Genomic DNA, 288,358 nt, shown 5'->3' on the forward strand with positions numbered 1-288,358 from the left:
AGTTGCAGGATTAATGGCACTTGCCAAGCATAGTGTGGATTCAGTCAGCTGTAGGGCTTTCTCAAACAGCATCGCCAGCACAGAAACTCAGCCACCAAAGCATCTGCCCTCTCCCAGCCCTACAAAAGTCATTGGCCTTTAGAAGGAAAAATGAAATGTGGGTCTTGGTGCATAAATAGAGACCAGGAAGAATTTAACAAAAACATGTCCAATTGTGCCAGGAAGAATAATTTTCTTGTACTGTATTCCATGCTACGGTCAGGTGATTTGGGTAGGCTTTATGACGGTAAATAAAAAAAATACTGACATCCCGGCACACTATCAAAATACTGGGGGAAAAATAACTTCAGATGCTGCTAATTATGGCATATATTACAAGGCATTAAAGCATATACAAGAGTCTAAGAAGCAGAAATACCAACTGAGTGTGCACAGTAAAAGGACAAATATTTCCATATGGTATTTTGACAAGAAAAATTTTGGCTTCAAAGTAGCCCAGCCCAGCCCGGCCCGGGCTGGCCTGCCATGCCACAGTATGTTTAATGTTCACATAATTTTGTGCTTCCTAATTAGAGACCATAATGCTTGGAGGTGTGAACCAAATCATTAGAAGATTGATTTAAGGTCTGTTATGCTGGCATGTGTCACCACAGGAAGTATCTTTTTTTTTTTTTAAATTGATTTGTAATGCATTAAAAATTCTTGAATATGTACATTGTTGTGTTATTTTCAATTTATATTTTATGAAAATAATAGATGCAGTTTTTGAAGTCAAATTGTACTAAAAGGCTTTTGTGAAAGACAACTATTTCTTGTCTACTGTTTTTGTCCCTCAAAATATTTGTGTACTGCTATTTCCTGAGTGGAAACCCTGGTGGTGTAGTGGTTAAGAGCTATGGCTGCTAACCAAAAGTTCAGCAGTTCAAATCTACCAGGCACTCTTTGGGAGCTCTTTAGTGCAGTTCTACTCTGTCCTATAGGGGTGCTATGAGTCAGAACTGACTTGATGGCAATGGGTTTCATTTGGGTTAATTTCCTGAAGTATATACTCTCTGAAAACCCTGGTGGCATAGTGGTTAAGTGCTACGGCTGCCAACCAAGACGTCGGCAGTTCAAATCCACCAGGCACTCCTTGGAAACTCTATGGGGCAGTTCTACTCTGTCCTATAGGGTCGCTATGAGTCGGGATAGACTCAACGGCAGTGGGTTTGGGTTTTGGGTATTTACTCTCTGTCTATTCTATGGTTTACTGTCTTTCTTTTCATGGTAGTTGAAAGGTTCTCTTTCTTGTGTGCATACACAACTCCACATCCTCCCAATATTCTTCTCTTTCAATTTTTATTTAATAAAGTAATAATTAGGGCTTTTGGTATTATAATTATGCTTATATTTGTCACCACTCTGTAGGCTGAGCCCTAAATCCAATGATGAATGTCCTTACAAGAGCTAAAGAAGGAGAAGAAACACAGAGACACAGGGAAGAAGCCGATGTGAAGATGGAGGCAATGATTAGAGTTATGCTGCCCCAAGCCACAGAATGCCAAGAGCCACAAGAAGCTTGGAGAGACAAGGAAACATTCTCCCCTAGAGCCTTTGGAGAGAGTGTGGCCCTACTGGCACCTTGTTTTCAAATTTCTGGTCACCAGATCTGTTAGGAAATAAATTTCTCTCATTTTAAGTTACCAAGTTTGTGATGATTTATTAATAAAACCATAGGAAACTAGTACAGTATGCCATGGAGATCTTCCTAGAACTCTAGGTGCAGCTACACCTGTTGCCCCTTCTGATGGAAGCATTCCGAGTTGTTTTCCTTCATGGGATTGGTATACCTTATGCCACCATGGTCTGAGTGACATTTCTTGCCATCAGGGTCAACATGAAGCACACGAGAGAGACTAAGTAGCTAACTAGTGGTATGGTACAGAAGTCTTTCCAAAAGAAAGATGACATTTTTACAAGTAGTATCAGAATTTGAAGGCACTATTAGATGCTTCTTGTCTGTGAGGCTGAGGAATACCTAAATCTCTCTCCAAAAGCCACGGTAAATTCCCGAAGCACTCTCTAAGGGAAATATACATAAAAACTATTCATTCATTCAATCATATACAATACTTGTTGAATTTTCATTATATTTCAGATACTATTCTAGAAACTGGGGATAGAGGGTTGAATAAGTCAGATAATGACAAATAGTAAGTATAGTAACTTTGTTATTAGGTAGACTTATGTTCATAACTCACTAAATTATGCTAATCTGGTGAAAAAGCCTGACAAGTGGTTAAGGTTATTTGTTGTATGCAACAGAATATTATTCTGATTAACTTAAGGGAGAGAGGACTCATTGGGATAGATTTCATGATTGAAGGGATTGATGGACCATCAAATGTTGGGAAGATCAGAAATTGGGGCAATCCAGGAATTTCATTAGCAAGAACTTCTGAACTCTACTGTAGCAGGCCACCTTCAGATAAGTCAATTTCAACAGTGTTCTGCCTTTTTATGTCAACTTTGGAAATTCAGTTTCACAGAAAAAGGAGACTCTACTTGGCTCAATTTTAGCCATATGCCCCACTCTGTGCTCTTGAGGACACATTCCTGAGATTGGAAATTCCATCAGAACCGCATGGCATAACAAGAAGGCATTTCACCAGAGACGGGTTGCAGAAGAAAGGGGAGGAAAAAAAGGAAAGCTGGGCAGACACAAACAACTGAAGTTTTGTACAAGATAACCTAGGCTAGAGGCCTACAGAGTGCAGCTTTCTTACCTCCACAACCTTTTGTTATAAGCTACCAAGACCTGAGTGTTTAGTGAAACCCATCACATACATGGGAGGAAGAGAAAGTGAATGGACTTGCTTAGAAAACAGACCTGGAAATGGATCACCAACCTAGCTGCATGGAGGAATGAAGCAGAAGTGACAAGCATCAATCCATACATTCAGGCACTCTTTCAGGGCATTAATGAGTGCCTACTCTGTGATAAACCCCTGACACTGCAGTTGAATCTGTAAAGAGGAAATATAGTGAACAAAGCCCGCCAAGCCTGGTGCTTTTATTCTTTTTTTATAACACAGGGAAGGAGAAGCAGAAGAAAGAGAAGCTAGATGGCCAAGTCTAAGGTCTTCTGACTCTATGTCTTGGCATTGGAGTGACACGGAAGGCATGAGAAAGAGACAACATTGTTGAAGTGTATGATCTTTCAACAGTTACCTCATCTTCTTGTAAAGATGACAAGTTCAGCAAAGAGGTGCTAGAGTCACCTAAACAAATGATGGTGAAGTATATACAGATAACTGCACTTGTCTGTCAGTTTGTCATACCGTGGGGGCTTGTGTGTTGCTGTGATGCTGGAAGCAATACCGCCAATATTCAGATACCAACAGGGTCACCAGTGGCAGACAGGTTTCAGTTGAGCTTCTAGACTAAGCCAGACTAGGAAGAAGAACCCGGCTATCTACTTCTGAAAAGAATTAGTGGTGAAAACCTTATGAATAGCAGCAGAACATTGCCCAATATAGTGCCAGGAGATGAGCCCCCCAGGTTGGAAGGCACTCAAAAGATGACTGGGGAAGAGCTGCCTCCACAAAGTAGAGTCGACCTTAATAACATGGATGGAGTCAAGATTTCAGGACCTTCATTTGCTGATGTGGCACAACTCAAAATGAGACAAAACAGCTGCAAACATCCATTAATAATTGGAACCCAGAACATATGAGGTATGAATTAGGAAAATTGGAAATTGTCATAAAAGAAATGAAATCCATAAATATTGATATACTAGGCATTAAAAAATTAGTGGGTTGAAATGGACTGATATTGGCCATTTTGAATTGGACAATCATATGGTCTACCATGCCAGGAATGACAACTTGAAGAGGAACGGTGTTGCATTCATCATCAAAAAGAACATTTCGAGATCTATCCTGAAGTACAAAGCTGTCAGTGATAGGATAAAATCCATATGCTTACAAGTAAGACCAGTTAATATAACTATTATTCAAATTTACACATCAACCACTAAGGCCAACGATGAAGAAATTGAAGATTTTTTACCAGCTTCTGCAGTCTGAAATTGATCGAGCATGCAATCAGGATGCACTGATAATTACTGGTGATTGGAATGTGAAAGCTGGAAACAAAGAAGGATCGGTAGTTGGAAAATGTGGCCTTGGTGATAGAAAGGATACCAGCGAAAGAATGATAGAATTTTGCAAGACCAATGACTTCTTCATTGCGAATACCTTTTTTCACCAGCATAAATGGAGGCTATACATGTGGACCTCACCAGACGGAATACACAGGAATCAAATTGACTACATCTGTGGAAAGAGACCATGGAGAAGCTCAATATCATCAGTCAGAACAAGGACAGAGGCTGACTGCCAAACGCACCATCAATTGCTCCTATACAAGTTCAAGTTGAAACTGAAGAAAATGAGAGCAATCCACGAGAGACAAAGTCTGACCTTGAATATATCCCACCTGAATTTAGAGACCATCTCAAGAATAGATTTGATGTGTTTGAATACTGTCAACATGACTGAAGACCAGAAGAGTTGTGAAATGACATCAAGGACATCATCCACGAAGAAAGCAAGAGGTCATTAAAAAGACAAGAAAGAAAGAAAAGACCAAAATGGATATCAGAGGAGACCTGAAACTTGCTCTTGAATGTTGAGTAGCTAAAGCAAAAGGAAGAAATGATGAATTAAAAGAACTGAACAGGAGATTTCAAAGGGTGGCTTGAGTAGCCAAAATATTATAATGACACGTGCAAAGAGCTGGAGGTAGAAAACCAAAAGGGAAGAACATGCTCGGCATTTCTTAAGCTGAAAGAACTGAAGAAAAAACTCAAGCCTCAACTTGCAATAGTGAAGGAATGGGGAAGCTATTGAATGACACTGGAAGCATTAAAAGAAGATGGAAGGAGCACACGGAGTTATCATACCAAAAAGAATTGGTTGACATTCAACCATTTCAAGAGGTAGCATATCATCAGGAACTGATGATACCGAAGGAGGAAATCCAAGCTGTACTCAAGGCATTGGCCAAAAACAACGCTCCAGGAATTGACGGAAAATCAACTGAGATTTTTCAACAAATGGATGTAGCACTGGAAGTGCTCACTCATTTATGCCAGGAAATTTGGAAGACAGCTACCTGGCCTGCTGACCGGAAGAGATCCACATTTATGCCTATTCCCGAGAAAAGTGATGCAACCAAATGCAGAAATTTTCAAACAATATCCTTAATAACACACACAAGTAAAATTTTGCTGAAGGTCATTCAAAAGCTGCTGCAGCTGTAGATAGAGAACAGCCAGAAATTCAAGCCAGATTCAGAAGAGGGTGAGGAACCAGGGATATCGTTGCTGATGTCAGATGGATCCTGGCTGAAAGCAGAGAATAACAGAAAGATGTTTACCTGTGTTTTATTTTCTGTGCAAAGGCATTCGACTGTGTAGGTCAAAACAAATCATGGATAACATTGCAAACAATGGGAATTCCAGAACACTTAATTGTGCTCAGAAACCCTCGTGGCATAGTGGTGAAGTGCTACAGCTGCTAACCAAAGGGTCGGAACCAGTACATAGATCAAGTCCATGGTATATTCATTGGAAAAGTACAAGAGGATACTGCGTGGTTTAAAGTCAGAAAAGGTATGCATCAGGGTTGTATCCTTTCAACATACCTATTCAGTTTGTATGCTGAGCAAATAATCTGAGAAGCTGGATTATATGAAGAAGAACAGGGCATCAGCTTTGGAGGAAAACTCATCAACAACCTGTGTTATGCAGATGACATAACCTTGCTTGCTGAAAGTGAAGAGAACTTGAAGAACTTGCTGATGAAGATCAAAGACCACAGCCTTCAGTATGGATTACACCTCAACATAAAGAAAACAAAAACCCTCACAACTGGGCCAATAAGCAACATCATGATAAATGGAGAAAAGATTGAAGTTGTCAAGGATTTCATTTTGCTTGGATCCACAATTAACACCCATTGAAGCATCAGATGCCTTGCTTTGGGCAAATCTGCTTCAAAAGACCTCTTTAAACTGTTGAAAAGCAAAGGTGTCACCTTGAAGACTAAGGTGTGCCTGACCCAAGCCATAATGTTTTCAATCACCTCATATGCATGGGAAAGGTGGACAATGAATAAGGAAGACCAAAGAAGAATCGATGCCTTTGAATTGTGGTGTTGGTGAAGAATATTGAATATACCATGGACTGTCAAAAGAACAAACGTGTCGTGCAAGAAGTACAACCAGAATGCTCCTTAGAAACAAGAGTGGCGAGTCTACATCTTAAATACTTTGGACACGTTATCAGGAGGGACATCATGCTTGGTAAAGTACAGAGTCAGTGAAAAAGAGGAAGACTCCCAAAGAGATGGACTGACACTGTGGCTGCAGCAATGGGCTCAAGTATAACAATGATTGTCAGCATGGCACAAGACCAGGTAGCGCTTCTTTGTGTAGTACATAGGGTTGGTATGAATCGGAACCGACTTGATGGCACCTAACAACAACAACAACATATGCAGATACGCTGGTCGTTAGCACTCACAGGTTGTATGTTGAAAGCTAATTTCAGCTTCTTTTTTTTTTTCTCCAAGAGTCTGATGTGTCGGATAAACTGAATCCAGAGTAAGGCTATTTCAAAACCATCTCTTGGGCTATTTTTCTTTTTCTCTTATCTTTATGTAACTCTTATATTACTGGTTTTGGCAGTCTTTCCTCTCAGCCCCTACAAATATCCCCCAAGCAATTTCTGAGTTTTTCAGATAATGCCTAAAGGTGATCCTAATCAAATCCCAAACATCCTGCACTCAGAAACTCATCTTTCCCCAATGTGGCTTTTTCTGCCACGACCACCAATGACTCTGGAGAGACTATTTATTTGACAGCACTATCCTCCACTGGTCACCTCTGCTCCTATGCCACTGTGGCCTCAGGGACCACTGATTCCCCTTTTTCCCATTGAACTAATAAAACCATATTTTGCCTTGTGAAAATATTTCCTGGTGGTTTAGAATAGGTATATAATCAAAAGACTTATTTATAGCTGCTATTCAAAGTTCGTAGAGCCCATAGGTTCAAACCTGGCCTCAGAGCCCTGCACCAGGCTGACTTTTTGTCCTTTTCCTAGAATATCTTCAAATGGCTCGGATCAAATCACTACCATGGGTGCTTCAACATTTCCACTCCCCATAGTCTAGGTCTAAATAAGCACCTAGATGCAGAAAGAGAGGATATTTTTCATCAGCCTAAGTTCCAACTGTTTTACTGACTCAGAATTCACGATGTTCTAGAATGATAATGGTGAGAGCCATTGGGGGAAACACCATCATCTCTCACAAGTGTGGGATCTGGCTCATGAGCCTCAGAAGAGCAGTACAATTATCCAGTGGTACATTTCTCAGCCTTGAACTTGTTCAATCATAAATGATGCCAAGTATAGGACTGTATAGTAGAGATTTCATAATGCTGAGGCCGGCCTAGGAGACGATATTGGGTAGGATTAAAGGATCCTGGAGCCAAACTCTTTAGGTTTGAATGCTGGCTCTATGATTTACTAGATGTGTGACCATGAGACATTTTCTAACTTCTCTGTTTTCTCATCTATAAGTTGGGGATACGATTTGTGCCTAGTTTATAGAGCTATTATGAGAATTAAGAAGATTAATGTATGAAAATAACTCAAAACTGTATTTGGCACTGTGGTCCAGTGAGTGCCATTGTTAGCTGCTGTTGTTATTATTATTGTTGTTAATATTTTGTCTTTTCTCCTGCATGAGTTGATAAGTTTAGGCTTCACACATCTTCTGTAATAGTCTAGTTTTGGCTTTTCATCTCTTATATGCAAAAGCTTGGATAAAAATGTGTGTGCATATTCCATTAGTAAGTCATAAGAAAATTTTAGTACACTGCTAGGGGAAAAAAGGACCTTTTTTTTTTTTTTTTAATTCTGCAGGGGCATCATCTCGTTAATATGCCCAAATTACCTTATCAAACTGTACACTTACATCTGAGGCTGTAGCACCAGCATATGAGTGGCTGTACAAGCTTAAAAGTTTATGTTATCAACCATAGGACAGTATTTGCCTTACATCTTCATGTATAAGAAAGCCCATCAAATCATTTTAAAACTGTAGGAAGGCTCTGTTCCAAAATAAATCCCATTCTCTCTAGAAGACAGAAACTTATTTGCAACCATCACTTCATCAGTATTATCCTCATTCCCAGGCCCTAGCAGTTTCCCCAGCTTCAAGATAACTTGGCAGAACTTTTCTATCCCATCACCATCTATGTATGCTCCTTCCTTGAAACAGGAAGGACCATCCAACATTACTACCTCTATTTACACATAAAAGAATTGAGGCATGGGGTGTTTAAAAAGAATTGCCAAAAAAGAGACTGAAGAACAGCAAAGACACAACATAATTATGAGCCCAAGAGACAGAAAGGGCCACAAAATCAGAGACTACATCAGCGTGAGACCAGAAGAACTAGATGGTACCGGGCTACAACCAATGACTGCCATGACAGGGAACACAACAGAGAACCCCTAATGAAGCAGGTGAGCAGTGGGATGCAAACCTCAAATTCTCATAAAAAAACAAGACTTAATGGTCTGACTGAGACTAGAAGGACCCTGGAGGTTATGGTCCCCAGACCTTCTGTCAGCCCAAGACAGGAACCATTCCCAAAGCCAACTCTTCAGACAGGGATTGGACTGTACTATAAGATAGAAAATGATACTGGTGAGGAGTGAGCTTCTTGGCTCAAGTAGACACATGAGACTATGTGGGCAGTTCCTGTCTGGAGGGGAGATGAGAAGGCACAGGGGGACAGAAGCTGGCTGAATGGACACGGGGAATACAGGGTGGAGAGAAGGAGTATGCTGTCTCATTAGGGGAAGAACAACTAGGAATACGTAGCAAGGTGTATATAAATTTTTGTATGAGAGACTGACTTGATTTGTAAACTTTCACTTAAAACACAATAAAAATAAAATGAGTGTTGCCAAGGTCTCACAATTAGTAAGTGATGCCATCGTTATCTGAGATCTTCTGATTTCAAATCTAGAAATCTTTGCCTACTGACTTTTCTTAGTAGGACTTGGATTCTTATTTAAATTGTACCCAATTCTTTGTTATACCAGTTCTACAGATGAGGAAACTGAGGCTCAGAGAAGTAAAGTAACTTGCCAAAAGTCTCATGACTGGTAAGCCTTCAACTCTAGTGTGTATATTCACAAATATACATTCTCTTTCAAAGTCCCTGAACACATTTGAAAGTTAATTTAGTTAAGAGAAAATTATTTGATCTCGGAATAGATTTACTCTCTTCTGCCGGTAGATGGATAAGACCCATAGTTTTGACCTCGTGAATGCAGCACACTAATCAAATGACATGATCAATGGAGTTTGGCATTGATCACGACTGGTGTGAATCTGATATCAATTTACATTGAGCCCAAATCAGTCACAGAAGGTGCTTATTAGTAGGTTGACTACATCATTTATCATCTGAACCAGGACTCTTTTGAGAGTAAAAGTGGTGCTATTAATAAAGATGCTGGGATAACAGAAGTAAACTAGGACTGTCCTGAGCAAACAAGAATGCAGGGTTACCCTGCAAGTACCCTGTGAACATGACCATTGGCTTGTGTTAATGACATTCCATCCAGTAAGGAAAAATGAAAGGTCATTTCCAGGACAAAAAATGACATTGTGGAGAGAGACACCCTCTGGCAAGTTTCATCAAATGAGCTTTGTTTACAAAAAGAGAATGCTTCATATTTTAATCATAAGTACTTCCATTCATCATTAATCCCCTGAAGAATGAAAAGCTCCTGAAATGTGTTTTAATAATAAATATTTTCTTATAGCTTCAGTCTCCTCACTGTCCCCATTTATCTGGTCAGTGGTATTATAATGCTTGCCCTGTTGAGCTGTAAATAGATTCCTCTAACCATTTCCAGCTATGTGCGAACTAATTTCTTCCTGCTAGGTGGCCTGCAGAATAGAGCCCTGATTTCAAATGCTATCTGCAAACAGAATGTCAGTGGGAGGTCCAAAGAATCTAGGAAGGAAAGCATATTTGAAAGATGTTGAAAAAAATTTTAATGCTCTGTCTTGATTTTGATGCTAATCTCATATTAAACCCAACAGTGTTTCTTGAATATAATGGTATGGAAATGACTTAAAGAAATTTTACTCTCCCTAGGACCTTCTCTTCCTTGTTAATGTATTTATTAATACCACATGTTTAGGATTTATTAAACTATTTTAAAATATTAAGATGAAAAAAATGGTTTGTCAGTTAACCGAAAACTTGAACAGCAGGCAACTTTTATTTCGATGTTTATATCACTGTTTCTTTAATGCAATTTAGCCCTAGGCAAAATAGCAGAGTCAGCAAGACTTTCATGCCCATATAACTTGTTTCAGAGCCTGTCTCTTCCATTTTGTGTCTTCTAGGTACTGTTGACTTCTAGGTACTTTTGACTACTACTCCAAGGCCTTGGTCTCTCTGCGCTGTCTAGTGATCATTTCATTAATGCTAGCTAATAAGCCTCAGGTACTTCTTTTTATAAAATCTTCACATTTAATTATAGACTATTAAATGATCCCCTCCCCTCCAGAGAAATAAATCTGCAATAGTGATATTTCAGATACTATATCAGGAAGTTCCAATAACCTCTGCTGGAAGGTATCATATTATACTATGGAAGTGATACTCTCTTGTTAAATAGATTTGTGTAACTTGTGAGTAGTGATGATTTGCAGATGAGAAGAGACATTTCAGAGGGTTCTGAGATGACTATCACTGAGCAACAAATATGCACCTGCCCCAATATTCATTAAAAGCAAATATACCAAAAACAAAAACAAAAACAAAAACCTGTTCCTGTCGAGTTGATTGCAACTCATAGCTACTCTTTAGGACAGAGTAGAGCTGCCCCCATGGGGTTTCCAAGCAGTGGCTGGTGGATTTGAACTGCTGACCTTTTGGTCACCTGGGCTCCAAAAACAAATATAAGAGGCACAAACCAGAGACAAATCACTTAATTTTACTGAAGGATAGAGGCTATGTTTTAAATTTACTTTTGCATGTCTTTGCATCCAGTTCAACAGCAAGCATATTAGACTAAGGAAGAAAGAAAGAAAAATGGCGGAGCTGGGAATTGAACCAAAGCCTGTGCATGAAATTTCCCTGTAAGTTGACTAAAGTGGGTTGATTTCTCCTGCTGTGCCATTATGTACTCATGAAAGAAAACAGGATCAAACCTGGTAATGTAATAAAGACTATCTACTGAAAAACAACATGTTCTTTTCACCCAGAGCCTTTCAATTAGATAGCCTAAGAAGGTTCTATTTTGAATATTATCTTGAATTTTGAAATCTTGAACTGTTGAATATCACTTGTCCTGTGAGGGAAGTCTAAAGCTTTTAAAGAAGTGGATTTATGATAGACAAACTTTTCAATCTTATTAAGTGCAAATGTAGGTGGTTCTTAATTATTGGTTGAATGGATGAATGAATGAATGCATATCAGAGGGTGTTATCTAAGAGTATGGCAATCATACTTTTTGTTCATTGGTTCTTGTGCTTCCACTACCTGCAGGTCTGTGGTAGCATTGTTCCTCTCTATCTCCTTATGGTAAGGTGTGGCCCTGTGACTTACATCGCCCAGTGAAATGTGAGCTGAAGTGATAAGTATCACTTCTGGACAGACACCTTTAAGAGGGATTCACTATGTTTCCTCCTCATTACTAATGTGGTAGAAAATGGTGAGATTCCATTTGGTGGAGATTTTATCAAGTTGTGTTCCTTAGTGAGGATGAATTAAATGGTCAAAATGAAATGAAAACGTACTCTGAGCAAGAAAGAAGCCTTTGCCTTTATCAGTTGAAGCCTCTGAGGTTTGGAAGATATTTGTTACTGTAGTGTATCATAGTCTATTCAACAACCAAATATGGATTCAACAGAAGCCAGGGTTGGCAGTGGTTGAGAGTTCCTCTACTAACCAAAAGGTTGGCAGTTCAAATTCACCAGCTGCAACTTGGAAACCCTATGGGGCAGTTCTACTCTGTCCTGTGGGATTTCTATGAGTCAGAATTGACTGAATGTCAATGGGTTTATGATAGGTGTAGACTCTAAAATTCAAGGAAACATTATGGCTCACCTAAGGCCTATAAGTAGTGGATACTAGCACCTGACCAAAAACAGTCGAATTTTTTATTCCAAATCCAGTGCTCTGAAGCTCTTTATCCTACATTATGTTCTGTGGGGTTTATGGGTGTTATGTGCCTGCTAACCAAATGGTCGGCAGCTCAAATCCACCAACAGTTCCTTGGAAACCATTTGGGGTGGTTCTGCTCTGTCCTATAGGGTCACTATGACTCAGAATCGACTGGACAGCAATGGGTTTGGTTTTTTGGTTTATATCTGTGAACTACGAGGTGCCTTGTGATCATCTCTGTATACCTAAAGAGAAAATATGAGAAAAGGTTTTAAATTTTAAGAGATATATGAAAGGCCATGTAAATATTTGTAATGGGAATACTCAATCATATAAAAGAAATTATTAGGTCCTGCTAGGTTTGAGGCACTCTTCTAGACACTTGGGATACATTTGAAAAAAATATACCAAAATTTATGCCCTCATGGTCAGTTATACAGCATATTCCAGTTATTAGGATATAGAGAACAAACAGATCCAGGTGAATTTAGTAGATGTGTTTTACTTTGTTCCTTTTTGTTCATCATTTTTGAGCTAGCTGGAAATCAGTACCTGGTTAGCATTTTTTTTTTCTTTCTTTCTTTTAGTTGTAGGTAGTAATACTCTTCATGAGATAAGAAACTTGCTTAATTTTCTATGCATTGGGAATTTGATACCGTCTTGCCTTCTGAACACTGACATATGCTATTTATACTTTTCTATCTGTATGGTAAACAAACATTTTACTTTTATTTTCCTTAGAAGATTGTTGAAGCTCTTTTGCTTCAGTCTCTGTGGGAATAGTTAAGTTTCCTTGTGACTGAAATCTTGTCAATTCCAGCAGCATCTTTGTATAAACTTCAGAGCATCTTTAAATTGCTGTGTGCACACCATCTATCTGGCATGGCTTGAAACTAATTCTGGCAGGAGGCAGAGAGACGAACCTTGTGAAATTCCTTCAAGATCTGGGTTAGTATTCAGAAAAACTGATGTTTTCACAGGATTTTTTGGGGGGTGGAAATCTCTTAAAGTTTATCAAGGCCAGTCTAGAAATTTAGCAACAGCTCTGATTGAATGATACCTGATGATTAAATAATGTTTCATTAACCTATAATTGTTCTATATTGTTAGTCTGTAATCATGCCCAAGTATAAACATCCTCTCAATCCTGTCTCACATTCCCATAAGAAGGTCATTCCAGAAAATTTCCTGCTGGTCTCTAGGTCACTTATCTCACTGCTCAATCCATCCTTACATCAAATTATTCTCCCTAAAACATGACTTTCATCATATCATACTTCCTGGTTGAAAGTCCTATGGCTCCTCATTTCCCAAATCCTGACCTCACTTTAATTCAGAGCATGATTTTTACTTCCCTTCTCATAACATTTCCTCTAATTCTTTTAAGCTGCTTAAATGATCTCTTTACCGTCTCCAAACTTTCCATGTTCAGATTTTTGTATGCTTTTAATCTTGTGCCTTGAATTTATTTCTCCTGTCCTGCTGCCTAGCTAAATCTTACTCATTCTAAAAGCACAGTCTGAGTATTACACCTTGAAGAGTCTTCTTACTGTTTCAGGCTCATTCATTTCTCTTCCCTTCTAACAACCACAGAATCTAGAACCTGTTACTATATATCTTTATCTTTCTATCTATCTGTCTGTCTTTTTTGCTTTAGCTGCTCAATGCTCAAGAGCAAGTTTCAGAGTCTCCTCTGACATCCATCTTGGTCTTTTCTTTCTTTTCTGTCTTTTCAATGACCTCTTGCTTTCTTCATGGACCAATGAGCAACATCATGATAAACGGAGGAAAGATTGAAGTTGTCAAGGATTTCATTTTACTTGGATCCACAATCAACAGCCATGGAAGCAGCAGTCAACAAATCAAAAGATGCATTGCACTGGGCAAATCTGCTGCAAAGGACCTCTTCAAAGTGTTGAAGAGCAAAGATGTCACCCTGAAGACTAAGGTGCGCCTGACCCAAGCCATGGTATTTTCAATTGCATCATATGCATGTGAAACCTGGACAATGAATAAGGAAGACTGAAGAAGAGTTGACGCCTTTGAATTGTGGTATCGGCAAAGAATATTGAATATACCATGGACTGCCAAAAGAAAGAACAAATCTGTCTTGGAAGAAGTGCAGCCAGAATGCTCCTTACAAACAAGGATGGCAGGACTGCGTCTTACATACTTTGAACACGTTGTCAGGAGGAATCAGTCCCTGGAAAAGGACATCATGCTTGGCAGAGTACAGGGTCAGTGGGGAAAAGGAAGATCCTCAACAAGGTGGATTGACACAGTGGCTGCAACAATGAGCTCAAGCATAACAACGATTGTAAGGATGACACAGAACCTGACAGTGTTTTGTTCTGTTGTGCATAGGGTCACTATGAGTCGGAACCGACTCGACGGCACCTAACAACAACAACAACATCTGTCTGTCTATCTCTCTCTCTCTTATCATCTCTATCTATCTAGATATAAAATAGGTAGATATAGATATACAGATATCTCTAACAGTATTGTGCGTTTATGTGTATACATGACATATATTCTGTTATGTAGTGTTTACTTTTTGTTCTATATACATCAACATCCCTTCCTAATCATATTCTAAATTTGTTGCAGGCAAAGCCTATGGCTCTAATTCTTGATCTTTACATTGCCTTTTGAAGGGTTGAGAGCATGGCAAGCACTCAATATAGCCAGTCTCCAAAATTGCTTGACTTACGAACGATCTTTACATGTTAGTAAATGCCATCCCTTTTCCCTTTACTTGCCCTGGTTGTGTTCATCTGCTTTCCTGGCTGAGGAAGCTACTGTGGAAAATTCAACTTAGAGATTCTCGAGCATTTGTGGGATGAAAATGTTAAGGAATAAATGCTCACAGGTAATGACATAATAGTGACTCTTTAGCTGCACTACCTATGTGGTAGTTGTACACTTCCTCTTTTTCATTTGACTTAGTGAAAAATATGAGTTTTATAGACAGAAAGATTTATGGATAAATCCGAGAGCTATCCTTTAACAGCTATACGGTTTTAGTTAATTTGCTCTACACAAGGGATAACACTGTGAACACCAGAACTACAAAATAGTGATGCCTCTGTGTGCTCTAGATATTTAGAATATGATTAGGAAGAGAATATTAATGTATATAGTCCATATCATCTTACTTTTAGTCTTTATAATATCTCGATGTGGATAATCGAAAATTCTAGAAGATACTGAAAAATTCATAAGGATTACTTAATCTAGCTACTTTATTTTACAAATAAGGGCCTGAAACCAAGAGAGTTCAAATGATTTGTTCAAGTCCATAAAAACTGCTATTCAGAATGCAACCTAGGTCTCTAGAGTCTAAGATCAGTGTTTTTCCTGCTGTATCCTCCCCATCCCAATCCTCATGATTGTCCATGTGCTGCTTTTTAGCTCCACCATCACACAGTGTTGGTGATCAGTATCTTCCTGTCCTTTGCTGGTGCTTAGAAGAAGGATCATCATTGCCATTGCTTTTTTTTTTTTTTTTTTAATTGACTCTAGCTTTCTTGTTGCAGAGAAGTTGCTATTTCTGAACCCAAAAATCTCATTTAAATAATAAATACCGGACTCCATTAAGAACAAGATAAGAGAAAAGCATTTGAGATAATACAATGGCCATTATATAAGTGCTTCATAGCACTCCATTCACAGATAATTTTTAGACTAAAACCTATAACTGCAAAAAAGAGATAGTTCCATGAGTTTGCTTTCTCCAACTGATAAAATCCAGAATAAAATTATGCTTCACCCAAATTGGAGGTGTGAATACTTTCATCAGCTAGCTATCTTTTCTGCAAATGTATTTAAAGAGAATTTTTGACATGGTTTCTTCACAGAAAGGAAAGCCATTTCAAAAAAGCAGCAGAATTATGAACTAAGGCATAGAAAGGAAAAGAAAAGATACACCTAGGGTTGGTGTCATGGAAGCCGTAAAAGCCACAGAAGATAGGACCAGAGCAACTCTGACTACAGTTTTTACTTCTACTCTGTGTATGATGATAAACAACTCAGTTCATGCTTTAATATTCTTTGGTGTTTTGTTTTCTAATTAACGCATCCTCACTTTTCTTTGTGACTTTCTGCTGCCGTATATGTTCTCACTATCTCCACTTGCGGGACGCCCCACAAAGTTTTTCTGTTCCCCTGCTTTAATATTTGGTTTTACTGATATTCGATAATGCATTCTTGAGTGTGAATAAGGAAATACAACATACATTTAGTTGTCATCTTTGATTTGCATCCTAAATAATTGGTCCTTTGCAGGACATGGCAAGCCACAGTAAAAGTAGATAGTTACTTTTATTCTGCTTAAATATGAATGTAGTTTATGTACACATGTTATTGTAAGCCTCAGTATCCTGCTCATTTATAGAAGTCTATGACATCCAAGCACTTTAGACAGGCAAAAGTCACATAAAATAACTACTCATCACCAAAGTGTAATTCTAAGACTTTCCACTATGTTGTTGCTCTTGTTACCACTTTTCTTACACTCCTGTTGATAGGAGTCATTGAGTCGGTTCCGACTCATAGCAACCGTATGTGTAACAGAGAGAAACACTGCCTGGTCCTGCTCCATGCCCACAGTGGTTGTTATGCTTGAGCCCATTGTTGCAACCACTGCGTCAACTTATCCTCTTAAGGGTCTTCCTCTTTTTCGCTGACCCTGTACTTTACCAAGCATAATGTCCTTCTCCAGGGACTGATCTCTCCCGATAACATGTCCAAAGTAGGTAAGGTATAGTCTCGCCATCCTTGCTTCTAAGGAGCATTCTGGTTGTGCTTCTTCCAAGACAGGTTTGTTCATTGTTTTGGCAATCCATGGTATACTCAGTATTCTTTGCCAACATCACAATTCAAAGGCATCAATTCTTCTGTCTTCCTTACTCATTGTCCAACTTTCACATGCATATGATGCAATTGGAAATACCATGGCTTGGGTCAGGTGCACCTTAGTTTTCAAGGTGACATCCTTGCTTTTCAACACTTTAAAGAATTCTTTTGTGTAGATTAGCCCAAAGCGAAGTGTCTGCTGCTTCCATGGGTGTTGATTGTGGACCCAAGTAAAATGAAATCCTTGACAACTTCAATCTTTTCTCCATTTATTATGATGTTGCTTATTGATCCAGTTGTGAGGATTTTTGTTTTCTTTATGTTGAGGGGCAATCCACACTGAAGGCTATGGTCTTTGATCTTCTTCAGTAAGTGCTTTAAGTCCTCTTCACTTTCAGCAAGAAAGGTTGTGTCATCTGTATAACATAGGTTGTTAACGAGTCTTCCACCAATCCTGATGCCCTGTTCTTCATATAGTCCAGCTTCTCAGGTTATTTGCTCAGCATACAGATTGAATAGATATGTTGAAAGGGTACAACCCTGATGCACACCTTTCCTGACTTTAAACCATGCAGTATTCCCTTGTTCTGTCCGAACAATTAGCTCTTGATCTATGTACAGGTTCCTCATGAGCACAGTTAAGTTTCTGGAATTCCCATTCTTTGCAATGTTCTTATACCCTAGTGGTCCTCAAAAAACATTAAACCAATGAATAAAAGCCTTTTAAGGGACTTTGGGATGGCACACCAAATAAGAAACTGAGAAAGAAACCAAGGGAGTATAGCAGAAAACATGCCAGATATAAGAATCATATTATCTGAAAATAAATCCTGGTTTCTACTCGTGAGAATATAGACGAACTACTTAATATTTTTTAATTCAGTTGTTTTCTCCTCGTTGGTGGAATGGAAATGCTAGTACTACCTTTGCAAATGTCTGGGGTTGACTAAATGAGGTCAAATGTAGGAGTCTGTACAGTAGGCATAATATAATTTATTTTAGCTCCCTCACTCCACTGCTGAATGATTAGGCCACTGATTAAGTCAAGACAAAGTCATAGTGCTTCTGTAACTCCTGAGTTCCCTTTCACCACACGTGAATTGCCACTTCCTCTTACCCCTGTTTTTCAAAATCTCTCCTTTTTAACTTTTAAGCATTATTAATTATAGATGGAAATGTGATAAAAACCTAATTGTACAATTTAACAAATTGTAAAATGAATAGTTACGTAATCCCTGACTCAATTCACGAGACAGAAATGTACCAGAATTCTGTATCTTTTTGCATACCTCTTCCAAATCATAACTCCTCTTTTCTACCAGGTATAACCATTGTCCTAACTTTATGGTTTCAATTTCTTACTTTCCTTTATAGTTTGATTATCTGATTATGTATTTAATTAATACATAACATAAAAAAACATTAATTTTGGAATTCTATTGAGTTTAATTTTTCCTCTCAATATTATGTCTTTAGATTCAACCATATCATTAAACATAGTTTGCTCATTTTCATTACTAGATAGTATTTCCTTAAATGCATGTACTACATTTTAAAAAATTTCTTTATAATGTTGATGAACGTTTGGTTTGTTTTCAGTTTGAGAGTATTATAAACAATGCTATTGTGAACATTTTTGTGTATGTGTTTTTATGTATCCCTGTGCAAAAAAACCACACATTTCCATAGAATATAAATCAAAGCACTTAGAGCAATCTATACTCTTACCAGCAGTATATAAACATTTTTGCTGCTCCACATTCTACCAATATTTAGAATTGTCGTACTTGGTTTTCTTAGTCTTCCCATTATGGTATTTCCATATTAGTTTTACCAGTCTAGCATATTTTTTATTTTCTCTTTAGGGTTTTAGTTTATATTTCTCTGATTACGAATGAACTTCAATGCCTTTTCACAATTTTAATAAGAAGCCCTGGGAGTGCAGTGGTTACACCAATAGACTGCTAATTGAGAAGTTGGCTGTTGAAAACCACTAGCAGCTCCATGGGAGAAAGAAGTGGTAGCCTGCTTCCGTAGAGATTTACAGCCCCGGAAACTCTGTGAGTTGGAATCCACTAGAAGAGAGTGGGTTTTTTTGGGTCACATATTTATTGGCTATTTGGATTTCCTCTTTTGTGAAGTGTTGATTTTCTTTTAACTTATTGGTCATAATGGATGTTTAGATTTTCTGAATATGAACATTTTATAGAGTATTTCTGTTGTAAATAACTATTCCCATTCTGTGCCTTGCATTTCCACTCAGTAAATGTTGTATTTTTATGAGAATGAGTTCTTAACTATAATAAAGTTTACCAATTTATTTTCTTCAGAGTCAGAGCTTTTTTTTTCTTGTTTAATAAATTATTTTCTACTCCAAAGTTATGAAGTGATTCTCCTCTGCTACTTTCTAAAATGTTTATTATTGTTATCTTTTTACACATTTAGGACTCTGATCTATCTGGGATTTATTTGTGTATGTAAAGATTAAAAGTCCAAATGTAAATTTATCCATTTGGATTTCCAATTGTCCCAGCTTTATTTATTAAAAGGTGATAGTTTTGTTACTCTCCTGTAGTGCCAACTTGGTTATAAATAAAATATTCATGAATGTGTGATTCCATTTCTGAGGTTGCTATTTGATATCTTTGGTATTTATTTGTGTATACTTTCACTGATACTATTCTGTCTCATGGTAGCTTTCTAATAATTTTTAGGTCTAACACAAGTTCTCCCAATTTGTTTTTGTTTTTTGCTTCTTTTAAGAGTTGACTCTTCTTGTCCCTTTGACTTTCTATATGAATTTAGATTGATTATTAGTTTTCATTTTTAAGTCCCTGCTGGGATTTTCACTGAGTTCTTATTGAATCTATAGGTCAATTTAGAGAGAATCAAAATTTTATAATATTGAATTTAATTTTTCTCATTAAAATTGTATAGAAAAGTTTTGTACATCTTTTGTTATATTAGGTTCTCATTACATGATATCATTGATGGTATTGTAAACAACATTTGTTTAAAACTGCATTTAAAATGTTTTTCTTTTATATAGAAATAAGCCGTTATTTGTGTATTCAATCCAGCAAAATTCATAAACTTCAATTTGACTGATGCTTTTGGGTTTAAAATACCAATCTTCTCATTTTTGAACGTTGAAGGTCTTATTTCCAGTTCTTATTTTATTTTTTCACCAAATGCACTGATTAGAGCCCTAGTGGCACAGTGGTTAAAGTACTTGGTGGCTAACCAAAAGATAAAAAAAAATAGGTGGGTTGAAATCACCAGCGGCTCTGCAGGAGAAAGGTATTTACATAGACATTTACAGTCTTGGAAACCCTATGGGGCAGTTCTACTCTGTCTTGTAGGGTCACTATGAGTGGGATTCGACTCAAGGCATTGGGTTGGTTTTTTTTTTTTTTTTGCACCGATTAGGGTTGTGATAATGTTAAAGAACTGTGGTGATAGCAGCCAACCTTGCTTTATTCCTCATCTCAGCGGGAAAATTTTCAGTATTTCAACATTAAGCATGACATTTTCTGCATGTATGTGCTTACTTGTATCATGCATGCTTGTGTGCGTGTGTATTTGTATTTAGTAGATATCATTAAACTGATGACAGAGTTTCCCTTCTATTCCTAGTTGGTTAAGAGGGTTTGTTTGTTTTTTTGCTTGTTTGTTTTAATCGTGAATGGATGGTGATTTTGTTAAACCTTATTCTGTATATATTGAGATGGTAATTTGATTTCCTTTTTTTCTATTAATATGGCAAATTGCACTAGCTAACTTTCTAATGATAAACCAATTTTATATTCTTTGTGTAGACCTACTACAAAAATATCCTATTTATATCATGCTAATGCTGAATTCAGGAGGGACCAGTCCCTGGAGAAGACCATCATGCTTGGTAAAGCAGAGGGTCAGTGAGAAAGAGGAAGACCCTTAACAATCTGGATTGACAAAATGGCTGCAACAATGGGCTCAAATATAGCAACGATTGTGAGGATGGCACAGGACCAGGCAGCATTTCATTCCATTGTACACAGGGTCACTACGAATTGAACCAACTGGTCAGACCCTAACAACAAAAACAAAGTGCTGAATTCAGGTGTATAGATATACCACTTGCCACTGAATTCATTCCAACTCATGGTGACTGCATGTGTGTCAGAGTAGAACTCTACTCCATGGGTTTTTTAAAATTTTTTTGTTGAAAACATATATAACAAAATATACACCCATTCAACGGTTTTTGTATGTGCAGTTCAATGATAGAGGTTACGTACTTCATGTTGTGTTACAGTTTCACTATCTCTATCCATATTATTTTACCACCATTAGCTTAGACTTTTCCATAGGGTTTTCAATGGCTGCTTTTTTTGTGGAAGTAGAGCACCAAGTCTTTCTTCTGAGGCACCTCCGGGTTGACTTTTCAACAAGCAGCTGAGCGCATTAACCTTTTGCACCACATAAATTCTATATTCACGGGGGATATTGGCTCATTTTCTTCATTTTTTTACTGCCCGCTGTCCTTGTTGTGTTTTAAGATCAAGGCTATGCTAGCCATCAAAAATAGTAGTTGGGAAGTTTTTCATCTTTTTTCTATTTACTGTATATACTAGTCAGGATTGACTAGGTAATACCCCATTAACAAACTTCACAATATCACTAGCTTAACACACACACACAGTATTTTTCTCTAATAAAAAATTGTCTGGGGCTGGAGTTTGCGCTTTTCTGGCCTGGAACCTTTTGCCCATATAGAAAAAGTCAGCGAAATTGTGCAGCTATGACTTTTGAAAAATCAGACTATGTTGATCCTCAATTTTATGTGCTTTAAAATTTTTTTTTATTAATTTCACTTCTTTATTATTTCCTTCCTTTTATTTGAGATTATTGTTCTTTTACTTTTCTCATATCTTGAAATTGAGGCTTGATTCATTAATTTTTAACCTTTCTTCTTTTGTAATATAAGCCTTTAAATTATTAAGTTTTCCCTTAAGTACTATTTTAGCTATATCCCAGAAGTTTCGATATATAGGATCTTTATCGTTGTTTTGTCAAAATGTTTTCTAAATTTCATTATGCTTTCTTTATTGGCTCATCGATTATTTAGAAATGCACTTATTAACGCCTGAATATATGAGGATCTCCTATTTGTATTTTCCTTATAGATTTTCAGTATAATAACCTTATTATCAGAGAACATAATCTATGAGTTCAGTTCAAGGGATTTCTTCCCTGTGGGTTTCACTCTTTCTTAATCAGTGCATTCATTTTCATCCACGAGCTGGGTGAGGCTGTGAATTTAAAATAGTAATTCAGGAACTCCTGCAGAAGCAAACTCTGAACCTGATTGTTGGCTCTATTGGCTCTTAGCTACCAGAGACGAGGGATTTATTTTCTCAATCACAAAAGCTTTCTGATTCTCTGACCATTCCCTGTCGTCAGACCTGAAATATCCATGTCACAGTTTGCCTACATTGTAGGGTTTAGGGATGACTTCACCTGAAGTGGTTATCCTTTAAGGGGCTGTCAGTTCTTTGCAAGTGTCACTTCTAACTGCCCTCATTACTTCCAGATCTATAAATGGAGTCGCAGTTCATTATGCTCAAAGGAACACAGATTAAAGTCAAAACGTTGTGAATGTGTTTTTTTGTGTGAAGAAGATATGTTAATTATACTAAGTGGAAACACGCTGTTGTGCCAGCATTGTTGTTCTTTCTCCTTTTTTCCCCATTAGCATACTGACATGCAATTATTTCTCTTATGTCTTTATCCCACTTCCCTCCACCCCATTTTTCTGCTATAATTTATTACAAACCTCTCAAAAGAGTTGTGCATAGTTCTTTATACTCACAGTCTCCAATTCTTCTGGTCCTCACCCTCTTTTAAATGCATCCCTGGATGGTGCAAATGGCTAGTGTGCTCAGGTGCTAACTGAAAAGTTGGTGTCTCAAGTCTGCTCAGAGGTGCCTTAGAAGAAAAGCCTGGTAATAGACTTCTGAAAAATCCGCCACTGAAAACCATATGCTGCACAGCTCTACTTTGACACAGGTGGGGTCATCACGGGTCAGAATCGACTCAACGACCACTTGTTTATCCTTTCTCTTACCCACCACAAGAAATCTCTCTTGTCAAAGATTCTAATGACCTTGTTTTGTAGCTACTTTTAGTGGTCATAACTCAGTCCTCATCAATTTTGAACTATCACCATCACTTGACAAAATTTGTCACTCTTATCATCTTAAATACTTTTAACTTGGCTCTAGAAGCCTGGATTTGTATCTATCTGTTATGGATTGAGTTGTGTTACCCTAAAATGTGTGCCGTAAATCCTAACCCCTGTACTGATTATGGAGCCCTCGTGACACAGTAGTTAAGAGCCACAGCTGCTAACCAGAAGTTTGGCAGTTCGAATCCACCAGCTGCTCCTTGTAAACCCTATGGGGCAGTTCTACTCTGGCCTAGAGGGTCGCTATGAGTTGGAACCCACTCGACAGCAACAGGTTTGATTGTCTGGTTTTTTAGTGGTCATAACCCCATTTGGGAATGAGTTTTCTTTGGTACGTTAATGAGGCAGTATTAGTGTAGAGTGTGTGTTAAGTCAATGTTTTTTGAGATATAAAAGAGCTGGTTAAGCAGGCAGAAAGCAAGCACGGTTGGGAGAAGATGGATGCCACACCACATGAGATCTCCAAGGAACCGAGAAATTTAATATGCCCCCTTACCGCCCCCCCCAAAAAGTCCTGTTGATCCTTGCCTCTCCTAATTGGACTTGCTTTAATCCTCACTCTTTACCATCTCCATTAATGGCAGCTCCATTCTTCTACTAAAGGAGCCCTGGTGGCACAATGGTAAACATGATCGACTGCTCACCGAAAGTTTGGTGGGTCGAAACCACCAGCAGCTCCAGGGGAGAAAGATGTGGCAGCCTGCTTCCATAAAGCTTTACAGCCTTGGAAACCCTGTGGGGTTGCTATGAGTCAAAATCGACTTGATGGCAGTGGGGATCCTTCTACTTGTTCATTCAAGAACTTTGTAATCTTCCAGATGCCTGAATTTTTTCCCACTTGGAAATCCAGAATCAAATTACTTCTCATTATCTCCAGTGGCACCACCAAACCATCATCACTCACTAGAATTATTGCAATAGCCTCCTAACTGCCTTTCTGCACCTGCACTTGCCCCTGCCTACTTGTCTATCCTGAGTGCAGCAGCCAAAGGGAGCTTCTGGAAACATAACTTATATAATTTCTGAGCTCATAACTCTTCGATGCATCCCCACTTTTTTTCAGAATAAAAACTAGAGTGGTCTGACCCTCTGATGCCTTTCTATTATCTTGCCCTAATGCTCTTCATCTCCTCGCTCATTCTGCTCCAGCCACACTGGGATCATTGTTTTTCCTCAAATGCTAAACACATTCTTCCTTCCAAGTCTTTGTGTTGCCTACTTTTTGGTCCTAGAATGCTTTTCCACGAATATTTTCATGATTTGCTCTTAATCCCCTAAAATCAAGAAGTTAATTTGCCAAAATTCACACAACTAATTAGTAGATTTAAACCATTTTTTGTCCAAAACTCACACTCTTAACCACTGAATAATGCTACCTCAAAGCATTTATACATAGAAGGGAAGATATTAATAAACTCACCATTGTAATTAATTATAAATGATATAATATTTATACCCAATACACTGGAAGACAAATAAAGATGAAAAACTGTGTTTTATGCATGTATCATAGTGTCATATATATTATATGCACATTCCATAATAAAAAAAATATTTTGTGAGATAAGGAAAATAGGCAATTTCAGTATTAATAACAACTAGCTAACATTGAGGCTTATTTATGTTATGCTAATTATTCTACATGGATTATGCCATTTAATTCTCACAACAATCAGAGAAAGCAGAAATTTTTATTGAACCTATTTTAAAGATGAAGAAACTGAGACACAATTGTTGTTAGTTTCCATCAAGTCAGATCCAGCTCCTGGCAACCCCATGCATAATGAGATCAGACTGTTGTGATCCAGTTTTCAAGATGAAGAAACTGAGGCACAAAGAGATTACCGAATGACTAAAATATTGTGAAACTCGCTAAGGTTAAAAAGTTCTTGAGGTGATGGAACTGGTTCTTGAATCCAGCAGTATCACTCGAAAGCTCAAACTCTTAACCACTATTGTGAGATATATAAGATTTTCTCTTCTGTATGGTAAACATTGTTGCATGTGTGCTAAAGATGGTTTAATAGTATGTATACATAATTTTTTTTTTTTTTTTTACTTCATTGGCATTAGAATCTCTTTTTGTGTTTGAAATTCTGCCTTCCATTGGCCAGATACTTGCTTTCTTATACCTCAGGAAGTTAGGTTGTGGGAAGGTGTCAACTGTATCTTTCACCTAGATTTTATTAAATTAGGATGAGTGATTTAAAAAATAACCCCAGTTTAGATGTATTCCTCTTGCAGCAATGGACATTTTTGGTATCCATTGTACACTAAGTAACGCTAGCAATGACGGCAGTAACATCCATCATTCCAGAGTCGTGCTGGAGGTGGTGCAGAAGGCAGTGTATGGTATTAGCTTTCATGGTGGGCCTGCAGTGCCAAGGCTGAGCAGCGACATGCTATCTTGTCTGTTCGTGTACTTGACTTGTTTGTGGCTCTGGCATTCTGCTTATCTAGCTCTTTTATTTATTTATTTTCCTCTTTCCTTGTGTGTGTGTCTGTGTGTTTGGTATGTTATTGTTTTTGATTTTAACCACTTCTGGGCCTCATTTTCTGACCTTCATATCCATTGATTCTGTGGGCTCCCTTGTACCCTCGTATCGATTTTTTTTTTCTTTTTTGCTTAAACCAGACTCTGTTATTCCAGATTTGCACATTTATGAATGGGAATCCATCCTCCAGGCACAAAATTCTCATCAAAACCCTTGAAAGTAATCCATACCTTCCATAGATTTCCTCCAAATGACCTTTCAGCCACAATGAATTGGTTAGAACTTGTTTTTATACATAGATGTGTAGAAAGTAATTTTGCTACATACAGGAATAGTTTTGTTGATTTTTCTCTCTTAGTTTTCACAGGTTATTACTAAGAATACAAAAGAGTTTTCTGTAGGTAAGAGTGGGCAATGATTTAAAGCCCTGAACATTAAATATTAACAGTTCACAAATTTATTCTACTTCCGAACTAACATTTTTATTGATCGTAAGCATTACAATAAGAGTTAGTGTATGAAAAATGCATGCAGTCAGAGAAATTGTGTGCTTTGGGACACTTAAATTATTGTGGACCTTTTCAGCTGTCATATGGTTTTGCATTAAATGGGAATGCAGTGGTAAAATATTGTGATGAGAAGTTTAACCCAGTGATTCTATAGGAAGTATACAACAAGTGGAGAAGAAAACCAAATTGGTTATGCAATGTTTTAAGGATAAAAGTACAGGTTAGAAACAACTATTTGGCTAAAAAATCCTTATCATTCTTTTTAAAGAATGTTAACATGTTGCAGAAAATGGCCCACTTATTATTTCTACAGACTGGAAGGTGCTGTACTGAGTTTTTCATCTCTTATCCATAATCTGAGGGCAATCACTCTTTGTATTTTTTTAGAACATATAAACACTGTTGAATTTGTGGCTGGCATGCTGATTCAGCCATAGTTTTGTTGCGAGATCAAATAATCTTGGCATTCGTAGAACCGTGATTAAACATTTTTGTTATGATTTATATAAGAATGAATAAACTCCTTTTACTGGCATGTCCTAATCGGCTCTAAATTTTCTTTCTGCTAGTAGAGGGATTAGTAGTGTGTGTATTGTTCTGCTGTAATGGTAACAACCTAATCTAATTTAAAGAGAAAATGTAGTAATTAACATTTGTATGCATATATATGTTGACTGCTGAATGGGCTGTATTCTGTAGAGAGAAATCAGGAAACAGCTTAATTATTTTCCTGTTCTTTCGTGGCCTCTTTCAGCTCCAAAAACTGTTATCTTCCTCAGGTATTATTAAATCAAGTCCATTTTAAATCAAGACTGTAAACTTATTTATTCTTTCCTCCAGCTAATTCCTGGGCTGAAGTTCAGGGGAAAGAAGGCAGCTTGACCTTTTTTTTTTTTTTAACTTTCCCTGCTCTACATTCTCTTAGACCTTTGCGTTTTGTCTCCTGCAGGATATGAGGTTGTGAGCAGGAGAAAAGAGATGAGAGGAAAAAGAGAACAGAAGGCTTGCTTCCTTAGCTGTTGCTGATTTTGGCAGTTGAATGCCTCTGTCATTGCAGGCATGCCATAAATCTTTGGTGGTTTATCTGCGATTCCTATTGTAGGCACCTTCTCATGGCCTTGTCCCCTAACAAGTTTCAGGAACGACTCTTCAGCTGCTCTCATGCTCCTTGTTAATTCCTTCCCTACAAACTGTGCCCCATTGCTTCTTTCTGTTGTAGTCCTGCTACAGCCTCACTCAGCTCCCTGGAAAATCCACACCTGAGGTACAGCTATCCATCTACAGCTGTTGAGGTCTCCTCCAGCCAGCATCCAGCCTTTTTTCTCTAACTTAACATATGCTCGAAAGATCTTGGAGACACATGTCGGATTGCCCTAAGAACTCATTTATGCTCAGATTAGAAACAGGGCTGGCATACAAATTTCTGCAGCTCAAGGAGGCACCAGCAGGGGGTAAAATGTTGGTCTTCCTTCTTGAAAAGCAACCTCAATTTCTATGATCTGATTTCAGGGGCCCTGGTGTCACAGTGGTTAAGAGCTTGGCTGCTAACCAAAAGTCAGCAGTTCAAATCTGCCAGCTTTTCCTTAGAAACTTTATGGGGCAGTTCTCCTCTGTCCTTTAGAGTCGCTGTGAGTCAGAAGCAACTCAATGGCAATGGATTTTTTTCTGTACTTAGCTAGGGTTAGGAAGAAGCGCTACCTTCTTTTCCCCTATAAGGAGTGCTCAATATTTTCTAAGAACTGTTCTCAGCATATTATATGTTGGTATCTTGAGGAGACCCAACACAAATTATCTCTGTTCTCTGATTGAGATATGATGCAATAGAGAAATATGACAGAGAGCCAGGAAAAATGTGTGTCAAAATTACAGCTTAATTAATGACTGAAGCAAGGTTGGGGGATATATCTCAATATGAAGCTAACTGGGGTTCCTAATACCTAACTTTGAGCCCTAGAACTGGTTAGGCATATCAACATGATGCTGGAGCTCCCATCTGTTAATGCCCCATTGGCATGTGGTTGTATTTTGACTTCCACCTGCCTTACTCTTTGTTAAACTGAACGGGTGCAGAAATAGCACCTCTTGATGGAAATTGCTGCAGTGTTGCATTTTAAAGGGACATTCGTAGAGGGATGTGATGAATTCATGGACATTTTTGCAATTAACCATGATGGGATTTGGAGAAACAGAGATGCATTCAAAAATGGAGCTTGCTTTGGCTAGGAAAGTACGTTTGAGGTGATGAAGATGCTAGAATGTGTGGCTAAAAATATTGAAAAGTCTCCAAAGTTAAATATTAATGGAGAAGAAATAAGAAAGGAAATACTTCCTTGTAGAATAAGAAACTGACAAAAATGCTTTATTGTTACCCACTGGCCTTTGTAAACTAGTGTTCCAAGGACTATTTCCCACCTTATAGGATGATTCATGGGAAAACAACCATCGATTGGAGCAGGTGAATTAAGCAATGTTCCTGTGGTCACAGCTGGCCCTTGAGGAGGCTTAGGGGAAATTACCTTTTGTGCTGAGCTGGCTTTATGGGTGGTATGTTACATAGGTTTTCCAGGTGGCAAGAGGCAGAAATAAAGTCATGCTTGATACTAGGGGAGGTAATTAAGAACAGTGGATGCCCTGACAAGAGGCCCTCGGGCCTCTTGGAGAAAGGAACTTCATGGACATTCAGGGTTTAATAGTAGCCACAGTGGTCTGAAAGCCATTCTGGTGACTCCACAACAAGCGGTGTTAATAATTAGCTTCTCAGCATACAGTGCACGTTTCATTCTCAAGCAAGTATCCCACATCCCTGATTTAGTCTGTCCATTTCTGCTTCTTTTCTGCTTTTTTGTTTTTCCTACTCGGTTTCTGATTAATTTCCATGGGTTCCTTCCCCTCCCCATGGCCTCTTGTACCTGTTTTCTGTTACCTTGTAACTCCCACTACTTTTACTCTGAAAAGATCTTCCACTTAAAGAAAAAAAAATTTTTTTTCCCCACTCCACTTTCTGCATTCTCTGGAAGTCTCACATTCAAACTCCCCAAGCAGAGATGTGATTTAGTCAGTCAAATGCAGTAGAGTTTAAGGCATCTCTTTTTGTCAGATTTTTCACACTGGGCCACATCATAGTTGCTTATCTGATTCTAGATTGCTGTTTTTGGATCAGATGATGGGATCTTATAGTAAAGAGCATAAAAATCTATTTGGAAGAAATGCCTCAGAAAGATGTTGTTTCACAGAAGTGGGGATATGTAAGGAGCAGACATCTTATAAAGCCTGTCCTCTATAAATGGATTTAATTAAGAAGCTCCACAAATCAACAATTTTCAACCAATGAGTCACAGATAGATTTTAAGTGTGCCAAGATATTGAGCCCTTCAGGTCAGAGGTACCCAGGCAGAAACCCAGGCAGAGCATGTGCAAAATTAGGTAACTTGGGTTGATTTTGGAGCCCTAGTGGCACAGTGGCTAAGAGCTCAGCTGCTAACCAAAAGGTTGGTGGTTCAAATCCACCAGCTGCTCCTTGGAAACCCTATGGGACAGTTCTACTCTGTCCTGTGGGGTTACCGTGAGTTGGAATCGACACGACGGCAATAGGTTTTGGGTTGATTACCTCTGGCCCATGAAGAATTTCAGTGTACCCTAATAAGTTTACAAATAATGCCATATATTGTACGTGCCATATCATGATAAATGATGGAAAACACTGATTCTACTGAATTTCTGGTTTTCCCTACTTCCATGCCTCAACTGAGGCACCCAAATTCTGCATACTTCAAAATATAAGAAATTCTTATATTTACCTTTCAACTTTCACAGTTTTTCCTTTAGTGTTTTTTTTTTTCATTGTCTTACTTATATACTTCACTGTTCTTTTTCTCTATTTCATTCAAATTGTATTTTCTTTCCCTAATAAAATGTAAACATTGAGAAAATAACATTTTTCCTACTTCTCTTTGCATCCCTCATGGCATTTATTCTACTGAGCACAGGGTAAATATTTACCAATTGCTTATTTAACAGAATTAAAAACTGAGAAGTGGGATGGAGTACTATAAAATGTAGCAGAAAATAAGGGGATTTCTGTAAAGGAAAACTTATAAATGTGCCTTAAGGATGGGAATCTGTGAAAAATTATGCAAATTATATAAGAAAATAAACAAATGCCTAAAATACAAAAACTTTTGCAAGTCCTCATTCTAACATATGGTGGCTAACCTATTCTCCTGCACATCTCTTTGTATTCAGTTTAATAAGATGATGGTAAAACAGCAAACTCTTTAAGCAGACAATTCTTCACATGGTTAGCTTCTTAGCTTGATTTCCAGTTCATTATGGAAAAGCTTATTTTCAGAGGTGACTTGAAGACATGAGAGGCATCACATGTAATCATAGACAAATTAACATCAGCTCATTTGCTGCCTACAATCTTATTTAAAATATATATATATTTTTATTATCAAGTTTCTCTAGGGTTTGCTCTTGCTTTAACAATTCATATTTCACAGCTGGGATTTTATGGCTATGAAATATAATCTCCAAATGCCTGAAACTATATGATCTCGAAACTAGGTGGGATATGCAAAATCACTCTGATGAGTGGTTAAGGATACATTATTTTGCCCAGAAAAGTCATGCACACACGCAGCTTTTGAAGCATGAAGAAAACAAAGGAAGTTTCTATCCTCAGGAGTCCCCACAAGTTAAGCAGACATTATAATATAAAGATATTTTTCTAAACTGAACAAATACTGACTAGGAGAAAAAAAATTGGTAAAGAAGCCAATAAAAGATAATTGTGGGGAATGTTAAAAGGCTTAAATCTTTTACTTCTCTTCTTGCGTGTACCTTGGCCTGGGAGCTTGATGAAAGCCCAAAGTTAGATGTACTCTCTTTTTTACACTCTGAATTCACATAGCTCGTGTCATGTTGGTCTCCCTTGTAACACAGGGATTTTTAACTTGAGTCCATACATCAGTACATCAAAGGAATACCTAGGATTATACACATAATTTTTTTTTTGGGGGGGAAATTATGCATTTTTGTTGATAAATGTTCATAGATTATACTAGATTCTCTGGATGAAGCAGTTTAAGAACAGTGTTCTCTAAACGTGCTATCCAGTAGAAGTGTAATGTGGAGAGGTCACAACTGCTTCAAAGTTGTTGCTTCAGAACAGTTTGCTACTCCACCAAGGTAGAGGCCTGATGTTGCCAATGACAGCCTGGATATTCAAACTATTAAGCTAATGTAGTAAACATTTTAAAAATTGATTGTTCTAGGTAATGCAATTGAAACTGACCTTCCTGCATGCTGTACTAGCACTATAGCAGATTCTTTCATGCATTTAAGAAATACATTGTGATTTCCACTTCTGGATAACATGGAGTAATAAGGAACAGATTTATTCTATCATGATTGCCCCAGTTTACTGTCATGAGATTCTAGGCAGTGGCGCAGGGGGGCAGCTTCCAGGTTGAATCGAGTGACTCCCTGAGTTGAGGAGACAGAGCTAGGAGCTCAGGAAGACCAAGGTAGCGAGAGTTCTCAGGACAGAGAGGAGAGCTGTACAGACAGAGAACCCTGGAGACCTCCAGAGTGTTCTTGAGTATTCTGCTGAATATTGATCAGCACATGTGCCAGAGAAAGGACCATATCAAGTATCATTATTACAGGTAACAGTGCCTAGTATTTGAACAAGACTCGGACAAGTGCTTGTTCCATAAAGACTCAAAAACATCATGATTCATGGGGAGCCGGGGTGAGAACTCAGAAGCTTCTTGCCTTACTAACTAAAAAAAAAACTAACTAGCAGGGAGAAATTAGCCTTAGACTATATGCTACACTGCCCCTGTAATAGAGATTAAAAGCAAGACTTAAAAGGATCAATTGTTTCTCAGTAACTTAATTTAATCACAAAATGAAGCTCTTGAATATTTATAGGAATGCAAAATATACATACTCCAACAAAGCAAAATTCTTAATGTCTGGCATTCAATCAAAAATTACTCAGCATGCAAAAAAACAAGAAAACAAAACCCGTATTTGTAAGAAATATTGTTCTGTCGAACACAACCCAGAGCTGACTCAGATGTTATATTTAGCAGAGAAGAATATTATAATAGTTCTTATGACTGTTCATATTGTAAAATAGTTCAATTTGTTCAGGGAAGATATAAAAAAGACACAATTCAAATTTCAGAAATGAAAACTAAAATATGTATAATCAAAAATAATGAGAGAAATAATGGCAAATTAGACACTGCAGAAAAAAAATTAGTAAACTGAATGGCATAGCAATAGAAAAAAAAAAAGCAAATGAAAAAGATAGAAAATGAAATAAGAAAAAAGCTAAAAAAGGAAGAAGAATGAGAGGTGGGACAACTACAAGAGGTATAATATATATGTAATTGGAATCTCAGAAGGAGGGAGGGTAGGACAGCAAAATATAGTCTGGGGCATAAAACAATGCTCAGTATATTTACAGTGGATCTCAATCATACAAAGTATGTTTTCTGACCATAATAAAATAGATTAGAAATCAACAACAGGAATATCTCTGGGAAATCCTTAGGCAGACACTGTAAATATAAAGATATTTTTTCTCAACTAAACAAGTACAGAAGTGAAAGTTCTCTCGTTGAATGTCTTTATGATTTTACTCTGATGCATATCTTCAGGCATAATCAATTGCTCATTATTATACCTCTACGGTAACACTTGGAGCCGTATAATGTTTTCTTCACATGTTTACCTCCTTTGCTTAACTCTGTGCTCATCCAGGATAGACTCAGTATCTCTTCACCATTTTAACCATAGTGTCTAACACAGTACGTGGCACATCTATTATGTTTTCATTGCTAGTGTTGCGAAAATAGCAGTGTCACAGCCAGGGTCTTAGAAAACTTCTCTGCTGCAATTGAACTTGGAAAACACTGACGCATGTAATGATTTTGCTCTGTTTATAAGAGAGAAAACAACAATGACAACAACAATTAACTATTTGATGCTCATGTTGGGCTAATGGACATCAGACTTCTTAATGAGCTCAAGTTTTTTCAGTTTTTTTTTTTAAAGAACAACTATGAAATTGTGAGACACTTGATACAAGATCTCTTAGTGATTTTCTATGTTGCTTCAGGCCAACAAACTAACCTCCAACTTTTCATTCATAAACTAGAGATAATAAAAGGCACTTCTGTTAAAATTTGCAGAGCATCTCAGAGGATATAAAATTAAAAGACTTTGATGACATATAAAATGTTATAGAAGTGTTAAAATACTTTTTCCCTCCGTTATCTCTTCTGTCTTGAACAATTTTGTGCTTTCTTGTTTATCAAATATCAAGGGCTTCCTTCTAGCAATTAGCCTATGACAGTGTGGTGGCGGAAGATTGGGTCATTCTGAATGACCTGTTTCAGGCTTTTCTTGAAGGGTCCATGATTGCTGTTCACTGTCGCCATCAAAATCTTAACTTATTGAGTCTTCAGTGAAATGTAGTTCTCAGAGGCAGCTAATTATTGTCTACTGGTTTTCCTTGTTTCCCAACTTTAGAATCAATCCTGTGGAATGACTAATTTTATCAGTGCAAGAAACTTAGCAACTAATTTCTATCTGATCTTTTGACCCAATTTTATTCACTATAAGTCTTCCCAGCTCCTGCGACCAATTCACAATTTTATTCCCGTGTTCTAGGAGCTATAAAACAAAAACCAGTTGCTGTCAAGTTGATTCTGATTCATGGTGACCCCATGTGTGTCAGAGTAGAAATGTGCTCTTTACAGTTGTCAAAGGCTGATTCTTTGGAAGTAGATTGCCAGGCCTTTATTCTGAGGTGCCTCTGGGTGGACTTGAAGAGCCAGAGGTTAGCAGCTGAGCACATTAGCTATTTGTATCATATTTCTGCCCTATTTCTTTAGTTTTCCTTATATTATTTAATTCTCAACAGTATTGTTGTAGGTGCTGTCTAGTTGGTTCCAGCTCATAGCCACCCTATGTACGATAAAGGTAAACGCTGCCCAGTCCTGTGCCACCTCACAATTGTTGTTATGCTTGAGCCCACTGCTGCAGCCAAAAGTAAATTTTGTCTAGTTTTTGGCACATACATCAAGCATAGAAACTTTACTGCTGAACCATTACTCTAAGATTGTGGCCTAGACATTTCTTGCAGGATGTCTGAAGTTGTGGACTGCCTGAAAACATGATGATCCACGTATTTCCCACTTTGTTTTTACCTGTGTTCATTCTCCCTACAGGAGAAATGCTTTTTGCTATTTAGCGAAGAACCATGATATCTTGCAGTACGTGGTACACGGGTCTGTTCAGTACATTAAACTGATATACACTGCTCTCCTGAGTATGAACTGTTTCTGAGGCATGTTTTTCATTGGAATAATGTTTATATGGTATAACTAATCATACTCTTTCCTTTAGATTCCCATGGTGCTAAGATTTTTCCTGTATAGAACTTATGGATAGGATAAGAACAAAATACAAACAAAACCCCCAGTTCTTTATGTGCTGCGTCCTTTCCAGTTAGAAAAGGTTTTACAATCTTCGGTCAATATAAACAGCCTATTTGGCCTGAGACCTTCTGTTCTTGGGGGAAAATCTGAGATTTTATCAAAACTGAAACAACTAGCTACAGGATTCAAATGAATGAATCATCTTAGTCTATATAAAGAGGGAAAAAAAATTATAAAGAACCCAAGATCAAGTAATGGGTTGTTGGCAAAGCTTAGATTTTTTTTTTTTAAAGATACTTGATTTGCAGTTGTTGCAAACTAGTGTATCAGAATTTTTAGAAGACATGCGATAAAATTTGTCATTAAATCCTTGTGAAGAATTGTGGATGACATGATGGAGCATTTAGTTGGCTGGATACATGCAGCTGGTTGAAGAACTGTAGGCAAAAATACTGATTAGTGCATTGAAACCATCTTGGATGAAATAAGATGACCAGCATTTATGCAGGAGGGAAAATAAGTTGGATTAGAAAGGAGATGGACAGGTTTGAAGAATGAACTGAATATAATGATAAATGTAATTGTTACAAGTGTAAAGACATTTGGGCACAAGAAAATCAAAATTGTTGTAGAGAAACACTGGTGTTTGGAAAGCCCAAACTTTATTACATGCCTGCTTTCCAAGCGTAAATTCTCAAACAATTAAAACAACTGGATGTCAAATGTCAGCTTCTTTGTTAATAAAGTCTTGTGACTCATGTGTAGCCACCATGACCTTCCTAATACTGAACACAAATTAGATTTATCCTTTATTCCCATGTAACAATGGATAATTATGGCTCCCACCCAGTGCCTAGGCAATGTATAAACTAAGGAAGAGTAAATGAATGAAAAAAAAATTATTAAAAAAAAATCTGAATATTTAGATATTAAGATTTGATTAAATGCCTCTAAGGTGCTTTTCAATTCTACAATCCTAAGTCTGAGGAAAAAAGTCTTCAAATATAAGATGTATCTTTTAGTTTTCTTTGGAAAAGAGAATCTTTTATAAATAGACTATCCAAAATAAATCAGAAGTCTGGAATATGTGTTATTTAAAGATATAACGTTTATTCTCAGTTCAAAAGACTCTGCCATGGTGTTAATGGGAAACATAAAGAAAAGTCCTCATACGTAGAAGTTAAATTCTGACTTACAGAGGTATAGACACAGCCACCATGGAAGGTAAGAGCTACTGGAGAATTTGATTAATTCATGTGATAGACTAACTGGAGAGGAGATGTTATCACCAAACAATGATAAATAAAACAAATTTAAATTAATTTCCCTTGTAAATTCAACTGCTAAAATGTGACTTTTTTATTTAACATTACATGATCTGAAATCAAGGAAATGGTTTACAATTGAATGGAAAGATTCTGCCTGGACTTTTAATTTCACTTCAATGATGGTTTAAACCTGGGCTCCCATATTTAGAGAAGGTTATTTCTTTTTTCTTTCTTCCTTTTTTAATATTTAAAAAAATAAAATTTAGGATGGGACATTTTAAAGTAAGCCAAATAGTAGCATATTGTATATTTCTCAAAGTTTTTTCCTTCTAAGTACTTTTGAGAAGAGCATTTCCTTTGAGATTTAAAAACAGAAGAAAAAAAATGACATAAAGAAAATAAAACAAATGAAATAACAAAAAGATATCCCTATGAGGATAATTGAAAATGTCCCCAAATTTTGACAGTTGAGAAGACTGTGTCTGTGTGATGGGCTCATTTTTCATAAACTATCATATGTTAATGTTTATAAAGATACAGTGTCTACTTTTTTGCTTATTGCCTGGTCCTCAGACACTATAAAAATAATTTTCTTGAAAAATGTTTCTTTCAAAGAAGTCTGAAAAAATTCTCTCTAAAAACCATAAACTATATACATTTTGTACAAGAGAAGTATTGGCAGTAACAGATAAAAGAACATTTTCTGACAAAATATAAATGAGGTGTAAAGTTTCCAAGTTCTTATCTTTGTCATTTCCAGTTTTCAACTACAGAACTCAGACAAGTATACATATTTTACAATTGTACATAATATTTGAATAGCAATTTACAGTTGACAGTTCATTTCTTCAATTTTTAGGCCATCGAGTCCTCTATGCTGTGAATGAGAATAAAATTAGAAATTCTAAATTACTTTAAATATCGATACAGTCAACAACAACAACAGCACTAATTTAGAGCAAAGTGGATGAAATAGATGCTAAATAGGTTAAATGAATTGCTGTCCTTATTAAGGGATTAAAAAAAAAGTCAAAACATAGTATTTTAACATTGCTGCAATCAATTTCTCCTTGATTCTTATGAGAGCTCAGGGAAAATCACATACCAAAAGGAATCTTTAATTGCAAGAATGAGAATTTTTAATGTCAAAATAATTGTTCTACTGAAAATTGTTGAATCGTTGAGATTTGTATGATACAATGAAATCCGATTAATAAAAATAACATAAATAATGAAAATAAAATGATCTCAAGCAATATTAAAGAAAAAATGTAATGAAAATAGAAAAGGTATAGGGCTGCTATGAGTTGGAATTGTCTCTACGGCAACGTGCTTGGATTTTTTTTTTTTTTTTAATGTGTTAAAATTGGCTTTTCATTGGGGAAAAGACCTGTTTGATATAAGGCAAATAAATGAACAAAAAATAGACTAACAGACATCGCAAGCTCTTAAACACGTTCTGAAGCAAATCTAGTGTAGATCTTCAAAAGTAGCTTTAGAAGACATTAAGCTACAAATACAGCAGTTACCAATGTTTGCGTTCCTGGATTAATTAAGCTGACTTTCTTCTCACCATAATTAACTTTTTATTCCTCTTCTGAAACATGGCAGTTTAGGCTGCTTGAACTAAGGACTCTAATATGAACATTCTAGTGGGTATCCAATTTTATATCTAATAGGATAATAATTTATAATGTTATCTTCCTAAATTAAGGTTTAGACACTTATTCCCTTTTATAGGTTTTGGAGCTACACAGATAAATTTTGATTCAGTTTTCCAGAAAACAATTAAAATTTAAATTCTAATTCGTTCCCAGTTTTGGTAGAATAATAAACTAAAATTACCATTGTCTTAACATGTGCATAATAGATCTTATTATATCATTTTTTAACTTCTTCAAAATAGATCAGGATTGATCTCCTTTTTGATACTTCTCCTAAAAAGAAAAACCTTTATCCAAACTATATAATTATCATCAAACCAAGAGTTTAAAAGGACTTCATTCATAGACTATATCATATCTTTGACTAGGGCTACCTGAATTTCAGGAAGGTCCTGACTGATACTCTAATTTTTTAAGATAAATAAAAAACACAAAGTGCTCTTTTATTTTAAATGTGATACAGATTATTGGCCTCCCAAAGATGTTCACATCTAATCCCCAGAACCTGTGAATATGTTAGATTACATGGCAAAGGGGAATTGAGGTTCCTAATCAGGTGTCCATCTCTGGAGAGATTATCCTGGATTATCTTGGTGGGCCCAATGTAAACACAGGATCCTTCTCTCTGGAAGATGAAGACGGGAGAGTGAGATCCAGAGAGATGTAGCATGAGAAGGATGTGGCTTGATATTGCTGGTTTGAAGCTGGATGAATTGGTCCACATGCCAAGGAATGTAGGCAAACCTTTAGACGCGGGAAAAGTCAAGGAAGCAAATTCTTCCCTAGAGACTCCAGGAGGACACAGCCCCACTGACACCTTGGTTTTAGCCCAGTGAGGTTCATTTCTGACCTCCAGATTGTAAAATAACAAATTTGTATTGCTTTAAGTCACTGTTTGTAGTATTTTTCTTTATGGCAGCTATAGAAAACTAATCTAGAATTTGAGCTGTATCTCATATTTGAATAAACCCAAACCCATTGCTGTTGAGTTGATTCTGATTCATGATAACCCTACAGGACAGAGTAGAACTTCCCCCATAGGTTTCCAAGGCTGTAAATCTTTACAGAAGCAGATTATCACAACTTTCTCCTGGCAGGCACTTAACTACTGCATCACCAGGGCAGCTTACAGATCTGAATAAAGGATAACCTAAATTTCAAGATGATCCTGACCGATATCTTAAATTGTTTTGCTAATAAAAAAAAAAGTCGTAACTAGGAATTTAGTTCTAAAAGCAATTAAGTTTCTATACTGCCATAAGTTTATAAAAATGTTTCAAATAGAAAAATAAAAAAAGATACAGTCAATAAGTTACTAATACTTCTTGTCAATTGATCCATCCTTATCAGAATGGTGTTTTGTTATTTACACTACCTAGAAGCTCAATTTTTTTTTTTTAGAAGCTCAATAGGACACAAAAGGATGGAAACGGCAGAGCTTCGTTATTTCAAAAATGTAACATTTTGTTTAACTTTAGAGACAATTTTATATAATTATAACAATTTCTATAGATAAGAATTGGCAGGTCATCACTGATTGATCATAATATTCTTTTCTCTTGAGCCTAAATACAGCATTACAATCCTCCTCTTTTAATGAACTGGGTTGGGTTTTTTTCTTTTAATGAACAGATTCAATTTTAGAGAAATTTTCTTATGTTTTTTTAATACATTTTCTTTTACATTTGTTATCATTATCAAAATCATCAATTATCCTTATACTTGATAGTCTTTGTTCTTCATTTATATTATTTCGCCTATACCATCCCATCCAAAATGCTAAATGCTAATTTTGTTGAGAAACCCTGCGATGATTTCTTCTTTGTTTTCTCTCTCTCTCTTTTTTCCTTTTTAGTACCTATTTATTCTGAAGATAATTAGCTATGTGTTGGTATAATTGTGTCAGTATTCACTCTCAGCTTTCCTTTAGACTGTAGAGGTCCTGCCCCTGATGAGACTCTGAGGTAGCAGGAGTTCTTTACTCTGGAGTGCTTTTCTAAGACTTATCTAGGCTCTCTTCTCATGTCTTTGGTGGACTTTTTTCCATTTTTCCAATATCCTTTCCATTTCCATTTCCAGACTTTTATTGAACATTTTTAGAAGTTGTGTTTACATACCTTCTTTCCTTTGTAACACGTCTCCGGGAACCAGTAGGGAGTCCTGCTGAGCCCCTTAGCTCTTTTCTTCTTTTACTGTTTTAAGTCCATTTGTTTGGATAAAAGCCGCTCGTGTTTCTTTTTTTTTTTCCTAGTTCTTTTTTTTTTTTTCTTTTTAGTGAGCATTTGAGAAGGAAGTTTCTGTAATCTTGACTCCCTTTTCCTTCTTTATCTAGAACAGAACTGTCCAATACAACTTTCTGTGATGATGAAAATGCCCTATATTCTACATTTCCCAGTATGGTAGACAACGTGCACATGCAACTACTGAGCATTTGAAATGCGGCTAGTGTGGCTGAGGAGCTGAGTTTTTAATTTAATTAATTTATATTTTAAAATACACATGTGGCTAAAGCCTACCATATTGGACAGTGCAGGCTTGAGATCAGATTTCTTCCTAACAGAGCACTTCGGGAAGCTACTGTAAATCAAATGGAGTTTGCACAGGAGATAAAATCTATCTGCCATGCTTAAACTAGACTGTATCCTTTTAATGGTGGAAACCTTATCAGATTTTTTTTTGGTACCTTTTTGTTTGTATGTGCCACTTATAGTGACTAATATATGTCAGAGATAGTTTTTGATTGAGTGAATCCACATGTAGTGGACAATTGAAATTTTAATACAAAAACTCATAGAAAAGCTTTATCAAAAAGCTGTGTTTTATCACAGAGAAACAGATTTTCATCTGTATTGCATAAATCAGTACTAAAGATTATAGAATTCTCCCTTTCTTTTTCTTTTCTCATTTCTTCCTTCAACAGATCTAGTTTATTGGAAGAGTACAGGTGACTTATTGAAGACCTAAATTAATAGTTTTCAAAATGTGGTCCCTAGACCAGAAGCAGGAGCACTATCAGCTTGACCTGAGTACCTGTTAGAAATGTAAATTCTTGAGCTAGACCCCAGAATTCCTGAATCAGAAACTAGGAGTAGGTTCCAACAGTCTCTCTTTTAACAAGTCCTCCAAGTGCTCTTTGATATACACAATTGATACTATTACCCTAGATAAGAAAAAATCAAAAAACTGAGGCATATTCAAGCAAGCTGAGGCAAAGTGTTTTATGAAAAATGATTTCCTAATTTTTCATTAATTTAGCAGATACTTACTGAAGACCTACTATGTCCCCAGAGGCTGGATTTAGCAATTCTCATCTTCTGTAAGTGGCTAATGGAAACCTGTTTTGTCACTTTAGAACATAGACTTTTAGTTTAATAACATAGCTCTATTTTTTTATGAGGTATATGTCACTTAATTGTTGTTAGGTGCCGTCGAGTCAGTTCCATCTCATAGTGACCCCAAGCACAACAGAACAAAACACTGCTCGGTCACAATCATTTTGCCTGAGTAGCCACTGTGTCAATCCATCTCATTGATGGTCTTCCTCTTCTTCACTTAATTAATTGTCTATTATTCTCTCTCTCAAAGCTTGGAAACTGAATTTCTGTAAGTCCCTCCTGCTTTTTTATATAATCATGATATGGCTAGATTTTGCATGTCCATTTGATTTGGTGGTAGAATTCTTGTGCTTCTGAAAAGTGTTAAATTAAGAATGCTAAACATTACACATTGTCACAGTGCCCATGTAGTGGCTTATCTTGAGAACAAAACAAATTTTGCTTAAAACACTTCATATAGTCACACTTGTGCTCCTAGATTTTATTCTCTCTCATTCCTAATCTCTGCATTCTCTTTCTTTTATCTCTCCCTAGCATCCAGGTTACTGACCCAAGTGGATGCATGAGTTCCCGTATTTCTTCTTTTCTTACACGGGGGCCTGTGAAACTCAAACAAAAAAAATTTCTCTGCTTCTTAGGAACCCATTCATTATTTTTTCTGTTTTACAGAGATCTTCACTCTGGATTTTCTGTCTCATTTCTAGTCATTTTAGGCTTAGAACTCCATTCTGCAAATTAATGGATTTTTTGGAACATGTTAAGCAAGTAGTCAGAGTAGAAGAAAGTAATTCATATTGAGATAAATACCAAAAGCATGTAGCAGCATTGTTGGCACATAATCAACATCCAATAGATGTCAGTTTCTTTCCTTTCCCCTGAACAGGAAGCATTTTGTAGAGCATATCAGTGGAATGCATTTATATTCAAGGAGAATCATACCTCCTCAACTTCATGCATTAGTAAAGATTTGTTCAATAGCAATTAGCTTCAGAAATAGTGAAGCAATAAAAATAGAGTTGATGAATCGATGTAGTTAGGTCAGAAAATTTGATACTTTACATGCTGAAATTTGAATAACTGTAGACACCAAGACTTAGACCTTGCCATGAAGAGATATGAGCAAGATGTTTTTGGCACTGGGCAAAGGATGCTGGAGTAGGAAATAGGATTGAATGAGCTAGAGAAGCCCTTCTATAAGCAGCCAATGGTCCGTAGTACCAGTCTAAGAAGGAAAACCATATTCAAGAGAATCAAATTAAGGATAAGTAAAGTCTTTTTTTTTATTATACAATGGCAGGATTTCTTAGTAGGAGTTTTTCTCAGAATTGGAAGGAAGAGGGGTTAGTTATATACTAAGACAATTCATGTCAATCAATTACAGAGAATACAAACTTGATAAAGTTTTAGGAGAGGGGGTATGGTAGGAATGACCCTCATCTCAGCTAGAAACAAGTCTGGATCCGGAAATCAGGAACACACACCAAAATCACTAAGGCTGACTTATCCTTCACATAATCAGTGGGAGAGAGAGGACCTAAAACTCAGAGGTGCTCATCTCTGGAGCTTCGGTCACTGTCTAAACTCATTTTGATTTCAGACTCTTTCTAGTAGTATAATAAACACACTAGTTTTTACTATCTGGTATTTTTCTCATTAATTCAGGCAGTTGAAAAGAAGGAGTCTCCTGGTAACTTGTGAAAGAAAGACCAGATTGAGAGCAGCATCAAGACTATTGGTTAAGAGGTTGGTAATATCCTGGAGTGGTGGTTCTTAAACATTAGTGCACGTCAGAATCATCCACAGAGATTGTCGAAAACACAAATTTGGCCCCCAGGCCCACTGTATCCGATTCAGTAGGTTTAGGGCATGGCCTAGAAATTTGAATTTCTAACAAATTCCCAGGTAGGGTTATCAGACTCACTCTTTGATTGTTACTTTTAAACATTACCTCAACTCCAAACAAATTCTGAGTCAATTTTAACCAAATTTTGCAATGTTCTGAAAGCGTGATTGCCACTAGTGGCTGGGCTAGGCATTTATCTCATACTGCAAGGCCAGAATCCAAGTTCGTCTGGGTTCCCATGTGATCATTGAACCAGAATTTTTCAATACAAATTGTTCGCAGTCATAGGACTGGGTACCTTCCCAGTTCTTGGGTTTTCAGTTGTGCTCTGAGTCATAACCTGGCTGGCTAAACTCTGGCAGCCTGTCTAGTTCTTGCTATTCCTCTCATGGTGTGGATTCAACTCTGGTCCGTTCAATCCCTGGTGTCTAGCGTCAATTCGGAAACACAGTGCAACCACCTATGAGTGCATCTGAATAATTATCTTGTTATGTTGTGTACTTATTATACACCTCCAGAGCTGAAAGCAAATTGATTCTGTTTCTACAGAACAATTCAGTCTCTATTCAAAAATATTCAATTAAATTGCCTAGAGAACATTATTATTGTTATTTTTTGTCAAAGATCATTTTTTTTCTCTCCTAAGCAAACAATGGCCACTATAAATCCAAATGGTTTCTTAGCTTAATTTTTCATTCTGTGACTAGGAACAGTGGAAATTCTGAGTACAATTCTAGTTGTATCAATGAGGAACTGCAAATACTGTAGGGTCAGTCCCATAACGTCAAATGTTTGGTCCAGTTACATCTAATGATTATCAATAAGCTTCATTTTATAATTTTTTTTTTTAAATTTTAGTCTCTTTATGATTATGCATGCACAAATACACTGCCCTTCTAAGGGACTAGCGATTTCCTTGAGAGATCGTTCACATCTCCACAGGACTTTAACTTTACCTTATTGAAGAGAGCCAGATTAATCCAGCTCAAGCTCATTAATACTCTTCTTGATTTGTAAGACTATCCTGAAAAGTTTTCCTTGATGACACTGGACCAAATATTATGTATATGATGCTTCAAGTCTCTTGTAGTAAGCTTAGTACTTAAGTCTTCTCTAAAACTAAGAAGCATCTAGTAAGCATATGAGTAGTAACAGTCTCCACAAGTTTGGTATGTTTTTTAACTCTTATGTAAACTGTCCACATAGGGTTAGGGTTTTTTTTTTTAATGTTTTATTGTGTCTTAGATAAAAATTTAGGGTTAGATAAAAATTTACATAGAAAATTAGTTTTCCAGTCAATAATTCATACATGAATCATTCCATAACATTGGTTGTAATCCTGCCACGTGTTAGCACTCTCCCCATTTCCTCCCTGGGTTTCCTGTTTCCATTCTTCCAGTTTCCTTTTCTCTGCCTGCCCTCTCATCTTTCATTTTGGACAAGTGTTGTACTTTTGGTCTCATATAGTCGATTGTTCTAAGGAGCACATTCTTCACGGGTGTTATTGTTTATTATATAAGGATTAACATTTTTGCTTAATTTTTTAAAGAATGGATTTCTATACAGGGAATACAACAGAGTCCCTGAAGGACCAAGAGAAAAGTGGGGTGCAGAACTCAAATTCTAGTAGAAAGATAAGACTTAATGGGCTGACTGAAACTGGAGGAACCCCAGAAGACATGACCTCCGGACTCTTTTGTTAACCCAGAACTACAACCATTCCCGAAGTCAACTCTTCAGACAAAGGTTAGACTGGACTATAAGACATAAAATGATACTCATGAAGAGTGTGCTTCTTAGTTCAAGTAGATACATAAGACTAAATGGGCAGCTCCTGTCTGGAGGTGAGATGAGAAGGTGGAAAAGGATAGGAAAAGGACATGGGAAATCTGGGTGGAAAGGAGGAGTGTGCTGTCACATTATAGAGAGAGCAACTAGGGTCACATAACAATGTGTGTATAAATTTTTGCATGAGAAAAAAACTTGAGCTGTAAACTTTCACTTAAAGCACAATAATGATAATAATAAAAGAACAGATTTCCATTACATTCATTGTAACAGGTTTTGATGAATGAAAGAAATATTAAAGATAACATTACTGAATACTCACTTTATACCTGACACTGTGATATTCATTTTATATTCATTATTCATTAAACTTCACAGCAATTTAATGAAATAGAAACCAGGATTATTCCCATTTAATAGACTTGAAGCTTAGAGTTTGAGTAACTTGCCCAAATGCACAAAGCTAGCAGGTAGTAGAGCCAAGACTCCAACCTTGCTCCATCCATTACCAGAGACTAAAAGATTACCTATTAGACACCCCTTATCCATGGGATGATTTTTAACCTAACATGACCTACACTGCATAGTAAAGTAACAACCACATATTTTTGTATAACTTCCCATTTGGTCCATCCCTACCCCCATTCTGGATACGAAGTCCCCTTGGGTACTCCAGATTGCAAGTAGTGGTGACATTGACAGCAGATACTGTTTTCTGTGTAAGCCATGAACACATGTATGAGAACTGCCAAATGGATTGATTTTCAGGTAAATACAGTCTGAACAAGACTTCTCATCATATTAAAAAGTCATGTAGTGAACTAATTTTTACAACAGATTTCCCAAAATATTTAAAGCTATATGTTAAAGTTCCCAGTCTTGGCTATATATCTCAGTTTATTGTATGCTGAGATAAGTAAGATCATGACTCTGATTCACTCCTCTTTAGCCATGGAAGTTTCTCCCTGATCCACGACCATCAACCACATCCTTGTCTGGGTCAGTAGTTCGTACACTGGAGCTGTGATGGCTAAGTGCTTCTTTTATAAATCCTGTGTGTGAACGAGACTGAGCCTGGCATAGGCATTAAATGATTTATTGATATAAATTATGGCTTCAGGTGATCCTTTTAAGAGTAGACTATTAAAAGGTGAGGAGTCTTTCTCTGGAATGTGAGAGAAGTATTCCCATATTCTGTGAAAATATGCACTAGACCATCCTATGACCCAATCCCCTACTATAAAGTTGAGGACCTGAATAGAAGTTTTATGTATGTGTAGTTTTTCTGTAGTACTTTGATGAGCGTCTTTCTGTATTTAAAAGTAAATTTGATCTTCTGATGTTAGATGCTACCCTAGAGAGTGTTTAATAATTAGCATTGGTTTTAGCGACTCACACCTCTGGCCCATCGTTCGCTTTTTCTTAATTCTTATTTCTAAAAAATTTAGATACTAATCTGAATACTGGGATTTAGAACTCATTAGCTGCTGTTACTAATAATGAGCAACCTTAAAGATGTTTCACAGTGCCAGACATGCTCCTCACACTTCTTGAGTTATCAATTACATTTGGTTTATTTCATTTTTTTAAATTTTGAATATTTTTCTTGTGCCATCTCATCCTGAAAACAAGCAGAAACCTTATCACTTACTGGAGTTGTCAATAGGCTTCAAGGACAAAAGGCCATGTGTGATTAAGGTGAAAAGAGCAAAGTTTAATTGTTAGAAATGATTAGGTATTAAGAGCCTGAACACTTATCTAAAAGATAGAAACTCATAAAATTAAAGTGGTAGGTCAGCTTTTGAACTGACTGAACTACATTTCAGGATTTTTAATTGTCTAGACATTTATAGTAATGATTTTTACACAGAGAGGTTGTACCAAATGGCCTTCTTATGAATATAAGAAGTAGACTGTTTAGATCCTTTATAAAGGTAATTTGACATTCACAAAAGGCATTCTATGGATTTTCCACAAAGCAAGTACTCACTGAATTTGTCTGTCAGTTTCTTACCAGGTTTTACTATTTTGGGTGATGGATGTTATCTCCAGAGTAGAACAACCTGTTATAATACCAGCTTTAGCCTTATTTGCCTAAGGACAAGATATTTTATAAAAAACCTCTAAGAGTAGGGATGATGCTGGAGTAGATTAAGCAGAATTTAAAATGTTAAATAGAATTTCTCTCATTTATTTTACGATATCAAATACTAGATTTTTTTTTTGAATGAAAAAAAGAAGAGAGAACGGAAAAGGGGAAAAGGTGGGGGGAGAAAAGTGGTATAAATCTGGAATGTGAAATATGAACTGAATTGCAACGAGACAAAATATGGATCTTCACTAAATCAGTTTCTCTAACTAATAAACGTAATCCTTCGGTAGTGCAAATGGCTAATGTGCTCAACTGCTAACCAAAGGGCTGGAGGTCTGAGACCATCTGGGAGTACCTCAGAAGAAAGGCCTGGTGATCTACTTCTGAAAAACCAGCCATTGAAAACCCTATGGAACACGGTTCTACTCTGACATACACAGAGTCACCGTAAGTCAAAACCGACTTGACACTAACTGGTTTTTAACTAATAACTCTTAGGGATTACAGTATAATGCTCATTTCTTCTCAGGTACCTCCTAGATGATGCTTTAATGTCTATAATTGCACATTATTGAAGGCTGAAATAATTATCCACTCCAAATGCATGCTCAATAGTTCTCTGTATGTGTACATGTTGTGTATGTGTGTTTGTGTGTGTGGTGTGTGTGAGAGAGAGAGAGAGATAGAGGTGCATATCTCTTGACTAAAAAATGTCCTGAGAACATGTGTTTTAATCTCTGATTACTTGGCCTGAAATAAGTTATAACTGTGCCCTAAATTGTTTTGCGTGGATAGTTTAACTATTATCAAGCCCTAGATAGGAAAAAAAAAAAAAAAGTTGATGTTAAATAATTTAAAATAAAACTGATAATCCTGGAATTCTGTTTTATATGTATGAAATAGTCAACACTCATAAACAGTCAACAAATATTTATTGAACTCCCTTATGTAGCAAGCACCGTGCTAGATGTAGAGGTACAAAGGAATACTCTAAAACAGTCTCTCCAGGAGTTTATAACAGTGGAGAAGTAAACTTAGCAACAATTACAAACATGGCTTAATTATATTTGCAGTGGTTTCCCACTACATAATAGGAAGAAGAAGGTGTAAATACAGCAGACATTATGAGACCTGTGCCAGATAAATTAAACTTATCTAGATTGGCAAGGAGTGGGAGAAAAGGAGAGGAGGCTATGTAAACAAATTATTTCTTTTATAAGGATCAGCACAGAGCTAGTTCCTGTGAAGTGGAGGTTAAAGATGTGACAAATGTCTAATTCTTCCAAGCGGCTGTACCACTGCATTCATCTCAGCTGCTCCCTCTGGCCTCAGTACTCTCCCTCCTGTCCTTAGATTCCCTAATTGGCTGTATAGTCTCACAGAACTCACGAACCATACAAAGGAAATGGCTCATGTCGTCCCATATCTGTGAGTCAAACATAGACTTCTCCCCGGTTCTCAGTCTCTGCCCAAAAAACACTCAGATTTCCTGCTCGATGGGCTGGAAAGCTGACTGTGCTATCTCCTGCAGGTCTCTCCTTTGGTGGTAGTGGGCTCTTTGTCTCTGCTCTGGAATTGGCTCTCTTAAGGCAAAACTGTCCAATCCCCTTGTTAGGCCATAGTTACTCTATCACAAACCACCTGGACAGGAGTTACAAGACCATGGCCAGAAAGGCCACACACAAAAGTAATTACTTGCATCACGCTAGGTGATCAGGGAAAGGATCTGTGAGGAAATAAACTCTATTTTGAGAAAATAAGAAATACCTAGCCAGGAGAGGAAGCGAGTGAGTAGGGTGGTGTGGTTTAGACTGAGATAGAAGGAACAATATTTTGAAGCAGGGAGATATGTTTATGGTCCAAAACATAAGTGGTAATTTTGGAAATTAGGAATATAGTCAGAGGGATTGTCCTAAAAAGATATAATTTCTTTCAAAACCATTACAAACTCTAAAATAAAGGAATTCAAAAAGGCAAAGATAACTGGCATTTTCAAGTGTGTAGCTTGTGCTCTGTAAGGTGCTTTATAGATGATGTGCTGTTAAATATTTAGTGTTCAGAAGCATCCTTAGTAGCTTAACATTCGATCCATTTTTTTTTTTTTTAGATGAGGAGCCTGAAGCTTGAAGAGCTTGAGTAAGTTTCCAGGGTTATCCAGCTAGTAAGCAGTAGAATGGACATATAAACCCAGATCTGGCTGACCCCATAATCCATGCTTTTCCTGCTCTATCAACTCTTCTGTTTCCCCCTTTCAGTCCTTAATTCAGAACAAATATTTGTTGATTTTTGTTTCATGAATTCAACACTCCTGACTCTGTATTGTTGAGTCGAAATCTCCTTCTTTCCTGTTTGAAACTCACTTTTCTTTCATATTTGGGAAAGGATGACTGAAAAAGTCTCAAAAATCACTCATTTTAACTGAAGTGCTTTACAATTGATTATTGAGATATTATTATGGAACAGTAGAACAAGCATTAGAATAGTTTAGTAAAATGAAGAAAGAGAACTTTTCCTAGAACCCCTTCTGTCTGAGATCCTTTGATTTATTCCAACCTGGAAGAAAAACTCTAGATTATGTTGCTAGGGGTCAGGATCAACTCCATGGTACACAGCAAGGATCAAGAATTCTTTGCAATCTTTTTCACTCCCTATTCACCTCAATTTTCCTTAAGAGAGAAAATACATAAATATCAGAGAAGGTTATACACAATTGCTTGTGTGTTCCTTCGTTTATCAAGGGTGCTAGAGGATAAGTTCTTTGGTTAGGAAAGAGAGGAATTTCCCTTTATCTCTGAAATATGACTACCCAAACAGAGTCAGTTATTGATGTGACTGGAACCTGCCCATTAAAGAGGGTTTTATTGTCACATGTATTAATCCAAATGAGCTCTACTAAGAATGATTGGATAATTATACATTTCTAGGGGAAATTTTGTCCCTGGGTGGTGCAAACAATTTGCCTTTGACTATTAAACTAAGGTTGGCCATTCAAACCCACCCAGAAGCTCTGTGGAAGAAAGGCCCGGCAATATGCTTCTGTAAAGATTATAGCCAAGAAAACCCATGAATCAGAATTGCCTTGATGGCAACAGGCATTTTATGGGAAAAGTTTGTCAAAAAAGAACAGGCCTACTACGTTTTCCCGCATATTTCAAAAGCAACTAATATTCTATGGATTCAGAAGCAATGGATATTCTACAGGCTAAAAATTGACCAACTGTCATTAAGAAAACTAATTAATTAAGCAATTTATTTTTATTCTGTGAGGTTACCACAATTGTTGTAGGGATATAGAAATTCTTTAGTCTTTAGATTTTATCGCTCAGTTTGCTATTGAATTTTTTTTAAATTGTAAAAACATTCCAAACTAGGTTAGATTTGCAAACCAAGGACGAAGAATAGGGAAGAGTTCTTGTCCATTCAATTTTTCTCAGTCTGTATGTGTGAGGAAAGCTCTAGGTTCAAACATTTTTGTGCAGTATATAGCATTCAAAGGTTGCAACTTAACTCTTTTAAGAAGGATTCCATACTAAGGTGGAAATAGAACTCCCTGTTTGTACATATAGCCTAGCTTCTTTTTTTTTTTTTTCTGTTTCTACATTTGAGACATGAAGTTAACTCTCTAAATCAGTTTCATATTCTAGGACAGGGAACCAGTAAGGCACTATAAGTAACTTTCTCAAGTACAAATTTAAAGCTATAGAGGGAAGAGAATGTACATTTCTATGTAACTTAAACAATATTTTGGTATTTTTTCTCACTGAACTTATTGGAAAGGACTTGACATTATTTTCTTTCTGTTTTCTGTTTAGGATGAAAATTAAATAATTGGACGTGGAAAAGTTTTATTATAGTGTTAGGTAGTTTTCTATATGCGGTGACAATACTGTAATTTTAAAATCAGAATATGTGATTGGCAATTTTTTTTTTCAATTTATAGATTATAAATTAAAATATTTTATAAGGTCATGGAAATTAAAACCAGGTAGTTATTCATTTCCCAGGGAGGTGGTTTAATTGAAAACAATAAAATTTGGTGAAAGAAAGACCGTCCCCATAAAAGCCAGTACGTATGGTTGCCAATGTTTTTATAGAATGATCCCCTGAAGAACAGGTTGCCTCCCTTTTCTCAATTTTATTTTGATTTTGTTAGGCAATGGTCCTTGCACCACTTCCCTTCAAAACCCAACTTAAATAGATTCTTGCCATAAGGAGATTTTCTTTAATGTGTTTCCTGCTGGCAGCAAGTGAGCTCCCACTATATTCTGAATCTGGGTCTCACTTGCTGATGCCTACTAGTTGAAAAAAAAACTTTTAGTGAGAGATGTGATTTTCAGAAAAGATAATTGAGTTGTGGTTAGAGGGCAAAGGAAATACTGGCAAATAGCACATTTAAGACTAGTGGTCATGAAATTTTTAGAGCATAAATTCCAGCCACTAGGCTCTATCAGGTCAATGGAAGGGAGACCCTGATGCACTGAGCAGTGTTTTGAAACATGCATCATAGAGCAGTTTAAACTGTCTTCAGCTATGACAGTAAGTCAAGTTACACTGTTATTTAGATAATGCTGCTAATTGATACTCTATATTTTTTTCGTATATGTAGTTCTTGCCTTTGTATAGCTATCAATTGGTATAATTTTTACTGGACTAACTCTGTCTATAAAACCAGTGACCCATCCTGTCTTAGGCTTTCAAACTCTTCCTGGAAGCTTTAGTTCTTTAAGAAAAAAAAAAAAAAAAAACTAGTTCTTTAAGGGTCTCCCCTAAATTAGATCCATCCTTAGAACAGAAGCACAGATAAATTGATTAAAAATTCAAACTTACTTCCATTTACTGAGCACTTCATATAAGATAATCACATTTTGTATTCAACCTTGAATTCTTATGGTGATGATATAAGAAAGGTATCAATCATTTCAGTTTTCTTGCTGGGAATACTGATTCACAGCAAGGTTAGCAATGTGCCGAAGAGCACACAGCTAGAGCATGGCAAAGCCAAGATTTAGCTCTAAAGCTTTATTCTTCCCATTAATCCCGGATCTCTTTTTAATAATAAATTCTTATTTTGGCTCAGTGGGAAATGCAGACATGACAACCAGGCTTTTAATAGCAGTCTTTTATCAGAAACAACACACCATGAAATAACCTTATTCCTTTTTCTTTAGGAATGCAAGAAGAAGAAAATAAGCCACTGAAATTTTGGGCTTTCTTCCCTAAGCCTCAGTTTTCGCATCTTTAAAATAGAGATATAAATACTTACCTCCCAGGGTTGTTGTAAGGTAAATACGTGTCCCTGATCAGCCCAATGCCTGGCACCCCCAAAAATTGCCAATACGTTTAGAGATACGTTCTAGTCAAGTGGTTAAGAGTGTAGCATTTGAGTTAGGCTACTTGGATATGAATTCTAGTTCTATTTATTAGCTGAATACCTTTATGAAACTTAATTGACCTCTTGTACCTCATTTTTCTTATCTGTAAAATAGGTTTAATAACAGCACTCATTTGGTGGTGCAGCAGTGAGGATAAAATGTGTTTGCACATATAAAGTGCATAAAAGAGTTTCTGGCCCACTTTAAGAACTCAAAAATGTTGCTCTTGGTAAATGACCAGTGTTACTAAATCTACATATTTTAAAAATCTGCCCTAACTCAGTATTTTTTTTTAAACAGGGCTTAAACTTATGTACTATGTATTTGTCTATTTTCTTTCAAATACTTTTCCCCTTTCCATTTTCTTTCAAAATCTACTTTGCTTTATCCTCCAGGGGTTAGTCATGTTTCTTATCTGTGCAGACTAGTTTTTGAAGTTCTGCCTTAACAGATCAAGGGTAAAGAATTGGCCTTGCCCTATAAACACAACTTAAATTCTAAAGAGCTGCCTGTGGGATCTGGAATTGGCCTCATTTCCTCCTTTTTCTCTCAGCTATTTGAAATCTGCCTTTCCCTTCCCCCAAAATAGATTCTCAGCTTTTGATGTACTACTGTTCAATTCAAAAAAGAAAAATGGAGGCAGGGAGAGACTTTCTTTTAATATGCCCAGACTTCTCAAATGGCCCCCTCCTACTTTTTTTTTCAAGGCAAGACATATTTTCATTGTTTGGCATGTTTTTACCTTCGTTTTCATTCCTTTATATTGACACACTGTAATTTCATAATTATACTTCAACGAATTTTTGCAGAATATACAGTTGCTAGCTATGAGTTGGAATCTACTTGATGGCAACCAATTTGGTTTGGTTTTGCTAGAGTACATTTTAGCATTTCCCTGGGGGAGTGACAGAGAGAAAGTTTAATATTTGCCACCAGAGAGGAAAATCTGTTTTCTTTCTTTTTTTCTAAATATGAAAGGAATAACAAAAATCATTTTCTAGGTTTTCTAGAGCACAATACAAGCCCTTGATGTTGAGATTGTAGCAGAGGCGTAGGGACCCTCCCCAGTCTTCTTTTACTCCACTGAAGCCAGATGAATTTAGATTCTTACAGTAATCAGAAGGATTATATAAGCAAAATCAAAATAAAGTAAAGTGCCCAGTCTGTAGGCAGTTCATATGGCTCAAATGCTAGCTTAGTTCAAAAAAAAAAACAAAAACACAGAACAGTCTTGGCACAGGTATGCTATGGAATAAAATTCTTAGATTAGCTTTAAATATCTGTCAGTTAATAACCGGAAAAATTATTTTCACTTAAAATTATCTTAAATTTAAATTTGTGTTTCCTATTCAACTGTATTTCTCTAAATTAAAATATCAAGCTTGTTTATTTCCAGGCTATGTGAGGAAAATAAATTACATTTTAGAAGCAGCTAGTTAACTAATCTGCAAATCACATAGATTCAGTAATATGATAGTAGCTACTTTTCCACTGTAAAAATGCATCCTTAAAATTAAAGTCACTCCTGACATTCTTATCTGAATGCTTAAAACAAGTTGCAATTTGGGAGGCAAAAATCAAATGTGATCTGGTTACTTCATTAAAGACACATTTAAGGTGGGTATTTGATAAATAATTATTTTACTTGTCACCTTGAATAAAGGCTGAGAGCCTTGAGTTCGTTACATTTTGATGCACTTTGGAAAGTCCTTTGCAAGATATATCGTGTTGACTATGCTTACTCCTAGATGTCACTATTGTTTCAATGTTATTCAACTCTGGGATACTTTCTCTGAATGTAAGAAAGAAGGCGTTTGGTTGGTCATCTGTGTTGGTCAGCATGTGATGCACCAAAGGAAAAACTTTGAATACCATCTCTCTTTGATCAGAAATCATTTAATACATGCTCAGAGTACACACTGAAGATTTAATTTCACTGGAGATTTATTAATGACATTTTTCATGGTATTGACTATCAGCACGAAAAAGGTAGTTTGATGATCCAAACCCACTGTCCTCTAGTTGATTCCGACTCATAGCAACCCCATAGGGTTTCCAAAGCTATAAATCTCTGTGGAAGCAGACTGCCACATCTTTCTCCTGTGGAGCCACTGGTGGTTTCGAACTGCTGACCTTTTGGTTAATAGTGAACTGCTTTAAAGTGGAGTGATAGTTGGGGAGAAATCTATAGTTTCAGCTACATTTCCGACTCAGTATTAGGTAAGAATCTTATCAGATATTAAGAACAAATGTTGTCTTTTAATGCTAAAAACCTAGACCTAGTTATTGATTTTAAAAATACTCCCATATGTTTATGTTTCTTTTATGTATATGATTTACTTTCACGAGTATATAGTGGATGTCTTCCTCTTCCATAGTTTGAGTGTACTGTATCATTCCCAAGGAGCCTTCCTAGTTTATTAGATATATTGCTTTAACACAAGTTACTAGAGGATCTTCCAAGTCCTTCCGGTTGAAACTGAGCTCTAATAGTTACACTTCTCAATGGTGGAATAAAGTAATTAGCACCATAGAGAATAAAAACAAAAAACTTTAGAAGTAAAGTTTCCCGTATTTATGGGAAGAAGCTGGCCTTATAAAATAAAAATTGCAGATATTTGAACACTGCCTAATGACTTTAACCTGAGATCACTTGATTTTAGAGCTTTAAGTATTATTTATCGATAATAGGGAGAGTTAGTTCCAGTTCATGGTATTGTCTTATAAACATTGTAGCACATCATTAAACCAAAATAGAGTTATCTTTTAGAAAAACAACATGAAAATATTCATGGAAGGTCCTCTGTGTGAACAAAAGAAAGCATTGTACTGTGGTTCAAGAAAATATTGTAATTTAAGTTACTGGAACTAATAGAAGTGGTTAGCAACATGGCAGGATATACAAGATCGACATACAAAAATCAGTTGGATTCCTCTGCACTAACACGGAAAACTCTGAAAAGGAAATCAACAAAACAATACCATTTACAATAGCTCCCAAAAGATAAAATACCTAGGAATAAATCTAACAAGGGACGTAAAAGACATATGCAAGGAACATTACAAAACACTGCTGCAAAAAACCAAAGACAGCTACATAAATGGAAAAACATACCATGCTTATAGAGTGGAAGACTTAATGTTGTGAAATGTCAATACTACCCAAAGTGATCTATAGATATAATGCAATCCTGATCCAAATCCCAACATTTTTTAACAAAATGGAAAAACTAACTTCCAATTTTATATAGAAAGGAAAGAGGCCCCAAATAGCTAAAACATTATTGAAGGAGACAAGGCAGGAGCCCTCATAATTCCTGGTCTCAGCACTTACTATATAGCCATGGTAATCAAAACAGCCTGATACTGGTATAACAACAGACTTATAGACCAATGGAACAGAATTGAGAACTCAGAAGCAAATCCATCTAGCTATGGACAGCTGATCTTTGACAAAGTGTTGAAGTCCATTCAATGATGAAGAGATGATCTCTTTAACAAATGATGCTCGCAGAACTGGATATCCATTTGCAGAAAAATGAAACAGGATCCGTACCTCACACCATACACTAAAACTAACTCAGAAATGGATCAAAGACCTAACTGTAAAGCTGAAAAGTATAAAAATCATGGAAGAAAAAATAGGAACAATGCTAGGGGTCTTAACATATGGCATAAATAGAGTACCAAACATAACTAAAAATGCACAAACAGAGGGAGATAAACTAGATAATTGGGACCTCCTAAAAATTGAACATTTATGCTCATCAAAAGACTTTGTCAATAGAGTAAAAAGAGAACCTACAAATTGGGAAAAAAATTTTGGCTACAACATATCCGACAAGGGTCTAATCTCAATATATAGAAAACTTCAACACCTCAACAACAAGAACACAATCTAATCAAAAAACAGGCAAAGGATACGAACAGACACTTCACCGAAAAGACATTTAAGTGGCTAACAAACCCATGAATGCTCGCGATCATTAGCCATTAGAGAGATGTGAATCAAAACTACAATGGGATACCTTTTCACCCCTGTGAAAATGGCACTGATCAAAAAAACGGACAACAAGAAATGCTTGCGAGGTTGTGGGGAGATTGGAACTGCTAGTGGGATTGTAAAATGGTACAACCACTATGGAAAATGATATAGCGTTTCCTCAAAAAACTAGAAACAGAAATACCATATGATCCAGCAATCCCACTACTAGGCATACATCCTGGAGAAATAAGAGCAGTGACACAAATAGACATATGCACATCCATGTTCATTGCAGCTTTATTCACAACAGCAAAAAGATGGAAACAACCTAAGTATCCATCAACGAATGAATGAATAAACAAAATGTGGTACATAGAAACAATGGAATACCGCACAATGACAAATAATAATGAGTGTGAAAAACACCTTGAAACATAAATGAATCTGTAGGATATTATGCTCAGTGAAATCAGTCACTCAGAAAAGGACAAATATGATACAGCTTTTATAAAAAATCAAGAATAGGATTATACACAGAAAGCAACAATCTTTGATGGTTGTCAGGGATAGGAGGAGGAGGAGGAAGAATCACTTACCAGCATCACATGACCAAGGTAAATAAAGACACTGAGAGGCGTGCAAGAATAAAGGACAACTTTGGTAAATATTATAACATATACAGTTCTGCAACGACAGTAATAACAACCAAAAATTTGTGAGTGGTTACAAAGGTAGATACATATACTATATAGGTGTGGAAGGGTATATGGGAGTACATGCATGTTGGGGGATATAGTTGGGGGAATTTGTATATACATATTGTATGTGCTGCATATATAGTCATATATGTAATAGAGCACATAGGAGACAGAGTTATAGAAATTTACCACACATATCCATTTACCTCCCAGGACTGAGTTACTGGATTTGAAGTCTCAGGACCATAGTCTTAAGGGACATCTAGGTCAATTGGCATAACACAGTTCATGAAGATAATGTTCTATATCCTAGTTTGGTGAGTAGTATCTGGAGCCTTAAAAGCTTGAGAACAGCCAGCTAAGATACAACTATTGGTCTCCTCCCATCTGGAGGAGAGGAGAGTGAAGGAAACCAAAGACTCAAAGGAACAATTAGTCCACAGGACAAGTGACCCACGCAAACCACAGCTTCCTCTAGCCTGAGACCAGAAGAACTAGATAGTGTTGGCTACCACTACTGACTGCCTTGATCAGGGACACAATAGAAGGTCCCGGCTAGAATGGGATAAAAATGTAAAACAAAACTCAAATTCATTAAAAAAAAAAAAAAAAGACTTACTGGACTGATAGAGACTGGAGGAAACCCAGAGACTATTGCTCTAAGACAGACACCTTTTAATCTGGATCTGAAGCCATTCCTGGAGGTCACCTTCTAGTCAAATAATTGACTGGCCTATAAAATAAACAATAACATTCATGAGGAATGGGCTCCTTAAAACAATCAAGTATAGGAGAACAACATTTGCCCAAAAGCAAAGATAAGAAGACAAGGAGGGGCAGGAAAACTGGACAGATGGAAATGGAGAAGTTAGGGTGGAAATGGGAAGACTGGTGACACATTTCAGGGATAACATTCAATGCCACAAAACAATTTGTATATGAATTGTTGAATGGGAAACTAATTTTCTGGGTGAACTTTCACCTAAAACACAATGAAATGTTTAAAAAATTGTGATTTAAGACAAAATAGTAGTAACTCATCATTTTCTCTATGAGATCAAGAGCCCTCAATCCTTTAAATCTATAGTGTGTTTTCTTTGACATACCTTAACAAAATACATGACTAAATATTTTCTTTATGTAAAATCATGCAGAAATGGATCTTTAAAATTGGATAAAGTAATCTGGTACAGGAATAGTCTAAAATGACAGTTTAACATAATGTGATTTGATATGTGGCTAGAGTTTCAGAGTGTGAACATCTTCAAAGGAAACCTAACCCCTGAGCAGAGAGGGTTATATCTTCTGTCTAAATTAAGCAGTTGTGAACTTGAAGGTGTGATTTTACCGTTCCTGAACATTCGTTCACTGGCAGCAGTTGAATGATATATGTGGAATTACTTTGCATTATCATTCTTACTGCAAGGTATAAACCTTCAAACAATTTTCTATGCCATTTTTGTATTTAATACTACAAATATACAGACTGATCACAAACAAGCAAAATTTATATGTATATGTATATATAAAACTCTGTTTTTATAGTTAGACATTGAAAACATCAAACAGCAAAGGCTTTTCCTCTTTGCTAAGACCTAGTATGATGTATTTATGGCACTTGTTTAAAGGATATGAGAATGAGTGACTCTGTCAGCTTTTTGATCCTGTTAATGTGGAATGAAGGAACTGACCGAAGCCTAGTCTTCACGTTTGGGTGCAGTTTGCTATATATAGGCAGGAAACAAAAACAGCAGGTGGTATATCAGTGAGGGTTCTTACATGGCCCAAACCAGTTGCCATGGGGTCGACTCCAGCTTGCGACAGCTCTTATGTGTCAGAGTAGAACTGTGTTCCATGGGGTTTTCAATGGCTGAGTTTTCAGAAGTAGATTGCCAGACCTTCTTCCGAGGCATCTTTGGGTGGATTTAAACCCCTAACCTTTCTGTTAGCAGCAGAGCTCTTTAATGTTTGCACCACCCAGGGACTCCCCACAGAACCCTGTCGTTGTTGTTATTAGGTGCTGTAGAGTCAATTTCTGCTCACAATGACCCCATGTGACAATGTTGAACTGCCCCATAGGATTTCCTAGGCTGTAATCTTTATTATAGGGTTGCTACGAGTTGGAATCGACTTGACAGCAGTAGGTTTTGGTTGGTATCTTTATGGGAGCAGATTGCCAGGTCTTTCTCCCATGGAGTCACTGGGTGGGATCTAATGGCCAAGCTTTTGTTTAGCAGCTGAGTGCTTAACCATTGCACCACCAGAGTGCCTCCACAGGACCGCACCCACTAGTAAATTCAGTCCAGTCAGTGACCTGAAATCTGACAGGTCAGTATTTCTACATCTTGGGAAATACTGAGAAAGGGCGTGGGGAGAACGTGGCAAAGCCTTGCATTTCTGATAACATAATACAAGTATAAACTCAGAAGGCATGATATATGGAATCAGAACGATGGTCCAGGTAGTTCACAGCTTCTACTTTGATACTAATTCCCAAGGATATTTTATGGAAGAACAAGACTCTTTTTCTTAAAATGCAAACCAAAACCCTTCTTATCTTTTCTTAACAACATTCTAAAAAGGCTTGACGTACTGATATATTATCGTCTCCTAAAGAGCTTCACTTTGGTTACTTTCCCTGTTTAAAAAAAAAACTAGATATAAAAAATTATTCCAGACGCTGCACTAAAATGCATTATTACCCTCTACTTTTAGGCTATCAAAAAATGAATCAATGTTTATTCAATTTGAGATAACAGGTTATTTAAAACAAGAAAAAATGCTTTTGGAATTGAGTAAATCAAAACTGGTGATTAAAAAAACAGCAATCACATATATTCCAACATTTTTAAGAATTATTAAGAGACAGAAAATTCTGTTTCTCTTTACTAGTTTTCCTCCCTCTAACAGTTACTTCCCTTTGGCAATTTTTCTCCATCCCTTTTCACATTTAAATCATAAAGCTATCTTTAACAAGGAAATTCATGTAAAGATTCATGTTCTTACATTCGTTGGTACTGTTGGACCTATGGATCAGGCACATCTGGTTTGGGAGTAATATAGCCCTGGCCGAACCACATCTTCCTGGAGAAGAACTAGTTTGACTCAGGTTTTTTGTTGTTGTTGTTGTTAGGTGCTGTCAAGTCGGTTCCGACTCATAGCAACCCTATGGAGAATGAGATGAAACACTGCCGGGTCCTGTGTCATCCTTACAATCGTTGTTATGCTTGAGCTCATTGTTGCAGCCACTGTGTCAATGCACCTCTTTGAGGGTCTTCCTCTTTCCTGCTGATCCTGTACTCTGCCAGGCATGATGTCCTTCTCCAGGGATTGATCCCTCCTGACAACATGTCCAAATTATGTAAGACACAGTCTCGCCATCCTTGTTTCTAAGGAGCATTCTGGTTGTACTTCTTCTAAGACAGATTTGTTCATGCTTTGGGCAGTCCACGGTACAGTCAATATTCTTCGCCAGCACCACGATTCAAAGGCGTCAACTCTTCTTCAGTCTTCCTTATTCATTGTCCAGCTTTCACATGCGTATGATGTGATTGAAAATACCATGGCTTAGGTCAGGCGCACCTTAGTCTTCAGGGTGACATCTTTGCTCTTCAACACTTTGAAGAGGTCCTTTGCAGCAGATTAGCCCAGTGCAATGCGTCTTTTGATATCTTGACTGGTGCTTCCTTGGCTGTTGATTGTGGATCCAAGTAAAATGAAATCCTTGACAACTTCAGACTATTCTCCATTTATCATGATGTGGCTCATTGGTTCAGTTCTGAGGATTTTTGTTTTCTTTATGTTGAGGTGTAATCCATACTGCAGGCTGTGGTCTTTGATCTTCATTAGTAAGTGCTTCAAATCCTCTTCACTTTCAGCAAGCAAGGTTGTGTCATCTGCATAACGCAGGTTGTTAATGAGTCTTCCTCCAATCCTGATGCCCCGTTCTTCTTCATATAGTCCAGCTTCTCGGATTATTTGTTCAGCATACAGGTTAAATAGGTATGGTGAAAGAATACAACCCTGACGCACACCTTTCCTGACTTTAAACCATGCAGTATCCCCTTGTTCTGTCCGAACAACTGCCTCTTGATCTATGTAAAGGTTCCTCATGAGTACAATTAAGTATTTTGGAATTCCCATTCTTCGCAATGTTATCCATAGTTTGTTATGATCCACACAGTCGAATGCCTTTGCATAATCAATAAAACACAGGTAAACATCCTTCTGGCATTCTCTGCTTTCAGCCAGGATCCATTTGACATCAGCATTGATATCCCTGGTTCCATGTCCTCTTCTGAAACCGGTGTGAATTTCTGGCAGTTCCCTGTCGATATACTGCTGCAGCTGTTTTTGAATGATCTTCAGCAGAATTTTGCTTGCATGTGATATTAATGATATTGTTCTATAATTTCCACATTTGGTTGGATCACCTTTCTTGGGAATAGGCATAAATATGGATCTCTTCCAATCAGATTAGCTACATGCAAATGCTTCTTCCTTCTGGGGATCTTCAACTATTTTCAGCTGATTTCCTCCTGGTTGTTAATGTGACAATATAACTTAGTAGTTAAGGCAAGGGCTATGGAGTATGGCAGATCACTCTAATTATATGACTCTAAGTATGTGACGGAAACCTTGGTGGCATAGTGGTTAAGTGCTACAGCTGTTAACCAAAAGGTTGGCAGTTTGAATCTACCAGGTGCTCTTTGGAAACTCTATGGAACAGTTCTACTCTGTCCTATAGGGTCGCTATGAGTCGGAATCAACTCAATGGCAATGGATTTGGGGTTTTTAGGTTTAAGTATGTGAACTTGGGAAAATTGCTTGCCCTTTGAGCTACATTTCCACAGTGTGGAAAACAGCAGGACTGTTAGGGGAATTTCTTCATTGAATCTATACAACACAGAGTTGTTATTGGGGACCATTGAGCTGATTCTGACTTATAATGATCCCATGTGACAGAGTAGAACAGTTCCATAGGATTTTCTAGTTTGTAATCTTCACGGGGACAAATTGCCAGGTCTTTCCCCTGCTAAGCTATAAAAAAAATTCAAACCACCAACTTTTCAGTTAGCAGGCAAGTGCTTAACTATTGTGCCACCAGGACTCCTTGACACAGAGTTTAGGGAAGGTAATTGGAAAGGGGAGTAAACTGTTGAACTCTGGTAGCAAAATTTAGCAGTGAATCACAGTTCTAAGATAAGGAACAGAATTTAATAAACTTAAGTGCCTGCCTGGAAACTCTGGTGGTGTAGAGGTTAAGTGCTGTGGGTGCTAACCAAACGATCGGCAGTTCGAATCCGCCAGGCGCTCCTTGGAAACTCTATGGGGCGGTTCTACCCTGTCCTATAGGGTTGCTATGACGGCACTGGGTTTCGTTGGATGTAGACCGAAAGTAGAGACCACCTATTTTGGCAAACCATTGATTTTATTGATAATCCATATAGTATGCAATGGGAATTCATGGTAGAAAACACAAAACAACAACGTTTTGATCTGAAATTGCTTTCCTTTAGAGATGCTTTTGTCAAACAGACATGTCCTTAATCGTGTAGGTAAGAAGATATTAATATTGTTCAGATTCTTGTGTTGAGTCTTTTGATGCCAGCACAACTCACAAAGTGTTAAATAAAAGGTATAGCTATTTTGCCAAAATTTTTAGGAGGAATTTTGTGTCAAAGATAAAATTTCAAGGTAATCTTTATGTCAGTAGTGAATATTCCACTACTTCTAGTCCTTGGGATGTGACATTTTTTGATTCATCTGAACCTTTTACAAACAAGTGCCTCATCTGAGATAACTTCTTTACCTTCTTTTCGTGGGTTTATCCTGCAGGGATCTTCAAAGAAACTATCTGTCCCAGGATGCCTTCTTTAAACTTATTCCTTTGCCCTCAGGCTTGGTTAAGTGCTCAATGTTTGTCAGGTTTTTTAGATACAGACACTATAAACAGTCTAGCTAGTTTAAGCAGAAAAAGAGTTTGTTATCAACAGCTTACAGTATTGTTAGGAAGCATCTACACTATTGTTAGGAAGGCTGAAAAAAGGACTTTCTACTAAGCTGCCAGGAAAAACTTCTAAAACCCCAGCACAGAACAAGGCCATGAAAGCTGTTGCCTCTACCACTGGCTCCAAAATAAGCCGCCTCTGCCAAATCAGAACACCAACTGCATTATTGAGATGTCAGCTCTGGAACTACGCAGCCTCTGCTGATCTATATCACTAAAACAGAAGTTTTTGCCTCCTGCATCTCTTCCCAGATAATTCAGTTACTTTTCAGGCTTGTATAACCACGTATGATTGACGGAGCCTGCTGGAATTCTAGTTGAATGATAGGGTGAAAAATGCAGGTTTTTTAAAGTATACCAACCTCCCAGTCTTTTCCATAGACTAAAAGGTGATCTGCCATGTGCTCCTTCATCACACTTACTAGTTATTTATTTATAGCGTTCACTGTAGAAGCTAAGGATTACGACATTACTGCAGAGTGTCTGTATCCTTTAGTCAGTTTAAGTAGGGCCTATCTCATGATATTGTTATAATCACCATAAAATAAACAGGTGAAAATAATTTAGGACAGTTTCAACCACACCTTAGGAACTTCATAATAACTATTAAAAAACAAAAACTTATTTCCATCGACTCAATTTTGACTCATAGCCACCCTATAGGACAGAGTAGAACTGCCCCACAGAGTTTCCAAGGAGCGCCTGGTGGATTCTAACTGCCAACCTTTTGGTTAGCAGCCATAGCACTTAACCACTATACCACTGGAGTTTCCATAATAGCTATAGTTATTACTAAGCCTTTATTTGTATATCTCCTGACTTTACAAAGTAGACTCTCTGAGGATAGGAACTATATTCTTAATTCTATATCCAACTGCTTGTCAAAGCATCTGGTACATAGGTGATAGTCAATAAATCTTTGTAGAAGGAAGATTGTAAGAGTGCAAATAAGTACATTTTATTGGGATTGCTTAGAAATTGATGCCATAGGAATGCTAAGTATATGCACTGGCATTTATTGAAGACTCTTGATTTTAAGAAATTAGGAGAATTTGCACAAATGATAAAGTCAAATTACTCATTATTGTTTATTTGCAAGTCAAGTAAAAAATGAAGTGGTTAATAAGTATGCTTTTTAAAAAATATTAGGTATATATTAAAAAATAATGGAAGGCTCTTATGTTAACTTACATATTATTTAATCAGCAATGTTAAAGAAGCCTTTGAACTTATTAATCATCAATATAATTATCTCTGCATATTATGCATGAGTTTTTCATGAGAGAAATTTAACCTGCTAGAAAAAAGATGCTACGTTATTTATTAGCCACAGATCAAGTATAACTTAGTTTGGCTTATAAAAGAAAATACTTTCTGTATTATATTTAAAGGATTAATATAAAAACAAAAACAAACAAAAAACCCGTTGCTGTCGAGTCAATTCCAACTCACAGTGACCCTATAGGACAGGGTAGAAGTGGCCCATAAGGTTTTCAGGGAGTGCCTGGTGGATTCAAACTGCTGACCTTTTGGTTAGCAGCCTAGCTCTGAACCGTTGTGCCACCAGGGCTCCACTGGTGGGGATTAGGTGGGGGAAATTTTCAGTTGGTGCTATATATATGAAGTTTGTAAAACAAAAACAATGGTGGTTTTTAAAGGTTTCTTTATACAACCTATGAGCCTTGGCGGCACAGCTGTTAAGAACTCGGCTGCTAACCAAAAGGTCAGCAATTCAAATCCACCAGCCACTCCTTGGAAACTCTATGGGACAGTTCTACTCTGTTGTGTAGGGTCAGTGTGAGTTGAAATCCACTCAGAGGCAATGGGTTTGGTTTGATTTGGTTACCCAACCTAAATGCCTGAATAAGCAAACTATGATACAATGGAATACTACTCAGCAATAAAAAGGAACTATCTTTTGACATATGTAACAACTTGGGTGAGACGCCCTGGTGGCACAGTGATTAAGTGCTCAAATGCTAACCGAAAGGTCACTAGTTTGAATCTACCAGCCACTCTGCAGCAGAAAGTTGTGGCAGTCTGCTTCCATAAAGATTGACAGCCTTGGAAACCTTGTGGGGCACTTCTTCTCTGTTCTATATGGTTGCTATGAGTCAGACTCAATGGCAATAGGTTTGTTTTGTTTTTTTTTGGTTGACTGCTTGGATAAATATTAAATGCTTTATGCTAAGTGAAAAAAGTCAGGCTCAAAATGTTAAATACTATATGATTCCATTTATGTGACATACTGGAAAAGTCAAAATTTTAGTGTTTTCCAGGGGTTAGGGTTTGGGGAGGGTCTACCATGATAAAACTCTTGGGCATACAGGAATTGTTCTATATCATGTTGGTTGTAGTGGTTAAAAGAATCTATGTATGTATTAAAATTCAAAGGAAAGTACAGAGAAAAAGTGAATGTTACTGCAAGTAAAAAATAATACATCAGTCAACAATTACAAGCCTTGCATTCCTGTTGATCTTTATAGGTGTTATGCTTCCCTTGGGCAGCCCACAAATTTGCAAAAAAATTTCACATTCCAAAAATATTTGTAATATGATTGTTATATACTAGATGCTTACATGCATTGTCTAATTCAATCCCTACGACAGCACTGTGAGGAATATATTATTCCAATTTTACTAATTAACAAATAGTCGTTTGTGTTTTAGTGACGGGAGGGTGAAAGGATTTAAAACAAAGCCCCTGAGTTACAGTTCCAGAGTTATTTCCACTTATTTTTCTGACATGGTATATTGACCACCCTTATCCTGGTGGCACTGTGGTTAAGAGCTACGGCAAGCTATGGCTGCTAACCAAAAGGTCAGCAGTTCGAATCCACCAGCTGCTTCTTGGAAACCCTATGGGAAGTCAGGATGGACTCGATGGCAATGGTTTTTTTTTTTAATATTCAAAAGATTGTCTACCCTTCTTTCTGTTAATATCAAATTCAAAAAACACAACGAGAATAATAGTGAATAAAGCATTTGCATTTTCTTCACCCTTTCCTCTGATTTCTGACTTTGTACTTTGTTTGGAAAATTTTTAAAAAGTGTTCATCTTGTTTCTTAAACACTTATTGTTATGACACTTGAGAGAGACTTACTTGATTACCCAGTCATTACTTACACAAAATTTTGATTCTTTCAATCTAATGGGAGATATTTCCTTTCTTTACTCAAGTTTTGAAGGGTTTTTGTGTATGCCGCAAATAGTCTTCTCAGACCTCTTGGTCTTGAACGATCTTTTGTCAGAAAAATGTTCTCAGGTCTGTGAACCCCATAATGGAATGTTCAATTTATGTCCCTTCTTTATCATCTGAATTTACAAATAGTATCTTTTATTTTATTTCTCAATAATGGGCAGGTATATTTGTTAGGAGAAAATGTTCTCATATGTGAAGTCCAAACCATCCTGTCTATGACTGTGCACATACTCTCATCACGCCATGTGGTCATCTAGGTCTTGGTGCTGCTATGCAAAGTCCTACGACCCTGAATCCCTACAAAACCCCCTCTTCTGAGTGATTTCTCTGAAGTCTTTAATTATCTAATACCATTTTATATCGTGTGTATTAAATATGAAATATCTTTCAGGAAGTAGAATGAAATCATATTTTAGAATGAAACAATTTCATGTTTTGAAATGAATACATATTATTAAGAAAAATACAAACATATTGCATAATATGCTTATGTATTTTTTTATTAACTTTTATTAAGCTTCAAGTGAACGTTTACAAATCCAATCAGTCTGTCACATATAAATTTACATACATCTTACTCCGTACTCCCACTTGTTCTCCCCCTATTGAGTCAGCCCTTTCAGTCTCTCCTTTCGTGACAATTTTGCCAGCTTCCCTCTCTCTCTATCTTCCCATCCCCCCTCCAGACAAGAGTTGCCAATACAATCTCAAGTGTCCACCTGATATAATTAGCTCACTCTTCATCAGCATCTCTCTCCCACCCGCTGACCAGTCCCTTTCATGTCTGATGAGTTGTCTTTGGGGATGGTTCCTGTCCTGTGCCAACAGAAGGTCTGGGGACCATGCTTGTGTATTTTTTTGATTATTTTTTCCAAATGGAACTGCCAAGAGCTCTTATATAATATTAATATCATCAGTCATTGTTCTTCCCAACCAAAATAAAAAAGTAAAATTTGCTTAGATGCTCTGAATTATGCATTTTTAAACTCACAGTATTGAGCTATGCTCATCCAACTCTGTAGAAAGAAGATCTCCAGTAAGGCTGAAGCACACTTTAGAAAGTACATACTCTAGGACAGATTAAGTTTACTCGGGCCAGAATATTAGTCTAAAATGTCTCCTGTAATTTTATTCCTCTAGAGTCTTTGATTGATGTTGGTGGTGGCACCACATTTGAGGCAGCATATTAAGGTTTTAAGGCTGCAGCAGATCCTGGCATCAGTCCTGGCTCAGCCTGGTCACCATTTGTACAAATTACCTAATGTCTCTGAACGTGTTTCCTCATTAGTTCATCTCCAATCTACTTCTACTAATGGTACCTATGTTTATATAGGAGCCCTGGTGGTGCAGTGGTTGAAGAGCTTGGCTGTTAACCAAAAGGTCGGTAGTTTGAATCCACCAGCTGCTCCTTGGAAACTCTACCGCGAAGTTCTGACAGCTGTGGCATATTGAGCTTTTAGTAATTAAAATTCAGTTATCTATCACAACTCCAAAGATTCTAGGCCCTGGAGCAAAACTCTTTTGTGTTTGAACCCTGGACCCACTCTGAATTTCGGCAAGTTACTGTTTAATCTCTTTGTCCCAGTTTCTTATTCTGTAAAGTAGATGTAATATGTGTGTGTGGGATAAATGAGTTAACTGATGTGAGTCATGTAGCACAGTTCAGGTACATAGTAAATACTTAAGAGACATGATGATAAAGGTGACAATGATGATAACATCTACACCGCGCTACATGGTATGCTGTGCCATCTCCTCGTGTGAGGCATTGCTTTGGTATGTAAGTGGATAACTTCACATTTATCCCCACAAATAGGGTCTTGTTTGTTTAATTTATTATTCAGTCGAAATTGGGATATTTGCGGGCATTTATTCTGTCCCATAATTCTGTCATATCACTTATGTATGTGTTAATAAATGTCTTCATTAAAGGTAATAGAAAGCAAATAGGAGTTTGCCTGAGTACAAAACTCCAGCGGCAAGGAAGTATAATTTATTCTCCTAGGCAGGGTTGGTTAATTTGAGGTATAGTATTAATGACTATTTTTTAAAATATTGGCTATTCACCCACCTAAATGCTATAATGTAACATACAGTTCTCCATGCTGTGTACGAGAATAATTAAACAAAGAAACAAACAAAAAAACAGAATCAAACTTCACCCTGATACATTATTCTCTCAGCATTCCTCTGATATATGGATAGAGTTAGGCAGCAGAATTAAATCAAATTTTATAATATTGTGGCAAAATTGCAGTTTGTTCAGCATAATTCTACATTAGTTTCAGTTCTCTCTCTTTTTTTTTTTTTCTCAGCTGGGCAGGCATATTTTCCCATTATTCTTAGCTGCAAATTTCTGAGAACATGACTTTTTCTTGTATATTTTTGTGTTTTCTGCGTTAGATAATGGCTCAAGCTAGGCGGTCACTGGGATAAGTTCTAGATGAAATATTATGCAGTACACTGGTTTTGGTGATAGCTCGATGCTACAGGAAAGTAATAAAAATATTAAGTGAGAGAGGAATGAATGGATAGTCTACTGATTAATGTTATATAGGCTTTTCAAACACTGTTCAATTTGTTCCATTTAGCAAAGTACCCAGGAAGCTGCTACACATCCATGACAGATTCAAGGTCAGGATCCACACTTTGGCTTACAAAATTCTTCATTCATGTCTCTGTAAGAACACTTATAATGTAACATAATCTGTTTATGTCTTGTGTATAGCATTTTCATTCTTTGTATGATGGTCAAGTGAAAGCTAATTTAAATCTAGTTTGAGTGGTCATTGTTGCCAAACTTCTAATGCAGATCTGCCTCTGCGGTCTGGTCTAGCTCTTCATCACAAGTTTGTGTTCAAAATCATTACCATGAATGAAATCATGTAGAGTGTGAAGAACAGTGAGCTGGAGATAAAGCCATACATCAGATGTGATTATTACTCTTAGAACTTTGTTATTGATGTGTTTATTGAGACCTGTGGTGGTCTGGCAGGTATGCCACTCAGATTCTCTTTAAGAGAACTTGATGCAAGGAGTGTAGTCTGAGGACAACCTCCAGCTACTACATCTTTGGACTGCCACAGTGTTCACATGGAGGCCATACTCCCCTTCGCACCCCAACTGCTCCTAGGCCACAAATCAAGATGGTGAGGGTATTAGTGCTGATTCTTTCCTGTCTGAAGCAAGATTCTGCCATGCAGTCTTTGCCTGAGAACTTCACACTGGCTTGGCCAAGACTTTCCCAGGGCTATATTGTAGCCACCTCCTTCCTTTCTTCTCTCACAGGTGTCAGACCTGCATTGAATTCTGAAGACTCGCCTTGCCTGGTTCTGCTCCCTCTCATCCTTATCCTTCACAGGAATTTCCCCCAGTTAATCACTGGCAGCTCAAATAATTCTGTCTTGGCATCTGCTTATGGGAGGATTCAAACTGCACAGGACCAAACCAAAACCTGTTGCTATCAAGTCGATTCCAACTCATAGCAACCCTGTAGGACAGAGCAGAACTACCCTATAGGGTTTCCAAGGAGCACGTGGCAAACTGGAACTGCTGAGCTTTGGTTAGCAACCATAGCTCTTAACCACTATGTCACCCCCAAAATGTAATATTAAGTATTAAAACAAAAGCAATAGCATTTTTAATTGTATAATGTAAAGACTCATCTACAATTATAGACAGATTATCAGTCGTAAAAAAAAATAGCATTTTTGGAGTCTGTACGAGAATCTTAGTTGTGTGATATTGAGCAAGTTACTCAGTTTCTACACTATCACTGTTTCTTGCATATACCCATTACCATCTAGTCATTTCTGATTCATAGTGACACTATAGGACAGAGTAGAACTGTCCCATAGAGTTTCTAAGGCTGTAATCTTTATGGAAGTATATCACCACATTTTTTTTTGCCACTGAGTGGCTGGTGAGTTTGAACTGCTGATCTTTCAGTTAGCAGCCAAGTCCTTAACTACTTAGCCAACAGGGCTCCTTTTCTTGTATACAAAACCCATTGCCATTGAGTCGATCCCAACTCATAACAACCCTATAGAACAGAGTAGAACTGTCCCGTAGAGTTTCCAAGGAGTGCCTGATGGATTTGAACTCCTGACCTTTTGGTTGGCAGCCATAGCTCTTAACTACTACGCTACCAGGGGCTCCTTTCCTGGATACAGAGTGGGGCAAAGAATGACTGTTTGGAAAGGTTGCTCTGAGGATTGATATGAAACAAGTCAAGCATGTGATAATTTCACTAATTAACTATTAGACTTTCTTCCCCTGCCCCAATCCCATCTTCTGCCCCAGTATCAGGCTTTCTTAGATTTTAAGATTTACCTGGGCCTTTCATTTCATTTAATTCTCCTAATACCCTGTAGTCCAAAAGGTAGATCAAAGGCTAGATCCCAGGAGTTCAAATTTTTGTATCTTGCTCCATGGCACTTACAAGATCCAAAACAGACATATGTGAATCTTTGCTTCATCCTGACTGCAAGTTAATGCTGAAATAGGTGGGCCAATTTTCCGTAGAGAACAAATTCTAATAATATCAGGTTGGTAAATAGTACTGGCATCTTAGTGAGCCGTGCTTTTTCCTCTTTGTTGCTGTTGTTGCTGGAAAACATAATCTAAAAGTAGCTATTCTTTCCCTGTTATTGATTTTTCTGCACTTTCATTATTTTGGATCAGGTAAATGCTGGTTTCTTTTGTGGGTTGATAGAAAGGACATGTCAAACAGAGATTTAAGGTCCTCAAAGACACCAGCTTTAAAAAGAATACATCAGTAGTGGTGAATAAACAGACACATATCTAGTGGAGTAAAGTCATACCCACTTGTTCCATTTGATCGGAAACATTGATGTTAGTATTTGTAATACTGGAGGCTTGATATATTATTTCAGAGAGTCTGCACCTGGCTGGTGTGCTTTTTATGTGGTGAAATGATATACTAAAAACACCAAATGCTTTGGAATGACACAGACCTAGGTTTCAATATCTGCAGGATTTCTTTTTAACTATGTGATCATGAATAAGTGTTTTCAACCTCCATGATCCTCAGTTTTCTTATTTATAAAAAGGAAATTGCTACCAAATACATAATAGAGACTTATACAAGTTCTTTTCAAAGGGCTGTTGATCAGTTGCAAAACATCCGTTCGTTTATTTATTCAACAAATATTTGTTGAGCATTTCTTTTGCGTCAGATAGTAATCTGGCTGCCAGGAATCCAGCGTTAAACAAATCAAAGAGCTTGCTTACATATAAACATATAGCAAAAATTTGTGATACAAAATACTTAAGCAGGTTAAGTGGCTAGAGATTGAAAGAGAGAGTATTATTCTAGATAGGGCAGTCAAGATTGGAATTTGTGATGGAAGTAGAAGCAAGGTAGCCTCAACATCGTGAAAAATATGCACAAGTAAGTGATTATGTAACATAATTAAAGCTAAGGAAAATAAGAAAGAATGTTAGGACATAAGAGTATTGGATGATAAAAAATTTGCAGGACTGAAGATTCTGTTGAAAAAAATTGAGTCATTTGGAGTGATAGGATTTTGTGATCATATAGTAATATTCTTTACCTTAAAATTTTAAAGATCTGTAGTTTATTAGCAACAACAAAATCTAAGATAGTTGTTTTCAACCCTTTTTATTATGATCCAAAATAAGAAATCAAGGGTGTCCTAAAAGCCTTAGCTTGAAATGGCACTAAAAGTTATGGAACACTCAACATTTTACATTGAGACATATGACTTATATACACATGAATAAAAAAGTTTCACAAAACAATATTAACCCTTAATACTTTGAAAGCCATAGACATTTTATACTCTATTCTGTTTTTTAAAATGCTGGTTTTGATACACTAAGTTGATTTCGTGACTCATTGATACTGTGTTTTTATGCAAATAACGCATGCTTTCTACATTTATTTGCCAACTTCTCCCTCCCTTTGTCCCCCCCCAAAAAAAGAAATTTTTTTTTGCCCCCTCCTCAGAGGTATTTTCATCACTGCTATGCTATTTTTTTTTACATGTTGCTGCAAAAAAAAAAAAAAAAAATAGCATAGTGCAGTTAGGAAAATACCTCACGGGGGAGAGAGTGGATGGCAAACAAAGGTAGAAGGCTTGTGTTATATATGCAAAAATATGGCAGACATGACATGTAGTTTGAAAAATAGTGGTCTAGAGTATGACCTTCAGAAACATGGCCAAGATAATGTGCATATGAGGTGAAGGGATCACAAACCAAAAAAAGCCAAACCCATTGCAGTCGAGTCGACTTGGACTCATAGCAACACTATAGGACAGAGTAGAATTGCTCCATAGAGTTTCCAAGGAGTGCCTGGTGGATTCAAACTGCTGACTTTTTGGTTAGTAACCATAGTTTTTAACCACTGTGCCATGAGGGTTCATATTTTTCAAATAACAGTGACAGGTTTAGTAATTGAGAGAGACAGACTAGACTCTTCAAAGAGTGGCAGGGATCAGGATGATGGTGAAGCAAGGTGAGGAAGTTCATCACTAAAGTGTCGGCATCTAATCAGATTACTGGAGAGAAAATGGTGCCTCTATTACTGTATACATATTTTTTAAAAAATAAATTCTATACTTATGTGTATCAAGATATGATTGTTCTCTTAAGGTAGAGTTATACCCTTACAGTAAGAGTACATAGAAATACCTCAAGCAAATGTCATTTCAGGCCACAATCACATCAGGGAAAAGGAGTGCTTCTGGGATTAGATTCTGCAGCAGATGGGGTGATTCTTATTTAGGTTAAAAAAAAAATTAGAGTGTATGAATTTCTTGGTCTGTGTTATAAATAGATACGGTTTCTAGATGGATGCTTTAGGAATCAGGTCTTAGATTGTCTTTGCTAGTGCAAAGAATGTGCAAGAACTTGGAATGGTATTCCAAACAGTATAAGAGATATCTTTAAATTTTAAATGAATTCCACAGTATAAAAGCCCAATTTTATTTGCTCATTCCTTAGTATTTTACTGAATTACAAAAAATTAATTCACCAACCCCAAAACCAAACCCGTTGCTGTCGAGTCGATTCTGACTCATAGCTACCCTACAGGACAGAGTAGAACTGCCCCATATGGTTTCCAAGGAGCGCCTGGTGGATTCGAACTGCCGACCTTTTTTTTTTTTTTTTTGGTTAGCAGCTGTAGCTCTTAACCACTATGCTGCCAGGGTTTCTAAATTAATTCACAGCCAGTATCAATTGTGCTAAATGAGATTAGCCAAAAGACATTTTTCTCCGCTCTAAGTTCAGACTAGAAAAGGCAGAACAGCAGTGCCTTTGAAGTCAGATTGGTGATGACACTGATACTAAAATCAGAAAAATACAAAAGAGAGAAGAAACACAGAGGCAGAGTTTGAGCCATTTGCGCAGGTGGCCATCATTACTATTTCTAGGTATTGCTTTTATTAAGAAACACCATTTCCCTTATACTGATGAATCTAAGATCTATAATGATAAAATATTTGTTTGGAAAAAAGTTCCACATACAAATTAAAGAAATGGCCTATTTAGATATCAATTAAATCACTTAATTAACATGGTTTATTGGGACCCTTGTATGTGCCACACAATATGCAAGCTACTATTAGCAGACACCCCCACGTGTCCGTCAGATTGTCATACTGTGGGAGCTTGCATGTTGCTATGATACTGAAAGCTATACCACTGGTATTTCAGACACCAGTAAGGTCACCCATGGTGGACAGGTTTCAGCTGAGCTTCCAGACTAAGACAGACTAGGAAGAAGGACCCAGCAGTCTACTTCTGCAAAGCATTAGCCAGTGAAAACCTTATGAAAAGCAGCAGATCATTGTCTGGTATAGTGCAGGAATATGAGCCCCCCAGGTTGCAAGGCACTCAAAAGACGACTGGAAAGAGCTGCCTCCTCAAAGTAGGATCGACCTTAATGAAGTGGTTGGAGTAAAGCTTTTGGGACCTTTATTTGCTGATGTGGCATGACTCAAAATGAGGCAAAACAACTGCAAACATCCATTAATAATCGGGACCTGGAATGTACGAAGTATGAATCTAGGAAAACTGGAAATCATCAAAAAACGAAATGAAACACGTAAGCATTGATATCCTAGGCATTAGTGAGATGAAATGGACTGGTATTTCCCATTTTGAATTGGACAATCATGTAGTCTACTATGCTGGGACTGACAACTTGAAGAGGAATGGTGTTGCATTCATCATCAAAAAGAAATTTCAAGATCTATCCTGAAGAGGAAACCCTGGTGGCATAGTGGTTAAGTGCTATGGCTGCTAACCAAGAGGTCAGCAGTTCAAATCCGCCAGGTGCTCCTTGGAAACTCTATGGAGCGGTTCTACTCTGTCCTGTAGGGTCGCTATGAGTCGGAATTGAGTCAAAGGCAGTGGGTTTGGTTTTGATTTTTTTTATCCTGAAGTACAATGCTGTCAGTGACAGGATAATATCCATACACCTACAAGGAAGACCAGTTAATACAACTATTATTCAAATTTATGCACCAACCACTAAGGCCAAAGATGAAGAAATTAAAGATTTTTATGAGCTTATGCAGTCTGAAATTGATAGAACATGCTATCAGGATGCATTGATAATTACTAGTGATTGGAATAAGAAAGTTGGAAACAAAGAAGAAGGATCAGCAGTTGGAAAATATGGCCTTGGTGACAGAAACAATGCGAGAGATCGCATTATAGAATTTTGCAAAACCAATGACTTCTTCATTGCAAATACTTTTTTTCACCAACATAAATGGTGACTATACACATGGACCTCGCTGGATGGAATGCATAGGAATCAAATAGACATAACTGTGAAAAGAAAAGATGGAAAAGCTCAATATCCTCAGTCAGAACAAGGCCAGGGGTTGACTGTGGAACAGACCATTAATTGCTCGTATGGAAGTTCAAGTTGAAACTGAGAAAAATCAGATTAAGTCCATGAGAGTCAAAATACGACCTTGAGTATATCCCACCTGAATTTAGAGACCATCTCAAGAATAGATTTGATGTGCTGAACACTAGTGACCGGAGACCAGATGAGTTGTGGAATGACATCAAGGACATCATACATGAAGAAGGCAAGAGGTAGTTAAAAAGAAAGAAAAGAAAGGAAAGACCAAGATGGTTGTCAGAGGAGACTCTGAAACTCACTCTCGAACGTTGAGTAGCTAAGGCAAAAGAAGAAATAATGAAGTAAGAGTACGGAAGAGAAGATTTCAAAGGGTGGTATGAGAAGACAGAGTAAAGTATTATAATGACATGTGTAAAGGGCTGGATATAGAAAACCAAAAGAGAAGAACACACTCCGTGTTTCTCAAGCTCAAAGAGCTGAAGAAAAAATTCAAGCCTCGAATTGCAATAGCGAAAGATTCTGTGGGGAAAATATTAAACAATGCAGGAAGCATCAAAAGAAGACGGAAGGAATACACACAGTCATTATACCAAAAAGAATTAGTCAACTTTCAACCATTTCGAGAGGTAGCATATGATCAGGAACCAATGGTAGTGAAGGAAGAAGTCCAAGCTGCACTGAAGGCTTTGGTGAAAAACAAGGCTTCACGATTGACAGAATATCAATTGAGATGTTTCAACAAACCGATGCAGCCCTGGAAGTGCTCACTTGTCTATCGTGAGAAATTTGGAAGACAGCTACCTGGCCAACCGACTGGAAGAGATCCCAAGAAAGGTGATCCAACTGAATGCAAAAATTATGGAACAATATTATTAATATCACATGGAAGCAAAATTTTGCTTAAGATCATTCAAAAGCGGTTGCAGCAGGATATCAACAGGGAACTGCCAGAAATTCAGGCCAGATTCAGAAGAGGATGTGGAACCAGGGATATCATTGCTGATGTCAGATGGATTCTGGCTGAAAGCAGAGAATACCAGAAGGATGTTTACCTGTGTTTTATTGACTATGCAGTGGTATTCAACTATGTGAATCATAACAAATTATGGATAACATTGTGAAGAATGGGAATTCCAGAACACTTAATTGTGCTCATGAGGAACTTGTACATAGATCAAGAGGCAGTTGTTAGGACAGAACAAGGGGATACTGCATGGTTTACAGTCAGGACAGTTATGCGTCAGGGTTGTATCCTCTCACCATACCTATTCAGCCTGTATGCTGAGCAATAATCCGAGGATCTGGATTGTATAAAGAAGAATGGGTCATCAGGATTGGAGGAAGACTCATTAACAACCTGTGTTATGCAGATGACACAACCTTGCTTGCTGAAAGCAAAGAGGATTTGAAGCACTTACTGATGAAGATCAAAGACCACAGCCCTCAGTATGGATTACACCTCAACATAAAGAAAACAAAAATCCTCACAACTGCACCAATTAGCCACATTATGACAAATGGAGAAAACATTGAAGTTGTCAAGGATTTCATTTTTCTTGGGTCCACAATCAACACCCATGGAAGCAGCAGTCAAGAAATCAAAAGATGCATTGCATTGGGCAAATCTGCTGCAAAGGACCTCTTTAAAGTGTCGAAAAGCAAAGATGTCACCTTGAAGACTAAGGTGCTCCCGACCTAAGCCAGTGTTTTCAATTGTCTCATATGCATGTGAAAGCTGGACAATGAATAAGGAAGACCAAAAAAGAATTGACATCTTTGAATTGTGGTGTTGGTGAAGAATATTGAATATACCATGGACTGCCAAAAGAATGAACAAATCTTTCTTGGAAGAAGTACAACCAGAATGCTTCTTAGAAAAAAGGGTGGCGAGACTGAATCTTACATACTTTGGACACGTTGTTGGGAGGGATCAGTCCCTGGAGAAGGACATCATGCTTCGTAAAGTACAGGGTCAGCGGAAAAGAGGAGGATCCTCAACGAGGTAAAATGACACAGTGGCTACAAAAGTGGGCTCGAGTATAACAATGATTGTAAGGATGGCGCAGGACCGGGTAGTGTTTAGCTCTGTGGTACATACAGTCTCTATGAGTCAGAACTGAACCAACGGCACCTAACAACAACGACATTAGCAGACGCTTCAATTTAAGGGGGGGGGGGCAGGGCATTTCCCATGATTAAAACTTTTTAAGCCCCTTCAACATAAATGGGCATTTTTTGTACAAGGTAATGCCGTGCATGCTTTTCCAGTCTTGCTGGTGACTTCTTCCTTAAATTCCATTTAGAAAATGAATACTTGAGGCAGTGACTTAGGAGTTAAACTTACTTGGGGGAGGCTACAGTATTAAGCAAATACTACTCTATTGGTTTTTTTTTTACTCTAGTTCAATACTAGTTGAAACAAATATTTTTCTCTTCATAATGGCACTATTTCAAAATTAGGAAATTTTGATCTGGAATATTGATATCAAATGAAAAAGTTTATCAGATATGTATGTATATGTATATATGTCATATATATAAATATCAGATAAAGGGACCCTTAACAACATTGGTAAGTTAAATGAGAGCTATGCAGGAATGAGATTTTAAGAAAAGTAGGAAGGAAATTCTTGGGGTTGTTAGCCATTATAGGTCTATTTCCGTCATTGACACTTGACATCTTCCCTCTGGTGTGGATGATTACAGCTGCAGCTCTCTGCCAACTATAATTTAGTTGGCAGTAATTCTACCCTAGCAGAGGGCACATGATTGCTACTTATCCAGTAGAAACAAAGCCAGTCTGGTGTGTAATTCCATGTTCATGCTACTTTTTCATTATTCTGCTTTACAAATCATTTATTCTTTCTGCTTTATTTTATTTATTTATTTAACTTTTAAAAAAATTTTGATTGTGCTTTAAGTAAAAGTTTACAAATCAAGTCAGACTCTCATACAAAAATTTATAAACACCTTGCTGTATACTCCTAATTGCTCTCCCCCTAATAAGACAGCACATTCCTTCCCTCCTCTTTCTTTTCGAGTCCATTCAGCCCGCTTCTGACCCTCTCTACCCTCTTATCTCCCCTTCAGACAGGAGATGCCAACATAGCCTCAGGTGTCTACCTGATCCAAAAAGCTCATTCTTCACCAGTATCATTGTCTATCCCATAGTCTAGTCCAATCCCTGTCTGAAGAGTTAGCTTTAAGAATGGTTCCTGTCTTGGGCTAACAGAAGGTCTGGGGACCATGACCTCCGGGGTCATTCTAGTCTCAGTCAGACCATTAAATCTGGTCTTTTTATGAGAATTTGGGGTCTGCATCCTGCTGTTCTCCTGCTCCCTCAGGGGTTCTTTGTTGTGTTCCCTGTCAGGGCAGTCATCGGTTGTAGCTGGGCACCACGTAGTTCTTCTGGTCTTAGGCTGATGTAGTCTCTGGTTTATGTGGCTCTTTCTGTTTCCTGGACTCATGATTACCCTGTGTCTTTGGTGTTCTTCATTCTCCTTTGCTCCAGATGGGTTGAGACCAATTGATGCATCTTACATGGCTGCTTGCTAGCGTTTAACACCCCAGACGGCACTCTCCGAAGTGGGATTCTGCTTTATTTTAAACCCTAGGTATTTGAGGGTGGCATGACATGTCTCATAATAGAGATGCCAGCAGGTAATAATAATGATAATGCATTAAAAAGCTAACATGTACTGGGTGGTTATTACTATGTGCTAGGCACTGTGCAAAGCACTTTGCATGCGTTACTCATGCAGTACAATAACCTATAAAATATTCACTAATCTTACCCGTTTTATGTGGGAAGAAACTGAAGCTTAGATAAGTTAAGTACCCAGCCAAAATTACATTGTAGTATTGGCTTTCTATCAGTGTGTCTTAGAGAATAAAAGGTGTTGCAGTGTTACCATTTATTTTTCTCAAAAAAAGTAAAGGAAGTCTGACAAGGAGAATAAAAAATGCAGGACATGATTTCCTATTTATCCAAGTATTTGAAAAGAAATAAAAATCATGAGACATAAATGAATTTTAAAAAATGTGATAGATGACTGAAAAACATTTTACATTGATTTTTTTTTTTAAATACAGACAATGACATCTCAAAATATTATGGGACATGGATCAAATCTTTAGGATGCTCTAGAGGTCAGCATAAAAGAATATTAATTAGTAAACCATTAAATGATTTTTGAAAGGTCTTAAATAGTGAAAGAAGGCCTCTAAATGTATTTAAATAAGGTTAATTGGAAGCATCAATCAAATTGTTTTTGAAGACTGACATTGTAAATGTATTTCCCATTCAGTACCTAAAATTAACATAAAAATTAAAATGACTGTATTTCCATAGGGAAATGAAAACATGAATTTAAGTTAGGCAGCAAAATTAAATCAAATTTTATAATATTGTGGCAAAATTACAGTTTGCTCAGCATAATTCTCCATTAGTTTAGGCTGTCTAGTTTTTTTTCCCAGGTGGGCAAATATATTTTCTCATTATTCTCATCTGCAAGTTTCTGAGAATGTGACTTTTTCTTATACATTTTTGTGTTCTCTACAGTAGATAATGCAGTCTTGGGCTCAAACTAGAGGGTCACTGGGATAAGTTCTAGATGAAATGTTATGTAGTACACTGGTTTTGGTGGTAGCTTGATGGCATAGGAATGTAATAAAAACACTAAGTGAGAAAGGAATTAATCAGATAGCCCACTGATTAATGTTATATAGGCTTTTCAAACACTCTTCAATTTGTTCCATTTAGCAAAGTACCCAGGAAGCTGCTATACATCCATGACAGATTCAAGGTCAGGATCCATGGTTTGGCTTACAAGTTTCTTTATTCTTGTCTCTGTAAGAACACTTATAATGTAATATAATTTGTTTACTTACCTGAGTTCCCCACAGACTGAGCCCCCTTATTTTCTGCAGATAGTCCTGAACACAAAGCCCATGACTAGTATACAGTAGTTGATAAACATTAGTTTTTCCAGTTGATGATTGTTGTTGTTGCTGTTTTTAGGTGCCAATAAGTCATTTCCGACTCATATTTTGTGCAACAGAATGAAAAACTGCCCGGTCCTTTGCCATCTCCACAATTGTTGCTATGTTTCAGCCTATTGCTGCAGCCACTGTGTCAACCCATATCATCAAGGGCCTTCCACTTTTTCACTGACCCTCTACTTACAAAGCATGATGCCCCTCTCCAGGGAATGGTTCCTTCTAATTACATGTCCAAAGAACATAAGACGAAGTCTAGCCATCCTTCTAAGGAGCACTCTGGCTGTATTTCTTCCAAGGCAGACTTGTTATGTTCTTCTGGCCGTCTATGTTGCCAACATCACAATTCAAATACATCAATTCTTCTTCAGTCTTCCTTATTCATTGGCCACCTTTCACATGCATATGAGGTGATTGGAAAAACATGGCTTTGGTCAGGCACACCTTAGTCCTCAAGGTGACATCTTTGCTTTTTAACACTTTAAAGAGGTCTTTCAAGCAGCAGATTTGCTCAATGCAATATGTCATTTGATTTCTTGACTTTTCCTTCCACGGGCATTGATTGTGCACCCAAGTAAAATGAAATGCTTGGCAACTTCAATATTTTTCCATTTATCATGATGTTGCTTATTGGTTTAGGTGTGAGGATTTTTGTTTCCTTTATGTTGAGGGGAAACCCTGGTGGTGTAGTGGTTAAGTGCTACGGCTGCTAACCAAAAAAAAGGTCGGCAGTTCAAATCCACCAGACGCTCCTTGGAAATTCTATGGAGCAGTTCTACTCTGTCCCGTAGGGTCGCTATGAGTCGGAATTGACTCGATGGCAGTGGGCTTGTTTTTTTGGTTATGTTGAGGTGTAATCCATACTGAAGGCTGTGGTCTTTGATTTCATCAGTAAGTGCTTCAAGTCCTCTTAGCTTTCAGCAAGCCAGGTTGTATCATCTGCATATCGAAGGTTGTTATTGAGTCTTCCTCTGCCTGGTGCCATGTTCTTCATATAGTCCACCTTCTTGGGTTATTTGCTTATATAAATTAAGTATGGTGAAAAACACAATATAAAATAATGTAATGTGGTCTGGACTTAGATATTCTTTGGATCATTTTCTGTTTAACATATAAACAAACTATTGATATTATTGCTGGTGATAATTCTATTGTAATATTTTCAATATCAAGGCTGGTAACATTAATTTACAGTATTTAAACAATTATATTTTAATTATTAGGGAGATAAAATATTTTATCAAAAATTTAAAATATAATGAAACATAAAATAATTTACAAATTTATAACCACTCCCAATATTTTGGGATATATACTGTGAAATATATATGCACATGCATATACAAACACGTACATACACATACAACACAGAATAACATTTGAATTAGTATGGATACTATTTGGTTCTCCCTTTCAATTTAATAATTTGTAATTTATTTTCCATTACATTAAATATTCATCTATAGTATGATTTTTAACTAAGCTTTTTCTTTTAGAATAGTTTTAAATTAAAAGAAAAATTGCAAAGATAGTACAGAGTTCCCTTACATTGCACCAGAAATTCTTCTCTCTTTCTTGCATCATCTGCTTTTCACTCTCTAAAGTTTGACCTTCAAGGCCCTATATGGCCTAACATAAGTTTCCCTTCTGACCTCATCTCTTCTACCCTGCCTTGGCTCTGTCCTGTTCTGCCACCTGTTACTTTTCTGCGAACACTCCAAGAATTCACCGCAGAGTCATAGCACATGCCTTTTGCTCTGTCTGAAACACTCTGTCCCTGATGACCACATGACTTACTCCTTTACCTTCTTTATGACAAAAAACAAACAAACAAAAAACACCCAAACTCATTGCTATGGAGACGATTCCAACTCATACAGGGTAGAACTGCCCTGTAGGGTTTCCAAGGTTGTAAATCTTATGGAAACAGTCTGCTGCTTCTTTTCTCTGAGGAGTGGCTGGTGGGTTCAAACTGCCAACTTGTTGGTTAGCAGCTAAGCGTTTAACCACCGTCCCACCAGGGCTACTTACCTCCTTCTTATATATATCTTACATGTGTATCTTGTATATATATAAACCCAGCTCCCAACTCAGTGCTGCTTTTCCTTGTTAATTCTATTTAAAATTGCAATCCACTCCCAAAACTCAGTATCCTCCTTCTCTGATTTTTTTCTCCTTTCCATTTACCACCATCTAGATTACTTGATATTTTATGTGTTGCCTGTTTCTTCTAGTTATAATGGAAGTTCTTAAACTTTCATTGTTAAACCATAGTTTAAGGTAAAGTTTTGCAAAAAGTTAATATTATTCTATTCAGGAATAATTTAACATTTTTGAACATATAACAAATTGCTTTTATTGACAAAAATTTCATGACATCCAGACTTACTGGGAAGTCCGAGTGTGAGTAATTTTTAATTTTCTATTGAAATAGCCCTGGCTCCAAGTCAAACTATAAATGCTCTATCTCTAGGGATTTTTTCTTCTTATTTTTTTTTCTGTCTCATATTCTGCTACAGGGCTCCCAATAAATATTAAATGACTGAATATAAAATAATGGTTAGTAATATATAATTCCCTTTCTCACCTTTGGATACTGCAGCTGTATTTGTGGTGGTGAGTGCTTTCAGTGAACATCGCGCTAAGTTTAAGTGAGATGAGATAGTACGCTGGTGAGGCAATAGTTTAAAATTACTGGACCCCAGTGAGGGCTGTAGGGAAAACTATGTTAAAACAACTCTATAAATCTAAAGAACTTTCTAAGTTATCTCTAACTTAGTATCCTGGGAATGTTTAGTATTCAAACATTGGAGACATTGATGACAGTGGGTTATTGGCCAAATAAAGATGGGGCTACGAATTCAAATTTGTGTGAAAGATCATGGAAATTGGAAGGTTTTGCAGATATGAACTAATATGGATAAATCTTGATCGTGATGCTGTGACAAAACTCACCAGTATATGTTATGAACAGAATCTACAATGGTTTCAAGTGTATGGTGTGGGAAATTTAGGAGGTGAAAAAAGTGAAACCTTTTGTGAAGGATGACACATTTATGTGATTTGAATTTTTAAGAAAAATTATCCCTAACACGTACTAGATGTTCCCCAAGACTGTGGTCCCCACAGCACTCAGCTCAGTTATTTAGTCCCTTAGGGAGTTTAGATATGTCTATGGAGCTTCCATGACCTTGCCCTGGACAAGTCGTGCTGGCTTACCGAATATTCTGTACTGTCTTACCCTTCACCAAAGTTTCCACTTACTTATTGTCTATTTGGAAACCCTGGTGGCATAGTGGTTAAGTGCTATGGCTTGGAACCAAAGGTTAGGCAGTTCGTATCCGCCAGGCGCTCCTTGGAAACGCTATGGGGCGGTTCTACTCTGTCCTATAGGGTCACTATGAGTCGGAATTGACTGGATGGCACTGGGTTTTTTTTTTTTTTTTTGGTTTATTGTTTATTTAGTGTTTTTTTTATCCCCATTCCTCCCCTCCCTCATAACTGTCAAAGATTGTTTCTTTCTGGGTGTAAACCTTTTCATGAGTTTCATTAGTAGTGGCCTCATACAATATTTGCCCTTTTATGATTGACTTATTTCACCCAGCATAATGCCCTCCAGATTCATCCCTGTTGTGAGATGCTTCACAGATTCATCATTATTCTTTATTGGCGCGTACTACTCCACTGAGTGTATGTACCATAGTTTGTTTATCCATTCATCTGTTGATAGTCATCTAGGTTGTTTCCATCTTTTTGCTATTGTAAACAATGCTGCAACGAACATGGGATGCATATGTCTATTCGTGTTGTTGTGGTTGTTAGGTGCCGCCGAGTCAGTTCCGACTCGTTAGAGACCCTATGTACTGCACTATGGTCCTTCACTATGGTCATAATCATTGTTATGCTTAAGCCCATTGTTGTAGCCACTGTGTCAGTCCATCTCGTTGAGGGTCTTCCTCTTTTTCACTGATCCTGTACTTTACCAAGCATGATGTCCTTCTCCAAGGACTGATCGCTCCTGATAACAAGTAAAATTGTGTAAGATGCAGTCTCGCCATCCTTGCTTCTAAGGAGCATTCTGGTTGTACTTCCTCCAAGACAGATTAGTTTGTTCTTTTGGCAGTCCATGGTATATTTAACATTCTTCACCAACACAATTAAAAGGCATCAATTCTTCAGTCTTCCTTATTCACTGTCCAGCTTTCACATGCATAAGATGTGATTGATAATACCACGGCTTGAGTCAAGCACACATGAGTCTTCAAGGGGACATCTTTGTTTTCAACACTTTAAGGAGTTCTTTCACAGCAGATTTGCCCACAATGCGTCTCTTGATTTCTTGAGTGCTGCTTCACTGGGTGTTGATTGTGGACCCAAGTAAAATGAAATCTTTGACAACTTCAATCTTTTCTCTGTTTATCATGATGTTGCTTATTGGTCCAGTCATGAGGATTTTTGTTTTCTTTATGTTGGGGCTTAACGCATACTGAAGGCTGTGGTCTTTGGTCTTCATCAGCAAGTGCTTCAAGCCCTTTTCACTTTCAGCAAGCAAGGTTGTGTCATCTGCATAATGCAGGTTGAAAATGAGTATTCCTTCAATCCTGATGCCCTGTTTTTCTTCATACAGTCCAGCCTCTTGGTTTATCTGCTCAGCATACAGATTAAACAGGTATGGCGAAAGGATACAACTCTGAAGAACACTTTTCCTGACTTTAAACCATGCAGCATTCCCTTGTTCTATTTGAACAATTGCCTCTTGATCTATGTACAGGTTCCTCATGAATGCAATTAAGTGTTCTGAAATTCCCGTTCTTCTCAATGTTATCCATAATTTGTTATGAGTCACACAGTTGAATGCCTTTGTATTGTCAATAATACACAGGTAAACTTCTTTCTGGTATTCTCTTCTTTCATCCAGCATCCATCTGACATCAGCAATAATATCCCTGGTTCCATGTCCTTTTCTGAATCGGGCCTGCATTTATGGCAGTTCCCTGTTGATATACTGCTGCAGCCACTTTTGAATGATCTTCAGCAAAATTTTGCTTGCATGTGATATTAATGATATTGTTCAATACTTTCCACATTCGGCTGGATCCCGTTTCTTGAGAATAAGCCTACATATGGATCTCTTCCTGTCCGTTGGCCAGGTAGCTGTCTTCCAAATTTCCTGGCATAGATAAGTGAGCACTTCCAGTGCGGTATCCGTTTGTTGAAACATCTCAGTTGATATTCTGTCAATTCCTGGAGTCTTGTTTTTCACCAATGCCTTCAGTGCAGTTTGGACTTCTTCCTTCATTACCATCGGTTCCTTATCATATGCTATCTCTTGAAATGATCGAACGTTGACCAATTCTTTTTGGTATAATGTCTGTGTTTTCTTTCCATCTTCTTTTGATGTTTCCTGAGTCATTTAATATTTTCCCCATGGAATACTTCACTATTACAACTTGAAGCTTGAATTTTTTCTTCAGTTCTTTCAGTTTGAGAAATGCCGAGCATGTTCTTCCCTTTTGGTTTTCCATCTCTAGTTCTTTGCACGTGTCATTATAATACTTTACTTTGTCTTCTCAAGCCACCCTTTGAAATCTTCTGTTCAGTTCTCTTACTTCATCATTTCTTCCTTTTGCTTTTGCTACTCGATGTTCAAGAGCAAGTTTCAGAGTCCTTTCTGACATCCATTTTGGTCTTTTCTTTCTTTCCTGTCTTTTTAATGACTTCTTGCTTTCTTCATGTATGATGTCCTTGATGTCATTCCACAGTTAGTCTGGTCTTCAGTCATCAGTGTTCAATGCATCCAATGTATTCCTGAGACAGTCTCTAAATTCAAGTGGGATGTACTCAAGGTTGTACTTTGTCTCTTGTGGACTTCTAATTTTCTTCAGTTTCATCTTGAACTTGCTTGTGAGCAGTCGACGGTCTGTTCTGTAGTTGGCCCCTGGCCTTATTCTGATTGATGATATTGAGCTTTTCAATGGTCTCCTTCCACATATGTAGTTGCTTTGATTCCTGGGTATTCCATCTGGCAAGGTTTTCGTGCATAGTCTCCGTTTATGTTGATGAAGAAAGGTATTTGCAATGAAGAAGTTGTTGGTCTTGCAAAATTCTATCATGTGCTGTCTGGCATCGTTTCTATCACCAAGGCCACATTCATGTGATGGTTCTTATTTCTTTAGAATATATTCCTAGGAGTGGAATTGCTACATCATATGATATTTCTATTTCTAGCTTTCTAAGGAAGTATCATATCATTTTCCAAAATGGTTGTACCATTTTGCATTCCCACCAGCAGTGCATAAGAGTCCAAATCTTCCCACAGCCTCTCCAACATTTGTTACTTTCTGTTTTTTTTTTTTTTGATTTGTGCCAGTAATGCCTCTGTGAGATGGTATCTCATTGAGGCTTTTGTTTGCATTTCTCTAATGGCAAGTGATTGCGAACATGTCCTTCTGGTCTGTTAGCTGCTTGCATGTGTTCTTCGGTGAAGTGTCTGTTCATTTCCTTTGCCCATTTTTAATTGGATTATTTGTCTTTTTGTTGCAGAGGTATCAGATTTTCATGTAGGTTTTAGAGATTAGACCTTTGTTGGATATGTCATAGCCAAATATTTTTTCCTAGTCTGTAGGTTCCCTTTTTAGTCTTTTGGTGAAGTCTTTTGATAAGCATAAGTATTTAATTTTTAGAAGATCCCAGTTATCTAGCTTATCTTCTAGAGTTTGTGTATTGTTTATATGGTTTGTATCCTGTTAATGCCTTGCATCAGGGCCTTTACCACTGATCCTATTTTCTCTTCTATGATCTTTATAGTTTTTGGTTTTGTATTTAAGTCTTTGATCCATTTTGAATTAGTTTTTTATGTGTTGTGAGTTATGACTTCTGTTTCATTTTTTTACAGATGGACATGCAGCTTTGCCAGCACCATTTGTTAAAAAGACTGTCTTTTCCCCATTTGATGGACTTTGGGCCCTTTTCGAAGATCAGGTGACCATAGGTGGAAGGATTTATATCTGTGTTCTCAATTCTGTTCCATTGGACAAAGTATCTATTGATGTACTAGTACAAGGCTGCTTTGACTACTGTAGGTGTACAGTAGGTCCTGAGGTCAGGAAGTGTGAGTCCTTCTACTTTATTCTTCTTCTTCAGTAGTGCTTTACTCATCCAGGGCCTCTTCCCTTTCCATATAAAGTTAATGATTAGTTTTTCCATCTCTTTAAAGAATGCTGTTGATATTTGGATTGGGATTGCATTGTATTTGTAGATTGCTTTGGGTAGAATTGTCATTTTCACAATATTGAGTTTACCTATCCATGAACATGGTATGTTTTTCCATTTATGTGGATCTCTTTTGGTTTCTTGCAGCAGTGTTTTGTAGTTTTCTTTGTATAGATCTTTTACATCTATAGTTAGATTTATTCCTAAGTATTTTATTCTTTTATGGGCTATTATAAATGGTATTATTTTCTTGATTTCCTTTTTTTGTCATTCTTTTTATTGGTGTATACAAATCCAACTGATTTTTGTATGTTTATCTTGAACCCTGATACTCTGCTGAATCTTTCTATTAGTTCCAGTAGTTTTGTCGTGGAGTCTTTTGGGTTTTCTAAGTATACTATCATAATCATCTGCAAATAAGAACTTTTACTTCTTCCTTACCAATTTGGATACACTGTATTTCTTTTTCTTGCCTTACTGCTCTAGCTAGGACTTCCAGCACAATGTTAAATAGGAGTGATGATAAAGAGCATCCTTGTCTTGTTCCTGTTTTCAAGGGGAATATTTTCTTCCTGTCTCCATTAAGAATGATGTTGACTGTTGGTTTTGTACAAAAAAAAAAAAAAACCTGTCGCCATTGAGTTGATTCTGACTCATAGTGACCCTATAGGACAGAGTAGAATTGCCCCATGGGGTTTCCAAGGAGCACCTGGTGGATTTGAACTGCTGACCTTTTGGTTAGCAGCTGTAGCACTTACCCACTATGCCACCAGCGTTTTGTATAGATGCCCATTATTATGTTAAGGAATTTCTCTTCTATACCTATTTTGTTGCAAGTATTTATCAGGAATGGGTGTTGGACTTTGTTGAATGCCTTTTCCGCATTGATTGAGATGCTTATGTGATTCTTTTATTTTATTTTACTTATTCGTGGATTACTTGTATTGATTTTCTAATTTTGAACCATCCTTGCGTGCCTGGTATGCATCCCACTTGGTTGTGGTGTATTATTTTTTTGTATATAATGCTGAATTCTATTGGCTACAATTTTGTTCAGAATTTTTAAATCTATATTCATGAGAGATATTGGTCTGTAATTTTTTTTTTTGTGATGTCTTTGGCTGGTTTTGGTATCAGGGTTATGGTGGTTTCATAGAATGAGTTTGGAAGTATGTTTTCCTTTTCTATGCTCTGAAATAGTTTGAGTAGTGCTTGTGTAAGCTCTTCTCTGAATGTTTGGTAGAATTCTCCAGTGAAGCCACCTGGTCAGGCTCTTTTTTGTTGGGAGTTTTTTTTTTTTAATTACCTTTTCAATCTCTTTTCTTGTTGTAGGTCTGTTCAGATTTTCAAAACCATTTTGTGTTAGTTTGGGAAGGCAGTGTATTTCTAGAAATTTGTCCATTTCCTGTAGGTTTTCAAATTTGTTGGAGTATAGCTTTTCATAGTACTGTGTCATGACCCTTTTTATCTCAGTTGGGTCTCTTTTAATGTCCCCCATTTCATTTCTTATTTGGGTTACGTGCATCCTCTCCTGTTTTTCTTCTGTCATTTTGGCCAGTGGTTTGTTGATCCTTTCGAAGAATGAAATTTTGGTTTTACTCATGCTTTCTATTGTTTTTCTAATCTGTATTTCATTTATATATGCTCTGATATTTATTATTTCCTTTCTTCTTGTGGCTGTGGGCTCCTTTTACCATTCTCTTTCTATTTGTTTGACTTGTGTAGTAAATGTTTTGATTTCATCCCTTTCTTCTTTTTTAATGTGTGCATCTATTGGTATAAATTGACCTCTCAGGACTGCCTTTGCTGTCTCCCAAAGGTTTTGGTGTGATATGTTTTCATTCTCATTTGATTCCAGGAATATTTTTATTCCATCTTTGATTTCTTCTATTACCTAGTAGTTTTTAAGTAGTGTGTTATTCAGTTTCCATGTCATTGATTTTTCCTTGCTCTTCTTGTTTTTTTTTTAATTAACTTTTATTGAGCTTCAAGTGAACGTTTACAAATCAAGTCAGACTGTCACATATAAGTATATATACATCTTACTCCGTACTCCCACTTGCTCTCCCCCTAATGAGTCAGCCTTTCCAGTCTCTCCTTTCATGACAATTTTGCCAGCTTCCATCTCTCTCTATCTTCGCATCCCCCCTCCAGACAGGAGATGCCTACATAGTCTCAAGTGTCCACCTGATATAATTAGCTCACTCTTCATCAGCATCTCTCTCCTACCCACTGTCCAGTTCCTTTCATGTCTGATGAGTTGTCTTCGGGGATGGTTCCTGTCCTGTGCCAACAGAAGGTTTGGGGACCATGACCACCAGGATTCCTCTAGTCTCAGTCAGACCATTAAGTATGGTCTTTTTATGAGAATTTGGGGTCTGCATCCCACTGATCTCCTGCTGCCTCAGGGATTCTCTGTTGTGCTCCCTGTCAGGGCAGTCATCGATTGTGCCTGGGCACCAACTAGTTCTTCTGGTCTCAGGATGATGTAGGTCTCTGGTTCATGCGGCCTTTTCTGTCTCTTGGGCTCTTAGTCATCGTGTGACCTTGGTGTTCTTCATTCTCCTTTGATCCTGGTGGGTTGAGACCAATTGATGCATCTTAGATGGCCGCTTGTTAGCATTTAAGACCCCAGACTCCACATTTCAAAGTGGGATGCAGAATGTTTTCATAATAGAATTATTTTGCCAATTGACTTAGAAGTCCCCTTAAACCATGGTCCCCAAACCCCCGCCCTTGCTCCGCTGACCTTTGAAGCATCCATTTTATCCTGGAAACTTCTTTGCTTTTGGTCCAGTCCAATTGAGCTGACCTTGCATGTATTGAGTGTTGTCCTTCCCTTCACCTAAAGCAGTTCTTATCTACTAATTAATCCATAAAAAACCCTCTCCCTCCCTCCCTCCCTCCCCTCCTTGTAACCACAAAAGTATGTGTTCTTCTCAGTTTATACTATTTCTCAAGATCTTATAATAGTGGTCTTATACAATATTTGTCATTTTGCCTCTGACTAATTTCGCTCAGCATAATGCCTTCCAGGTTCCTCCATGTTATGAAATGTTTCACAGATTCGTCACTGTTCTTTATCGATGCGTAGTATTCCGTTGTGTGAATATACCACAATTTATTTACCCATTCATCCGTTGATGGACACCTTGGTTGCTTCCAACTTTTTGCTATTGTAAACAGAGCTGCAATAAATATGGGTGTGCATATATCTGTTTTTGTGAAGGCTCTTGTTTCTCTAGGGTATATTCCGAGGAGTGGGATTTCTGGGTTGTATGGTAGTTCTATTTCTAACTGTTTAAGATAACGCCAGATAGATTTCCAAAGTGGTTGTACCATTTTACATTCCCACCAGCAGTGTATAAGAGTTCCAATCTCTCCACAGCCTCTCCACCATTTATTATTTTGTGTTTTTTGGATTAATGCCAGCCTTGTTGGAGTGAGATGGAATCTCATCGTGGTTTTAATTTGCATTTCTCTAATGGCTAATGATCGAGAGCATTTTCTCATGTATCTGTTGGCTGCCTGAATATCTTCTTTAGTGAAGTGTGTGTTCATATCCTTTGCCCACTTCTTGATTGGGTTGTTTGTCTTTTTGTGGTTGAGTTTTGACAGAATCATATAGATTTTAGAGATCAGGCGCTGGTCAGAGATGTCATAGCTGAAAATTCTTTCCCAGTCTGTAGGTGGTCTTTTTACTCTTTTGGTGAAGTCTTTAGATGAGCATAGGTGTTTGATTTTTAGGAGCTCCCAGTTATCGGGTTTCTCTTCATCATTATTGGTAATGTTTTGTATTCTGTTTATGCCTTGTATTAGGGCTCCTAGGGTTGTCCCTATTTTTTCTTCCATGATCTTTACCGTTTTAGTCTTTATGTTTAGGTCTTTGATCCACTTGGAGTTAGTTTTTGTGCGTGGTGTGAGGTATGGGTCCTGTTTCATTTTTTCTGCAAATGGATATCCAGTTATGTCAGCACCATTTGTTAAAAAGACTATCTTTTCCCCAATTAACTGACACTGGTCCTTTGTCAAATATCAGCTGCTCATACGTGGATGGATTTATATCTGGGTTCTCAATTCTGTTCCATTGGTCTATGTGCCTGTTGTTGTACCAGTACCAGGCTGTTTTGACTACTGTGGCTGTATAATAGCTTCTGAAATCAGGTAGAGTGAGGTCTCCCACTTTCTTCTTCTTTTTCAGTAATGCTTTGCTTATCTGGGGCTTCTTTCCCTTCCATATGAAATTGGTGATTTGTTTCTCTATCCCCTTAAAATATGACATTGGAATTTGGATCGGAAGTGCGTTATATGTATAGATGGCTTTTGGTAGCATAGACATTTTTACTATGTTAAGTCTTCCTATCCATGAGCAAGGTATGTTTTTCCACTTAAATAACTTAAATAGGTCCTTTTGAATTTCTTGTAGTAGAGCTTTGTAGTTTTCTTTATATAGGTCTTTTACATCCTTGGTAAGATTTATTCCTAAGTATTTCATCTTCTTGGGGGCTACTGTGAATGGTATTGATTTGGTTATTTCCTCTTTGATGTTCTTTTTGTTGATGTAGAGGAATCCAATTGATTTTTGTATGTTTATCTTATAACCTTAGACTCTGCCAAACTCTTCTATTAGTTTCAGTAGTTTTCTGGAGGATTCCTTAGGGTTTTCTGTGTATAAGATCATGTCATCTGCAAATAGAGATAATTTTACTTCCTCCTTGCCAATCCGCATGCCCTTTATTTCTTTGTCTAGCCTAATTGCTCTGGCTAGGACTTCTAGCACAATGTTGAATAAGAGCGGTGATAAAGGGCATCCTTGTCTGGTTCCCGTTCTCAAGGGAAATGCTTTCAGGTTCTCTCCATTTCGAGTGATATTGGCTGTTGGCTTTGCATAGATGCCCTTTATTATGTTGAGGAATTTTCCTTCAATTCCTATTTTGGTGAGAGTTTTTATCATAAATGGGTGTTGGACTTTGTCAAATGCCTTTTCTGCATCAATTGATAAGATCATGTGGTTTTTGTCTTTTATTTATGTGGTGGATTACATTAATGGTTTTTCTGATATTAAACCAGCCTTGCATACCTGGTATAAATCCCACTTGGTCGTGGTGAATTATTTTTTTGATATGTTGTTGGATTCTATTGGCTAGAATTTTGTTGAGAATTTTTGCATCTATGTTCATGAGGGATATAGGTCTGTAATTTTCTTTTTTTGTAATGTCTTTACCTGGTTTTGGTATCAGGGAGATGGTGGCTTTATAGAATGAGTTGGGTAGTATTCCGTCATTTTCTATGCTTTGAAATACCTTTAGTAGTAGTGGTGTTAACTCTTCTCTGAAAGTTTGGTAGAACCCTGCAGTGAAGCCCTCCGGGCCAGGGCTTTTTTTTGTTGGGAGTTTTTTGATTACCGTTTCAATCTCTTTTTTTGTTATGGGTCTATTTAGTTGTTCTACTTCTGAATGTGTTAGTTTAGGTAGGTAGTGTTTTTCCAGGAATTCACCCATTTCTTCTAGGTTTGCAAATTTGTTAGAGTACAATTTTTCATAATAATCTGATATGATTCTTTTAATTTCAGTTGGGTCTGTTGTGATGTGGCCCTTCTCGTTTCTTATTCGGGTTATTTGTTTCCTTTCCTGTATTTCTTTAATCAGTCTAGCCAATGGTTTATCAATTTTGTTAATTTTTTCAAAGAACCAGCTTTGGCTTTGTTAATTCTTTCAATTGTTTTTCTGTTCTCTAATTCATTTAGTTCAGCTCTAATTTTTATTATTTGTTTTCTTCTGGTGCCTGATGGATTCTTTTGTTGCTCACTTTCTATTTGTTCAAGTTATAGGGACAGTTCTCTGATTTTGGCTCTTTCTTCTTTTTGTATGTGTGCATTTATCGATATAAATTGGCCTCTGAGCACTGCTTTTGCTGTGTCCCAGAGGTTTTGATAGGAAGTATTTTCATTCTCGTTGCTTTCTATGAATTTCCTTATTCCCTCCTTGATGTCTTCTATAACCCAGTCTTTTTTCAGGAGGGTATTGTTCAGTTTCCAAGTATTTGATTTCTTTTCCCCAGTTTTTCTGTTATTGATCTCTAGTTTTATTGCCTTGTGGTCTGAGAAGATGCTTTGTAATATTTCGATGTTTTGGACTCTGCAAAGGTTTGTTTTATGACCTAATATGTGGTCTATTCTAGAGAATGTTCCATGTGCACTAGAAAAAAAAGTGTACTTTGCAGCAGTTGGGTGGAGAGTTCTGTATAAGTCAATGAGGTCAAGTTGGTTGATTGTTGTAAGTAGGTCTTCCGTGTCTCTATTGAGCTTCTTACTGGATGTCCTGTCCTTCTCCAAAAGTGGTGTGTTGAAGTATCCTACTATAATTGTGGAGGTGTCTATCTCACATTTCAGATCTGTTAAAATTTGTTTTATGTATCTTGCAGCCCTGTCATTGGGTGCATAAATATTTAATATGGTTATGTCTTCCTGATCAATTGTCCCTTTTATCATTATATAGTGTCCTTCTTTATCCTTTGTGGTGGATTTAAGTCTAAAGTCTATTTTGTCAGAAATTAATACTGCTACTCCTCTTCTTTTTTGCTTATTGTTTGCTTGATATATTTTTTCCATCCTTTGAGTTTTAGTTTGTTTGTGTCTCTAAGTCTAATGTGTGTCTCTTGTAGGCAGCATATAGATGGATCGTGTTTCTTTATCCAGTCCGTGACTCTCTGTCTCTTTATTGGTGCATTTAGTCCATTTACATTCAGCGTAATTATAGATAAGTGTTTAGTGTTGTCATTTTGATGCCTTTTTATGTGTGTTGTTGACAGTTTCATTTTTCCACTTACTTTTTTGTGCTGAGACTTTTTTCCTAGTAACTTGTGAGTTCCTCATTTTCATAGTGTTTGACTTTATGTTTGTTGAGTCGTTACGTTTTTCTTGGCTTTTATCTTGAGTTATGGAGTTGTTATACCTCTTTGTGGTTACCTTAATATTTACCCCTATTTTTCTAAGTAAAAACCTAACTTGTATTGTTCTATATCACCTTGTATCACTCTCCATATGGCATTTCTATGCCACCTGTATTTAGTCTCTCTTTTTGATTAATGTGATCTTTTACATATTGACTTCAATGTTTCCTTGTTATGAGCATTTTTTTTTCATTGATCTTAATTTGTTTTTGTGATTTCCCTATTTGAGTTGATATTAGGATGTTCTGTTTTGTGACCTTGTGTTGTGCTGGTATCTGATATTATTGGTTTTCTGGCCCAACAATATCCTTTAGTATTTCTTGTAGCTTTGGTTTGGTTTTTGCAAATTCTTTAAGATTGTGTTTATCTGTAAATATCTTAATTTTGCCTTCATATTTGAGAGAGAGTTTTGCTGGATATATGACCCTTGGCTGGCAGTTTTTCTCCTTCAGTGCTCTGTATATGTCATCCCATTGCCTTCTTGCCTGCATGGTGTCTGCTGAGTAGTGTGAACTTATTCTTATTGATTCTCTCTTGAAGGAGACCTTTCTTTTCTCCCTGGCTGCTTTTAAAATTTTCTCTTTATCTTTGGTTTTAGCAAGTTTGATGATAATATGTCTTGGTGTTTTTCTTTTTGGATCAATCTTAAATGGGTTTCGATAAGCATCTTGGATAGATATCCTTTCGTCTTTCATGATGTCAGGGAAGTTTTCTGTCAGCAGATCTTCAGCTATTTTCTCTGTGTTTTCTGTCTTCCCTCCCTGTTCTAGGACTCCAATCACATGCATGTTATCCTTCTTGATAGAGTCCCACATGATTCTTAGGGTTTCTTCATTTTTTTAAATTCTTTTATCTGATTTTTTTTCAGCTATGTTGTTCATTCCCTGGTCCTCCAGATTTCCCACTCTGCATTCTAATTGCTCGAGTTTGCTGCTCTGACTTACTATTGCGTTGTCTTATCCTGTAATTTTATTGTCAGTCTTTTGGATTTCTACATGCTCTCTATGGATTCTTGCAACTTATTAATTTTTCCACTATGTTCTTGAATAATCTTTTTGAGTTCTTCAACTGTTTTATCAGTGTGTTCCTTGGCTTTTTCTGCAGTTTGCCTTATTTCGTTTGTGATGTCTTGAAGCACTCTGTAAATTAGTTTTTTTATTCTGTATCTGATAATTCCAGGATTGTATCTTCATTTGGGAAAGATTTTGATTCTTTTGTTTGGTTGTAGAAGCTGTCATGGTCTGCTTCTTTATGTGGTTTGATATCGACTGCTTTTTCCAAGCCATCACTAGTGGTTTATTCTATAATTGCTCACTGAGTCTTACCTTGTTTTGTTTTCTTTCAGTATACGTGGATGTATATTGTGCTGTCTTATTTGTTGTAGCCCTTGACTTACTTATGACCTATTACCAGCCTTGGGCTGTTGGCAGATATATATGCCTGAGTCTATTCACTATTCTTGAGTAGAATGTGAGTTTGGGTCATCAAGTGTGTACTGCACCCTAACACCTATCCACCTCGACAAGTAGTGGTGATAGTTGTGTGCACCAGATTCTATTAGCAGCTGGGATTCACCCTCCAGGGGGGGAAGGATGCTGACAGGCTTCCCCCAAGTGTCAGTGTGGTAGGTGTGTCTCTATTCCTATAGCACCTTGGTGGGAGGGCAGTGCAGCGGTACCTTAGGCCCCCAATGCAAGTACCTCTACTGATTGGTAGATGTCACCCTCCTTAGACCCCTAAGGCAAGAGGCTAGGTGGTCTGGGGGGGAGCTTCAGCCCTCAGTTCCCTGTTGTGGGTCAGTTAGGGCTCTGTTGAATAAGCAGAGATATCAGACCTGGGAAACTTGTTTTCTGGAAAATCCGCTAAAAAAAAATGCAGTCAGATCCCTATCAGAACTGCCTTTGAATTATAACCGCCACCTTGTTCCCTGTAAGGTTGAAAGTCTGAGATTTGGATCATATATGCTTGGCTGTAACTGGTTCTGTGTTTTTAGTCCAATTTGGGTTGGATTTTTGGTCCCTGGGTTTTTTGTGGTTCCGTCAGGCTGGAAGAATGGGTTAGGAAAAGACCAAAAAAAAAAAGGGAAAAGCAAAGCCGCCGCGGAGCTGGAGCTGTTCTCCCTCTGGCTCAGGAAATTCCAATGTTAACGAAGCGGCCTGGGAAGGGTGGGGGAGGGTTCAGAGAAATAGGAGAGTAGCACCTCGGAACATAGCCAAAGTTGTTTATCTTGCTTGGAATGACTATTTTATCTGAGATTCCCATGGGGCATGTCGCCTATGTGTGCTGGCTGTGTGGAGATTGCCCCTGAGGGTCTGGCCTGCTGAAGCCGCGGTCAGATCCTCCGCTGCCAATCCAAAGCCCAGCGTCAAGGTTCCCCTGCTGGGACACTGCAGTCCCGGCTCCAAAATCAGTCGCTGCCTCCCGGGGACTTCTCGTCCCGCCAGCCACATCGCCGCACCACCCCCGTGGACCAGCTGGGCCCCCTCCTGGGGTTAGTTCAGGGGAGTAGGGCTGCGCCCCATGCTTGCTCCATGGCAGCGCCCAGTCAAAAGCCTGGCGCCAAGGTTCCCCAGCTGGGACGCTGCACTCCCGGCTCCAAAACCAGTCACTGCCTCCCGGGGACTTCTCCCACCAGCCTTCACCACGCCGCCTGCGCGGACCAGCTGGACCCCCTCCCGGGGTCAGTTCAGGGGGGTAGGGCTGTGCCCCTTGTTTGCTCCGTCACAAGATTTTGAGATCAGGTCCCCTGGGCCCAGACCTAAGCCCGGTGCCAAGGTTACCTGACTGGGACACTGGCTCCAGGCTCCGAAAACAGTCGCTCTTTCCCCGTATTTGTTCGTTCTCTGTCTCTAAATCTGTGTTTGTTGTTCAGGGTTCGTAGATTGTTATGTATGTGATCGATTCACTTGTTTTTCCGAGTCTTTGTTGCAAGAGGGATCCGAGGTAGCGTCTACTTAGTCTGCCATCTTGGCCCTCTCCGCTCTTCTTGTTTTTAATTTATACTTTGATGGTGTTGTCAACAGAGAAAATACTTTGTATCACCTCAATGTTTTCAATTTTGTTGAGGGTTGCATTGTGGCCTAAGATGTGGTCTATTCTGGAGGATGTTTCATATACTTTGGAAAAGAATGTGTACTTTGCACCTGTTGGATGGAGTGTTCTGTATATGTCTATGAGTTCAAGTTGGCTGATTTTTCCCTTTAGATCTTCTGTACCTTTGTTGAGTTTCTTTCTAGATGTTCTGTCCTTCACCTAGAGTGATGTGTTGAAGTCTCCTACTATTCTTGTGGAACTGTCAGTATCTCTTTTCAGTGGCATTAGAGTTTGTTTTATGTATTTTGGAGCCCTGTCATTGGGTGCAGAGATATTTATTATGATTATGTCTTCATGATGGATTGTCCCTTTAGTCACCATATAATGTCCTTCTTTGTCTTTTATGGTGGATTTATTTTAAAGTCTATCTTATCTGAGATTAGTACTGCTACTCCTGCTCTTTTTCGGTAGCTGTTTGCTTGGTATATTTTTTTCCCTCCTTTGATTTTTAATAAATCTACGTCTTTGTTTTTAAGATGTGTCTCTTGTAGACAGCATTTTGTTGGGTCCTGTGTTTTTATCCATTCTGTCACTCTCTGTCTCTTCATGAGTGCATTTAGGCCATTCTTGTTCAGCGCAATTAATGATAGGTGTGAGTTTATTGCTGTCACATTGTGGTGCTTTTTTTGTGGTGCTGATGTTTTCTTTGTTCCTCTTACTCTCCTGTGCTGAATTCCTTTTTTTGTGTGTGTTTTTTTTTAAATTTCTTTTGTTTTTTGTGTATTTTGTGTTTACCGAGACTTTATGTTTTTCTTCTTTATTTTAATCAATAGGTTTGTTAATGTTCTTTGTTGTTACCTTGAAATTTACCCTTATCTTTGTAAGTTTGAACCAGTCTTTTATTACTTAGTATTGCCTTGCCTTCTTCTCCATTATAAAATTCTGTACCTTCACCATTTATTCACTCTTTTATTGTTCTGACGTTGTTGTTATTTACAGATTAACCTCTCTGATTGCCTTTTTTAAATCTTTTAGTTTTGATTAATCCTTGAGAGTTCGTTTCTTAAGTTGGTTTCTGGCTGGTGTGAACTTTCATCTTAGATTCAGGCTGTGGTCTGATGTTGTTTGGTCTTAAACCAAAAAAAAAAAAAACCAAAGGACCCCATTTAATAATTCTTGTAAGTTTGGTTTGGTTTATACATATTTCCTTAATTTCTGTTTATATGGAAATGTCCTAATTTTACCATCATGCTTGAATGAGAGTTTTACAGGATACATTGTTCTTGGATGGCAGTTTTTTTCCTTTCAAGGTGTCATATATGTCATCCCATTGCCTTCTTCCCTGCATGGGTTCATCTGAGTGATCTCTGCTTAGTCTTATTGTTCCCCCTGTATGTGACTTTTCATTTTTCTTGAGCTGCTTTCAGGATTCTTTCTTTGTTTTTGGTTTTAGCAAACGTGATTATGATATGCCTTGCTGATTTCCTTTTGGGGTTTACCCTATATGGGGTTCATTGAGCTTCTTGAGCTTTTCAGCTTTCATGATATTAGGGAAGTTTTCTGTCAGCAATTCTTCAGTGATCCTCTCTGTGTTTTCCATTTTCTCCCCCTGTTCTGGAACTCCGATCACTTGCAAATTTTTGCTTTTGATTGTATCCCATGACATTCTCCTGGTTTCTTCATTTTTTTTTCCCTCAAACAATGTAGTATCCAAGTATTTGTCTTCAATTTCACTGATCCCATCTTCCATTGTTTCAAACCTGCTCCTCAGAACTTCTATGACACTGTCCATTCCTGAAACTTTGTTTTTTATCTTTTGAATTTCTAATTGCTGTTTTTTATGATTTCTAGTTGTGAATTTATTTTGACATTTTGTTCCTGTATTATATTTCTGAATTTTTCCATTGTTTTGTCTGTCTTTTCCATGAATTTGTCTATTTTTTCCTCATTTTTACCTGCTTTTTCCTTTAACTCTTATGTAACTCTGAATATTAGAGTTTTAAATCCCTATCAGATAGTTCCAGTGCCTTTTCTTCTGCTGGAAGGTCATCCAGTGTTTTATTTTGGACATCTACTGGAGCCATCCTGTCCTGTTTTTTTTTAGAACATGTTTGATATATCTGCTGTCTTTGAGACATTCAGTAGTTATTTTCGTCATTTATTGATTGTAGATTTGTATGTTTTGTCCTGACTTTTTTTGGTTATATCTGAGCAGATGGGCTGTACATTCTTTGTTGTTTGTTTATTTGTGGGGGGGATAATTCTCACCACCTTGTACAATGGGCAGGGCCAGTCACTCAGCTAGGATGCAGTAGGCAGGTTCAGTGGACAGGGAGGGACTGGGATGAGTTGTTTGTGGAACTTACTGGGGCTGACAATGCAGGCCTGGGGGGTCAGTACCGAGCAGGTTCTGGTAGACCATGCCTGTGCTGCTCAGTGGTGCTATGTTCAGTGCACTGTTCAGATAGGCAGGAGGTGGGGTGAGATTGTGATGTGTGGAGCTAAGTGGCTGTAGGCAAGAAGAAAAAGGAGAGAGAAATGAGCCAGAAAATGTGCAGAGGGAGCCTACTGTTGGAGTAGCACAGGCCTGAGAAAGCCGTGTGCCAGTGGCTTTCTAGCCAGGCAGTGACACACAGCCCATCAAGAAGGGACAAATATGGCACATGCAGCTAGATGGGTGAAAGAAGGGAAAGGAAGGAAGGAGAGAGAGAGAAGAAATGAAATTAAAAAAATACAGGAGAGAGAAAGGGACACGTGGCTAGGTGGTTGGGAGAAAGGAATGGAAGGACTTTAGAGAGAGACAAGAAACCTAGGGGAAAAAAAAAAAGACACCAGGTGGCTGAGAATAAGGAAAGGAAGGGAGGTTGAGAGAGATAAGAAACTGAGAAAAAAAAGAATAAAGAAAAAAAAAAAGAAATGCCCCAAGGGAGCCCACTAGTGTGGTGGTGTGAATAGGGGGAGTGATTTTCCAGCTGTGCAGTACTGCACAGCCTGTCTAAAAGGAACAGAGATGTCTTACCACACCAAGTGTTTAGGAGAAAAGAAGAGAAGGTTGATAGAGACAAGAAATTGAGAGAGAAAAAAAAAAAAAACACCCAATAGAGTCCACTGGCTTGCCAGGGCAGACTGGGGAAGTGGCCTTCAAGCTGCTAGGCACTGCATAGTCTATTTAGAAGGGATGCAGATGGCACACAGCACCAGGTATTCAGGAGACAGGAAAAGAAGGAAAGTAGAGAGAGATGAGAAATTGAGAAATTAAGACAAAGGAAAAAAGAAAAAGAGAGATAGATGAATGAATGAATGAATGGAAGAAAAAAAGAAAAGCTCCTGGGGATTCCACCAGTGCGGTAGAGTGGACCAGGGAAGTGACTCCCAAGCTGTGTGGTACAGCCCATCTAGAAGGGACAGAGATGGCACACAGTGCCAGGTATTCTGGATACAGGAAATTAGAGAGAGAAGAGAAACCAAGACATGAAGAAAATCAAAAACGAAAAACGAAAAAGAAAAGAAAAAATACCCACTGGAATCCCACCGTCTTGGTGATGGGGACAAGGGAAGCACTTCCTCAGCTCAGCGGTGCTTCACAGCCTGTCAGTAAGAATCAGAGATGGTACGGCGGGCCACGTGTTTGAGAAAAAGGAAGGAAAGGAGGTGAGAGAGAGAGAAGAAACCAAAAGGAGCTGAATAAAGTAACAACAGCAACAAGAAAATGACACTGAATGAGCTGGCCGGTGTGGGCAGGGTGAATCCAAGCAGTTCGGAGCCAGCCCCTCCCTGGCCGAATGAATGTGGCCTGCTGGGAAGTGGCAGAGGCTAAGCAAGGGGAAGAAAGGTAGGGGTGGGAAAGCTTATAGCACTGGTTATCGCTGGGAGTCTGTGAAACTGCCTTCTCATACTCCGTGTCCGCCGATCTTGGTGGCTGAGGAGTCCAAGATGGCGAATCTGTGCCACCTTAGCTGATAGGGACTTCTACTCTGTATCTTTAATTATTCTCTTTCTCTATCAGTTTCTTATTCCATTTGGTGCTTGCTTGAGTTCTTTATCTTTTCATTTGACACTTAGGGTTCCAGGATTGACATTTTTCTCCATTTTACTTAGTTTTTCGGGTCTTTGCTGTGAAGGGACAGTGTGGTGCTTCTGTCTATAGCGCCGTGTTGGCTCTGCCTCTGTTTCCTGCTTTCTTGCTGTTGGGTTTCCTGTTTTTGTCTGCATCGCCAGCACTGCGTAGTCTTTATAGTGGCAGCAGCAGTTTGTTTAGAAATGGTTGAATTTAGTTTGGACTTTCCAATACTCTCAGAGCCATAACCACCAAATAGCAGGAATCTGAGAGGCCTGGGTTCCCTTTTCAAGGACCCTTTCCCTAAGTTCAGAAATACCAGCAACTGCCACGCAGAAGCTACTTACAGAAATACGAGTTCCAGCTCCTCTTCCTGCTTCTTGCAGTTGCTATCTCTGTGATACTTTCGTGTTCTCATTTTAATGCTCATTTGCCTGCTTAACAACTATTTATGCTCAGGAAAGATTTTTTTTAATATTAAATTATCTCTTTTAAAATAACTGTTGTGGTTTCTGTCTTCTAATTTGAGCCGAATTGTTAAAACTCAATTCTTCTGAGTTGCAGTTTTCTCAGCTTTAAGGAGAGAATAATACTACCCAACTCATAGGATTATTGTTAAACAAACAAAAAACATAATGCAAGAAAAGAACATAACGTGATCTCTAGCACACCTTAAGCATTTAATAAATATCTCTATTTATTTATTTATTTAAAATGTGTGTTGGTAATGTGATATGTGTAGGAATGAGAACATTGGAATGGAGAGTAGGTTTAAGTAATGAAGAGTAGTAGGCTTAGAAGTTGAAAGGTTGTATGAGCTGGGAGCATCTAGGGTTTCTCAGGGCTTTAAAGAGACTGAATTGATCAAGAAGAGGAAAAACAAACAAACAAAAAAAAAAACCCTGGATATTTCAGAGGTAATGTGTTGACTCAGAACAAATTTGGGATGTGTTAATACAAAAAAAAAAAAAAAAAAAATTATCAATTCTGTTTGGGTGATGACCATGAGATGAGCCTACGTATTTTTCAAGTTTTGTTTTAGCAAATAAAGAGGTGTCAAAATCTCTATTGTAGACCTATGGCTACCTTCTATTATTTACTTTTGCCAAAAGTAAAATAAGAAAATACTTAACTATATTAAGGATGTAAATGAAATTATTTTATGTTTATAGCATGGCATGGATTAAGACACTGGTTAAGTGATAAGTATTTTATTTTTATCAGATAACTGACACTCCACTTAAAATATAAGCTCGGTTCTGCACACCTCATTATCAATAAAGTCAAACTCATTGGAACTTCAGAGAAGGTTTTTAAAAAGAAGCCATGACTAATGATCTGGGTGAAATGGAGAAATAGTGAAAAACAAATGACTAAAAGCATGGTTTTGAATTTATGAAAATGTGTGAATCTTGAGTTTCTCACATAAAGAGAGCTTTTTTATTTTTTTTTAGTTTAATTGCTTCCATATGCAAAAGAGAAAAGTCTTATTACCTGAGCCAAAAAAAAAAAAAAAAAAGAGCCAAAGGTCCCAGTATATTGCAAACACGTTCATTGTTTCCAAAATGCAAACCATATTAAAGCAGAAGAAATTTCCAAGCCTGGGGCAGGAGACTAGGCTATAAACATTGCTAAATATGAAAAATAAAGGAAATTTAATTTACAAATCAATTAGGAAAATCACCATTCCTTAAAAACAGCATCAATCTTAGAACTGAAGAAGGTATTGATCAAGGACCTTAAAAGTTATGCAAATGACAAAGAAAATTGCTACAAATGTTCCTCAATGTCAGCATGAGCATCAGATCATATTCACTTTGGAGGGCAGGTATCCGAGCTCATCTTCTTTATCTGTAAAATGTGGACAGTAACAGAACCTATTGCCTGAGGTATGCAAACACACTTTATAAATTTCAAAACACTGAAATGTGGGTCACTCTAAAGAATCACTGAGAGAGATGGTAGGGCAACTGAAGAAGAGTTTGATTAAGACTAGATACTTTTCAATTTTGGGGACATTTAAGCAAATTCTGCTTTAATTGGTTCCTCAAATTGTTCCATATTTAGCCATTGGAAGCTTTTCCAGTTGACTCTTGTATCCCTTTGCCATTGTTGTTGTTGTTGTTGTGTGTGTGTGTGTGTGTGTTTTATTTCTTTCTGACACTCTCAGATACTCTAGGCTCATATTGTATATTTCTGCCAAAGGCCCAGAGTCTACCATTCTTCTAAGGATCCCTGATTATTTTTAATTGGAAAAGGGTGTTAGAAACCAAGTTCTGTGCACTAGGTGTGCTCATTGCTATTAATATATCATTGTTTTAGGCCCTCAAATGACAGAGCAAGAAAACATAAGTATATATGCTAATTCTTACATTATCTATAAATATTTCCCTATGTAACTGTGTGTTTTTATATCAAACTAAACTTGAGTTCATACTGATGCCTCCAACTATAACCCCTTATCAAATGGTTCCTCTGAGCCTTCTCTCCTTGCTTATCTATTAGTTCCCATTCCAACAATAAGAATCCATATATGCAAGATGTACATTTATAGCAGTATCAGAACTGTTAAGCAGCACTCTTGTGGCAAACTATCATCTAGAGTGCAGTGCTTATGTATAGTTTCTTTTGCCTTTAGTTTTACAGACTCCATTCATTTACAGATATACTTAGGTCAGCACCGTTTTTCCCCCATCCCTTTTATTAACTCTCTGCAATATTCTATCTCTGCTTTAATTCAGTAATTAATTTAATAAATATTTATTTTGTTAAGCAGTGTTCTTTTCACTGGGAACACATTGCAAATACGCAGGTAATTTGATGTCTTTAAGGTGCTTGCATTTTAATCAGTTATGCCAGAGCAAAAGCTATATGTTCAGTATACACAGGAAGACTATACTTCTTAGACCCTTGTATTAGCCATATACTAAGTATTGGCTAATGAGGTTTTAGCTACTTTTAGAAATGATCCTTAAGCATCTTATGCAATCCTCAATCCTTCCTCTCATCTCTTATTGATTAGCTGGATACAAAAAAACCTGCAGAAGATTCTAGATAGGTTCAATGAGACATTGGCACAGCTAGAAGAAAGGAGTCTGGACTGAAGAGTTACTGCTTTGAATAGATTCTTTAAGACTCTCTTGAAGGATAGAAGCTCTATTTTTGTTGGACTTCGTGAGAAATATTAATGAACATCAAGGTTTTTTTTGTTTGTTTGTTTGTTTTTACAGCAGCTATTGTTAATTATCCTGACATGTGGAGGATGAGAAAATTAATAAGTCAAATGGTAATACCAAATCCAAAACCAAATCATTTGCCGTCGAGTTGATTCTGACTCACAGAGACTTTATAGGACAGAGTAGAACTACCTCATAGAGTTTCCAAGGAGCGCCTGGTAGATTCAAACTTCCAACCTTTTGGTTAGCAGCCTTAGCTCTTAACCACTACACCACCAGGGTTTCCAAATGATGATAAGTTCTATGAAAAAAAGAAAAAAAGTGTGCAAAGGGAATAGAGAGTAACTGAATTGTGGATTTTTCATATAGGGGTTCAGGGAAGATTACACTAACAAGGTGATACTTGAGGAGACATGAAAGAAATGAAAGAGCAGACAGGAAGAAATAAACTAAAGAATGTGTTCAAGGACCCTGACTGAGGAATATACTTGGAATATAAGAAGAGTAAGGAGGCCAGTGTGATTAGAAAGGGGTAAGGGAGAGAGTGATCTATCATGGGGTCAGAAGGAGTAGGGCCCTATAAATAGCAGTAAATATTTTCTATTTCATTCTGAATTAGATAAGAAAAACTTTTTTTGGAGGATTTTGGGCAGACCTGGAGAGGAAGTGGCTGCTGTGTCAATAGTAGACAGTAGGAGGAAATGATAAAAGCAGAGATAATGGTTAAAAGTTGAATGTAGTAAACTAGGTGAGAGATGATTGCTTGGTGTAGATTAGGAGCAGTATAGGTGGTGAGAGGTGAAAGGATTCTTGAATATTTACTAACAGATAGGATGTGGTTTGCTTTCTCTGAGAACAAAGCATAGGCAGAAAGTAACTCTACTTAAGGAATTCCCTGTGGATTTATAGAAGAGATGTCATTTGTGCTGAATACTTTAGTACCTCTACTTCATCGTACAAAGCACAATAATTAAATGAATCACACCCTTTTTTATCCTTCTAGATAACAATTAAATTTGTCATTATTTAATACTCTGGATTAATTGTCATCTTTCTGTGGCATTGTCTACAGTCCCTAACTCCTAAATAAAAAAAAAAAAACAACTAAATAACTTCTAGTTAATATCCCTCAGACTCTTTCCCTTCTCACTTCATGCATGTGATTTGTCAAATGCATTTTCTCTATCTCATCATGTGTATCAAAATCTAGAAAGTTATACTTTTTTTTTCTTTTTCTGATCTACTAACATGTGGCACAGTCGTTAAGCTTAGGCTGCTAACCAAAATGCCCACAGTTCAAACCCACAGGAGCTCCTTGGAAACCCTATGGGGCAGTTCTACTCTGTCCTAAAGGGTTGCTATGAGTCAGAATCAACTTGATGGCAACAGGTTTGGTGTGGTTTTTAATTTTTTTTGGTTACTAAAAAAAAAAACCTGTTGCTGTGGAGTCAATAAATTCCAACTCAGAGCACCCCTATACAATATAGTAGAACTGCCCCATATGGTTTCCAAAGAGCACCTGGTGAATTCAAATTGTTGACCTTTTGGTTAGCAGCCATAGCTCTTAACCACTAAACACGTGGTATATGCATACCATCTACAGTGTTACCTTCTCATTATTTTTGAACTATTTTGTCTATATATACAATTTAGATATAATCTCTTAATAGTGCTCTGATGCCTGTCATTTCTGGCTCATAATACAATAGTCTTTCCTCCTTGTGAGCCCACTAAGCATCTAGATATCTGTGTGTTCCTATGACAGTTATCCTTGCAGTGCTTACTTGCATGGAAAGATAAAAATATAGCATAATTATATGCATTCTCCCGCTAACTAGGCCTTTTGTTGCCATAATAAAATGGAAAAGTAACAAGATTGATCTCTTCCTTTGAAAAGGAATCCCAAACACAATCAAGACAAACTGTCTTATTTTATTTGAATTGATGTGCCTGTCATTTTAGTTTGCATTTATCTCAGGCCCTTCACAAATACCTAGGTATGTCCATGCGTTAGCCCCCATTTTACTTTGTAAATCAGGTGGGGTATGTAGAATTAAGTTATAAATAATTCATTCTTAAGAGTAACATGACTTTAATCTTCTTTAGATTCTGTATAGCTCATTCTTTCTCTGTCTCTCCCTCTCTGTCTCTCTCCTTTTCTCTCTCTCACACACACAAATAGTAAGCTTTTTTCGCATGTAATCATTTGAATAAAAAAATTACAAATGTTGTTTTCTTTCAGGGGGCTCTATTTGAAGTCACTCATACTTTATGAGCAGATTTACTGAAAAATCTATATCACTATTTACTTTTAACAAATGTATGCCACTATATTACTTACAAGGATATATAGAAAGCAGAATTATATTCACAATATACTAACAAATAGAGGATGATGAGGACAGGATTCAGAGAATTTAAAAATGATTAATAATCTGTATTACTTTATTTCATGTACATACAGCCTTTCGTAACTAGCCCCTATAATGTTATTCATACTGCTAATTTGTTTGTCGATCTCTTCTTCAAAGATAGTACAAAGGTTAATCCTGTAGTTAGTCTTGTTGTTATTGCAACTTCTAAATTACATTGGTTTTTTTTTGTGTGTGTTTGACTAAACATGCTATAGTCTGTTTTCTCTTTCAAGCACAGAAAGTATAGAGAGGGAACAGCTGCACTTATGTTGGGAGAGTATTGTTAGAGTATTGTAATCAACAATTTAGAGAAAATATATTCTGTTTTGTGCAATAACTGAACATTTTTGAAACATAAGTCTATCTAATACTGCTGTGAGTTTTTTGTGACTCACCTACTACTAAACATATTTTGGATTACTAATATACTTTTCCCAGATACATAGTAATTAAGTAACTACCTCAATGGCTTCATATTTTTAAAAAATTATGCATAATTTTATTTATCTCTTCCAAAGTGCACATTAAATAAAATTGTGTACTGTCTAACAATTTGTGTATTCCCAAATAGAACGTATAGAAATTTTAAATCTCATGCTTTTCAGTAATATCATTTATATTACTTTGAATTATTTATGTAAAGCTTCTTAATGTTTGAAAAATATTTTCACATATATTTCTGACATGATGCTTAGAGGAAGATTTGTTGTAAAATTGTTTGAAAATGTGGTATTATTCTCATTTTACAGATGAGGAAAATGAAAGTAGCTAATATAGTGTACATTCTAGGTCCTAGGCACTGTCCTAAGCACCTTACAACTAAATAGGCAATAGAGTTAAGATTCAAACTCCAGTAGTCTGTACCAGAGGTCACATTCTTAACAACTTTCAAGGTATACATGAGGCAGAGGGTTATAAATCCCTTTACTTAAAGTCACAGATTTATGTAGGAACAAATGTGAGGCTGGTAAACAGATCTAATTTCTGCTCTTTCAATGACTCTTTCTAAGGAATCAAGCCATTTATTCTTAGAGCTTTTGGTTTTTAGACATAGTTCTTCCTGTATACTCCTTATTATAAAACGTACGATGGGAATGAGGAAAACATTTTCTATATAAAACTCTGAACAGCAGAAACAAAATCAACTTAAGATAAATTCAACTTAAAAATTAATTTTCATTTCATTTCAGCCAATAATTAATGAGCACTTTTTGTGTGCATGCACCATGTTAGGGTGAAAGGATTTAATTTTGTGTGTTTTCTTTGAGAGGAAGCTGTATATAAAGGGTAAATTTAAATTGCCGTTTAGATAGAAAGCATAAAGACAACATAAAGCTTTATTCTGTAAATACTTTTAAATAGATTTCAAATCCGTAATTTTGCCAGGAGAACATGGATTGGGAAAAAGAAGTTAGAGATAAGAAAATACAGGTAGACGAAGACAAATGCTCATGAGGGCAAGACAGAGAGGATAGAGAGAGGAGGGGCAAAGAGTAAATATAGATACACCTAGAAAAATAAAGAGGAGGAGGAAAGAGATAAGAACATTCAAAAACACAGAAGGGAGAGAATTCGAAGAGATAGAAAGAAGGAAGAATCAAGAAGTTTAGAAGTTTCTGGAATATTAGAAAATTGTGTTTATTGTTTTCTTATTAAATGTTAACCATTTTACTTTTATATTAACATGTTAGCTTCCATCATTTGAGTTATTATTAACTTTTGAGATTTAAATTACTTATTTGACTATTGTTTACAGTGTTTAACTTTCTTGACTGCAAAAAATACTATAACACACTTTGGAAAATTATTTGTGACTCACCTACTGTAATCTTCATTTTGGGGAGTTTAATAGAACAATACAACAATGGAGTTGTGGTGATGAAATGATTAAGAGCTGATAAAGAGAGTTCTAGACATCTGTAGAGATTTCCCTTTAAGACTTAGGCCTATGAGCCCTGATCTTTGGATAAAAAAAAAAAAATTTTTTTTTTTTTTAATCACGTGAGAAAATTACCTGGGGCTGCAGAGAGAACACATTAAAGAAGTAGAGCAAAAATCCCTGGCATTCACAAAGAGCAAGGGATGTTTTTTCCATTAACCAGATTGAAAAACTTTATAATTCAAAGGTCATTGGTTAGAATACTTAGAAAGGTATTGTCTCAGTAATGGGAAAAAAATTAGTCATAGACAAAAGGCTGTTCTGGCTCCATCTAAGTTTAAATACCAGCCCTAAAAGGATCGAGTAACTTAACTGCATTCCAAAACAATAGTGAAAAACATTTATAGGAATACAAGACATTCAGTACCAAAAAAGTAAAACTCACCATGTCTGACATTCAGTGATAATTATGGAAATATGATCCATAAAAAGGAAAAAAAAAATCAGTAGAAACGGTTACAGAAATGACAGACATGATAGAAACAATAGAAAGATACATTTTAAAAGTTATTTTAAATATACTCCATACATATTTAGGAACCTAGAAGAAAGCATGAGAATGTTAGGGAGAGACTTGGAAGATATAAAAAGACCCAAGTTATTAGGGATGAAATAACAATTGAGATGAAAAATACACTGGATACAGTTTAAAAAGGCAGAGGAAAGACTAGGTGAATTTGATAAATTGAATTTTAACAAAAGTTCCAAGGCAACCCAATGGGGAAAGTATAACCTTAAAAGAAAAAGATACTCAATCCTTACCAAAAGCCATACACAGATAGACTGGAAATGTATCATAAACCATAGATCATCATGTAAAAGTTAAAATTGTTAAAAATTCTAGAAAAAAAATTTAGGAAAAATATTAATGACTTGGAGTTTAGCAAAGATCTACTAAATATATAAAACACAAACTACAAAAATATGTAAATTGAACTATAACAAAATTTATTTATTGCGTTTAAAAAAAAAGCTGTTAAGAACATAAAAGACAAGCCAAATAGATCATTGATTAAAACATGAACAGTCTAGCTAAGATGTGTGAACCAGTAGTAGAAACTATTAAAATGAAACACAAAGAGGAAAAAGACAAATAGTAAAGAACAGAGCTCAGCTGGGTAAATTTCAAGTGTCCTTATATATTTGCAGAGCCCTGGTGGTGAAAGGGTTAAGAGCTCAGCTGCTAACCAAAAGGTCGGCAGTCCGAATCCTTGGAAACCCTGTGGGACAGTTTTACTCTGTCCTAGAGGGTTGCTATGAGTTGGAATCAACTCCACAGCAACGAGTTTGATTTTGGTTTTTTATGTGCTTGTAATTGGAATGAGAAAAGAGAGGGGAGTGAGCAGAAACAGAAGAAAGATTTGAAAAACAATAGCTAAGAATACTCAAATTTTGTGAAAACAATAAAGTCCAAATATTCAAGGATCATAACAGAACTCAACCAAAATATATGAAAAATACTACAAATGGCACACATTAATCAAAATGCTTAAAACCAGTGATAAAGAAAAAAATCTTAAAAGAAGCCACAGGGGAAAAAATGCATATTATATACATATGACAAAAATGAGGATTACAGTAGACATCTTGTTGAAAACAATGCAATCTAGAAGACAGTGGAATACTATCTTTAAAGTACTAAAAAGAAAAGGAGCTGTAAAAGTAAAATTCTATATCCAGCAAAAATGAAGGGCAAAGAATGCATTTTTCAGTCTACGAAGTGGAAAAACTTCATCATCTCTAGGCATGCATTACAAGAAGCAATAAAGAAAGTCTATTAAGCAGAAAAAAATTATACCAGAGAAAAATCTGGATCTACACAGAGGAATGAAGGGCACTGGAAATAGTAAATATGTTGGAAACTATAAAATAATTTTCTTCTCAATTTTAATCTCTTTAAAAGATTATTTATTGAAAAGAAAAAATTCATAACCGTGCACTTTGAAGATTAAAGCATATGTATAAATAAAATTTATGAAAGCAATTTGACAAAGTCTGGTAGGGATGAGACGGAAGCATATTGATTCAAGTTTTTTTTAGTATATGTGAAGTGGTGTTATATTACTTGAAGACTGACTGCAATGAGGTAAAGTTTTCTACCATAAACCTCAAAGCAATAACTGAAACAACAAAACAAAGAGTTATGCCTGTTAAGTCAACTACAGAGATGAAATATAAAAGATTCTCAAAGCATTCTCAGAGAAGGGAAAAGTAGAGAGAAGTAAATCTGTCTTTACAGAAATGATTGTATAGAAAATGCCATGGAATATACTAGAAAAAAATATTCTAGAACTAATATTGAGTTTTAAATGGTTGCAGAATACAAGGTCATTATTAAAAACCAATCTTATTTCTATATGCTATTGAAGTAAAATCGACCTTTAAATTTTTTTTACAACAGCATCAAAATCATGATGTACTTAGGCATAAATTTGACAAAAGATATGGAAGATTTGTACACTGGCAACCACAAAACCTGGCTTGAGTAATTAAAGACTAGATACATAAATGCTTGGTACAGTGGTTAAGTGCTGAGAGGCTAATCAAAATATCGGTGGTTGGAACGCATCAGCTGAGAAAGACGTGGCAGCCTCCTTTCTAAAGATTACAGCCTTGGAAACTCTATGAGAAGGCTCTGCTCTGTCCTATAGGGTTGCTACTGGGTTACTATGAGTCAGAGTCAACTCGGTGGCAATGAGTTTGGGGTTTATATAATACTCATGGACAGGAAGATTCAATATTGTTATTACGACAATTTTTACCAAATTGATTTATAGATTCATTGCAATCAAAATCTCAGCTCATGTTTTTATAGAAATTGAGAAGCTGACTCAAAAATTTCTATGAAAAGACCTAGAATAGTCAAAATAAGCTTGAAAAATAGGAGCCAAGTAAGAAGACTCACACTGCTTGATTTAAAAACAAATTGTGCATCTATAGTAATCAAAAGCGTAGTATTGGTATAGACAGCTTCAAAAATGGGACAGGATAGAGAGTCCATTAATGAGCTCTCATAGGCCTGGTAAATTGAATTTTAACAGAAGTTCCAAGACAATCCAATGGCGAAAGTATAACCTTAAAGAAGAAAACGAAAAGATACTCAATCCTTACCAAAAGCCATATACAGATAGACTAGAAATGGATCATAAACCATAAATCATCAGGTAAGAGTTCAAAACTTCTAAAAATTCTAGAAAAAAATTTTAGGAGAAATATTAATGACTTGGAGTTTAGCAAAGATTTATTAAATATGATATAAAACACAAACTATAAAAATATATAAATTGAAATGTATCAAATTTATTTATTGCTCTTTAAAAAAAAAAATGTTAAGAACATAAAAAGACAAGCCAAAAACTGTGAAAAAAGATTTGAAAAACAAATACCTAAGCAAGTAGTTCTATGAGGAATGGGAGCCCCTGGGTGGCGCAAATATTTAAGTGCTCAACTAGCAGGATGGTTGGCAGTTCAAACCCACCCAGGGATGCCTTGAAAGACAGGCCTGGCAATCTGCTTCTGAAAGATCGCAGCCTTGAAAACCCTATGGAACTCTGTACATACAGGGTTGCCATTGAGTAGAAATGGACTTGACAAAAACAACGACTTATTTTTGAACGTATAAAGAACACTCATAACTCAGTTATAAGAAGATAAAGACATTGATTAAGACATGGACACTAGCTAAGAAGATGTGTGAATCAAAAATAAATACATAAACATTTGCTCTACATAATTAGTCATTAAAAAAAAAACCTGGTGCTGTAGCACTTAACCACTAGGCCACCAGGGTTTCCCTAATTAGTCATTAAATAAATGTAAATTAAAACCATAATGAGTGTCTTAGTCATCTACTGCTGCCATAACAGAAATACCACACGTGGATAGCTTTAACAAAGAGCAATTTATTTCCTCACAGTAGGCTGAAAGCCCAAATTCAAGGCGTCAGCTCCAGGGGAAGGGTTTCTCTCTCCTCTCCATCAGCTCTGGAGGAAGGTCCTTGTCCTCAATTTTCCCATGGTCAAGGAGCTTCTCAGCACAGGGACCCCAAGTCCAAAGGACACAGTCTGTTCCCGGTGCTGCTTTCTTTGTGGTATGAGGTCCCCAACAAAACTAAACAAACAAACAAACAAACAAAAAACCTGACTTTACAGATGTGGAAGAACTCAAATTCTTGTACACTGCTGGTAGAAACGTAAAATAATACAGTCATTTTGGAATATAGTTTGGAAATATTTAAAAATTTAAATGTATGACCTGGCCATTCCACTCCTAGGTATTTACCCAAAAGAAACGAGATTATATAGCCACACAAACCTTGTAACCTATTTATTTGGAAACAATCCAAATATTCACCAACAGGTGAATGGATAAATTACGGTATATCCATAAGAAGGAATATCACTCAGCCATTCCAAAAAAAAAAAACTGGATTATTTATTAATACATGCCACCACATGGATAGATCTCAAAATAATTATGATGAATAAAATAAGCCAGACAAAGAAGAGTGCATGCTGTATGATTCCATTTCCATACAATTTTAGGACTTGCAAATAAAAGACAAAATTTTAGATCAGTGGTTGTTTTTGGCTAGGCAAAGCAGGGGCCAGAGAGGAGGGGGAGAAACTGAAAAGGGACATTAGGAAATTTTGGGGGTGATGTGTATGTTTATTATCTTCATTTTGGTATGTTTTTCATGGGTGTGTGCTTATCAAATTGTACATTTATGTATGTGCAGCATATTGTGTGTTAAGCATATTTCAATAGAGCTGTAAAAAGATGAATAATTTGGTGCCTGACTTCAAGAATAATCTGTATATAGTACATTGTGGTGTATGCTATGACAAAATAAACAGGGGGCTTTGGGTCACAGACAGAGGAACCCTAACTCTCTGTGGGGAATGTCTTACTTTAATCTAAAATATAAATTTAAAAGCAGAATTAGGCTCTTTCTTTTTCTTTTTTTCCTATATGTAAAACCCAGTGCCATCGAGTTGATTCCGACCCATAGTGACCCTGCAGGACAGAGGAAAACTGCCCCATAGAGTTTCCAAGGAGCGCCTGGTGGATTTGAACTGCTGACCCTTTGGTTAGCAGCCGTAGCGCTTAACCAGTATGCCACCAGGGTTTCCTATATGTAGATAGCTCAGTTGTGTATTTTCATTTCATATGTAACATTTTACAGCTGGTGGTTTATTTGCCAATCAAATGCTTTTTTGAACATTTCCCAGTGATATGGGAGAAATTTGGATGATTTATTTAAATACTAGAACATGACAGATTCTATCCTTAGCTGGAGTTTTCACTGTTTGAACACATTTAAAAAATGACCATCACTTCAAAATCTTAAAATATGCAACAATTACATAAACCTCTATTCCCAAAACCATTGCAAAGGAGATACACTTTTGGGAGCGAGTGATATATGTTAAGGACTGTGAACGAGACAACTAGTATAGCTATTTGGAGGAAATCTAACACAGGCTAACGTTTCTTCACCTATAATTCTGGTCTGTTAATTAATTCTCCCCCATCTATTTTATCCCACGGTTGTAAAGCACAATGATCACCACAAACTGTTAAGTGCGTTATAAGCCAGAAGTGCCGCTCCAGAAATATTTTACTGAGTTTAATTCCATCAGTGGAAAGAAACTTGCAAAGGAACACTGAATATCATTCTCCTTAATTCTGTACTGTTTCTGAAAAGTGGAAAAAGTTTAGAAGTTTAGCTGATTATTGAATAGCCTCTTAAAATGTGAAAATGTCCTGAAAATATTAAATATACAATTACGTTCCATGCATGCTTTCTGAATTTACAATGGGCCAAATCTTGACACACTGACTATATACTTAATTTTTCAAAGATATGTTTGGTCCTGACCAGTTTTCTTAAATCTTTTTAGCCTCTCATATTAGCGCTGACATATAATCTTTCCTTTATATATCATAAAGTCCTTAAAATTCCAAGTATGTGCAGAATAATGTTTTGAATGTAGTAGAATCCACACTGTAATGATACCTTTTTTTTTAAATTGTGCTTTAAGTGAAAATTTACAGCTCAAGTTATTTTCTCATACAAAAAATTTATACACACATGGTTATGTAACCCTAGTGTCTATCCCTTCAATGTGACCACACATTCTCCCTTCCCACCCCGGATTTCCTGTGTTCATTCAACCAGCTGTTATCCCTTTCTGCCTTCTCGTCCTGCCTCCAGACAGAAGCTGTCCATTTAGTCTTGTGTATCTACTTGAACTAAGAAGCACACTCTTCATGAGTATTATTTCATGTCTTATAGTCCAGTCTAATCTTTATCTGAAGAGTTGACTTCGGGAATGGTTTTTGTTCTGGGTTAACAGAGAGTCCGGTGGCAAAGTCCTCTGTGGTTTCTCTAGTCTCAGTCATACCATTAAGTCTGGTCTTTTTACTAGAATTTGAGTTCTGCACCCCACTTTTCTCTTGCTCCATCAGGGACTCTCTGTTCTGCTCCCTGTCACGACGGTCACTGGTGGCAGAAAGGCATCATCTAGTTCTTCTGGTTTCAGGCTGACGGAGCCTCTGGTTTACGTGGCCCCTTTTTCTCTTGGGCTCATATTTTCCTTGTGTCTTTAGTATTCTTCATGCTCCTTTGCTCCAGGTGGTTTGGGACCAATTGATGTGTCTTAGATGGCCGCTTGCTAGCTTTTAAGACCCAAAACTCCACTCACCAAAGTGGGATGCAGAACATTTTCTTAACAAACTTTGTTATGCCAATTGACCTAGATGTCCCCTGAAACCATGGTCCCAGACCGTTGCCCCTGCTACATTGTCCTTTGAAGTGTTTGGTTGTGTTCAGGAAATAGCTTCTGGTTTAGTGGAGTGGTGCTGACTTCCCCTGTATTGTGCATTGTTCTTCCCTTCACCTAAGATAATTGTTGTCTAAGATAATTCCCCTCTCCCTCTCTCCCAATCCTTGTAACCATTAAAGAATGTTTTCTTTTGTGTCTAAACCTTTTCTTGTAATACTGGTCTCATATAATATTTGACCTTTTGTGACTAATTTCACTCAGCATATGGCCTTAGAGATTCATCCACGTTATGAGATGTTTCATGGACTTATCGTTGTTCTTTATTGTTGCATAGTATTCCGTTGTGTGAATACACCATAATTTGTTTATCCAGTTGTCCATTGATGGACACCTAGGTTGTTTCCATCTTTTTGCTATTGTGAACACTGCTGCAATGAACATGGGAGTGCATATATATATTTGGGTGACAGCTCTTATTTGTCTAGGATATATTCCAAGGAGTGGGATTGCTGGATCATATGGTAGTTCTCTTTCTAGATTTTTTAATTTTTTTAATTGTGCTTTAAGTGAAAGCTTACAAATCAAGTCAGTCTCTCATACAAAAATTTATATATACCTTGCTGTATACTCCTAGTTGCTCTCCCCCTAATGAGATAGCACACTCCTTCTCTCCACTCTCTATTTTTGTGTCTATTAGGCCAGCTTTTGACCTCCTCTGCTCTCTCATCTTCCTTCCAGTCAGGAGATGCCAACATAGTCTCATGTGCCTATTTGATATAAGAAGCTTATTCTTCACCAGTATCATTTTCTATCCCATAGTTCAGTCCAATCCCTGTCTGAAGAGTTGCCTTAGGGAATGGTTCCTGTCTTGGGCTAACAGAAGGTCTGGGGACCATGACATCTGGGGTCCTTCCAGTCTCAGTCAGACCATTACGTCTGGTCTTTTTACGAGAATTTGGGGTCTGCATCCCACTGTTCTCCTGTTCCCTCAGGGGTTCTCCATTGTGTTCCCTGTCAGGACAGTCATTGGTTTTAGCCAGGCACCATCTAGTTCTTCTGGTCTCAGGCTGATGTAGTCTCTGGTTTATGTGGCCCTGTCTGTCTCTTGGGCTCATAATTACCTTGTGTCTTTGGTGTTCTTCATTCTCCTTTGATCCAGGTGGGTTGAGACCAATTGATGCATCTTAGATGGCCGCTTGCTAGTATTTAAGACCCCAGATGCCACTCTCCAAAGTGGGATGCAGAATATTTTCTTAATAGATTTTGTTATGCCTATTGACCTAGATGTCCCCTGAAACCATGGTCCCCAAACCCCCACCCCTGCTACAATGGGATTCGAAGTGTTCAGTTTATTCGGAAAACCTCCTTGCTTTTTGGTTTAGTCCAGTTATGCTGACCTCTCCTGTATTGTGTGTTGTCTTTCCCTTCACCTGAAATCGTTCTGGTCTACTATCTAGTTAGTGAATACCCCTCTCCGTCCTTCGTTCCCCCCTCTCATAGCCATCAAAGAATATTTTCTTCTCTGTTTAAACTATTTCTCGAGTTCTTATAATAGTGTTCTTATACAATATTTGTCCTTCTGCAACTGACTAATTTCACTCAGCATAATGCCTTCCAGATTCCTCCATGTTGTGAAATGCTTCACGGATTCATCATTGTTCTGAATATACCATAATTTATTTATCCATTCATCTGTTGATGGGCGCCTTGGTTGCTTCCATCTTTTTGCTGTTGTAAACAGTGCTGCAATGCACATGGGTGTGCATATATCTGTTTGTGTAAAGGCTCTTATTTCTCTAGGATATATTCCAAGGAGTGGGATGGCTGGATCATATGGTAGTTCTATTTCTAGCTTTTTAAGGAAGCGCCAAATCGATTTCCAAAGTGGTTGTACCATTTTACATTCCCACCAGCAGTGTATAAGTGTTCCAGTCTCTCCACAACCTCTCCAACATTTATTCTTTTGTGTTTTTTGGATTAATGCCAGCCTTGTTGGAGTGAGATGGAATTTCATTGTAGTTTTGATTTGCATTTCGCTAATGGCTAATGATTGTGTGCATTTCCTCATGTATCCGTTAGGTACCTGAATGTCTTCTTTAGTGAAGTGCCTGTTCATATCCTTTGCCCCTTTTTTAATTGGGTTGTTTATCTTTTTGTAGATGAGTTTTTGCAGTATCATGTACATTTTAGAGATCAGACACTGATCAGAAATTCATAGGTAAAAACTTTTTCCCAGCCTGTAGGTAATCTTTTTACTCTTTTGGTGAAGTCTTTGGATGAGCATAGGTGTTTGGTTTTTTGGAGCTCCCAGTTACCTAGTTTCTCTTCTGGTGACTGCGCATTGTTAGTAATGTTTTGTATACTGTTTATGCCATGTATTAGGGCTCCTAGCCTTGCTCTTATTTTTTCTTCCATGACCTTTATCATTTTAGATATTATATTTAGGTCTTTGATTCATTTTGAGTTCGTTTTAGTACATGGTGTGAGGTGTGGGTCTTGTTTCATTTTTTTGTGGATGGATATCCTGTTATGCCAGCACCATTTGTGAAAGAGACTGTCTTTTCCCTGTTTAACTGAATTTGGGCCTTTGTCAAATATCAGCTGCTCATATGTGGATGGATTTATGTCTGGATTCTCAATTCTGTTCCTTTGTCTATGTATCTGTTGTTGTGCCAGTAGCAGCCTGTTTTGACTACTGTGGCAGTATAATAGGTTCTAAAATCAGGTAGTGTGAGGCCTCCCATTTTGTTCTTCTTTTTCAGTAATGCTTTACTTATCCGGGGCCTCTTTCCCTTCCATATGAAGTTGGTAATTTTTTTCACCATCTCATTAAAAAATGTCTTTGGAATTTGGATCGGAATTGCATTGTATCTATAGATGGCTTTTGGTAGAATAGACATTTTTACAATGTTAAGTCTTCCTATCCATGGGCAAGGTATGTTTTTCCACTAAAGTTGTTCTCTTGGTTTCTTGCAGTAGTGTCTTGTAGTTTTCTTTGTATAGGTCTTTTATGTTTCTGGGTAGATTTATTTCTAAGTATTTTATCTTCTTGGGGGTTATTGTAAATGATATTAATTTGTTGTTTCCTCTTCATTGTTCTTTTTGTTGGTGTAGAGGAATTCAGTTGATTTTTGTATGTTTATCTTGTGTTCTGATACTCTGCTGAACTCGTCTATGGTTTCAGTAGTTTTCTTGAGGATTATTCTTTAGGATTTTCTCTGTGTTAAGCTCATATCATCTGCAAATAGAGATACTTTTACTTCTTCCTTGCCAATTTGGATGCGCTTTATTTCTTTTTCTAGTCTAATTGTTCTTGCTAGGACCTCCAGCACAATGTTGAATGAGTTGTGATAAAGGGCGTCCTTGTCTGGTTCCCATTCTCAACGGGAATGCTTTCAGGTCTCTTCATTTAGGATGATGTGGGTTGTTGTATAAATGCTGTTCATTATGTTGAGAAATCTCCCTTCTATTCCTATTTTGTTGAGAGTTTTTATCATGAATGGATGTTAGACTTTGTCAAATGCCTTTTCTGCGTCAATTGATAAGATCATGTGGTTCTTGTCTTTTGTTTTGTTTATGTTATGGATTATATATATATATTTTTTTAATGTTGAACCACCCTGGTATACCTGGTATGAATCCCACTTGTTCATGTTGAATATTTTTTTTTATGTGTTGTTGAATTCTGTTGGCTAGAATTTTGTTGAGGATTTTTGCATCTATGTTTATGAGGGATATTGGTCTGTGGTTTTCTTTTTTTGTGGTGTCTTTACCTCGTTTTGGTATCAGGGTTATGTTGGCTTCATAGAAAGAGTTTGGGAGTACTCCACCCTTTTCTATGTTCTGAAATACCTTTAAGTAGTAGTGGTTTTTTTTTTGAGGGGAGGGGTTGTTGTAAGAGAGACCTCAGGAAGCATCTTACTACCCTGCCATCTTGGCCTGACCTCCTGTAATGATATCTTGACAAATCCCTTTGGAAACCAAAGATTCTTTAAGAAAATTTGTAGATTAAAAATAGTAGAGAATTTGCCTACCCTTTAGGATCAAAGGGTATGAGAAGATTATGATCAAACTCTTCAGAATTACATATATATACATGTATACTTTATACATACATATATACATATGAAGCACTGGTGGCATAGTGGTTAAGTACTACAGCTGCTAATGGGAAGTTCAAATCCACCAGACACTCCTTGGAAACTCTATGGTGCAGTTCTACTCTGTCTTATAGGGTCACTATGAGTCGGAATCAACTCGACAGCAATGGGTTTGGTTTGGTTTTATATACACATATCACGCAATGCAGGAAGCATCAAAAGAAGATGGAAGGAATACACAGAGTCAGTATACCAAAAGGAATAGGTTGACATTCAACCATTTCAGGAGGTAGCATATGATCAGGAACCCATGGTAATGAAGGAAGAAGTCTAAGCTTAATTGAAGGCATTGGCAAAAAACAAGGGTCCAGGAATTGATGGAATAGCAATTGAGATGTTTCAACAAACAAATATAGCAGTGGAAATGCTCACTTGTCTATGCTAAGAAATTTGGAAGACAGCTGCCTGGTCAACTGACTGGAAGAATTCCATATTTATGTCTATTCCCAAGAAAGATGTTCCAAATGAATGCAGAAATTATCGAACAATATCATTAATATCACACACAAGTGAAATTTTGCTGAAGATCGCTCAAAAGCAATTATAGTAGGTATATCAACAGGGAACCATCAGAAATTCATGCCAGATTCAGAAGAGGTCTTAGAACCAGGGATATCATTGCTGATGTCAGATGGATCCTGGCTGAAGGCAGAGAATACCAGAAAGATGTTTATCTGTGTTTTATTGACTACGCAAAAGCATTCAACTGTGTGGATCGTAACAAATTATGGATGACATTGAGAAGAATGGGAATTCCAGAACACTTAATTGTGTTCCTGAGGAACGTGTACATAGATCAAGAGCCAGTCATTGGAGCAGGACAAGGGGATACTGCATGGTTTAAAGTCAGGAAAGGTGTGTGTCAGGGTTGTATCATTTCGCCCTACCTATAAAAAAAAAAAAAAAGAAAATTTTTTTTTATCTGTATGCTGATCACATAATCCGAGAAGCAGGGCTAAATGAAGAAGAACAAGGCATTAGGATTGGAGGAAGACTCATTAACAACGTGTGATATGCAGATGACACAACCTTGCTTGCTGAATGTGAAGAGGAATTGAAGCACTTACTGATGAAGTTCAAAGACCACAGCCTTCAGTATGGATTTCACCTCAACATAAAGAAGACAGATACCCTCAGAAACTTGACCAATAAGCAAAGTTATGGTAAATGAAGAAAAGACTGAAGTGTCAAGGATTTCATTTTTCTTGGATCCACAATCAACACTCACAGCAACAGCAGTCAAGAAATCAAAAGACCCATTGCATTAGGCAAATCTGCTGCAAAAGACCTGTTGAAAGTGTTGAAAAGCAAACATGTCACCTTGAAGACTAAAGTGTACCTGAGCCAAGCCATGGTGCTTTCAATTGCCTCATATGATGAACAAGGAAGACGGAAGAAGAATTGGCACCTTTGAATTGTCTGCTGGCGAAGAATATTGAAAATACCATGGACTGCCAAAAGAATGAATAAATCTGTCTTAGAAGTAGTACAACCAGAATGCTCCTTAGAAGCAAGGATGGTGAGAATACATCTCGCATACTTTGAACATGTTATCAGGAGGGATCAGTCCTTGGAGAAGGACATCATGCTTGGTTGAGTAGATGGTCACTGAAAAAGAGGAAGACCCTCAACAAGGTGGATTAGAAAGAGGATTAGTTGGCAATATATCTATAGGCCCAACTATTTAGAGAGTGCTTATACTGAAGTTATGGTGTGCAGTAAGAATTTTCTTCAAAGGAGACTGAATTTTTTTTTTTTTCCTGGTAAAGAATTCATAATGTTGAACTGTGAGTTAGTTACTAAGAGTTAACTGCAGTCCCTGTAGAATTGCTGTGGCTTCCTATTTTTTTATGTACTTAAACATAGGTATGTAAGTATGTGTGTGTGTATATATATAGTATTTTGGAATACTTATTAACTGAAAAAGAATAATTCTATACTGTCATTGCTTTCATGGCAGCTAGAAGTAAGTGGTGAAATATTTTAGGCTTGGGACTCAGTATTTACATAATTATTCTGAGCTATTTCTTTCCCTTGATAAAGGTTTCCCACAGAGTTTTGGCTAGAGAAAAATGTGGTGTGAAGGCTATATTTTCCTTTTCTGACACCAGTTCAGAATCTAAATACATTATTGGCCTTGAAGCCTAAGTTAAGGTCACAGCTATTGTTCTAAAAAAGGAGCTGATATTTATTTGATAGTTATTAATGCCTGTGTTTAATCAAAGAAAAAATACACATATGCACATACATATATAGTTTGTTTGATTGTCAGCAGAGCAAATTCACAACTTGGGATTGAGAAGCAAAGGAAGGTCTATGTATAGTGTGTGAGAAAAATCATATGCTTAAACCAATGAGCCAGCTGCCAAATGACACTGGGAAGGCAGCGATTTTGGGGGACATTTCAGAGGAGACTTTCTTCTCAGTCACTGGGGCTTATTAGGTCAGGTGACCATATACTTTACCTCTCTACGAGGGACAGTTGTTAAGTGTCCTAGAGAAATGGGGGATGTGTTCACTCCATTTTTGGGTCAATGGAAAGAACTCTAAAATGCACAGACAAGTCTAAAATTTGAAGTGTATTATACTTTTACTCAGATTTATTCTTGTTTTGCCACACACAAGCTATGTAACTTTAGGCAAATTTACTTAGCTTACCTGAACCTCTTTTTCTTCATTTGTGGGGATTAGATGAATTAATGTATGTAAGATTCTTAGGAGAAATCCAGGGACATAGAAAGCATTTAATAAAAGTTACTTTTGACCATTTATGTTTCAAAGAGTCAGAATTGACTTGATGGCAGCAAGTTTATGTTTCAAAGTACACAGTTTCAAATAACCATTACTCCTTGAAGCATTACTTCATGTAGTTTTCCTTTACTGAGAATTAAGACTTCCTTCCTCTGGGCCTTTAGGACACATTGCTTATACCTCTGTGCTAGCCTCTCCTGATGACTCATTCACTGTTCCCTTTAAAATGTGGTGATCTGGGAAAAAAATAAGATTTTACAAAAGACAACGGGTGTTTTGTGGCTAAATACAATAGATCTTAATACAAAAATAAACAGACTGAAGCAGAGATGCAAATGTGCAAAGGGAAAACAGAATTGAGGCTAATTAAACTTTCTCTCATGTAGCCGTAAGCACTAATAAATGAGCATGTTTCAGCCCCCCTGGGTCTTGAAATTGATCACAAATCCTTCCAAGCCTAGTGTAGGTCTAAGGTTTGGTACCACTGCCAAGTGATACTACACCCAGGAAAATGGTAGAAAGACATTTTTCTTAACTGGGGAAAGCTGACTAGGCTTATTCATTTATTTATTCACTCAACTAGTAAATAGTCATTGAGAGCTCACTATGTGCCAAACATGCAAAGAGATACAAAGATTCATAAGACACAGTCTTTACTCCCAATACATAGTGTAGATGGGAAGAGATAGGAATAAGGAAGCAACTATAGCACAGTATATGATGACTGCCAAGGCAAAGCTCCTTGTAGGGTGAACATTAAGAGTGTTTCCTAACTCAGACATGTAGGACCAAGCTGTGCTTAAAACAGTCTGGACTGCAGAAGTATTATGAAGATGATTCATTTATATAAGATTTCACAATTTACAAAGCCTTTTCACAAGGAATGCCTTATTTGTTTTTCAAAACAGTTTTGGAGTCATGGAAGATATTTTTTTTTCCTCACAGCAGTAATCAAAATATGGAGCTTTAAAATGATCAAATAATCTACTCCAACTCAGTTAGCTAGTTAGCAGGACTAGGACTTAGATTTATGTACACTGATTTTTAAGTCTCATAATTTTACACCTTATCACATGCCTTTTATATTAATTTAAATGAATGCATTTGTACAGTTTAAATGTGCTTTTAAAAAGGCAGGACAAGTTATTCCTGTTCCCCTTGCTCACACTTTAAACATATTCATTTGTAATGCTCCACAATTTTAGTGTGTAAGATTTTCTTGCCTCCCACCCCTCCCATGACAGTGTGTGGCTATCTTTCTATACATCAACTTTAAGGTCTGTTTCTGTGTTGGGCAAGGTCCACACTGATTTGCTTTGTTTGCTCTGGGAACTTAAGTTGGCAAGGAACCATCTCTGCTGGACCATGAATCTTGGCAGCAGTCAGCTGGAGAGTAACTTAGGAAGGCAGCAGGCAGGGAAGAGTTTGTTTGCAAATGGTGCGAAAAATGACCTTAATGTAATAACATATACAGCAGTGGCTTTAGATCATCCTACTAAACTCTTTGAAGGAACATAATTCGCTTTCTTTATTTCTAAATCTTTAGCTGAACCAGCACATAGCAGCCACACAATAAATTTGCAGTAGTAATAATAATAAACAATGATAAAAATAAAAGCTAATGTTGGGAGGTGGACATTATTTCCTCTTAATCTGATGTTTTTATATAGAGGAATTTTATCTACAGTTACACTCTGAGAAAACTGGTGAGTGACGTTTATTGGTTCACTTTCCTGAACTGAGTTACTTTATTAAGCTGTGTCAGACACTGGGGATTCATTTTCTTTATCCCTTTTCGATTTGCCACAGACCAGTGGGAGATGGCAATACGGGGTAAGAGATTTGCTCTGCAGACCCAAACTTCCCCTTGAATGTGCTTCTAACATATACACTTTGACAGTGAAGTGCAATGAATTGCTTTTATATGGCCTTCCTAGCCATGGTCTTGTAACTCCCACAAAATGATTGGCTGGGTCACAGTTTTGCAAGAGATTGGTCAATTTACGATGCAAATAGGGGCTTGAAGATCCACCCAATAGGATCGAGCCCCTTGTAGTCCGGCTAGAGGCTTGGTTGGTTATATGAGTGTCAATCCCACAGAGGTTCAGGAGGACCTTACTACCATCAAGAAGAATCTGGAACAGAGTACATCCTTTGAACTTGGAGTCACTGAGCTGAGAGCCTCCTAGACCCAGAAGAGAGAGCTGTAACACTGAAGATGGAGAGACAGTGGGCTGGACGGCCCACGGAGAGAGAGGTGGCTGTAGTGGGCTTGGAGAGATAGCTGGGCACCTCTGTACAGCAGGTTTGTCTGCTGTTAAAGAGGCAGAACACTTGCCTGTGCAGGGCAGAGGCCTGAGTACGCCACCTGCAACATGCCCTTCCCCCACCCAAGCATGGCAGAAGCCAGTGGCAGAGGCTTGGGAGATTATGTATGGGGGTCTTCCCGTCGGCAAGGCTAGGCCCCACGAGGCTCAGTGACTGAGCAGAAGCTGCAGAAGCCTCAGGAGCTGTGCAGGCCACCCAGGTGGTGTGGTGGTAGCTGGAGGCAGCTGTGATGGGAATACATCCAGCCCAGTGATATAAGAACGGACACGGGTAATTTGAGGAAAGGTGTTTCCCCTTTGAGAATTTGTTATTGTTGACTGCTTTCTATAAATAATAATAATGGCTCTCACTTCGCCAACACTGTGTGTCTCGTGTGTGTCTGGCTCAATCACAGATGGACGTAGTACCCATGGACTGGTTGATGACAGTGCCTATATGTGTAACATTCCTAACAGTCCTATGGCTGCCTGGAAGCTGGAGGCACAGCCTGTCTGCCTGTGTAATGCAGGCAGATCACACAGACAGCAGGTCAAAGTATTCCCCATTTAGTTTATCAAAATTGAAGCTGAAGTGGTTAAGAGCTCATCTGATAACCAAAAGGTCAGCAGTTTGAATCCACCAGTCATTCCTTGGAAACCCTAGGGCGCAGTTCCACTTTGTCCTCTAGGGTCACTATGAGCCGAATCGAATCGACAGCAAAGGGTTTTTTTTTTTTTTTTTCCTCCAGTTTCCTGTATACTGGTTGCTGTGGTGCAAAAGGAGAAATAGATATGTATTGTCTTCCTAAACCCCAGAGAATATTTACTGCATTTATGTTATGTGCCGGTCTTTGTGCTAAGCTCTTTATTTGCACCATCTCATTTAATCCTCACAACAACCCTATTTTTATACTGAAGGAGAATTTCTCCTTTCTTCTTTCATAATTCCCCTCAGCTTCAAGGTATCTCTCTTTAGTTCCCTTTGTCTATAAGGATACATATTAACATGACTGTATTTCATCTAGAAAATTTAGGAAGATGGCAAAATATAAATGTCTTCAGGATCACATCAATTTGAATTCTACTTCCCGGGCACTGAAATTTTTTAGGAAGACTAGATTATTCAAGACACCTTACAGCAAAGTCCAGGCTTCCTAGAAATACTTAGATGGACTCTAAGTTCATGTTTACCATTCTGTTAACTTTTCTTGGAAGAGTTTCATGCTCACAGAATAGAAATAGTTTTGCTAGTTTTAATTATTCAAAATGACTGTCAAGCAACGCGTATTCCAAAGCATCTCTCACCCCACTTTCTGTGAGCTAAATAATTTTTATTTGACTTGATATTCTGCCTAATACCCCACTACAGCATTGTTCCTAAATAAGTAATAACACAAATCCATATTTTTGCACACTGGAGACACCTTAGAATTGGCTGACTTTTTAAATGCTTTGGGATAAACATCAGGCATAATAACATTTCCACCAACACATAAATATCTAAGCTTTTCAAACACAGGCTTCAGAAAGAAAGCTGCTTTCAAGTTAGCAAAAGTGCCAATATTTAGTACCAGTATGTCATCCTGGGGTTAAGAACACAGATATGTGAAAATTAACATCTCCTTACAGGGAAACAAAGGAACAACTGTGGGAAAAAAATCACAGATGCCCCTGATAATGAACCAATGAAAACCATAGCCAAAAACCTGAGGAGGGCTAGTCCTCACCATCATTTTACCTTCAAACATCTCCCACTTTTGCTCACCCCTCAAGCAATCCCCACTCAATTCCTGGAGGAACTCAGCAGCATCACTTGGCTTAGAGTGAATACATCTACATAGATTTCCTTGTGGGTGATTTTTATTGATTTCTCTGCCTTGTTTCCCCTCATAGTGAGCATGGACAAGTCACAACACCACTGTGGCTCTGACAAGCAGGCAGGTCTAAATTGGAGTTGGCTTAAAAAAAAAAAAGGCAGCATTGCCTTGAGGATGGGCTCAAAACAAAGCAGAAAAAAGGCAAGAGAAGGATGGAGTCTTATTTCACCTAATTCAAGAGTCATGGGGACGGAGCATTATAAGCTTATATGTTCATTATATAATTTTAACTTGTGAGATCAGCTGTGCTTAGATGAATAACATATGCTACCAGGGAACTCAAGGACTCAAGAAGGAAGGTAATTTCTGCCAGCTGCATAGCATTAATGCTTACTCTTTGGAATGGAACCAATATGCCCTTTTTCGTTTGCATTGAGATGCACAAAAAGAAGGGCAGTTGTTTCCAAGAGCCAAGATTGGCTTTTTGGTGATCTTTGTTCAAGGTCATAGAAAGCCTGCCTATGGGCCTCCTAGCCAGTCTGTAATTGCCAGAATCTCCCCACATGCTTGCACTATAAAGCCAAATAGGAAAATTCAGCTGGTCTGAAGGAAAGGGAACATTTTGAAGTTGTTTCCTTTTTTTGTTGTTGTAGTGGAACAGAGCAACTGTGAACACTAGAGGGAGTTCTGATTTTGCTCAGAGTCCTGTTTTTGACCCTGAGTTAAGTTTTTGGGTATTTAAAAAAAAAAAAAGTCAACTTACTTTAAACCAAACATTTAAACAAGTGAGATTTAACAGTGGATCTCTAAAAATCATTCCTGCCATATCTAAGATAGAATTAGCCAGGAGGAAGCAGCTAGATGACTAGAAACTCAAGAGAGGGGTGGGAACATCTGTGAGATCTGTGCTCCATCTAGACTCCATGGAAAGCATAGCTGGAGAAGATGCCAGAGTGAATGCTGCAAAAGCCAGGGTTGAGACAGACAGAATGAGATAGGAATACTACTACTACTATAACAAAATAATGCTAATGATAGCAAACACTTGCAGAAATTACAGTTAGCAGGGCTCTGTGCTAAGTACCTAACATGCCTCATTCTATTTCTCACAACGAACTAATGGAGCAACTTCTAGTAACATACCTATTTTATAGAGATTACCTTTCACCCTTCCACACAGAGTCAAGAAACAAATACAATAGGTTGAGGGTGGAATTAAGGGATTTGGAGTGATAAAGGAAGGGTAGATAGGGAGAAAAAACAGATGGGCACAGAGATATTTGAAGTAAAAACCAGATTTGAAGTAAAAAAACAAGAGTAGCAATGCTACGATATATTGGAACTAGGCACAGTTAACAGCGTACCCGCTATGGTGTGCCTGACCCAAGCAGTGGTATTTTCGGTCATCTTGTATGCACGTGAAAGCCGGACAACGAGTAAGGAAGAATGAAGAATTGATGCCTTTGAATTATGGTATTGGTGAAGAATATTGAATATACCATGGACTGCCAGAAAAATTAACAAATCTGTTTTAGAAGAAGTGCAGCCAGAATGTTGCTTAGAAGTAAAGATGGTGAGATTTTATCTCACGTACATTGGACATGTTATCAGAAAGGACCAGTGCCTGGAGAAGGACATCATGCTTGGTAAAGTAGAGGGTCAGTGAAAAAGAGGTAAGAGCCTCAACAAGATGGATTGACACAGTGGCTGCAACAGTGGGCTCAAACATAGCAACAATTGTGAGAATGGCACAGGACCAGGAAGTATTTCATTCTGTCGTACATAGGTTTGCTATGAGTCGGAACTGACTTGATGGTGCCTAACAAAACTACCACCAGCAATTCTACCTTTAAAAAGAAATACATTTAAAAAGTTGTTCATCTGGTCCCAGCCAGTCCAGAAGTAGGCATTCTGACTGTGTATTTACACCAGCCCCAAAGCTTCTGTCTGTTAGAGGGAGACAGGTTCACTCCCCAAGGTTGTATATGAGGTGTTACTAACTGCTTGTATCTGGTGCTCAGTTTGTTGAGAATAATAGTTGGAAAAGCTGGCATTTCACTCATTAGTTTGTAAACTGATTTGAGATACATCAATATTTTAATTAAAAAAAAATCTACTATGTACTTAAAGATTTAACGCCAGTTAGATTAGTTCTGCTTCTCCTTTCTAATAACAGTTTCCATTGGAAATAATCATATATTCTATGAACTTCAAAGGAAAGAATTGGAAACAAATAGTATGAAGGAAAAATCACCCCAGCAATACCTGATTGACAGTTATACAATCTGCAGTGTGGTTGGCAGAGGAGGTAGAAAAGATACCCCTTTCCCCCCACACAAACATACCTATGACAGATTCTGATATAGCTACTGTTGGCCATTTCGGTTGAGAATCTCCAGAGGATTTAGGTGCTAGCAACTAACAGCATGTTTCTTGCTGTTGAAATTGAAAGAGATTTGATTCTCTCCATTCAGCAGTCCAAAGAGATGCTTATTTTATAATATCTTCAAGCACTGATGTGTCAAAGTACACTGATTTCAGAGTTCCTTAAAAAACACACAAAACAAAACTCCCTAGCCTCTAGTTCAAATTCAGATCTCCTGGAAACAGGTTATTTTTGGGGAGAACTCTGTGGGTGGCATTAAGTTCTTATTTTTGCACTAGGAACACAGCTGTCACTTGTAACAAAATTATAAAAAGTCCTACTGTAGTTGGCTATTTAGTCTACTGCCAGGAGGCAGCTCTTCCATTGTACTCCCTGGTGCCTGTCCGTTCTAGTTTAGAATGACTAAAACGATAAAGCCAGGAGCACTTTCACTGAGATAATACTAAATAGTCTAATAGAACTGAATTGCTGCAATAGTTTACCAGATTCATCATCTGGTGCAAATATGTAAAAGCAAACTTTGAACGTTTAATTTAGAAACTTACTTTTTAAGATGTGTATAGCACTTTGGTAATTTCCAAGTGTCAACAGAAAAATCATCAGTCTGTGTGAAATGAAATTAATTGGGGACATTTAAGTTCAGAAACCCAGGAAAATAACTGAAGACAGGAAATGCTTTGACAATGTTAAGAGATTATTTCTTTGTACTAATAGAATCGTAGGCGTCCCTATAATTAAGTACTAGAATATTAGTCAAAAGGTTGGCGGTTTGAACCCACCCAGAGGTGCCTCAGAAGGCAGGTCTAGTGATCTTCCAAGAAGAAACAACCTTGAAAACCCTATGTAGCAATTCTACTCTGCATATGTGGGGTTTCCATGAATTGGAATTGACTGAACAGCAACTAAGAACAACAGTAGAATCATAGGAGGAAAGAATTAGTTGTTTAATACCAGACTTCATACCTGCCTAATACAAGCTGTTATGAATTCAATTGTGCCTTCCCAAAATATACTGGAATTCTAACCCCTATACCTGTAGATGGAAACCTGGTGATGCTGTGAATAGGTGTTCGGCTGCTAACCAAAAGGTTTGCAGTTGGAATCCACCAGCTGCTCCTTGGAAACCCTATGAGACAGCTCTACTCTATCCTATGGGGTTGCTATGAGTCGGAATTGACTCAATGGCAATTTTTTTTTTTTTTTTTGGTATGCTTGTAGATGTAATCCCATTTGAGACAGGGTTTTCTTTGTTATGTTAATGAACTAATATCAGTGTAGGGTCTGTCCTAAACCTAATCATTTCTGAGTTGTAAGGAACAGTGTAGGCACAGAGACAGTAGAGCACGTTCTGGGGAAGACAGATGTTACGTGAAGATTGCCAAGAAACCAAGGAACACTGGGGCTACAGAAGCTGAAACGAAGATCTTCCCCCAGAGCTGACAGAGATCCTTCTAGAGCTGGTGCCATGAATTTGGAATTCTGGACTTATGAACTATGAGATAATAAATTTCTGTCCTTTAAAGTCACCCACTTGTGGTATTCGCATTACAGTAGCACTAGGAAAGTAAGATACCAGGCTTCATAGACAAGACGTAAGTAGAAAGGCCACCCCTAGAGAAGACTTTTAAGCAGATTAAAGAATCCTCTGCAAGGCTTCTTTCATTTCCTGTCTTTTATCCTCTCTTCTCCATTGACCCAAAGACTTCTGTTATAACCTCATTACATATAATAACGTCAGTCTCTCAGAACCTATCCCATGCCAGAGCTCCTTGAATTTCAGATCTTTATTGCTTTTTTTTTCTATAGCTCTTTATCTGATTTTTCATATCTCAACGGTCTTCTTTTTTATTCTTCCCATTCCATCAGATATTTGCTCCCTATAGGGTCGATATGAGTTGGAATCGACTCAATGACAATGGGTTTGGTTTTATATCAGGTGACTAATGAAAAATTTCATAAGCAAATTAAAGTACATGAAAAATAATTAGCTCCCACATGCATATTTTCTACCTTTGATAAGATATCCACAATTTAACATGCTGTTTATAATAAATGGGAGTGGCAGCCCAATGCCAGTATAGCAGAACCAAACCAGTTGCCATCCAGTCAACTAACTCCTACTTATGGCAATCCCATGTGTTATGAGAGTAGAAATGTGCTCCATAGGGTTTTCAACAACTGATTTCTTGGAGATAGGTGACCAGGCCTTCTTCCAAGGTGCCTCTGGGTGGTCTTGAACCTCTAAACTCTCAGCAGCTGAGAATGTTAACCACTTACACCATCCAGGGAGTACAGCAGACCTCATAGGCAAACATGTAATATTACAAGAATTCATTTGAAAATAGTTGGTATAAAACCCAGAATATTTTTATCCTGAAATCAATTTTATAAATTTCTGGCTAGGTAGCCAGCTGGTCTATATAAGCCTTTGTTGTTTTTTGTTAGGTGCTGTCGAGTTGGTTCCAACTCATAGCAACACTATGTACAACAGAACAAAGCATTGCCTGGTCCTGCCCCATTCTCATAATTGTTGTTATGCTTGAGCCCATTGTTGCAGCCACTGTGTTAATCCATCTCGTTAATGGTTTTCCTCTTTTTCACTGACCCTCCACCTTACCAAACATGATGTCCTTCTCCAGGGACGGTCTCTCTGATGATAACATGTCCAAAATACATGAGATGAAGACTTGCCATTCTTGCTTCTAAGGTGCTTTCTTAATGTACTTCTCACAAGACAGATTTGTTTGTTCTTCTGGCAGTACATGGTATACTCAATATCATTCACCAACACTGTAACGCAAAGGCATCAGTTCTTGTTCCTTATTCATTGTTCGGCTTTTGAATGCATACGAGGTGATTGAAAATACCACACCTTGGGCCAGACACACCTTAGTCCTCAGAGTGACATCTTTGCTTTATAACAATTGAAAGAGGTTTTTTTGCAGCAGATTAGCCCAATGCAATGTGTCATTGAATTTCCTGACTGCTGGTTCCATGGCTCTTGATTGTGGATCCAAGTAAAATGAAATCCTTCATAATGTCAATATTTTCTCCATTTATCGGGGTGTCACTTATTGGTCCAGTTGTGAGGATTTTTGCCTTCTCTGTGTTGAGATGTAATCCATACTGAAGGCTGTGGTCTTTGAAGCAGTAAGTGCTTCAAGTCTCATTACTTTCAACAAGCAAGGTTGTGTCATCTGCATATCGCAGGTTGTTAATGTTGAATAAGTATGGTGAAAGGATACAACCCTGACACACATTTTCCTGACTTTAAACCATGCAGTATCCCCTTGTTCTGTCCAATGACTGCTTTTGGTCTATTAACAGGTTCCTCATGAGCGCAATTAAGTGTTCTAGAATTCCAGTTCTTCACAATATTATCCATAGTTTGTTTTGATCCACACGGTTGAATGCCTTTGCATAGTTAATAAAATACAGGTAAGCATCTCTCTGGTATTCTCTGCTTTCAGTCAGGATTCACCTGACCTCAGCAATGACATCCTTCATCCCACGTCCTCCTCCAAATCCAGCCCACACCCCAACAGTCCCCTGGTGATGCATCGCCACAACCACCCTTGAACCATCCTCAGCAAAACTTCACTTACGTGTGACATCATCAATACTGCTCAGTAATTTCTGCACTTTGCTGCATCACCCTTACCTGGAATGGGCACAAACAGGGATCTCCTCCAGCTGGCGGGCCAGGCAGATACGAATTTGTGCTCGTCTAGGCCCAGCATAGATGAATGAGTGCTCCCACCACTGCACCCCACCCCAATTGAATATAAGCCTAAAAAAAAAAAAAATTGCTGTTGAGTTGATTCCAACTTATAGCAACCCTGTAGGACAGAGTAGAACTGCCCCATACGGTTTCCAAGGAGTACCTGGTGGATTCGAACACCTGACGTTTTGGTTAGTAGCCAAACTCTTAACAACTATGCCATCAGGATTTGTGAATATAAGCCTAACTACCTTATAATGCCTTTGTATATCATTATACTGTGGTCCACTGATGCTAAGATTTCAAATGAGAATGCATGACTACTGAAGTGAGCAAGTGAGTCATCTCCCCAGCATATGTTCTAGTATCTAGAAGAGAACCTCCTTTTCTCAATCAAAACTTCTTGTTTGTGGCAGGAGGGGCAGTTAGAATTTTTTTTTTTAATTTTATGGAGTTTTAACTGAAAGTTTACAGTGCACATTATTTTTTTCATTTAAAAATTTATATACAAATTGTTTTGTGACATTGGTTGCAATCCCTGCAATGTGTTAGCCCTCTCCCCCTTTCCCTTTCCATCCTGGAGCTCTCTGTGTCCATTCTTCCAGTTCCCCTGTCCCTTCCTGCCTTCTCATCTTTGCTTTGGAGCAGGTGTTACCCATTTGGTTTCCTATACTTGATTGAACTATGTGTGTCAGTATATGTATTATAGGCCTGTCTAATCTTTCACTGAAAGGTGGACTTTGGGAGTGGCTTCAGTTCTGAGTTAACAGGATGTTTGGGGGCCACAGTCTAGGGGGTTTCTTCAGACTCTGTCAAACTAGTAAGTCTGTTGTATGTGTGTGTGAATTTGAATTTTGCTCTACATTTTTCTCCCACTCTGCCTGGTACCCTCTATTGTGATCCCTGTCAGAGTGGTCAGTGGTGGCAGTTGAGCACCATCTAGTTCTTCTGTGCTTAGGCTTGTGGAGGCTGTGGCTCATATAGTTCATTAGTTCTTTGGATGAATATTTTCCTTATGTCTTCAGTTGTCTTGATTCTCCTTTGATCTGAACATGACAGGACCAATAGATGTATTTTAAGATGGCTGCTTAAAAGCTTTTAAGACCGCAGAAGCTACTCATTAAAGTAGGATGTGGAACATTTTCTTTATGAAGTATTTTGTGCTAATTGACCTAAATGTCTCCTGAGACCATAGCCCCTAGCCCTTGACCCGAGTAACTCAGTTCCTCAAGGTTCTTGGATGTGTCTAGAAGCTTCTACGGCTTTGCCTTTGTCAAATTGTGCTGACTTCCCCTATATTGTGTGCTGTCTTTCCCTTCACCAAAGTTAACACTTGTCTACTATCTAGTTAGTGATTTCCCCTTCCTACTCCTCCCCTCCATCATAACCATCAAAGATTGTTCCTTTTTTCTGTGTGTAAACCTTTTTGCAGGTTTTTATAATAGTGGTCTCATACAATATTTATCCATGTTGTGAGAAGTTTTGTGGATTCATCATTGTATGGACACTGAGGTTGTTTCCATTTTTTTGCTATTGTGAATAATGCTGTGATAATAAACATGGGTGTACATATGCCTATTTGCGTGGTGGCTCTTATTTCTCTAGGATATATTACTAGGAATAGGACTGCTAGATTATATGGTATTTCTAGCTTTTTAAGGAGGAGTCATATTGTTTTTCATAGTGGTGGTATGATTTTACATTCCCACCCAGAGTGCATTAGAGTTTCAATCTGCCTGCAACCTCTCCAACATTTGTTATTTTCTTTTTTTAATTCATGACAGTAATGTCAAAGTGAGATGGTATCTCATTGTAGTTTTGATTTGCATTTCTCTAATGGCTATAGGGTCGCTCTGAGTCGAAAATTGACTCGAAGGCAATGGGTTTGGTTTGTTTTGGTTTTTTTTTTTGGAATGGCTTATAATTGTGAGTGTTTCCTTATGTGTCTGTTAGTTGCCTGAATGTCTTCTTTGGTAAAGTGTCCATATCCTTTGCCCATTTTTAAACTGGATGCAATTTTTAATCTGAAAGGAAATAGAAGATAATGCGTTAGAGGGCGGTGAAAAGGGATTGCAATAGGGAAAATAATGAAGTGCTGGTTCTAATGAACATCAAAAACAAAGGATGAGGCTTCTGTTTATTCAATGATTGAGAATGTTATGGTGCTTGTCTGTCCCAGGGGACTGATGGAATTCTAAATTTATCGTCATCTAGAATATTTTCTGTATATCCCAATTTCAAAAATTTGCCCAGGTGCCACTTATATATAAAATAAGGTAATAGTTTCCATGTGCATTTCTGCTTTCTCTAATAATGTAGGCAGACTAGAATTCCCTTTTTTCTTTTTTCCACAATCAGCTTTCTTTGGTTTACTATGAATACAAATAGCCTGAGACAAAACATTCAAGCTAAATTTTGAAAAGACAATATCATCATTGGAAAGGAGGACTGATATCATTTGAAATTGTTATAAAATTTGATAGATTTTCTAAATAAAACAATATTTATTTCTTATTAAGTGATAAAATATGCTTTAAAGAGTTAAAATTACAAACTTTTAAATGCCTACTTACATAAGGAAGAAATTTCTATTTTCTCTTACGAATTTATATTTTGTATTTGTATAAATGTGGTAAAGCGTATTTTTTGGTCATAATATTTGGAATCTACTCTTTACTGTTTATGTGCTTTTGATTAATTTAAGAATTAGAAGAAATAGAAAGTTGCCAGTGGGGCGTCTATACAGTTTGGAGTGCTCTGAGGGTATTGTCAATAAGCAGATTCTGCTATTGTTAAAATTTATGGATTATTGATGTATTCCTTAATTAAAGAAGACTTAATTGGCAGTCTACAAAGGAAATAACACTGCGCTAGCGGGCATCTCAAAAGAAGCCCTGGTGGCAAAGTGATTAAGCTCTTGGCTGTTAACAAAAAAGGGTCTGTGGCTCAAACCCACCAGCCACACTGTGGGAGAAAGATGTGGCATTCGGCTTCCACAAAGATTACAGCCTTGGAAACCCAATGGGGCGATTCTACCCTATGCTTTAGGGTTGCTGTGAGTCAGAATCACTCAACAGAAATAGGTTTGGCTTTTTGTTTAGTGGACTTCTCTACCTGGCCAAGGGGCTGTTCATCCAAGAGATACTTATATTCTGTAAAAGTTATTGAGAGTGATGTGGAAGCACTTCATTCAACTAGATACAATTTCACATATATCAAATTAAAATGAGTTACATTCTTTAATTGATTAGTTAGAGAACTAATTAACTGAGCAAAGCGATTTCTAAATATGTGTTATTTAGTTATCTTAGAGGAGCTACATGATATACTGGCTAAAAATAGTATTACTAAGGGATGAAGTTACCTATGTTAATTTGCCATGCTGTGAGTAAACTTATTCAGCATCTTATAGTATGCTTAAACAATTTCTTTTATTAGCTCATAATACCTCATTAAGCACATTATTAGGTTAAACTACTGATGTTCCCTCACTTGCCCATGGTCACACAGTTAGCAGCAAACAAATACTGAAAAATCAGTTTTCATGAGTGCTTTTAGTATTCTCTGCCTATATATTAGGGTGCTGGTTGTGCAGTGGTTACACATTTGTTGACTAACCAAAAAGTTGGCAGTTCATATCCACCAACTGCTCCTTGAAAACCGTATGGGGCAGTTCTACTCTGTCCTATGAGGTTACTATTAGCTTCTTTTTTTTTTCACTTTTCTTTTCTCTTTATTCTCTCATCTTAGGTCTACTGAATAACACATTCATGAGTAACATGGCCAGGACTACAAAAAGAGAAAAAAAGGAAGAGAGAGGAAAAAAGAAAGCTGCTGATCAAAGAAAGCATTTAAAAAGGAGAACAATATCAATTGCACATACCATTTTAGAAAATCTTAAAAATAATTAGTTGATGTCTTTATATTGTCTGTTTACAATGAGTTAGAAAAACTATATATAAAATAGGTTAGGCAAGAACGTGAATTACTGTAAGTGAGGCTTTTAATTTGTAGACATCAGTCTGTAACAAATTGGTCCTAATTGCAAACAATGTCATTGATTTCATAGCCTGCCTGTGATGATTACTGAACTCACATTAACATTACGTTCTAAATGACAATGGCTGCAGCCATCCAACTGTCATTTGATTAGAAAGTGCAGTCTTTTCTTGGGATTTACCTCTCCAAATCTTGATTTAAATCACCAAGTTTTCTTACCTATGTCTATTTTATCCTGTTGGAATAGAAACATAAGACTGCTCCTCAAGGTCTGACTGTACAATAAATATCTAGTTTGTGTGAGGTTCACCGCCACAGCCATCACTATTATTTTTTTCTTAACCAAGAGCTTATTGCTGTCAAGTCTATTCTGACTCTTGGTGATTCCATGTATTACAGAGTAGAAGTGCTCCAGATGGTTTCCTTGGCCGTAATCTTTATGGAAGCAGATTCCATGGTGCCACTGGCTGGGTATGAACTGCCAACCTTTGGGTTAATAGTTGAATGAAAACTATTTGCGTCACATGTTGACATCATGACCACCATGTTCTCATTTAGGGTGCTGTGGTAGCCTAGCAAATCATTTTGAAATGAGAACAAGACCTTTTCTCCTTGTTATTCTCAGACATGAGGATCCTATTGCCAGTTTGCCTGGGTCATAAACTCTCCCAATTATGAACATATATAGTTCTTCTTAGTCAAACACAACTACAGCCATAACAAGACTTCTTATTTTCTTTATCTATGTTTACTTCTTTTTTTCTTTTTAAGAGATATCATTCTGTCCCATGGATTTAAATATGACCTATGCATTGATGGCTTCCAGGTTTAAAACTCTGGCCTTGTTCTCTCTTCTGTACTCCAGACTTGAAAATTCAACATCTTATTCAACATCTCATCTTGGATATTTATTAATCCCATCAATTTCATTGTTTCCAAAGAAGACTCCTGAGTTTCTTTCCTCACCTATTAGTCTACATCTCAGTAAATTGCACTTCCTTTTTTCCAGTTGGTAGGTCAAAAGTTTTAGAGTCGTCTTGATTGTTCTCTTTCTGTCACGTACCAAGTTCATTTCTTCAGTGCATCCAATTGGTATGATCTGACCACTTCTCACCTCACCATCTTTACTGCTATAACTGCAGTCTAAACAGTCATCATCTCTCACCTGCATTACTGTTGTAGCCTTCTTACTGGTCTCATTGCTTGTTTTGTCCGTTTTCAACATAATAAACCCAAGAGAGTCTTTCAAAGCTTAAACTGGACAACATAATCTTTCTCTTCAAAACTCTAATTCCTTCTGTCACTCAGGGTAGAATCCAGAGCCTTTTCTGTGACTTGTAATGCCTTCCATGATCTGACTTTTGTACGCTTCATCCACTACCTCTTTGACTTCAACTCCTGCCACTTCCTCTCTTACTACTGTATTGTCAACTACATCACATGGCTTATTCTTATTCCCTTATTATTTCTGATCAAATACCTTTCCACTACGGAAACCTTCCCTGGCCATGTTATATAAAACAGCACACTCTCAGACCCATATCTCACAATTTCCCTTACTCTGTTTTTATTCTTATTTATCACACAATCTGGAGCCAATCTTCTTGGATTTCTAGCTCTGCCATTTAATAAGTATGAACTTGGACAAGTTCATCTCTCCGTGCCTCATTTACCTCATCTATAAAGTGATAGTACTAATAGTACCTTCCTTATAGATGAATTAAAAAGAATAATATTTTTAAAGAGCATTAACAGTATCTGGCATGTAGTGCTACATAAGTGTTAACTACTACTTCTACTACTATGACTATTACCACCTCTGTTTCTCTTATTATTATCATTGTTATTACTCATGTTGTTGTTGGGTACAGTTGATTTCGATTCATAGTGACCCTATATGACAGAGTAGAACTGCCCCACAGGGTTTCCTAGGCTGAAATCTTTATGGTAGTAGAGGTTCTTTTCTCCCACAGAGCAGCTGGTGGGTTTGAACTGCCTACCTTTCAGTTAACAGCCAAGTACTTAACCATTGTGCCACCAGGGCTCCTTCTGTCTGCCACGAGGCCATCTAAAATTACTCCCTATCTTCTTAGCACTGTTCCCCTGACCTGTTCCTGTTCTTCCTTCTTACTCAGGAAAAATACTAGTGAGAACTGAATCTCACTGCAAATACTGAGATGTCTAGGTCCCAGGAGCAAAGCCATCAGTGTACCTCTTTGTGGTTAGGCACATTTGTAATGTCATAGATTCAAGGAGATAATGTCACTGGGGGGGGGGGAAGAACTTTCTCATTTTACTTGGTTTTCTACATCTCATTGAACTTTGTTTTTTCTTAGGATAAACATTGTGAAAAGAAGGGAGAAATCAAAATTTTTTACTAGTTCCTCCTTTGTGCCACCGTCTACAGCTTATCTGAGAAGACAAGGAACAGGTATTCAGGTACTCGGTTTCCTCCTGTTTTGAGTATGTGATAATGTGACCCTAAGGAACTTTACCATCCAGCAAAATACTGTATTATTTAACAGCCAATGAAATCATGAAGAGAGCCTAGAAATCAAATTACTGCTCATTATGCTTTTTCTTTCTCAGAGGAAACTTTAAAGATTTTCACTTGCATCTTTGAAAAAGCTTAAAATCTAATTTACAGCTGTGCAAATTAGAATTAAAGTTGTACGGATATCTTTTATCTCCTAAAATGATATCTAGTATTCAGACAGGTATTTGAGTCTCAGGTGCCCTTAGTCTGCCTGAAGATAACCTATAATTTATCTTTATTCTAATAGAAAATAGATTTTACTTGGTCTCTGAGAGGCCCCACAATGCCAGAAAAATGAATCTTCTCTTTAAATCAGAAATATTCCAATATGTAAAATATAGAAAAAAATCCTTTTCTGTTCTAGGTATTTATGCAGATCTTTCCCAACCATGTTACCTGTCATTTAGCCAAAAGCCACTTGCTAAATGCTCTAAAACTCTTGGCCCGCTCACTGTGGAAACAATAAATTAGGAATGGACCTTTTAGGGCCACTTAGGAAGTACTTTCTGATCAAGACTATATAAAGTGGAATGAATTAGTTTAATTTCAGAGGTGCTTATGCTATATTTTCAAGTAAGTAAATATGGATTGGTACAGAGATATTTTCATTGACTTTTACATGTCAGTTAAAATTTTGAACATATTTTTAAATGTATCTGACACAAAGTCACTTAGAAGGTTTAAAAGAGTTTAACTTCTTGAGAAATATAAAAACACACTTTATCAAAGCAGTTGCGTACTTTTCCTGATTTGGTATATTTTACTCAGTCAGAGGTACACACTCTTACATGGGAAGGTACAAAAAGGGAAAGATAATTGTTTTAGGACTGAAATATTTTATAATTAGAGCAAAACTCTAGCACTTGGCCTTGTTGGTAATAAAAAAAAGCTTAATAAAATATCATTAATGATAAATTCCCCAATGGCCTTTTTATCATCTGATTTAGACTTAGTTTCATTGACTTGAATAAGAAAAAAAATATTTCCTCTGAAAAAATGTAAGACCATGGAGGAAGGAAAGTTAATAAAATTTGAGGATTATAAAAAAGCTTTCAATGTATTTAAATTTATGTCAGAGCTCTATGTAACTTACTTTCCTTTTACCTCCCTGAGCTGACATATGTCTGGACATCTGGGGCCTCCATCCAGGTAACTTAATTAGATCTGTGGTAAACATAATTTTAAAATTACATTTTATAAAACAAAACAAAAACATTGTTTTCTCTGAGTACTTTTACAGACAAAGGGAAATTATGTTAAAGGATGGTAGCCTGTTGTTGGCTATTTTTCTCCATGTCTAACTTCCTTTCATAATTAAAAGTTTTACAATAAAGTTAAAAACAAAGGTACCCCCTTTTTTTTTTTCCCAGCTTTCTTCAGAGAGGACTTTACCTTTGAATAATACCTTGTGTTGTGACTAATGAATAAAATCTTTGGGTTAACCTGGTAACTTTAATCTCATAAAATTATACAAAAATATCCAGTGTTATAAAAAGCAGAAAATGTAGAAGAATATAATCAGCTATATACTATAGATTATAACCAAATAGTATTGGGATCTTAAGAAAGAAAGTGCCTCTCTGGGCATTTTCTATTTAAAAAAAAAAAAAGGCCAACAGCATTTAGAGCTTCCCAAGAATCTAGTTTGAGAAATAACTAAGATTTGCAGATTTATTTAATGCTAGAATGAGTCTTAAAATGACTTAGTCAAGCCCCCTATTTATGAGATACACTAACACACCCCATAGAAAGCAGAAGCTATGTTGTTCTGAATTCTTGAGAGCCAAATAAAGGCAATATAAGCCTATGGGCTGTGGTGAAGTCATACATCGTTCCCATTATAGTCCCATAAGAAGAACCCTAATTTTCCTCTCTGTCATGAAATTGATGGACATTTCAGTTCAACTCCTATACTACAGGACCATGAGAGCAAGTCCAAGGGAAGAACAGAAGTCTCACGCATTCCCTCCACAAAAATAAGGCTAGATTGACCTCAGGCAGAAAGTGGCTTACTCAAGTTACTATAGATATGTCTCCTAAGGAAATTCAAATCTTCTAACCCTCAGCTAACATATTGTTCACAAGACCAGTGAAGTCACTAGTTGAGGCTTGATGACAAATTCTTTACATAGGTAAACCGTGCTCCTGAAAAAGTGTAAAGCTAATCATTTAGACAGATTCACAGATGTCATAAATCAACATAAAACAAAGAGAAACGTAGCTCTTTATAGCAAGCATTTTTTTCCCCAGGAAGTTAAATCACCTAGATTTTACCACTATCACAGCACTTGCCCTTCACTGGAATTATCTATTTGTTGTCCTCCTTTTCTGACTGATAGTAAGTTCCATAAAAACAATGATTCTGTCTTACTTGTTATTATATGCTCACCTCTCTTGTAGAACCTGGTCACAAAGACACTCACTCATTATTTAGTTTTTGAAACTATTATAAACATTAATAAACTATAACTTATGAGATACTTTTCTATCCTGTAGGGAATAAAAATGAAGATTTAAAAAAAAAAAAACATTGCTGATACTCAGGAAACTTAAAATGTACTCATTCTCTCCCCTCTCCTAATATGTCTTTTGAATCTCTATAATAACGTTTATAATATGTTACTTTAATTTAGTTGTTTACATGTTTTTTGCTATATTTTATTCACAAGAAACAGAACACCAGCTAATACAGCTGAAGAAGATGGGATTGACTTTGAGAATCCTAAAGGGCATCTCAACTGTATAAAATAAATTAATAAAAAAAACCCGAAAAACAAGAGTTGCCATTGAGTTGATTCCAATTCATGGTGACCCTGTAGAACTGCATTCTACTTCTATTCATGTAGAACTGGGCTCCATAAGATTTCCAGTGTCTGTTTTTTTCTTCAGAGGCACCTCTGGGTGGTTTTGAACCACCGACCTTTTGGTCAGTAGCCAAGCACTTAACAGTTTATCCAAGTCAAAATCCATTGCCACTGAGTGGATTCCGACTCATAGCGACCCTATACTACAGAGTAGAACGCCCCACAGGGTTTCCAAGGTGGATTCAAACTGGTGGCCTTTTGGTTAGCAGCCATAGCTATTAATCATTTCGCTACAAGGTGGAGGGGAATGCTATAGAATTAGAAGTTGTAGCGAGGTTCTGCATTGAAGGCCATTCTAAGGTCTTTAGCAAAAGTAGGTTCTAAAACTTCACTCCAGTGGTCTGTATTAGTGTAGTTTAGCTTCTCCTCTCATGTCTCTTTTCTTCTGCCATGATACCAGCTAACTTCTGCTTCTTTCTGCACAGATTCTACACTTAAGAAAATTTGAATTACATGGCTTTGGATCGTTAAGTTCTCTCCATAGGAGTTTTCATCAGTTGGAGATAGAGATAAAATTCCTTTTTTTTGTTTTAAATTTAAAAGAGAGTAATTTTTAAAAAATCTAGATTAGAGCAAGAGAGAGTAGTTAGCTCGACACCCTTCAGTACTCAGTTCCCATGTCTTTTCCTTTGTGAAGCTTCCTTTGATGCTGACTCTTTGTCTTCCATGAGACCACCCTCCTACAACCTCCATTCAAGAAGAGCAATAACTGCTTTGGGTCTCCACTTTACTTTGTGTCCCTTTTCACACTGTATTGAAAATATTTGTTTATTTGACTGTCTATACATTTTTTTTATTCATTAGACTATAACCTTCTAAATGACAGAGATTACTTCTTTTTTATATTTGTGCTGTATCATGGAGCGCATAATAATGAATGCTTTTGAAGAAAATGATAGGGTATTAGGGACTCCTTAATGGAGAAGGTGGTGTCTGAGATGGAGCTTAAAAGATGGCTAAGTAGGAGGTGACAGAATCGCAGAGAGCCCCCAAATGAACCAGAAAACATGAAGAGGAAAGCACATTCTTGGACATATTTGGAAAAAAAAAATCGTGGTGAGGAAATGGTACTGATTTTTTAATATATACATATAACCATTTTTGAAAAGGTGGAACTCAGTGAGGTATAAATAGGAAACCCCTTCATTTTTTCCACATCACTAATTTTATATACATTCTGTTGAAAAACTCTTCCATATCCATTTACCATTGCTTTCTGCTTATTTTTAGTCACCATTGCTTTCTGGTTATTTTCAGTGATGAGAACAGTCTGATTTCCCTCTTTAAGACTCATTTACAGGTATTAAAAATTTCCACCTCATCCCAAATCAAAACTTAAATTTTGCATCCAGTTGAAGGTTTTTCCTCTCTCCCCAGATCAGGTCTGGCCCACTGTTTGTGAATCTGCACCGGAGAAAGTGTAAAGGGTCTACTCTTTCACTCTTTTCCCATCTTTCATTTTTTGATTGTTTCAGCGTTGTAGTATGGGGAGAGTATATTAGAGAGAGAGAGGCATCGTTGCTGCAGCTGAAGTTTCTTGGCTCATAATGGCTGGCCCTGATGACAGTCTTAGTTTTGGCTCTTTAATGAGGCATATTAATATGTTCTTTGGAGGCCCTACATGGACCTCTGCATTGTACAATTATTTTCTGGAGTGGGTGATGCACTTTCTGGGTACCCTCTGCAACCTCCCCTTTCCATCTGCCCCTACTGATCCACACCTATGTGTTTTACTCCTGGTTTGCCTATAGGTTAACCTCTTGTGAAGTTCCTATCAAGGTGATGTAAGCCTGACCACCTTTCATAGCATGTACTTAAGCCATGGAAATAACGTGTCTTTGCCAGGCCAAATTCTGGGACTTCCTACCAGCTTCTTGCTTCCAAATTCTTTAGGAAGGAACAGATATCAGTTTTTATGCTCATGTATGCTATGCAAACTCCAGTGGACACATGTTAACCTTGCTCAAGGAATTATTAAGTTCTGCTCTGGAAACAGAGTGAGGAGTACTTACAGTTGGTGTAGTTAGGCAAGCACCCAGAAGGGAATGAAATGCTTGATTTCAATTAATAATGGAATTTTTAGTCTTCCTTGTAAACAGGATTGGGACTGTGAGGGAGGGTCAAGAGTCAAAAGACTACTCAGCTGCATCTCTGCCAGTCCTCTGGGATTATGTTTTTTAGCATCTTTGTGGGAATAATTGTAGACAAATGTTCTTTATCTATGCACTTTAGGTAGAACTTTTGATGTAATAGAATAAGTGTGCCATCAGCTGTTTGTTTCATGGGAATCCTTTGCAAATAAGGCTCAACTCAAGCATTACCCTTTCTGCAAAAGCTTCAAATGTTATCTATTTCAGGAAATGAGCTGTCACAAAACTAATAGTGTTAACAAGACAGTGTGAAATCAAGTGATAACCTGTATGATCCACAGAGAGGCAGGGTTGAAGTTATGGAATGAAACGATCGCTAGTTGCTGTAATCAAGGAGCACTTTGGGAGAAGACAGAGCTTGAGCAGGGCTTTGAGGAATGAATATCCATTCTCCCCTTGTTCCTCACTAACAGAACTCCACTTTTATACAGGGCAGCAGTGAGCTTGGTTTCAAACACAGCCACAACAACAATAACAAACTACTTTTCCCAGTTTTCCCAGCATATGAGTGTGACCATATGGCACACTCGGCCAGACTTATAAAAGCAAAAATAATAATTTTATTAATTTTTCATTTAAAGCCTACTTATATTGTTAAATAAAAACAATATTTTGTTGTTTCTAGATTAATTTACAATTTATTAAATATGTGTAAAGTGTCTGGAAGTTCAATAAATATTGATTATAAGTATTATGTGTTTATATCATTACTCTCCATGAATATAAATTATGTGTGGCATTGTTTGTGTTGTATTAATTAACAGAACATGTTTGGGCTCAATAAATGTTATCAGCTCATCTACTGAAACAATGTTGATTCAGTGGCTGCTGTATTATGTGCCTGATGCTAGTCTTTGCTCTGGGGATGCAGCAGTAGACAACTCCTAAAAAAAATTCCCTACCTTTAATAAGCTCATTGTGAGACAATAAACAAAACAATTAAATAATAAATATATATGTATATATAGATATATATAGGTGCCTCAACTGATTAAAAAGATGCAAGAAGTAAATTTCTGATTAAACTTTTTTTTTTATTGTTAAACATATCTTTTATTTTGGTAATTACTACCAAGTATCTAGTTTCTAAAAAAATACTAAAACAAAGACACTTGGGATAGTTAAATGGAATGAGGCACTTTAAAAGCTGGAAATGAGAGGTATTATCATATAAAGTTAAAACATTAAAATTAGACATTAAGAATAATATCTGGCCTTTTAGTCAAAGAATAGAACGTATCATTGAAGGGATTCAGTGAAACACTGACCTGAACCCAAAGATTACAATTCCCAATGGGTAATACATGGTTTGCTATATTGGGGAAATAGATTGAATGATCCCAGTTATTCTTACCTTTATGATATTTTCTACCTTATTATCCTCTTAGTAAAACTATGGTCAGCACAGAAACACTTTTGAATTATTAACCTAAAAGGTAAAATTGAAATGATAGAGATTAAGAGAAAGAGACAATTGTTTCAATTCTTTCCCGGGAATACTATTAAAAAAAAAAATCATTTTTGATTATTGAAGTAAAAAGAAATAAAGAATATAGAATAAAATATGCCTTTAATAATATCTGGGTTGCTTATTGATTTCAGGCCTTTCAGAAAAGAGACTAAAACATAGGTTTGAACAGAGAGATTTTCCCCTCCAGTCTCAAGTAGGAGAACACTGCCAAAGTAGCAACCCACTGGCGTTGAGCAGGTTCCCACTCATAGCAACCCTATAGGACAGAGTAGAACTGCATCACAGGGCTTCCAAGGAGCACCTGGTGGATTTGAACTGCTGACCTTTTGTTTAGTAGCTATAGCTGTTAACCACTATGCCACCAGGGTTTCTAAATTAGAGAGTAGGTAGAATTTTTCCACTAAGGTTCTATTCTTTCTCTGGGAGGAGTACAGGAAAGTCCACCCTGTACCCAGGAAAACATAAGTGAGCCATTCGTCTGACACAGAGATTGCAATTCAAACCAGGGCACTTCATTTTCTTATAGAAGGCTAGGGGGAAAATGTGATGCAAAAAGCCTTTGAAAACTCAGAATACCCGAATATCCGTCAGTTCCTACAATAGAGTCAGTCTGTCCAAGTCATCTGATTAATTCGCCATGGCTCCCATTTCCCTGAATATCAGTGCAGATTCCTGTTTTCCCATGAACACAGGTGTGCATGCTGTCTTTCTCACCACACTCCCGTCTTTTTCACATATGCATACAAACAGGTAGTCACACACACACACATAATCACACACAGCTTGATGATATTTACATATACATTGCTGAACTGAAGGGGGGGGAGTTGCAGATGAGGACAATATTTGACAAAAGGATGTTTATGTTATGTGAAAAAAAGTGTGCAGACTAGTGGGAGTGGCTGTATAGAATAATGATTCAGACATTAAGCTTTGGTGTGGTCAAAACTTTCTTTACCACTTACTGGCTATGACATTTCCTTTTAATTCTCCAAGACTAAGTTTCTCATCTCTAAAATGTGACAAGTAGTAAATGATGTAATGTATGTATAATGATTTAGGCCTACAATCTCTAGAGTAGAGTTAGCATGACTAGTACATTACCAGAAAGATATTAGTCATACTATTTTGCATTTACAGAGTCAGATAAAGTCTGGTACGAAACACTTTTTTGCTGTTCCCAATAAGTCACCTCAAAAGGAAATCCAAGAGTTCTTTTCTATAATCTTGCTTTATTTTCTCCATTTTTCGTAATCCTTTCTGCCTTTCATTTATCTCCACCTTGTCACTGAATACTGGCCCCATCCTATAGGAGAAGCAAGAGTCTTCATGGTTCTGTGTCTCACTCCTGGCTCTACTCTGGAAGCAGATGAAGTGCTTTCTTAGAAGGCATTTTAGTGCTATTAGAGGATTCAGGGTAAAATACCCAGGAAAAACAAACAAAACAAACAAAGACATCATTCTCTTCCTAATATTAAACAACTCTCACAACATATATTCTTTGTATTATTTTATTCTCAAAATATCTTTTGCTTCACTCTTTTTTTACATTGAGTTTGTCTCATCTGGAAGAACTCATAAGGAAAGTAGAGAGCAAGGGGAAAAGAAAATGTAGAATTGCATGAACTATATTTAAAAAAAAAAAGAAACCAGTTGATGACGAGTCGATTCCGACTCACAGCGACCCTATAGGATAGAGCAGAACTGCCCTATAGGGTTTCTGAGGAGTGCCTGGTGGATTTGAACTGCCGACCTTTTGGTTAAGCAGCTGTAGCTCTTAACCACTACGCCACCAGGGTTTCCTGAACTATATTTAAAAAAACCAGTGCTGGTGATTAAAACTGTGAAGGGCCAGGAGATAGATAGAATTCTTAAAATATGTCTTGAACTCAAATGAGAAAAGCACCATCCCAGAGTAGACTAGAGCTCCCAAGTTGCTGAGGAGTTCAGGAGGATAGAGGCTGAGAGACCAGAAAAAGAAAACCCCTTGTTTGCCCTGGATCCTTGGGAGTGGGTCCTTTGAAGGGGTGTCACTCTACTTCCCTGCAGCCTAGAGTTGAATAAAATCCGAAAAGGCCATTTTTCAGGGCTAGCAAAGAGCTGAAATGCCTGAGGGCAATTGGCAAGGACATAGGCATGGCTGGTGTTACTATAGGAGCCCTGGTGGCGCAGTGGTTAAGAACTCGGCTGCTAACCAAAAAGTGGGTGGTTTAAACCCACCAGCTGCTCCTCAGGAGAAAGAAATGGCAATCTGCTTACGTAAAGATTTACAGCCTTGGAAACTGTGATGGTTAAGACTGTGTGTCAGCTTGGCTGGGCCATGATTCTCAGTGTTTTGGCAGTTGTATAATGTTGTGATCACTTCCTTGCTGAAATTTGATATGTGATCACACCTGTGATGGAATCTGCTGAGTGGTACCGGCAGGGGTGGGGCCGGTAGTGGCTTACTGCCCCCTCAGCCTTCACCTCTCCACCTTCTGCCTGCCTACTTCCTTCCTGCTCAGCTTGCAAAGGTTGTTGGCTTGTTCTGGATCCAGCAGCTATCTCTTGTCTGACCTCTGGTTCTTGGGAATTGAGCTAACAGCTTGCCTGTGTATCTTGGGATTCATCGATCTTCAGGGCTTGTGAGCAAGAGTCCTGCTCCCCAACCTACCCATCTTGAGTTTGCCAGCCCCAGCAGCTAAGTGACTTAGGAGAAACCTTGCAGTTTTGCCTGCCAACCTTGGAGACTCCTAAACCGTCACAGTCTGTGAATGGAAGCCCTACTTCCTTACCTGCTCATCTTGGGCTCAACAGCTTCTGCAGTTCCGTGAATTGGGAAAGACTTCTATCGTGATCCAAGGATTTAGGACATTCCAGCCCCTACAATTGTGTGAGCTATTTCCTTGATATAAAATCTCTATGTATGTATACACTTTACTGGTTTTGCTTCTCTAGAGAACCCAGCCTAAGACAGAAACCTTGTGGGACAGTTCTACTCTGTTCTGTAAGGTCACTATGAGTCTGAATCAACTCGACGGCAGTGGGGTTTGATGTTACTATTGGAGAGCATCCAATAGTCAGGACCAAAATAAAGCAATTAACCATTAATCTTTTACACTTTATATCATGAGGTCTGCCCAGATGTGTAATAGTTAATTTTGAGCAAAGAGAAGCTCTCCCAAATATGCTTAGAGTGGGGGTGAACAAATCCATTATGAACAATTTTTTGCTGGGCCAGAGTATTTTCACTATTACAGTCATGTCCATGATCATATTATATTGTTTATAAAACAATATGTGCATGAACTTAAGATGGACTTGGGTGTTAGAAAGATATGGATTTGTATCTTCATTATTGCCTAGCTATGAATCAATGAACAAAATATATCACCTGACTTTGCCTCAGTTTTCTCACTTATGAAATGAAAACACACAGGTTTATTTAGAGAACGAAAGAATAGGTGCGAAGTGGTTAAGAGCTCGCCTGTTAACTAAAAGGCCAGTGATTTGAACCCACCAGCCACTTGGTGGCAGAAAGATGTGACAATCTTCTTTCACTAAGCTTTACAGCTTCAGAAACCTGTTGGGGGCAGTTCAATTCTGTCCTGTAGGGTTGCTATGAGTCAGAATTGACTTGACAGGAATGGGTTGGTATATGCTAAATGAGTAGGATACTGCCTGGACTGACATGTTTACATATGGCAAGTGTTTTTTTTTTTTTTTTAAACATGATTAATACAAGGGTGAATTTTAGTCAGTGGAGCTAATATGATTCAGGCAATGAATGAAAACTGGAGATCTTTTCCTTCTGTAGAAGAAGCTAAATTGTAGGTTTTACCACTTTGTTTTTATCTAATTCTTTCTGAAAATACAAATGGATAACTGTGCTAATGTCTTCACAACTTGTCTTTCGTGCCATTTCTAGGCCTGATTAAGATGTGAGAAGAGTTTCTCATGGATGAGCATGTCACAGCTCGTTCTTGTCTGGCCTGTCACAAAATAGAAATCGGGCCGTTATTCCAGATCAAGGCTTTCACTGTAAGTGTGGTATACCCAAGCCTGGGCAGCGCAGTGTGGATAAGTCCCTGCCTCCCACTCATCAGTGCCATGCTTACTCTGAAATTATGTAACAGGGGTGCACATCAGCTGTTCTGAGCAGGGCCTTCGCTTTTTCCTACTGACATCATGGACGGGATGAGGAGACTAGACATGTAACCTGCCTGGTAAGAAGAGAAAAGGGCATGACTTGCTAGCCCTATGCACTGAAATAAATTTTGGACTAGGAGTCATATGTTCATGGTGTTAACTCTTAGCTTTTTTTGCGGACATGGTCAAGTGGCTTAAATTTTAACTCTCACTTTGCTCAACTTTAAATTGAGTGTGTGCATGTGTGTGTGTAGGAAGAAGAGAAAGTGTATTTGAAAGAGTTGCAATTAGTATTCAATGAGGCAGCAACCAAAAAATACTAGTGTAAAGTGCCTTACAAATGTGAAAGATTGTTAGTATCATTGTCCTGCTTCAGACAAAATCCAGTCCAGCGATAGACTTATGAGAAACCACTGAGAACCTCTTCTGACTGGAGTCCCAGGAAAAGAGCTGTCTGTGGAGAAACATCAATCCTATAACCTGTCACTTCACTGTCATGGATATATTCCTCTTGACACTGAATGTATATGAAGTTTTATGCAAACAGGAAAATATTGTATAAATTGTTTTTAACAAATAATAGCTGGGAGAAACTACTCTTTTTGTTATCAGTAACTTCAAGGGACTGGTTGATCTCTACATTGGATTTAGATTTGAATATCTATCTAATGGGGAATAGTTGCAACGCAGAGAAAAAGAGTGTCTGGAAATGGGAAAAGGGCTTTTGAACGAGCAGGGGGATAGTAAATATAAATAAACAAATATTCCTAGATTCTCATTTTTGCCCCTGTTCAACCTTGAATCTAAAGCCATTATTTCTTATTCAGGAGAAAGAGTGTACTGGATTTATACTGATTGATTCAATAAATTTGAATTAATCCTCTACTGTGTTCGAGGAACTGTGCTAGGTTCTAGCGGTCCAATTATATATAAGACACATAATTGTTGAAAGGAGCTCACAGCCCAGTTACACACTAACTCTCACTTTGCTCAACTTTAAATGGACTGTGAGTGTGTGTGGGAGGGGGTGTGCAGGAAGAGGTGAAAGCGTGTATGAAAGTGCTGCAATTTAGTATCCAATGAGACAGTGACTAAGAAACTCTAGTGTAAAGTACCTTACAAATGTGAAAGATTGTTAGTATCATTGCAAAAGGCACCAGAGGAACCCATGAGATCGAACATGGAATAGGAATTAACTAGTTGAAAGGAAGGGGAGAGGATAGCATGGTTGGATCAAGAGAGCATGGTGTGTTAAGGAAACTGAAACTTCAGTAGAAACTCCTCTAGCTGCTCATCACATTATATTCTTGCCAGTATTCTGTCAAGTTCATGCTGGAATCACATGCAAGTAAACTATTCTTCATTATACCCCAGCCCATCTTTGTCCCCTAATTTAATTAAACAATGCATGTTCTGCAAGAGTCAGGTATGACAGCTTCTAGTATAGTTTAGTAGAATAGTTTAGGTAGAAAATGTATATGCTTGGCATTAGGGAATGACATGGGGGAAATAAAAGAGATAAGTAGAGAAGTAAGCAGAGATCATGTCATAAAATGATTTAAACGCTATCAGATGGGATTTGAATTTCATCCTGAAAAAAAAAAAAATGGATAAACACATGAGGATTTTAAGCAAGGGCATGATAAAGTCACATGGTGTTTTAGAACCAACACCTGGGCTATGGTTTCTAAATATTTTTGATATTGCACCTTTGTCAGTAAATCATTTTGACCATTTTTTCTATAACTATCGTACAGATAGATAGATGTCAATATGTAAATTGATTTATGTATGCACAAACACACACATGCCATTCTAAAAACACATACATTATAAAACATTAAAAATATACACTAAGAATAAAATTAAGATCAACTAAATATTTTTTAATGTTTTGATAACGCTTTTAGTCTCTTCCTCTTAGTAGCCAGTATTTCAGGCCACATAATACACTTATGGAGAGGTTCCTTGTTAATAACTTTGCATGTTAATTCATATTTAAAATAGTCATCTCGGCAGTGTTTGTTTTTTGGACCCACTTCTTGTGATAGGTGTTTATACTATCAATGTTTTATGCCATTTTGTAATACGGCTGATGGAGAGCACGCTAGATGTAAGAAAAGTGCCCATGGTGCTTTTCCTTGTGGTTGTGTCTGCTTTATTAATACAAAGTTGACTTCTTTGAAGGAAACTTTAAGGCACCTTCCCACTTTGTGTGATTTTTTTGGGCTAGAACTAGGCAATACAACCATTTCATGGGTCACATATATTGCATTAGTTGCAACACAATGAAAAGGAAGTAAGAGTGAGGGCACAGTGTTTCCCAGGGAACCCTCTTTACTGTTGAGTATCTATCCTCTTTGCAGGATGTATGTAGCATGTGACAGCCTGGGAAACCAAGGCAGGGGACCAGTGTCAATCCTCAGTACTAAGAAGTGGTAAATAATATAATTTCTTTCTTATATGTTCATAAAAAAATAAACTCAAGTAGACCTTCTGATATTTTATTCCCATACACTCCTTGGTCCTTTTGAGAGTTAGCACTGGTAGCACATACTAACTGATGAGATTAATGGTGTAGAGAAAGATCAGGTTCAATAAGCCAAAAACAGGAAGATCACCAGGTCTGTGTTGGGATAATCCTGGTAAGAGAGATGCTGTTCTGGACCAGGGCTCTGGCAATAGGGATAGGAAAATAAAAGAAAGTGTAGACCTATATGGCTGGTATTAAAGAAGTAGAATCTATTAGGTTTCATGTCTGTTTATGTTGGAAAACATTAGGCAGGAACTTGAGCATCAAAAAAAAAAAAAAAAAAACACAATCAAGGCACTGGACAGAATCTACCATGATCAGCCTGTGGCAAAATTGTGAAATGGAGATTTATCTCTGTTAGAGCTCCGTTTACTGGCCCAACTTTTTGTACCCTCTTTCATAGTACAGTAATTTCTATGACTCCTCTTTTCTAGGCATTCTTTGTTCTCAAGGTAGCCTAGATCTTTCTCTACTAGAGTCCTCTTGGGGCTGCATAGCCCACCCAAGTCATTTCCCTGAACAAGCAAAATATCACAAGTCCCAGTCCTCATCCCAGGGAACAATGCCAGTTTTTACTCTCATGCCATAGGCCCCAGTTTTGATTTCTTGAATCATAGTCTTTTTTCGTTTTTAGTGACTCTGTGTTCATCCCTCCCAGGAAACACATGTATATTATAACAGGTACCACATGAAAACAGTGCCTTAACTCTGAATGAATTAATTCTGGGCTACCAAAAAATGCTTAGGGAGTAGCAGGGTGTGTGTGTGTGTTCCTGAAGAAGTAGCAGCCAAATCTGCATTGGTATGGACAAGATCGAGAAGGACAGGATCCCCATGCTCATTCTTAAACTACTTAAGTTTTTTCATATGACAGAATTAACAATATTTTAAGTAAAAATTGAAATTGTTAATGTCGTAAAAGGTAAATGCCAGTTTTATTTATGTAATTTTCTATTCAAGGCAAAAATAGTTTAAATAGTAAATATTATGATTTTATGTTTTTTTTGGAGAAAATTAATCACACTGTGGTCTGCGATGCATGAAAATAATTAAAATGGTCAAAAGAAGGCTAAATGATACACAAAGGAAAGATAAATATGAATAATTAAGAAACATTACTTATTTCTGGTAGTTAAAAAAAAAAAAAACCCTGTGGTGTATTACCTCATTCTGTAGTATAATATAGATGTAGTATAGGATATTTGGCATTATTACCTCATTCTGTAGTATAATATAGATGTAATACGTAAATCAAAGAGTCAGAGATTACTTTAGGATTAAAATTCGTATATATATTTTGTATACACATATATGTGTGTATCTATCGATCAATTGATTGATCGGTCAATCGACCTATTGATCGATAGATCATTGATCTATCATCGATCTATCGATCAAATTACCTACCTATCGATCTATCAATCTATCGACCTATTGATCTAATTACCTACCTACCTACCTAAAATTATCTGGAACTCCTCATCCTCACATTGGACTGGCAGTGATTTTCAGGTCTGCCCCTGCCGCTAACTTATAGTTTAATTCAGGGAAGTCACATGATGTTTAATTTGCTTTAGATTAAAAAAAGAAAAAAAAATTTACTAGGTAATTTTTAAAGTTTCATTTAGCTCTAATCGTTTAATGTTCTTTTGCTCTCTGGCCAGTTTTGAGTTTCCTGGTGGCACAGCCATTATGGCACTCGACTGCTAACCGAAAGATCGGCGATTTGAAGCCACCAGTGGCTCTGCGGGAGAAAGATGTGGCAGTCTGCTTCTGTAGGGATTTATAGCCTCGAAAACCCTGTGGGGTCGCTATGAGTTGGAATCCACTCGATGGCAGTGGGTTTGGTTTTCTTTGGGGAGGGGTTAATTGTTCTTACTGCTTAAATTGTATTAAAAATGATAACAAAATCCCAACCTGGTCAAGACCTTAGAGCTTGTCAAATATGTTTTATTAGTCATGTAATTAAAAGTGTTCACTCTCCAAGTGCTGGGATTTTACTTGTCACTAGCCCTTCAAGGGTTTTATTGACATATGCACCCATCTGGAACTTATTCTAGTCTAGACTCCCCCTGCCACATCTGCTTGTGTGCCTAGATCAAAATTAAAGACGTTGCTGTAGTTAATTTTCTCCTGTTTCATTTGTCATCAATTTTTTTAAATCCAAGTTTAATAGCATGGAATCTTGGGCCATAATTGAAGAAAACACATTCTTAAATAAATTTGAATAGAGTGATGCTTAACGGTACAGGTTTTGTGTCTTTATTTTTTCTTTTAAGCAGGAAATTCATAAATACAACTTTGAAAATGTTTTTACCATGTGAAGTAAAATACCATTAAAAAATATTCCTTCAATATGTTAGAGTAAAATCACTCCTCTCCTCACAGTGGCACATGCAAAAATAAATAACAGAGTCAAGTTCCGTATTACTGATAAATAAGGAATGTTCTCACATACTTTATTTCAAGGTGATGTTTAAAAAAAATAAAACAATCAAAAAGTTGCCATTGAGTTGGTTCTGATTCATGGAGATTCCATGTGTTACATGTAGAAAATGCTCCATACGGTTTTCCTGGTTGTAATCTTTACAGAAGCAGATTGCCAGGCCTTTATTTCTCAGTGCCACTGGGTGAGTTTAAACTGTCAAACTTTCAGTTATTAGACAAGAGCAAATTGTTTGCACTACCCAGGGACTTAAAGATGCTACGGGGAAGAATTATAACGTAAAGAACGTGGTTCAAATCAGGATCTTTCTCTTCCTCTCAAAAAAAGTTCGTAAGGTCTTTTCATAGCTCCAAAATGATGACTCCAACAAAGAAATTGCACCCAGAGGGTATTTGGCTCCAGAAAGAGGATGCAGCTGGCTAGTGAATTATAGCGGGAAGGCTTCAAATAATGAGGCACAAAGCTATAGAATATAAACAGAGACAAAGACTTATCATGGTTCAGCAAATATGATTCTGATGCAGGGAATATTATATGAGACAAGAAAAATGTTGGCCCTTCAAGAGAGAGGCCAGTTGGGTCCTTCATAGAGTTTATTGTCTTAGTCACCCTTGTTCCAATCTCATTACCAAAAAAGAACTGGAAACTTAGAAGCTAAATGAACATATTTATTGTACTGCATAAAATGGCCATGTTATACTGCACATATTTTTAAATACAGAATATTTTTCTAACCATTCCCAGCAATTTATTTTTTGTTACCTTTATAAAGTTTTGGATTAAAAAAGCCATCCAAGTATCATAATATAAAATATTTTTAAAAAGCCAAGTCTACTCAATGATTAGAATTAAGATTCTCTTCTTATAGTAACAAATCTGTAAAGCAACTCCCACTCACCACAACTGCATAAATACCCCCAACAGAATTTGAATGTGTTAACGCTTTGCAATTTTACTTTATTTGATGGTTCTAATTTACACTGTAATTCTAATTTACTCTTCCGTGAAGAAGAGGAAGACCCTCAACATTATGAATCGACACAGTGGCAGCAAAAATGGGCTCAAACCTAGCAAAGATTGTAAGGATGCCGCAGGACTGGGCAGTGTTTTGTTCTGTTGTACACAGGGTCACTATGAGCCAGAACTGACTCAATGGCACCCAACAACAACAATTTACTCTGTGTTAACTGTCAAATGCAGGTACTGTGTCCCTGCTTCGTACCCAGGTGGTACCAGATGAATATATCTTAAACTTCATTACTAGCAGGAAAATGGGCAATGCTATTTATTTCTCCAGCTGTGGAAATTCATCTTTCTGTTGTATGAAATCTATTTCAATGCCAAAACTGACTATATCATTGGCCAAATGGGTTATTAGTCAAGCAATTCACATTTGGATCACAAGTAGAATCAATTTCAAAGAACTGATGAAATCACAAAGTAGCAATGCTGTCCTCAAAGATAAATATGTGAAATTGAAATGGGGAAAAAAAAATGAACCCGAAGCAATTCTATGTAATATCTTTTCAGTTACAGTTGATGTGGACATGTTTCTCAACAATGCTATGTTGCCTAAAGCAAATTAAGCACATTGGATTTAAAATATTTGAAAATATGTAATGTTCAGATGCCCACTCAGTGAATTATGTCAGGGCAAAGGAATAGGGGCTAAGAGACAAGAAAAGGACAGATATGTTTTAAAGGCTTGGCAATGGAACTTTTCAAAAGGTAAAGAGCAGGTAAGAGTGCAGTTGTAACTGAAGAGCTAACCTCTCAAATAAGTGGACAAGGTCTGCTTAAGAAAATAATGAGAAATGGAGATACAGAGCCTTGGAGGAAGAACTGATGATCAAGTATTCCCTCCATTGTGATTCTAATCTGTACTTAAAGGTTAGTCTTGAAGGGGAAAGAGGTTTGTTTTTGGAATAGGAAAGATTTAGCATCAAATCCCAACTGTACAGTTCACTACGTAATTTGATTCAAGTTACCTCTCTGAGTTTCTAATTTCCTTTATACAATGTGTGGAAAATAATTTTTACCTCTTAGAACTGAGGTGAAAAGGTAATGTCATAGTATATGTGCAAATATCTCTTATAGCGCATGGGGTACGGTGAGCACACATCCTTGTCGATCTTCTTCATTCTCCTTCTAGGGAAGGAGCATTTGCAACTTCTCTGGACAGTTTTCTATCTAAGTGCTTTGTATACGTACCACACAGGAATAAATAGCAGAAGATTGAAGACATCATCGCAGCTTCGCTAGTACCCAACAAGGCATATCTGGTATAACGTGCCCTGCATTTTACAATTGTGTTACAAACAGAACATAGACAACTTCTATTTGTAAAAAAAAAAAAAAAAAATTTTTTTTTTTTTTTGTAGCCATGCGAAAAAACAAAAACAGAAACAAAAAAGTTATGGCAAGATAACTATTTATTAAACTTGTTAAATAAAAAATGAAAAAAATGCCCAATTTATAAAAATTGGTATGAAACACCAAAAAAGCCCATTGCCATCGATTTCGGCTCAGAGAGAACATGGTGGAACTGCACCACAGGGTTTCCAAGTCTGTGATCTTCATGGAAACAGACTGCCACATCTTTATCCTGCGGAGTGGCTGGCGCGTTTGAACTGCCAACTTCTTGGTTGGGAGCTGAGTGCTTAAACTCTGTGCCACCAGGACTCCTTAAAAAAAATTATAGAACACGATAAATTATATAAGGTATTTGGAATCAATTCAAACAGAGTTCACTGAGCATCTACTATGAGGAAGATACTATTAGCGTGCTACAGCAATGAATTCAACAATTTTTACCTTCAAGAGCTTAAAATCTACCAAAGAAGAGGAGAAGATAAGGCTTGCATGCAGCTAAATACATTACATGGTCAAATAGATAGAACACAAACTGAGTAAAAAGTGAGGCTGTACTTTGTGTACTGCTCAGGAAAATGGGCCACTGTGACAGACTGATTAGCATCCACGTCTGTTCAGTCTATCGGTAGAATTCACCAAATGCCTGCTTTGTGCAAGCAACAGTTCAAGGACATTGTCCTTTTATCCTTTAGAGCCAGAACTAGGCCTCGTTCTTCTTGGACCTAGAGCTAAAATGCTCCTCCTTGGCTGTTCAGGGTTTTCCGTAAGTCACACTGAAAAGAACTTTCGCTCATACTTATGCAAGTTTTTGTTTTCTGTTGTTCTCTGAAGCGCTCATTTAATTTTCAAAAGAAAGAATAAAAGGAAATAATGGCCTAAATCTGCCCTGAGAGTCAATGAATTGTGAGTAACTTGAATTTCACATGTGTTAATTTATGCTACTTCATTTTCTGAAGATTGGGAAAAAAAAAATGAAAAGACCAGTTGAAGCCAGTGAAACCATGTAATGGTCTTACAGGTGATGACACACTTAAATACCCTATTAAAACAAGTTAATAACAAGGTTTTTTTAAAAAAAATATATATATTTATTTTTTTAATTTATTTTTTATTATTGTGCTTTAGGTGAAGGTTTACAGAACAAATGAACTTCTCATTGAACAGTTAGTACACATACTGTTTTGTGATATTGGTTACCAGCCCCACATCATGTCAACACTTTCACTTCTCAACCTTGGGGTCCCTATTACCAGCTTTCCTGACCCCTCCTGCCTTCTAGTTATTGCTCCTGTGCTTGTGTCCCCCTTTAGTCTCATTTTGTTTTATGGGCCTATCTAATCTTTGGCTGAAGGGTGAACCTCATGAGTGACTTCATTACTGAGCTAAAAAGGTGTCTGGGGGACCATGCTCTCAAGGTTTCTCTAGTCTCTGTCAGGCCAGTAAGTTGGTCTTTTTTTTGTGTGTGTGTGAGTTATAATTTTTTTTTTAATAATTTTTATTGTGCTTTAAGTGAAAGTTTACAAATCAAGTCAGTCTCTCACACAAAAACCCATATACACCTTGCTACACTCTCCCAATTACTCTCCCCCAATGAGACAGCCCGCTCTCTCCCTCTACTCTCTCTTTTCGTGTCCTTTTTGCCAGCTTCTAACCCTGTCTAGGCAGGACATGCCAACATAGTATTGTGTCCACCTGATCCAAGAAGCTCACTCCTCACCAACATCCCTCTCCAACCCATTGTCCAGTCCAGTCCATGCCTGAAGAGTTGGCTTCAGGAGTGGTTCCTGTCCTGGGGCAACAGAAGGTCTGGGGGCCATGACCACCAGGGTCCTTCCAGTCTCAGTCAGACTGTTAAGACTGGTCTTATGAGAATTTGAGGTCTGCATCCCACTGCTCTCCTGCTCCCTCAGGGGTTCTCTGTTGTGTCCCCTGGCAGGGCAGTCATGAGTTGTAGCCAGACACCATCTAGTTCTTCTGGTCTCAGGATGATGTAGTCTCTGGTTCATGTGGCCCTTTCTGTCTCTTGGGCTTGTAATCACCTTGTGTCCTTGGTGTTCTTCATTCTCCTTTGATCCAGGTGGGTTGAGACCAACTGATGCATCTTAGATGGCTGCTTGCTAGCGTTTAAGTCCCCAGGGACCACTCTTCAAAGTGGGATGCAGAATGTTTTCTTAATAGATTTTATTATGCCAATTGACTTAGATGTCCCCTGAAACCATGGTCCCCAGACCGCTGCCCCTGCTACGCTGGCCTTTGAACATTCAGTTTATTCAGGAAACTTCTTAGCTTTTGGTTTAGTCCAATTGTGCTGACCTCTCCTGTATTGTGTGCTGTCTTTCCCTTCACCTAAAGTAGTTCTTAACTACTATCTAATTAGTGAATACCCCTCTCCCACCCTCCTCCCCTCCCCCATCTCATAACCACAAAAGAATGTTTTCTTCTGAGTTTAAACTATTTCTCAAGTTCTTATAATAGTGGTCTTATACAATATTTGTCCTTTTGCAACTGACTAATTTCACTCAGCATAATGCCTTCCAGGTTCCTCCATGTTATGAAATGTTTCACTGATTTCTCACTGTTCTTTATCAATGCGTAGTGTTCCACTGTGTGAATATTCCATAATTTATTTATCCATTCATCAGTTGATGGGCACCTTGGTTTCTTCCAGCTTTTTGCTATTGTAAACAGTGCTGCAATGAACAAGGGTGTGCATATATCTGTTCATGTAAAGGCTCTTATTTCTCTAGGATATATTCCAAGGAGTGGGATTGCTGGATTGTATGGTAGTTCTATTTCTAGCTTTTTAAGGAAGTGCCAAATCAATTTCCAAAGTGGTTGTACCATTTGTCATTCCCACCAGCAGTGTAGAAGTGTTCCAATCTCTCCACAGCCTCTCCAACATTTATTCTTTTCTGTTTTTTGGATTAATGCCAGCTTGTTGGAGTGAGATGAAATCTCATTGTAGTTTTGATCTGCATTTCTCTAATGGTTAATGATCGTGAACACTTCCTCATATATCTGTTAGCTACCATAATGTCTTCTTTAGTGAAGTGTCTATTCATATCTTCTGCCCATTTTTTTAATTGGGTGATTTGTCTTTTTGCAGTTGAGTTTTTGCAGTATCATGTAGATTTTAGAGATCAGGCAGTGATCCGAAATGTCATAGCTAAAAACTTTTTCCCAGTCTGTAGGTAGTCTTTTTTCTGTTTTGGTGAAGTCTTTGGATGAGCATAAGTGTTTGATTTTTAGGAGTTCCCAGTTACCTAGTTTTTCTTCTACATTCTTTATAATGTTTTGTACACTGTTTATGCTATGTATTAGGGCTCCTAATGTCCCTATTTTTTCTTCCATGATCTTTATCGTTTTAGATTTTATATTTAGGTCTTTGATCCATTTTGAGTTAGTTTTTGTGCATGGAGTGAGGTATGGGTCTTGTTTCATTTTTTTTGCAAATAGATATCCTGTTATGCCAGCACCATTTGCTAAAAAGACTGTCTTTTCCCCATTTTACTGTTCTGGGGCCTTTGTCAAATATCAACTGCTCATATGTAGATGGATTTATGTCTGGGTTCTCAATTCTGTTCCGTTGGTCCACGTATCTGTTGTTGTACCAGTACCAGGCTGTTTTGACTACTGTGGTGGTATAATAGGTTCTAAAATCAGGTAAAGTAAGGCCTCCCACTTTGTTCTTCTTTTTCAGTAATGCCTTATTTATCTGGGGCCTCTTTCCCTTCCATATGAAGTGGCGATTTGTTTCTCCCTCTCATTAAAGAATGTCCTTGGGATTTGGATCGGAATTGCATTAAATGTATAGATCGCTTTTGGTAGAATAGACATTGTTACAATGTTAAGTCTTCCTATCCAAGAGTAAGGTATGTTCTTCCACTTATGTAAGTCTCTTTTGGTTTCTTGCAGAAGTGCACTGTAGTTTTCTTTGAATAATTCTTTTACATCTCTGATAAGACTTATTCCCAAGTTTTTTATCTTCTTGGGGGCTACTGTAAATGGCATTGATTTGGTGATTTCCTCTTTGATGTTCTTTTTGTTTGTGTAGAGGAATCCAACTGATTTTTGTATGTTTATCTTGTATCCCGATAGTTAGTTACAATTTTGTTCTGCATTTTTCTCCAGCTCTGTCTGAAATTCTCTATTGTGATCCCTGTCAGAGCAGACAGTGGTGGTGCTCGGGAGTCCCGCACACCATCTAGTTGTGCGGGACTCAGTCTGGTGGAGACTGTGGTAGTTGAGGTTCATTAGTCCTTTGGACTAATTTTTCCCTTGTGTCTTTGGTTTTCTTCATTCTCCCTTGCTCCCAATGGGGTGGGACCAGTGGAGTGTCTTAGATGACCACTCACAAGCTTTTAAGATCCTAGATGCTGCTCACCAAAGCAGAATGTAGAACATTTTCTTTATAAACAATGTTAGGACGATTGAGCTAGAGGTTCCCCAAGACCACGGCCCACACAACCCTTAGCCCAGTAATTTCGTCTCTCAGGGAGTTTGGATTTTCTATGGAGCTTCCGTGACCTTGCCTTGTACAAGCTGTGCTGGCTTACCGTGTATTGTGTACTCTCTTACCCTTCACCAAAGTTACCACTTATCTATTGTCTATTCAGTGTTTTTCCATCCCTACTCCCCCGCCCCCGTAGCCCTCAAAGATTGTTTCTTTTTGTGTGTAAACCTTTTCATGAATTTTTATAGTAGTGGTCTCATACAATATTGGTCCTTTAGTAATTGACTTATTTCACTCAGTATGATGCCCTCCTGATTCATCCATGTTGTGAGATGCTTCATAGATTCATCATTGTTCTTTATCATTGCGTAGTACTCCATTATATGTACTATAGTTTGTTTATCCATTCGTTTATCGGTGGGTATCTAGGTTGTTTCCATCTTTTTGCTTTTATGAACAATTCTGTTCCATTTGTCAATGTATCTCTCATTGTGACAGTACCAGGCTGTTTGGACTACTGTATCTGTATAGTAGGTTTTGAGGTCAGGTAGTGTGAGTCCTCTTGCTTTATTCTTCTCTTCAATAGTTCTTTACTTATCCAGGGCCTCTTCCCTTATCATGTAAAGTTAATGATTACCTTTTCTATCTCTTTAAGAAATGCCGTTGGTATTTGGGTAGGGATTGCATTATATTTGTAGATTGCTTTGGGTAGACTTGACATTTTCACAATGTTGAGTCTTCCTATCCATGAACATGGTATGTTTTTCCATTTATGTAGATCTCTTTAGGTTCCTGCAGTAGTGTTTTGCAGTTTTCTTTGTATAAGCCTTTTACATCCTGGTTCGATTTAGTCCTAAGTATTTTATTTTTTTAGGGGCTATTATAAACTATATTGTTTTCCTTTTCATCATTCTTTTTATTGGTGTGTAGGAATCCAACTGATTTATGTGTGTTTATCTTGTATTATGCTACTCTGCTGAGTCTTTCTATTAGTTCCAATAGATTTCTTGTGGAATCTTCTGTGTTCTTTTTGTATAATATCATATCATCTGCAAATAGGGAAAGTTTTACTTCTTTCTTACCAATTTGGTTGCCCTTATTTCTTTTTCTTGCCTTATTGCTGTAGCTAGGACATCCAACACAATATTAAATAAGGGGCATCCTTGTCTTGTTCCTGTCTCAAGAGGAATGAATATTTTCAGCCTCTGTCCATTAAGAATGGTGTTCACTGTTAGTTTTGTATCGATACTCTTTATTATGTTGAGCAATTTCCTTTCTTTACGTATTTCATTTAGAGTTTTTATCAGGAATGGGTGTTGGATTTTGTCAAATGGCTTTTCTGCATCAATTGAGATGATCTTGTGATTCTTCTCTTTTATTTTATGTGGTGGGTTACATTGAATGATTTTCTAATGTTGAACCATCCTTGCATATCTATTATGAATCCCACTTGGTCATGGTGTATTATTTTTTTGATATCATGCTGAATTCTATTGGCTAGAATTTTACTGAAAAATTTTGCATTTATATTCATGGGAGACATTGGTCTGTAATTTTCTTTTTTTGTCATGTCTTTGCCTGGTTTTGCTCTCAGGGTTATGCTGGCTTCATAGGATGAATTCAGAAGTATCCAGTCCTTTTCTATGTTCTGAAACAGTTTGAGTAGTATTGGTGTACGCTTTTCTCTGAATGTTTGGTACAATTCTCCAGTGAAGCCATCTGGGCCAGGGCTTTTTTTTGTTGGGAGTTTTTTTCTTCAATGACCTTTTCAATCTTTTGTTATGGGTGTATTTGGATTTTCAACTTCAATTTGTGTTAGTTTGGGTAGGTAGTGTATTTCTAAAAGTTTGTCCATTTCCTGTAGATTTTCAAATTTGTTGGAGTATAGTTTTTCATAGTACTCTGTTATAATCCTTTTTATTTCAGTTGGGTCTGTTGTAATGCCCCCATATCATTTCTTTTTTGGGTTATTTGCATCCTCTCCTGTTTTTCTTTTTCAGTTTGCCCAGTGGTTTGTTGATTTTGTTGATCCTTTTAAAGAACCAACTTTTGGTTTTGTTAGTGCTTTCTATTATCTTCTGTTCTCTATTTCATTGATTTCTGCTCTGATCTTTATTATTTCCTTTCTTCTGGTGGCTGTGGGCCTCTTTTGCTGTTCTCTGTTTGTTCAAGTTGTCTAGCTAATGCTTTGATTTTGTGCTTTTCTTCTTTTTTGATGTGTGCATCTATTGGTATAAATTGACCTCTGACCACTGCCTTTGCTGTGTCCCAAAGGTTTTGGTATGACATATTTTCATTCTTGCTTGATTCTAGGACTTTTTTTGATTCTATCTTTGATTTTTTGTTTTACCCAGTAGTTTTTAAGCAGGGTGTTGTTCAGTTTCCATGTAATTGATTTTTTTCCCTTGTTCTTCCTGTTTTTAATTTCTACTTTGATGGTGTTGTGATCAGAGAAGATACTTTGTATTATCTCAGTGTTTTGGGTTTTGTTGAGGGTTGCATTGTGGCCTAAGATGTGGTCTGTTCTGGAGAATGTTCCATGTATGTTGGAAAAGAATGTGTACTTTGCAGCTGTTAGGTGGAGTGTTCTGTATATGTCTGTGAGTTCAAGTTAGCTGATTGTGGCCTTTAAATCTTCTATATCTTTATCATGTTTCTTTCTAGATGTTCTGTCCTTTACTGAGAGTGGTGTGTTGAAGTCTCCTGGTATTATTGTGGAACTGCCAATTTCCCTTTTTCAATGCTCTTAGAGTTTGTTTTATGTGTTTTGGAGCCCTGTCATTGGGTGCACAGATATTTATTATGGTTATTTCTTCATGATGGATCATCCCTTTAATCATTGCATAATGCCCTTCTTTGTCTTTTATGGTGGATTTTTTTAAAAGTCTGTTTTGTCTGAGATTAGTATAGCTGTTGCTACTCCTACTTTTTTTGGTAGCTGTTTGCTTGATATATTTTTTACTATCCTTTGATTTTTAATAAATTTACATCTTTGTTCGTAAGGTGAGTCTTGTAGACAGCATATTGATGGATCCTGTTTTTTATCCATTCTGTCACTCTCTGTCTCATTATGGGTGGATTTAGGCCACTTCGTTCAGTGTAATTATTGATAGGTGCGAGTTTATTGCTTATTTTGTAGTGCTTTTTAAATGTTTTCTTTGTTCCTCTTACCCTCCTGTGCTAAATTCCTTTTGTTTGTGTTTTTTTTTAATTTCTTTTGTTTTTGTAGATTTTGTGTTTAGAGACTTTATGTTTTTCTTCTTTATTTTGATGAGTAGTTTTGTTAACTTTCTTTGTGTTTACCTTGAAATTTACCCTTATTATCCTAACTTTGAACCAGTCTTTTATTACTTTGTATTTCCTTGCCTTCCTCTCCATTTGAAAGTTCCGTACCTACACTGTTTATTCCCTCTTTTATTGTTCTGCCATTTACAGATTAACCTCTCTGGTATCCTGTTGTAAATCTTTTAGTTTTGATTAATCCTTGAGAGTTCATTAGCTAGGTTGGTATCTGGCTGCTGCAGTCTTGTGCCCTAGTTTCAGGCTGTCATTTGATGTTGTTTGTTCTCAAACTAAAGGACTCCCTTTAATGAGTCTTGTATGTTTGGTTGGGTTTTTACATATTCCCTTAATTTCTGTTTATCTTGAAATGTCCTAATTTCACCATCATATTTGAGGGAGAGTTTTGCAGGGTATACTATTTTTGGTTGACAGTTTTTTTCTTTCAAAGTTTTATATATGACATCCCATTGCCCCTTGCCTGCATGGTTCCTGCCAAGTAATCAAAACTTAGCCTTATTGTTTCTCCTCTGTTTGTGACTTTTCTGTTTTCTTGAGCTGCTCTCAGGATTCTTTCTTTGTCTTTGGTTTTAGCAAGTGTGGTGATGATTTTCTTTTGGGGGTCTATCCCATATGGGGTTCATTGAGCTTCTTTGATGGTCAGCTTTTCATTTTTCATGATATTAGGGAAGTTTTCTGTCAGCAATTCTTCAATGATCCTCTCTGTGTTTTACATTTTCTCCTCCTGTTCTGGAACTCCAATACTAGCAAACGATTGCTTTTGATTGTATCCCACATCATTATCAGGGTTTCTTCATTTTTCTTCATTCTTTTCTATGATTTTTCCTCAAACAATGTGATATTCATGTATTTGTCTGCAATTTTGCTGATCCTGCTCCTCAGACCTTCTATAACACTGTCCATTTCTGAAATCTTGTTGTTTAGCTTTTGGATTTCTAATTGCTGTTTTTTATGATTTATAGTTGTGACTTTATTTTGACATTTTGTTCCTGTATTATTTTCCTGAAATCTTTCACTTTTTTTTCTGTCTTTGCCTTGATTTTTTCTTCCTTTTCTATTAATTTTTCTATTTTTTCCTCATTTTTGTCTGCTTTTTCCTTTAATTCTTGGATAGCTCTGAATATTAGAGGTTTGAATTCCCTATAAAGTAGTTCTAGTGTCTTTCCTTCTGCCAGAAAGTCAGCTGGTATTTTATTTTTGACACCTACTGCAAACATCTTGTCCCTTTTTTGTGTGTTTGATGTTGTCTGCTGTCTTTGGGACATCCAGTAGTTATTTTCTTCATTTATTGATTGAGATTTGTTTATTTCATTCTGCTATTTCGTTTTACTTGGTTATATCTGAGCAGGTGGGCTGGTCATTCTTTGTTGTTTGCTCATCTGTGGACCCAAGACTTCTCACCACCTTGTCCAATGGGCAAGGGCAGTTGCTCAGCTATGGTGCAGCAGGGTAGGTGTAGTGGAAAGGGAAGGGCTGGGATGAATTGTTTGTGGTATGTACTGGGGCCAACAGAGTGGGGCAGGGGGGTCATGCTGGGCAGGTTCTGCTAGACTGTGCCTGTGCTGCTTGGGTGTGTGATGTTCACCACAAGGTGCAAATAGTTGGGGGGGGGGGTCGTAATGTGTGGAACTAAGTGGGTGTGGGAAAAAAGAGAAAGAGGAGAGATATAGAAGCTACAAAAAAAGTGCTTATGGAGGCTGCTGTTGGAGTGGCACAGACCCAGGGAAGCTGTGTGTCCATGGTTTTCTAGCCAGGCAGTGAGGCACGGCCCCTCAAGAATGGACAGATACGGCACATGCAGCTATATGGGCAGGAGAAAGGAAAGGAAGGAAGGGTGAGAGAGATAAGAAACTAGATTAAAAGAAAAAACAGTAGAAAGGCACAGGCAGCTAGGTGATTGGGAGAAAGTAATGGAAGTAATGTAGAGAGACACAAGAAAACAGAAAAGAAGAACAACAATAAAAAAGAGGTAGTTGGGAAGAAGGAAGGGAAGGGTAGCAGGGAGAGACAAGAAACCAAGAAAAAAAGAAGAAAGAAAATTTTTAAAAATGCCCTAAAGGAGCCCACTGGAAGTGGGTCCCCAGCTGAATGATACTACACAGCCTGTCAAGAAAGAGTAGAGATGGCACATGACACCAGGTGTTCAGGGAAGGGTATAAAGAAGGTAGAGGAAGATAAGAAACCAAGAAAAAAAGAAGAAAGAAAGAAAAAAAAATGTCCCAAGGGAGCCCACCAGAATTGGTCCCCAGCTGAGTGGCAGTGCATGGCCTGTCAAGAAGGAGTGGAAATAGCACTCAGCACCAGGTATTCAGGAGAAGGGGAAGGAAGAAGGTAGAGGGGGACAATAAATCAAGAAAAGAAAAGAAGAGAGAAAAAATAAGGAGGCCCCAAGGGAACCCACTGATGTGGTGGTGCAGATTGGGGAAGTGGCTCCCCAGACTTGCGGCACTGCATTGCTCATTTAGAAGGAGCAGAGATGGCACATAGTGCTAAGAGTTCAGGAGAAAAGAAGGGATGGTAGAAAGAGACAAGAAATTGAGAAAAGAAAAAATATCCCCAAGGGAGCCCACTGGATTAGCAGCAAGGACCATGAAAGTAGCTCCAAAGCCACTAGGCACAGCACAGCCCATCTAGAAGGAGTGGAGATGACACACAGTTCCAGATATTCAGAAGGCAGGGAAAGAAAGAAAGTAGAAAAAGGCAAGAAGCTGAGAAATGAAGAAAAACAAAAAGGGAAGCAGAAAAAGAAAATAATAATAATAAATAAACAAAAAGGAATGCCCCCAGGGATTCTACTGGTGTGGTGGCACAGACCAGGGAAGTGGCCCCCAAGCCTCATGGCACAGCCTGTCTAAAGGGGACGTTGATGGCACACAGTGATAGGTATTCAAGAGACAGGACAAGAAGGAAAATAGAGAGAAATCAGAAACAGAGAAATGAAAAAAAGGAGAGAAGAAAAAGGAAAGAAAAAAAATGCTCCCAGGGATCCCACTGGCATGGCAGTGCAGACTGGAAAAATGGTTCTCCAGCTGAGAAATGCTTCACAACATGTCAAGAAGAAGTGGTGATGGCACACAGAGCCAGGTGTTGGGGAGAAAAGAAGGGAAGGAGGTGAGAGACAGAAGAAGCTAAAAAAAAAAAGCTGAAGAAAGCAACAACAGCAACAAGAAAATGGCACTGAAGGAGCCGGCCAGTGTGGGCGGGGTGAATCCAAGTGGCAAGGAGCCAACGGCTCCCTGGCCTAGTGATCACAGCTTGCCAGGAGGTGGTGGAGGACAAGTAGGAGGATGGGGGTGGGGGTGGGGGTGGCAAAGCAGGTATCTCTGGTTACTGGGTGCTCTGTCTCTTGCTGGGATTCCTTGAAGTTGTATTCCTGTGTTCATTGTCCTCCGATCTTGGTGGCTGAGGAGTCCAAGATGGTGAATCTGTGCCATGTTAGCTGGTAGGGGTCCTCCACTTCTCTTACTCCTCACTCTCTGTTCCCTGTCAGTTTCTTATTCCATTCAGTCCTTGGTTGAGTTCTTTATCTGTTGGTTTGATGCTTATGGTTCCAGGATTGACATTTGTCTGTGTTTTACTTAGTTTTTTTGGTCTTTGCTGTGGAGGGACAGTGTGGTGCTTCTGCCTATAGTGCCAGGTTGGTTCCCCCTCTGCATTTTTTTTTTTTTTTTAAGACCTTGGAGAGCCACATGTGAGTGCCTAACCTACTATAATATTTGGAGATGCAGGCCAGCACTGATAATCATGCTAACTTTGGACTCTGAAAGAGGTAAAGAATGAGGATTAATTGCTATTAGGTGCTTACTAACTTCCAGACAGTTTCTTACACATTAGTTCATTTAAGTATCATAATTATCGTGTAAATTAGGTATTATAGATATTTTTAATAAGTAAATTTAAGCAAAAAGAGGTGAAACAACATGACCGAGATCACATTGCTAGATGACATTTCCTAAAATTATGTGATTACAAAAATATCAGCTACAACTTAAAAATAAAATCTTAGGCCTCTCTTTTGGAGACTCTGATTCAAAATTTCTGAGTGGGGCCAGGAATATGAGAGTTAAACAAAAATTATTCTAGTTCTTTTTATCATCAGAAATGTTGTACCATGTCTTGATGTGGAGGTGGACTTATATATCTCTTTCTGTGACCCTTTAACACGCTATGTGGACCTCTACTCTCTAGTACTTTTTGGAGTATTCCCTTAAATCCCTCCTCTTGTGAAAATCTACTCCCTGGAAAGTTAATATCTATGTATCCAGCTAACTAGTGAGCTAGGTAACTAGCTATTATCTATCATCCTTAATATATGTAAAATAAATTATATTTATATATAAATTGTCTATAATATATAAATAGCACATATATGACTCGATGGCACTGGGTTATAAATTGCACATATAGATTATATATAATACATAAGTAAGATATATAAATTGTACATATAAATAATACATATTTGTGTCTGTATATGTATATATGTGCGTGTGTATATATATGTATATCAGCTACTGACGCCTTGGTATGAATTTATTTTATGGTATTTCCTCTCTTGCCTGGGGAGTTTGTATTTTTTGCTTTAGTTCAGGATGTGGGAGAAAGGTTTTGCCTTATGGCTACAGAATAAGGTATTCATAAAACTGGCAGGTGAAAAATGAGTAAGGAGCCTGTTCTAGAGCTCTTGAAATCACAAGCAGAGGGAAGGCAATCCTCTCACCCTATGCTTAAAGCTATTCTGACTTAATCTGAAGATGAGAAGAATGATTATGTGGATATAATATTTTTGTAGGAATTCAAGTGTTCACTTGGAATTTATTATTTAAAATGAATATGACTAAAGGGAGTAATGGAAAAAAAAAAAAAACACAATGCTGTCAGGATTCAGCACAGAGAGATTGCCCCATGAATACACTGCTTACATGCTAGCTTCCAGAAGCACATATATTTCTGGAATAGTATAAAACTTATCAGTTGAAATGATAAATTACTTTTTTTGGTTTAAGGTAAAGCATTCAATCAGTTTAAGATTTTTTTTATTTGCCTGTATAGTAAAGGACATTATTCCTAGCATTTTGCAAATTAATAAGTTGTTCATTTTCCTCTGTACTCTATGAAATAGTACTTAGAAAACATAGAAAGACAAAACACTAATGGATAAAAGAAATATGCTTTGATGTGACATGCAAATACCGCATATACAAGCAGGGAAATAAGGAAGTTCAAATCTGGGCCTACCAGTAAACAAATAAGTGCTACAGCAGACCGACAGAGACAGATATTATTGTAGATACCATAGTTCATGTTGTTGAAACAACTTATATTCAGCAGCCCTTTTTGCTTGTTATATTACAGTGCTGGTGATAGGTGGAAAGGGCAAAACCATAAAACCGAAGAATACAATTGTAGGTTGGTGATGCTGCTGATGTTGCTGATGTACATACCGGGGTCACCGACAAATCCAGTTATTTATTTATTTATATGGGTAATAATATGGCTGATGTATAATAAGTTATAAAAAACATTATAATAAGTTAGCTTTCTGTCTAATAACATGATGGTTATCTGGAGGCTGATTGTGTAAACTCTGCAGTAAGACTGTGTATAATCCTTGCTTCACATATGATAACTGTGTGACTTTGAGAAATTATTTAACCTCTGTGTCTCATTTTCCTCATCTGTAAAATGAGAATAAAAGGGTACATGTTTCATAGAGTTCTTGTGTGTATTGAAATGTTGAATGAACAAATACATGAAAATATGTATTGGTTCATTGCCGTCCAGTTGGTTCTGACTCATGATAATAAGACCCTGTAAAACAAAAAATCCTTCCCGTTCCTGCACCATCTTCACTATTACTGGTATGCTAGGGCTCATTGCTGTGGCCACTGTGTATTTTAAATGATGTTTTTGCTGAAGTCACTCAACAATATTCTAGAGCATCTAGCTAGAGAATTAACACAGTCGTCAGTGATGAATTTTTTTTTTCAGTGATGAATTTAACAGTGCAGATGATGAGAAATTATAGGTGAGTGTGGAAAAGGAAAGGAAAAAAAATCTAGTTACCTTCTTCTTCTAGGCTCCAAAGTGTCTTTCATTGTTGTTAGTTGTCACTGACTCATGGGGATTCCATGTACAAAGAACAAAACATTGCCTGGTCCTACACCATCTTCATAAACTTTGGTCTGCACAAGTCCATCGTTGTAGTCACTGTGTACTTTGAGTGCCTTCCAACCTAGGGCTCATCTTCCAACACTCTACTGAACAATTTTCTCTTGTGACCCAAAGGGTTCTCATCGGCTAATTTTTAGACGTAGACCATCACCCTTTCTTCCGGAAGCTGTGCTGAAACATGTCCACCATGGGTAACTCTGCTGGTATTTGAAATACAGGTGGCATAGCTTGCAGTATCATAGCAATTGCAAGCCACCACAATATGATGAACTGATAGATGGGTGTACATATATACATACCCATATACATATATATATGCATATAACATGTATATGTAAATATATGTATATATAAATACATGTGTATATATGCATGTGTATATAGTTAGCGACAGCACCAAAAGAAATGTATATGGCATACTAAAATTAGAATAATTGAAGAAGAGGTGGATGGTGTTTAAAGGAAGCACAGGAATGTTGAAGGAACTCTGAACAAGTAATAGTACAGCTGTTAACACCCCAAGACCCAGAGGGAAAGCAAAGGAAGTGGCCTCTGGAATCTGAAAGAACTATGTTGAGTGGACTATTTATGTGGGATCAGTGATGTTCTGTGAAAGGAAACAGTCAGACTGCAGACTATGAAATAGTTTTGGAAAGGAAACTGATAGTTATTGGATACCTTTTATGATCCAGAGAGATAAAATTTATTCTGGTTGCTTAGGGCAGTGGTTCTCAAGATTTTTCATCTTAGGACATTTTTATGCTTTTAAAAATTATTGTGAACCCCAAAAAACTTTCATCTTTGCAGGGTTATATCTTTTGATATTTACTATCTTGGAAACTAAAATTGAGAAATTAAATAGATGATAGATAGATAGACAGATAGACAGACAGATGGAAACCCTGGTGGTATAGTTGTTAAGAGCTACAGATGCTAACCAAAAGGTTGACAGTTCGAATCTACCAGATGCTCCTTGGAAAACCTATAGGGCAGTTCTACTCTGTCCTATAGGATCGCTATGAGTTGAAATCGACTCAATAGCAATGGGTATATATATATATTTTTTGTATATATACTTGTGTATATATACAAAAAATATATATATATACACATAAAAAAAACCAAACCCAAATGGTTTTTTATGTATATATTTATATATATACATAAAATTTAATTAAAAATAACTAATAAAATTAAGGATTATCAAACTTTTTCTGTAAAGAGCCAGATAATAAATTCTTTAGGCTATGTGGGGTATACAGTCTCTGTCACAGCTACTAAACTCTGCTACTGTAGTGTGAAAGCAGTCATAAACAATATATAAACCAATAAACATGGGTGTGTTTCAAAAAAACTTCATTTACCAAAACAGGGGGCAGATCAGATTTGACTTTCAGGCTTGATTTGGTCAATGACCTGTAGTTTGCCAACCCCTGTTAAACCCGTTAATATAAGCTTGTTAACCTGTTAATAATAACATACTTTTATGATAAATTGCTCTATTTTCCAAAACAAAAAATACAGTGAGAAGAGTGAGATTTAAGAAAATATAAACTAATGTCTTTTAGTATGTGGTTTAGTATAAGAGAGCTGGATTCTTGTTATTTACTTCTGCATTAAATTTGCTACGATGTTGTTTTGAAGTACATGAAGAATATTTGGCCTCACCCAAATATGGAGTTGGAAATGAGAGGAGTATTTTAATAAGCTTTTGAGATACTTGTGGACATTCTTTGATGCTACACCAATACTTGACAAGTGGTTGTTTCTTAAAAATTATTCCAGTGTGAAATCTGAGATCACCTCAAACATTTCATATTTTGTTACATTAAAATCTATTAGTTTTTCTTGCACTTAAATGCTTTCGTAATGTTATGCATTGGTCATTTTGCAAATATTGGATCATATAGTGTGCAAAGTTTACATATATATACAATATTTTTTAAATCGTATATATTAGTATCACCATTTATCTCATCAGGAAAGTGTTTAAGTCTTTAAGTATTGAGAAGACGTTAAACTTTTCAGAAATTCTACTTTTTGTTTGAAAGCCTGGGTTTTATCACTGGCAACAAATCCTGTCAGTAGTTTTCCTTAAAGTGGCAGTCTTACTTTGTTCATTTTCAAGAGAATATCTGCCAGAGACCTAAGCATAAATAACCATAGTTAGTCTGTCAGTTGCTCTTTCAAGTAAAATTGTTATTTCATGAAAAAAGTGGCTAGTTGCCAAACGTTTTCCCTAGAGACAGTCATCACACTTTATTATGCAGCGAAAGTGTTTTATATGTAATTTCTGTTTCATCATACAGAATATTTTTAAATGATATGTACTTAGGGTAAAACCCAAAACAAACCTGGTTCTGTCGAGATGATTCCGACTCATAGCAACCCTATAGGACAGACAGAACTGCCCCATAGGGTTTCCAGGGAGAGGCTGGTGGATTCCAACTGTTGACCTTTCGGTTAGCGACTGAACTCTTAACCACTGTGCCACTAGTGCTTCATACTTAGGATAGAGATTTAAAAATTTATTAATTTTTAGTGCTTCATTAAAAACATGGTGTGAAGAATACAATAGATACTAGTGCAATTGAGTGTTACTGCCTTGATTTGTGCTAAGGTGCCAGTAGTTTACACACTATTGTTATTATACCATCAGTGCAAATGTGAACACAGTGCAAAAGGGAAAAAATATCTTAGTATTATCATAAAAATGATTTTGACACATATACCTCTTGAAAGAGTCTTAGAGATCCCTGTGAGTCCACATACCATACTTTGAGAACTACTGCCCCACATTCTACAAATGAAAAAACCAAGACTCCATAAAAGGGAGGAAAGTAATTTGGTGTCAAAAACAAAACCATATAATTTGTTTGTGGTAGGATCTACACAAGAACCTGCATCTCTTAATGGGTAACTGAGGGGTTTGCCCAGAGTACTCCACCTCATTAGTAAACCACAGTTAGAGGAAACTCAAAATTTATTTACATAGATCAAGAATAAGTTATTTCTTGTTTCCAGGATAAGTATCATAGTGTGATGACTAAAATTTGATGCTGCTGAGATTGGATACATATTTATGTCAGATCATAGCAATATTCTGATGACATGGGGATCTCTACAATATTAACAAAACAGTTACAATACCGCTGGTGGATTTGAGGAATTCATTCACTGCAGAAACCAGTGTAGGATACAGGCATTGGACTAGGAAAAGCACCTAGAAATACAGACTCTTTAAATCATCTATAAATTGGCCTGTATTTAAGACCAATTTAGCAAAACTATTGTTTGACGATTTAAATTTCTTACACTGTTATTATATTTTCTTAGGAAGGGGCTTAGTGTTTTGAAAAGTAAAATTAGTCTATTTTTTTACATTGAAAATGCATCACTGTTACATAAATAGTTGTTTTTGTAAATATAAAAGTAATATCCCTTCAAAATGATTACAAAATACATAAACAACCACACATAAACTCACCATTGCAATCATTAAGTGGTATCATTTTAGCATATTTGCTTCTCACTTCATATAGTTATTATATATCAAGTTAGGATATATGTACGTGAACACACGCCATGCCGCTGTACAGGCTTATAATGATCAGTTTTAGTAGATCTGTAATATTCTACTGGGTAGTTGCACCATATTATTAAAATTTAATTTTAAATTTTAAAATGAAATTGGCCTTTTTATGAAGGTGTTTGGGAAGTTAGAACAGGGGCATAGAAGTTATAAAAGAAGTTCAATTTGTTTATTTGAATTCTGTAACATAAGAGGTAAGACAGGCATATGTGAAAGTGCTCTATTTTGGCCACATGATAAATTATTTTTGGGTAAAATATAGCGTTAATGAAGGATGGGACCAGCCAATTCTTATTTGTGAATTCAATTTGATATGGAATAAAGTTGAAAATGAGGGCCAGCTGTCTGTTCCTTGACAGATATATACTGAGCACATACTGAGTTTAAAATAAAATACCGACCTGTCTGTCACCAAGTGCTTCCTCCACAGGAAGGAAACAAAGAAAAATTAAAAGACAAACTCTGCCCCTAGAGCTTGATACGCAAGATAGATATACAGACATACACACACTCATACAAACAAACGGAAAGTCTAATTAATTAAACGTCAAGTAACAGCTATTTTATGTATGACACAGATCATAATATTGGCTTTTAGAAGAGGAAGAAAAATTTCCCAGTGTGTGTGCATTTGGACAAATGTAAGGAGTCATAAGTAAAGGTATTTCGTACTAAGCCTCTGAGATTTTGTAGACTTTGGACATGTGGAGGTGGAAGATGGAGAGAGGTATATTCCTGATAGAAAAAAAAAAAAAAAGACACTATGAATAAAGTTAGAGAAAAAAGGAAATCACAGGAGATATAGGCAGAATAGTAAGTTTACAGAGCTGTTTTAGTTTTGGCATGTATGAAAAAAGTCATGCTTATGAGAACCTCTTTGAATGAGAGAATGAATGAATAAATAAAAATATAATTGGGAGAGAATAAATTGGATATGTTTATTTAGGAATTATGAGGAAGCTGGTTAACAGACGAGAGAGGTATTTCTACTGCAATATGTATTGATAGTAAAAAGCAGAGATCCCATCACAGCAACATTGAATTTACTAAATTTCTGATTTCCTCATCCAGCTGTATCCTCTTTAGCAGCAGGAAATGTAACTCTCTTTTTCATTGCTTATCTCCTGCCTAGTAAAGCACCTGGCACTTAGTAAATGTTTTATAAATATTTATTGATTACGGATAGTAATAAATAATTTATGAATGACTTTTTTTTTTTTAGATAGCCGCAAAATTAGAGGAAGACACAATAGAAAAATAATCATGGAACACAAATAGAAGAAATGGAGAATCAGAATAAAGCAAGTGCCACGAGACTACTGTCTCAGTTATCTAGTGCTCCTACGACAGAAATACTACAAGTGGATAGCTTTAGCAAACAGACATTTATTTTCTCACAGTCTATGTGGCTAGAAGTTAAATTCAGGGCACCAGCCCCAGCTGAAGGTTTTCTCTCTCTGTCAGTTCTGGGGAAGGTCCTTGTCATCAATCTTCCCCTGGTCTTGAAGCTTCTCAGCCCAGGGACCCCAGGTTCAAATGACATGCTCTACTCCTGGTGCTTCTTTCATGGTAGAATGAGGTCCCTCTCCTCTCTGCTGCATTCTCCCTTAATATCTCAAAAAAGATCGACTCCAGACAACCTAATCCTGTAGATAGCATCCTGCCTCATTAATATAATTGCCTCTAATTCTGCCTCATTAACATCAAAGAGGTTAGGATTTACATCACATAAGATAAATAGGTCAGATCACAAAATGGAGGACAACCACACAATACTGGTAATCATAGACTAGCCAACTTGACACACATTTTTGGGGAACACAATTCAATCCATAACAACTGCTTTAAGAGCCTTGTATTTATCTAGGAAGATGTCTTTAGTTATGTGTAGAACTATGTAGTTTCCACAGAATGATAATAAATAGAAAAAAAACACTCGAATGGAAATTTTAGTTAATAAGATCAATAGAAATCATAGGTATATTACAGACAAGCAATTTCATAAGATAAAATGTGGTATAAACAATGTAAAATACGTTTATCTTACCATTATAACACTTCAGGTTGGAAGTAGGGAGGGGGCTGACTGATGGTGCCTATGAGTTATTGGCAAGGGAATGGTTATCTCTAAAACTGGGATTAAGAAGGACTTCTGGCTTGTGATGCTGGTTGTTGGGGTTGCATATGAATCATAGGGTACATTGGCATGTTACGGATCAAATTGTCTTACATGTTATGTATTAAAGGGGAGAGTCTATGCATTAGTTTTGGGTTATATGTAGAAGTAAGTTATTTTGTGAGATATGGTTTATAAATGGCAGAAGGAAGTTATGTCCTTGAGCTGAAGGTAACAAAGGAGGTGGCTAAATGTCTCGAAGGAGAGTCTCTCTTTGACAGGACGCATGCTTAAAAAGTAGAGGTGGTGAAATGGCAGTCTTTAGTCAACTCTTCCTCATACTGGAAATAACAAAAATTATAAGGAGATATGTCACCTGGTAATGAGCACAAATGGCTTTATGATGACTGCTTTGAGAACACTAGATATCCAGCCCAGCCATGGGCAGTGTGAGAAGCACTTAGGACACTTTTCAAAGCCTGTGCTCTGGAGAAGTTTACAACATGGTGTCATATTGTCATAAAATCCTTAATGGCAATTGTCATGGTGGAAGTTTTCCCCAAGCCCTATAAAATCTACTTTATAGTTCCCTGAAACTTCCCATGTAATATTAATTATTGGCCTATAATTTTCCTTTTCTTTCCAAAGAGATCTCTCAGTTAAAGCAATTTTAATAGTATTCTTCCCTGACAAGTCTTCCAACTATTTTACAAAAGTTTATTGTTGGTTTCATAAATATCACCTAAACACCATCCAAAAATAAATAAAAGAGACTCTTCTTTCTTGACATCTATAGCTCTTCTAATGATGGTGAATCATTGCTTCTTCATGTATATTGCCAGGAAAGCACCTGCTTATTTACTGAGCATGCTTTTGTGGAATGCTAAACTACAAAGATTACAAATGTAGCCTGAAGACATTGATCACTTTGAAGAAGTATCAGACTTAGAGCTCAGGGAGAGAAAAACCCCAAGCCATGCAGACTATTCGAAGGGATCGAATGATTCTTAAATAATGGGTTTTCAAATTAAGAATATTTACTAGTTTCTTTCATGATTTATTTCATTATAGAAATATGATATTACTTTATAAGAACTGAAAGATACGGCCATGCATAGGAAGTCTGAATGTACACTCATGGAACAGGTCAATAGTTTTCTATGAACAGAATAGGTAGCTACTGATTAGGTAGGGCTGACTAATTTCATGAGAGAAAGGAAATTGCATAAAAGTGTTTATCTTTATTCATAAATCAAAAGACATTTTTTCTCCTGAATTTGTTGGAAAGAGACCCATATGACTCAAACTCCGGTGCAGGGAAATGCTAGCCAGCTGACAGTGCTGAGTTTAGAGGCAAAGTTAAGGATTTGTCAGTTTGTGCGAATATAGCATCTTTCCTGATATATTTCTACCACCCACTGTCTGTCACAATGAATAAAGCTCAAATTAGACTCTGTTAACTTCCAAATATAAATATTTTATTACTTTTTTTTTCATCAAAGAAAAACAGACAGGAGGGAGAAAATTGTTATTATAGATAAGATTGTTGCCAGGGAAACTGTTCAGTGGGCTCTTCCTCTGTGGCCTGTCTGCCTTATTCTGTATGTACCCGTGAATATTCACCCTAAGTCTTGCTCTCAAGTTCAAACTGGGAATTATAAGAGTTTATAAAATAGTTTCTTTAAGTGAGTATTACCTGATTTCATTTATGTCATCATAGTCCACACCTATTATTGACCCAGTAATTTATTTGTAAGGATCTGCTGGCCCAGACTGGTTTTAAGGAAGGTGGACACACTTATATACCTACAAGTCATTGTTCCTGGACAGGCTTGTTGATCTCATCAGAATCAGAGCATTTGTTCATATAAGACCTGTTTTCCCCACCAAACCTCCACAATTAGGATGCTGCATAGTCTCTGTAATTTAGCCTGAATCAGTACTATATCCAACACCTTAAGAAACTGTACATCTCGGTTGACTGTTACTCAACAAACACAATTAACAGTAATGCAGACTATTTTTATAGAACCTCACAAAATTTTACATATATATGATCTCATATAAAGCCCACAAAAGTATTATCATCACCTCAGATGTGTTGTTTTGCCATAATATGGATGCCTTAAGCACTCCAGTGGCCAAAGCATAGCTTCTAGTCTTGCCACCATAGCTACTGTTATGGTATTTTTAATTTCTAGCATTTGTTTTTGATTCTTTCTTGGAGTTTCCATCTCTCTGCTAACATTACCCATCTGTTCTTGCATGTTGTTCACTCTTTCCATTAGAGCTCTTAGAATATTAAGTTGTTTTAAATTATCTATCTAATAATTTCAAAATTCCCGCCATATCTAAATCTGGTTCTGATGCACACTGTCTCTGCAGACTGTTTTTTTTTTTTTTGCATTTTAACATGCCTTGTAATTTTTCGTTGAAAGCTAGACATATTGGGTAAAAGGAATTAAGATGAATTGGTCTTTGGTGTGAGGCTTTATAATTATCTGGCTGTGTTTACCGTATACTGTAGGTGTCAGGGAAACCCTGGTGGCGTAGTGGTTAAGTGCTATGGCTGCTAACCAAAAGGTCGGAAGTTTGAATCCACCAGGCACTCCTTGGAAACTCTATGGGGCAGTTCTACTCTGTCCTATAGGGTCGCTATGAGTCAGTATCGACTCGATGGCAGTGGGTTTGGTTTTTTTTTTTTTGGTAGGTATCAGAGGCTAAAACTGCCTCTGGTTTCCTTGCTTTTGTCTTTTCTGTTGTCTTTGGCTTCCCTAGAAACTTTTTAAATAGGGTCTGAAATTCGTACTTAGTATCACATGTATATTAAAAAAAAAAAAAATTGCCACTGAGTCAGTTTCCACCCATGGCAACCCTATAGGACAGAGTAGAACTGCCCCCATAGAGTTTCCAAGGAGCGGCTGGTAGATTTGAACTGCCAACCTTTTGATTAGCAGCCGTAGCTGTTAACCACTGCACCACCATGGTTTCCATCATGAGGTATAATCCTCTGTTATTGTACAGGAGCCCTCTGAATGCTATAGCAAGATATCAAGGGAAGGGAAGTGTTTTATGAACATGTGATTATATCTGTCTTCAGTGAGGCTGTGCCCTTGAGCTGTAATCTTCGTAAGTATTTCTCAGTCTTTTTTTTTTTTTTTTTTCCCACCTCTTAGGTGAGACAGGAAAGGTAGAGGGGTACTTTCCTTCTAGATTGCTTAAAAAACCAAACCAAAACTGTTGTCACTGTCAGTTATGACTCATAGTGACCCTATAGGACAGAGTAGGACTGCCCCATAGGGTTTCCAGGAGCAGACGGTGGATTCAAACTGCCGAAATTTTGGTTAACAGCTGAGCTCTTAATTAAGCTATGGTAAAATAGTTTCCCTTGAGGTCAGGCAGAGTGCTCTGGATGTATTTCAAAATGGTGATTTTTCTCTCCTCCTGTTGGAAGCATGGGAGAGTTTTCTCTGTCTGCACACTTAGAACATGGTGGGACTCCTAGAGGTAAAAAACATGGAAGTGTAGCTTTCTCCCTAAGGTTGAGCCTCCAACATTTTTTATCTCTCAGGCCAGACTTTGCTTGTCATTGTTGTTAGATGCCATCAAGTTTATCCCAACTCATGATAACCCAATGTGTGTCAGAGTAGAACTGAGCTCCATAGAATTTTAAGGCCATGATCTTTTGGAAGCAAATCTCCAGACCTGTCTTCCAAGGTGCCTCTGGGTAAGTTCAAACCACCAACCTTTTGGCCAGTAGTTGAGCACTTGTCTATGTGAGCCACACAAGAACTTTAGCCCATGCTTAGTCTTCAGCAATTAGTCAATTATCCTTCAATTTTTCCTACCTGGTGCTTGGTACAGTGAAGGTTTCTGCTACTGGTAAGCCATTATCTTCTGTATTTGCCTATATCTAGTTTTTTGGGTGGTGTTTTGCCCTGTGACCCCAATTTTCTGATGGATCGAGGAAGAGCTGTTGATTTTCAGTTTTTTCCTTGTTGTGAAGATGGGAGTAATGACTTTCAAGCTCTTTACATGATGCACCAGAAATCAGAAGTTCAGTCTATGTATATTCTTACCTCACAGTACTTCTTTTTCCCCACAAATTGGATGGTTATGTTTGTTGTCCAGCAAGTTACCTATTGAGAAGATATTCCCTTACCACTGTTTTTCAGAACCTGACTGAGGCTAAAGTACAACCAGAGTCTTCTTTGCAGCTCCCACTGACATATTGAGATAACCCTCCATTACCTATACCTGACCTTTTTCTCCTCTGTCAACTGCTCAAAGGAAGCACTTCCTTTCTGGTTCTTTATTCTTGGTGGTAGGAGGTCCCCTCTTTTATATCTCAAAAGGTATTGACTCAAGATACAACCTAATCTTATAGATTGAGTCTTGCTTCTTATCATAAGGGCCTCTAATCCTGTCTCATTAACATCATAGAGGTAGGATTTATAACACATAGGCAAATCACATCAGATGACAAAATGGTGGACAGTCACACAATACTCAGAATCACAGCCTAGCCAAGATGATACACATTTTTGAGGACAAAATTCAATCTGTAACATTTCACCCTTTAAAAAAAAAAAAAATTTTTTTTCCCCCTTTGGTCCCTCCAAATTCATTTCCTTGCCAAATGTAAAACACATTTTATCCCATCATATCATCCCTAAAGTCTTAAGTCAACTCCAAGTCCAAAATCTCATCTTCTGAAAAATTCTTCTTCATCTGTGAAGTCTAGATTACAAGTTACCTGCTTTCAAAATACAATGGTGGAACAGGCATAAGGTAGACATTTCCATTACAAATGGGAGAAATTTGAGGGAAAGAAAAGATAACAGACACCAAGAAAGGCAGCAGAACACATTACATTAGCTCTCAAGACTTGAAAATAATCCTGTTTCCTGAAACCATTTATGGAATGGCCCTACCCTCTAGACTCTGGGTATTGGCCACATTCTCCAGATTCTGGGTGTAAGTCCCTGGGGCCTGGACCTCAGATCCACCTTCCAGACCCACTGGAACAGAAACTCTGCTCTTTTGGCTTCGGGCAGCCCTATTCTCCTAGTTCATCTGAGTGGCGACCCTCCCTCTTAGCCCTGGCAGCCCTCATTCTTCTGATACTTGGGCATGGCAGCCCCCACCTCAGCTTTGGGCAATGGATCATCCCCATCCCACTGACACTTGTGGATGGTGACCTCACACTCCAGAACTGAGTTGGTGAAAATCTCACATTTTAGAACCTTGAAGGCTGTGGCCCCACCCTTTGATACTCCAGAGGCCATGGCTCCACCCTTTGAGACTGAGGCAGCTTTGCTTCCAGTGTCCCTTGTCTCTTCAGCTTCTGCTTCCTAGTTCCTTGGCCTCTCGGCCCTTTGGGCCACACCACCCATGTCTTCCCTGCTGGGGCAAGTGTTCCAAAGCCCTTTAGCTCCACTGATAAATGCCTGGAGGCATCCCACTCCATCAGGAAGCTTCCTGTGCAAAGGCACTCAACTCTCTCATTCTGTGGGTCCAGAGCCATGTCATGCTGATTTCCTGGTTCTGCTACCATTATTTCTTTGCTGCTGCTTCTTGCCATTTGTGCTGTCTCCAGTGTAATAGCTCTCTTCACTTCCTTCTGAGTCATCACCAAGATTGTCTTTCATGTCCGTAATTTCACCAGCAGTCTCTTCAAGGCACCTTAAAACTCTTCCATTCTCTACTCGTTCTCAGTTTCAAAACAGCTTCTACATTTTAAGTATCTGTTAGAGCAGCACCCCACTCTCAGTACCAAATTCTGTCTTAGCTATCTTGTACTCCTATAACAGAAATACCACAAGTGGATGGCTTTAACAAATATAATTTTATTCTTTCACAGTCTAGGGAGCTAGAAATCCAAATTCAGAATTCCAGGTTCAGAGGAAGACTTTATCTCTGTCAGCTCTGAGGGCAGGTCCTCGTCATCAATCTTCTCCTGGTCTAGGAACTTCTCAGTGCAGGGACCCCGGTCCCAAAGGACACTCTTCCCTCCTGGTTCTTCATTCGTGGTGGTAGGAGGCTCCCCTATCTCTCTGCTCACTTCTCTCTTTTATATCTCAAAAGAGATTGACTCAAGATACAACTAATCTTGTAGATTGAGTCCTGCCACCTCATTAACACCACAGAGGTAGGATTTACAGCACATAGGAAAATCACATCAGATGACGAAATGGTGAGGACACACATTTTGGGGGGACACAATTCAACCCATAACACCCTCAAAGTGGCAGATATTTGGAGAGGTATGGGCCCTTAGGCTATAGGAGATAAGAATATCTTTGTTGCCAAGGAAACCTCTGACTTTCACACTTAGTCTTAAATTAATGATTAATCATCCCCAATCTTTCATTGTCTTTCTCTGATGTATTAATTGCTCCAGTCCTAACAGCTATATGATTCCATAGTCCTTATCATTACTAATTTCCAAAAATTCTCATTTGCCTGACATTACACCCACCTGTGCACTTCCATTTATCATTATTCTATCCAAGCTCACCAACCTTGAAATTTTTAACAATTCAACTACTACTGATTTTCGGGAATCCATACTCCACTTAGCAATACTGATGGTATCCTAATTGCTATTCATCTCCAAAGTATCATTTTAGAGTATACTCCACTTAGCAATACTGATGGTGTCCTAATTCCTATTCATCTCCAAAGTATCCTTTTAGAGTATACTTTTCTATGAACACTTTGAGCAGCAAATGTCACCAGTTGAGTTTCCAGGGAAGTAGACTCTGAGACTCTGTATTTGCATGCAGCAATTTTATTAGGGAGTTATCTCCAGAATAACCACTGAGGAGCAAAGAAAGCAATATTGGGCAGAGGGAGAAATGAACTACAGGCATTTGTAACAGTGAACTCATTTGATCCCATGGGGAGTTCTGTAACTAGGATAGCCACTTATAGCTGTCCTACATTAAGGGCCTGGGTGTTTGTACCTTTATCAATCAGTTATTAAATGAAGGTGACTTTCTCAGCAAGGGACTCAGACGTGTGGCATCAACATCCAACATCCTTGGCAGCTGAAAAACTGAGTTCCTCTGTCCTAAAGGGACATTTGAGTGGCTCTCTTTAACATTCACTATTAAACAAGCAACTAAAATGGCATTAATTTAGAAATCTGTTTTCATAATACAATATGCTTCATATTTATTTATAAGAAGGGGTTTGGGACTTCAAACTGATGAAATTTTTAAAACAACATGTCCCTTTAAGAACTCAAAAAACCTTCACTTCATTAATTTGAAAAGATAAAGAAAATGGAGGTCAGGGAAATCAGTCATCTTAATGGTACACCAGGGTATAAGTAATAGGAAATCTTACAGTATGTCTGATCTTGCAAATACAATGAAACAGTCAGAGCTGCTTTATGTAAATCCAAGTAGAACTTCACAATTTATAATGAAATATTTGGTATGTATTAACTGTAAGGAGACATGGAATTCCTAGCTCATAATGGCCAATGTATTTTCTCTACATGAATAGGTCGGATTAGTCGTAGAACTGCGAACTCTGAATGAAGTTTCATAATGTTAACATAATTAATCTTTTTGCTATAATATTTTAGCAAGTGTGTATAACTGCAACAGAACTCATTTGCTATGCTATATCAAAATTTTTACAAGTCGTGGGTCATACTCCTTTAAAAGAAATTCACCAGAATTTTTTGATCACCAAATATCAAAATTAGATTTACTAATCTTACTGGGATAAGTAGCACTTTGGAAATTCTAAGCATTTCCCCCCCAAAACCCTAAGAACATCTTCTCTTTTGCCATTTACTTTATGGTTAGGCTCAAATGAATATTTAATCAAAAAAGAATAGCTGTTGCTCTTTGATAGGTGAGTGTAAAAAATACAATTCATGCATTTTTTTATTGTGTAATTTTGTATGTGAGTGAGAAGTATTTATGAGGAGAGCATTATTTATTTGCATATAAAGTTTTTTGTGATCGATAAAAGTATGTTGAAATTATTCAGAGAAGTGTGCTTCCTTTAAGAAAATTCACTTTTAACAGAAGGTGAACAAATATTTAGGTTATAAACTGTTCATAATTTGCTAATGTGTAAAATATAGAGAAGATAGAAGAGTGCAAATAATGTAATAAAGAAAAAATTATTTTATTGTTTTTTAAGAGCATACACTTTACATATTCAGTTCTCTTTCAAGGACAGAGAATAACCTCTTCTCATAAAGACATATATATATATTAATGTATTTTTATATATAAATATGCATAGCTCCAAAAGTTTAATTTATTAGTGTGAGTGCAGTAATGATTTAGCCATACACAGTAAACCTTATCTTACTGGATTAAGTCATTACAAGGATTTAGATGCACAGGGAGAATGATTCAAAATATGATCTTTTACCTTTTTTGTTTACAATGAAGGGACAGGGCACATGGAAGTTGGAAAACTAAAAATATATAAGGAATTTAATTTTGAATCTTTTGAAACACAATTTAGTAAACAATGCTTGAGATATTTAGGTGCCAAGTTTGTAGGCAGCTGATTTGACTGATGGAAGCTATAGACAAGTATGAACAATTATATGGCCTGAAAATGATTTATATGAGTAAATATAACGTGGTTTACAGACAGTAGAGAAGGGGATACGAACTGGTGCAGATGTAACAATGCATAAGTGGGTTTGAGAAGTGAAGGCTGTTCATGTCAGATAATCTCTGCTTCCTCTATAAAAAAAATGAATCAAGGCCATTTGACCATTTGAGAGAGAAGATGACAGGAGGCTGCAGAGGACTTGAGGAAAATGGAAAACGTTTAGAATAACTATTGAAAAGAATGGAGAAGAAGCTGTCCCCTTTAAAATAATAATAATAATAGCAATGCTGAGGGTATATCCAATATCAGATACCATAAATATATAGCAAAAGCTATTCTTCATGATAGGTTTATTTTCTCCAGGAGCTTTAAGCACCCCAGTTTGGAGTACAGAATATGATTTGTTTCATTGACGTGGGAGTGGAGAATTCCTCAATAAGCAAAAAGACTGAAGTTACAGGTAAGGAATCAGTTGAGGCTACATTAGGTCAGTTTGGAAAAAAGAGTAGACGAGGTAATGGATGAGCACCAGTCATAATGGAGAATACAAGGCATAATAAGATCTCCAAATGTCTCCAAGACTTTCAAAGAGAGGTTTTTTTTTTTTTTTCTTTGCTTTAGTTTTAGTATGAAGTGTTGAAAATATGCAATTAGCTCATGGTGTGTGTGTATTCTAATGACCTATTAACCTAAATTTTCAATCACCCAGAACATTGTATTCCCTGGCCAGTCTGGGTAAACAGGTCTTTGATTTATGCTTCTGACCAGATGCGTATTTCAGAAACCATTTAAATCCAAATTAAATCCCAGGTTTCTTTCCATAATATGAGTCACTGCAACTCTTGAGACAAATACCACAGAACAATTAGTGTGAAGGAGAGGTAATTGAAAGATGATCTACACTTGCAGGCCAAATATGATTTCTGCTGAATTCTGTTTTAATTCATTCCATTAATTACCTAAGTCACTGTGCCCCATCTTTCAAATGTTTCCTAATTTAAAGCTATTTACTTTTTATAAAGACAAGCTTGATGAGAACTTATCGGGTCAGAGATAGGCCAGTCTTTCATGAAGTGGCTGATTTTTATATTATTCCTTTTTAATGTTCTTTCCTCTGTAATAATAATATTAAATAGTTGCTATGTGCCAGGCATAGTGCCTGCCATACTGTGTTTTATCTTATTTAATCCTTATATGAGAATTATTATTATATATTCATTTTTCACCTAAGTAACCTAAAATTGTCCCTAATTATGTAGCTGATAACCAGTTCCCCTATCTAAACTAATTCTAATTTTAGAATCCAAGACTCAAACATCCTGCCTTTCTGTCCACCCCACATGCATATTACTTCTCTGTCTCTATTGACAGCCACTCCATGGGAGAAAAGATCTAGCAATCCAGTAAAGATTACAGCCTAGGAAATCCTATGGGGCAGTTCTACTCTGTCATATAGGAATGCTATGAGTTGGAATCGACTCAACAGCACACAACGATAACAATAATAGTAATTAAAAACAAAGATATCACTTTGATGACTAAAGTGCACTTGGACCAAGCCATGGTCTTTCAGTCGCCTCATATGCATGAGAAACCTGGACAATGAAAAAAGGAAGACAGAAGAAGAATTGATGCATTTGAACTGTGGTGTTGGTGAAGAATAGTGAATATGTCATGAACTGCCAGAAGAACAAACAAATCAGTTTTGGAAGAAATACAACCAGAATGTTCCTTGGAAGTGAGGATGACAAGGCTTTAGATAACTTACTTTGGACACATAATCAGGAAAGATCAATTGTTAGACATCATGGTTGGTAGTTGTTTTTGTTGTTGTTAGGTGCTGTCAGGTTGGTTCTGACCCATAGTGACCCTATGTACAACAGAATGAAACACTGCCCGGCCCTGTGCCATCCTCACAATCGTTGTTATGCTCGAACCCCTTATTGCAGCCACGTGTCAATCCATCTTGTTGAAGGTTTTCCTCTTTTTTGCTGACCCTCTGGTTGATAGAAAGTCTGCAAAAAAATGGAAAACCCTCAGTGAGATGGACTGACACAGATCATCTTCCAAACATTGGGCTTGAACATACCAGCAATCATGAAAATGGCACAGGACTAGGCAACATTTTGTTCTGTTATACATAAGGTCTCTACGAGTTGGAACTGACTCGATGGTAGCTAACAACAATAATAATTGATTTAAAAATGAAAAATATGGAACAAATGCTACACTTTAAAGGATTTTGTGATAGCAGGCATCCATCAGGACTAACCTAGGCAAAGTGGAAGATACATTCTTCCTACATTGCCCCTGTAACCTGATAGAACACTCTGTTTAGTCAATGAGAGCTAAATGAATGGACAATTTCTGCTCCCTTCTCCAAGTACAATGTTCTTATAATCTGATTATGTGCAACCAAGTCGATTTGCAGTATTCACCGGAATTATTGTTAAGAGAAAATAAAGAATATTTGGGGTAGGGCAGAGATTGGTTATAAATTAAAGATTCATAATTTGGAAGTAAATGAAAGAACTCTGTTCCACCAGAGAGAATCCAGATGTTGTGTCTATAATGTAGTCACTTAGACTAGGCATTTGAGAAGTCCTCTGCTTTCTGAACTTTATACTTTGTCTTTTTTTTTTTTTTTTCTGACTAGAAGTTTCTAGAAAGCAAACATCATTTTCTCTATGGTGTTCAATAAGTAAAACTATCTCATTGCTGCAAATATTACTGCAAAATATAAAAGATATTCCTTATTATAGGGTGCATTGAGAGTTCCCCATGGCTGCTCTGTTTGCTTCTAAATGCTTTACTTAGGTTTTTAATGTTTAAACATTTTTTAATAACAATAACAATAAAACATAGTTTACAGTGCATAGAGTGCTTCCAACAGCTATTGTTTTAGTCAGTGCTGGTTTCTTTCATATTGGATATAACATTAAAGAAAAATAAATATTTGGAGGTATGTTAAAACACTTAGAAATACTAAACTTTCTTGATAAAATTTCATCTTTATGTGGCCTTGCTAACTCATTAACCTGTAGATTAACTGAATTATTTAAAGAACGACTATAGAAAATGTTTATTTTGTTAAAATTGTAGATATAATAAGTAATGCTTATAATACATCATAGTAAACCCTTCAGTTTTGCCCATAATTTTTTCCACAGTACTAGTAAAGTCATCAAATAAAAATCTTATATATGAGTATACTTTAGTGATAAATTTGAATTAGAAGGATGACGTAAAATTTGTGACTAAACTACTACGTCCATCTTGGTTTTTTTTTTTTTTTTACAATTACGGGCAAGTTAAAATTTAATGACTGCTAATTTTAAGTAGGTAGAGGCAAAAAAAAAGAAAGTTTATTTTATAGCTACACAGAGCAGCAAAGTAAAAGAAAACTAATGATGTTTCCTGTGTTTCGCTACAGGCAACAGAAGTCTCTCTCATAGGAATGTGTACAGGATAAACTGACATGGAAAAATGGTGAGCTCCTGAGAACACTGAGGGATAAGAATGAGGTGAGTCAAGAACATGCATAAATGTGGAATTAATGATATATTTAATGTACTTCATACATAGAGATTTATTTTTTACTAAGCATAATCTGTGGGATACATAGTTACTATAGGTGAGAATCACTACTGCTGTAATAATGAATCAATCCCAAAATCTTAATAACTCACCATCGCTCTATATGTCTTGTTATGATTTAGCAAGTACTCTGATCAACACAGTCACTCAGGGACTGAGGCTCATGGATATTGTACTATCTCTGTGGAAGGAGAATCATAAATGGATTTTTTTTTTCTTTCATCCAAGAAGTAAAACACAGAGGATGCTGTATTTTTGAGAATCATAGTATCTGATATATATCTCCTGCAGGGATATTGTAAGGACTAAATGAGATGATGATACAGAGATATAGATGATATAAACCAAAACCCATGACCATCGAGTCGATTCTGACTCATGGTGACCCTATAGGACAGAGAAGAACTGCCCCATAGAGTCTTCAAGGAGCGCCTGGTGGATTCGAACTACTGACCTTTTGGTTAGCAGCCGTAGTGCTTAACCACCATGCCACTAAGGTTTTCATAGAGATGATATAGATATAAATACCTATGAATCTGCATAATTGAGCACCATATGCAAAAAAAAATGTTTTTTATAATATGTTAACATATGGATATTATTGATGCCCTATTTCCTCCTGAAGAGTGTTATGTACGACCTTTTCAGAGAAATTTTCTACATCAACTTTCCTGATCCCATGTAAGGAGAAGATCTGTCTAATCACCTCTGTACTACTATCCTTTCCTGTACAACATAAAATCTACATAACATGGATTGCTAATGAGTCTTCTACCAGTCCTGATGACTTGTTTTTCTTCATATAGTCCAGCTTCTCAGATTATTGGCTCAGCATACAGATTGAATTAAGTATGGTGACAGAATACAACCCTGATGCACATATATTGCCGTCAAGTCAATTCAGACTCATAGTGACCCTATAGGACAGAGCAGAGCTGCCCCACGGGGTTTCCAAGGAGTGCCTGTTGGATTTGAACTGCTGACCTTTTGGTTAGCAGCCATAGCTCTTAACCATTATGCCACCAGGGTTTCCATATATATATATATATATATAGCTATTTTGCACATAGAAATGTTGGGATAAATATTTGACATTTATTTATCATAAATCAAACACACTACATCTACAGAGGCAATTCTCAGCCAAATAATTTTACAAGTAATATCAATTTAGTGACTAGAATTGCTCTGGAAGCATGTTCAGGTAGAATGAAGTGATCCAAAAAAAAAAAAAAAACACACACAGAAAACAAAAAAACCTATGCTTTTTTGGAGCCATTCAGAATCAATTATTCCTTCTATATTCTATCCATTCCAATATTTCTTTTCTTAACAGAATCCTTGCTATAGGTATTTAGAAATTCCCCCAATGTATTCCATCTTAAGTATACAATCAAATAAACCAACCTCATTTCTATTTCAAATCCCCTTCTACCTACCTCTACACTGTTCATCTTCTCCACCCCCAAATTTTTCAGAGGAGTTTTACACTCACTTCTCACTTACTTTTCAACCCATTCCAAACTGGCTTCTGCTCCCAGTGCCCCACCCAAACAGCTTTCAATACATTCACAATAACCTCCATATTTTTCAATCCAATGGACATATTTCACTACTTACCTTAACCAGGGCTTTCTTATTGGAAAAGCTTTTTCTCCATTGGCCTCCAGAGTAACATGCCTTCCTAACTTTCCTTCCACTCTGCTACTTCTCTGTCTGTGGTGAGCGTTTAGTAGGTGTTGGCATTATTCAACTCTCAAGGTTAGGACACAATACTTTTTTGTATTATACACATGTCATTCACAACGTCTTCATCTCAAAGCCTCTTCTGAGTCTTTGATCTATATTTTCAAGTATCTTCTGAATTTTAATGACTCAAATGCACATTAAACTCAACATGTCCAACTCACATGTTTTTACCTATTATTCTTCTGTTACTTCTTATCTCAGCCAGTGAGGGGCACTGGTTTCCAATAGCAAACCAGAAATCAGAAAATTTTTGAGACTTCTTTTCACCTTAGTCTGTGTGCCAAATCTATCACCAATTCCTATTGATTTATTTCTGAATAACCTTCAAGTTTGATTTATTATTTCTTTTAGTGTCTGCTCTAACAAATTTATAGGGTACTAAGTCAGGACATGGGAAAGAGTAGTCAGGAAGGCCATGAAAAGTATCTAGGTTAATTATACTTATGGTTCCCAGAGACAGGGAAGTATATCACACCATGACTCAGGGCCACACAGGGGGTTGCACCCAGGGACAAGGTAACAACAAGCTGAAATTGTAGGAGAGGTCTTATGTTTGGAAAGCGGGGTGGGTTTAGCTAGGTTATGTGGGATTCCTGGAGATTGGACATTTTGAACAATTCTGCAGGCTCAGGGGGTGTGAGGCTGTCCCTAATTTTTGGGCACTTTGTCCCACGGGCAATTAGGACAGTGTATAGTGTTCCAGGAGTGTGAGAGCATGATAATGGGTGGTTGCTGAGTGGATTTAACCAGCAGCTTAAGAAGGGAAACAGATCAGACTCCAGTTAGGGCCTCAAAACTGTACCAAAATAACATTTTCAGAAAATTGTATTGCGGTACCAACCCCCCAGTCCAAATTGCTACCTTTCATTGCCTAGAATTCTGCAAAAGAATAATAGCTAGTCTCTCTACATCTATTTTACTTCCTTTCCAACGTGCTCACCATAATGTTGCCCAAGTAGACTTTTCAAAACACAAATCTATTTATGTTACATTCCTGCTTAAAAAGATTCAGTACTCTTTTGGGCAAAACTGAAATCTATAACTTGGCTCTGAAAATAAAGCCTGCCTCCTTTACAGTTTCAACATCTACCACACTCCACCTGGCTTTCTATTCTTTTCCAAATTAGCCTTCTATTTGTGTCTAACAGATGACGCTCCCTCTCTACGTAAGATCTTTGAAGACCTAGGCTATGGATGGTTGTGGTCATAGAGTAACATGAGGAAGAGCATGGCATTAAAGAACAGAAGCATGCGTTTGAATCTTTGATTTATTTACTTGCTTTATGATTTAAATGAAGTTTATGAACATTTTTAAATGGGACCATTAACAATATTTTCTTATGGGCACCATAAGAGTGCTAGTAAATAAGATAGAACAGGATAACTGGCTAAAATCTGACATGTTAGTCATTTGTGCCCTTTGACAAGTAACTTACTATTTTTAGACATTAGCTTCCTCATCAGTAGAATATATCTTACACTGTATGTGTTATATATAGTGCATTAACTAATGCTGATATCAACTGTATTTGTTAATTTAAAAAATACAGGATTAATAATAGGAAATAGTCCTCAATTTTTGTTTTCAGTTTTCTGGCAAACTGTTATTTTGAATAGCACTGATAAAGTGAATGTTGTAAAATTTTAATTTTGTCATCAGTGTTCCACTGACTTTAATGTCCATAGGAATCACATGGGGGTCTTTTAAAAATACAAAGCCTGATTCAGTAGGTGGAGATGATTCCTAAAATTCTGCATCTTGAACAAGCTCCGAGATGATGGTGGGATTCCTGCCTTTAGACAACAATACCATCAGCACAAACTAGTCTATCAATATAAATTTGAGAATTATATGTTTTTAGGTTATATTAAGTATCAACAAAGAAAGAAGTATACATCTTCGTCATTAATAATTGAGGTTAGCCCAAATCCTGGTATTTGAGAAAACTGTGTTAAACCAATTTAAATGGTGCTGTCTAATACAAATCATATCAGCAATGAGGACATGTTATATACATTGTAGGTAAAAAAAAAAAAAAATCTAGTAAATATTGAAAACATGAATTCAATGAGTAAATGGTTGATTGCAGAAATAATTGAAATAGGCTTTAAGGTAAAGAAAAGAAGATTTGGATTGGAATTTAAAGAATGGATAGATAATAGATTGTTGGCACAAAGAGGAAGAAGCTTTCAGGATAGAAATGTGGCAGTGAGCAAAGTATACACAGAGAGACTAAGAGGAGCTAAATAGGAATTACAGTGTTTTGACAGACTGGTGTGTCTTGGTGGATTACAGGCATTTTGTTACTACTACGATTTTGAGTACTCACTGTCTTTTATAAGTCAGAGAATGCTTAATATTTAACATTATTGTTATAGTAGCATTACTAAGTTACACCTTAATACTCTCCATTGTATTCCAGAAAGGAAAAAAAAAAAATGTGGACAGCTAACATTTTAGGGTGGACACTTGGGGCATGTCTCATAGGTGGATGTTATCTTTTATGTTTGCTGCAGTGGTATAAAAGCTGAGAATCTCTGTGCCAGAGACTAGTTTCTGACACATAGTACGCTAAAGAAAATACTTGCTCCGTGACTGCAAGTATGCCTGGCCAACACGTAAGGTGGGTCCTGATTATGGAACTTGTTCATGCTTCAAATTTAGATTATTAGTGGTAACACCTCTTGTTAGATGAATAGACATTGATATAGTTGCATTTTTTTCAAAGGGAATAGGAAAACAAACATGAACATTTATTCAAAATTTAGTCTAATTACCATCCACATTTAATGATCAGAAGTAAGAGACCTCATGCTTCCTAATTTCAAAACATACTGTATAGCCACAGAGATCAGAACAGCCTGGTGCTGGTTCAATGGCAGACACATAAACCAATGGAATAGAATCGAAAACCCAGAAATAAATCCATCCATCTATGGGCAGCTGATTTTTGACAAGAGGTCAAAGTCCATTCAGTGGGGGAAAAAGCAACCTCTCTAACAAGTGATGCCAACAAAACTGGATATTTATTTGTGGAAAAATGAAACAGAATCCTTACCTAGAATCCATATGCAAAGTGGATCAAAGACCTAAATGTTAAAGCCAAAACTATAAAGTTCCTGGAAGACAACATAGGAACAAAACTATGAGAACTATTTTTTTTTTTCAGTAACAGACTACTAAACACAACTACAAACACACAAGGAACAGAAGACAAGTTAGATAACTGGCATCTCCTAAAAATTAAGTACATATGCTCATCAAAAAACTTTATCAAAAGAGTAAAATGAGAACCTGCAGATTGGGAAAATATCTTTGGGAATGATATATCTGATAAGGGACTAATCTCTAAAATATATAGAAAACTTTAACAACTCAACAACAAAAAGACAACCCAATTAAAAAATGAGTAAAGGACATGAACAAACACTTCACCAAAGAGGACATTTAATTGGCCAATAGCACATGACAAGGTGCTCACAATCATTAGTCGTCAGAGATATGCAAATCAAAACAACAATGAGATACCATCTTACCCCCATAAAAATGGCACTGATCGGAAAAACAGAAAACAACACATGCAGGTGAGGTTATGGGGAGATTGGAATCCGGCCCTGCTGCTGGTGGGATTATAAATTGGCTCAACCACTATGAAAAACAGTATGGCACTCCCTCAAAAAGTAGATATAAAAATACCCCATGATCCAGCAATCCCACTCTTAGATATATACCCTAGAGAATTGAAACTACTGACATGAACAGATGCGTGCACACTTGTGTTCAATGTAGCATTATTCACAATAGCAAAAAGATGGAAACAACCTAACTGCCCATCAACAGATGAATGGATAAGCTAACTGTGGTACATGCAAACAATGGAATACTATGCAGGCATAAAGAATTAGGATGAATTCTCAAAAATAACATGGATGTATCTGGAGGTCATTATGCTGAATGAAATAAATCAATCACAAAAGAACAAATACTGCATGATATCACTATCATAAAAGCACAAAAATAGGTATACACATTCAGTGGTGGTTACAAGGGATGGGAGAGAGAGGGAGGGGGAATCACTTTCTGGATAGTAGACACTTGTTAGTTTTGGTGATGGGTAAGACAATACTGAATAAGGGTAAAATCAGCACAGCTTGACCCAGGTAAAAGATAACAGTAAGAAGAACCCAAGAATAAGGGATGGTTTTGGCAAAATCTAATTTTTTTTAATAACATATAAACATAACACATGTTCAACAACAGTAGTAACAACCAAAAACTATGTGTGTAATTACATAGGTAGATATGTATGCTTATATATATATATATATACAGGTAAGCATACAGGAATAAATGAGTGTACATATATATGTGTTTCTACAGGCAAATATATATACATGTTTGTGTATGCTTCATGTATATTCATATATAAAATAAAGCACATAGAGGGAACAGTTATGGATACTTCCTAGACATAAACAAATACCTAGCAGGATTGGTTTACTGGGTTTTAGGGCTTAGGACCACAGTCTCGAGTGGGGGGTTGGGGAACTTGGTCAATTGGCTCATAAAGGTAATGTTCTCCATTCTAGTTTGGTGAGTAGTGCCTGGGGTTTTAACAGCTTGTGAGCAGCCGTCTAAGGTACAACTATTGGTCTCTACGCCTCTGGAGCAAAAGAGAAAGAAGGAAACCAAAGACTCAAAGAAGAAAGTCTACAGGACTAACTGTCTACAAGAACCACAACCTCACCTACCTTGAGACCAGAACTAGATGGTGCCCGGCTACAACTACCGACTGCTCTGACCAGGGGCACAGTAGATGGTCCCAGGTAGAACGGAAAAAATTGTAGAATGAAACTCAAATTCCTAAAAAAGGCCAGACCGAGTAGACTGGTAGAGACTAAAGGAACCCCCAAGACTGTCACCCTAGGATACCCTTTAAACTTGGAATTCAAACTACTCCCTGAGGTCTCCTATCAGGCAAAAGACAGAGTGGCTCATAATATCACCCATGATTACTGTGCTCATCTAAACAGTCATCTATGTGAGACCTAACGGTCAACATTTACCCTAAAGCAAAGATGAGAAGGTAAGAGAGGACAAGGAAGCTAGATTAAAGGAAACAGAACAATCAGAATGGAAGTAATAAGAATGCTGACACATTGTGAAAAGTGTAACCAATGTCACTGAATAATGTGTATAGAAATTGTTAAATGAGAACCTAACTTGCTACATAAATTTTCTCCAAAGTCACAGTAATTTTTTTTTTTTTAATAATCAAAGACTGGGACAACTAAACAGACAAAATTAATATTTTAGGAGGATAATCCTTGTTTGTAGCTCCTTTGTGTCTGACATAAGTGAGGCATTTTAACAATAACTTCTTAAGTGTTGAAGGGCATGAATCATCTGAAAGACAAGATTGTGCAGAAGTTTGTTTAAGGAAATGCTACTATTTCAGAGGGTTCCAGCATCCATGAGGAAGATCTCTCATTCAATTAAGCATAGCCCAATTTATTAATAAATTATCCTGGTTTGAAATACAGGATTATATTCTACCATGCTTCCATGCAACCGTTGTCCCAAGTACCAAGATGATGCTGTTTAAATTAAATTAGTATTCCAATATTGAAAACTTTGAGTTCCTATGTTACTCTTAAGCAATGTAATCATATACATCTACCTCGATATTTATTATTAATAGAAAGATAATAAAATGGATGATTAAGCATTTGCTAGTTACTCCTCTAATCACTAGACCAGCCTCCTAAGGAGACCAGGTTCAATAACATGTCACCAAAATGATAAAATCTTAATGAGCCATTAACCAGCTGTGGAATTGTGAGGCACAGAGATGAGTTATTTTGTTGATCATAAAAGAGGAATTTAAAGCTAAGAAAAAGATGTAATAATTTGTGTGGCATTTATTAGTACAAATGAATATATATATATATCCTAATTTGGATTTTTTTTTTATTTTCTCACTTTTGGATACTCTGAAATGCAAGTAAATTAATTTGTCCTTTATCTTAGATAAGGAGTGATTTAGAAAAAACGTTTCCAACCCCCCTGGTACCTTTGGACCTGCATATATGTTTATCTTAATTAATTCAAAAGCCATCCTGTTTAATAATACCCTAGATTCAAAGTCCCTTTGTAGTTTCTTGTCTTTTTGCTAATGCAGATGACAATCCCAGGTAAAAGCCACTTCCCTATTTTTTGTCTCATCTAAATCATGTTGGTTGGAAATATATTTACGTATTTATCAAGATCGTTGATTTAGTTTAGACACTGCTGTAGCCTCTACAACTCAAGCAGAACTTTAATTACTGAAAGATTAATTCTCAGGTGGCATGAGGGACTGAAAATTCCTTGTGTCACATAGCTAAGTAGTAGAGCCCTAGGAGATTCCCTGAGATATGAGTACTTTTTCAGCTAGCCAGCCAGAGCTGTAATGAGGTTTATAAGCCTAGTCTTACAGAACATCTGAAGGTTTTAATGGATTCTGATTAGAGGAGGGGAAAGAGAATCACACTCAGGCCATTTGAGAAATAGTTTAAGGGACCAGGGAGGAATACCATAGAGAAGGTTTGAGGAGGGGCATGATGGCAGATTTTAAATATGTCATCCAAGAGATCTCACTCTTGGACCAGTGAAAGTCATTGGTGAGGATCACCATTCAGCTCAACAGAGGAAGAATTGTCTAAGAAATGGAGCCCTCAGAAATGAATGGGCTCCTTGAATTGGTGAATGGATAAACCAACTGTGGTATGCTTGTACAATGGAGTATTATTCAGCAATGAAAAGAAATGACCTATCAAGCTATGAAAAGACTTGGAGGAATCTTAAATGAATATTGCTAAGCAAAAGAAGCCAGCCTGAAAATACTGCATACCATATGATTCCCACTATATGGACTTTTGGAAAGCAAAATTATAGAGACAGTAAAAATGTCAGTGGTTGCTGGAATCCTGGGGAAGGAAGGAAGGGATGAACTGGTGGAAGAGAGAGCACCTTCACAGCGGTGAAACTATTCTATATGTTCTGTATGATACTGTATATGTGATATTATGCGTTTGCCAAACCCATAGAATTGCACAACATGGAAAGAGAGCCCTAATGCAAACTATGGACTGCACTTAACAATAACGTGTCAGTACTGGTTCATCAGTTGTAACAAATGTACCACACTAATGCAAGATGGTAACAGACGGGGAAACTGTGTGCAGGGGGAGAGGGTATATATGGGAACTTTCCGGGCAGTCTTTCCGTAAACCTAAAACCATTCTAAAACATAAAGTGTTATTTAAAAAAAAAAAAAAGTCTACTATGAGAGATAGTGTGCTTCCCATCACAAGAAATCAATTTTTTTTATAACCTGACTGATTACTTAGAGATGTAATAAGCAAGCAAGATTTCTTCTTTTGTTATATTAATTATCTTGTGTTCTTTATGAAAATTTATAATAATTAAATTGTCTAATGCATGTAAATCACACAGAACAGCCTCTGTATATAGTAATGCTTAACTACTGCTAGGTATCATGTTTATTATTACTAATATTATTATTACTCTGTGTTCTCCATCCTAAGATGTACTACTTTTTTTGAATTGCAACCTCTGTTAAATTGAATCTGGCTTCAAACAGCAGTATGTATTTTCTCTCTTGATAATACATAAAATGCTGTGTCTTATAATCAATAGAATCTTAGATAAAATAAGGTATTAGTTTCATTAGTTATAATACTTGCAATTTTCAGCTTTCCCTTCTAGATATAACTGCCTGCTAACAGCCTCCTGTCTAGGGATTCTGCCGTAGACTGGTATTTGTGCAGATATAGACCTGGTTTCTTTTGGCTGTCCATGGTATATTCAATATTCTTCTCCAACACAAAATTCAAAAGCGTCAATTCTTCTTTGGTCTTCCTTACTCATTGTCCAGCTTTCACATGCATATGATGTGATTGAAAATACCATGGCTTGGGTCAGGCGCACCTTAGTCTTCAGGTTGACACCTTTGCTCTTCAACACTTTGAAGAGGTCCTTTGCAGCAGATTTACCCAACGCAATGCGTCTTTTGATTTGTTGACTGCTGCTTCCATGGCTGTTGATTGTGGATCCAAGTAACATGAAATCCTTGACAACTTCAATCTTTTCTCCTTTTATCATGATGTTGCTCATTGGCCCAGTTGTGAGGATTTTTGTTTTCTTTACGTTGAGGTGCAGTCCATACTGAAGGTTGTGGTCTTTGATCTTCATTAGTAAGTGCTTCAAGTCCTCTTCACTTTCAGCAAGGAAGGTTGTGTCATCTGCATAACGCAGGTTGTTAATGAGTCTTCCTCCAATCCTGTTGCCCCGTTCTTCCTCATATAGTCCAGCTTCTCAGATTATTTGTTCAGCATACAGATTAAACAGGTATGGTGAAAGAATACAACCCTAACGCACACCTTTCCTGACTTTAAACCAATCAGTATGCCCTTGTTCTGCCCCAACAACTGCCTCTTGATCTATGTAAAGGTTCCTCATGAGCACAATTAAGCATTCTGAAACTCCCATTCTTTGCACTGTTATCCATAGTTTGTTATGATCCACACAGTCGAATGCCTTTGCATAGTCAGTAAAACACAGGTAACATCCTTCTGGCATTCTCTGTTTTCAGCTAGGATACATCTGACATCAGCAATGATATTCCTGGTTCCACGTCCTCTTCTGAAACTGGTCTGAATTTCTGGAAGTTCCAAAAGAATGAACAAATCTGTCTTGGAAAAAGTGCGTCCAGAATGCTCCTTAGAGGCAAGGATGGCGAAACTGCGTCTTACATACTTTGGACATGTTGTCAGGAGGGGTGAGTCCCTGGAGAAGGACATCATGCTTGGCAGGGTACAGGGTCAGTGGAAAAGAGGAAGGCCCTCAACGAGGTGAATTGACACAGTGGCTGCAACAATGAGCTCAAGCATAACAACGATTGTAAGGATGGCGCAGGACCGGGGCAGTGTTTTGTTCTGTTGTGCATATGGTCACTATGAGTCGGAACCAACTCGACAGCACCTAACAACAACAACAACAACAAAAGACCTGGTTTATTTTGGAGGTAACACATGACCAAGGGGCCAGTCACTCCAGAACCTGGCCAGTTACCATGAAATGGTCAGGAGGAAAAAGTTCTGCTTAATGTTAACTATCTTCATACACTTGACTGGCTCCCTCCACAATTTGTATTACAGAATATATACAAAGGTTGCCCAGAGGGAGTAGAAGAGGAGTGTAGCAAATACATGGAGAGGAACATGGATGCTATAAAAAAGAAAGATTTTGAAAACAATTTATCCCTACAGATGGATTCTTTCCTACTCTAAGGACCAATAAGCCTGTATTGTTTAAAACACGTTTAACATCTGTCTAGTTAGAGTGAAATATATCAATCTTCATTCATAAATACGCTGAGGGGGAAAAGCACTGACGAAGGATCAGAGATTTCGCAATACTAAAAAGACTTGTGAGAATATCCTGAAAGTAAGTCTCTTTTATAGGTTGGTGAGTTTCATGTTGGTGAGAAAGGTTTCAAGCTAAATATCTATTCTTAGTTGACCCTTTGATTAACTGAAAGTACAATTGGTATTTGAAACATTATCACTTGTCCCAAGATTCTGTGTTGGCTGAATCACTCATACAGAATGATTGTAAAATATTTTTCCTATTGATGGAAGGAAGCTTTAGAAGCATTAGACCATGCCATGTCTCTGTAGAAGACTGCTATATGCATGTATCCATTCTCTACTTCTTTTACTATTAGAACCCTTGACAGCAGTAGACTACTGTCTTCGTCATCTAGTGCTGCTATAACAGAAACACCACAAGTGGATGACTTTAACAAAGAGAAGTTTATTTTCTCACAGTAAAGTACGCTAAAAGCCCAAATTCAGTGTGTCAGTTCCAGGGGAAGGCTATCCCTCTCTGCTGGCCTTTTCATCAATCTTCCCTGCAGACTAGGAACTTCTTTGTGAAGGGACCCCAGGTCCAAAGGACATGCTCTGCTGCCAGCACTGCTTTCTAGGTGGTATGAGCCCCCCCTGATTCTCTGCTCCCTTCTCTCTTTTATATCTCAAAAGACTGCCTCAAGATACAATCCAATATCCGATCTTATAGATTGAGTCCTGCCTCACTAACACAACTGCCGCCCATCCTCCCTCATTCACATCATAGAGGTAGAATTTGCAACATATAGGAAAATCACACAATACAGGAAATCATGGTCCAGGCGAATTGATACACATATTTTTAGGGGGACACAATTGAATCCATGACAGCCACACCTCAGGGAAACTCCCTTTACATTGGATCAGGGATATGACCTGTGTAAGGGTGTTACAGTTCCACCCTAATCCTCTTAACATAAAATTGCAATCACAAAAAGGAGGACAACCACACAATACTGGGAATCATGGCCTAGCTAAATTGATAAACAAATTTTGGGGGGGACATAATTCAATCCATGATAACCACATAGTCATGCAATCAGAAATTACATTTCCCAGCCTCCTTCCAGTTTGGAGTGACCGTGTTATTAACTTTTGACCAATGTAATGTGAACAGAAATGCTGTGTGTAACTCCCGAGTCACACGTGTATGTAAGGAAGGTGGCTGATCTGGTTTCTGTCCACTAGAGAATTGTTGGACAGGAACGAAAGCCAGCATAGACTGTGTAGAATAAAAGTCTAGAAAATGTAGAACATTAAGATAAAACTAAGTAGTCCTTAGATGATGTCATGGAACAGTTTCCTTTCTGACAGTAGCCTCCATCTTTGCTCCTGACATGTTTCCCTTTACTTGCTCTCTGAACATACCTGGCCATTTTCTCACATTCATGTTATTTGCTCATGCTTTCTGTCAATCTAGTTATTTGAAAGAGAAACACTTCTCTCTGGTCTGACCACAGAATTCCTTGTCTCATATTTCTTAAGAAGCTTGGCCTACACCATAGTTAATACACTCTTTAATGTATTTTAAATGAGGCTGGAATGATTATTTTTTCTTTAATTATCTGATTGGTTCTTGTAGAATTCCCTCAAAATAAATGGGAATCTTGTCAAGGCCTTTTGTTTGCAAATAAGATTTATACAGAAAACAACAAACAAACTAATAAACCTCTCAATATCAAGGTTCTAAATCTGTTCATGTGGACTGAAATAGCCTAAAAAGTTCACAGTTATGAAATTAAACTTGGCTCGTAGTTGAAATATGTATATAAATATATATAACCAAAAATCCACTGCCGTCAAGTCGATTCCGACTCATAGTGACCCTATAGGACAGAGTAGAACTGCCCCACAGAGTTTCCAAGGAGTGCCTGGCAGATTCGAACTGCCGACCTTTTGGTTAGCAGCCATAGCACTTAACCTCTACGCCACCAGGGTTTTCATATATATATACATATATATGAGGAGATTTCAGTTGAGTACTACCTGCTTTCGCCATTGATGTCTCTAGAAAGGTCAGCTATGGAGGTGAGGCATGAAATCTACCCCAAATAGATCAAGGAGGCCATGAAAAGAGAAGATTCTCATTAAAGAGGTTATTGTATACATGGGAAAATTACAGGAGAATATATATATGTATATATATATAATTTTAGATTTGGAATCAATTCACTCATATATGGAAATTTAGATTTGGAACCAATTTTACTAGCAGGACCTTATTTCAAGAGAGAGACATAGTGGAATTTCAAAATAGTTTAATATTCAAAAGAGAATTCTAGATAGAATTTTTAATAAATAAACCATGTCCTGCTCTCCTGAATTATCCTCCTTGTCGCAGTGGAAAATTTAAGAAGGCGTAAGTAGCTTTCATGTTGTAGAAAGAATATGTGTCTATTTCAGGAAGAACGGAAAAGAAAATCTTAAAAAATCCTAGTAGTTGTGTCTACAGACTCAGTGCAAAATGCAGAAGAGCAATTACTTCATCCCTTCATTGACTGAGCTGGAAGCAATCTCAGCTCTACTCCCTTGATTCACAAATGACAAATTAGAGGCCAAAAGAGTTAGGCAGTGTAATAAGGGCAATGACGGTCACAAAGGTAATTAGGGGCCAAGTCAAGGCTAGAATGCTGGTTTCCTGTTTTCTACTCCAGGCCTCTTCCCACTAAACCTTGTCATCTTCAGGGCTCTATTTTAAAATAATCTGGTTAACTCTATAGACACAGAAATAGGCAAGTCTCTCCAGGTAGCTCAATCAAGTGAAAAATTCCTGAGAGTTCATTCACGTAAAGCACATCTGGCTGGAACACCACTCCCCTGCTAAAACCCTGCACGTGTTATATCAAAGAAATTGAAGTCTGAACATGTTTAGCAGGGGCTGCAAACTCTAACAGTGTGGGCAGTGGGATGCAGGCCACATTTTGCACTGCTGGAAAGAGAGGGGAGGATTTAAGCCCCAAATGGGGCTTAAATGAAGAATAAATCTGTTAGCAGAGCAATTACTCATGTCCTCAGCAAACTGCCTCTTTCAAGGATTAGCAGATAAATCTAGGCATAGGCATTAGTGTTTTCTTGGCACATCTTCCGCCTTCTGCACATCAATAACAATGTATTTACCCAATTATCAGATAATCCCACTTAAATTGATCAATTGATAGCTCCCCAGTCCTTTCAAAGTACTGCTTTGTTTTCTTTGGCCTCAAACACCTACAAATATTTCTAGAGGTCAGAGAAGTACAAATTACAAATTTATTATTCTTGGAGTTGTAGGATGACCTTTAACCCAGTGTTTCAGAGCCCTGCATGGTGCTTTGGAAAAGTGATTTCTATTAAAGTAAATAGGAGTCCTAGGGCATAAGGCTGAAAGGAGATTTGAGGCTTAACCCCTTCATGTACTTACTCTGCATGGAGGAAGGAGTATTGGCAATCATGTATGGCACTTGTCATTTCCCCATCACTTCTCAGAAATGGCTGGGTTATTTTCTTTCTCCTTTGTTTTATTACTTTTCCTTTGCTTTTGCGGCTAAACAAAATCCTGCACAAAGTGTTACAATGTGGTATCTCCTATGGAGAAAATTATTTTTCCTTTTCATTACATCAGTCATATGGAATGTTTGGTGGGTTTCTTTTAAAGAGGGATATTAAAAAAATTTTTTTTTTTTATTACAGATAATCAACTTATCTTTTGACATCCTTTGGAATAACAGATAAGAACAAATTAGAGTCTAATTTCCTTCTTAGTTTTAGGTAAGGTTAACCGATTTAGCGAACAAAAATATAGGGCATACAGCTAAATTTGAGTTTCAGGTAAATAATAGATATTGTTTGTGTATGTCCTGAATATTTCCTGAAAAATAATTATACTGAAATATATATCTATTCTTCATCTGAAATTCAAATTTAACTGGACATCTTGTGGTCTTGTACTTTATCTGGCAATAAAATGAAGATACTAATATTTCAGCTATTAATGGTATCAAAAACAAAAACCAAACCTGTTGCCATTGAGTTGATTCAGACTGATAGCTACCCTACAGGACAGAGTAGAACTGCCCCGTAGGCTTTGCAAGGAATGACTGGAGGATTCAAACTACCAACCTTTTAGTTACCAGCCAAGCTCTTAGCCACTGTGCCACCAGGGCTGCACTAATGGTGTGGTGGTTGCTAAATAGCAGAGAGAGGAAGCAGCTGAAACCAACACAATTTAGGATGCACTCTGCCATATATCAGTTTCACTAAGATTCAACACAGCAAAAGGATTCAGCAAGGCTCTTCATCAACATCACCTTTATAAATTATACCCTACTTTCATTTTCAACTGAATCTCTCCTTGTCTCTGGCATTACCTTTCTCCCAGACAAGTTCCCTTTCCTGCCGCGAAAAGTACCTGGCTATTCCCCCACATTCATGCCATTTGACCACACTGTTCCCCCATTTGATATCACACTGTTTCCCCATTTGATATTACACTGTTTCCTATCTGTACTTCCCAAACAATTTTATCCCAATTACAATTTAAATTCTATTTCTTCTGTGAAACTTCCAGTGCTACACAATGTCCTCCCCTCTCTATCTTGAAAAACTAGATAACACTTTTACATCCTTTATTGGGCACTAACATTGCAGTGTGCATATTTTGTGTTGTTAATTCTCTCTCTCTCTTTCTCCCTCTCTTATTGGCAACCTCTCATTTTCTCTCTGTTACACACACACACACACCTTTATTCCTTAATTAAAGTGTAATCTTTTCAATGGAATGAATAGGGCTTTATTTGGTTGTGTTTATCTTCCCATGATAATAAATATGCCTAGTATATTTCTTATCTGGGATAGTGGGTTCAATATTCAGCCACTCTCCTAACTTGGAATCATTCTCTGTCTTTTTGGATTGCCTCAAACCATCATCAATGAATGAATATTCATTCAATAATATTTATTGGGCACCTACTATGTGCTATGTGCCAGGTATTTTCTCAACTTTCAGGTCACTAAAGTGTGATCTCCACAGGGGAAGGGATTGTGTCTGTCTTATTTACCCATCTCCAGAAACTAGAAAATGCCCGGCACAAAGTAGGTGCTCAATGAATATCAGTTGAATGAATTAAATAGGACATACTCATATTCTCTCCAGTGTATATGAAGTCTAGCCTCATTTTCTTACTTCCAGTGGCACTACCCTAAATGAAAACCCACCGCTTTCTTTTAAACAATTGCATTGGTGTTTCCAACGGCTACATTGCCTTTAAGCTTTAGCTTACCATCTATTATACAGGTTTCTAATAGGATTATAGGCCAAAATCAGATTATTGCCTTGACTTCTCAATTTGTATTTCATGATGAGCTGTTATATAAAAGACAAGGTTCATACTCTAAGAATGGCATGCACAACCTTTTACAATCTGGACCCAACTTGTTGTTGTTAGGTGCTGTCGAGTCAGTTCCGACTAATAGCGAACCTATGTATAACAGAACAAAACCCTGCCTGGTCCTGTGCCATCCTTACAATTGTTGCTGTGTTTGAATACCTTGTTGCAGCCACTGTGTCGATCCATCACACTGAGGGTCTTCATCTTTTTTGCTGACCCTCTACTCTACCAAGTATGATGTCCTTCTCTAGGGACTGGTCCCTCCTGATAACATGTCCAAAGTATGTGAGACAAAGTGTCACCATTCTTGCTCCTGAGGAGCATTCTAAGGAACAAACTTAAATTTCCAAATTTAGCTGCTTCTTCTCTATCTCACACTCCTATGCGTTGACCAGATCGATCTAATTCCCCTTTGATGGAGCTGTAAACAGCTAGATTTGTATGGGGTCAGGAATTTAGTAAAGGTAGAAGTGTGGGTCACTGAAAACTCTCATCATTTTAAAAATCACTAGCTCTTTTGTATATAATGCTTTGCACATGCTGTTGCCATCTGAAAGGCTGCTTGCCTATCTTTGCCTGGAAAAACCTTAGACTTCTGTTCCAATTCTCACAAATAATTTTCTGTTATGTCCATCTACTTTCCCTACTTTAAAAAGAAGAAACTCACTTTTGTGTACTCCTATAATACTTTGTTTTGTCAATATTTCTGCCAGAGGGAGTGTGCTAAGCTATAACTCCTCTCTTCACATATTAACTCTCTCGACTAGTCTGATAGCTCCCTGAAGGCAGAGACTCTGTCTTGTCCAGCTCCGCATATATCATTTCCCATAACATGCGTTAAATAAAATGTGAGTTATATTGATAAGAAGTTATGGGATTGAATTTTTTCCATCAAAAAGATATGTTGAAGTCCTAACTCCTGTACCTGTGAATGTGACCATGTTTGTGAATAGGTTCTTCCTTTGAACGCATTATCAGTTAATGAGGTAATTACCAGAGTAGGGTGAGTCCTAATCCATTAAGTGGTGTCTTATAAAAGAGGAGGACAAACACAGCAACGGAGTCACAAAGATGAGGAAGATGCCATGTGAAGATGTCTCTACAAGCCAAGGAATACCATTTACAAACACCTGGGACTACCAGACAATAACAGTGACAAGGAGGGATCTTCCTCTAGAGCAGGAAGAGAAACTATGGCCCTACCAACACCCCAAAGTTAGACCCTTATGAAAAACATGGGCCAATAATTTCTGTTCTTTTGTTTCGCCTTCTTTACAGTATTTTATCCTGGCAGCACCAGGAAACAGGCAAAAGGCATTTGTGTGGGTCTTTCTCTTTCCTTTTTGACAGTACAGAACAGCTTTTTATTTATTTATTTTACGATTTTCTTTTTTCACTTTTTTTTTTAATTGTATTTTGGATTAAGGGTTACAGAACAAACTAGTTTCTCATTAAACAGTTCGTACACATATTGTTTTATAACATTGGTTAACAACTCGCACGACATGTCAGCACTCTCTCTTCTCAACCTTGGACTCCCTGTTACTTACCAGGTTTCCTATCCTCTCCTGCCTTCTAGTCCTTGCCTCTGGGCTGGTGTGCCCTTTAGTCTCATTTTGTTTTATGGGCCTGTTTAATCTTTGAAGGAAGGGTGAACCCTAGGAGTGACTTCATTACTGAGCTAAAAGGGTGTCTGGGGGCCATAGCCTCAGGGTTTCTCCAGGCTCTGTCAGAGCAGTAAATCTGGTCTTTTTTTTGTAAGCTAGAATTTTGTTCTACATTTTTCTCTAGCTCTGTCCTGGACACTCTATTTTAATCCCTGTCAGAGCAGTCAGTGGTGGTAGCCGGGCACCATCCAGCTATGCTGGACTCAGTCTGGTGGAAGTTGTGGGAGATGTGGTCCATTGGTCCTTTGTACTAATCTTTCCCTTGTATCTTTAGTTTTCTTCATTCTCCCTTGCTCCCAAAGGGGTGAGACCAATGGAGTATATTAGATGGCCACTCACAGGGTTTCAAGATCCCATACACAACTCACCAAAGTAGAATGTAGAACATTTTCTTTATAAACTGTGTTATGCCAACTGAGCTATATATTCCCTGACACCATGGTCCCCACAGCCCTCAGCCCAGCAATTTGGTCCCTCAGGGGGTATGGATGTGTCTATGGAGCTTCCATGACCTTGCATTGTACAAGTTGTTCTGGCTTCCCCAGTACTGTGTACTGCCTGTCTCTGATGTACAGTAAGTTCCCTATTATAGAAGAATGCTTTCCCACATTCCTTACATTCATAGGGTTTCTCTCCAGTGTGGTATCTCTCATGTTTAATGAGGAATGAGTGATAGGTAAAGGATTTTCCACATTCACTGCATACAAAAGGCTTCTCAGCATTATGAATTTTTATGTGATGATTGAGGAATGAATGATCTCTGTAGGCTTTCTCACCTTTATTACATTTATAGGGCTTCTCTCCACTATGAATTCTCTTATGCACAGTGAGTTTTACCTTCTGGAGAAAACCTTTCCCACACTTGTTACATTTGTAGCATTTCTCACCTGTATGAGTTCTAGCATGTAGAAATAGATATGAACTGGTAATGAATCTTTTCCCACATTTATCATATTCACAGGGTTTCTCACCTGTATGAGTTCTCACATGTTGCACAAAGACTGAGATTGAAGTGAAAGCTTTGCCATATTCATTACATTTGTAAGGCTTTTCTCCTGTATGGATTCTCTGATGGACAATGAGGTATGATTTCTCAGAGTAGGATTTCCCACAATCCAAGCATTCATAGGGTTTCTGTCCCATATGAAATTTACAATGTCTAATTCAGAAACCCTGGTGGCATATTGGTTAAGTGCTACGGCTGCTAACCAAAGGGTTGGCAGTTTGAATCTGCCAGGCAGTCCTTGGAAACTCTGTGGGGTGGTTCTACTCTGACCTATAGGGTCGCTATGAGTCAGAATCAACTCGACAGCACTGGGTTTGGTTTTTGGTTTTGGAATGAGGGAGGACCGATAGCTGAAGTTTTTTCCACACTGGTTACACTCATAACGTTTTTCTCCAGTATGAGCTCTCTTGTGTGCAATAAGGTATGTACTCTGAGAAAAGGTTTTCCCACACTCATAAGAATTCTCTTCTGTATGAGTTTTATGATGTCTAATGAGATATGACTTCTAGCTGAATGTTCTTCCACATTGACTGCAGTCATAGAACTTATCACTACTGTAAGCTTCCTCTTCTTGAGTAAGGAATGAGTTAGCATGAAAATTTTCCTCATATCCATTACTTTCAGAGGGTTTGTTGTCACTCCAAATTCCATGAAGCAGTGATGTGTGATTTCTGTCTGAAGGCTTTCACGCAGTGATTACATTCACAGGTTTTTACTCTGGTATTGAATGTAATATGGCAGAATAACTTTGCACTTCCATCACAGCTGAATGATTTCTCTCTTGCACAGTGTCTCTCGTGAACAACTAAGTCGGAATTATCTTTCAAATTTTTTCCAAGTGAGTCACAGTTATGAGGTTTATTGCTTGAAGAAGTAAACTCAGAGCTTAAACCAAATTGTTTTCCAATACATTTCTTGTGTATTACCTCAGTCTGTGTTTTCCTATACGTGGATGCCAGTTGTGTAGAAAAACTCACCCTGTTTTCCAATTGCCAATCTATCAGGTCATCACCTTTCCAGAATTTTTCTGGACAGCCCCTCTTTGGTAGTGCTCCCTAGTCCCTCTAGGGCTCCCCACTTTGTTCCAACTTAAAGATCACATCTGGCTTGGTGCACTGACACCCTGGGACTTGGTCTTTTCAAGGTCTTCTCAGGAAATGGCAAAATCTGAAGAAAGTGGAGCTGGCTTATCCAACATTTGAGTAAAACTCTCCATCGCTTCACAGCTGCTCAAACTCTCTGGAGGTGGAGACATATCACAGAAATCTTCCTTGGCTTCGACACCAAGGTCCCAGTTGGATTCAGTGCCAAAGGCCCTGAAATACTTCCTGGGGCGCCAGGCTGTGCCCTCAGGGTAGAGAGGTCAGCTCTCCATCCAGCCAACTCCTCCTGGCCTCACAGGAGTCATGGCTTTTCCTGTGGGCCAGAGGGCAGGCACCCTGAGCAGCGCGGCCCTCCGACGGCAACCAAGAGGCGACCACGAGGTCCGGGGCTTGGCCTGACACCCTGTCCCACAGGCTAGCTTTGGAAACACCAGGCAAACGGGTCAGCGCTGCCAATGAAGGGGGTCGTCCGGGAAGTCCATGGCCCCCTTCCACCGGATCCCACTGCACTCCACAGCTGAGCCTTTCTGCCCCTTTTCCATTCATTTTGAGTTAGTTTTTGCATTTGGTGTAAGGTATGGGCCCTGTTTCATTTTTTTTTTTGCAGATGAACATGCAGTTTTGCCAGCACCATGTATTAAAAAGACTGTTTTTTCCCCATTTGGTGGACTTTGGGCCCTAGTGGAAGATCAGGTGACTGTAGGTGGATAAATTTACACCTGGGTTCTCAATGTATCTGTCATTATACCAGTACCAGGCTGTTTTGACTACTGTAGCTGTGTAGTAGGTTCTGAGGTCAGGTAGTGCGAGTCCTCCTACTTTATTCTTTTTTTCAATTGTGTTTTACTTACCTGGGCCTTCCTCCATTTCCATATAAAGTTGATGATTGGTTTTACTATCTCTTTAAAGAATTCCGTTGAGTATTTGAATCAGGATTGCATTGTATTTGTAAATTGTTTGGGATAGAATTGTCATTTTCACAATGTTGAGTCTACCTATCTGTGTGCATGGTATGTTTTTCCACTTATGTAGATCTCTTCTGGTTTCTTGCAGTAGGGTTTTCCAGTTTTCATTGTATAGGTCTTTTACATCCCTGGTTAGTTTTGTTCCCAAGTATTTTATATTTTGGGTGCTACTATAAATTATATCGTTTTCCTGATTTCCTTTTCATAGTTCTCTTTATTGGTGTATGGGAATCCAACTTATTCTTGTAGGTTTATCTTGTACCCTGCTAATTTGCTGAATCTATTTTTTTTTTTTTGTTAGTACCAGTAGTTTTCTTCTGGGATCTTTTGGATTTTCTACATATATAGTATCATCTGCAAATAGGGACGGTTTTACTACTTCATTACCAATTTGGGTGCCCTTTATTTCTATTTCTATTTCTTACCTTTTTCTTCTAGCTAGGACTTCCAGCACAATGTTAAATAGGAGTGGTGATAAAGGGCACCCTTGTCTTGTTCCTGTTCTCAAGGGGAATGTTTTCAACCTTTCTCCGTTAACAATGATGTTGGCTGTTAGTTTTGTATAAAAATAGATGCCCTTTATTATGTTGAGGAATATCCCTTCTATACCTGTTTTATTGAGAGTTTTTATCAGGAATGGGTGTTGGACTTTGTCAGATGCTTTTTCTACATTGGTTGAGATGATCCTGTGATTCTGTTATTTATGTGCTGGATTACATTGATTGATATTCTAATGTTGAACCATCCTTGCATTCCGGGTATCAATCCTACTTGGTTGTTGTGTATTATTTTTTTGATATGATGCTGAGTTCTATTGGCTCCAATTTTGTTGAGAATTTTTGCATCTATATTCATAAGAGATATTGGTCTGTAATTTTCTTTTTTTGTGGTGTCTTTGCCTGGTTTTGGTATCAGGATTATGCTGGCTTCATAGAATGAATTCAGCAGTATCGCTTCCTTATCTATGTTCTGTAATAGTTTGAGTAGTACTGATATAAGTTCTTCTCTGAATGTTTGGTAGAACTATCCAGTGAAGCCATGTGGATCAGGGCTTTTTTTGTTGGGAGTTTTTTTTTTTTTTTAATATAATTTTTATTGTTCTTTAAGGGAAAGTTTACAAATCAAGTCAGTCTCTCACACAAAAACCCATATACACCTTGCTACACACTCCCAATTACTCTCCTCCTACTGAGACAGCCCGCTCTCTCCCTCCACTCTCTCTTTTCGTGTCCATTTTGCCAGCTTCTACCCCCTCCACTCTCTCATCTCCCCTCCAGGCAGGAGATGCCAACATAGTCTCAAGTGTCCACCTGATCCAAGAAGCTCACTCCTCACCAGCATCCCTCTCCAATCCATTGTCCAGTCCAATCCATGTCTAAAGAGTTGGCTTTGGGAATGGTTCCTCTCCTGGGGCAACAGAAGATCTGGGGGCCATGACTACCGGGGTCCTTCCAGTCTCAGTCAGACCATTAAGTCTGGTCTTTTTATGAGAATTTGGGGTCTGCATCCCACTGCTCTCCTGCTCCCTCAGGGGTTCTCTGTTGAGTTCCCTTTCAGGGCAGTCATCGGTTGTAGCTGGGCACCATCCAGTTCTTCTGGTCTCAGGCTGATGTAGTCTCTGGTTCACGTGGCCCTTTCTGTCTCTTGGGCTTGTAATCACCTTGTGTCCTTGGTGTTCTTCATTCTCCTTTGATCCAGGTGGGTTGAAACCAATTGATGCATCTTAGATGGCAGCTTGCTGGTGTTTAAGACCCCAGACACCAATCTTCAAAGTGGGATGCAGAATGTTTTCTTAATAGATTTTATTATGCCAATTGACTTAGATGTCCCCCGAAATCATGGTCCCCAAACCCCTGCCCCTGCTCCACTGGCCTTTGAAGCATTCAGTTTATTCAGGAAACTTCTTTGATTTTGGTTTAATCCAGTTGTGCTGACCTCCCCTGTATTGTGTGCTGTCTTTCCCTTCACCTAAAGTAGTTCTTATCTACCATCTAATTAGTGAATACCCCTTTCCCACCCACCCTCCCTCTCTCCTCTCGTAACCACAAAAGAATGTTTTCTTCTCAGTTTAAACTATTTCTCAAGTTCTTATAGGAGTGGTCTTATACAATATTTGTCCTTTTGCAACTGACTAATTTCACCCAACATAATGCCTTCCAGGTTCCTCCATGTTATGTAATGTTTCACAGGTTCTTCACTGTTCTTTATCAATGCATAGTATTCCGTTGTGTGAATATACCATAATTTATCCATTCATCTGTTGATGGGCACGTTGGTTGCTTCCATGTTTTTGCTGTTGTAAACAGTGCTGCAGTAAACATGGGTATGGAAATATATCTGTTTGTGTAAAGGCTCTTATTTTTCTAGGAAGTATTCCAAGGAGTGGGATGGCTGGATCATATGGTAGTTCTATTTGTAGGTTTTTAAGGAAGTGCCAAATTGATTTCCAAAGTGGTTGTACTGTTTGACATTCCCACCAGCAGTGTATAAGTATTCCAGTCTCTCCACAACCTCTCTAACATTTATTATTGTGTGTTTTTTTGATTAATACCGGCCTTGCTGGAGTGAGATGGTATCTCATTGTTGTTTTGATTTGCATTTCTCTAATGGCTAATGACTGTGAGCATTTCTTCATGTATCTGTTAGCTACCTGAATGTCTTCTTTAGTGAAGTGTCTGTTCATATCTTTTGCCCATTTTTTAATTGGGTTGTCTTTTTTGTAGTTGACTTTTTGCAGTATCATGTAGATTTTAGAGATCAGGTGCTGACTGGCAATGTCATAGCTAAAAACTGTTTCCCATTCTGTAGGTAATCTTTTTAGTGTTTTGGTGAAGTTTTTGGATGAGCAAAGGTCTTTGATTTTTAGGAGCTTCTTTTTTCCAGTTATCTAGTTTTTCTTCTGCATTATTAGTAATGTTTTGTATACTGATTATGCCATGTATTAGGGCTCCTAGCGTAGTGTCTTTGTTTTCTTCCATATCTTTATTGTTTTATATTTTATATTTAGGTCTTTGATCCATTTTGAGTTAGTTTTTGTGCATGGATTGAGGTATGGGTCTTGTTTCAGTTTTTTGCAGATGGATATCCAGTTATGCCAGCACCATTTGTTAAAAAGACTATCTTTCCCCCATTTAACTGTTTTGGGGCCTTTGTCAAATATCAACTGCACATATGTGGATGGATTTATGTCTTGATTCTCAATTCTGTTCCATTGGTCCATGTATCTGTTGTCGTACCAGTACCAGGGTCGTTTGACTACTGTGGCGGTATAATAGATTCTAAAATCAGGTAAAGTAAGGCCTCCCACTTTGTTCTTCTTTTTCAGTAACGCCTTATTTATCCGGGGCCTCTTTCCCTTCCATATGAAGTTGGTGATTTGTTTCTCCATCTCGTTAAAGAATGTCATTGGGATTTGGATCAGAATTGCATTAAATGTATAGATTGCTTTTGGTAGAATAGACATTTTCACAATGTTAAGTCTTCCTATCCACAAGCAAGGTATGTTCTTCCACTTATGTAAGTCTCTTTTGATTTCTTGCAGAAGTGTACTGTAGTTTTCTTTGTATAAGTCTTTTACATCTCTGGTAAGATTTATTCCTAAGTATTTTATCTTCTTGGGGGCTCCTGTAAATGGCATTGATTTGGCGATTTCCTCTTGGATGTTCTTTTTGTTGGTGTAGAGGAATCCAACTGATTTTGTATGTTTATCTTGTATCCTTCTTTTAGCTTCAGCAGTTTTTTGGAGGATCCCTTAGAGTTTTCTGTGTGTAAGATCATGTCATCTGCAAACAGAGATACTTTTACTTCTTCCTTGCCAATCTGGATGTCCTTTATTTCTTTATTTAGCCTAATTGCTCTGGCTAGAACTTCCAGCACAATGTCGAATAAGAGTGGTGATAAAGGGTATTCTTGTCTGGTTCCCGATTTCAATGGGAATGTTTTCAGGCTCTCTCCATTTAAGGTGACGTTGGCCGTTGGCTTTGTATAAATGCCCTTTATTATGTTGAGGAATTTTCCTTTTATTCCTATTTTGCTGAGAGTTTTTATCATGAATGAGTGTTGAACTTTGTCAAATGTCTTTTCTGCATCAATCAATAAAATCAAGTGATTCTTGTCTTTTGTTTTATTTATGTGGTGGATTACGTTAACTGTTTTTCTAATGTTGAACCATCCCTGCATACCTGGTATGAATCCCACTTGGTCATGGTGAATTATTTCTTTGATATGTTGTTGAATTCCATTGGCTAGAATTTTGTTGAGGATTTTTGTGTCTACATTCATGAGGGATATAGGTCTATAATTTTCCTTTCTTGTGGTGTCTTTACCTGGTTTTGGCATCAGGGATATGGTGGCTTCATAGAATGAATTTGGTAGTATTCCGTCCTTTTCTATGCTCTGAAATAACCTTTAACTCTTCTCTGAATGTTTGGTAGAACTCTGCAGTGAAGCTGTCCAAACGAGGGCTTTTTTGAGGGGGGAGTTTTTTGATTACCTTTTCAATCTCTTCTTTTGTTATGGGTCTATTTAGTTGTTCTACCTCTGTTTGTGTTAGTTTAGGTAGGTAGTGTGTTTCTAGGAATTCATCCATCTCTTCTAGGTTTTCATATTTGTTTGAGTATAGTTTTTCATAGTAATCTGGTATGATTCTTTTAATTTCAGTTGGATCTGTTGTAATATCCCCCATCTCATTTCTTATGCTGGTTATTTGCTTCCTCTCCTGTTTTTCTTTTGTCAGTTTGGCCAGTGGGTTTATCAATTTTGTTGATTTTTTCAAAAAACCAGCTTTTGGTCTTGTTAATTCTTTCAATTGTTTTTCTGTTTTCTATTTCATTTAGTTCAGATCTAATTTTTCTTATTTCTTTTCTTCTGGTGCCTGTGGGTTTCTTTTGTTGCTCTCTTTCTATTTGTTCAAGTCGTAGGGATAATTCTTTGATTTTGGCCCTTTCTTCTTTTTGGATGTATGGATTTCTCGATATAAATTGGCCTCTGAGCACCGCTTTTGCTGTGTCCCAAAGGTTCTGATAGGAAGTGTTTTCATTCTCATTGGATTCACTGAATTTCTTTATTCCATCCTTAATGTCTTCTATAGTCCGGTGTTTTTTGAGCAGGGTATTGTTCAGTTTCCAAGTATTTGATTTCTTTTCCCTGCTTTTCCTGCTATTGATTTCTACTTTAATGGCCTTAAGATCAGAGAAGATGCTTTGTAATATTTCAATGTTTTGGATTCTACTAAGGCTTGCTTTTTGACCTAATATGTGGTCTCTTCTACAGAATGTTCCATGTGCACTAGAAAAGAAAGTATACTTGGGTGCTGTTGGGTGGAACGTTCTGTATATGTCTATGAGGTCAAGTTAGTTGATCACGGCATTTAGATCTTCTGTGTCTTTATTGAGCTTCTTTCTGGATGTCCTGTCCTTCACTGAAAGTGGTGTGTTGAAGTCTCCTACTATTATTGTGGAGCTGTCTATCTCACTTTTCAGTGCTGATAGAGTTTGTTTTATGTAGCTTGCAGCCCTGTCATTGGGTGCATAAATATTTAATATGGTGATATCTTCTTGGTGTATTGTCCCTTTAATCATCATATAGTGTCCTTCCTTATCCTTTCTGATGGATTTAACTTTAAAGTCTATTTTCTGAGCATTGCCACTCCTGCTGTTTTTTGATTGTTGTTTGCTTGATATATTTTTTTTCCATCCTTCGAGTTTTAGTTTGTTTGTGTCTCCTAAGACGAAGGTGTGTCTCTTGTACGCAGCATATAGACGGATCTTGTTTTTTAATCCATTCTGCCACTCTCTGTCTCTTTATTGGTGCATTTAATCCATTTGCATTCAGTGTACTTATGGATAAGTATGAATTTAGGGCTATCATTTTGATGTCTTTTTTTGTGTGTTGTTGACAGTTTCTTTTTCCCACTTGATTTCATGTGCTGAGTAGATTTTCTTTATATATTGTCCTTTCCTCATATTTGTTGTTGTTGATTTTATTTCTGCTGAGTCTCTATTTTTCCCTTGTATTTTATTTTGGTAAGGGGGATAGTTTGTCTCCTTTGTGGTTACCTTGTTATTTACCCCTATTTTTCTAAATTTAATACTAACTTTTATTTCTTTGTATCACTGTATCTTCCTCTCCATATGGAAGGTGTATGATTACATTTCTTAGTCCTTTATTATTTTAACATTGTCTTCTTTTATATAATAATATTGCTCTTACCGTGTTTTCGGCTTTTTTTTTTTTTTCATAATCTTGCTTTGCTTCTTTTTTGGATTTCCTTGTCTGGGTTGGCTTCAGGTTGCTCTGCCCAGTGTTCTAGTCTTGGGTTGATACCTAATATTATTGATTTTCTAACGAAAGAACTCCCTTTTAGTATTTCTTGTAGCTTGGGTTTGGTTTTTATGAATTTGCTCAACTTGCGTTTATCTGGAAATGTCTTAATTTCACCTTCATATTTAAGAGACAGTTTAGATGGATATATGATTCTTGGCAGGCAGTTTTTTTCCTTCAATTTTTTAAATACGTCATCCCATTGCCTTCTTGCCTGCATGGTTTCTGCCGAGTAGTCCGAGCTTACTCTTATTGGCTCTTCTTTGTAGGTGACTTTTGTTTATCCCTCACTGCTCTTACAATTGTCTCTGTATTTTTGGTTTTGGCAAGTTTGATTATAATATGTCTTGGTAACTTTCTTTTAACATCTACCTTATGTGGCGTTCGATCAGCATCTTGGATAGATATCTTCTCATCATTCACCATATCAGGGAAGTTTTCTGCTGACTAATCTTCAACAATTTTCTTTGTATTTTCTGTTATCCCTCCCTGTTCTGGTACTCCAATCACTCGTAGGTTATTTCTCTTGATAGAGTCCCACATGATTCTTAACTCTCTTCATTTTTTTAAATTCTTTTATCTGATTTTTCTTCAAATATATTAGTGCCAAGTGATTTATATTTGAGTTCAGAAATTTCTAGCTTCTAGTTGCTCAATCCTGCTCCTCTGACTTTCTGTCGAGTTATCTAATTCTGTACTTTTGTTGTTAATCTTCTGAATTTCTGATTGCTGTCTGTCTATGGATTTTTCCAGCTTATTAAACTTTTCATTATGTTCCTGAATAATCTTTCTAATTTCTTCAGGTGCTTTATCTGTGTGTTCCTTGGCTTGTTCTGTGTATTGCCTCATCTGCTTCCTGATGTCTTAACGGGTTCTGTATATTAAACTTTTGTATTCTGGCTCTGGTAATTGCAGGAATGCACTTTCATCTAGAAGATCCCTGGATTCTTTGTTTTGAGAGCCTGTTGAGGTGATCATGGTCTGTTTCTTTATGTGACTTGATATTGACTGTTGTTTCTGAGCCATCCATAAGTTGTTGTATTAGTTTATGCTTGCTTACTGTGTCGTAGCTGCTTGCTCTGTTTTGTTTTGGTGTACCCCTGTGGGTTGCTTGAGTGAGCTAGCTTGATTATTTTCACCTTTGGAGCTCTGGTGTCATGTCCCCAGCTGGCTAGAGCTGTTATGAGGTATAACAGTTTAGGAGTCCATTCAGTTTTCTTATATGAATTCAACTCAGGTTTCCAGGTAGCTGATACCAAGTGTGTGGTACAGGCTCTGTCTTACAGTCTTAGAGGGGCAGGGATGATTGGCGTATATACTCATATCTAATTGCAGCAGGGGGTCATGCTCTGAACAAGGCACGGGGCTGAGAACTGACCCCCAAGTGTCTCTAAGGAAAACGCATCTCTGTTCCCTAGAGATTGCTGGTGGGTGGGTTCTGCATAGGGACCATGGGCACTCAAAGTTTTTGGTTGTGAGGGCTGGGAGGTACCAGTTATCTTTGGACCCCTGTCGTGGGTGGCTGGGTGACCTGAGTGGAGCTACCAGTCTTTAGGTCCCTGATGTGGGTAGGTGAGGAGCTTGTTTAATAGGCAAAGCAATGTCAAACATCAGATGCCCACCTCTCCACTGCACAGGTGAAATGTTTGGAGTTTGCCAACGAGAGTCTATTCTTCTGAAATAGGCCCACACAGGTCCATGCAGAAGGGAAAAGTGCTCAAAGTCCACGGTCAGTTTATACCTGGACAGGAGCCGCTTTTGTCCGGAGCTCCCCCCAGTTAATGGAGCTAGAAAATTATCTTTTCCCTCAAATGCAAATTTTTTTCCTTCCCCAAGGCCAGGAGGATGGTCGTAGGTGCTCACCAGGGTCTATCTCAGGCCCAAGGATTCAGCCGCTGAAGCCTGCTTGGGGTTGAGGGGTCGTGGTAAAATATACACAAGTACTTTTTTTTTTTTGCCAAGAGTGCCATTATCCTCAGGTTCCGGAGGTGTGAGTAGGCTGTGTGGCTGGCTGCTTCTCCCTGAGGAAACTGCGGCCAAACGCTAGTATCAGCCCACTGCCGCTGCTGCTGCTCAGGGAATGGTGCCTGAGGGCTCCCCGCGATTCAGGTCCGGTAACTCCTCTCCACTTCTGAACGGCCTCTTCCTCCTCCTGCCCCTCAGTTCATTGTCTAAGCTTACCTTTGATGATGAGGGCTCCCAGCTTGTCACAAATATACTCGTTTCATTTGTTTTTTTGGGTTTTTGTTGTAAAGAGGGTTTAATGGAAGCTTCTGTCTGTTCCACCATCTTGGCTCTGCCAGGACTTTTTTTTTTTTTTTTAAATTACCCTTTCAATCTCTTGTTATGAGTCTGTTCAGATTTTTAACATCATTTTGTTTCAGTTTGGGTAGGTAGTGTGTTTCTAGAAATTTTTCCATTTCCTCTAGGTTTTCAAATTTGTTGGAGTATAGTTTTCCATAATACTCTGTTATGATCCTTTTTATTTCAGTTGAGTCTGTTGTAATGTTCCCATTTCGTTTCTTATTTGGGCTAGTTGTGTTCTGTCCTGTTTTTCTCTTGCCAGTTTGGCCAGTGGTTTGTTGATCCTTTCAAAGAATGAACTTTTGGTTTTGTTGATTCTATTGTTTTTCTATTCTGTATTTCATTTATTTCTGGTTTGATCTTTATTATTTTCTTCTGGTGGCTGTGAGCTTTTTTTTGCTGTTCTCTATTTGTTTGAGTTGTGTAGATAATGTTTTGATTTTTTCCCCTTCCTTTTTTAATGTGTGCATCTATTGCTATAAATTGACCCCTGAAGACTGCCTTTGCTGTGTCCCAAAGGTTTTTGTGTGATGTCCTTTCATTTTCATGTGATTCTAGGAATTTTTTTGTTTCATCTCTGATTAGTTCTATTACCCAGTGGTTTTTAACTAAACCAAAAAACCAAACCCAGTGTCATTGAGTCGATTCTGACTCATTCAGTTTTCATGTAATTGATTTTTTTTCCCTTGCTCTTCCTGTTGTTAATTTCTACTTTGATGGTGTTGTGATCAGAGAACATACTTTGTATTATCTCACTGTTTTGGATTTTGTTGAGGGTTGCCCTGTGCCTATGATGTGGTCTATTCTGGAGAATGTTCCATGTGCATTGGAAAAGAATGTGTACTTTGTAGCTGTTGAGTGGAGTGTTGTGTGTATGTCTATGAGTTCAAGTTGTCTGATTGTGCCCTTTAGTTCTTCTATATATTTTTTGAGGTCCTTTCTAGATGTTCTTTCCTTCACCAAGAGTGATGTTTTGAAGTCTTCTACTATTATTGTGGAAATTTCAATTTCTGTTTTCAGTGTTGTTAGAGTTTGTTTTATGTATTTTGGAGCCCTGTCATTGGGTGCGTAAATGTTTATTATGACTGTGTCTTCATGATAGATCATCCCTTTAATCATTATATAGTGTCCTTCTTTGACTTTTATGGTGGATTTTGTTTTAAAGTCTATTTTGTCTGAGATTAGTATTGCTATTCCTGCTCTTTTTTGGTAGCTGTTTGCTAGATAAATTTTTTTCCATCCTTTGATTTTTAATAAATTTACATCTTTGTGTCTTAGGTGTGTCTTTCGTAGACAGCATATTGATGGATCCTATTTTTTTTAACCAGTCTGTAACTCTCTATCTCTTTAGGATGCATTTAGGCTGTTTATGTTCAGTGTAATTATTGATAGGTGTGACTTTATTGCTGTCATTTTGTAGCTTTTTTTTTTTTTTTTTTTGTGGTGCTGAGGCTTTCTTTGTTCCTCTTACTCTCCTGTCCTGAATTCCTTTTGTTTGTGGATTTTCATTTCCTTTGTTTTTGTAGATTTTGTTTTTACTGAGACTTTATGCTTTTCTTTTTTATTTTGATGAGTTGGTTTGTTAACTTTCTTTGTGGTTACCTTGAAATTTACTCTTATCTTCTTAGGTTTGAACCAGTCTATTATTACTTGGTATCACCTTGGCTTCATCTCCATTAGAAAGTTCTATACCTACACTGTTTAGCCCTTCTTTTATTGTTCTGATGTCATTATCATTACAGATTAACCTCTGGTTCCCTGTTGTAATTCTTTTGGTTTTAGATAGTCCTTGAGAGTTCATTTCCTAGGTTGGTATCTGGCTGATATGATCTTACATCCTAGATTCAGGCTGTGTTCTGAAGCTGTTTGTTCTCAGACTGAAGGACTCCCTTTAATAATTCTTGTAAGTTTGGTTTTTGCATATTTCCTTAATTTCAGTTTATCTGGAAATGTCCTAGTTTCACCATCATATTGGAACAAGAGTTTTCCAAGATATATTATTCTTGGTTGGCAATTTTTTTCTTTCAAGGTTTTATATATGTCATCCCAATATCTTCTTGCCTGCATGATTTCTGCTGAATAATGGGAACTTAGTCTTATTGTTTCCTCTCTTTATGTGACTTTTCATTTTTCTCGAGCTGCTCTCAGGATTCTTTGTCTTTGGTTTTAGCGAGTGAGATTATGATATGCCTTGGTGTTTTTCTTTTAGGATTTATCCTATATGGGATTCGTTGAGCTTCTTAGTTGGTCAGTTTTTCATCATTCATGATATTAGGGAAGTTTTCTGTCAGCAGTTCTTCAGTGATCCTCTCTGTTTTCTATTTTCTTCACCTGTTCTAGAACTCCGATCACTCACAAATTTTTGCTTTTGATTGTATCTCATATAATTCTCAGGGTTTCTTCATTTTTTTTTCCCTGTTTTTTTCTGCAGAGTTGTATCTGAGTGTTTGTCTACAGTTTCACTGATCCTGTCTTCCAACATTTCACACCTGCTTCTCAGCCCTTTTTTGATGCTTGTTTTTTATATTCTGGATTTCTAATTGTTGTTTTTGTCTGATTTCTAGTTGTGAATTTATTTTGACATTTTATTCCTGTATTATTTTCCTAAATTCTTCCATTTCATTGTATTTTCCATGATTTTTTTTTTTTTTGCCTTTTCCATGAATTTGTGTATTTTTCCCTCATCTTTGTCTACTTTTTGTCTCAAGTCTCAGATAGCTCTGGATATTAGAGATTTTGATTCCCTATCAGGTAGTTCTAGCGCCTTTTCTTCTACTAGACAGTCATTTGGTGTTTTATTTTGATCACCTAGTGGAACATCCTGTCTTTTTTAAAAATATGTTTTGATATTGTCTGCCATCTTCAGGACATTCAGTAGTTATTTTCTTCATTTATTGATTGTAGATTTGTTTGTTTCATCCTTTTAGTTTTTTTTTTTTTTTAATGTCTGATCAGGCGGGCTGTGCATTCTTTTCTGTTTGCTCATCTGTAGGCACTGTGCTTTTCACTCACTTGTCCAATGGGCAGGGCTAGCCACTCAGCTATGGTGAAGCAGGACAGTTCCAGCTGAAGGGGAGAGGCTGGGATGGGTTCTTTGTGGCACATATTTGGGCCAAAAAGGTGGGCCAGGAATCATTGCAGGGTAGGTTCCTGTAGGCTGTGCCTGCGCTGCCTGGGGTTGTGATGTTCAGTACAATGTGCACTTAGGCTGGAAGGAGGGGGGAGGTTGTGATGTGTGAAGCTAAGATTTGTATGGGAAAGATGAGAGATAGAAGAGAGAAACAGGATTCAAAAACAAACAAAACAAAGCAAAAAAAAATGTGCTAATGGAGCTTGCCATTGGGGTGGAGAGATGAGAAACCAAGAGATGGAGAAAAACAAAAAAGGGGGAAAAAAAGAAATATGGAAAAATAAATAAATAAATTAGAAAAAAGAAAAGAAAAGCCCCCAGTGCAGTTGCAAAGACCAGAGACGTGGCTTCCAGGCTGCACAGTACAGCCTGGCTAGAAGGGGTAGAGATGTCACACAGCACCAGGTGTCCGAGTATTCAGGAGACAGGAAAAGAAGGTACGTGTAGAGAGATGAGAAACTGAGAAATGAAGAAAGACAAAAAGGAAAAGAGAAAAGAAAAAAATGTCCCCAGGGATTCCATCGATGTGGCTTCGCTGACTGGGGAAGTGGCTCCTAAGTTGCACAGTACCTCCCAGCTAGAAAGGGCTCCCAAACCACAAAAAGAAAAAGATAACAAAACAAAACAGAACAAAGCAAAATAAACAAACAAAAAACCCCAGGGATCCCACAAATGTGGCAATGCGGGCCAGGGAAGCAGTTCCCCAGTTGAGCAGTGCTTCATGGACTTTCAAGAAGAAGCAAATATAGCACATGGAGCCAGGTGTTGGAGAGAAAGGAGGGGTAGGTGGTGAGAAGCATGGAAGAAACCAATAGAAGTGAATGAAAACAACACAAGCAACAAACAAATGGTACTCTGGGAACCGGCCACTGAGGTTGGAGCGAATTCATGTGGCAAGGGGCTGAAGCCAGTGCTTCCAGGAAGCAGAGGAGGCAGAGTAGCAGGGGAGAGAAGGATAGGGTTGGGGAAGCATATATTGCTGGTTAATGGGTGCTCTGCCTCCTGCTAGGAGCTCCTTGAAGCTGCCCTCCCGTACTCCCTATCTGCCGATTTCTTACATGGGTGTGGCAAATCCAAACAGTACAGACCCTGCAGCCAGCAGTCAGCTATGAAGCCGGGGAGATTGAGCAGGGGAGAGAAGGATGGAGGGTGGGAAAGTATATATCCATGGTTACCAAAAGTACTGTCTCCTGCTGGGAGCTCTGTGAAGCTGCTTTCCTATACTCCCTGTCTGCCGATCTCTGACAGGAGTCCAAGATAATGAATCTGTTCTGTGTTAGCTGATAGAGGACTCCGTATGTATCTCTCTTTGCTCTCTGTTCTCTGTCAGTTCTTATTCCATCTGGTGCTTGGCTGAGTTCTTTATTTCTTCATTTGATGATTAGGGTCCAAGCTTGATGTTTGTTTCTGTTTTACTTAGTTTTTCAGGTCTTTGCTGTGGAGGGATGGTGTGGTACTTCCATCTATAGCACCATGTTGGCTTTTCTCTTTTCTTGATGATCATTATATGAATTTATCCTCCCCTTCCCAAGTTATGGTTCTCCTTTCACTGCCCTTCCTTTACGTCTTGCTGTAACTTGGTGTGAGAGGCAAGTAGTCCTCTCCACAACTGTGCAAAGGCAGGAGAGAGATAGCCAGCACTTTCACGAAGATCCATGTAGATAGGATAGCATTTCACAATTCTTGGATATGCCAGGATTTTGAGCTTGGCATAACAAATGTCAAGATTTATCAAATTACAAGCTTATTGTAATCTTTGGTCCCTCACAGAAGCCTCATCTCAAATATAAGCTCTAGGAGAACAGGGGTTTTTATCTGTTTTGTTAATTTTTGTATCCCCAGAACCTATTATGGTTGGCGATCAGCTGCTAACCAAGAGGTTGGCAGTTGGAACTAACCCTGTGCCTCCTCAGTAGAAAGACCTGGTGATGTGCTTCCATAAAGATTACAACCAAGAAGAAAATCCTGTGGCACGTACTATTCTGTAATGCATGAGGATCCCATGAGTCAGAGGCTGACTCAAAAGCAGCTAATGACAGCAACAGCAGTTAATTCTTGTTAATTGATTAAAAGGAGCCCTGGTGGTGCAGTGGTTAAAAGCTTGGCTGCTAACCAAAGGTCAGCAGTTTGAATCCACTAGCTACTCCTTGAAAATCCTATGGGGCAGCTCTACTCTGTCCTATAGGGTCGCTATGAGTTGGAATCAACTCCCCAGCAATGGGTTTGGTTTTTTTTGGGTAACTAGTTAAAAACCACTTGTCCAAAGCCACACAGCTAATATATGTCAGAATTAGAGCAGGTAAATCTAATTCCAAAATCCATGCTCTTTTTAATTTCTGTTACCTCTCAAGAGCATGCTAACGCAAGCTCTTTGACGTACTCAACCTATTCTGTATATTCTGACTTGATCTTCTGGTACTAAATGCCTAAGTATACTCTCTTATGTAATAATTAAATCTTATTTTTCTCCTATTGTTTGTGCACACCATTTTAGGCACTTTATATCCATGAACATAATTAATCATTACAAAAAACTCATGAGAACGATTTTTCAGGTGGTAAATTGAGACACAGTGATGTTAACTAATTTGCTTGTGGTGAAATTACTGATAATTTTAGAGCTGGCTAGTCTGGCTTCAGATGTTTTTGTTGTTAGATGCCATTGAGTTGGTTCCGACTCATTGCGAGCCTATGTAAAACAGAAAGAAACGCTGCCAGCCCTGCACCATGGCTTCAGATACCAGGCCCTTAATATCTATTCTCCAGAAGGCCAAGCTAATCAGCAATTCTAAGAGCAGGTAACAGCAAGAGCTTTTAACTTTAGTCTAGCACACCAGCTTCTGAAGGTTATCAGTGTCTCCAGAGGAACATGCGAACTGACCCTGCTATGCTATTTCTTTAATGATGTGAAATGGAGTCTCCCACAGCTGCCTTTTGTTACCAATGGCAGCATTTCACAGACCCCCACTGCGTAACCACAAATAGGTGTTAAATCTGTGAAAGGAAGAAGAAAAATAACATGAACACAAGACATGAAAATCACTTAATGTACCTCCAGACATTGGCCCTAGTATTAAAAATACAGACGTGTGTTGAGGTATATTAGCTAACATATTGAAAACACAAACTTTACAAAAAATGTTCATTGCTTTTTTTTTTTTGATAAGCGATATTTTATTTTTAAATAAATTTATGGGACTTTTTCCCTTTATTGTTCCAGAGGTGGGCACTAGACCATAGCTGTTGGGGAAAAAAGAGTGAAGAGAAATCAAAAAGCTTACGTGGCATATTTTTTATGCTGTGTTATTGGGGAAAATCAAACTTACAGATGGTATCAAATATACTCAAAAATAAAAGTATAATTTAGAACATGTGCAAAAATAAGATATGTGTATATATCTCTGTGCTTACATGTATTCAAAAACATCAAAAATAAAAGTATAAGTTAGAACATGTGCAAAAATAAGATGTGTGTATATATCTCTGTGCTTACATGTATTCAAAACATACAAACAGAATATTCTTTAATGTGTAGTATTCCTAATACAATTCATACCCCTCAAATTTAGGAATGGTTTGGACAGATTGCATCTCTTCCAGGTTGAGGTAAAGACAGCATTCTTACCTCACAAAAAAAGAACTCTTTCCTAAGAAAGATTGGAAAGATCTCTGTTTCCTTTCCATGTTTTCCCCAGGTCTGAATTCTAAAACCAAGACATTATCTGTTTTACAACCTATCAGAAGTCTTCAAAGTGTTCTTCCAGATGAGCTACCTGTATTTATGTTACTCCTTTTCTATGTCGATTTCTTCTATATTTACTTTGAGTACTCTTTATATATTAAGGTTTTTTTTTTATTTGTTACTGTACATGAGGAATATGTATGCATGTATGTGTGTATTACATAATATATATAATACAGGTATAAAAATAGATATAGTGCTGGTGATTTTTGTTATTCAGGATACATTTGAGATTTATGTCATTGAATGTATCAATCTTTTCTCTGGATGTTGTGTCACATTTAGAAATATCTTCTCAACTTGAGAGCAGTAAATTTATTTTATTATGACACCTGATGCTTTTATATATATATATTTTTTGCATTTAAACTTTTTCTTTTTTTTGCTTCAAACTGGGATTTATACTCTTGAAATTATGAGGAATGGCTTCAAACTTATTTTATTTTTTCTAGATGGCTGTCTGGCTGTTTGAATGACATTTGTTATTAATTCATATTTTCTCTACTGATTTGAAATATATCCCTATATAAACGAAAAACCAAACCCATTGCTATCAAGTCAATTCCAACTCATAGTGACCTTATAGGACAGAGTAGACTGCCCCATAGTTTTTTCAAGGCACAGCTGGTGGATTTGAACTGGTGACCTTTTTGGCTAGCAGCTGAGTTCTTAACTGCTGCGCCACAGAGCTCCATATCCCTACATCTATCTGTCTATCTATATTTTTAGCAGACATTGAAATATGTTACAAAGGTCAACTAAATAGAAAATCCAAGATAACTGTTTATCTTGGATTTTCTATTTAGTTAACCTATCCATTGACTTAGTTATTCATGAGCCAGTATCACACTGTTTTATTTATTATTTGTAAACACATTTCAATATCTGTTAAGAATAATTCCCCATCATTACCTTTTTTTTTTTTCTGGCAATTTGTGTTTATTTTCTTTTATGACCTTGAGAATCAGTTTGTTTAATTAAGAAAAAAAAAAACTGTTTATATTTTTATTTATAATCTGCCTTCTAGATCATAAAACTCTCCAGGTTTCTCTACTCTTTCCTCCTCCTGGGAGTCACAACTCTTCACCAGTACTTCAGGGCAATGGCAGACTTTATTTGAAACTGTTTTACTCTAAGGCTTCATTGACTATCTAAAACTATCACCACAAGTACATCTGATTCAAATTGTCAAAGTAATGTTTAATTTGCTCCCCAAGATTGCTTTTTTCTTGTCTATGCCTTGTTTTAACTTTAACTTTCTTTTCAAGTACCAGGATTGCTGATTGATCTTTCTTTTCTACCTCAGATCGTTCACGTGACCCACTTAAGAGCACCATACATTTTCCTTTTTCTTTTAATTTAGTTTTTAATAACAGGTTTATTCATATATAATTCATATACCACACAATTTGCTCATTTAATGTATACAATTCAACAATTTTGAATATAGTAACAGAGTTGTACAACTGTGGTTACCATCAACTTTAGAATGTTTTCATTACCTCAAAAAGAAACCCCGTACTCTTTGTATATTACCCACTTCACCTATTCCTGCAAGCCCTGAGCAATCAATAAGCTACTTTCTGTGTCTATATATTTGCCTATTCTAGATATTTAATATAAAAGGAATCATGTAATATGTGACTAGTTTTTGTGATTGACTTCTTTCATTTGGTATAATGTTTTCATGGTACTTCCGTGTAGTACTTCATTCCTTTTCATGGCGGAATACTTCCAATGTATGGATATATCCCATTTTGTTTATTCATTCATCAGTTGATAGACATTTGAGTTGCTGTGATCTTTTGGCTATTATGAATAATTATGCTATAAACATTCCTTTACTAGTTTTTGTGGCGACATATGTTCTCATTTCTCTTGGATATTTACCTGTGAGTAGAATTGCCGAGTCATATGGGAACTCTATTTGAGGAACTGCCAGACTGTTTTCCAAGGTGTCTGTATCATTTTACATTCCTACCAGTATGTTATGAGGGTTCTGATTTTTCCACATCCTTATCAACATTTGACATTTTCTGACTTTTTGATTATCAACATTTGACATTTTCTGACTTTCTGATTGTAGCCATCCTAGTAGATGTGAAGTACTATCTCATTGTGGTTTTGATTTGCATTTTCCCAATGACTATTGATGTCTAGTATTTTTTCAAGTGCCTTTTGATCTTCTTTAGAGAACTATATACAGGTAGTCCCTGAGTTATGACATATTCTAGTTATGACAAACTGCATTTACAATCATTAGTGTACCTGGAACATTGCATTTTCCTAGGAGGAAGAAGGAAAATACATGCAGGGGATATTGAAAAAAGCTGAGTTATGTGGACACACTCCAAGCATTTGATCAGATAGTATGATGGAAGAGATAGGTGGAAAAATTGTCTATATAGCAAGAATGCTGAATTTAGAATTTTATGTTGCCAGTGTGAAACAACCCACTAATCACAAAGAAGGAAAATTGACAGATCAGGACTTAATGGATTTTAAAGAGGAAAAAGTGCTGAAGAAGAAAGAAATAATGAGGAAGAGGAATGAGAGAAATTGTTAAAAAAAATTTCACGGTGGAAAGATTAACTGGATTTTTTCTCAACTAAATCATGAGCTTCAGTTGCTTGAAAACATGGATCCATACTCTGATCACTTTGCTAAAGTCAACAGGCAGTTTCAGGAAAAAGTGAGATGTTACCACAAAACATATAAAGAAAAAAGAAAAGGACCATACAGACAACTCCTAGGGATAATTCAGATGATCCAAAACCTTCCACAAGTGGAATTATTACTGCAACTGACAGAATGCCAGTGTTGCCCAACTCTTCTTCATTGTTGGAGTAAATTTTTATGATTTGCGTAGTTTTTATGTATGTACTAAAATATATCTGTAAGTTTACATGTAATGTTTCCAACCCCTAAAGACAAGTAAAGATCAGATTTATAAAGATACTGATAATAAAAGGCAATAATAATGAAAACTAAAAAAAAAAGAAATGAAGTATTTGACTTATATCAGAACCGACTTACAACAGAGTTGCCGAATTGGAACCCTGTCATAAGTCAGGGACTACCAGTATTTATCTTTGCCCATTTTTAATTGGGTTATTTGTCTTTTAATATTGACTTGTAAGAGTTCTTTATATATTTTAGGTCCAAGTTTCTTATCGGATATATGATTCACATGTATTTTTTCATATTCTCTGGGTTTCCTTTTTTATTTTCTTGATAGTGTCCTTTAGAGGATGGCAGTTTTAAATTTTGATGAAGTCCCATTTACCTGCTTTTTTCTTTTGTTGCTTGCACTTTTGGTGTCGTATATCCTCAAATTCTAAGCATTTGGTAAAATGTCTTATTTTCCAGTGTCTCTGCTACCATTTATTTTCTGTTATGAATTAATGTCCCTTCTTTAATTCCAACATTGTAAATTTAAAGATAGGAAACAGAAAAATGGCCATCTTGAACCAGTAGTCAAAATGACATTTTAGTTTTATAGTTTCCAAATTCTAGAATTAGTGAGTATTTTGCTTGAGAAACAATTCTCAGCTGCCTTGTATCTATACCCAGTTATTTTTTCTATTCTCTAAAATTAATACTTCATATCCAGAAGTACTGAAAAGTGTTGAAAAGCAAAGACGTCACCTTGAAGACTAAGGTGCGCCTGACCCAAGCCATGGTGTTTTCAATCACTTCATATTCACGTGAAAGCGGGACAATGAATGAGGAAGACTGAAGAATTGAAGTCTTTGAATTGTGCTGTTGGTGAAGAAAATTGAATATATCATGGACTGCCAAAACAACAAACAAACCTGTCTTGGAAGTACAACCAGAATATTTCTTAGAAGTGAGGATGGTGAGACTTTGTCTCATGTACTTTGGGCATATTATCAGGAATGACCAGTTCCTGGAGAAGGACATCATGCTTGATAGAGGGTCGGTGAAAAAGAGGAAGACCCTCAATGAGATGGATTGTCACAGTGGCTGCAACAATGAGCTCAAACATAGCAATAATTGTGAGGATGGCACAGGACTGGGCATTGTTTTGCTCTGTTGTGCATGAGGTCACTACGAGTCAGAACCAATTTGATGGCACCTAATGACAACAAAATTGGTACTTCACATCCCAAGTTCTCTGCCAAGTTAATTACGATCTATAAATAATTTTGATATTTATCTGATTTGCAGGGTATTCTCTTACTGCCACTTTGTCTTTACCTCATACATTCTGGCAGGAAAGGAATACTATTGCTTATCTGAAATGCCTATTCAATCTAAATTTGTCATCGTAACACTCTGTTCTTACCAGCAATCATATGATTTTTGAAATTTATTTATTTCTTTTCATAAGAAATTATGTGTGGTCTCCTGCGTTAAGATTTTCCCATGTTATTGTTAGGTGTCATTGAATCACTTCTGACTCACAGCAACTCTATGTACAATAGAACAAAACACTACCCAGTCCTGTGCCACCCTCACAATCATTGCTATATTTGATCCATTGTTGCAGACACTGTGTCAGTCCATCTCATTGAGGGTCTTCCTTTTGTTGATGATCCTCTACTTTACTAAGCATGATGTCCTTTTCCAGGGACTGTACCCTCCTGATAGCATGTGTAAAGTACATGAGAGGAAGTTTCGTCATCCTCTCTTCTATGGAGCATTCTGGCTGAGCTTCTTCCAAGACAGATTTGTTTATTCTTCTGACTGTCCCTAGTATATTCAATATTCTTTGTCAACACCATAATTCAAAGGCATCAATTCTTCTTCAGTCTTCCTTATTCATTGTCTAGCTTTCGCATGCATATGAGGTGATTGAAAATACAGGGCTTGGGTCAAGTGCACCTTTGTCCTCAAAGTGACATCTTTGTGTGTTTTTTTTTTTTTTAACACTTTAAAGAGGTCTTTTGTAGCAGATTTGTCTAATGCAATATGTCAGTTGATTTCTTGACTGCTTCCATGGGTGTTGATTGTGGAACCAAGTAAAATGAAATCCTTGACAAACTGAATCTTTTCTTCATTTTTCGTGATGTTGCTTATTGGTCCAGCTGTGAGGATATTTGTTTTCTTTATGTAGAGGTGTAGTCCACACTAAAGGCTTTAGTCTTTAATCTTCATCAGTAAGAGCTCCAAGTTCTCATTACTTTCAGCAGGCAAGGTTGTGTTATCTACACAATGCAGGTTGTTAATGAGTCTCCCTCCAACCCTGATGCCGTGTTCTTCTTCATATAGTCCAGCTTCTTGGATTATCTGCTTAGCATGCAGAATGGTGAAAGGATACAACCCTGACACCTTTTCTGCTTTTAAACCATGCAGTATCTCCTTGTTCTATTCCGACAACTGCCTCTTGGTCTATATATCAGCTCCTCATGTGCAAAATTGAGCGTGCTAGAATTCCTATTCTCTGCACTGTTATCCATAATTTGTTATGATCCACAGTCTAATGTCTTTGCATTCAACATCTTTCTGGTCTCTGCTTTCAGCCAAGATCCATCTGACCTCAACAATGATATCCCTTGTTCCATGCCCTCTTCTGAATCTGGCTTGAATTTCTGGCAGTTCTCTGTCCATGTACTGCTGCAACCACTTTTGAATTATCTTTAGCAAAATTTTACTGGCGTGTGATACTAATGACATTGTTTGATAATTTCTGCATTCTGTTGGATCACCTTTATTTGGAATGAGTATTGATAAGGATCTCTTACAGTTAGTTGGCCAGGTAGCTGTCTTCCAAATTTCTTGGCATAGATGAGTGAGTGCTTCTAACATTGTGTCTGCTTGTTGAAATATCTCAATTTGTATTCCATCAATTCCTGAAGCCTTGTTTTTTGCCCATGTCTTCAGCACCACTTGAAATTCTTCCATCAATACCATTGGTTCTTGATCATATGTTACTTGATCTTGATCAATTGAGCTTCCGCCAGTTCTTTTTGGTACAGTGATTTGTGCATTCCTTCTATCTTCTTTTAATGTTTTCTGCGTTGTTCAACATTTGGCCCATAGAATCCTTCAATATTGCCAGTTGAGGCTGTAATTTTTTCTTCAGTTTTTTCTGATTTAGAAATGCTGAGTGTGTTCTTCATTTTTGGTTTTCTAACTTGAAATCTTTTCACATATCATTATAATACTTAACTTTGTCTTCTAGAGCCACCCTTTGAAATCTCCTTTTTAGTTCTTTTACTTCATCATACCTTTCACTCTATTTAGCTACTCTACATTCAAGAGCATTTCAGAGTCTCTTCTGACATCCATTTTGATCTTTTCTTTCTTTTCTGTCATTGCAATGATCTTTTGCTTTCTTCATGTGTGATGCCCTTGATGTCATCCCACAACACATCTGGACTTTGGTCATTAGTGTTCAATGCATTATATTTATTCCTGATATGGTCTCTAAATTTAAGTGGAATGTACTCAAGGTCATACTTTGGTTCTTATGGATTTTTATAACCTTTCTTCAGCTTCAACTTGAATTTGCATATGAGCAATTGATGGTATGCTCTGCAGCTGGCCCTGGTCTTGTTTTGATTGATGATATTGGGCATCTCCATTATCTCTTTCTACAAATGTAGTCTATTTGATCCCTGTGTGTTCCATCAGGCGAGGTTCATGTGTACAATGGCTGTTTATAGTGTTGAAAAAAGTATTTGGAATGAAGTTGTTGGTCTTGCAAAATTCTATTATGTGATCTCCAGCATTGTTTCTATCACTAAGTCCATATTTTCCAACTACAGAGCCTTCTTTGTTTCCAACTTCTGAATTCCAATCATCGGTAATTATCAGTGCATCTTAATTGTGTGTTTGATCAATTGTAGGCTTCAGAAGTTGGTAAAAATCTTCAATTTATTCATCTTTGAGTTTTTTTTTTTTTTTTTTTTTTGCTGCCTATCCATTTTTCCACACATGCTTCTAAATTATTAACCCAATTGTGTGCTTGTCCTTTACCAACATGACTTCAAGGGCAAATAATATACTCTCTGATTAGTGTTCACCTCTATGTAAATACTGTCTGATCTTGAATTTAACACCTCTTAACATGCAACTGTCATCTACTAAAATCAAATAATGTTTTTATTGTCATTCTATGACCCAATGTTAATTTAGCACAATTCATAAAATACTCAATAGAAGTAATATGAAAATAGACATTTAGCCACTGACTTTCACCAGTTGAATCAAGTCTAAGGTTCTTTTTTATTCAGGAACCATGATGCAGGTTCCAGCTAGGAGTCCTTGTGAGCTAGTTTCCTTTCTCGCCTGTCATCCCTGGCATTGTCACTGTACTGTATTCCTTTGAATAGGTTAGCTACTATCTCTGGTTTATTTTCTCGTTGGTAAAATGCATAAGAAAAGAGATTATGTTGAATTAATTGATTTATCTAATACAGTTTATTAAGTGCCTATTATGTTCTTGATACTGTCTGTTCGAGTTGCTGGGAGCACATTGGAGAACAAATATCCCTCCCTCATAAAGTTTATATTCTGCTGGTGGAAACAGATCACAGGTAAACAAAGCAGCAAAAAGTATCACTTATTAGAGAGTAAAAATTGCTATGGAGATAAATAAAATTGTATAAGAAGAATACAGAAAATTGGGGGAGAGTGAGGTCAGCCATTTCTAATAGGTTAAGTAGAGAAGATCTCACAGATAAGATTGCATTTGAGCAAAGATCTAACTGAAGTGAGGAAGTGAGTCTTGAGCATATCTGGAGAAATAGCAGTCCTGGCAGTAGGAGTAGCAAGTTCATGAATCCTGAGATGAGAATGTGCTTGTTATGCTCAATGAAAAGAGCAGAATCAGGCAGAAGAAAGATTGTAGGCAATAGGTTCACGGAGGTTTTGGGTATGGGAACATATTACATAGGCCCTGGCAGATAACTGTAAGGATTTTGTTTTCTATACTAAGTGAAGTGAGAAGACACTGGAGGTTTCTAAGGATACAATTAACATGATCAGACATTTATTTTAAAAGGATCAATTTGGCTTTGTGTTGAGAATGCAGTAAAAGTGGAGTGTAAGAATAGAAGCAGGGCAATTTCTTAGATTATTATAGCAATTAAAGTCTGAGATGATCGTGACTTACACCTGGGTGGTTCTGGTGGTCGTATTGAGAAGCAGTAAGAGTCTTGAAATGAATATTTTGAGCATAAGACAAACAGAATTTGTTGGTAAATTGGATATAGGGTGTGAGATAAGAGTTGAGAATGACTTCAAGAATTTTGACTTGAGCAGTTAGAAAACAGTTGACATTTACTGAGATGTGGACAAATATGGAAGAAGCAGGGTATTTTTGGAGATGTATGGATTTTAGAAGTTTGACCTTGAGGCATGATAATTTTGAGATGATGTTAAAGCATACAGTTAGAGAGGTCGTGGAGGCAGTTGTGCACATAAGTCTGTAGTTACAAAGATGTCTTGGGACTGGAGACATATTTTGAAATATTTTTATCACAGAAATTGTATTTAAAGACACAAGCCTGATGTGGTAAGCTAGCTGATGAGTAAAGGTAGGTAAGGGAAGGTTGTTTTCTTCCTGATTAAAATATATATATTGGAGTCAATTGCAGTCTTACCTGATAATTTTCTTTTCTGTCATTAGTCCTTTCCTACATTCCAAAGGCTCTGAAGCTGAGGGCAGGTGACTAAGATTCAGATATAGTGGAAAACAGCTATTTATGGAAAATCACAGTACAGACAAATATAGAATATTTCTCATAATAAAAGTATTAGTCAGAAAGGACTTCTTTAGTACCCCAACAGCAGTCATACAGCAATCAAGCAACTTTATGTAGTAGAAATAGCAGGGGGCCTAGAGTTAGAGAAAACCATTTTGTGTCCTAATTAACTTACTAACGGTGTTACCTTGGACTAGTAGTTGAAATTTCCTGAGCTAAGCTTATTTATCATTAAAATGTGCACAATAATTTCTGCCCTAAGCACCTCACAGACCATTTTGTAGATCAAATGAAATAATGTCTACGAAAGACCTCTAAATTGTAGAGCCTTTAATAGATCTGAAAGTTTCATTATTGATACTAGAGTCAATAAATTTAGTAATCCTGGAGTGAAGCAAATGGATATTAGGACATGGAAAGTTAAAACTTCTGAATATTACAAATATTTGTATAACTAAGTCTTTTTTGCCGGGGGGGGCGTATAGTTCAGAAGTAGGAAATCGACATGGTTGTTAGGCTTGAAAGGTGCAGGTGTCAGGGCTGAAGAAATAGTAAGTTGCTGGAAATTAAAACAAGCTTATTGCTCTAAAAGAATAAGAAGCCTCATGGGACATTCAACAATATGATTGCTTAGCCAATAGACTGTGGAAAGAGTAAGAGAACTGGGGACAGATACAATTAGAGGCAGGAGATATATGTAATCATGAAACCACAGTGGTTTTGAGGAAGGCCAGGTGGCTACGACTCTAGCAGTTTTACAGAAGCAATGTTATGTTTTTATTTGGGAAGGCGGATAACAGGAAAGCTGTTAGAAGACACAATGTGGTTAGCACATGCAGTCTGAGAGTATCTTCTAATAACCTTCAGGTGACTTCTCTGTTGTCATAAAATTGGCTTTGGCTAGTAATATTCAACTGTGATTTCCATATGCAGTGAATTTTCTTTTGCTTCCTTTTATGTTTTGTATATTAAATTGCATTGGGAAGTCCTACAGGAAATGTGACTTGATGGCATGCAGAATAGCAGGATGAATTTTAAATATTAATTTAGCATTTGAGTATTCATTCAGAGAGATAAAAATGCCATAGTATAAATGAACTTTCAGGTTAGGTATGCATCTAAAAGTATATAAAATATATCTGTAAAGATATAAAAGCTGTTATTAAACTTTTGGTCTTAACTGTTTTGCTTTGCCTATAAATTATGGTTTGTATTATGTGATATGCAAATGATATAAATATCTAAAGATACATTTTAGTTATCCTAATAAAACCTCAATTATATGCCATACCAAATTTTATAGGTTTAATGTGTGTAGTGGCTATAAATATGCCAGTGTGTTAGTGAATGCCCACTTTTTATGAGCTCTTTGCCAAATTACAAAATATCATTTAATTTTGACAACAATTCTATTTATAGGTGAAAAAATTGATGATGAAAGGCATTAAGTAACTTATTTAAGGTCACAAAACCAGTAAGTACCAGAAACGAGATTCAAATGCAAGTTTCTCTAACTTCAGTGACCACGTTGCACTACTTCACACTACTCCGTCTGTCAGTAGCAGTTCCTAAGCTACTGCAAAGAAGATCCAAGTAGAATCAAAACTTAATGATTCTCAGAATGACGTTTACCATACTTCACCTTTCTGATTGCCTACATTTCCTTGATAGATACCTGTGCAACGAACTCTCTTATACATATACACATATATATTTATGTGTGTGTGTGAGTGTGTGATTTTAACATCATCTCTACCTAAAGTTTTAGTAGCAAGGGCTAAGATAAGATATAAAGCAAAAAACTCCTGAAGCACTGTTAAGTAAATAACAAAAGTAATAATAGTAATTACTAACTGACCAGTACTGTATTATTTTAGGTGCATTGTTGGATATCACTGTTTCTCGGATTAACCTTATAATGTGGGTAATACTATTTCTTTTATAGATGAGAACATTGAGGCTCAAAACAGGTAAGTCATTTTTCCACAATGGCAATGCCCTAACCAGTCAAATTCAGTTCAATTAGACTCCAGAAGTCTTATACCCTATAAAACATATTGTCTCTCTGTTATACTATTTAAGTAATGTTTATTGTGATATCAATTGTCTTGTGGGTCTGGAATCTTGTACATCTTAAATAAGCTGAAATCAGCAAACCATAAAAAAGTAACCATAAAAGTTGAATAGAAGATCTAAGGAAAAGAATGCCCCATAGATATTTTTCAATTTTCTTTTTAATCAATTAATCATGGCTGTAGGAAGTGCAATTTGAGAAGGATTCTGAGTTTAAATCTGGCTTAATAGAAAAGAGGTCTCTATTTATAAGCAATACCTTTCACAGGCTGGAGAAGAGGAAGTGTGTTAAGTATTTTCTAATCTAGGTTTCAGTTTATTCTAGAAACAACCCAGCCCTTTTAGTAATGAGTTTTATTTCCTTTAGTTCACACAATCATGGGAAAATATCAGAGAAATTCAACTTAAGGGGTATTGTACAAAATAACTGGCTAGAAATTTTCAAAAATATCAAGATTGTTAAGCATAAAGACAAGGCTGAGAAACAGTTCAAAACTAAAAGAGAATAAAGAGCCATCACAGCTAAATGCAATGCATTATACTTGCTTAGAATCTGCACTGGAAAAAAAAAATATATGTATATATATATATATACACACACACACACACACACACACAAAGGACATTATAGAGACAATTGGCAAAATTTGAAGATAGACTATGGAATTAATTATATTAATATTGCTTCAATGTTAGATGAGCTGATTTTAATAACTGTGGATATGGAAGAGACTTTGTTCTTAGGAAATACATAATAAAGTACTTTGGGGTAAGAGTGTGATGTTTTCAACTTACTCTCAAATGGCTCAGATAAAAGTTTGAAAAATAAGTGTTCTCATATGTGCGTGTATGCATAAAGAAGAGACAGAACGATAAAATGAAAAGGGTCAGAATGCAACCAGTTGGTGAATCTGGGCAAAGGGTATACATGTGTGTTTCTCGCCTTGTCCTTGAAACTTGCCTAAAGCTGAGAAATACATCAAAATAAAGAGTTACAAAAAAAGTAAAAATAAAATACAGTTATCACTTGAATCCATGCATCAGCCTAAGAAACCAAACATTATATATGTATCCTATGGAAATCCTGGTGGCATAGTGATTAAGAGCTATGGCTGCTAACCAAAAAGTCAGCAGTTCAAATTCACAAAGTGCTCTTTGGAAACGTTATGGGACAGTTCCACTCTGTCCTATAGGGTTGCTATGTGTCGGAATCTACTCGATGGCAGTGGGTTAACCCCCTGACCTTTGAAAACCCTGGTAGCATGGTGGTTAAGAGCTATAGCTGCTAACCAAAAGGTCGGCAGTTCGAATCTACCAGGCACTCCTTGGAAACTCTATGGGGCAGTTCTACCCTGTCCTGTAGGGTCACTGTGACTCAGAATTTACTTGATGGCAATGGGTTTTGGGGATTTATTGTTAAAAATTTCAAAGAAAGGTGATCCAACAGAATGCAGAAATTAACAAATAATATAATTAGTATCACACACAGGTAAAATTTTGCTGAAGATAATTTAAAAAATGATTGCAGCAGTACATTGATAGGGAACTGCTAGAAATACAAGCTGGATTCAGAAGAGGACATGAAATGAGGGATATCATTACTGATGTCAGATGGATTTTGGCTAAAACCTGAGAATACCAGAAAAATGTTTACCTGTGTTTCACTGACTATGCAAAGGCATTCGACTGTGTGGATCATAATAAATTATGGATAACACTGAGAAGATGGAAATTCCAGAACACTTAATTGTGCTCTTGCAGAACATCTAAATTTACTAAGAGGCAGTCTTTCAAACAGAACAAGGGGATACCATGTGGTTTGGGATTGGGAAGGGTATGCATCAGGGAGGTATCCTGTCACCATACTTATCAATCTGTATGCTGAGCAAACAATCCAAGAAGCTGAACTACATGAAGAAGAATGAAGCATCAGGATTGAAGGAAGACACATTAACAACCTGCAATATGGAGATGACACAACCTTTCTTGTTGAAGGCAAAGAGGACTTGAAGTGCGTACTGATGAAAATCAAGGACTATGGCCTTCAGTGTGGATTACACCTCAACATAAAGAAAACAAAAATCGTTACAACTGGACCAATAAGCAATGTCACGATAAATGGAGAAAACATTGTGATTGTCAAAGATTTCACTTTACTTGGATCCACAATCAACACCTATGGAAGCAGCTGTCAAGAAATCAAACAACATGTTGGACTGGGCAAAACTGCTGCAAAACACCTTTTTATAGTGTTCAAAAGCAAAAATGTCACTTCAAGGACTAAGATAAGCCTGACCCAAGCCATGGTATTTTCGATTGCCTAATGTGCATGAGAAATCTGGACAATGGATAAGGAAAACCGAAGGAGAATTGATATCTTTGAATTATGGTGTTGTCAAAGAATATTGAACACACCGTGGAGTGCCAGAAAAACAAACAAATCTGTTGGAAGAAGTACAGCCAGAGTGCTCCTTGGAAGTGAGGATGGTGAGACTTTGTCTCAAGTACTTTGGACTTGTTATCAGGAGGGACCAGTCCCTGGGGAAGGACACCAAGCTTGGTAAAGTAGAGGGTCAATGAAAGAGAGGAAGTCCCTCAATGAGATGAATTGACACAGTGGCTGCAACAATGGGATCAAGCATAATAACTGTTGTGAGGATGGTACAGGACTGCCAGTATTTTGTTCTATTGTACATCGGGTCGCTATATGCCAGAACTGACTCAATGGCACCTAACAACAACAAAAATTGTTAAAAATAGCTAAGACTTAAATAAATTGAAACATGAAGTTGATTCAGAGCAGTTATTATACATGCACATAGACAGACCATTCTGATTCAAAAAATAAAGTAGCCAATGGCTAGAAATAGTCTAGTTACAATGAAGCTTATAAAGAGGAGGAAGAAGAATAGACAATGAACCATTGGCTAATCTTAACATGATTGACTGAACCCAGCCCTCCCTCTTTCACTGAGATGAACAGGTCACAAGGTGGTCTCTGGCCTGACTGCTAAGAGATCCACTGCTAATCAAAATGTCAGCAGTTCAAATCCATCAGCCACTCCTTGCAAGCCCTATGGGGCAGTTGTATCCTGTCCTATAGGGCCATTATGAGTCAGAATAGACTCCAGGGCAATGGGTTTGGTTTGGTTTACCCATGTGCAGACTTGAGATCTTTTGAGATTTAAATTAAGTAAGCCTGGAGTCCTTTTCATTAAATTTCGAGATAACGGTTTTGTCATTGCCGTAGAGTATCTTTTGGCGGGGGAAAAAAAATCAATGCTTTTGCTGTTTGGGCCAGAGTTTTTACGGTAAATATTTGGCTTTGTGGGTGTCATGGATTGAATTGTCTCCCCCCAGAAAATGTGTTATCAGTTTGGCTATGCCATTATTCCTAATATTATGTGATTGTCCACCATTTTGTTTTCTGATTTTCCTGTGTGTTGTAAGCTCTATCACAATGATGTTAATGAGATGGATTAGTAGCAGTTATATTGATGAGATCTACAAGATTACATAGTGTTTTAAGCCAATCTCTTTTGAGATAAAAAAGCAGTGCTGGGAGCAGAGTGCGTCCATTGGACCTGAGGTTCCTGACAGGAAAAGTTCCTAGACCAGGGGAAGATTGATGACAAAGACCTTCTTCCAGAACGGACAGAGAGAGAAAGCCTTCCCCTGGAGCTGATGCTCTGAATTTGGACTTGTAGTCTACTAGACTGTGAATGACAAATTTCTCTTTGTTAAAGCCATCTACTTGTGGTATTTCTGTTACAGCAGCACTGGATAATTAAGACAGTGGGTAAGAAAAAACATTAAAATTAAATAAGGTGTGTGTTATTAATTTTTCTCTTTGACATTATGATATAAAACAATCACCTATAAATAATTCTTGGCAAAATGTTTAACCTTAGATCTTATCAAGCCCTCAGATCTGAGTCCAATTTATACTAGATACAGGAGATAGAGGAACAAATGTAACGACACCATGAGAAAGCAATCATCAAAATTCAGATGTTGGAATATCTTACAGGAAAAATTGACTTAGTTTTCAACAAATCAATATCATGAATGAAGTGGGTCTCTTTTAGATTAAAAGTAACTTAAGGAGTATGATAAAAGACAAGCCATCTGCAAGAAATATTTTAGAATAATTTTTGAGAATTTGAGTAGGGAGCTGGGATTAAATTATAGTAAGAACTATATTTTTTTGTAGTAATGAAATTATGTTAACATAGGAAAATTTATATTGAAATTTTCACTATATTTAGAGAAACATAATGAAATATTTAGAGGCAATTGTTTCAATATCTACAATTTAATTTAAAATATTACAAAAAATATAAGAAAGTATGGGAAATAATTTTAAGACCTAGATGATGGGTAAATGTGTATTAAGTAAGCCACTCTTTATAATCTCTGTATGATGTGATATTATGCAGTATATTTGCTACAAACGAATAATATTAAATAGATTTGTGAGTCATCACCAAAAGCAGACTGGTGAACATCAAACTCAGTGAGCAGGAAGTAAGAAGGAAGGCGTTTGGGAAGTCACAACGGAAGAGCGACGAGCCTGGCGCACAGTGATCACAGATCTGACGCAGACATTCTTAAAATACAGTTTTCAGGCAGATCTGAGTCAGAGTTGCAAATTTTATTACAAGCTCTCCAAATAACAAGGCCAAACAAAGAGTGGGCAGAGACAGAGAAGCAGTTAGAAGCTGTGTGCCTACGAATTTGTCTTTTTTCCTCTTTATCCATTTTTATAAAATTATTATTACGTTTTTGTAAATGTGAATGTTTGTTGTTGTTAGCTGCTGTAGAGTCAGCTCGGACTCCTGGCAACCTCGTGTATAACGGAAAGAAACATTGCCTGGTCCTGTCCCATCTTCACGGTCGTTGGCACGTTTGAGTCCATTGTTGTGGCTATAGCGTCAGTCCATCTCATGGAGGGTTTCCCTCATTTTTGCTGACTCTCTACTTTACCAAACGTGATGTGATTTTCTAGCCATTGCTATTTCCTGATGATGTGTCCAAAATAAATAAGCTGAGGTATAGCCATCCTCCCTCCTAGGGAGCATTCTGGCTTCATTTTTCCTAAGACGTATTGTTTTACATAGGGCTTTCAGTGGCTAACTTTCAGAAACAGATCTTAAAGCCTTTCTGGAAGCTCTGCTGATAACATGCGCGAAGCAGAAGACCCTAGAAGCCTCATAGAATAACAGCGAAGATTATGAAGTGTTCCTGTAGTATTTGGCTCTTTACCAGCAGTATAATCAACAACAACACCACCAAACAGTTGCCATTGAGTCGATTCCATTATGGTGACTCCATGTGTGTCAGAGTAGACCTGTACTTCATAGCGTTTCCAATGGTTGATTTTTTTGGACATAGATTGCCACACCTTTCTTCCAAGTCGCCTCTGGGTGGAAGTAAAGCTCCACAGTAACATTTTGCACTACTCAGGGACTCTATTAGCTGTACAAGGGCTGGTATTATGTGCTTAGCCTACAATTACGTGAACCATTTGCAGTCACTAATTTATATGGTAATTTGAAGTTACTGAAGATAAAACTTTTTTAGCTCCAGCTTAGTCAAAACTTTTATGACAATAAATAACACAGACTTAGTTAAATTTGAAGGCCACGGTTTCATCTATGGACTCTGCCAATATATGAATCACCTGGTCTGGCATTCATACCTGGCAATACTTAAACCAATTTGTCTTAATTATTATTAGATGGGAAATAAAAAATGGCTTAGTTTTTGGGTAATGTGGCATTGTGTTATTGACTGTTTAATGACTTGTTTATTCAGTTTTTATTCTTTAAAGTTCATAAAACCAAAAAAAAAAAAAAAAAAGGACAAAGCACAAATCTGTTGCCCATGAATCGATTCTGACTCATACTGACCCTATAGGATACAGCAGAACTGCCCCATAGGGTTTCCAAGGAGTAGGGTGGATTTGAATTGCCAACATTTTGATTATTAGCCATATGCTTTTAAAAGTTCATAGAGGCTTAGATATTTGGGATGTTATCCCAGTATTTTACCTTGAAACCTTATTTCTTAAAAGGAAAGATGAATAAATGAATAAATATAGTATATGAATATTTTACCTCAATTTTGCACCTATGCTAGGTCATTAAGGGTCCATTATTTTTAAGAAGAAGAGATTCTTCAATGAATGCATTTTATAGCTTAACGTGATCCATTAATAACTAGAAATGTATAGAAACATAATCCTGAGTAAGCTTTGCAGGTTTTCCATATTGATTTTATCAGCTAAAGGTGAATTCTTATTCATTTCTACTGCTTATTAAGCTGGCAAGAGTTTCTGGAGATGTTTCATCTTTAACAGATGCTAGCTAGAAAGTTGTTCACATGGAAACACAGCACACATTAAAATCCTAAGAATCATTAGCATTTGCTTCAGGTAAATTTCACTGACTGAAAACAATGAAGAGTAGTATATATTTGATATGTGTTGATTTTTTTTTTTTTGAAAGACAAATGTTCAAATTCCTTTTTTGGACAGTACTATAATCCTCTTTATTTTCCTTCTCTCTGCATCTTTTTCTTTACTTTTCCCTTTTATATTTCTACTTTCTGCTCTCTCCATTTCTCCAGAAAAATTACTCAATTTGCTTTTGTGTAACTTATTGTAGGGCTGTATTCCCACAGGTAGTATTGAGCTGCACTAGGTCTGTTGTTAAAATCTGAAGTGGCCGTGTCCCCTAAAAAAAAAAAAGTTGACATCCAGTGGATTCCAACTCATAGCCACCCTGGGAGCCCTGTCCCCTAGAGATACAGATATCCTGAATATCTTGACTTTTTGTTACGGTGATAGAGACATCAAGTGAACCAGGGCTTCAAACTCCTGCTGAGAATTTGCGTTCCAACTCCAGATACACTGAATCAGAATCGACATTTTAACAAGATTCCCAGGTGGTATTCCTGTATGACAAACTCTAAGAATGACTGCTCTACTAGTAAGTAGCCTTGATAGTGCAGTGGTTAAAGCTCTCGGCTGCTAACCAAAAGCTTGATGGTTGAACCAACCAGCTGCTTATAAAAGAAAGATGTGGTAGTCTGCTTCCATAAAGATTTACAGCCTTGAAAACCCCATCGGGCCACAAAGGTCAGAATCAACTCTATGGCAGTGGGTTTGGTTTTGGATTTTGGGCTCTACTAGTGGAGCTGTTTTTTTTTTTTTTTTTTTTTTAGTGGAGCTGTTTAGAGCTTGGCTGCTAGCTTAAAGATTGGCAGTTCAAATCCACCAGCTGTTTCTTGGAAACTCTATGGGACAGTTCTACTCTGTCCTATAGGGTCACTATGAGTTGGAATTGACTAGATAGCAAAGAGTTTTTTTTTTTTTTTTGGTAGCAATTCTCAGAATTAGTCCCTAACTAGCAGTATTAGCATTGCCTGGGAACTTGTTAGAGATGCAAATTTACAGTAGGATTTCAAACCATAACGTATTTCTTCAAAGCTCTGAGTTGAACTTGTGGCTGTTCAGGAAATTTTCTACTCTATTGGTATCTTAAATTGGACTTCGAAATTCTAGGGTAATAGGAAATGATTCCAAATTATTAAAACTAATAGCTTTTTTTTTTTTTAAGAATATCAAATAACTCAGGGTCATAGAAACCACTTAATATATATTATATAATATAATCCTCATAAACAATGAGTAAAATGTCAGGAATGTAAAAAAACCTAAAAATCGGACCATTTGTTTGTTACTTAAAACAGTATTACACAACGTTCAGATGTAACAACACTTTTTTCCTTCTTTTTATTTTAAGATTATTATTCTTTCTATGCGTTGAAGTAGATATAGATCGCTTCAATATTTTCAGAGACATACCTGGGGGTTTTAATCACAGTGAGAAGCTATTTCAAGGGGTGGAGGCGTTCTGACCTTTTTCCTCATCTCTCTGAAGTCAGTCATTATTGTGATTATGATGTCCGAGCAAATTCCGTTACCTCATTTGAGATGGGTATAATGGGCTGGCCCCCTGTCTGTTCCTCAGTAGCTACAATAATTGGTAGGCTGTCACAATTTTTGAGCAAAGAATTTATAAATTATTTTTTCTACCTGTTGATGTTATGTTTGTTGTGGTAATATACTATTTATTTCTTCTGAGAAAGATACCCACAGGTCTTGAGGGAACTTACTAGAAAATAACATTAATAGTCACAGTTCCCCCTAGAGAGAGGGAAATATTGTCAAATGTAGGAAGAATATTCCGGAGGTTACAGGCTCATAAAGGACAATTTAATCAAGCCTTTCTGGGAACATGAGGCTGAGTGATTTGCAGAACATAACAGAATTGTTATGTCCATCCAGGACTCTCTAGTATTAAACCCAGTGTCTTTGAGTTCTGCATATGCTACTGTCTTGCCATATATGATTTTTTACTAATTATAATTTGTATAGAATTTATGTGTGTTTTGTCAGCATAAACTTTTTATATTATGGCTAGCTCTTATTTCCATCAAAACCAAGTTCTGGAGCTAGCATACTCAAAATGCTACCTAAGCATTATTTGGGGGTCCTTTAAAAGTATATTTATTTCCCAGAGGTTAATTTTAGGATCAAACCAAAAACCTAAACCAAATCCACTGCCCATGAGTCAATCCCAACTCATAGCAACCCTATAGGACAGAGAACATCCCATAGGGTTTCCAAGACTGTAAATCTTTACGGAAACAGACTGCCACATCTTTTTCCTTTGGAGCTGCTGATGGCATCAACTGAGCTTTAAGGTTAGCAGCCAAGCACTTTAACCACTGAGCCATTGGGGTTTCAATATTTAGGATCTGTCTCTCTTCATCACCTCTAACCTCAACCAAATCTACACAAACATTTTAGAATCATAGGAAAAAAAAATTATATTGAATCAACTATTTTTTCCTCACTTTTTAGGGATTTTCTGCTCACAGTTGTACACAGGTCTCAAAACACCATCTACCCTGTGGGCTTTCAGCATCTTTGTTTGTATTTTGAGCACAAACAGGAAGTGCCCTGTGCCCTACAAGATATTTTACATACATGCAGAGTAAGAGAAAATGCTGCCTTTCCCACAAACTCTAGCTTCCACCGTAGTTAGAAGGAGAATATGACTGAAAGCAGAGCCCTCACCAGGGCACAGCAGTCAAGCGTTCAGCTGCTAACCAAGAGGTCGGTGGTTGTAATCCACCAGCTGCTCTTTGGAAACCCTAGGGAGCGGTTCTACTCTGTCCTACAGGGTCACTGTGAGTCAAATTGACTTGACGGCAGTGAGTTTTATGACTGAAAACAGTGTAAGAAAAGAAAAAAGACAAAAGAATGAAGGGTTACATCAGAGAAAAGGCTGAAAAATCAAGGAAGAAAAGAACAGGTCATTGGAAAAAGAGAAAATAGCATGCAGAGTCAGCCCAAATGCATATGCTTAAATGGATATAAAGACAAACAGAATGCACGTATTTTTATTTACATTTGATTGCTTCCTCTGGGAAGAGTTATTGGGAGGTTACATGTTTTCCTCCAATAAAACACTGGCATATAATCAGCAAAAAAAAAAAAAAAAAACCCAAATTCCCTAACATAACTTTAACTGGTGCTTCATCCCACGTCTGTTTGCAGAGTCCCTGCTAAAGTGTGGCAACAACAGAAATATATTTTTATCCAAAATATCTTAATTAGCTTAATAATCGAAGGCCTTAAGCTAATTACCCCTCTTTAAGAAAGGGTTAAAATTTACCCTATTGATGATATTGAGAGTATAAAGAGGGAACAAGAAAATTCTTAGTCTATATGATTATAATCAGACCTTGGCACCAATGGAGCCATGTAAAAAATAGATATGTAATTAATAATTGATAAAGAATGACTGTAACGTGATTATGTGCTACACAAAGAAGTCATCTCCTGGACTTGCCTCACTATTGTCAGAATTTGATGATTCAAGACCATGAATGATATTATTGAAATGCCTATATGATAGACTGAGTGCACAAATGGCCTCAATTCTTTAGCCTTCTCTATAACCATGCTCTTTTCAATGTGGCTTTGAAGCTCTTTCGTCAAGGGTGGAGTTTTTATCCCTACCACCTGGAATCTGGGCTGCCTTGTGACTTGACTTGCTTTGATGTATTAGAATGGAAGGTGTGCTAATCCTGAGTGTAGATCTCTAGAAGCCTTGTGTGTTTCACTAACTTGGCTTGAACCCACGTGACCACCATGTGAACAAGTTCAGGTTAGCCAGCCGAAGGATGAGAAGTCATGTGGTGCAAGGCCAATTCATCCCAGCTGAAGCTATCCTAGATCATCTTGTCCCCAATCAACCAACCAGCTGACCTAGTGAGCAAGACTAGCCAAGATCACTGAACCTGGCACAGGCTAATGGAACTATCCAACTGACTTACAGTCCTGTGACCTATAGTTAAATTAATGCTTATTGTTTAAACCACTAAGGGTTGGGGTGATTTTTATGCAGCAGGAGCTAATATAGCTTAGTAGAGTACTTAAATGATTATTTAAATTTTGGGATAATTCTTCTTTCACTAGTGCTATCACAATAATAGAAAACAGCTATATTTGAGTGCACATTTAAGATATAAGCATAGATGATATTTGTTACTGATGTTCACCATCTCCAGTACATTCATTCATTCAATAAGTGTTACTTGTTCACTCATTCAATAAGTGTTATTCTGTGCCAGGTGCTAGAGATACAACATTGAAAATTTTATATAAGAATATCTACTTTACATATGTAAGTAAAAGATGATATAAAGAATAAGAAGAAATACAAAGCAGAGTAGAGTAGAAAGTATCAGGACTTGCAATTTGGGATGTGCCATTTGGAGAGATCTCACCAAGGAAGTGATGTTTGATAAAAGCCCAAAGGAGGTGAGGGAGTAAACATTAGGATGTCTTGGGGAAGTGCAAATTCAAGGTCTATTCAAGGTCTAAGGTGGAAAGGTGCCTGATAGTTTGACGCAACTGAGAGGGGACTTGAGAGATTGGATCAGAGTGAATGACAGGAGAGTAATAGATGAGGTCAGAGAAATAATTGGGACCAGATAACAAGGGGGTCTTTGAAGTCATTTTAATTTGCTTTTACTCTATGTTAGATGGGGAGAAACTAGAGAATTTTTAGCAGAGGGGTGTCAAGTATTGGTTTTATTTTAATAGGATCATTCGGCCGCCTGGATTGATAATATACTGAAAGAAAGCAGGGCTGAGTCAGGAAGACCAAACAGGAGTCTGTAGCAATATCCAGATAAGAAATTATTGTGGCTTGGACCAGGGTATCAGCAGTAGGAAAAGACTCAGATTATGATTACATTTTGAAGGTAGGTCTGAAAGGTGCTGTTGGGTTCAATAGGGGTATGAGGGAAGAGAGGTGTTTGGCCTGAACGACTAATAGACAGGTATATTATTCTCAAATGACACACACTCACAGTGTGAACAAACTGGATGTCAAATCACAAGAATAAATTTGATTTTTTTCTACTAGAGATAGAGTTGTTATTTTGTTGTTTGATACGGTAGGTGGTTTTCAGAATATTAGTCTTTAATTGCAGCTGAAAGCTAAGAGAGGTTTGTAAAAGGAAAAGACAGTTCTCCATCTCTCCCCCTCCCCCATGATGGCTTGGTGACTGTAAACTGTTAATAATTCATTTGATCATTTCAGATACTTTACATTTGAAGCCTGCATATAATGTACTGATTAAATCACATTATGTGTAGCTGAGTGAATATATTATTTAACAAATTACCACTTTCCATAACCATGAACCATGCATCTGTAGCAAATGGCTGAACATTTTAATAAGGGAGAGTGTAATTATATTATGGTTATTGCATTTTACAGGTTGATTGGCCACACTTTGGAGGTGACTAGCTTCCGATGAATGACTATTATTGTAAAGGAAGGATTTTCACTTTATGTATAGTCAGTACTTATAACTCATGAGAAAGATCCCTGCTTAGAAAATAAGGAATCATAGGGAAAGTTTTTGGAGAAAAATTTGAACCTAAAAAGAGTGTATCACCAGCTAACCTTTTTTTCTGTGATGTTATTTATTTACTTACTTAGTATTGAAAACAAAACAAATGCCTAGTAAACAAAGAAACAAACAAAAACCAAAAATCCTGTCTGTCCTTTAATGTAATACGGTGAAAAAAAAAAATTGCTGTGGCAACTGAAAGTCTCACTTGAAATTCTCTGGCCCTTGCCTTTAATCATATGTAAAGTGTCAGTAAGAGCTCTGGTTGCACAGTGGTTAAGTGTTCTGCTGCTAACCGGAAGGTGGGTAGTTTGAACCCAATAGCTGCTCCATGGGAGAAAGATGTGGCATTCTGCTTCCAAAAAGATTCCCAAACCCACTGCCATCGAGTTGATTCCGACTCAGAGCGACCCTATAGGACACAGTAGAACTGCCCCATAGAGTTTCCAAGGAGCGCCTGGCGGATTTGAACTGCCAACCTCTTGGTTAGCAGCTGTAGCACTTAACCACTACACCACCAGGGTACAGCCTTGGAAATCCTATAGGGCAGTCCTACTCTGTCCTCCTATGGGGTCACTATGAGTTGAAATTGACTCTATGGCAATGTTTTTTTTGGTTTTTTAGAGTCTCAGTACTCATCAAGGAGAGAATCCGAGCTGAGACCTCTAATTAAGAAATTCAAAGAGATTTTTTTAAATAATTAAAAAACATCATTTTGACTATCTAAAATCTACTACTTCACTACAACTTATAATGAGTCCAAAGCAAATGTGTCAAAAACAAATGGATTATGTTGTGTTTCAGAGATAAAGAGAAGATTAAAAAACAGGATATTGCAAGAGGTTTCAGTTTTACCAATGCAGAATTTAATGATGGTTCTTCAGTAATCCACCCAACAGAATAGGAGGAAAAGGAAGTTATAACAAAACAATGCATTTTCTGGGAGCAAAGGCGGAAAGGAAACTTATTAACGCTATGCTTGCCATCTAAATAACTGGCCAAGGACATTGTAGAATGAAAAATCAATAAAGACAATGACAGTTTTGCTGCTCAATTAAAAAATACTTCAATCAAAATGAAGATAATCAAACCAATTTGCTCAACTATGTTTCTCTGAGAATGTGAAAACAAGTTTTGACATCTCTGCATAGGTATAGAACAGTGACTGGTTCTCAACCTCACCTGAGTTGCTTTCGAATTATATTCAAGCTTGTGTCCCAGAACAATTAAATAAAACCTATAAGCTACAAGGCAAGGGCATTAATAGTGTTAAAGTTCCGTCTGGTGATTTTAATGTATAGCCATGGTTGAGAAATACTGGTATAGGACACTGGGAAAATTCTGTTCAAAATAGCCCACGTATTCCACCAACTGAAGAACCAACCATTCAGCCTAACAGACTTCTCTTTTTAAATTACAGGGAAAAGTTTGAATCTCAGTCATTATCTGCTAAATGTAGATTTCTTTAATTGTATAAACCTTCCCTTAGCATAATCCCTTGGTAGTGGAAACAGTTAAGGGGCTCAGCTGCTAACCGAAAGGTTGGAGTTCTAGTACATCCAAAGGCACCGTGGAAGAAACACCTAGTGATTTACTTCCAAAAAATCATCCACTGAAAACCCCATGGAACACAGCTCTACTCTGACGCATATGGGGTCACCATGAGTGAGAATTGACTCCAAAAGTGGTCTCTTAACACACAGCAGAGTTCAACAGGCTTGAAAGAAGTTCGTCTTGGTTGAAGTTACAGTGCAGGAAAGCTGAGGGAAATGTAAAAGTAGAAAATTTTTTGCCAAACAGAGGGTATTAGGAGTGTTCTGCTTGCCTGGAGGGCAACAAGGGTATATTCCAGCAATAATGCAAAATGGAAACACCCATTGAAGGCCAGCCCATGTGAGAACTGATTGAAAACTCAATGCATAAGTGAGTAAAGCCTTGGGACAACATCAAGCTGGTGTGGGTAAGTCACATCTTTCATAGTAGCAGCTTTGCTCTGAAAAGTCAGTAAATTTATAGCTAGGAAGCCAAGTTGAAGTTCAAAAGCCACAACAACATGTAAAATATGACTTGATGGTCAATGAAGAAGTCAAGAGAATACAGTGAGTGAAAAAGTGATTATCACAAGCTGGGCTCACAATGGAACTAGTTAAAGACTGCTGACAGACTTGGGTTCAAATCCTAACTTTACTACTTCAGGCAAAATAATCTCTCTCTCTCTCCTAACCTGTAAATGAAGATGATGGTAACTACCACACAGATTAATGAGCTAATCTGATTATAGTACTTTATCCCATGATAGTACTTCATTTGCTGTGAAGTGAGTTCCTTGATTGGAGACAATGCTGTATGGTGGTAGATAGATATATTTTTTTTTCTCTTTCCTCTCCATTTCCTCTACTACCTAATATCAAGTATGTTAATAATGATCAATCTTATATTTCAGGATTTAGATTATAGGATGTCAGGAGAGGAAGTTTGACTGCTAAAAGAAGAATGAACATCATCCAAAGATAGAGAAATTGGGCTTTGAGTTAATGTTTTCAGAGTATGTCATAGTGTTTGTGATTGTAGGGAAGCAGAGATGATTGTGGCGTATTAGAAAGAATCATGATTTTCCTTTTGTCTTTATTTGGGAGTTAAACACAGCTAAATAGGTATATGTTAAGGCCAAGTTGACAACAGGTGAACTAAGCAAGGTTGTTCAACTGTCAGTTTCATTATACAGCCATGTGTAGCTTAACGTCCATGATACATTCTGTGAAACAGGACGTTATGTGATGTGGGCGTTGTGTGAAAACCGTATTACGATTGTCAGCCTCATAATATCCATTCAGGCAATGTCGACTGCATATGTGTCAGTGGTCCAGAAGGCTTTTTCTCTTTTCCTTAAAGGGAAAGCAGCTCTCCTTTTGTTTATTATTTCTCCCTAATGGTTTTAAAGACCCCAAACCCAACTCTTGCAGTAGTGGACCAAGGGTGGGATACAGGCAGGTGAGGCAGAGGACATGAGCAGGTGTGGCACTCGGGCTTGATCTGACAAGCAGGGGGGCTGCAGCCACCTGGACTGTGGGTGGCCTGGATGCTCCTGCTCCTCAAGTGGGTGGAATGGTGGGTGGGGCTGGATGCGCTTGACTCCATCCTTGCTCACTTCTTTTTGCTCTGCTCCCACCGCCACTGCTGCCACCACTGCCCAGTCCTCTGCCTCCACCAGAAGCTCCTGCAGCAGCAGCAGTGGCAGCAGCGGGGCCAATGAGTACAACCGGAAGCAGGCTCCCATAAGGTTTTAATATAATAGGCTTTACTGGATTGGTTTGTAACTATGAGTTGTACATAAGTCAGACGTTCATAACTTATGAACACGTTCATAATATGGTGTTCACACAACGTTCAAATCATGTAACCTTTTTCACAGAACATATCATGGACATTAAGCAATGCATGACTGTATATACAGGCAATCCTCTAGTTACAAACGTCCCAACTTACGTACAACTGGTAGTTATGAACCAACCCCCATAAAGCCTATTATATTAAAACTTTATGGGAGCTGGCTTCCGGTTGTTTTTGTTGCTACTGTTGCTGCTACTGCTGGAGTTGCTGTCTAAGGCCCAAGGCAGAGCCTGAGAGGGTGGCAATGCCAGAGGGGCGAGAGGAAGCAAGTGAGAGGAAGTGGAGAGCACCCAGCTCTGCCTGCTATTCCACCCATCTGAGGAGCAGGAGCAACCTGGGCCCGGCAGCCCCCACTGCCACTCTCACCACATGCGTTTTGCCTGCTAGACCAAGCTGTAAAGCCTGTGCTTATAGCCGTGTCCTCTGCCTCACCTGCCTGTATCCCACCCATGGTCCAGTGCTGAAGAGTCTGGGTTTGGGGTCTTTAAAACCATTAGGGGGAAATAATAAACAAAGGAGAGCTGCTTTCCCTTTAAGAAAAAAAACCTTATGGGACCACTGATGCACATGCTGGGCATTGCTGGAATGGATGCTATGCAGAGCATGATTGTACTGAGAACTACACTTCCCAGAATCCCCTTCACTGTATCGTTTAAATTTAGAACTGTCCAAAAGTGAAGTTGTATGAGATTTGGCAGGTATAAGAAAGACAAAGGCTTGTAAGTTCTGAATTCTTTATGTTGTTTAGAGGCAGTGAGCTTCAGATGTGGTTTCCAGAAGGTTCCAGTTTTTCACTGCGTTTGCCGTCTCCACATACAGTTATCCTTGGTGAGCACTAGCCCTGCTGGTCACAGTGACCCAAGGCTCACCATCACACATTACTGAAAGCTCAAATGTGGGAACCATGTAGGGCAAACAGCAGGCCATAAAAATTAACCCTTCCTTTCTTTGATCCCACTCCAGTAGCTGAATATGTCTATTCTTCCAAACTTCCTGCAAGCTCTGACTCATTCCTCTCTGTCAGAGATGGTTAGTGATTTATCTTTGATCCTTGCGGTCCCTATTTGATGCCTTTTTTTGTAGTTCCTACTAAAATTGTTTAAGATCTAATTTCTATAATAAATCCCTTATTCCATAATACTCATAGAAGTACTGATTCCCTGATTGAATCTTGACTGACGGATGGAGAGACCAGAATGGCTATTTCAGTTATCTTAGCTTTCATCTCTGCTTTGGAATGTAACCAGTCTCAGAAGTACATTGCTTTCCACACTGAATTACCATGAATATTGTCCTTTAAATATTTGTAACACGTGTTCAAAGCACACATTATAATACTGCTTTTTGCATTTAATGTCTATAACAATACACCAGTGTGTTGTATAAATTTTAATAGAGAATACTAAAATAGACTTATAAAAGAGAAGTTTGCATCCTGAGATATCTGTGAGAAAGCAGTTTTCTTAATTAATCTTCAGTGAACGCATTTAAAAGATAGGGGTTGAAGGCAACAATTCGTTGGGCAGTAGCTCTCATTCATAATAAATGCTTCCCACTATGCCATCATCTTAATTTTCAGCATGAGGGATATTTTGTGATCTGACAGCAAATGGGAGTGTAATATACATTCTTGAAATATGCTGTCTGTTGATTTTTCAACAAAAGATATACTGAGCTAGGGTCTGGAAATATAAATATGTATAAGTTATATTCCTTGCTTTCAGGGAGATGGAGGAATAAGTGGCAAGTTCTAAAACAGAGCCCTGCTGGCACAGTGGTTAAGAGCTCAACTACTAACCACAAGGTCGGCAGTTCAATTCTACCAGCTGCTCCTTGGAAACCTATGAGGCATTTCTACTCCGTCCTATAGTGTTGCCGTGAGTCAAAATTGACTTGACAGCAACGGGTTTAACTCCCTATGGATAATTTGGGAATGGCTCCCTGGAACAAATGGTACTTGAATTTAGAATTGAAAAATGAGTAGTTCAGTAGGTAGGGAAGAGGAAGTATGGCTTCCCAGTAAGAAAGTATAATACATACAAAAGCGCCTGAAGGAGAGAGTATTAACTGTCCTCTTCTTATTCATTCCTACTTTGTCCTTTTAATAATTTCTCTCCAATACTTTTATCTGGCAATGTGTGGCCATGTGGCTAAAAACAGAATATTAGGAGGTAAGAGGAAGTAATATTTGCATCCTTCAGGTCATTTTCTTTAAAAGGAAAATTGTTCTTTGTTTCTTTGCATTCGTTCTTTCAATATTGAAATGCAGTTGAGTTGAAATAGCTTTGTTCATGAAGACGAAGGAGCTATACAGGTAGTCCCCAACTTGCGACATATTCTGGTTACAACGAGCCACACTTATGACTGACTGTTTTTCTTTTTTTGTACGTCTTATTTTTATGGTTAGTAATATGTACTACATATACAGTATGTAGTACAATGATATTATCATTTTCAGATGTTCACTTGCAAATATTCAATGTTATGATTTACTGTTCAAAACATAGTAGGCTATGGCAATAATAATGAAAACTAGAAAAAGAAGTGTTCAATGTACCTCAGAACCAACTCACAACAGAGTCACTGAAATGTAACCCCGTTGTAAGTTGGGGACTGCTTGTACTAGGGAATGGTGAAGCAAGCGAATATAAGAGACCTGGCCCCTGTCCCCTCTGGATTACTTCCCTAAATCTGGACTGTCACATGAAAGAGAAATACAATTATATCTCATTAGATCCACTGTGTTTTCTGTTCCCCTCGAAATAGTAGCTTAGCCTATACTCCAACTGAATCATGAGATGGTTTGTTATGCTTGGAGACAGTACGAAGCCTCAAGAGGCAGTTGTTGTTGTTAGGTGCCATGGAGTCAGCTCCAACTCATAGCGACCCTACGCACAACAGAATGAAACACTGTCTGGTCCTGTGCCATCTTTACAATAGCTGTTATGCTTAAGCCCATTGTTGCAGCCACTGTGTCAATCCACCTCGTTGAGGGTCTTCCTCTTTTCCGCTGACCCTGTACTTTACCAAGCATGATGTCCTTCTCCAGGGACTGATCCCTGCTGACAACATGTCCCAAGTAAGACGCAGTCTCGTTATCGCTGCTTCTAAGCAGCATTCTGGTTGTACTACTTCCAAGACAGATTTGTTCATTCTTTTGGCAGTCCATGGAATATTCTATATTCTTCACCAACACATTTCAAAGGTGTCAATTCTTCTTCTGTCTTCCTTATTCATTGTCCAGCTTTCATATGCACATGATGCGATTGAAAATACCATGGCTTAGGTCAAGCGTTCCTTAGTCTTCACGGTGACGTCTTTGTTTTTCAGCACTTTAAAGAGGTTCTTTGCAGCAGATTTGCCCAATGCAATGTGTCTTTTAAAACTGGTAAGAAATGGTATAACTAGGTTTTGAAGACACATGGAAAATGTTTTTATACTGTTGTATGTACAAATACAGTCGTGAGTCATCAGATTTTAAGCAGGCTGGTAACATGATCAGTGTAGTGTGTGTATTTAGGTCATTATAATCAACCAATTTATGGTAATAACATCCCACTTCTTTTTTGGAGAATTACTCTACCCTTGTGAGCAGTATGACAAGACGGTAAATCAAGTTGAACTAATAGCCATCTGATGGGCATGTGACCTAATTTAGGCATTAAGAGTCTCTCTCCCAGGACTTTAATATTGAGGGATTAATATAAGATTAGAAACATTTATTCATTAATTGTGTGCCCATAAAGCCTCTATGCTATGCCAGGCACTATTCTAGGGGTCTGGGTGAATATACAAAAGAGACAAAAATTCCTTCCCTCATAAAGTAAAACCTCAACAAATATTCACGTGTTGAATCATTTTAGCAACAGTGTACAGATAGATCTGATTGAATATTTCCTGTTCATAGATCCCTGGTATTATCCTAGTTCCTCTATTTTCGTACACATTTTTTTAACTGATCAATCTTGTGAACTAAATAATATCTTTCTCCCAGATTCTTTATTTTTTAAAAGCTAACCATAGTTATTGTCTATTGATTCCAATCAATAACATCTAATGCAGGTGTGTTAAAAAAAACATTACTTTAGATAAGTTCTGGTTAGCAGACCTTTTTTACTTACCTGCTAGGTGTCCTTCACTGTTCTATGTTCTGGGGAAACAAAGATACAAAAAATACGACACTTCCTATAGTATGTTGAACTGTTGCCCCACATTTTTACCTACCCCACATCCACACCATTAATACAATCTTAGCATGGTGAGTATACTTCCTTGCCCTTTGACTCTGGGCTTGGCAATATGACTTGATTTGTCTAATCCATGTGAACAGGGAGGGGGGATTTGGTTTTGCTCCCTTCCAAATTGTGTAAAAACCACACTGAGGAATTGCAGGTCCAGTTTTTCTCTCTAAATCCTCTTGTAAGTATGCTGTCCTTTCATTACTTCCAAAGTTGCATCTTATATTCTAGCTTTTAGCTTTGATACAAAGTGAGACAAATGGCAAAAGAAGGTATGTATGTGCATGTCAAGGAGTAGGAAAAACAAAAGAAATAGAATTTTCTAATGGAAAATCTGCTTAAAAAATATTTACGCTAAAACAAGGTAACAATTGATACCTTTTTTTTAATATATAGCGAGTTTCATCAAAATCCAGTAATTTGGGGTATAAATGTGCTTTCTCTTATAAAATTCTTAGGTAATACCTGCAGGCAAACTCCTCAACCTGATCCAGTCCTCACAGTTTTATTCTGAGTTTCACGGCTGGAGATTATTTTACATTGGAGAGATGATGATGTATTTATAAAAGCTTATGAAAAGTCTAAATAGGAACAAAGACTTTTCCACACTTTGTTTGTAGCATACTTGAAATTTTATCTGAACAAAAAAAAAAATATAAATCTCAAATATCGAGTTTTGTGGTTTCACAGCACTATTCAAGCTTGAAGCCATTAAGAAACATATTCAGTATTAACAATAAATCACTTGACATAAAGAAACTGTTATGAACGCTTTCTCCTTTCCTGATGGATAATGGCTCGAGGGATAAGTGCCCCAGACTCATTATTCTTAGAAGAAAAATAATACTTTATTAATAAAATAAAATTCCAAAGTCTTTCACTTAAGAGCTTCTAGTTACTTTTCTCTGGAAGAAAGAAAGCATGTTGTTAATTTGCAAACGAGGAAATGGATATGTGTGTTAGTGATTTATCCCAGGTCTGACTGAGAGATTTAGGGTTAGCTTCTATTGTTGCATATGTCCTTCCTTTCTGGGACAACTCAGGTGGCAGTCCATAGCATATATAGAGACACTGTGGCCAGGTGCCCACCACATGAATTTCCATGATACATGTCCGTTTCAGCTGTTAACTTGCCACATTCTCTTGAGTATTCTCTTTTTGGTCTTTTAGGAGGAGTAGTGATATTGAAAATTAAAGCTCACAGTCTCTGCTTATTCTTAACATTTCAATATGACATTCTTTTAGTTGAAAGTTTTAAAACAAGACAGTTTGACATTACTTTTTACTGAGAAAAATCAGAAATGCTAAGTCAATAGTAAAGCTGGTGGATCTTTTAAATCTTCTTTTTCCACAGAAAGATCAAAACAAAATAATATTTAGGTGTCAGCATCTGTGAATAGGGTAAAGATAAAGATGGAAGGGTAGTAGAAAGAGTACTGTAAAGATTGGTCAGTGCAGTGCAATGGATCACTTTTGGGTGTCCTTTCTAGCCATGGTCTTGTAACTCTCACTCAGGTGATTGGGAGGGACTATGCAGATAGTGTAATCATGGCCCACCAAAGGGATTGGTTAGTTTTACCATCCTGCTGGGCTTGAGGTGAGCCATCCTAGAGGTGGGAGAGAGAGGATCCCACCATCACTAAGGAGGAACAGCCAGGAGTGGAGAGGTGTCCTTTAGACCTGACATCTCAGTGCTGAGAAGCTCCTGGAACCAGGAGACCAAGAAAGAGAGCAAGCTGTAACCCTGAAGATGACGAGAAGTGCTGGCAGGATGGTGGCAGGAGAGACCCCAGAAGATAGTGCAGTAGGTTTCCTGGCCCATGCAGTGAGAAAGCTGAGTGCCTGGAGTGCCTCTGTGGACTTATTGGAAGAGGCTAAAATGGCTTTTTAACACTTGCCTGATCAGGGCAGAGGCCTAGGGCCAGAGAGAGGTGTACCTGTGAGCACAGCTGAAAAGAGCCTATCCTGATGGAAAAATTGTACCCTGAGTGTCCCTAAGCCTGTTACTTCCCTAACAAACCCCATAATCACGAGCATTGTCTGTGAGTTCTACGTGGCCATTGCAATGACTTATCAAACCCAGCAGAGAAGTAGAGTGTGCTGTGGGAGGGATGGTTGGTGTCAGAAATGGTTAAGATGGCAGACAGTGGAGGTATGTCCGACCTCTATCTCATAGGAATCAGCCTTGGGCCATTGATCTTGATACTCCTTCACCCTTGTGAAGAGAGAGGAGGTCAGACTCCACCTCCATGCCTTTTTTTAATAGTCAGTTTCCATCAGAATGTAAAACAATTGGTTGAGTCTTGTAGGAATGGGATAAAGACAGAGAAAGACATCAATGGATCCATGAATTATCCTGTGTTCAGATTTTCAACTCACGTACCATTTGCTTTTTTCTGTTATGTCTGTGTTATGATTTTATTTCAGGATTTTAAGGTAAAGTGATAAATAAAATTCTCTTTAATTTACAAGTATGTTGGAACTTTGCCATTTTGTATTTCACCTCAGGAAGCCACACTTTCTACTGATAACACCTGTGCTTCAGTCATAAACCAGAAATAAACTTTCTAACATTTGCTTTCTGTCTTAGTCATCTAAGGCTGCTATAACAGTAATACCACAAGGGTATGGCTTTAACAAGGAGAAATTTATTCTGTCACAATCTAGTAGGCTTCAAGTCTGAATTGAAGATGCCAGCTCCAAGGGATGGCTTTCTCTCTCTGTAGGCTTTGGAGGAAGGTCCTTGTCACCAATATTCCCCTGGTCTAGGAGCTTCTAAACGCAGGACCCTCAGGTCCATAGGACTCACTCTTCTCCCTTCATTGCTTTCTTGGTGGTATGAGGTCTCTGTCTCTCTGTTCACTTCTCTCTTTTACATCTCAAAAGAGATTGGTTTAAGACATAGTCTAATCTTGTCCTAATCTTAATATCATCAATATACCTGCTGCTAATCCATTTCATTAACATCATAGTGGTAGGATTTACAACACGTAGGAAAATTACATCAAATGAAAAAATGGTGGACAATCACACAATACTGGCAATCATGGCCCAGCCAAATTGATACACATATTTTGAGGAAACACAATTCAATCCATGACACTTTCTAATTGACATTTAAACCAAAGGCAAATACATGATTGTGATTATGATTATGATTATAAACTGGAAAATACTAGGGTTTTTAGTATCATTTTCTATGTATTGAACAAAAACTCTAAGTACAAACCAATGAAGTTGTCAATAGCCACTTCACTTCTGTTATCTACAATCACTAGTGTAAATTATCAATGACTATTTATTGAATACCTACTCTAAGCCCATTAGTGAAGTCAGTAAAATGTACATGCAATAATTATAAATCCATGTTGCCGTGCCTCCCTTTGTCCTGGACTTGTCCTATTTCCCACTGATATGCTGCCTTCAGTCATCATTAACCCCTCCCCTGTTTCCACCTTTGATGCCTGGTAAATTCAAGCCTTAGAAATAAATTATGATGTCAGAAACATCCATTTACTTTTGGAGTTTCCCCAGAACTCTCATTCTCCACAGTACGAACCTCTTCTAATTAGGGGTCAAAAATTATAGCAAGAAAGTGGAAGTAGTCAAGAGGAGGGTTGAACTGGGAATCCACATTTCCCTAATTCTGTCTCAGTGGAGGCACAATGTCCTTGGGGTATTTTTTTGTTGTTACAATGAGGAAGCCACTACTGTCATGGGCCAAGATGATGAAGGCAGGATTCTAGGTCCTCCGCAGTACTCTGGACAATCTCACTTATCAAAAATTGTCCTACATTCCACAAAACTTTCAAATACATTGGTGGATATTTATTACGGTAAGAACATATCCATTGAAATATGATCTTAAAAGGTTATCTCTATGTCAATTAACTCCATTATAGTTATTCATAGTTTTTAATTTATTTAAATTTTTAAAGAATCTAGTATCATGTAAATAGATGGGATACTTATTTTATTTTGTTTAGAATATTACCAAGAGCTGTTCAGCATTTAGAAAAATTACATTATGGATAGCAATGCCACTTATAAATATTGGAGTCATCAATAAAACCATCAATTTGAATTGATAAGTGATTCATTCATTAATAGTAATTCTATCTATAGAAGCAAATATATGCCCATTTCATTACATCTTCAAATGTAACCTTGCCAAAACATTTACATATTGAATGATAATTATAATAATAAACTATTATTTTTTATTTCTCTTGTAGATTACTGTTAGGGCATTATATTTATTTTCAAATAGTATGAATAAGAGCTTAATATTTTCTGAGAATTCCATTAGGATACTAAAAGGGACTTTACATCACAAAGTCATTAAAGAAGGACATTGGGCCTGATAGGATTGAGAATAGCAGTGCTGTTATATGTGAAGTGAGTAGGAAAATGAAAGACAAAAACAAGCATATGCACATCACATCATTAGGGTATTCAAGTGAGAATTCAAGTCAGAATACTGGACAGAAGAAGAACTGAAATAAATTAGAGTGAAGAGACAAAATGTCATTCTGACCCCACTGGAGTCAGGTACAAGAAGAAGCTCCAAGTGACTGGCGGGCTAATTCAAGGGAAGTTTACTCTAAGAATGGGAAAGAACGTAAGTAAGGATTAAAACAGGCAGGGTCTGATAGAGTTGCTAGTCAAGGCTGAGAGAATGTGGTAAGGACAAAGCGAGAATGCTGTTCAGAAAACTCCTGATCAGTACAGAGGCTTGCTGTGCTAAGCTCCTGGCCAAGCTGTTTGGCTTTTCCATAAAAGAAACCTGAATAGCAAAATAGATCTGCTCTGGTACCTTCCATCTTTTTCCCCTCCCCGAGTCTCCTGCCTTTTGTTTCTGTAATCCTCTTGTTTCTAGGTCAACTTCCTGAATAGTGAGCCATTGACCTCACCTTCCCTTTAGGGTGGTTTATTCTCACCTGGATGTGCAATTTCTGAGGCGCTTTTTATCCTAGCTTCCAGTCTATACATGAGTCTGTTTTATTGTTCTCTCCAAACTATCCTTTTGAGTATGGGGAATTTGCGAAGCCCTGAGTTTTTGCTTGCTAAACTCCCACTTAGCAGAAATTTTCATTTTAATGTACTGTCAACTATCCCTGACCCAATTATTTTGTTTTACCACCGTTCTAGAGCAAGTGTAGTCATATACACAGAAAAGTTAGAATAGGCCTTTTGAGAAAAAATGAAATCTTTCAGGTTAATTTAGGTACCGTTTAGTCAATGGCTGTCTGAGTGCAAGAAATGGGAGAAGTTGTTTCACCTAAAATTCTTTATGTTTATTTTTGGATCCCTCTAATATATGGAGCTTATGGAGAATTATTAACTGAGGAAGTTATCTTAGCACCCAGTGCTGTTTATTACAATGTGAAAGTATTGGACAATCACAGGAAATGCCAGTTTTTCTTTAAAGGATCAGGTAGTAAGTATCTTAGATTTTGTGGGCCAGATGGTATTTGTCACAACTACTCATACTGCTGCTGTATAGAGAAAGCAGCCATAGGCAATGCATATGAATATGGGTGAGTTCCAATAAAACTTTATTTACAAAAACAGGTGGTGGGCTGGGTTTGGCCCATGGGGCCATTGTTTGCTTATCCTGAACTATTAAATTTTCAGCTCGTAATGGTTTAATGAATTAATTTGAACTTACATTCCTTTTTATCTGTTTTTTCCTTCTGTGTGATCTATGCTCAAGATGTTTCTAATGTAAAACTACTACTTGCCATCAGCTCAAGCTCATATAAGGTAGTTTGCAATATAATATGTACCAATATACATACTGGGTAAAAATAAACAAACAAAAAACATTGCCATAGAGTTGATTCTGAGTCATTGTGACTGTGTCTGTTAAAGAGTAGAACCGCTCCATACGGTTTTCTTGGCTGTAACCTTTATGGAAGCAGATCACCAGGCCTTTCTTTCACAGCACCACTGAGTGGGTTCAAACTGCCAACTTTTAGGTTGGTAATCAAGTGCAAACCATTTGTACCACCTAGGGATACTGGCTGAAAGTACCTGTGTAAAAATTGCTAAGATCTGTCAGAATTCTGGAGACAAGAATATAAATAATAAAGCTTAAAACTTGTAGAAATTCAGTGGTTTTTACTGCATACAATAAATCCTCTGTCTCCCCCCCTTTTGTTAACTGCTTAAACTGTGTTGCAGCAGTTAAATTGAACAACCAAAGTGTCCTTTTCCAGACAATGAGAGCTAATTTAATCAATGTACCACACAATTAAACATAAAAAATAGAGAGTTAATGAAAATACATTGTTGGAATAATATTTATCTAACCACCGGTATTATCCATTCTTGGGCCCATTTCAAGAAATAATTGTGTGTGTTTCTCAATGAAAATGACTCTCAAAATTTTTTTCATTTGTCAAATATTTCTTCATGAGAAGTTGGACCTATAATTGCCAAAATTAAAACCAGATCTAAAAAATGGCTAGTTTGCTTAAGGGTACTTATGTTGAATTTGGTTTTCATTGAATATTTTCTTTTTTGGATGACTTCCACTTCAGAAGAAATGTGATTTTGCTGAACGTTTGGCTCAAATTATTTCAAGTTAATATTAATTCAAGTAATTTAAAATTTTTGCAGGCTTTTAAAAATAGTATTTAGCAGACAGGGCTGATGGATAAGACTGCCTAGGTGTATATTCTTAAACTGTTAAGTCAAGCCTCTGATATTATGTTCTAAAGGATCTTCACACTTACTTCCCCAGGAAGAAAGACAAATACTTTAGAAATTTTCCATTTTGCTCTTTTATAGATTCCATCTCTATTAAATTATTTAATTCATTCATTCACTTAAAAAAATATTTAATAAGAGCCTTCTACATGCAGGCCTAGTCATACAATAGAAAGAAACACTGCCCAGTCTTGTACCGTCCTCACAATCATTATTATGCTTGAGCCCATTGTTATAGCCACTGCGTCAATACATCTCATTGAGGGGCTTACTTTTTTTGTTAAGGGACTCATCCCTCCTGATAACATGTCCAAAGTATATGAGCCATAGTATCGTCATCTTTGCTTCTTCGGAGCCTTGTGGTTGTACTTCTTCCAAGACAGATTTGTTCATTATTCTGGCAGTCAATTTTATATTCAGTATTCTTCATCAGCACCACAATTCAAAGGCATCAATTCTTCCTTGATCTTCCTTATTTATTGTCCAGCATTCGCATGCATATGAGATAATTGAAAACACCATGGCTAGGCACCTTTAGTCTTCAGGGTGACATCTTTGCTTTTCAACACTTTAAGGAGGTCTTCTGCAGCAGATTTGCCCAATACAATGTGTCTTTTGATTTCTTGACTGCTGCTTCCACGAGTATTGATTGTGGGTTCAAGTAAAATGAAATCCTTGACAACTTCAATCTTTTCCCCATTTTTCGTGATGTTGCTTATTGGTCTAGTTGTGAGAATTTTTGTTTTCTTTATGTTGAGGTGTAACACCTACTGAAGGCTGTGGTCTTTGATCATCAGTAAGTACTTCAAGCTCTCTTCACTTTCAGCAAGCAAGGTTGTGTCATGTGCATAATGCAGGTTGTTAATGAGTCTTCATCCAATCCTGATGCCCCGTTCTTGTTCATATAGTCCAGCTTCTCAGATTATTTGTTCAGCATGCATATTGAATCGGTATGGTGAAAGGATACAACCCTGACACACACCCTTCCTGACTTTAAACTACGCAGTATCCCCTTGTCTTGTTTGAGTGACTACCTCTTGATCTGTGTACAGGCTCCTCATGAGCACAATTAAGTGTTCTGGAATTCCCATACTTTACAATGTTATCCATAATTTGTTACGATCCACACAGTCAAATGCCTTTGCATAGTCAATAAAACACAGGTAAACATCTTTCTGGTGTTCTCTGCTTTCAGCCAGGATCCATCTGGCATCAGCAATGATATACCTGGTTGCACATCCTCTTCTGAATCCAGCCTGAATTTCTGGCAGTTCCCTGTCAATATCCTCCTGCAGCCGCTCTTGAACGATCTTCAGCAAAATTTTACTTGCGGGTGATAATAATGATATTGTTCGATAGTTTCCACATTTGGTTGGATCAGCTTTCTTGGGAATAGGCATAAATATGGATCTCTTCCAGTCAGTTGGCCAGGTAGCTGTCTTCCAAGTTTCTTGGCATAGATGAGTGAGCACTTCCAGTGCTGCATCCGTTTATTGAAACATCTCAGTTGGTATTCTGTCATTTTCTAAAGCCTTGTTTTTCACCAATGCCTTCGGTCAGCTTGGAATTCTTCCTTCCATACCATTGGTTCCTGATCATATGCTACTTCCTGAAATGGTTGAACATTGACCAATTCTTTTTAGTACAGTGACTCTGTGTATTCTTTCCATCTTCTTTGATGCTTCCTGCATTGTTTAACATTTTCCCCTTAGAATACTTCACTACTGCAACTCAGGTTTTGAATTTTTTCTTCAGTTCTTTTAGCTTGAGAAATACTGATCATGTTCTTCGGTTTGGTTTTCTGTCTCTCAGTCTTTGCACGTGTCATTGTAATACTTTGTCTTCTCAAGCTGCCCTTTGAAATCTTCTGTTCAGCTCTTTTACATCATCATTTCTTCCTTTGGCTTTAGCTACTTGACGTTCAAAAGCAAGTTTCAGGATGCCTTCTGACATCCACTTTTTAGAGACCATCCAAAGAATAGATTTGACATGTTGAACACTAATGACTGACGACCAGATAAACTGTGGAAGGACATCATACATGAAGAAAGCAAGAGATCATTAAAAAGACAGGAAAGAAAGAAAAGACCAAAATGGATGTCAGAAGACACTCTGAAACTTGCTCTTGAAAACCTTATGTAAAGTAAAATATGTCAGTTAAAAAATATTGTGTGATCCTACTTACATGAAATATCTAGAATAGGCAAATGTATAGAGACCAAAGTTTATTAGTGGTTACTATTTTTTTTTTTAGAGATAGGAGGGACAGGGATAGAGAAGTCATTGCTTTAGGGACCCTAAGTTACTGTTAAGGGAGATAGAAGAATGTGGAGACAGATAGTGGTGATTGTTATACACCATGATGAACATAATCAATGTCAGTGAATTGTACATGTGAAAACTGCTGAAATGACAAATGTTTTGTTATTATATATTCTTACCACAATTGAAAAACGAGGCTGGAAAAAAAAAAGTCTTCTTTTAGGTCAAAACTGTCTTAAATCAGAATAAAGAGCTGCCTGAATGAATCTAAGCTATTAGTTTTAATAGTATTCCATTGGTTAACTTTTGTTTCACTTTTGTTTATAGAAAACACTATTAATATAATTTTAATGATTAAGCAAAGCATTTCTCAACCTTTTATCCCAACTGAGTTTTGTTAAATAGCCATTCATTAGGCAATGTTTAGGATGATAAATGCTAAAATCACAGCTTTGCATTCTGACATCCACTGACAGATAACAATAATAAAAGTCAAAATGATCATTTTCTCTTAACAACATATTATCCTAGTGGTAATAATAAACGTGCTTTGTCCGATACTATGGCCCATTAAAAAGGCAAATGTTACAGTAAATATTAGAATATATATATTAAATCCTGGATTTTTTAAAATAAATTAAATATTACTTAATTTAACTTTAATATTTATTTAATGGAAACCCTGGTGGTGTAGTGGTTAGTGCTATGACTGTGAACCAAGAGGTTGGGAGTTCAAATCTGCCAGGCACTCCTTGGAAACTCTTTGGAGCAGTCCTACTCTGTCCTATAGGGTCACTATGAATTGTAATCAACTCGACAGTCATGGGTTTTGGGTGTTTTTTTTGTTATTTGTTTAATGTTAGACTTTGGATCACTTTATTTAGAAGAGGTTTTTGTTGTTTGTTTTTTCACAGCCTGGAAACTTTTTTTTTCTAATTTTTTTCCTTTTTTATTGTACTTTAGATGAAGGTTTACAGAACAAACTAGCTTCTCATTAAAAAGTTAGTACACGTATTGTTTTATGACATTGGTTAACAACCCCATGACATGTCAACACTCTCCCTTCTTGTACATGGGCTGCCTAGTACCAGCTTTCCTGTCGCCTACTGCCTTCTAGTCCTTGCCTCTGGGCTGGTGTGCCCCTCTAGTCTCATTTTGTTTTATGGGCCAGTCTAACCTTTGGCTGAAGCGTGAACCTCGGGAGTGACTTCATTACTGAGCTAAAAGGGTGTCTGGGGGCCATACTCTCAGGGTTTCTTCAGCCTCTGTCAGACCAGCAGTCTGGTCTTTTATTGTGAGTTAGAATTTTGTCCTACATTTTTCTCCAGCTCTGTCCAGGACCCTCTATTTTGATCCCTGTCAGAGCAGTCAATGTGGTAGCCAGACACCATCTAGTTGTGCTGGACTTAGTCTGGTGGAGGCCATGGTAGTTGTGGTCCATTAGTCCTTTGGTCTAATCTTTCCCTTGAATCTTTAGTTTTCTTCATTATCCCTTGCTTCCGAAGAGGTGAGACCAGTGGAGTATCTTAGATGACTGCTCACAGGCTTTTAAGACACCAGATGCTACTCAGCAAAGTAGAATGTAGAACATTTTCTTTATAATCTAACCTAGCCAGTTGAGCTACATGTTCCCTGAGACCATGGTCCCCACAGCCTTCAGCCCAGCAATCTGGCCCCTCAGGGAGTTTGGATGTGTCTATGGAGGTTCTATGACCTTGCATTGTACAAGTTGTTCTGGCTTCCCTAGTACTGTGTACTCCCTTACCCTTCACCAGATTTACCACTTACCTATTGTCTATTTAGTATTTTCCATCCCCACCCCTCCCCACCCTGGTAACCATCAAAGATTGTTTCTTTTTGTATGTAAACATTTTCATGAGGTTTTACAGTAGTGGTCTCATGCGATATTTGTCCTTATGCAATTGACTTACTTCAGTCTGTATAATGCCCTTCTCAATACAGTTTATCCTTGTTGTGAAATGCTTCACAAATTCATCATCGTTCTTTACCATTACGTAGCACTCCATTGTGTGTATGTTCCATAGTTTGTTTACCCATTCATCTGTTGATAGGCATTTAGGTTGTTTCCATTTTTTGCTATTGTGAACAATACTGCAGTGAACATGGATGTGCATATGTCTATTTGTGTGATGACTCTTATTTCTCTAGGATATATCCCTAGAAGTGGGATTACTGAATCATATGGTATTTCTATTTCTAGCTTTCTACGGAAGCGCATATCATTTTCCAAAATGGTTGTATCATTTTGCTTTCCCACCAGTAGTGCATAAGAGTTCCGATCTCTCTGCAGCCTCTCCAACATTTGTTATTTCCTGTTTTTTTGATTCATGTCAGTAATGCCAGGGTGAGATGGTCTCTCATTGTGGTTTTGTTTAGCATTTCTCTGATGGTTAGTGGTCGTGAGCACTCCTGATTTTTCTGTTATCCACTTTAATGTCTTCTTTGGAGAAATGTCTGTTCATTCCCTTTGCCCATTTTTTGATTGGATTATTAGTCTTTTTGTTGTAGAGGTGTTGGATTTTCCTGTAAATGTTAGAGATTAGACCTTTGTCTGATTTGTAATAGCCAATTTTTTTTTTCCCAGTCTATAGTTTCTCTTTTTACTCTTTTGGTGAAGTCTTTTGATGAGCATAAGTGTTTAATTTTTAGAAGTTGCCAGTTATCTACCTTATCTTCTGAAGTTTGTATGTTGTTGTTACAGTTTGTATCCTGTTAATGCCATATATTAGGGCCTCTAGCATTGTTCTATTTTTTCTTCTATGAACTTTATACTTTTTGGTTTTATCTTTAGGTCTTTGATCCATTTTGAATTAGTTTTTGTATATGGTGTGAGGTATGGGCCCTGTTTCATTTTTTTTGAAGACAGACATCAGATTTTTCCAGCACCATTTGTTAAAAAGACTGTTTTTTCCCCCATTTGATGGACTTTGGGCCCTTGTTGAAGATTAGGTGACCATAGGTAGATGAATTTACATCTGGGTTCTCAATTCTTTTCCATTGGTCAAGGTATCTGTCATTGTACCACTACCAGGCTGTTTGGACTACTGTAGCTGTATAGTAGGTTCTAAGGTCAAATAGTGCAAGTTCTCCTACTTTATTCTTCTCCTTCAATAGTGCTTTACTTATCTGGGGCTTCTTCCCTTTCCATATAAAATTAATGATTAATTTTCCCATTTCTTTAAAGAATATTGTTGGTATTTGGATTGGGATTGCATTGTATTTGTAAATTGCTTTGGGGAGAATTGTCATTTTCACAATATTGATTCTACCTATCCATAAACATGGTATACTTTTCCGTTAATGTAGCTCTCTTTTGGTTTCTTGCAGTAGTGTTTTGTGCTTTTCTTTGTAGAGGTATTTTACAATCTCTGGTTAGATTTATTTCTAAGTATTTTATTTTTTTAGGAGCTGTTATGAATGGTATTATTTTCCTGATTTCATTTTCATCATTCTCTTTATTGGTGTATAGGAATCCAACTGATTTGTGTATGTTTATCTGATTCCTGCTACTCTGCTGAATCTATTAGTTCCATTAGTGTTCTCATGAAGAGTTTTGTGTTCTGTATGTATAGTATCATATTATCCACAAATACGGACAATTTTACTTCTTCCTTACCAATTTGGATGCCTTTATTTCTTTTTTTGCCTTATTGCTCTAGCTAGGGCTTCCAGCACAATGTTAAATAGGAGTGGTGATAAAGGGCATCCTTGTCTTGTTCCTGTTCTCAAGGGAAATGTTTTTAGCCTCTCTCCATTAAGAATGATGTTGGCTGTTGGTTTTGCATAGATGCCGTTTCTTATGTTGAGGAATTTCCCCCTTTATACCTATTTTTATTGAGAGTTTTTATCAGGAATGGGTGTTGGATTTTGTCAAATGCCCTTTCTGTGTTGATTTACATGGTCTTGTTATTCTTCTCTGTTATTTTATTTATGTGGTGGATTGCATTGATTGATTTTCTAATACTGAGCCATCCTTGCATACCTTATATGAATCCTTATTGGTTATGGTTTTTTTTTTTTTTTTTTTTGATATGATGCTGAATTCTATTGGCTAGAATTTTGTTGAGAATTTTTGCATCTATATTCATGAGAGATAGTGGTCTGTAATTGTCTTTTTTTGTTGTTGCTGTGTCCTTGCCTGGTTTTCATATCAGGATTATGCTGGCTTCTTAGAATAAATTTGGAAGTATAGCTTCTTTTTCTATGTTCTGAAATAGTATGAGTGATACTGGGGTAAGCTCTGAGCTGAATGCTTGGTAGACTTTTCCAGTGAAGCCATCTGGGCCAGGACTTTCTTAGAAGAGTTTATTTGTTTATTTATTCATTGTGTTTTAAAAGGAAGTTTACAGTTCAAGTTAGTTTCTCATACAAAAATTTATACACACATTGTTATGTGACCCTAATTGCTCTCCTTATAATGTGACAGCACATCCCTCTTTTCCACCCCGGTTTTCTGTGTCCACTCAGCCAGCTCCTGTCCCTTTTTGGCTTCTCATCCTGCCTCCAGACAGGAGCTTCCCGTTTAGTCTCATGTATCTACTTTAGCTAAGAAGCAGCCTCTTCACGAGTATCATTTTATATCTTATAGTCCAGCCAGATCTTCGTCTGAAGAGTTGGCTTCGGGAATAGTTTCAACTCTGGGCTAAGAGAGAGTCTGGGGGCCATGTCTTCCAGGGTTACTCCAGTCTTGGTCAGACAATTAAGTCTGGTATTTTTACTAAAATTTGAGTTCTGCACCCCATTTTTCTCCTGCTCTGTCAGGGACTCTCTGTTGTGTTCCCTGTCAGGGCAATCATTGGTGGTAGCTGGGCACCATCTAGTTCTTCTGGTCTCAAGCTGATGGAGCCTCTGTTTTATGTGGCCCTTTCTGTCTCTTGGGCTAATATTTTTCTTGTGTCTTTGGTATTCCTCATTCTCCTTTGGTTCAGGTGGGCTGGGACCAATTGATGTATCTTAGATGGCCACTTGCTAGCTTTTAGGACCCCAGAAACCACTCACCAAAGTGAGATACAAAACATTTTCTTAATAAACATTCATAGGCCAACTGACCTAGATGTCCCCTGAAACGATGGCCTCCAGACCCCTGTCCTGCTGTTCTATTCCTCGAAGTGTTTGGTTGTATTCTGGAAACTTCTTAGCTTTTGGTTTAGTCCAGTTGTGCTGACTTCCCCTGTATTGTGCATCGTCCTTCCCTTCACTTAAGATAATTCTAATCTACTCTCTAGTTAAATACCTCCCTCCCTCCCCACATTTCTAACCATCAAATAATGTTTTCTTTAGAAGAGATTTTTTTTAAACAAACATTTTTTTAAGGTTATTGATAGCAGCACTTGCTTTTGATCTTCTTTTAGACCACAGACCTTATTTCTTGTTAAAGAAGTTTATTTTATGTCATGAGAAATAATATAAATAATCATTCAGATTTTTTAAATTAATTTATCATGGTCATTCTAATATTGCATGCCTGTTAGCATATTAAAGATTTATAGTGTCAGAATCCCTTGAAAATAATATTAACATTAAGATTTAAAAGTTTAGCATACTTTCGAGTGTCATACACTTTCAGTGATGCACTATGAAGACCTAGCTCTCTCGTGAGTGTTTACTTTCATTAGAGAGAGGACTCTGATGCTTCCAGTCAGTCATCGAGAGCCTTCTTGATCAAGGCTGTAAGTGAGATTTATTAGACTTTTGTCAATTATGTCTACATTCTGAATTAAAACTAACACCCCTGAAGTTTTCCTGAAAGAAAAAGTGTTATAGAAAACTGAAGTATTACCTATAATGTTGTTTCTCAAGAAATAGATCCAGCTAATCTAGTGTAATCTCAAAAAAAGTAATATTTGACAACTCCATCTTATATGCACCCTTTGAAATTCTGTATGCATCCTTCTATAACTGAATCCCACAGAGAGGGCATCTATGGAACTGTGATATTTTTGCAGGCATTAACAAAAGCTCAAAGTCTGGCTAAATATCTGATTATCTGCTGTTAAGGAAAGGTTCTGATATAATTATTTCTCTAGGTCCCCTAGTGCCTCCTGGCATGAATTGCTCTAATAATTTTTGAGACTCCCATTCTAATTTTTCTGGTGTAATTCCCTTACTCACCATCAGACTTTCCCTTCAAAGTTCTTTAGCCAGCAATCAATCAAACGACACCTCCTTCTCTGAGTCTCAGAAGAGGATGTCAATTTCGGCAGAATGAGTTCAGGGAAAGAAACAGTTGCCACTCTCATTGTCTAGTTTTTTTTTGTGAAACACAAAAATTTTACCAAACATATCTAACTTAAATGTAATTGTTATTTTAACAGGGTTTTGATTCCAGCAAAGAAATACACAGAGAGGCAGGAAAGAGAATTTTTTCCATAGTGTAGAGAAAATCATGGGAAAAAAAACAAAGAAACTAAAAAAAAAAGTCCTTCTTATTAATGAGCATGCCTTTTCAACTCAATTTCCCTCTCTCATCTACATATAAGAAAGCTGTGGAGTTGTCTTAGTCTTTAAAATTAGCCTACAGATATATATATAGACAGAGAGAGAGAAGTATCTTTTACTATGTTTACTTAATGCCGCTAAGAAGATTAGCATTATAGGGAAAAGAGGTAAGGAATAACAGACACATTCCTTTCCTTATTTAGTACCATAAGCATTCTCTTAATAGAATGAAAGCTCTTTTAGATTAAGAACTCTTTCATGTCATCTTATTCTCCAACGTGAAGACGAGCAAATGCAGTGTAGGTATTTATTGAATGAAACCTAACTTAATCATCATTTGTCAAAATGTATGAATTGTAATTCTGTTTTGCATTTCTGCCCATTTGATCAGGATTCCTCTATAGAACTCTTGATCAAAGTGTTCAGTAATGGTAGCCAGGCACCATCCAGTTCTTCCGCTCTCATGGCAAAGAAAGCGGTTGTTCATCGAGGCAATTAGCCATATATTCCATTTCCTACTGCTATTCCTGATTCCCCTTCTTCTCCTGTTGCTCAGGGTGAACAGAGACCAATTATTGTTCCTTGGATGATTTCTTGCTAGCTTGTAGGGCCACAGTCACTTCATAAAGAACTAGGAGTTGTTAGAACAGAAGAACTAAATATATTACTAGCCTAATTAACAGGAGCAACAGAAGACGAAAGAGAGCCAGGAATGGAAGGAGGAAATGGATGTGTGGCTAATTGCCTCCATGAACCACTACCTCCTTTGCCAGGAGACCAGAACTGGATGGTCCCTTGCTACCATTATTGAACATTTTGATCAAGAATTCTATAGAGGAACCCTTATCAAAAAGGGGGAAATGTCAGACAGAATTTCAGATTCTCATGGAATCCAGATTTTTGGGAGCCGTGGAGGCTGGATGAACCCCTGAAACTATTGCCCTGAAATAATCTTCTTTAAACAAAAAATATCCACTGAAGTCTTCTTAAAACCAAACAATAGTTTAGCTAAACTAGTAAAAAAAAAAAAAAAAAAGTCTGCCTTGAGAATTATGTTCTTTTAAGAGCTATCTATGTGGGATCAAACTGACAACAGCAACTCAAAAGTTTAGATAAGAACCTTAGGGGGCTTTTTGCTAATGGGAGAGAAGCAATTCAGAAAAGGAGGTTGAGAAGGGTTGAACAACTTAAAGAATGTAATCAATGTCACTGAATTGTACATGTAGAAACTGTTGAATTGTATGTTTTGCTGTGCATATTCTCAACAACAACAAAAATAAAATAAAATAAGTAATGTAAGTAAAATAAATTGGTTAAGGCATTCCTTAAAAAAAAAAGTATGAATTGCTTATTATTTGTCATATTTTATTCTTCCAGTTTATAATTGATGGCCAAAGAATGATTTTGTGTGCTTTATTTTTAGTTTATTTAGTTTTCCATAAAAATTTTAAGGCATTACTGAGACATGTAATTTTGTAAAATATGAGAGCTAGGGATACCAAAGTCTCCCAGCTCAAGGGTAAAGATGCTTTGGAACATAAAGCCAGGAAGTGGACATAGAAAATATTCCTTTGCTTACTATAGTTGGTAAATTAAAATTTATTAGGCCATTGGGTGAAAGTATCCTAATATGGATATGTTATAAGAAACAGTGGTTTCCAAACCTGGGTATATGTCAGAATCACCTGGGGAGCTTAATAGATAAATATTATCAGATTCCAGGATAGTTCTCTGGAAACTGCATTTGTAACATGTTTCTCAAATGGTAAAGTAGCATCAACTGTGAAACTCAGTTTTAAAATAGAAATGTATAAAAAGTAATCATAGGTAAAATGAAGTTTGAAGCAAACATGTGTTTGTGTATACATCACACACACATACACACTTGAATTCAGAGTTTTAATATAATATAAAATCACTGTTTCCACAGATGACAATTCTAAACTCTGGTACAAACACCAAAACAAGGGGCACAGGAAAGTAACCAAAAACAGGTAGAAACTGGAGGGGATTTGACCTTTGAAATAAGAAGGCTGCATTGGATGAGATTCATCTGTATATGGCTATCCCCCAAAGGGCAATGGCAGTCTACATGATGTTAAACAGCTAGGACTCAAGGAGATAGCTGAAGTATTATTGAACTTAGAAGTCAGAAGACAGAGTAGGTAGAGGCCAGAGGAGCTGGAAATTGCAGTGGGAAATACAGGAAAGAAGGAAGCAACAAGAAGGAGAACCCCAAATCTGCAAATTAATTCCCCTTAAATCCATGGCTGAAACTTACTTAGGCATGTGCAGGTAACCCTAGAAGGATATGAGAAAGCAACAATAGCTAGAAGACTGAAAGAAATGAATACAGATTACAGGTGCTGCCTGCTTCAAGGGTAGAAGAATTTGGAGTTTGAGTCCAGCAAAAGTGGAGGTACTTTTAAACATGTTAGACTTTCCCTTGAAGTGGAAAAGGGCCAAGCATTCAGAGTAAATTCTGGTAAAGCATTAGGAGTAAAGTCAACAATAATAAATTCATCCTAGAACACAAAGCAAAAATAACATGCCTCTACGCTAACAAAATGTAAAATCAAACCACCAAAATTTAATGTGATCTGCGGTGATTTAACTGCCTAATAGAAGAAAACTCGATACTTGGTAGAAGACAATAACAACATTCAGTGTCTCAACCATGTATCATCCATAATTTCCAGACCACAGTTAAAAAAGAAAAAAATACTAGGCATGTGAAAAAATAGGAATATGTGATCAATAAAAACCAATTAAAACCCATTGCCATCTATTTCATTCCAACTCACAGCAATTTTATAGAACACAGTAGAACTGCCCCATAGGGTTTCCAAGGAGAGGCTGGTGAATTAGAACAGCCAACATTTTAGTTAGCAGCCAAGCTCTTAACCACTGAGCCACCAAGGATCCATGTGATCAATAAAAAAAGAAAACCCAGTGTTGTCGAGTCAATTCTGACTCATAGCAACCCTATAAAACAGAGTAGAACTGCCCTGTAGAGTTTCCAAGGAGCGCCTGGCATATTCGAACTGCCAACCTTTTGGTTTGCAACCGTAACACTTAACCACTACACCACCAAATAGTCAAGACAAAATTTAATCAATAGAAACAGACCCACTGTCAACCTAGATGTTGGAATTAACTTTAAAATAACTATAATAAATATGTTAAAGTGTATATATAAGATGGATATAATTAGAGAAGAAATGGGAATTTCAGGAAATAGAAACTGTAAAAATTAAATAAATGGAAATCCTATATGAAAAAATGCAAAATATCAAAAAAATTAGCAGATTGGACACAATAAAACAAAGTGTCGGTGACCAGAAGACAGGTCGAAAGGTATCACCTAGAGGAAAAAAATAGAGACATCGGTTGACGAGACACTATGCAGTGGTTTAGTAAATATATAATTGGAATACCAGAAGGAGCAATTACAGAAAAAACAAAAAATTTCATAAATATTAGCTGAAACTATTCTAAATTTGATCAAAACCGGAACTTATAAGGCCAAGAATCTCAGTGAGCATCAAGCAAGTACAAAGCAAATTGTGCATAAACAAAAATCCATTGCTGTCAAGTCCATTCCTACTCATAGCGACCCTATAGGACAGAGTAGAACTGCCCCATAGGATTTCTAAGGAGTGGCTGATGGATTTGAACTGCTGACCTTTTGGTTAGCAGACAAATGCTTAACCACTGTGCCACCAGGGATCCAAATCATACATAAGCAGGTAATATTCAAATTGCAGAAATGCAGAAATAAAGAAAAAAAAAAAATCTTAAGAGCAACAGGAGAAAAAGGACACATTATATAAAAAGAAACAATAATATGTAACATAGAATTCTCATTGGAATAGTGGAAGTCAGACTTTAGAAACTTTAATAACTTTAAACAACAGACTGTAACAGCCATAGAAATTTTAAAGTACTGAAAGAATTCTTTCCATACAGAATTCTATATTTAGTGAAATTATCTTTCAAAATAAGGACTTGCTCAGGAAAACTAAAAGCCTATCAAACTTGCTATCAACAGATCCATACTCCAAACAACAAAAAAGGCAAAACAAAAATAATAACCAAAGGAAAAAAAGAAAAAAAAACCTAAATAACTCTCTTTAGGCGGAAGTAAAACGCCACCACTCTGCAATTAAATTCTACAGAAAGAACATTTTGAGAGCGCTGGAAATGCTGAGCATATATTGTTGTTGTTAAACGCCATCGAGTCAGTTTTGACTCATAGCCACGCTGTGTGCAACAGAATGAAACACGGCCTGGTCCTTCACCATCCTCACAATCGTTGTTACGCCATATCAAAGTACGTGAGACGTAGTCTTGCCGTCCTTGCCCCTATGGACGGAGCATTCTGGCTGAACTTCTTCTAAAACAGATTTCTTCATTCTTATGGCAGTCCATGGTATAGATTCAATATTCTTCGCCAACACCGTAATTCACAGGCGTCAATTCTTCTTCAGTCTTCCTCAGTCATTTGTCCAGCTTTTGAACTCATATGAGGCAATTGAAAAAAACCATGGGTGGGTCATTTGCACCTCAGTCAGCCGCAGGATCCAGAGAGAGTAAAAGCCTTGGAGTCTTGCCAGAAAAATCCACTTATATTGGATGCAGGACACAACCCTAAGGAAACTCCCTTTCAACGGACTGGCTACTCACAGCAGATCCCATCATGGGAGTGACCATATTATACCAAATCTTATCACAGAAGGGATCACATCATCATACCACTGCCAAAGTGCATCATAACTGCCAAACCACTGAGAATCATGGCCCAGCCAAGTTGACACACAACCTTAATGATCACATAAAAAAAAAAAAAAAAATAGGACAAGCAAAAATAATAATAAAATAAAAATAAATTACTAATTGGACTTTATCAAGACTCAAAATTTCTTTTCCAAAGGTAGCTTAAGTATATGAAAAGGTAAGCCACAGATTAGAAGTATTTTTATATATACATATATCAAGGGCACTGGGTATATATGTACACATGTGTATAAATTCTGAATATACATATATATAAACTCTGAATACATATATATTCAGAATTTATAGAGAATTTCTGAAAATTAGCATTTAAAATATGTGAATAGGCACTTTATTAAAGAAGATATAGAAAAGACTAATAAGCACAGAAAAAAGCACTCATTGTCATTTGTCATCAGCTAACTACATACTAAATAACCTTCAGGTACTACTTCACTACCACTAGAATGGCTGAAACAAAAACAAATATGCAAACAAAATACTGATAATAGCATATATTATTGAGAATTATGGAACAATTAGAATTCTCATACATTGTTTTATATAGTGTAAAAGTATACAGCCATTTTGGAAACTCTTGTAGTTTCTTTAAAGTTACGTATACAGTTACGTTATGAACCGGAACTTTCACTTCTAATTATTTGCTCAAGATAAATGAAAACATGTATGTGCACAAAGACTTGTACTAAAATGATCATAGTGCATAGGGCAAATAATCGTACGTAGAAATGAGAAACAACCTAAGCATCTGTCCAAGGTGAATGAATAAACAAAGTGTGTCGTACGTGTAAAGCTTCTCACGGTAAAAAGGACAAACGGGTTTCTGATACACTAAGCAAAAAAGGATGAATATCAAAAACATATTAACTGAAAGAAGCTAGACAAAAAAAGCTATTGTTAGATTTCATTTATGTGAAATCTTAGAACTGGTAAAATTAGTTACTTTTTTAAAAATAAAAGCAGTCATTGCATCTGGGTATAGGCACTGCCTACAAAAGGCCTGAGGGTATTTTCTGTGCTGATAGAAAATTTCTTTATCTTGTCTTGGGAGGTAGTTCCGTGGGTAGAGATAGTTGTGGGAGGTAGTTACGGTGGTAGAGATAGTTGTCAAAACTCATCTAGCTGTACACTTAAAATCTGTGTATTTTATTGTTTGTACATTTTAACTCAATAAACTAAAAAAGCATGTAAAGAAAAAATATATAAATACCCTCTATAAGAATTGTACAGAATATATAAGTAGATTAAACACATATGAAAAAGTGGTAAAAAAGAACATTAAAAAAATGGTATGTATTGCAATACACAAAGTTAAGTGTAGGCTTCCCTCAATGGTGAAGAGAAAGGCTGTATATAAGCAAGGGGAAAGTGACCTTTCTGGAGTTGGGACAAAGAAGACTGGCACAGAAGGAGAAGGGGAGTATAAAAGAGACGAAGCATTTCAGGAGAAGGAAGCTGGTAGGAAAAGAGGAGGAAATAATTGAGGCTTATGTAGGTCATGGCAACAGGCTCAGTGCCGCCTCTCAGCAGTGCATTACGAGGAAAATGGATTTATATAAACTTGTATGTGTGTACATAATGGCTGTGTCAAAGAAAAAAATAAGGCTAATATTCTTGTAGTAAAGAAGCATAAAAATAAATGAAGTCCACAAATTGTAAAATATTAGGGGGGAAAAAAACAGTTGCCATCTGGTTGATTGTGACTCATCACAACACCATGTGTTGCAGAGTAGAACAGAATTTCATAGGGCTTTCATTCAAAAAAACCAAACCCATTGCCACTGAGTCGATTCTGATTCATAGTGACCCTAAAGGACAGACTAGAACTGCCGCCATAGGTTTCCAAGGCTGTAAACCTTTATGGAAGTAGATTGCCATATTTTTCTCCCTCAAAGTGGCTGGTGGGTTCAAACCGCCTATCTTTTTGTTGGGGTCGAGAGCTTAACCACTGTCCTACCTGGGATCTTTGGAATTTTCTGACTGATCTTTTAGAAGCAGATTACCAGGAAATATATGATAGGTATGATTTCTAAAAACAAGGTTATACCACTTTTCTGTGGGATAGTTTTTGTGCCTTATTGTCAGGCAGAAACCACGACTTAACGTGTGGCTCCCAAACTTGGCTAAGCATAAGGGTTGCCCACAGGATTTGTTTAAAACAGGGATCCCGGGCACTATCCTGGTAGAGTCTGACTCAGTAGGACAGGGCTAGGGTTTGAGAATGTACTTTTAAGAAGCTGTTAGGTAATTCTGATGCAGCCAGACTGATACTACAATTCTTTAAGTGTTGTTTAGAACGCTTGGACCAAATGAATCTTCAAGCCCATTTCATTCCTCTGTACAAAATCTAAAAGATACCATTTAAAAATATTGTACCATTTAAAAAATATTTTTGTTAAAATAGAAAAAAAAACTTTCATGAAAAAATGGATGATTTATAATTAGAAAAACAGTATAAGATTGTCTCAGCAAGTAACATGCTTTCACAGTTCTTTGAATATTTAGAAACAGTTTAGAATTAAAAGAGATATTTTATCTTTTGAATAACCCTTTCGTAAAGTTTTGACTCTTCCCTGACAAGATCAATGGCTTCAGCTGGCTTATGAACTTGGAAGTGTAAATACATGACTCGGATACACCCTACAAATGGTATTCAGTTAATTGTTTCAAACTTAACTCTTTTCTTCTCTGTAGTTGAGCAAGAGATTTGGCTGGGTGAATGTTTCACAGAAATCAAAATACTTCCCTGTACATTCAGTCAAGTGAAATAGATCATAAAGTTCTTAAAAATGTACTTTCAAACTGTAAAAGAATTGAGAGTATATTAACTATATTTATAGTACTTCATGTTTTTGTTAGGTGCCATCAAGTTGGTTTTGACTCATAGACACCCTGTGTACAACAGAATGAAACACTGCCTGGTCCTCCATCTTCATAATCGTTGTTATGCTTGAGCCCATTGTTGAGGCCACTGTATCTATCCATCTCATTGAGGGTCTTCCTCTACTTTACCAAGCATGATGTCCTTCTCCAGGGACTAGTCCCTACTGATAATATGTCCAAAGTATGTGAGACAAGTCTTGCCATCCTTACTTCTAAGGATTATTCTGGATGTACTTCTTCCAAGACAGATTTGTTTGTTCTTCTGTCAATTCATGGTATATTTAATATTCTTTGCCAACACCATAATTCAAATGCATCAATTCTTCCTCAGTCTTCTTTATTCATTGCCCAGCTTTTGCATGTATATGAGGCAATTGAAAATACCATGGCTTTGGTCAGGAGCACCTTAGTCCTAAAGGTGACATCTTTGCTTTTTAACACTTGAAAGAGGTCTTTTGCAGCAGATTTGCCCAATGCAATGCTTTGTTTGATTTCTGGACTGCTGCTTCCATGGGTATAGATTGTGGATTCAAGTTAAATGAAATCCTTGACAGCTTTGATCTTTTCTCCACTTATCATGATGTTGCTTATTGGTCTAGCTGTGAGAATTTTTGTTTTCTTTATGCTGAGATGTAATCAATACTGAAAGCTGTGGTCTTTGATCTTCATCAGTAAGTGCTTCAAGTCCTCTTCACTTTCAGCAAGCAAGGTTGTGTCATCTGCATAACACAGGTTGTAAAGAGTCTTCCTCCAATCCTGATGCCCAGTTCTTCTTCATGTAATCCAGTTTCTCAGATTATTTGTTCAGCATACAGATTGAATAAGTATGGTGAAAGGATACAATCTTGACACACACCTGTCCTGAATTTAAACCACATAATATTACCTTGTTCTGTTCAAATGACTGCCTCTTGGCCTGTGTACAGGTTCCTCATGAGCACAAGTAGAGTGAACTGCATAGTCACATGGTATTTGGAGTATTGGTCTTCCAAGTGAATAGTTAGCTTAAGAAATGACTACTATTATACTAAAATCAAAGGCTGTTTTCCTTGAATTTCTCTGAATATATAAAGTATTATAATATGTAAGATCTCTCACATTTGCACATCTGACTGGAGGTATGATAACCAAAGAAGAAGTATGTGAGGAAAGAAAAAAAAATGAGCAAGAGAAGAGTTGTGTGGAAGACAGACTGAAGACTAGATGAACTTTCTTTGATTTTGATTGAACACTTAAGACTGCCTTCCTTTTCTGTCAGCTGTCCTTCTCAGCTGAATTCACCCAATAAAAGCTGTAACCTCTTTGAAAACCATTGTTGTTGTTCATTATGTGCTGTTGAGTCAATTCTGACTCATAGTGAAACTGTATGAAAGAGTAGAAGAGTAGGACTGCCCCATAGGGTTTTCCAGGCTGTTACCTTTAGGGAAGTGGATCGCCAGGTCTTTTCCCCAGGAAAGCCACTGGTGGGTTCAAACCACTGACCTTTCAGTTAGCAGCTGAGCACTTAAAAATGGAGAAAAAAAGGTGGGATCGGGGGAGAACACATGATTTGGTCTCTGTAGCTAGGTTAGACAAATCCGTTCAGAATCAGCAATAAGTATCGAAAGAAGAAAGGATTTGGGATTAGAAGATCTGGGTTGAAATTGTGACTTCTTTTACATACAGTGTTGAACAAGTTACTTGAAATATTTATGCCTCAGTGTCCTAATCTATAAAATGTGCACAAAAACTTTCTCTTCAGGATCCCTGATGGAGCAGGAGAAAAGTGGGATGCAGACCTCAAATTCTTAATGGTCTGACTTAATGGTCTGACTGAGACTGGAGGGACCCCAGAGGTCAGGGCCCCCAGACTCTCTGTTAGCCCAAAACTAAAACCATTCTCAAAGTCGCCTCTTCAGACAAAGACTAGACTGGACTATAAGACATAAAATGATACTGCTGAGGAGTGTGCTTCTTAGCTCAAGCAGACATATGAGACTATGTGGGCAGCTCCTGTCTGGAGGTAAGATGAGAAGGCAGAGGGGAACAGGATCTGGCTGAATGGACATGGGAAATACAGGGTGGAGAGAAGGAGTGTGCTGTCACATTGTAGGGAAAGCAACTAGGGTCACTTAACAATGTGTGTGTAAGTTTTTGTATGAGAAACCGACTTGAATTTTAAACTTTCAATAAAAAATTAAAATAAGTTTCTCTTCATAGAAAGTTTTTTTTTTTTAAAAAAAAAAAAACAACTAGCATGATGTCTATAATAGAGTAAAAACTCAATGTCTTTGTGGTTGTTAGATGCCATGGAGTCGGTTCAGACTCATAGCTACTCTATGTGGAACAGAACAAAACACTGCCAGGTCCTGCACCATCCTCACAATTGTTACCATGTTTGAGCCAATTGTTTCAGCCACTGTATCAATCCATCTCCTTGAGGGCCTTTCTCTTTTTCACTGACCCTCTACTTTATTAAGCATGATGTCCTTCTTCAGGGACTTGTCCCTCCTGATAATATGTCCAAAGTATATGAGATGAAATCTCGTTATCCTTGTTTCTAAGGGGCATTCTAGCTGTACTTCTACCAAGACAGATTGTTTCTTCTTCTGGCAGTCCATGGTATATTCAATATTCTTTGCCAACAACGTAATTCAAATGCATCAATTCTTCTTTTGTCCTCCCTATTCATTGTCTAGCTTTTGCATGCATATGAGGTGATTGAAAATACCCTGGTTTGGTTCAGGAGCACCTTAGTTCTCGAAGTGACATCTTTGCTTTTTAATACTTCAAAGAGGTCTTTTGCAGCTGATTTGCCAATGCAATATGTCATTTGATTTCTTGACTGCTGCTCTCATGGATGTTGACTGTGTATTCAAGTTAAATGAAATCCTTGACAACTTCAATCTTTTCTCCGTTTAACCTGATGTTGCTTATTGGGACAGTTGTGAGGATCAAAGTATAATCCATCCTGAAAGCTGTAGTCTTTGATCTTCATCACTAAGTGCTTCAAGTCCTCTTTGTTTTCAGAAAGCAAAGTTGTGTCACCTGCATATTGCAGGTTCTGAATGAATCTTCCTCTAACCTCGATACCGTGTTCTTCTTCATGTAGTCCAGCTTCTTGGATTATGTGCTCAGCACATGACTTATACAAGTATGGTAAAAAGATACAACCCTGGCATACATCATTCCTTATCTTCAACCATGCAGTATCTCCTGTTCATTTCAGATGACTGTCTTTTGGTCTATGTACAGGTTTCATATGAGCACAATTAAGTGTTCTGGAATTCCCATTCTTCCCAATGTTATCCATAATTTGTTATGATTCACACAGTCGAATGCCTTTGCATAGTCAATAAAACACAGGTAAACATCTTACTGGTGTTCTCTCCTTTCAGCCAAGATCCATCTGACATCAGCAATGACATCCCTCATTCCACATCCTCTTCTGAATTTCTGGCAGTTCCCTGTAGATGTACTGCTGCAACTTTTTTGAATTATCTTGTGTGTGATATTAATGATATTGTTTGATAATATCCGCATTCTGTTGGGTCACCTTTCTTTGGCATGGGCACAAATACGGATCTCTTCCTGTTGGTTAGCCAAATGTCTGTCTTCCAAATTTCTTTGCATAGACGAGTGAGTGCTTTCAGTGTTACATCTATTTGTTGAAACATCTAATTGGTATTCCGTCAGTTCCTGGAGCCTTGTTTCCAGTGCCTTCAGCAAAGCTTCAACTTCTTCCTTCAATAACCTTGTTTCTTTATCATACGCTACCTCCTGAAATGTTTGAACATCCACCAATTCTTCTTGGTATGGTGCCCACAGATGCCTTCGATATCGCAACTCTAGGCTTGAAATTTTTGTTCAGTTCTTTCAGCTTGGTAAATGCTGAGCATGTTCTTCCCTTTTGGTTTTCTAACTCTAGGTCTTCACACATTTCGTTATAATTTACTTTGTTTTCTCGAGTTGGTTTTCAAAATCTTCTGTTGAGCTCATTCAATGTCTTTAGACAGAGCTTATTTTAAACTAAATCGTTTGATGTGGGCAGCTCTACTTATTTTAGTTTTAGATTAACATCTTCTAGCCTATCAGGCTAATTGAGAGGTGTAGCTAATTGAAATAACTGTATTGACAAATAATAGTCAATTTTTATTGAGCTCCTTCTATGAACTATATGTGTTTAACACCTTATATTTTAATCCACGGAACAGTCCTGAGCACTATTTCTTTTATTTTGAAGATGAGGAAACTAAGGCAGAGAGTGATGATTTTTATTACACAAGGCCCTCTAGCTATCTTACACCATAGCACCTGCTCTTAAGTACTATGTGATAATATTGCCAAACCAATGTCTATTATATTTAATTTGTCTATGCTGACATTATCAGCTTTCTCAATGTTAATAAGTTTTTTGGAAACAAACCACTGAAATAATTATATCCTGCACCAAGAATGATCCCCCTTGCTTACTGTTCATTTTCCCTGACTTTGAGTTAAAGCCTCACCTATTCCCAAAGCACATGCTAAATCTTACCTCCTACTTGAGAGAAGTTGCAGAAACAAGAACATACAAATAGAAGTTTAGGTATGTAGCAATTGTTTGTTATTTCATTGGCTTCATAGATTCAAAGAATATTAGAGTTGGAAGAAAGAGTAAAGATTATATCACCCAGTGGTTCCTAAACTCCACAAGGTAAGGGTAGTCCATGATAATGGAAGTGAAATGAGAAAAATAGAGAAAGTATAGTATTAATTTCTTGATAAAGTTTAATATATTAAATTTAAAAAATTGTTTGCTATAATTAATTGCTTAAGAGGTGTGTATTAAATGATCAAATAAATAGCTTTTATTTTATTAAATAAGGTAGATTTACTTGGCAAAAATAAGAGTGAGTTAATCTATAAATGTCAGTCACCCTATTTTATATTTTTAAGTCTTACTAATGCATGAAACCCAGAAGTTGTGATATCACAGACTCATTCATTATACACATGAAGGTATTATGGTCCATAGACACTGAGACTTGCCCAAGATCTTACTGAAATTTAGGAAAAAAACTGAGACCTCAAAGGAAGACACGTTCCTCCAAGTTCATTGCTCCTTTCTCTACCACACTGATTAATTTAGCTATTTCTGTCATGTTCTTGAGTATAATTTAAATTTCATAGACCTTAGGAGGAAAGTATCGTGACATATGGGGAAAAGGACACAAATAACTTTTAAATAAACTGTTTGATATTACATAGGAAATACAGCCAAATAGTTGATAAAATTCTTTACTTTTATCCATTTATCTTTTGTGCTGAATTAAAAATTCCATTAGACACTAAAGGTATATTGTCAACCTTGCTCAACTGTAAAGTGTGGTCCTGAGTTTGGCTGCAACCCAGATGCTGACACAGACATAATAATTTTTACACCTTCTATTTTATTTCCACCTGATTTCACCAGTGAATATAAAAAATAATTAAATCTTACAAGAGATGTTCTGTCTTCAAAGCACATTGCAAATACAAGTTTATGTTCTTATTAGGTCTCTGAAGTATTTTAATACATATTTGGCTAAATCTATCCAGCAAATTCATTGCTGCTTTTAAAATTCAGATTCTATAGGGGGAAAATGAACTATCTTGGGTCCCTGGGTGTCTTATTTATCTAGTGCTGCTATACAAAAATGCCACAAGTGGATGGCTTTAACAAACAGAAATTTATTTTCTCACTCTTTAGGAGGCTAGATGTCCAAATTCAGGGTGCCAGGCCTAGTGGAAGGTTATTTCTGTTGGCTCTGGAAGAAGATTGTCTCTTCTGAGCTTTTTTTGCCCCTGTGGCTTGGCATCTCTCTTCCCCCATCTCTACTTCCTAGCTTGCTTGTTTAATCTTTTTAATATCTCAAAAGAGATTGAGTCCTGATACAACCTACACTAATCTAACCTTATTAACATAACAAAGACAATACATTCGCAGATGGAATTACACCCCTTCCTCACTTATAGACATGGTTAGATTCCAAAGACCAGGTGGCTGTGAGAAATTGGTGTTATGCAAAAAGGGAGGATGACTACATCAGATCACAAAATGGAGGATGACTACATCATTACATAACTGCCAAATTACATCGTTACATAACTAGTAAACAATTGAGAATCATGGCCCAGCCAAGTTGACACATAACCTTAATCCTCATTTCCACCATTACTTTCAACTCACGTCTCGGCATTTCTTACTGCCAGACGTACGCTGTTAATGCATAAAATAGTCAGGTAGTAGATTTTTTTACTATTGTCGGAAATGCTCGATTTTGGATAATGAGATAGCCTGTAAGTGAGGAGAAGGCATAGAGTTTAGGATTTACAACACATATTTCGGGTGGACACAATTCAATCCATAACACTGGGAGATGGGAAGAGTTATCAAAGGGGAATTTATTTGGGAGTATTCGAAAGGCCAGTGTATTTCCGTAGGCAGGGAAAAGACAAAGGGGATGAAAAAGTTAGACACAGAAAAAAAAATGCATCCTTGATAGCACCATAACATGCTTTCTCCAACACATGCATACTTTCTCCCTATACATATGTATTTAAGGAACTCACACCTAGACAGTGTAGGGTACAATGTATTCATGAATTAAATTATTTAATTATGAATATTAAATGTATAAATAAATTACTTCTCTTTTACTAAATAAGGTAGGCAAAATAAAAACAGGTCACCCTACTTGAGCACGATGTAAGGCCTAGAAGCAAAGGCATTATTTGATTCAGAAAGACCTGGTTTTGAGTCCTACCTCTGCCTTTGCCCTTGGGCAGACTTCAGTTTACTTGCCTCTAAACCCAGAAGGGAGCCCTGGTGGTGCAGTGATTAAGAGGTCGGCTGCTGACCCAAAAGTTAGCAGTTTGAATCTGCCAGCTGCTTCTGAAAGACCTTGTGGTGTTGTTCTACTCTAACGTATAGGGTCACTATGAGTTGGAATCAGCTTGACAGCAATAGGTTTTAGTTTAGTCCAGTTTTTTTTTTTTTTTTTTGGTTTTTTGAAACCCAGAATAATAACACCTACTTCAAAAGGGTTACTATGAGAAATACACGTGGTAGAGTTCCTGGAGATAATTAAAACCAAAAACCCGTCACTGTCGATTCCGAATCTTAGGTATTAAGTGCTTGGTAAATGCCCTCTACAGGCCCCCATGATGGGACATCAACCTGTGTATTCATCTTTGAGTCATTTCAATCTCCTTTTTTCCTACCGTGCTAACTGTGCAAAAGAGCAGCCCTAGCTTCAATTCAGTTCCTAAAAAAATTCCTAGGCCTTTCTCCTTCCATAGGCTCTCTTATATTCTTCCTTATGTCTAGAAAACTCTTCTTTAACAATTCATGTGACTGTTCTTCTTATCCTTGATGTTTGGACTTAAATGTCTGTTCTTCAAGAAGGCCTTTTCTGAGCACTTCCACATAGTATGTGTCCCTGTTGGAAGCAGTTTACATGCTCACTCAGTTGTTAAAGTCTACCCAGAGGCACCTTGGAAAAAAGGCCTGGGAATCTACTTCCAAAAAATCAGCCAGTACTCCCTACGGAGTACAATTCTACTCTACACACATGGGGTTGCCATGAGTCAGAATAGATTGGAGAGCAACTGGTTAGTTATTTTCAAACACTAGTATTTGTGAGTTTTTTTTTTTTTAATAGAATGTATCAAAGATTTATAATTATATATTTTCTTTTTTATTGTTTATTACCTTACAGGATGGCAAACTGAGATCCACTGTATTTTGTTTTATTCACCAGACTGGATATTTATTAGCCCAGAGGTTTGTGTGTAGTAAACATTCAAATATCTTTTTACAAAATGAGTGAATGAATGGATGTTTATGCTGCGTTTTGTTTGGATAGTTTTTAATGAGCCTAGACAAGAATTACAAAATTAATAAAGAGCACTCAGATGGGAATCAGAAGAATTGGTTTCCAGTCCTTTTTTTTTTTTTTTTTTTCCAGATGTTGGATGTGATATTTGCAAATATAGAAACCTTGGTATCCTCATATGTGAAATACATGATTTGGACTAGATTGTCTTTCCAAGATGCCTGTGAAAGAATTTCTTAACAACCTTGATTGGGACAGTATAAGTTCTTAATCTGTGTCTTTCCTAAAAGACCAAAGTAATACTAAAACAGTATAAAAATATGTTCTCAGGAGATGATTCTTAATGAAATTTCCACATATTTTCATACTTGCCTTCTGAACTCTGGAGTGCATTTAATTTTCTAGCTGAATTTAAATTGAATTGAAGATTTGCCAGATTCTATGGAATACTAAGTAGAATGTTTGTGTTGTAAAGGAGAGCTTTTTCTTAACCTTAAGTCTATGGATCCTTAGTGCTCTCTGAATGGGGTTCAATGGTCTAAGAAGCCTCTTGAAATTGTATCAATATTTCACATAAATACATGTAACATATATACACCTCCCTGCCTTAGAGTAGGAATAAATTCACAGTTGGGGGAAAAGATAATTTGCCAACTCCACTAACCTCGGGAGTTCAGGGCAGAAGCAGATCCTGTCCAGGCATGAGCAGTCCGTGGACTTTGAATACCTTTCCCCCCCTGCATGGACCTATGTGGGCCCATTTCAGGAGAATAGGACCTTGTTGGCAGACTGCAACAGTTTCAGCTGTGCAGTGAAGAGGTGGGTGTTTGATATTTGACACTGCTTTACCTATTAAACAGGATCCTCACCTACACACATTAGGGACATAAGGACTGGTGGCTCCACTCAGGTCACTCAGCCACACATGGTAGAGGTCCAAGGATAACTGCTACCTCCCAGTTTTCACAATCAAAAACTTTGGGTGCCCATGGTCTGTCTGCAGAACCCACCCACCTGTATGCACCAGGAAACAGGGACACACTTTCCTTACAGACACTTGGGAGATGGTTCTCAGCCCCCTGCCTTGTTCAGAGTGTGACCCCCTACTGCAAACAGATACTGGTACCTACGCCAATCACCCCTGCCCCCCAAGACTGCAGGACAGAGCCTGTACCACACATGGGATCAGCTACCTGGACACCTGACCTGAATTCAGACAAGAAAAGTGAAAG

Source organism: Loxodonta africana, chromosome 7 (assembly GCF_030014295.1).
Source record: "Loxodonta africana isolate mLoxAfr1 chromosome 7, mLoxAfr1.hap2, whole genome shotgun sequence".
Classification (NCBI taxonomy): domain Eukaryota; kingdom Metazoa; phylum Chordata; class Mammalia; order Proboscidea; family Elephantidae; genus Loxodonta; species Loxodonta africana.